Consider the following 240,283-nt stretch of genomic DNA (forward strand, 5'->3'; position numbering starts at 1 on the left):
TCATGTACAGGTTTTATGGTGTTTTCAAAAATTACAGCGTCAAATATAAGGCTTGTGTTTCATTTTTTTCACATTAAAATTCGCCAGATTGCTTACGTTGCCTTTATGACCCTATGGTAGCCCAAGAATGAAAATTACCCCTATGATGGCATACTATTTGCAATAGTAGACAACCCAAGGTATTGCAAATGGGGTATGTCCAGTCTTTTTTAGTAGCCACTTAGTCACAAACACTGGCCAAAATTGGCGTTTTTTGCATTTTTCACACACAAACAAATACTAACGCTAACTTTGGCCAGTGTTTGTGACCAAATGGCTACTAAAAAAGACTGGACATACCCCATTTGCAATACCTTGGGTCGTCTACTATTGCAAATGGTATGCCATTATGGGTGTAAATTTATTTCCTGGGCTACTATACAGTCTCAAAGGCAACGTAACCAATCTGACGAATTTCAATTTCAAATGTAACACGCTATATTTGACCCTGTAACTTCCCAAAACACCATAAAACCTGTACATAGGGGGTACTGTTTTACACGTGAGACTTTGCTGAATACAAATATGTGTATTTTATTGCAGTAAAAGCAAACAGTATTTATGATATTGACAGTTAAAATGTCATGTAGAACAAAAAAAATAAAAAAAAAATCTTATTTTCTCCCATGTTTTTCATATTAAATTATGTTTCATAGCTAAATATTTGATATTAAATGAAAGCCCTGTTTCCCCTGAATAAAATGATATATAATAAGGGGGGTGCATTTAATATGAAAGAGGTGAATTACGGTTTGACAGACATATAGCGCAAATGCCAGGTTTTGTTTACATTTTGTTTCGTTCACAACTTGTACATTTGGCTGCGGTGTTAAGGGGTTAAGATGGATTAAAATTGAACACTCACTATTTACAGAACCATTTTAAAGATTGGCTCTGACCTATAGATGCAATTCATCCACAATAAGGATAGATGGTAATAGATGAGGTCTTACTGGAACTGAAGGATATCCAGAAGAATCAGGAACCAAAATAACATAGAATAATCTTTATTCTCATAAAAGTTGGATAAAACAATCAAATATGAACAACACAATGCGTTTCAACCAAAATAGGTCTTCCTCAGATGCAATCTAAACAGAAACTGCTAGTGCAAACATATATACCCCACATAATAAGCTCTATTAAGTACAGGTGGGCTAATTGTCCAAAACACCCCCCCTACCCATATATGGTCAATATTTGGTCCTAACCGGATGCATATCGCATTACAGACGTAGCTGCTATATATTCCCACCAGCATCTTATATAACTACACGGTAGTCAAAATTAGTCCTCCTCTAAATCTTCATATGGATGATCTGCTGCTCATTAGATCTAAACAATAGACATAATCATTTCTGCAGCCAATAACCAGGTAATTTCCCCAAACAACGGGTGAAGAAAATACTTCTCCATCAAGTTTATACACAGTGTCCAAGAGCCCGCTGTCAGCATTGAAAACCCACACATTCCCATCTGTAGAAGCAGCTGCCACAAATTCCATGTTCTGCGTGTGTGGGTGTGGAAACACAAATGGAGTGGAATATACCCGTGAGCTGGTTTTGTATTTCCAAAGTAAAACGCCCTCCATGTCACAGCAATAGATGGAGCCGTCATGTGAGCCAAAAATGACTTTCTGGGAAATACTTGAAATACACGGAGAGGAAAAGATTGGCCCGCTGGTGGTAATATGCCAAACCTGTGCAAGAATAGCCAAAAAAGAGAACAAAATATTTGTCAGAATGGAATCACAAATGTTTATTCACAGATATGATTTTATACTAATTAGTATAAATACAAACTATTTAGCAAAAAGCTAATTTCTGAGAAAATGACATTTTCATTACTGTGTATAGTGATCTGCAAGAACAATACACTGGGCCAGCACACGTAAAGAGAAACTGTTACTTTTCTGATGACAGTTCTAAATTCCATAACCTCAGTTAACAATACCAGTGTGACTCCCAAGAAATCACAAATGGTCAGGCTATGCCAGCACTGACAGACAGTTTAATTACCAGACTTGTATTATAACTGTCAAACAGTGGTTACTGCATTTTTCAAATTCAGTGTATCTCTATGACCCAATGCAAATTATTAGTAAGACAGATTAAATTGGGTTTAGTACATATCTAAATGTATGCACAGGTCAGCTAGAAATGACTTAAAATGGACTTGTAGTATAAATGATGGTTGGCTGGGCACCATGAGAAATGGAAGTTACATATACATGTACTACAATATTTGGTCTTCTCTGAGTTAGTGTATGCTCTCAGAAATGTTTAGGAAATACTGTGGCAGAAGTTAAAACTGTTCAATCTGATCTAATCAGAGAGGGCTATTGATTGTTGAATCTGCTGAAGAGCCTGTCTATTTGAGGCTGTCAATCGGTAATGTTTGTCCTAACTGACCTGCAGACAATTGTTTTGCCAGAACTCTAGCCCCACAGAGTTATCAGTTTGCAAATATAAACTAGTGATTTAAATAATGCATATGTGTTTCAAGTCTGTTAAAGTAAAAGCAAAATAAACAGATTAAAAAGAAATAAAAAAAAAACAACAATTTTTTTTTTAAAATTCAATGGTCAGGGCATCAAAGGCCGTAATAAGGGCATATTAGAAGTAGGTATGTAAGGTCCCTATGTGAGACATATAATAATATGAAAAAGTTGGTTGTGGTGGCCTAGAGGGCCCACACTGGATAATGATATGAGAAAAAGGAGTGGTGGAAGGGGCAAATCGCCAGACTAAAACGATAATGGGGAGAGGTCTGGCGTCCTTAAGGGAAAGAAAGGAGGGGGGGAAAAAAAAGAGAAAAATAACTAAAAAGATTTATAGAGAAACAAAATGGCTCCAAAAGGAGATAAGATAGAACATAAAAAAAACACAAATAAACCAGATCCCTCTAATAAGGGGCAACAAACAAGTGCCTTTTACTCACCAAAAGGTAAAGCTGATCAATCATTATTAATGGCTGAGTCTTCCCTGAATCAAACAATGGAAACAACTACCTCTGAATCAATAGACGATATCTCCCAGCAAACCTTAAACACAACTTTAGAAGCTCTGTATCAGAGAATCAAAGGAGACTTGGATAAAAACATGGCTGAATATAAAGAATATCTCTCTCAATTAGAATCCACAATTGCCTCACAATCTCATTATATAGAGCAAATTCAAATGACCTACAAACACAACTAGATCCTGCTACCCATACGATATTCTAAACTACAAGAAAAAGTGATAGACTAAGAAGACAGAGCACGCAGACAAAAACTAAAGATAAGAGGAATTCCGGAAGAAATTGTTTACCCATATTTAATGGAGATGCTCGCACTATATATTGACCCAAAGCTTTATGGACCAGCTCCCATTGAAAGATCCCACAGACTCCCCAAACCAGCTGGATGTGATAATCCGATTTAACAACTCAAGGATAAAATATCTATTTCTAAAAGAATTGAGGAAAAATCCTAGTACCAACCCAAAATTTGCAAAGTTAAGGACATTTGCTGATATCTCTGTCGAGACACAACAAAGCAGAAAAAAGTTTAATGATTGTTCCAGAAATCTTAGAGACAATCACGTAACTTATTACTGAGACTTTCCTACTAAGCTGAGAATTTTATAGAAGGATAGAATTCATGTATGTCCAGATGCCGCACAAGCAAAAGAGAAATTGATGCTATGGACTCTAGGTTCTCCATCTTTTTCCCAAAGTCACGAACTAAGATTAATGAAAGAAGAGCTTTTTTCCTTTTTTTTTTTTCCATTTAAAGAAACTGTTTTCAATTTTTTTTAGAGAAAGATAAATTCCTAAAATGTCTATCATGTCTCTAGGGTGAGATGGAAGGGAAGGGGTTAGGGGAGAGGATAAGGGAGGCGAGGGATAAAGAGAGTGAAGGAGAGTTAGGAGAGGGAAAGGAATGAGGAAGAGAAAAGAGGGTGTATATAATAGATAACATAGATAAAAAGAAATACACTAGTTAATAATGAACAAAGAAATAATGGGAAGTAATCACATGGTATACATTTAGGCATACATTTGAATATACAGTTGCAAGAAAAAGTATGTGAACCCTTTGGAATGATATGGATTTCTGCACAAATTGGTCATAAAATGTGATCTGATCATCATCTAAGTCACAACAATAGACAATCACAGTCTGCTTAACCCCTTAACCCCTTCAGGACCGGCCTGTTTTTGCGATGTTTGTACGTTAAGGACCAGAGCAGTTTTAACACTTTTGTGGTGTTTGTGTTTAGCTGTAATTTTCCGCTCTCTCATTTACGGTTCCCATACAAGTTATATACTGTTTTTTTCACGACAAGAAGGGCTTTCTTTACATACCAGTATATATATTATGTCATATATTGTATTTAAAAAAAATAATAAAATATGGTGAAAAATAAAAAAAAAAACATGTTTTTGGACTTTTACTTGAAAAATCTTTTACTTATCTACAAAAGCTAATGAAAAAAACTGCTAAATAGATTCAAAATTTTGTCCCGAGTTTAAAAACACCCAGTGTTTACATGCTCTATTGCTTTTTTTTGCAAGTTATAGGCCTATAAATACAAGTAGGAAATTGCTGTTTCAATATATATATATTTTAAATGTATCAATAGTGACATTGTTACACCGTTATCTGTCATAAATCCCCGAAACACACCTAACATGTACATATTTTTTAAAGTAGACAACCCAGGGTATTCAAAATGGGGTATGTCCAGTTTTTTTTAGTAGCCACCTAGTCACAAACACTGGCCAAAGTTAGCATTTCTATTTGTTTGTGTGTTAAAAATGCAAAAAACGCTAACTTTGGCCGGTGTTTGTGACTAAGTGGCTACTAAAAAAAGCTGAACATACCCCATTTGCAATACCTTGGGTTGTCTTCTTTCGCAAATGGTATGCCATCATGGGGCTAATTCTCATTCCTTGGCTACCATACGCTCTCAAAGGCAACCTAACCAATCTGACAAATTTCAATAAAAAAAAAAAAAGTAAAATCAAGCCTTATATTTGACCCTGTAACTTTCACAAACACTATAAAACCTCTACATGTGGGGTACTGTTATACTCAGGAGACTTCGCTGAACACAAATATTAGTGTATCAGAACAGTAAAATATATCACAGCAATAATATCCTCAGTGAAAGAGCTGTTTGTGTGTGAAAAATGCAAAAAACTTCACTTTCACTGACAATATCATCGCTGTGATATGTTTTACTGTTTTGAAACACTAATATTTGTGTTCAGCGAAGTCTCCCGAGTAAAACAGTACCCCCATGTACAGGATTTAGGGTGTCATAGAAAGTTACAGGGTTAAACACAGTGCTAGCAAATTAAATTATCTGGACTTTTGGCCTGGGTTGGCAGGCAGGTCCCTCAAATTGCAATCATTAAAATTACTTAATTAGGTAAAAATATTACATAAATATGCACGTAGAATTTTAATATATATACATATTTATATATTTGACGTCTACGTGTATATTTATGAAATTATTTATGTAATTATGTATGTGGACATATGTATATTTCGTATTATTTTTATTTATTTATTTATACATAGATATATATATCATTACATTCTAAGTATATTTTGATATAAATATATATATATCAATATCAAAATACTGTTAGAATAAAACTGAATATATATATATAATTTTTTTTTAATTATTAAAAATTATTTTTATTTTTTGTTATTTATTTTTATTAACATATTATTTGTATTTTATAATAATATATATATACCATATATATAGTTATTATATATATTGTATATATTCGTGTGTAATTTAAATATAAGTGTATTTTTATAATTATATACGTATATATAAATATAAAAATACACTTAGTGTGACATTATATATATGATATATATACATATATTATATATAGGTATATATAGATATAATACATGTATATATAGCATATATATACACATATTATTTTTTTTTTTTACACAGATTTTTTTTTTACACTTTATTTTGGATTTTTCACTTGCAGGGAGACTGCCTGTCAGCACAGACAGTCCCCCTGCAGGCAGACACATGGACACCTATTGCGGTCATGTGATCGAGTGATCACATGGCCGTGGGGTCCTGATCTGCCAAAGGGGGACTGCCTGGGCAGACAGGCAACCCCCCTGGACCGGGTGGAGCACTGATCGCCGCCGTGGGACCGACGGCGATCAGGTAAGTAGCCCAAAACCGTTATGACGGTTCAGGACCGTCAGCGGTCCAAACGCACGTTTTACCGCTGACGGTCCTGAACCGTCAGCGGTCGTTAAGGGGTTAAGACCGCAGCCAAATGTACAAGTTGTGATCCAAAAAAAATGTAAACAAACCACAGAATTTTACTATATGTCTGTTCAACAATAATTTACCTCTTTCATATTAAGTGCACCCACACTTATTATATATCATTTTGTTCAGGGGAAACAGTGCTTTCATTTAATATCAAACATTCATGTATGGAACTCCATTTTATATGAATAAAATCTAAAAAACTTGAAAAAATTATGAAATCTTGTTATTTTTCAATTTCAGCATGGCAATTTAACTGTTAATGTCAGAATACTATTCGGTTTTCCTGCAATAAAACATACATATTTGTATTCAGAAATGTCTCACGAGTAAAACAGTACCCCCCATGTATAGGTTTTATGGGGTTTTGGAAAGTTACAGGGTCAAATATACGACTTGTCCATTATTTTATTTTCTGCATAGAAATTTGACAGATTGGTTTGAGTGACCTAGGTTGCCTTTTAGACCGTATGGCAGCCCAGAAATGAAAATTACCCCCATCATGGCATACCATTTGAAAAAGTAGACATCCCAGGGTATTCAAAATGGGGTATGGCCAGTCTTTTGTAGTAGCCACTTGGGCACAAACCCTAGCCAAAGTTAGCGTTTTTTTTTGTGTTTTCTTTTTTTTACATAAAATCTGTACTTTCACTGATAATATTATTGTTAGTATATAGTTTACTGCCCTGAAACACTCCTAGTTCTACTCAGTGATGTCTCACGAGCGCCATGGTACCCCCCATGTATAGGTTTTATGGGGTTTTGGAAAGTTTCAGGGTCATATATACGGCTTATCCATTTATGCTTTTTCACCTTGAAATTTGTCAGATTAGTTTGCAGTGTCCAGGCTGCCTTTGAGACCGTATGGCAGCCAAGAAATGAAAATTACCCCCATCATGGCATACCATTTGAAAAAGTAGACATCCCAGGGTATTCAAAATGGGGTATGCCCAGTCTTTTCTAGTAGCCACTTGGGCACAAACCCTAGCCAAATGTAGTGTTTGTTTGTTTTTTTTGCATTTTTCACATAAAATCTGTACTTTCACTGATAATATTATTGTTAGTATATAGTTTACTGCCCTGAAACACTCCTAGTTCTTCTCAGTGAGGTCTCACGAGCGCCATGGTACCCCCCATGTATAGGTTTTATGGGGTTTTGGAAAGTTTCAGGGTCATATATACGGCTTATCCATTTATGCTTTTTCAGCTTGAAATTTGTCAGATTAGTTTGCAGTGTCCAGGCTGCCTTTGAGACCGTATGGCAGCCAAGAAATGAAAATTACCCCCATCATGGCATACCATTTGAAAAAGTAGACATCCCAGGGTATTCAAAATGGGGTATGCCCAGTCTTTTCTAGTACCACTTGGGCACAAACCCTAGCCAAATTTAGTGTTTGTTTGTTTTTTTTGCATTTTTCACATAAAATCTGTACTTTCACTGATAATATTATTGTTAGTATATAGTTTACTGCCCTGAAACACTCCTAGTTCTGCTCAGTGAGGTCTCACGAGCGCCATGGTACCCCCCATGTATAGGTTTTATGGGGTTTTGGAAAGTTTCAGGGTCATATATACGGCTTATCCATTTATGCTTTTTCAGCTTGAAATTTGTCAGATTAGTTTGCAGTGTCCAGGCTGCCTTTGAGACCGTATGGCAGCCAAGAAATGAAAATTACCCCCATCATGGCATACCATTTGAAAAAGTAGACATCCCAGGGTATTCAAAATGGGGTATGCCCAGTCTTTTCTAGTACCACTTGGGCACAAACCCTAGCCAAATTTAGTGTTTGTTTGTTTTTTTTGCATTTTTCACATAAAATCTGTACTTTCACTGATAATATTATTGTTAGTATATAGTTTACTGCCCTGAAACACTCCTAGTTCTGCTCAGTGAGGTCTCACGAGCGCCATGGTACCCCCCATGTATAGGTTTTATGGGGTTTTGGAAAGTTTCAGGGTCATATATACGGCTTATCCATTTATGCTTTTTCACCTTGAAATTTGTCAGATTAGTTTGCAGTGTCCAGGCTGCCTTTGAGACCGTATGGCAGCCAAGAAATGAAAATTACCCCCATCATGGCATACCATTTGAAAAAGTAGACATCCCAGGGTATTCAAAATGGGGTATGCCCAGTCTTTTGTAGTAGCCACTTGGGCACAAACCCTAGCCAAATTTAGTGTTTGTTTTTTTTTTTTTTGCATTTTTCACATAAAATCTGTACTTTCACTGATAATATTATTGTTAGTATATAGTTTACTGCCCTGAAACACTCCTAGTTCTGCTCAGTGAGGTCTCACGAGCGCCATGGTACCCCCCATGTATAGGTTTTATGGTGTTTTGGAAAGTTACACGGTCATATATACGGCTTATCCATTTAGGCTTTATTACATTGAAATTTGGCAAAGTGATTTTCTGGGCCTATATCGCATTTGAGAGAGCATGGCAGCCTGGGTAATAACATTTCCACTATTATGGCATACCATTTTCAAAAGTAGGCAACCCAGAGTATAAGAAATGGTGCATTGCAAGATGTTTGGTCTAACCACTTTATCAGAAATTAAGGGCCCACATAGGGGTTATAGCTTTATTTGTGCATTTTCACGCATATGAACTCCATTTTCACAGGACATTTCATATTACTGATATGAGTTATTGCAACAAAGCCTCACTATTTGTATTTAACATTGTCTCCTGAATGTAACAGTACCCCCATGTACTAGATTCTCTGTTTTGGGGGGGGAAGTCATGGGGACAAAAATATTAGATGTCCTTTTCAAAGTTGGCAATTTAACAAAGTGATTTTCTGGGTCTATCTCGCCTTTGAGAGAGCATGGCAGCCTGGGTAATAAAATTTCCACTATTATGGCATACCATTTTCAAAAGAAGGCAACCCAGAGTATAACAAATGGCATAATTTGAGATGTTTGGTCTAGCCATTTTAACAGAAATGCTGGGCCCATGTAGCGATTTCTACTTTGATTTTTGTCTTTTTAATCAGATAAATAGCATTTTCACTGGAAATGTCATAATACAGATATTAGTTAGTGCACTAGAGACTTGGTATTTTGATTTAACACTGTCTTCTGAATATAACGGTACCCCCACGTACTATTATTTCAGATTTTACTGATAAGTCACAGGGCGAAATATATTAGATGCCCTTTCAGCTTGTAAGTTTGCCAAAATTATTTTCTGGGCCTATGTAGCTTTTCAGAGAGTATGGCAGCCTGGGTAATAACATTCCCACCGTTATGGCAAACCATTTTCAAAAGTAGGCACCCCAGAGTATAACAAATGGCATAATTTGAGATGTTAGGTCTAGCCATTTTAACAGAAATGCTGGGCCCATGTAGCGATTTCTACTTTGATTTTTGTCTTTTTAATCAGATAAATAGCATTTTCACTGGAAATGTCATAATCCTGATATTAGTTAGTGCACTAGAGACTTAGTATTTTGATTTAACACTGTCTTTTGAATATAACAGTACCTACATGTACCATGTTTCCAGGTTTTTATTATATCACATGAATAGAACAGTACCCCACATACACTTTGATCTGAAGGCAGAGAGAGGCAGAGAGAGGCAGATAGATATTTGATATCACATAGAGAGTCACTGTGCGAAAAGTTTGAGAAGTAAAAAAAACGGAAAAAAAAACTTTTTTGTAACCCTTTCAGTGCTAATCACAGCATTAACCCTGTGATCAGTTTTTTATTGGGAAGTCACATTTCAAGTACTACAAATGTAGTATTTTGAGTTGTTTGGTGTAGCCACTTTAGAATGGCTAGCGTAAACAGGGACAGGCCAAGGTCAGAGGAATCCAGAATTCAGAGTAGTCGGTAAAACAAGCCAATGGGTCGGTACAGGCAGCTAACAAAGCGTAGTCAGGACAAGCCGAGGTCAGAAATCCAGGTAAATCAAGCAAACAAACTGCCAAAGTCCCATACAGAGTGATTCAGAAATTCAGCTCTGTATGGTAGACTTTGAAACAGTCTGTTATGCAGAGGGCGGGTAGAGATGGGCAGGTTGGACAATAAAAACTGGAGTCCTTTCGGACTCCTTTCTTGTAGCAAACACGGCACTTTCTTTGGGGAGCTTTTTTACTAGGGGTGGATGGGATTCGGGAAGGGAAGTGTTTGCCACAAAGTCTCCTGATTCCAAAGTGGGATTGGGGGGCTGGGTAAATAACATACGGGACAAAATGCTTAATGTGAATTCGAGGAAAGGGCAGGGCCTACCTATGACCTCTTTTGTATAGAGGACATAGGCATTGAAAATTGCAATCTGGCTCACGTAGATTGCAATTTTCTTGTACCAGGTCCTAGTTTTTCGGTTCACCAGATAGGGCTGTATGCATTGGTCAGCCAAGTCTACTCCCCCCATAAACTTGCTGTAGTCTACAATGCACTTCGGCTTTTCCAGATGCTCAGTGCTACCTCTCACAGACACTGGCACTGTACTTTCGTCATGCATCGTAGACAGCATGTATACATCTTTCCTATCTCTGAAGCGAAGAGCAAGCAACTCATCCTGGCGGAGAGCTGAAGAGGAACCTCTACTGCTTCTGCCACTTGCCAGGGCTTGGGGGAAACCCCTGCGATTCTTCCTCACTGTGCCACAGGCTAGGGTTTCAAAACAATATAAATTTTTAAATAATTCTATACTGGTATAATAATTGTCAACCCATAGCCTATATCCCATATTCAACAAGGGAAGGATTAGATCCCAAACTATCTTGCCACTTGTACCCACAGAATCAGGGCATCCTGGTGGGTCAAGATGGCTATCCTTCCCCTGGTAAATGCGAAACGCCCATGTGTAACCAGTACAGGATTCACATAATTTATAAAATTTAACGCCATATCGGGACCGCTTCGATGGAATATATTGCTTAAATAGCAGTCGACCTTTAAATTTCATAAGGGACTCGTCAATTGAAATATCTTTATCAGGGACATAATTTTCAGAAAATTTGTCTGACAGGAGTTGAATAAAGGGCCGAATTATATAGAGCCTGTCAAACAGTGGGTCGTTTCTAGGGGGACACAGCGAGTTATCATTAAAATGAAGGAATCGCAGCAGTTGCAGGTAGCGATCCCTCAACATAACCTCAGGGAAAAGAGGTGTAGCCAGGATACGTTGCTTGCTCCAGTAGGACCTGATACTGGGCTTTTTTACAATACCCATCATTAGGGTTAAAGCCCAAAACCGCTTCATCTCTGCGACATCCGTGGGTCTCCACATATTCCTGCGACCATGATGGGACCCCGGATGTGCAGAGAGATACTGCATAGCAAACAAATTCGTTTGCTGAGCCATGAGCTCAAATATATCGTCTGACATAAAGAGCTCAAAAAAACGAATTGGCTCGCAGTCGTCCACTGTTACAGTGATGCCAGGTGTAACAGTGAACGGCGGAATTTCTGGGGCCATCATATTTGGAGGCACCCAGTCTCTGCCTGGCATTGGGCTTGCTGAGCGTCCTCTTGTGAGTGGTGGTGGGGCACCATCACTTGAGGTCTCACTCAGAGGCTCAATGTCAGAGGCAGTGATAGTGTCACTGTCTTGCAGAGTGTCACTATCACTGCCTGCCAGAATGGCATACGCCTCCTCGGCTGAGTAGCGACGTGCCATTCTAGGGGGACAAATTAATTAATTTATATACTAAAGTGGGTAATTAATTATCTACCTGCCTAACACCTACTACCCGCCCTCAAAAAATAATATAAATTTACTGATCACAGTATAGGCAGCTGCAATCAGTACACTGAAAGGGTTATTTTCAGATCTATAAAAATAACCCTAAAAAAAAGTCAGTCTGATCAGAGAGCCCTCTGATCACAGTGATCACTGATACAGTACTGTACAGCAGATAAACTGTACAGTTTAGTGATCACGGCAGCGGGGAAAGGGTTAAGGGAGATTTGGGTTGCTGCGACTGACACAAAGGGTCAAAAAAAATTAGAAATAATTTTTTTGACCCAAAAAAGTTTTTAAAACTGAAAGGGTTATTTTTTGATCTGTAAAAATAACCCTAAAAAAGGTCAGTCTGATCAGAGAGCCCTCTGATCACAGTGATCACTGATACAGTACTGTACAGCAGATATACTGTACAGTATAGTGATCACGGCAGCGGGGAAAGGGTAATGGAGATTTGGGTTGCTGCGACTGACACAAAGGATCAAAAAAAATTAGAAATAATTTTTTTTTGATCCAAAAAAAAAATAATAAATAAATACCCTAATCAGGTTGATCACAGTAATATGCTGTGATCAGCACTGAAAGGGTTAAATAAAATATAAATTTTAAAACTTAAAAAAAAAAATTAAACTTTCTTTTTCCACAGGAGCTGCAAAAACCACGATCTCTCTGCCTCTCTCTCTCAGATCGAAGTGAGGTGAGGAGAGGGGCAGAGACAATGTGTCAGCCAGTGATCTGAGATCATTGGCTGACACATACTAACAGTGATCACAGTGACTGGCTGTCACTGTGATCACCTCCTACAGATCGCGGTAATTGGCCACAGGGGGATGCCTGGGAGGTACAGGCATGCCCCCACCGCGATCTGTAGGGGGCTAATGGCTGCAGTTACATGTGTCAGCCAATGGGCTGACACATAGTAACACTGATCGCACTGACAGGCTATGGCAGCCTGTCAGTGTGATCAGACTGCAGCCTGACAGTTCAGATCGCGGTCACTGACCCCAGGGGGGCTGCCTGGGGGGCCAGGCATGTCCCCCGACCGCGATCTGCTGCAGAAGAATGCAGCCGGCTCCATGTGTCAGCCGATTTCAAATCGGCTGACACATGGTAAATACCGATCGCAGTGACAGCCTGTCACTGCGATCGGAAGCTGCAGACCGCGGTCCCCAGGCACAGGGGGGCTGCCTGGGGGGCCAGGCATGCCCCCCGACCGCGATCTGCAGCGGCCATGTTCCGCCGGCCACGTGGGGCTGAAGACCGCCCAGGACGTACTATGCCGTCCTGCGGCGTTTAGAGCCGCCCAAATAAGGACGGCATAGTACGTCCTGCGGTCTTAAGGGGTTAAACTAATAAAACAAAGAATAAAATGTTGCCATGTTTTTATTGAACACACCATGTAAACATTCACAGTGCAGGTGGAAAAAGTATGTGAACCCCTAGACTAATGACATCTCCAAGAGCTAATTGGAGTGAGATGTCAGCCAACTGGAGTCCAATCAATGAAATGAGATTGGAGGTGTTTGTTACGGCTGCCCTGCCCTATAAAAACACACACCAGTTCTGGGTTTGCTTTTCACAAGAAGCATTGTCTGATGTGAATGATGCCTCGCACAAAAGAGCTCTCAGAAGACCTACGATTAAGAATTGTTGACTTGCATAAAGCTGGAAAGGGTTATAAAAGTATCTCCAAAAGCCTTGCTGTTCATCAGTCCACGGTAAGACAAATTGTCTATAAATGGAGAAAGTTCAGCACTGCTGCTACTCTCCCTAGCAGTGGCCGTCCTGTAAAGATGACTGCAAGAGCACAGCGCAGACTGCTCAATGAGGTGAAGAAGAATCCTAGAGTGTCAGCTAAAGACTTACAAAAGTCACTGGCAAATGCTAACATCCCTGTTAGCGAATCTACAATACGTAAAACACTCAACAAGAATGGATTTCATGGGAGGATACCACAGAGGAAGCCACTGCTGTCCAAACAAAACATTGCTGCACGTTTACAGTTTGCACAAGAGCACCTGGATGTTTCACAGCAGTACTGGCAAAATGTTCTGTGGACAAATGAAACCAAAGTTGAGTTGTTTGGAAGAAACACACAACACTATGTGTGGCGAAAAAGAGGCACAGCACACCAACATCAAAACCCCATCCCTACTATGAAGTATGGTGGTGGGGGCATCATGGTTTGGGGCTGCTTTGCTGCGTCATGGCCTGGACGGATTGCTATCATCGAAGGAAAAATGATTTCCCAAGTTTATCAAGACATTTTGCAGGAGAACTTAAGGCCATCTGTCTACCAGCTGAAGCTCAACAGAAGATAAGTGTTGCAACAGGACAATGACCCAAAGCATAGAAGTAAATCAACAATAGAATGGCTTAAACAGAAGAAAATACACCTTCTGAAGTGGCCCAGTCAGAGTCCTGACCTCAACCCGATTGAGATGCTGTGGCATGACCTCAAGAAAGCGATTCACACCAGACATCCCAAGAATATTGCTGAACTGAAACAGTTCTGTAAAGAGGAATGGTCAAGAATTACTCCTGACCGTTGTGCACGTCTGATCTGCAACTACAGGAAACGTTTGGTTGAAGTTATTGCTGCCAAAGGAGGTTCAACCAGTTATTAAATCCAAGGGTTCACATACTTTTTCCACCTGCACTGTGAATGTTTACATGGTGTGTTTAATAAAAACATGGCAACATTTAATTCTTTGTGTGTTATTAGTTTAGGCAGACTGTGATTGTCTATTGTTGTGACTTTGATGATGATCAGATCACATTTTATGACCCATTTGTGCAGAAATCCATATCATTCCAAAGGGTTCACATACTTTTTCTTGCAACTGTATACATCATGAAAATGATCAGAAAGGTAGATATATTTCATTGGCATATCTACCATAAACAATATTCTATACACTATGAACGTATACGCTCCCTCAGAATACCCAGTAAGGTTTATAAATTCTTCTATTGAAAAAGCTGAAGACAGAAGAAAGGGACTCCTGATAGTGGGGGGCGACATGAACTGCACAGGCAATTATAACATGGATCATAAATTAACGAGAGGATCCAGAACAGACTGTAGGCTAAAAAGAAGGGCTGAATCATTTTCTGCATGTTTGGCCAAACATAATCTATATGATGTATGGAGGGGGTTCAACATCCAACTGACAAGGATTATACTTTCTACTCCAATTCACAGGGGTCTTATTCACGTATAGATTTTTATTATATTTAATGTATGGGATAACACTGGAAAACTGTATAGCTTCTGCTATCGGCAATATTACATGGTCTGACCATGCCCCGGTTACAATCAAGATAAAAAAACAACCAACAATATAAGACCCGTGCGAATTGGAAGATGAATGAGGCGACTTTAGACAAAGAAGACAGCAGTCAAGCCAAGTCTTTCTTGGAACAAAATAACAAAGAGGTTACAGATACAACTCTCTGGTGTACTCTTAAATGTTCTTTGAGGGGCGACCAGTAAGGCCAAATCCTTTCCTTTTTTCTTTTTTTTAAGCCATGAACCCTTTTTTATATCAGTTTGGTCCAGCTGGAAAACTTAAACAAAATCCAACCACTGAAAGGACTCTGGAGATCAAGGTCATTCAGGACCAGGTTAGGGAAAAGCTGAAGGAGAGGGCTGATAACACTCTAAGGTGACTAAAACAACACTGGTTCTACAGTAATAACAAAGCTTTAAAATATTTGATAAATAAATTAAAAATACAAAACCAATCGAACAGAATCAAACAGATTAATTATAATGGCCAAATTTATCTCTCGCCAGCATAGATTGGTAATGCTTTTAAAAATTACTATGAGCCCCCGGATAATTTGCCAGAACCTTCATTTCCTTTCCCGAGCTCTCGGAGGAAAAATTAAAAGAGTTAAATCAACCCTTTACGATTAATGAAATCTCAAAAACAATACGAGAACAAAAAAAAAGCAAAGCTCCAGGTCCAGATGGGTTTCCAGCTAGGTTTTATATAATTTTAGAGCCGGTTATTGCTCAGTTATTCATCTGCCTGTATGAACAAATGGGATCAATATCTTATTTCCCTTCAGAAATGCTGGAAGCAAGTATCTCTCTCATTCCAAAGCAAGATAAAGATCCAAGTTGTGTCAATAACTACACACCAATTTCGTTGATCAACTTGGATATTAAAATCTATAAAAAAAAATGCTAGCCAATTGGCACAATCTAGTTATGTCAGAACTGATTCATGTGGATCAAAGGGAGGCTTTATGAAGGGCAGATCCGAGGTCAACAACACCTGCAGAGTCTTCGGCATTGTAGAGGAAATACATATGCAAAAAAAATCCCCTCTGTAATTATGGCCTTAGATGCAGAGAAGGCATTTGACAGAGTAAACTGGAGATTTCTTTGCGAGACTCTCCGGGTGTTTGGTCTAACAGCTAGCTTTTTGGAACACATATTCTACTCCCCGTATATTCTACTCCCAAAGCTAAGATTAAGGAACCTCTAATAGGATCAGATCTTTTTGAAATAAAAATGAAACCTGACAGGGTTGTCCCTTGGCTCCCCTACTTTATGCTCTTACCTTCAAATCTCTAGCAGCTTACTTCAGAGGGTCAGCAAAAATATGTGGCATTACAATCGGTCACAAAGAACATGCTATAACACTATATGCCGATGATTTTATTAACCTTATCATCGCCTAATAAATTGATCCCGAAACTACTAGAAGGTGTAGAGAAATTTAGTAAATACTCTAATTATAAACAAAATCTTATACTTAACACAGACTTATTGTGTGGACCTATTTGGAAAGGTTAACATTGATTGTCTAGTAATATTGACTACCAATGGATAAAAATTTGTTCTAACATACAAAAGACAATATCTTTTAATTTTGAACTTTTTATCAATGATTTAAAAACAAAACTGACTTGTTGCAAAAATCTGGATATCCTGGATGGGCTGTATTAATATTTTCAAAGTCTATATAATTCCAAAGGTGTTATACCTTTTTAGATCAATTCCCATGAGAACCCCTGCACACTTAATGGAAATATTAGAAGTAATTTTTTCTGGGTATGTCTGGGCCTCAAAAAAACCTTGAGTTACATATCGGAAAGAGACTTGCGTACATCAAGTTCAGCCTTCCTCACATATGTTTTTGCTGTTGATCCAGGAGAAGGCAAAAAAACCCAGTCTGAAGCGCTTCCAATTTTCCAACAAACTAGAAAAAAATCCTACTCGACCCCAAAATGGCAGTCAGATGTCTCATTGGATCAAGCAGCTATTACACCACTAATTATAAATGATATTCCTGTATGTTATGTTTTTGGAAGTATTTATCCAATTGCTGTTTAAACAGCAGTATGGACTCTGACAAAACCACCTCTTTAGGCAGAGCATTCCATATCCTTATAGTTCGTACTGTAAAAACCTTATCTTTGCCGTAGATTAAATCTCCTTTCTTCCAGCCTAAATGTGTGACCTCGTGTCCTATGTAAAGCCCTGTTTATGAATAGATTTCCAGATAATGGTTTGTACTGATCCCGAATATATTTGTATATTTGAGGCGCCATTTTTCCAAACTAAAAAGATTTAAATATTTAACCTTTCTTCGTAACTAAAATGCTCCATTCCTTTTATCACTTTTGTGGCTTGTCTTTGCACTTTTTCTAGTGCCATGATATCCTTCTTTAGAACAGGTGCCCAAAATTGCACAGCATATTCAAGGTGTGGTCTTCCAGCGATTTATAAAGAGGCAAAATTATATTTTCATCCTGAGAATTTATGCCCCTATTTATACATGACAAAACCTTACTAGCCTTAGCAACTGCATATTGCTGCCTGATCTGTTGTCTATAACAATTCCCAAATCCTTCTCGTGTGCAGTTAACCCTAATTAACTACCATTTAGGATGTAAGTTGCTTGTGTATTATTATTATTATTATTTATATAGCGCCATCAGATTCCGTAGCTCTGTACAATGGGTGGACTAACAGACATGTAATTGTAACCAGACAACTGGACGTACAGGAACAGAGAGGTGGAGGGCCCTGCTCAATGAGCTTACATTATAGAAGGAGTGGGTATAGTGACACAAAGGGTAAAAGTAGGGGTATGAAGTAGGTTGTTAGAAAAATATTCACAGGGCTTAGTAGGTAATTTTTGACAGTTGCAGGAGAGGAGTCATGGAGGGTGGGGGATAAAAACCTGCTAACAGTTTAATTGATGTGCTTTCTTGAAGAAGTGAGTTTTCAATGATTTTTTTTGAACGAGTGGAGACTGGGTGAAATTCTTACAGGGAAGGGAAGGGAGTTCCACAGAAGAGGTGCAGCCCTGGAAAAGTCTTGGAGGCGAGCATTAGATGTGGGAGTACGGACAGAGGATATACGTAGGTCTTTGGCAGAGCGTAGGGGCCATGACGGGACATACTTGTATATTAGGGAAGATAGGTAGGTTGGAGCAGCATTATGTAAGGACTTTTAAGCAAGCACCAGAATTTTAAATTGAGCCCTATATCCAACTGGCCAATGCAGGGACTGACAGAGTGGGGAGGTGCGAGCGGACAGGAAAATGAGCCTGGCCGCTACATTCATTATAGATTGCAACGGTGCAATCTGGGAACACGTAAGACCACTGAGAAGAGTATTGCAGTAGTCCAGGTGAGAGAGAACAAGAGCATGAACCAGCACCTTAGCCGCATCTGGGGTTAAATAGGGGCGGATGCATGCTATGTTTTTGAGATGGAAGCGACAGGATTTGGCGATTGATTGGACATGAGGGGTGAAGGAGAGGTTGGAGTAAAAAATAACACCCAGGCAGCGAGCCTGCGAGGTAGAGGTGATGGTAGCGCCGTTGACTTGGAGGGAGACAGATTCGGGAGTAGTAACACTTGAGGGAGGAAAGACCAGAAGTTCTGTTTTGGACAGATTGAGTTTAAGGAAGTGAGCAGCCATCCATTTGGAAATCGAGGTGCATTTCTCTACATTAAATTTCAATTGACCCCGAAGTGCATAACTTTGCATTTCTCTACATTAAATGTAATCTGCCATTTAAGTGCCCAGTTCCCCAATCTATCTAAATCCCTCTGCAGCAAAGCAATATCCTTCTTGCATTTTATTACTTTACAAAGTTTTGTGTCATCTGCAAACGCTAAAACATGGCTTTCTTGGCCTATTTCAAGATAATTTATAAATATGTTAAATAGAAGCAATCCCAAAACAGAACCCAGAGGGACACCACTTACCACTTACCACTTTTGTCCAGCTTGAAAATTTACCATTAATGACAACTTGTTGTACTCGATCCTTAAGCCAATGTTCTACCCAAGAACAAGAATATTCATCTAGACCAATTTCTTTTAGTTTTAAAACTAACCTATTGTGAGGAACCGTATCAAATGCCTTGACAAAATCCAAGTAGATCACATCCACTGCTTCACCCTGATCTATACTTCTACTTACTTCTTCATAGAATGCAATTAGGTTAGTTTGACATGACCTATGTTTCATAAAACCATGCTGATTATTGCTAATAACAAAGTTCTTCCCAATGAATTTCTAAATATTATCCCTTAATAGCCCTTCAAATATTTTCCCAGTCACAGAAGTTAAGCTCACAGGTCTATAATTTCCAGGCCAGGATTTTGAACCCTTTTAAAATATAGGAATGACATCTGCCTTCCTCCAATCCTCCGGTACAATACCTGAAACAAAAGAATCTTGAAAGATTAAATACAGAGGTTCGCTCATTTCCCCATTTAGCTCCTTAAGTACTTGTGGGTGAATACAGTCAGGCCCCGGAGCTTTATTTATGTAAGAAAACATACTGAAAAGAGGATTGAAAACGGATGGGTTGGGCTACCCTGATACTAAACTCCAAGATACTTGTTGAATGTACCATTATGATTACCTGTAATAATGAACTAAACCAGGGCTCAACAAATCCCCGGTGTCAGGTCGCCATGGCGACTAGAAATTTTGCCATGGCGCCTGCGATTTGTCCGCCTTTTATCAAAAATATCCTCCCCCGGGAGCATGGAACCAGCCGGCTCAAGGAGCGTTGTAGCCGGCCCGCCCTGGCTGTAATCGTGGAGGCGAGAATGGAAGAATGGAAGCGGCAGGCAGGGGCAGCGCGTGAGGGAGCAGAGATCTTCCTGCAACTTCTCTCTGCTCCCTTGCACTGTGTAATGATGCCAGGAGCCAGAATATGACGTCATTCTGGCCCCAACATCACTGCAGACAGTGCGAGGGAGCAGAGAGTAGCTGCAGGAAGATCACTGCTCTGTCGCACACTGAAATAGCAGCCCCACTGGACCCCAGGGAAAGTCCACTCACCTCTCCCAAAGGTAGGGAGGCTGGGTGGATTAGAATTAAAAATATACATTTGTGAGTGTTAGAGAAAGTGTGTGTGTGTGTGTATGTCTGTCAGAGAGTGTGTGTCTGTTTAGGTACCTGGGGGTTTAGGTACCCCCTCCGATCACATGATTGGTGTTTTTACTCACCTTTTTTCACACGCCGTACTGGTTTCACTGTTGCTTGTCCTGCCTACATAGCTGAGATCTTAATGATCTCAGCTAAGCCAATGCTTTCCTACAGGAAAGCATTGGGAGGATATTACGCATGTTCTCTATGGGTAACATTCAGCGCCTCCATGCAGAGCACTGACACAGGACTATCTAGTTGCCATCTGAGTGATTGTCACTAGAGGTCTTAGTTGGGAGTAATGTAAACACTGCCTTTTCTCTGAAAAGGCCGTGTTAACATTGAAAAGGCTACAGGGAAAAGAACAACTACAATAAACTGTAGTGGTTCTGGTGACTATAGTGCCCATTAAAAAAAAAACTGTCTCCTAACTTTTTTAGCTGACTCCTAGATTCCAAACAAATGTGTCAAGCCCTGAACTAAACAAAGATCTCCCATGGTACGATATCGACAAATTTAGATGCAAAGGACACCATCCCTTTTTACTTTTCTGGCTTCCATTAAAATATAAAAAAAAAAAAATTATTGGAAGTAAAATAATTGTTGATATCATACTAACAATGCATAGATTAAGGACACATACATATTTTGTATCTATAATTAATTTCTCAACTCCAATTGACATCCTTCCCATATGCATTGAAGACTTACCAATAAATGTATGGAAAACACATGATATTGACTTAATTTCAAACTTAATTTCAAACTAAACATTAACCAGATCTTATCCTTTAATGATCTATGTAATAACTATAAGCTACATGCGAGTGAGATATTTAGCTATCTCAGAATCAAACATTTTCTGAGTTCTATATCCCACGCCCAGAATGACGAATGGGACAATTTTATTGAAGCATGTAACCCCCAAATTTAAATTTCGAAGATTTCAGAAGTCATAACCACCGAAGAAGAGATAATTAAATCTAAATATTTGTACAATTGGGAACGAGACCTTAAGAACTAATTTCTGCCTCCAGTATGGTTTAAAGCATGGTACAATACTAAGAAAGCAACAATCTGTGTAAATCTCCAAGAAAGGTTTTACAAACTCACACATAGATGGTATATAACTCCTGATCGAATAGCAAGATTTAATCAGAGTACATCGAAACTCTGCTGGAGATGCCACCATCTATATTAAATCAAAACTTTGAGTTGAGGCCGCAAACATTCCTACTACATATAGATTTTCCAACAATGAATAGGTATGCAAAATATTTATGCATTAATTTATTTCTCGCAATCAAGTTGAGTATTGCCAGGTAAAAACAGAGATACCATTATGGCCAGAAATAAACGCACAAATACATTTTCAAGCTGCCTCAGGAAGATATTTCTGTAAAGACGACATATTTAGGAAAAGATCTATGATGATATATGGGCAAGTTGGTTTAGATTTTGTAATGTGGCCATGTGAATTTATATAATGGAATCAAATAATGTTTTAGAATTGGAACAAGTACTAAACTGCCTTCCTATGGTGAGATATCGAAAGATTTAAATTGGACAGACTAACCCCCGGATAACCCCTAAAGTATATATTTTTTTTGTATTGAATGTTTATGTTTTGTGAGTTTTTTGTAAAAAAGAAAAGAAAGGTAATTCGAATAAAGATTTATATAAAAAATACAAATAAATAAAGGCAGTCGACATACACTTTGAACTAGGGTTCCATTCGCATGTTCGCTCTTACCTTCTCTCCTGAATGACTAAAACAATAGAAGTTTTCATCCACACATCCAACAAGCACATGTTTCGTGTTGCACTGAGGTGAAGCAAACACAGGTTTGCCACACGCATGCCTCCATAATGTATCTCCAGTAGACTGTTGGGGTAAAAACAAAGGGGACATTTTAAAGAAAAAGATCTGCATAAATGATTATGTGATTCTGTTGTTATTTCCACACAAAATAGAACAGACAGGAGAAAGCTATTTTGTATATAATTCTGCCTGTGTGAGTATATTATCTGCATGCAAATCATCAAGGGATACATTTATTTTAAACTAAACATGGCTGATGTATATAGCACCATACAAAGAGATTGGCATTCCAAATAGTTAGACTATCCAACTTGCATCTCACCTAGAAATATTTTTAAAACATAATTTTTAAAAGAACTGCCTCTTTGTGTTTAAGGTCAACAATCACATATCTAGCATAATTCCTGTAGAATCAAACTAAAGAGGAATGATCAATGGGTGACAAACATTTGTAAAGAGCCACGATCCACACTAATTTTCGATCTGGGTCAGTACAATTCGTTACATTCGGCCAGGCTTTCTGTTCCTAATTTTAAGTGTTGTTTAGTCATGCTACTTGTCAGTAGGCATTTACATAGCATTTTTGTTATGCCATCAGTTACTTCCAGGACTAAAGGTAAGCTTCTACTGTATATTTTTAGCACCTTCATACTTTCATGCATACAACACATTTTATTAGTTTCTTCATTATGGTATTTCTCTGCACAATAGGGTGTTGTGTGGCTGTTGTCCTTGGTGTCTCATTGAAGCTTCCAGCAAGGTACTGGATGGTTTTGTTTAAAAAAAAAAAAATAATAATAATATATTTTTTTTTTTTTGATGTGTATGGATCTTAGCTACCTGATACTTGAACCCCAAACTATAAGCAGTTGGGATTGTTATTTGTGTTATGAGTATGTAGCTGTATGTTAAATGGTTCTACGTCACCTGATCAGTACTAAGTACTTTGTAATACTACAAGGGTTTAGTTTGTCATACGATTACCGGTTGTCAGAAGCAAGGGGTAATGAGGTCCATGTTCTTAAACTAAACATCCCCAATCATCTACAGGAACAGTTTCACTTACAGGTTCTCATGGTTCAATTTATTAGGTAAAATTGATAATTTACGTAAGTAACAGTCTTCTTTGCTTAGGGGTATGAAGTAGGCACACCTCACTACTTCATTAAGTATACCAGGTTTTTTTTTTTTGGATGCATGTCATATTCTCTTTTACAAGTTATACGTTTTCATATAAATTTTTATTTTCAGTTACTTTACATTTCCTCACTGTTATGTTTTATACTATGCCTTACTGTCGCAATACATATGTTGGAGCACTTGCTCCAAACTGGTCGATGGTTATCCACAAGTCAATATTGTATACCATTGCTTCCCAGCGGTCGTGTTATTACTTTATTCTGGCCACCTCCCTCATGGTCTATCTTACATATCAATACAACATGTAGGCTTCAAACGTACCATTAATTATCTCGGGCTATATATATGACTAACATTTATTATACGGTTCAATTTCCTTCGGTTTGCTTTTGGTAACAGGTATCACTAGAGTATTTCAGTGTTCTGGGCTCAGAACTTACTTTATCTACCTACCTAACTGGCAATCACTCTGCCGTATTTTCACAGTGTTAGTAACATCAATCTTCTGGCTTTCATCAATCTTCCATGAGTATTTCTATTTAGTCATGTCACATTTTCAATGTTTCATATTCACGTTTTTTCAAGTTACCGTGCAAGTGACTCGCTTTACAAATCTACTCCCTCCTTACGACAACCACTTGCTCTACAGAATGTTACCTTTAGGTTGGTCATAGGGTGCCCCAGGTGGCCATAGTTAGTCGTTTTTTGTCTTCTTTTGCCTTTACATAGCTGTCCCGGAACAAATCATACTTAGTGCCTCACATCTCTACCCTCTTAGGGCCTCATCTGTCACAGCCAACCTATCTTGAATCTTTTTAATCGTCACCGAGAGGCTAACACAATGCCACAATGCTCGGTGGCAAAATTATCCAATGGCTTAACTCATAGGTAGAGCCTCTCATCATCTCTTGGCAACTAGTTAGGTTCCCAAGTTACCAATTTAGCTTAGTTGTTTTGCTACTTGGCATAACATAGGTCAGCGAGTACCTAGGTGTTATATAGTTGCTCCCACTAACGCTTTTTCTTTTTCAGGTATTGTTAAAAATATCACTACAACACAGGGAATGAAAGAGGGAAGGAGACAAAGAACAGGGGATTAGGGGTCTATAACCATTCTGATAATTAGTTTCAGGTCCAGTTTGGTAGATGTACCAAAACACGAGACTTGGGAAGAGTCAGTATTTCCTTACAGCAGCTAGTATGGAGCATCACTCACATCTACCAATACATTGTCTTAAATAGTTACATAGCTGAAAAGAGCCAGCCGTCCATCAAGTTCAGCCTTTCTCGAAATTTTTTGCTGTTGATGCAAAAGAAGGCAAAAAAACGCTGTCTGAAGCGTTTCCAATTTGGCAACAAACCAAGACAAAATTCTTGATCCCAGAATGCCAGTCGGATATCTCATTGGATCAAGAAGCTATTAACCGACTAATTAAAAATTATATCCCTGTATATTGTGTTTTTGTGATAAAACTACCTCTTCAGGCAGATAATTCCACATCCTTATTGTTCTTACTGTAAAAAAACCAAAAAAAAACAACCTTTCCTTTGCCTTAGACGGTCTCCTTACTTCGTGACCTCATGTCCTGTTTATTTGTGGGGTTTTTTCTCTCTCTCCCCCCTCACTCTGTGATCCTTAACCCCTTAAGGACCAAACTTCTGGAATAAAAGGGAATAATGACATGTCAGACATGTCATGTGTCCTTAAGGGGTTAAACAAAATATTTACGACCCTCAGTGAGAATGATCACTATTTTTGTCTGTTTTAAGGGCACTCATGTCGCTTTACCCCAGTATCACAAGCAGTGGCTGAATTAATGTAGAGAGGGCCAAAATGCAAAAAATCCTCCCCCACCATGCAAGGGTGGCCAAAGGTCAAATAATTCCAATAATGCTATGCCAGCTGGGTACTATTTGCCTATGCTTGCAGAGTTGTATTTGTAAGCAGTGTTAGTGTGTTTGAATTGAGTAAGTGTGGGCATTTATGGGTGTATTTGTGTGTTTGCGTTTGAATGCAGGGGTGTGTTTGTATGTAGTGTTAGCTGGTGTTTGAATGAAGGGATGTTTTTATACAATTTTGGCATTTTAATACAGCAGTGTGTTTGTTATGTTTGTGTTTGATTGCAAGGGTGTGTTGTAGTGATGGAATTTGTTTTCAGGGATATATCCACATATAGACATACACTCCCACATACATACATACTTACACAGATACACATACACATTGACACACACTGACACATACACTCACACATAGAGGCAAACAGACCCGGCAATAGTTCCATCACTTATCACAACTCAAATGATATGTGTCGTTGTTGCTCAGATATGCATTAAACTTGAGAAAGGGAGGTTCTCCAGAAAGCTTGGCATTCCAAAATTCTGTTAGTCCCATAAAACATTATTACAAGATACTAATTTCATCTGTTATTTTACCTCTGCATCACTTTACTAATACAGCTTCAATAACTATTATATATATATATATTAATTATATCCAGTGAAACTGTGTTACAAATAATACAGTTGCATCATACAAACAAGCTGTAAATATTCAAGAATCACCGATACAGTATGCAAAGAGAGAGACCTTTGATCATCAATCAGGACTTACCGGGTTAGAAGCTGAAATGAAGCCTCCGAGAGTAGCTGTATACAAGATGTATGGTTCTGAACTTATGCAGGGAGATGAGAACACAGCTCCTCCGCCACAGAAGGATTTCCAGATACACTGCTTTACCTGCATGGACAACAAGGAGAGGATCAGGTTCAAAAACACATTCTGAAGTCAATGAAAAGTAAACATTTATTTGAATTGAGGATGGATCATTTGGCATATTTACCATGATCACTGTATAGAAAGAATGGCTCCACTCACTTCACTAATATGTTCAGTGTACATATTGGAAGGGTTTACTGCCTTCTAACTAATGGAAAGGCCTGCCCGCCATTGCAGTGATTTTTTTAGAGGGAACTGGTTCACCTGGGTCTCTAATGTGTTCAACCTATGAACAAAAAAAATAAAAAAATTGCTTGCTCTCTGGGTAGTTCACTGGTATTAAATACAGCTTGTTTGCCATCACAAAAGGAAGCAAAGCAAAGCAAAAGCAAAAAGGAAGCAAAAAGCAAAGCAAAGACCAGTAGACTGGTCCTACCCACACAGGCCGTTCGTAACCAAAATGCAAAGCAGGTCTCTCTCCATGTGCCTTACAGCTAACCAAGGCAAGTGTTTTTACCCGGATATACCTCTCCAATTCATGGTTTGTGTCTCATGCTCTGGTTTTGAAATTCAATGGAAGGAAGGGCTCATTTGCATTATCTAGATCAGGCTTCCCCAAACTCCGGCCCTCCAGATGTTGCTGAACTACAACTCCCATGGTTCTCAGCCTATTTCATTCATAGAATCATGGGAGTTGTAGTTCAGCAACAACTGGAGGGCCGAAGTTTGGGGAAGCCTGATCTAAATTATCATTTCATGGACAGGAATGGTAAAGGACCTTCTATATATATAGTATATTTTATTGAGTTTATGGGGATATTTCTGTAATTGTTTATTTTTACAGTCTTGAAGAGAGCCATTCCCTTCTTCTTTCAATTAATTTTACAGTGAGGAACAGCCAGTTCAATTTGTGTCAATTGGTCCACTTTCTCCTGTCTAATGTCAACGTTGTGGTCTTCCTGCAGTTAATTCCACTTTTGTAAGTAAACAATTCCAATATATACAGGACTGCTGAACAGTTATACAACTGTATCTGTTGTGCAACTATTAGACAAGTCAGTGGAATCAGCACCTAAATAATTCTCTGGCACTCTGTGTTGCTGATCTGCAGTGCTCAGCAAAAGTGTTAATCCACTCAGAACAGATTACCGTAAGTAATTTATCTGAAGAAAAAGTGTTGCTTCTAGATAAAAGGGTACTGTGTACATTGCAGAAAATACAATGCATCTTATACAACATGGAAAACGTAGATTGTGCTCTATACACGCGATCCCACTCTGCTTTTTTTATCTTGAGGTTGGGTTCTGACTCAGTGAGTCTCATGTGAATATTTTATCTTCAGTCTGTAAAGGTGCAATGTTTTCTACTAAGTTTGACCAGTTCATCAGCCCACTATATATTTGCTTTGGTCTATTATTATTATTCTCGCTATTTATATAGTGCCAACAGATTCCATAGCGCTTTACAATATTATTAGAGGGGGGATTTAACTATAAATAGGACAATTACAAGAAAACTTACAGGATAGATAGGTTGAAGAGAGCCCTGCTCAAACGAGCTTACAATCTATAGGAGGTGGGGTATAAAACACATTAGGACAGGAAATAGCAATCAAATAAGGTGGGAGTGAAGCAGAGCTAGATGAGAGAGTAGATTGCTGCCCTTTAGGAGAGAGCAAGAGACAGGTATGTGAGGTAGAGGTTAGTCTGGGAGGCCATAAGCGTTCCTAAAGAGATGGGTTTTAAGGCACTTCTTAACCCCTTAAGGACACAACTTCTGGAATATTAGGGAATCATGACAGAATATTTCCGTCATGTGTCCTTAAAGGGTTAAATGATTGAAGACTAGGGAAGAGACTGATGGTGGTAGGCAGGCTATTCCATAGGAAGGGAGCTGACCGCAAGAAGTCCTGCAAGCGTGAGTTGGCCGTATGCGTGCGAGCAGCGGACAGGAGGTGGTCATGGGCAGAGCGTAGAGACCGAGAAGGGGCATACCTGTGAAGAGACATAAGAGGGGTTAGAACTGTTAAGTGCTTTATAGGTATGGGTTAGCACTTTGAATTGACTCCTATAGAATACAGGAAGTCAATTTAAGGACTGACAGAGGGGTGAGGTGTGAGAGGACCGACTAGAGAAGAAATTCAATCTGGCGGCAGCATTCATTACAGACTGTAGAGGGGCAATACAGCTTTTGGGAAGACCAATCAGAAGAGGGTTACAAAAATATATGCGGGAAATTAGTAGAGCATGGACAAGCTCCTTGGTAGCATCTTGTGTAAGAAAGGGCCGGATGCGGGGTATGTTCTTAACCCCTTAAGGACACATGACGTGTGTGACACGTCATGATTCCCTTTTATTCCAGAAGTTTGGTCCTTAAGGGGTTAAGATGGAATCTACAGGATTTGGCAACATACTGGATGTGCAGTTCAAGGGTAAGGCCAGAGTCAAGTATGATGCCAAGACAGCGAGCTTGCAAGGATGGACTTAAGTGGATACCACAAGCTTGAAGGGAGAGAGAAAGAGGAGGATCAGTATTAGGAGGAGGAAGGATAAGGAGCTCAGTTTTAGAGAGATTTAGTTTCAGAAAGCAGGAGGATATCCAGTCAGAGATGGAAGATAGGCAAGCACTGACACGTTGCAGGACAGCAGGGGAGAGGTCCAGGGAGGAGAGATATATCTGGGTGTCATCAACGTAAAGGTGGTAGTGGAATCCAAAAGAGGTAATAAGTTTGCCAAGAGAGGCAGTATAAAGAGAAAATAGAAGGGGATCAAGGACAGAGCCTTGGGAGACTCCAACCGAGCCAGAACGAGGGGAGGAGGTATCATTAGAAAAGGAGACGCTGAATGAGCTTTCAGAGAGATAAGAGGAAATCCACGAGAGGACAGCGTCACAGAGAAAAGTTTGAAGAAAGAGAGCATGATCAACGGTGTCAAAGGCGGCAGAGAGGTCAAGAAGAATTAGTATGGAGTAGTGGCCTTTAGATTTAGCTGCTATTAGGTCGTTAGAGCATTGTAAATGTATGGAAAAACTGTAATATGCTAAAAAGGGGCTGTCTAATCTCCCTGACCAGAAAGTGACTTCACCAATATGGTGCCTCCTTTCATTCTGGTCTAGTTGGAGGTCTATTGATATTATCCAATAAACCTCTGACTAGAGTACAGCTTCTAGTAGTCACCAGAGAAAGAAAACGGTCCAGGCACTCCAAAGTTTAGATAGGCATTTTTATGTGAACCACAGTGTCCAGCAGCAACGTTTCGATCCAAAGGTCTTTTTCAAAAAGGTATTTTTGGGTCGAAACGTTGCTGCTGGACACTGTAGTTCAAATAAAAATGCATGTCTATGCCTTGGAGTGCCTGGACCCTTTTTTTTCTCTGGTGACTACTCACTACTTCTTGGGCCTTGCTGCTGGCCCCATGTTTTGTTGCACCAATGATTTTTGGATTGAGTGCAGTTCCATTTTTTTGTTTTTCAGTACAAGGAGTACAGTTGCTAACCGTTTATACACAGTCTGGTTCACGTTTTTGAGAACAGTGCTGTGTGCAGTGACATTCTGAGCCAGTGAATGTAGATGGTCACCCCCTTGGCTTGGGATTCTCCAGGGAGGAGAGGATACTTTCAATTTGTGAAATAAAATTGTACAGAAAGTGGCAGTGGTGTTTCTGGGTGGAGGCTTTGGAAACCAATGAGTGTTTCTAAATAAACAAACATGTTATTTATAACTTTAAATGTTACTTGCATGAATTCATATTTGCATTTATTCTAATGTTCTACAGTGATTTATTGCCTTCAAATACATTTCTAATGCCAAGATAATTACATAAAAAAAAGAAAAAGCAATTATTTTCTCATGAGTCAGAGCTTAGTACAGAACAAGTGGGTTGCATCCTATTTTGATGCAGAAACTATTTTGGTGCTTCGCTATGGATAGAACTCCAGAAGTGAGTGGAAAGATTAAAATTGTAAAGGAACAATTATAAGAAAAGAAATGCAGCCAAAATAAATAATAAAATTAAAAAGGCTTATGCCAGTGTCTTTAAATAACGGTATACACACAGTGGAGCTTAATGGAGTAATAACAGAATGTGAAATTAAACATCATCTACTGAATTGTGATCAGTAGAGAGTGAAAAAAGGCAAAAACAATGGAAGAACTCTCAGAATAAATCATTTGTAAAATGAGGATCAGGGAATCCCAATGTCAGACCTCCTATTCCAATTCTTGTGCCCCGTAGAATTGAATAATACAAAAAAAAAATATAAACAACAGAAAGGAATGAACCAGTAGGAAGACTACTTAAAATAATCTATTTACCGTATATACTAGAGTATAAGCCGACCCGAATATAAGCCGAGGCCCCTAATTTTACCCCAAAAAACTGGGAAAACTTATTGACTTGAGTATAAGACTATGGTGGGAAATGCAGCAGCTACTGGTAAATTTCTAAATAAAATTAGATCCTAAAAAAATGATATTAATTGAATATTTATTTACAGTGTGTGTATATAATGAATGCAGTGTGTGTGTATGAGTGCAGTGTGTGTATGAATACAGTGTGTGTGTATGAGTGCAGTGTGTGTGTGTGTGTGTGTGTGTGTATGAGTGCAGTGTGTGTGTATGAGTGCAGTGTGTGTGTATGAGTGCAGTGTGTGTGTGTATGAGTGCAGTGTGTGTGTGTATGAGTACAGTGTGTGTGTGTGTATGAGTGCAGTGTGTGTGTGTATGAGTGCAGTGTGTGTGTGTATGAGTGCAGTGTGTGTGTGTATGAGTGCAGTGTGTGTGTATGAGTGCAGTGTGTGTGTATGAGTGCAGTGTGTGTGTGTGTGTATGAGTGCAGCGTGTGTGTATGAGTGCAGTGTGTGTGTGTATGAATGCAGTGTGAGTGTGTGTGATGCAGTGTGTGTGTGTGTATGTGTTGCAGAGCCTTGGTGGGGGGGTGGGCATTTTTATTATTATTATTTTTTTAATTATTATTTTCATAAAAAAAATGTGTTATATATTATATTATTTTTTTTAAATATATTATTTATATATTTATTTATTTTCGTCCCCCCTCCCTGCTTGATACATGGCAGGGAAGGGGGCTCTCACTCCCTAGTGGTCCAGTGGCATTGGCAGTTCAGTGGAGGGGGACTGGCAGAGAGCGCTTACCTCTCCTGCAGCTCCTGTCAGCTCCCTTCTCCTCCGCGCCGGTGTCCGGTCAGCTCCCTCTGCAAGTCCCAGTGTAAGTCTCGCGAGAGCCGCACTATGACCGCGCGGCTCTCGCGGGACTTACACTGGGAGCTGACAGGAGAGCTGACCGGACCGGCGCGGAGGAGAAGGGAGCTGACAGGAGCTGCAGGAGAGGTAAGTAAACGCTCTCTGACAGCCCCCCTCCTACACAGCCCCCAGTCTGTATTACGGCAATGTAAATTGCCATAATACAGACATTGACTTGAGTATAAGTCGAGTTGGGGTTTTGCAGCACAAAAAATGTGCCGAAAAACTAGACTTATACTCGAGTATATACGGTAATTGTTTATGGGCATTTACTGTAAATTAGGTTTATAAAAAAAAAAGTGTCAGGGTTACTTTCATAAAGAGCAATCTAAAGATTCTCGCTATAACAGAGATCACTGAGATTTCATTTTAACTTGATTTACTGTTTTACAATAAATTTTCAGTGTAAACTAAGACATTACCACCTAATGGACAAACAAGGATACAACAGGAAGTAGTTGTTGGCATAAACTTAAAATTAAACTGTCACTCCAGTTTACCCATTTACTTATGTATTTTATTACATGACCTGCCCATTATATCAATGTTCATGCAGATAATTTTTTCAAATCCCATATGTCACAGTTACCCCCATGCACTATAAACAGCCCTGTGTGGTGTGACGGACACTATCACTGCCCAATTCTCTGCCATTTAGGAGTTAAATTCCTAACCACTCCTCCCCTTTCCACCGACTGACTGACACAGCCTGCATGAATAAAATGGTTTTATTTACAATAAGATGTTAACTTACTTTAGGAGTTTTTTTTGTTTGTTTTTTTATCTCCTGCTCGGTATATTGAACTTTAATCACACACAATGCTCCTGCAGGGTCTCGTAGGTTAAAACAGAGCAGGAGATATTAAATTCTAAATTAAACAGAATGTGCAATAAAATATGGTTAAACATTAGATCTAACTTTACATGAAGTGTAGGAAGGCTGTGTAAGTACATGTAGGGATGTTTGACTTTGCATAAACAAAGTGATTTAACTCCTAAATGGCAGAGGAGCAGTGAGAGTGCAGAAGCATGACCAATACACCAAAACTGCTTCATTAAGCTAAAGTTGCTTTGGTGCTAATAGTGTCCCTTTAATAAGCCACGTGATATGTCACATAAATGGTGCATAATGTTGAAGTATGTATTCGATAAAAAGCAGTGTTTACATTGCTGGATAATTACACCTTTAGTGGCTGTCACTCAGGTGGCCACTAGAGGTGCTTCCTGTGTCAGTTCTGCACAATGTGCAGCACTGCGTTAAGTATTTCCATACCTTACATGGAGGCGTTGAACGTTCCACATGGAATTGCATGGATTCAGTGCATTTCTATGAGGAGATGCTGATTGGCGTAGTATGGCATTTGGCAATAACCTCACAATGCTTTTCTGTGGAAAGGATTGGACTGGCTGAGAAAAGGTGAGTTAAATCATAATTAATCTCCAGAGAGAGGGGAGGCAGTGAGCAAATGCTGCATTCCAGCACTATAGTGTCAGGAATACATCTTTATATTCCTGACACTATAGTGTTCCGTTAATGTTAATAGTGTTTGAAGAAAAAATCCTATAAAGAAATGCAGAAATTCTTGCTCAAGAGAACATGACATATAGTTTAATATCAAGTAAGTTTGCTGCTTTCATCAAAAATAGGCAAATATAGGTTATTTACATGGACAATGATTTCTTGGGTTTCCATAACAATAATACAAAATAAAAAGTGGGGGGGCGGGGCCTGACCGGGGAGCTGAACAGACGTACTATCTGTGAGCTCCTGAGCCTGGACTCGATACTCAACGAAAATTGTGGGAAAGCCTCACAATCCTGACCCACAACTTACCTCATCGAGTAATGCCAAAGCTGGAGATCCTGAGGATACCCCACAAACGCGGTTTGCCCGCTGGATTGCCGGGTCGGAGGCTTGGGGCCTACACCATGCAAAGCAGGGGAGAGGCGGCCGCTCTCCCAGCGCACCAAAGCATGTGGCACCTGAAGCATCTGGCGTTCCCCCCCCCCCGGACCGGAGGGGGTTATCCCGGTCCCAATCGTCAAAACCCAACTCGCTATGGTGTCTGCAAAGGACGGGAAAAGCCTAAAACAAGCAATGAACCAGCAAACCACCCGCTGTCCTAAGATGGCGGACATGCAAGCCAACAAAGGCCTCGCAGCACCAGAGCCCAAACACAGCATCTGCGAATCCCTGGACGCCCGCCTGGGAAAGCGGTTTGCAAACTTTTGGGCTAAAGTGGAGGCTCGACACGCTGCCGCACAAGCACAGGTGCAGGCGAGTGAGAGCACAACACGGAACATGGAAAGGGACAGCCACAGAGGACCTGGGAAGCCCTCGGGCATAAAACAAACGACACAGATCGCATCTCCCCACACAAGCCCATCCGGGCTGAGGGCCCCGAGGGGCAAAGCCCTGATGCATCTCCCACATAGGTGGAGGCCTGCACGCCACAGGCGGCTTAACACCACCACAGCCTCCAGACCTACATCTTCAGGGAAGGACCCGGCCTATAAAGGTCCCCGAGTCTGTGGTGAAATGATGCTGGCCCCACAACAAGTCCGGAGCAGGAGGGCAATACCGGCATGCTTCTGGCTGCTCACTGACACTGGCGACCTCCGTCCTAAGCAGGCAAACAACGCCTCCAGATCGGGGATCGGCTGACACAACACGGACTGACTCATGGAGAAGCTCATAGCCCACGGCCCTGCTAATACCGTAGAGACCCCTTTTGTTTCCTTTTTTTTTCTATGTCTCCATGCAAGTTACCTGGTAGACACTCATGACACGCTTTATCTATGTTTCACTTGTTTTGTGTTAAACCTATGCTTTAGGCCTTTATGTTAATCAGATCACTACCCAGCACATTATAATGATGTCTAGATAGAGAACCAGCGGTCCTTAACCATCACGAACCACCTCAGGACTAGGAATAACATGCTTAGTCTTTTTTTTTTTTCATTACCCGTCACCTACAACATAGACGTATATATAAACTGGAAAATGCTTAAACATAATAATGCACTACTCTCGTTTAATGCTAGATAAATACCATGACTGCATCTGTTACATATAATTGCTAACCTAGTATACTTAGCATGTTTTATAACTGAATAATCGTATAGACACCAATTGTTTAAACAACCACGAATAACAGCTATGTTAAACCTATGGCGACACTAATCTTTAACACTTTAATCTCTTATGTGCTGCAATGTTTTAGCTGGTAAAGGACATCACTTGTTTCTTTTGTTGTTGGCAGGCCAGACCCATAGGCATATATAGACCTAACGTGTTTTTATGACGTACACTCACATGACCCTGCTGTGCCTTTCACTCTTGTTTTCTAATATTTTAAATATAAAAATGTGCTGAAGCAACGTAATGAAGCAAGTGATAACTCAGGAGGATAAATATCTTATGTATTCTGTTTCATTGTGATTTATGCATGCTCTTGCATTCGTTGTTGTGACGGTGCAGGACGATCTGTTCACTTAAGCACAACAAAAATAAAGAATTGATAAAAAAACAAAAAATACTAAACGGTTATCTTAAAAAAAGAAAACAAAAACACAACATACTTACATTAATATCTAAGGCATACAAGTGATGATCATGGGACCCAAAAAATACCAGGCCAGTCAAGGGATCGATAGTAGGTGAACTTTTGATAGCATCTTTAGTAGAGAAAATCCAATGTTCTTTTCCATCATGTCTATTCAACACATAGAGTGACCCATTATAGCACCCTGTAGACAACAGAATGCAAACTGGGTGAAATACAAATTAATATTAAAATACACATATATAAATTTAACACATTACAGGCAATAAATATAACACACACACACTCTCTCTCCCCAAATAAACCCTGCACTCTGTCTATATACACTTTAGAAAAATATGTTAATAGAACAAGCATGTCCTTTTTTTTGTTTTGCTTATTAAAAGAAAATACAAAAAATATTTGAAGATATGTACATTTTTTATTAAGAAGTTACATTTTAGCATTGTTATTGTAGGGAGATACCTACAATATTGAAAGTAAAATTCACTTCACTGTTAGCTGAAAAGGTAAGCCTGTGTGTGTACAGAGTATTAAATAAATAGCAATAACAACACGATTCTGTTCTATACGTACCTATCAGAACAAAGCTTCCACACCTTGACACAGCAGCAGAAGACTCAACTCGATCTCCAAGGACTCTTTCCCAAATCACTTCCCCAGACTTTAGATGAAGGGCTTGCACCCTGTGAGAATGTGACCCAATGTACACAGTCACCGAAGGTCTTGTGCTGGCTGATTGTATTAGAAGGGGAGTTGCATCGACACACTTGCCTGTATCAGATTTCCATTTTACTCGTATAAAAAATTGACTTTTCAATACACTACTCAGCACAGAATCCTGTGACAAAAATGAGCTTGAAGATGACTGGTTAGTTTTTTGTCTTTTACATTCAGATCTAAAATCATCGGTCTTCAAAAATTCTGCTACTTCTATAGAAGATCCATTTGTCCATTGACATTTCTGGGCATGAGAGTCAGAAGCAAGATGCACATTTATAAATATCCGATTTCCTCTACTCAGTGATATAAATGAATCGATGTGTTTTTCAGGATCTGTTAAGGTTGTCTCGTTTCTTTTATGTGCATGGTTTCCCTTTTCAAGTGTCCTAATGGTGTTTATCTCGATATGTGGTACAATGCTTGCCTTCTCAACCATCGGGTAAATACATTTATAAATCTGCCTGTGAATATCCATGAAGGTGCCATTCAAGAGGACTTCCACAAGTCCTGGAACAGATTTCCCAACCAAGGTTTCAACCTCTCCCTGGAATCTGAGGGCCATTAAAGAGTTCCCACCACTGAGCAGAAACATGGAATCATTTGCAACTGCAGAAGAACCGTCTGGAAGGTTTAGCAGAGACTAGAACAGACAGCAAAGAGTTCACAACAAACCTATGAAAATACATTGATTTACATATTGTATTCAGCTATAGAAATCAATGCTACAAATGTGCAATACATGCATTACAGGTTCAGATTGGAAGGCTATACAAAATCTAAACCATGCATTACATATGAATATAGGGAAAATGTGCCTACAAGAGTCAAACCAACATTTTTTAAAAAAATGTATGGATTTACAGAGAGTGAACATGCTTCAACATATTTTTTGGCATGCATCACAAACAAATTTAACTTTCTTAGCATTTTGCAGAAAATAAAACACTTAGCAAAATGTGTTTACATATATCAACTGCTAACAGAAATACTAACAATACACAGAAGCAAAATAAAAATAAATGAGACCAACATTTTACATATATCTGAATAAAAATACAATATTTTCTAAATTCTTGTGTACAGGCTGAAAGCTAAAGTAACGTAATCCCAACTTTTACTAAAAAAACTTACAGTTACTGCACAGGCAAAAGGCAACCATATTTCAATGATTAATGTAGTTGTTCTGGTGCCTGTAGCATGTCCATGTAGCCGTAGCACTGTAAACACTGTCTTTTCATATCAAGTGTCTACATTGTTGGCTAGTTACACCTCTATTGTCAATCCCTCAGACAGCCACTAGAGGTGCTTCCTGTGTCTGGCCTTTAGTGTCTCCGTGCTCTGCATGGAGGTGAAGAACATTCCCCATAGAGATGCACTGATTAAATGCATCTCTACAAGGATATGCTGACTGGCTCGATGCAGCATTTTGCGGTGCATGCCCAATAACCTCCCAATGCTTTCTATGGGAAAGCATTGGATTGGCCAAGATCATCAAGACTGATGATCTCAGCTACCGGGACGAGGCTTACCAATGGGGAGACCGGCACTGTGTGAGAGAAAAGGTGAGTAAAATCACCTTTATCTTCAGAGAGAGGGGGCCAGGGAGTCAGGACCTAGTGCTGCATTCCAACGCTATAGTATCAGGAATACACTATTGTAAGACATGTTCTATGTAGGCTCCCATGGTCTTGCAGGAACCTCTATAGTGTTGTATTATCGCTGCTCTTGGAAGATGAAGCACTAAGGTGTTGAAGAAGCTACCCCAGAAGAAGGTGTCAACAGACATGAGTGACAGCTTTGGCTTTGGATAAGTATATCTACATTCTGGCCACCAGACCCTAAGTAAAGATGCAAAATATGCAAAGACCTACAAAAGTGACAGATCCACTTTAATATTCTACTCCTTAATCAAGGTGTCTGGCAAAGTGGCATTTGATTGTGCCATATAAATAAATATTATTACTCCATTTTGCAAGGGTTTCTTATGGTTTTGCAGAGAGAAACAATTAACGTCAGGTGTTGATTGTGTGTGCCTCAAAGAATTAATGGCAAACACTCAGTGATGTTAGAAATAGTATTTATTTAAACCAGTATTATTTAATGGCGTTGCTATTTTCAGCAGTACTGTACATGTAGAGTTGTTGTGTTTTTTAAACTTTGTGTGTATAATGGAGTCATATGTGTACCTAGTAGATAGTCTATATACATTTTCCTTTTATTTCTCCTCTGTATTAAGTCTCTTTGTTTATTCATAGCTTATTGCAGCCAGTTACATTTTAATATTACCTTCCATATGCTCTCCAAAGCATCCCATAAATCCTCACGTTGCAGCAAGGTAGCCGTCCTCCTCTCCTTTACATAATCAGTGTATAGCCGATTTAGCTGGGACATATCTACTTTACCTATAAGATAAAACAGAAGGCAGCAACTTCAACCAAAATGCATGTTTCATTTGGAATGTAATTTTTTCATTATTATACAGTTTAGATCAACTCATTCTCATAAAGTCCTCCACACATCAGATAACAAATAACATTCTTTCCTCTTCTGCACATCTGGTGGGAATGCAGTCACATTGCCCTGTACTGGAATCGGATCAAATCAGACGTTCAACTGATCCTCGTAGATGATATTGAATGGTCCGAAGAACAAGCCTTACTACACATTCCCTCACAACCGTTGTCCACATCCAAAAAATCTATTCTGCGCCACTTATTAAACACAGCTAAATCACTCATACCGGTTTACTGGAAGAAAGCAGACATCCCCACGCGGGAGGAATGGATCCACAGAGTCGAGGATATTAGGGCAGCTGAAGCACTTCAGGCGGAATTGACGGGCAGGGGAGCAAAATACACGGAATCCTGGGCGCCATGGTTTACCTTCCGTGCGGGAACATAGGGGGTGCCAGTGGGGGGTTGTGGCCGGGGAACGGTGCAGCCCTTGCAATATACCCATACCCTACGTTGCGACCCGTAACCACCTCCTGGCGCTAGCGGACACAAGCACCACACCTCACACACCGACCGCAACACCTTAGTCAGATAGGGGAACAAAGCAGATAGAACAGACAAAAAGACACCCACGAAAGGAATACGCACAAATAACTAGCTGGAACAAATTCAAACACTACTCCTACACAGACCACACGACATGGGTGACGGGACATGAGGCCCTCACACAACACAGAAATGGGACTCGGATCCCAATAAAACCACAGGTATGGGGGGACATAACAAGACAGGTCTAACACTCCCATAGTGGTTACGGCTGGATAAATGTTCGGTGAACGCTGACATGACCAAGTCCCCATAACGACTCCGACCATACAACACAAGACAATAACAGCTAACTAAGACTTCAAAGGAAACACAAAGCACAAGACCGTAGGGGTGATACTGGGTCAACCAACAATCGTGTACGACAACCCCATATCTCCACATCCCTGATCCACACACAGCAAAACATTATTCCCCTTACGAGGAAACCAGGAACACACACACTCCATACTTCCACCGATACATGCAACCTACTAAGTAGCCCCCCTCGCCCATCATTCCTGAAACACAACATCCTGGCATCATACAGACCAGCCAGGGAAATAGATCGGAAGCTAGTTGGACCATTCGAGTCACAGGGGACATTACGCTACAGAGAAAGGGAGACGTCTCGCCACGATAACCCTAGAGATAAGCCTCACTGGAGTTGTCACGCTAAGTAAAAACGGCCGCATTACGGACAGGGATAACACATACGGAAGATCATACAATAGGGGGGGATATTTAATACAATATAATTTAAATTACTATTTTATTTTCATACTATTTTATTATCTTCCCTCTTATATTAGCTGTTTTGTACCATGCTAACACACTACCACCACCTATAAACAGACCCTTTTGGGCCATAACACAACACAGCACAACACACCACACTCTCACACTTATCGACAAAAATTGAAGACGCCAATCGTTTGTAAACATGCAACCTCAAGGTACTTATGGACATTAGTATGTCCACATTGATCTCGTTCTTGATGGGCTCAATTGGTTACACACGGTATTAACAGGAAACAGCATTGCAATTTCTGTTGAGGAACACTGTTACAACTGAAAAATGATATCTGATGTAAACTGAAACTGACTCTGTTTCTGAATGTAATCTCTTTATGGATATATACTGTTCTGACATTTTATTCTTGCATTCTGTTATTAATACAGGCCTGCAAGCCTAAGCTTTATCTTGTTCACACCTTAATAAAAAATGATTATTCAAAAAAAAAAAAAACAAATAACATTCTTTCATATACATTGTTCTTTGCTAGTCAGAGACACAAGTCAAGAAGGGTGGAGAGAGATCAGGAGAAGACAGGTAGATTTGCATGTCATCTGCATATAAATGATAATGGAAGCCAAAGGAGCTGATGAGTTTACCAAGGGAGGCAGTATAGATGGGGCACATTAGGGGACCAAGGACAGAACCTTGGGGAACGCCAACAGAGAGAAGTTGGGGAGAAGAGGCAGAGCCAGAGAAAGAAACACTAAAAAAGCGCAGGGAGAGTCAAGTCAACGGCGCCACCATCACCTCTACCTCGCAGCCTAGGTGTTCTCTTTGACTCAGACTTCTCCTTCACTTCTCATGTCCAGTCGATCGCTAAATCCTGCCACTTTCATCTCAAAAACATAGCTCGCATCCGCCTTTATTTAACACCAGACGCAGCTAAGGTGCTAGTTAATGCCGTTGTTCTTTCTCGCCTTGACTACTGCAATCCCCTTCTCAGTGGTCTTACGTGTTCCCAGATTGCACCGTTGCAATCTATAATGAATGCGGCGGCAAGGCTCATTTTCCTGTCCACCCGCACCTCCCCCCTCTGTCAGTCCCTACATTGGCTTCCAGTTAGATATAGGGCTCAATTTAAGATTCTGGTGCTTGCTTACAAGTCCCTACAGAATGCTGCTCCAACCTACTTATCCTCCCTAATAAACAAGTAGGTCTCGTTGAGGCCCCTGCGCTCTGCTGAAGACCTACGTCTATCCTCTGTCCGTACTCCCACATCTGATGCTCGCCTCCAAGAGTACTTATACCCTTTGTGTTACTATACCCCACTCCCTCTGACATGCAAGCTCATTGAGCAGGGCCCTCAACCCCTCTGTTCCTGTGCGTCCATTTGTCTGGTTACAATTACGTGTCTGTTAGTCTACCCATTGTACAGCGCTACGGAATTTGCTGGCGCTATATAAATAATAATATGCTGGTATATCACATGCATTACATACATGTGTTTTAAGTGGATTTTTCAAAATTTTAATGAAAAAGATATGGACCTGTCCAATTGTCCAGTTTGTTCACATTTTAAGGTCCCTATCCGTATTTTCCTCTCCCAGTTCTGAGTGAAATGCAATTTTTTGCATCTGGCACCCTATACGTATTGCTGAATTTTACACAGCTAACCCTTGAACTTGAAAGGTATACATGTCTTCACCAATTATATGCCTCTTTTAATGGGTTACTATTATTATTTTCATACATTAAACAGGGGCAGAGAGCAAAATTGAGTTGTAACAAACTTTGGTCAGAAAGGATTGTTCAGGCACTGTGTGACACACGGAGCCCCGTGTGGTATGGTGTGCTCCTCCAGTAAGCTCTTCAAGACACATTGCACAGTTGCAGCATGTCACAGATATAATAATAGTTATCGTGGTAATATTTGTTAACGTAGATTTGAGGATGTGCATCAAACATTTGTACAGGTTGTAGGCTAGAAGTGTCGTTTGGGTGAGTAGGGGGATAGGTAGAGGGTAAAGGAGAAAAAGAGGTATAGTTTCAAAGGAAGAGGTACTGCAGGAGGGAGGCAGCTAGGGTAGGGAAAGAGCCCAAAACCCTGAGATTCACAAACTGACTACATTCTCACGTTTTCTAAAATGCTGGGAGAGAATTTCAAACATGTGCTGTCAAGATTGTCCATTAAGAAATTGTCCCTGATTTTTTTTGTTTCTCTCTCTCTCTCTCTAGTGAAGGTGTTTCATCTTTTAACCAAAACTGAGAGAGGGCTCTGTGAGTCATTAGCATAATTCTACTTGGGATTTTTTTCCAGCAGCCTTGAAGGTAAAGGGACAAGTCCATATCATAGCCAACTTTTGTTCATTATATAAATTATATTTATAAAAATGTGATCACATGGAATTGCCAAGCAAATGCCTGAGAATAGTATGTGGAATGTATTCAAAAAACAAATGAGGTTTAGGGTTTGCAGTAACTTAATCTAGGTTCTTTATTCATGGATGGTGACGTGGACGCCAATGGCAAAACCTCCTAAAATTAATTTCACACGTTATACAACCTGGTAAAGTGCCCTGTAAAAATAAATTCAAAGCAGGTGATTTTTATTTTTGAAATGGTCTGAGAGGATCTCGCTCCTTACCATGCTTTGTAAAAGGCAAGGACTCTATCAGAACCAAGTCATCTGGCACAGCATAGCTCAGCAAACATGTCCGCAGCTCCTTCCATAAGGATTTCTTTTCTACGGGCTCTCTGGGTACGACAAAGAGGATTAACTGTCTGGCTTCAAACCACAATACTGCACAGGTTTCCACCTGGGCAAGGTTTTCTACTACCTGAAATTACATATCAACATAATTAAGAGAAATACTTTCACTGGAAACAATATCTGTTAAGCACAAATAGAATTATAGACTAAGATTAACAGTCAAATACAATGAAATCCTCTTGGTGTCACATGCAGAAATCTAAGTATTCCCTTGCTATGGATATTGGCCCACCAGATTTATTAAAAGGATGAAGTCCCATAGGTCATTCTGCTATCACGATCTCAACATAACCCAAGGAACCTAAACCCTCTCCAACATAAATCTATAGGAGTTCTACCCAGTTGATATTACTGTACTTGGGTATAATATGATCTCAAGATTTTATAAATGTGTTCCTCGGAAGTCACACAAACAATAACCTTTGCAGCAGGCTTCCATATGTCTTCCCTGGAAGAACCCACCAGCCCCTCCACAAGATGCCTTTCCCAATTGATGAATATAGCAGAGCACACCCCACTCAGCAGAGTGAGATGGGAGAAGACTGTAAGTAAGGGGAATAAAGCCTTTCTGGTGCAAGTCTCGCACACACAAATTAAGGTAAGGTAACATCCCTGTTTTATCCTTTTATCCAGTTGCCTGTTTTATCCTTGAAGAGCGGGCAAAGTACCTAAATTGAAGTTATCAAAATCTTTATTAGATAAGTAGGAATTAGACTGCAAATCTCAAAAGGAGGAGACTATTCCTACAATCCATAGATGGAGTTATCGCTTTATCGCCATATCTCCCAAGATCTCATACCTGGGGGAAAGAAGCAATTACACAATACCGGAGAGAGAGGAAATGGGCTCAAAGCTCAGGCAAAGCAGAGTCTAATTCTGTCCCATACTCGTAAGAAATTATGGTAGCTGGGCAGAATGATGAGGTATGGATCTAGCAAGCCAGTGAAGTACAGCTTTTAATCAAAGCATTTGCAGACAGTTTTACAATCACACTGTAATAATGTCCACGCTATCATAGTCACTCTTGAGAAAATGATGATTATTTCTATATTATTTAATATATATTCAATTTTCCAAATCGTTAAATATCACTTAAAGTGGCACTGTCACCATCTGGGAACTTAGCAGAATTCTTAAAGACCCCGATGGTGACATCACCACTGGGGTTCCAGTGGCCGGTGGCCAGGGGGAGGCAGGTAAAGTTCAGTCAGTTCTGTAGATTAAAATTGCTATTTTACTTATGTGTAATTCCTTTATTACTAACCACACTGGCTGTCACCCAATCAATACCTGGGTTGTTGTTAAAGTCATCCCCTTTATGCTCTGATTAGGATTATTCACTAAACAGTGAATGGAGAAATAACAGACATAGAATAATTAAAGGAAAGTGACAATATATAGACAAAAGACTAACATTTCTCCAGCTTCCTGGTTTATTAAACAATGCCAATTGTCTCTTGAATAATTTAATGATTAGCACCCATAGCATCGCATTATAGGCAGCATCCTTTTAACAGATTATTCTTCAACTGGCTTTAAATGGGGTTACATTCGAGGGAAGGAACATGTTTTTACGTTTAAAATGGATTTCATGCATTTACCTGCTGTACATATTCCATATTTAGCCGTTTCCCATGACGTTTGATTTGATTATCTTTCCGTCCCAACAGAAACATTTCCCCATCCTTTATGGTCACCCAGTCTCCAGTGTTTCTCAAGGTTCCATATGGCAAAACCACTTCTTCATCTAGAAAGCAGACCCGTTCTTGCCCACCTTTTGAAAGAATAAATCAACAGCAGCTTAATGGTGTTACCAAGAACGAATTTACAACTTATAAACATGGAGCTAAAGTTGCTCTGTTCTCCCATTGTTGCCTCTTTTCTTAATCTTTTATTATCTGTTCTTCTTTTCTTTATTTCTCATTTAGTTATCTTGAAAACATAAGACAAAATAGGATCTACTTTATCTTGTGAATTTTTTCTACATTTTGCAACCTTGACACAGTGTGGAGCTCAATGACAGCAAACGACAGTGTGGAGCTCAATGCCAGCTTGCCTTAAGCTCCAGTCTTTTGTCACAACTATCAAGTGTAGGAAAAATACACAAGACAAGTAGTCCCTACTTTGTCTTATGTTTTAAAGAGAACTAAATCAGAAATTAAGAAAAGCAGAACAGATTTTGAAAGAAGAGGAAACAATAAGAGAAAGGTACGTTTGAGGTGACAGAGTCGGTTTAAGATGCATTTGTCACATCGTTGTAACCGTATTGGAATATCCAAATAGGGATGCCTTGATTTATTGTCAGCACTCCATGTGTGCTGAGAGTTGTGAAGGGTAACTGGAACAAAAGACTGCATCAACGTTACCCTCGCACCATAAGCCCTTCAATAATCTGAAGTGGTTTTGATTCTGAGACTTCCCTTTTAACTAATAAAGAACCTACTGAGTAATTCAAGCATTGGCCAGTCAAAATAGAATAAGAAAGCAACCACTTCATACTATGTGCATCTGATTATCTGCACCACACCCAAACAGAGAAAGAAAAATAGAACATATATGTAAACCAATCATTTGGCAGTTTTCTAGATCAGTGGGTTTCCAACCTTTTAAGGACTGGATTTTTTTGGTCTTTTTTACCTTCATCAGGTTTTTAAAGTGAAATTTACTTGTAACCTTATGAGAAAAATATGCAACTTGTATCACTCATGCATCTAGCTATATCGACTATATTGACTTTCTATTTTTTTGGCCAGATAATCAAGTAAACACAATTTTATTTTAAATTCACAGCCCTAATGTCCGTTTGTTCAAGGCAAACATTGTGGTGGCTTTCAGCACACTAGTATGTCACAGAAAATGGTTGAAACTAGATTAACTTGGACACATGCTTGAGTTATTATAAATGTGTATACATATTCATCTGGTGGCACAGAAATCAACATTGTCCAGTTACCTAGGAATACTTGCCCTTCTCCTTTTTCAATTGCACAGTCTTCGTCATTCCGAACTTCAATTATTGTGCCATGCAATGAGGATCCTAGGGGCACCAACGGTTCATTCCTAAAAAAAAAGAACATTAATCCATACAGTTGTAACGATAGTACAGGAGTAGAACTACTAGATAAAGACACCATGAATACAGCGGTCTATTAGTATACTTTGGTGCTTGACCTAGTTTTCCATTTGGTGGTGTAATCTCCAATTCTCTGCAAAAGTGGAAGAACAACAAATAAAGAAAAAAAATGTTTTGTAGAGAACGCATGTTTTTTTTTTTTTTCTTTTCAAATATGTATACATACATACATATACATGTGTGTACATATTTTATGCATTGTGTAAATTATTAAAATATAAAAAGTACTACCTAGTATAAATATAGAAGTGCAACATGGATGTCTTTTTGTTCAAAATAACTTACAAAATGAAATATTTTAGAAAGATACTAGAAGTTAAAAAGGTAGTTTTTCTCCGTCTCTCACCCAATCTGCGTGTTTAGAAGAATTGTCTCTGGAATCTCAAAGTAAGTTGCCCAGCTGGACACTTCAGTTATGCCATACAGATTAAATATTCTAGTCTTGTTTCCGTGTTCTCTCCAGCTTCTTAGGACAGGTACTGCTGGAAATGGTTCTCCACCTAAAGCCAGAATTCTAAGAGATGTATCTCTGGACAGCACAGACGACCGAATGGAATGAGATCCGAACCTCCTCAACAAAGTTGGTGTTAGCTAAAGAAAAATAATGACGGACTCATGTACATGCAAACTGAACTGTATCCATCAAGCAATATGGTCAATAATAATACTGGAAGGGACTATTTAACCACTCCAGCTCATTGTGGTTGTTATTATACAAAGAGTTTCTGGTTGCTGTAACTATCCCCTCACTTAAAACCGTGAATAGAATAATGCAGAAGTTACATTCACTTCCATGTTATCAGGCAGGCAGGTGAGAGAGCCCTAGTTTTTCTGGTTCAGATTCAACTTTATTATTATCACTGTACAATGTATATACAGGAACAATTCAACACAGTTGTCCTATGATCAGAAATGCAATTAATAAAAAATACTATATAACAATGTACTCTTAGTGTAGGCTTTAGCAGTCTATGACCAATACCGTATTTAAGAAATAGAATCCCGTCTTCATTGATAAAGAGTTTTAATGGCCTAATAAAACTTGGACATTACACAAAGTGCCACCGATACTATACAAATTCAATAATACAACCCATAGCCCCCAATCCAAGTGAAATATCTATCCCATATAAACCACCATACCCTGAGAAATAAGTGTACCAAACTACCATACAGTTAATACATTTAGTGCAAATAAATCAATCCTTAGCAATATACCTTTATCATGTGAAGAAAAAAAAAAAAAAAAACACTTTCTAAAGGAACAGCACACAAAGCAAAAGCTCTCGTAACCAGGTTTGAATGATAAGGGTGCTTAGTGTGTCCCCTTTAATTACAAAGAGACTGATTACATCTGGCAGGTTGAAGATGGCAGCAGACTAGACATCGCCTGTCCATTGAAGAAATCTACAGCGGCTGTCTGCAGGCTCCAGAGCCAGAGCCAGCAGAAATGAGAATAGCTGCATGGAGTGTGCTCCGTGTAGCACCAATCAGTGCAGATCCAGGTGTTTCGCACTCTAATTATCAGTGATGTCATCCTAAAGCGTGTGTTGCCCCCATCTGCACTGGTCAGTGCTCCAAGAAAATCACTCTTTGTGGTTGCAGTCAAACCAAAAAGTAGGAGGGGAGGGGAAGGTATAGACACTTCCCAAAACCTCTCTCCTCACTCCTGCCATGTTTCTCTTCATCTCCTGGTGGTTTAATTTGCCAGGGACCCGTGCCACTAGTAGAGGCATACATTTCTCATCTCACAAGAAGGATACCTGTTCCCATGAAAGTGAGAGGTACACTTCAACTTAGTGTAAAACAACTCCAAAGAACATTATTAACCCCATCGCAAACCAAATGCACAGTGCTGTACTTTACCTGAAGCACTGTTACCCTATGCTGATTGAAGAGAACATCACATAGCTTAGTGGAAATCATTCTAATGGCATCAGGCACTACAAGAATGCATGCCCCGCTGGATAGGGCAAGGAACAGCTCAACAACTGATGGGTCAAATGTCAGGGATGAGGCCAGAAATAGGAGATCAGATGGCAAGATGTTAAAGATTGATCTAGAAGAAAAAAAATAAGTGTTATGAGGTAAATCTATAGCACATTAAATGTCATATGATTGCACATAGTCTTTACCAATAATGAATTAATTTAGCATACAATGCACCTTACTGCCAAATACAGACACGATATTTGGTTGCTATGAAACAGAAACGTGGGGGATTTGATAAATCTGACAGATCTGTCATTAAGCTTATCTCAGCAAGTCAATGACAAAATATGTTCCGTCTTTTCTTATTTTCTGAAATTTTTAAAGGTCACAAGTATTATATATGTTAGCATTGATGTGCCATGTACCTAGGTGCAATTCTAAGGGAGATCTTTTCAAATATTCACCAAAATCAACTATGAAATGACAATACAAAAGCACAGTTCTACAACAGAATAGAGTACAGCAATAGAGGATCAGTATGTAGATTTTATAGTAATGGTTTTTAAAAAGTAACTTACCGGAGATGTTCAATATTCGGGACTATGCATTTATGAGGAACGCTTACAATTTTGGGTGCCCCTGTTGTCCCAGAAGTATGCAGTATATAAGCTAAACATTCTTCTCGAATGTCAATGCTGTCTTTGCAGATGTCACCTTGTTTATTTTCCACAGCACTGGTTGCTTGCTTCCCACAAATTCCATTTCTCTTTCCTAAGCATGATTCCTCATAGTTTAGAACCTTAAAAAGTGTTACACCCAAGTGCTGCACTGGATTAGAATCCTGTTCAGTCCAGTCTGTGAAGTGCATCTTGAAAGCCTGTTAAACAGGTGACATGGATTATATGCATGGACTGCTAGAGTACATTGTACCACTCAATTCATTCGGGCAGCATCTTACAAATCTTTCTACATGCCACATACCTGTTCCAATGTCTTTCCGTATTTAACTTTAAAGGGGTACATGAGCCATGTACCCTGTTTTAGGTCAGAGCAACCATTGCTGTGCTGGCCATTCTCCATCCCCAATAAAAAAAAAAAATATAGCTAGAATGTTCCTCTGTTCCAGCGCTAAGGACAGGTTCTCCCACCAGCTCTATCCTCCTCCACTGATGTTACACCCCTTGCTGGAGGGTGATGGATGTAAGGCTGGTTGGAGGACATGGGCGGCACAAAGGTGGGATAACATTGTACACGTGTGCGATGTGCTGTGCATGCTGCCAATAGATGTTCAATATGCACAGAGCTGGCATATTAGCCAGCCCAGAACGCTAATTCCAGTTGGCTAATGACTCCCAGAGATGGAGTTAAACTTCCGACAGAAAAGGAGTTACACTCTGTATGTGCATCGTTTTACAGTGAAAAGCTGCACATACAGACTCCAAGCATCATAACCAGTTCAGATCAAGTGGAGTAATCCTCTAATACAGACAAATATTGTGCACATGGAAAATACATGTTTCAAATATTTCTAGACTACATACAAATCTGCTTATATGCAAAACATGTGGTATGTTTATATGGTGCTAAACTTTTTATCAAATTCCCCTCATATTGGTAGATGTTAACATAGTTATGCATACATAAAAATGCATAAATACATTTATTTAGCGCACACTGATTTCTACGTTTTAAAGGGACATTTTAAAAGGGGATTAAAAGGCACACTCTGAATCTATAAAGCACTTTAGCTTGTTGAAAAGCTTTATGTGCAAAAAGTGTGTCCTGTTTTCTTCATTTTACAAAAGGTGCTGATTTCAGTTTGCCACTTTTATTACTTAACCTTGTTACAACCCCTTGGCTTTCAAGCAGACAACCGGTCCTATTACTGTATGATTTGTTCAGCTCAGTGGTGCCAACTTCAAGAGGCAGCAATTGCAAAGAGCACCTGTCTTGCAAATAATATTAAAGTGTTTAAACAGGAAAGGTACGTTCTCAAGTACGGTTTTCAAGTAAGTTCAGGGAACTTCTCATTGAGCTGTATTGGGAAGTTTGAGATTGGACAGCGACAAAGTCTGGGCTGTGGATGAAGGGGAGGGCTTGCAAAGGCATCAGACAAGAGAACTGCAGCTATTGCAAGCTATTTTTAGATATATCCCAAAGTTAGAAAATGCATAATTTGGGGTATATCTACTACATATCTACAGGGGTATATCTACAGTGATTTTTTTTAAACGGAACTGTACTTTTTTTTGTATTTGGGCACTAAGTGTCCCTTTAAACAATTCACTCTCTACGCAGTGCTTCCCATTTAAAACTGATCTACCACTAGGGGTGAGGGTCCTTATTACATTTCAAAAGTTATTGGAAGTGCACAGAATTTCCATAGCAATATAGTTTTAGGTACTTTTTCCATAAATAAATAATAATAAATAATAAGCTGAGACTGTCAGTTTCAGTAAAAATATATGTAACCAATATCCCACCAACCTTCACTTTGTTGTTTTCTACCAGGATGAAGTTCAGTTTACACCGTTCCATAAGTGAAGAAGTGAAATGAGATGGAGAGCCTGGATCTATCGGGCAGTATGCAGCAGGAACACAAAGAATACTATAAATAAAAGAGTACAAATCCATAACCATATATAAAATGTCACACATAGAGTAAAGCTCTGGCATGTTTGAGGATTTTTTGTTGTGAAGATCACCTCTCAAATGAAGCTAATGATATTATTTTATGGATTCCATGAACATGGCATAAAAAAAACTGTTATTGCGTACTAAACTATACAACACAAACTACGGAAAATGTACACTTAAAAAAATATATATTCACAAAACGTCTTTCAGTAATACTTTCAAGTAAATGACAAATAATTATTCCACTTAGAAATGCATGCATATAAAATAGTTTAAAAAAACTACACAAAACAAAACAAAACCAAAATGTAAAAAATTTAAATCTTAACAATTTTCGATCGCTTTCAGAACCTGCAAGAGTAGTTAGTACATGCATGTGATAGATAAACTGCATTTTGTGTTTATTCAAGGAGATTTTTAAATTCTTTTATAGCAGTGACTTAAAAAATGTTGTGCCCTCTGGTTTTTATCGCCTATCCTGCTTCCAAGAAGACCACAATAAGAGCATGTACAAAGATTATATATGCAGAAATGTACACTCCTTGCCGGACTGAATTTATTCAGGGTGTAAGGGAACACAGCAGCGATTCTCGTGAAAACGTGCTAAGATATAAGCAAATACTAAATTTTCACCAGAGTTTAACAAACCCATATACAAAACAACTAGCATCAAGTGATCGCATCATACACCGTTCACCCTTCACTTGGTCCCTAGAAAAATTACAATCTCTTGAATTTCATGATAAAGCAGACTATATAGAACAAGCATGTCAAACTTGCGACCCGCAATGAGTATATTTGTGGCCCACCTGTCCTGTGGCCACTTTGTGCTGTAGCTGCGACCAGTCGCAAGACAGGTAAGATATTTCCTGTCTGATTCCAGTTCTTTTCTAAATAAACCTACGTGTCTATGAAAACTGAAGTTTTAGGTTTTTTTTGAGGCCCACAAGAAGTTAAACCATGTTTTCGTGGCCCGTGTTGGCCTTTGAGTTTGACATGCTTGATGTAGAATATTAATATATTCTGATCTTACTGGCAACCAAACATTGTGTGTACAAGGAGCATACACAAAGCATGAAAAGCTTCATTTATATTAATTTAACTAAGGTTTACTTTACTGGGTCACCGGGTCCCATTAACTGATTACATGTCATTCTACACCCTTGATAACGGACTTTAGTAAGCAGCGCAATGTGAACACATTCTGCTTTGTCCTCGTTTGTGTTTCTAATAGCACCTAGAAGGTATATCATTCTGCAATACTTTGCATTACTTTCCCTACTGTAGGAATGATCCTCTTACCCTCTATCCGTGGATCCCTTTTTATGTCAACATTTTGTGTTGGTGTAATTAATTTTTCCAGCAATGTATGATGTACGTATGGACAAATGGCAGATGATCCTTAAACAAACTGATTTGGCAAGAAATTGTGTTTAAGGCAATGAAATAATAAGGTTAGATGACAACAATTATAATTTAAAATCTAACCTTTTTAACTAAAAAGAAGAATGAAGTTTGCAAATGAAAATAGGTAAAGATATAAATCTGGTCAAATAAACAGCTGCTCTTACCCCATAATCCAGCATGGTAAGTGTATTCCTGGATGGCAGTAAAGACCGATTCTGCATGTTTCAGTATCTAAGCAGTGCAACTTCAGGAATGCTGTTAGCTCTCCAGACACTGTCGTCAGCTCTCTATAGGTGAGGAATAAAGGCTGTTGTTTGATGGGGTGAAAGCACACTGCATGTCTGTCTTCATGTTGTGCAGCAGCCTTTAACACCATCTCATGGAGTGTGCAATGGGAAGAAGCAGCTGCCATCTAAAATAATTTAAAAAAAAAAACAGGTTATGGATGAAATTGACATCTGTAGATACAAAGTTTACTACTCAAAGAATTACATAAGCCTTAACCTTCACAACTACATGATAAACCTGAAAAGTAAACATCTGTAAGGCACGTACTAGTTATGATCACTATTGAGTTGTTTCCACACACAGCCACACTAAGCTAGTAAAAGAATAACCATTAACACTAGAAACACAACAAAAAACAAATCATGTTTGGGGAAAATTATGTTATAAAAACAGAAGACAAGTTTGTCTGTGAATTGCTTGTGCTGCATAGACTGGGAACTTCCCTACCCTACAGCTCGTAATAAAGCTTATACAGTAAAAAGAATCTCTTTATTTGACATCTGACATTCACCAGTGATTATTACATATGTATTACTTGTCATGCAATTTCCTAAAACCATGTGCTATACATTATTTTGCATAACATACTAGAATTTTGTTTTAATGACATAAGGGATTTCTACACAGGGGGAGTATTAGCAATGAGGGTGTTTTCCCCCCCAATTGCTCATCTACTGTACTTGTATAATATACTCTCACACATGCATATAGAAGAGTACCGCACAGATTTGGGCTCCTGGTGGATTATGTGCCAGGAGTTGAAGATGGCGATGCCCATGGGGGAAATATGCAAAGGCCCCAGAAGGTGACAGAGCTTCGTTAATTTTAAATATTTACCTTAAAAGAAGACATGTAAATAAACTTAGAGCAACTCAATTCTGCAAAGCTAGATGATTGGCATTATCAAAACTTAGTTGGAATCACATGTTGTTAACTCTTATGCTAGCCTAATGGCAAGTAAATATACAAACTATGAATTACGTAACTCCTTATGAACCAATGACAGAACATCAAAATGTAATATCCCACTTTAATAGGTAAAGTAACAGGTGTGTACACAGCTGCTAATGCTAAGCAGCACATTACACACTTGCACATGATCTTTTGGGACTAGACAGTCATGAGAGCATTCAGGGGCAGAATGCAAAGCAAGCCAGGCCAGGTGCACATAGTATCCTGTGCATGAAATATTATAAAACATTACAATGCATTGCCTTCATATGAACATATATTAACCCCTTCATGACAAGCATATGCATTTTACTTTATTGCCACTTATGTCGTTGGTAAAGGCCTATTTTGTTTTAACACTTCCAAATATTTATTTGAAGAGAAGAAGAATAAGCCCACCCCCTCTGACCCAGATCACTATACCTCAATTAAGTGGTCTGGGTGCAGTGGTCCTGTAGAAACTGCAATGTAGAGTTAACCCCTTAAGGACACTATATGTCTGTTTAACCATAAGTTACCTCTTGTCTACCTCTTTTGTAGCACCCACACATATATATAATTTTCTGGAAAAAATAGGGTTTTTATTATCAAATATTTATATATGAAACATAATTTAAGAATTACTAAAATTATTTTAAAACGGTGTTAGAAATAAAGAAATGTTATTTTCTAAGTTTTGACTTCCATTTTAACTGTAAAACTGGTAAATGTGTATCTTAGCGTATTTTATTATTTGCCGTTTACTTCAGGTGTGATTTAAGCAAAATAACTAACTCATATAGTATTTGTCTTACCTAGAATATGGGGGTAAAAGTGTATTTTAGCTTTTACTATTTCGAGTTAGTTATTTTGCTTATTGTGCCACTTAATCACACCTGAACGAAACGGCAAATAATAAAATACGCTAAAATACACTTTTACCATAAAAGTCATAATATTGTTAGATTGTACTGCAATAAAACATACATATATGTATGTTGTGATGTCCCACGAGTACAACAATGTACCCCATGTACAGGTTTCATTGTTTTTTGGAAAGTGGTCAAACACAGGGCTTGCCCATTTCAGAGTGATTTCATATTTTTTTTAACAGTACTATGTACAATGTGGGCAGTTCACAACAATTCATTGGTACATGAATTGCTACACACTACAGAATAAATTGCACAGTAGACAAAATTGCTTGGGGTTAAATTTAATGAACAGTACAATTATTCGACCATATAAGCGCAGAGCAGTATATATTGCATATTAATGCATTAGCTAACAGTTACATGATGCTTCTGCACGTTTGCAGCTGTCATACACAAAGTGCCCTTCACAAAACATGTTCCTCTCTGAGCCCACTAGCAACCTGTACTCCTTCAATAGGGCATCCCAACATACAACACCCCCACGCCCCTGTTTCCATTATCTCCCTGAGTTCTTTAAACAGAACATCACAAAACATGCACTCACTGTCAATGGAATGTAAAGCCTGGGTTAAGTCCGTTAATCAAATCCACCCCCAGGAAGGGAAACTAGAACCAGGGAGAAAGGTTCCGTCTGTGTCAGTCAGTGTTAATGTATTGCCAATCGCTGCCTAAACTAGGAACAATACAAAATGAATGTTATATCACAATGGTAAACTCAGTGCAAGCTAGTAAGTGTTCAGAAAATGTAGGAGACATGAAAGTGACAGAAGATGAAATTATCTTATTCATTAAAGTTGAAACAAACCTATGTAAATGATATATCTGTATCTGATATATCTGAGGAGAGTTGCAACATTCCAATCTTTAAACATGCCTACATGCTATAACAATAAATGTCATGATTAATTACACAAATGTAAACACATTTGGCATTAAATGAACACGCAAAAGCACCATAACAACTACAGCTCGCTGTATAGCACAAGGGCTGGTCTTCTTACATAGAGTGTGCCAGGTGCTACGCTCCGCCTCAGCTTCTTCCTATGAATAGCAGCTTTTGTTAGCTCTCCTGAGCTAAGCCAGGGCTAGCTCATTAGGTGAGAGCATTAGCTGACTGCACAGAACATCACAAAACATGCACTGTCAATGGAATGTAAAGTCTGTGTGTACAGCCAATGAGCTGAGCTCTGCAGGGCTCAGGTAGAAGATTTATGGTTGGCCATAGGAATTATCTAAAGTGGGCAACAGTGCCTGGGGGACCGTAGTGGTTATGGTGCTTGGAGTGTTCATTTATTTTTGTTTTGATTTTGAATACTTAAAGGGACACTCCAGGCATTGGAGTGGTCTGGGTGCCAACTCCCACTACCCTTAAAGGACCACTATAGTGCCAGGAAAACATACTTTTTTCCTGGCTCTATAGGGTTTCTAGGTCCCCCCCTAGGTCACAGTGAGAAGCGCGGAAGCGCCTCTAGCGGCTGTCAATGAGACAGCCACTAGAGGCTGGATTAACCCTATTATAAACATAGCAGTTTCTCTGAAACTGCTATGTTTATAGAAGAAAGGGTTAATCCTAGCTGGACCTGGCACCCAGACCACTTCATTAAGCTGAAGTGGTCTGGGTGCCTATAGTGGTCCTTTAACCCTGCAAGTGTAATTAGTGCAGTTTTTCATAAACTGCACTAATTGCCTAACAGGTTTAAGTCCTCCTCTAGTGGCTGTCTATGAGACAGCCACAAGAGGAGCTTCTGGATTCTTTAAACACTTTTAGTGTTTTAAGAGATGCTGGACGTCCTCACGCAATGCATGAGGACCTCCAGCGTCGCCGGAATCCCCATAGGAAAGCAGTGAATAATGCTTTCCTATGGGGCGGTGTAATGCACGCGCAGCAATTGCTGCGCAGGCGCATTGGCAGAGCCTGACCCAGCGCCGAGGGACATCGGCGCTGGATACAGGTAAGTCACTGAAGGGAGGTGGGAGAGAGAGGGGACCTGCAGTGCCAGGAAAACGGTTTGTTTTCCTGGCACTGGAGAGTCCCTTTAACCAGTGATTTGAAGGGGTTAAAAGAATACTATGCATCAAAACCACTTAATCCTAATGAAGTGGTTTTGTTGACTAAACCCTTTCCCTTTTCAGTGGAAATGTAAAACATTGCTGTTTCAGAGAAATGCAATGTTAGCATTTTGACAAGAACACAGGTCTAGTGAATGTCAGATTGCCTATGGCGTTATTTACTCAAGTGAGAACTGTAGTGAATTAAAAAGTGAATTTCAAATTTACATTTAAAATAGTCAAAGTGGAAAAAATCTCTTAGTCTGCTATGCTTCTAGTTCGACTATTTTGGCCTCAGATTTAAAATTGTATTTGAATCACTTTTTCCTCTCGACAAATCTCACTTTAGTTTAACCCTGATATAATCTTGAAGCGAGCATTGGTGTTACATTAGAGCTGCTAACATACATTTAACCTAGTGGGGAGGATAGTGAACCATTGTAGTAGCAATTCTTTACAGCACATTTAGATATTTTATACAAAACCTATGCAACGTTCACTTTACATGTTTTTAATTAAATTAGAAAAAAATACAGATGTCTTTTCTTGCGATCTATGCTTTATGGTTCTTATTTAAACGTCTTATGTCTTTCTTGTTAACTCACACGCATAATATTAAAAACACGGTCAACACCCCTACCACACTACATACAGAGTCAGGGAATTAGAATGATGACCATTAAAGTGGTCAAGAACGGTATAATATAATGTAATATAACGAGTTGTGCTCAAACGTTTGCATACCCTTGGAGAATTAGTAATATATGTACCATTTTTAAAGAAAACTTGAGTGAGCAGGCAAAATACATTTCTTGTATTTCTTATGGGATTCATATTCAGCTGTAGGTTATAACAGAATGGTACAATCATAAAACAAAACATGGCAACAAAGAAAAAAATTAAATGACCCATGTTCAAAAGTCGGCATATCCTTAGTTCTTAATATTTGTGTTTTGCCCCCTTTAGCATCAATGACATCATTCACAGTGGGGATGGTATTATTTTCACTATAGGCATTGTTGACCCTTTTCCAAACATAGTGCTTATGGTTGTGACCATAAAGCTCTATTTTGGTCTTGTCACTCCAAATTACAGTGTGCCAGAAGCTGTGAGTCGTGTCAAGGTGTTGTCGGGCATATTATAACACGGCTTTTTTGTGGCATTGATGCAGTAAAGGCTTCTTTCTGGCAACTCAACCATGCAACTCAGTTTTCGTCAAGTATCGATCGTATTGTGCTCTTTGATACAAGCATACCGTCTTTTTCCAGAGCAGCCTGTATTTCTCCTAAGGTTACCTGTGGATTTTTCTTTGTATCACGAACAATTCTTCTGGCAGTCGTGGCTGAAATCTTTCTTGGTCTACCTGACCTTGGCTTGGTATCAAGAGATCCCAGAATCTTCCACTTCTTAATATGTGATTGAACAGTACTGACTGGCATTTGCAAGGCTTTGGATATCTTTTTATATCCTTTTCCATCTTTATAAAGTTCCATTACCATGTTGCGCAGGACTTTTGACAGTTCTTTTCTGCTCCCCATGGCTCAGTATCTAGCCTGCTCAGTGCATCCACGTGAGAGCTAACAAACTCACTGACTATTTATGCACAGACACAAATTGCAATTTAAAAAGCCACAGGTGTGGGAAACCTTTAATTGCCATTTTAACCTGTGTATGTCATCTTGTGTGTCTGTAAAAGGCCAAACATTCAAGGGTATGTAAACTTTTGATTAGGGCCGTTGATTTCTGTTATCATTATGAAAAGGAGCCAAACAACTATGTGATGATAAATGACTTTATATGGTCACTATCCTTCAATAAAATTAAACATTTTTGCATGATCGATGCCAAAATGTTACAATTTCTGCCAGTGTATGAAAACTTTTGAACACAACTGTATCTGTCCCTCACACCATGCTCTTCCTGCTGGTCCACTTCAGCTACTGAGGCTTTAGCTGCATGGAAGTACAACATTAAACTCTATGGTGGATCCCACAAGATTCTCCATAGACAGAGCCTTTGTCCCTACAGCCATCACTAGTAATGGCGTCTGGATTGACAAGGCTTGACAAAAGGTAGCTCTGCCTTTTTGTCAAGCGTAGGAGAAATACTAAGACAAAGTAGTCCCTACTTTTCTCAGTATATAGTTTTACTGTGTTGAGATTTCAGTGAAATTCCAACTCAGTCAATGTGAATATTTCATAATTATTTTATCTTCATGAAGTAAAAAGGGGTTTACAGAGCTGCTTCATAATTATGGACTGCATCTTCCTTGTGCAGAATTACAGTCTCTTGTAAGAGGCTGCAATACAGCCAAACACAGGAGATGGCTCATATCTGACTGGGTGACAGGATCTCAGCTGGCAAAATCTGTCCTATTGGTTCACAAAAATTAAGAAGGGTAAGAAAATAAACTGATAGTCAGTGATACTAAGTTTCTTCTCTTTGATTGGTTGAAAAGAAGTGATGAGTAAATGAGGTGTCTGTCTCCTTTGATTGGGTAAGAGAATAGAAACTTAGAAGATATTCTCCACTCTGATTGGTTGGCAGAATGTGTACTGGTTGACAGAATGTGTACTGCATGTGGTTGACTGAAGTCTGTTTTGTCTGTGGAGCACAGTATGTATACAATGGGTATAGGAGGTGGGTATAGCCTCAACTCTGAAAGCATTTTAATTTCTGTTATTATCATACCATAACTCATCTAGCTCTGCCCATATTCTCCTAGACCCCAGTTACTTCCACCTGTGACCTAGAAGGTGTGTATATATTGTAAATAATATACCTACTCTGTAACATGTACGTGATATATGTAGTACGTTGGATTCATGTGGAATGAGTAAGCAGTTTAAGCCTGCATATAATGGATGTGATTAAAGGACCACTATAGTGCCAGGAAAACATACTAGTTTTCCTGGCACTATAGGGTCTCTAGGTCCCCCCCACCCTCAGGGCTCCCCTCCCCGGCTCTAGGGGATGGAAGGGTTAAATCTTACCTGTTTTCCCCAGCCGGGCTCCCTCGGCGTGGGGAACTCTCCTGAATGTGCATGCGCGGCAATTTAATGCTTTCCTATGGACGCTGGCGTCTTTTCATTGTGAAAATCACAGTGAGAAGCGCGGAAGCGCCTCTAGCGGCTGTCAATGAGACAGCCACTAGAGGCTGGATTAACCCTCAGTGAAACATAGCAGGGTGGTAGTTACAAATCTATGATGTTTTACATAATGCAATCAATTAAAGGGCTAACTAACATTGAACCAGGTAAACCCACACCTATAGAGAGCCGAGCTCCCCGTCAGATGGAGTTGACTGCAGAAACACCTCCGGTGTGGACTATAGAAGGCTAAAAGGTTTTACCATTCCCGGGTTACACTTGTAAAGTTCCTGGCCTGCTGCACTGGTCCTCATAGGTTCCACGGAGTCCTAGTGGACACTCAAAGCCAACAACAGTACCTTTGCTTCGTTCATGTATGCTTTTCTTTGCCATTAAAGGACCACTCTAGGCACCCAGACCACTTCAGCTTAATGAAGTGGTCTGGGTGCCAGGTCCCTCTAGGATTAACCCTTTTTTTTTTATAAACATAGCAGTTTCAGAGAAACTGCTATGTTTATAATAGGGTTAATCCAGCCTCCAAATCCTCTAGTGGCTGTCTCATTGACAGCCGCTAGAGGCGCTTGCGTGATTCTCACTGTGAAAATCACAGTGAGAGCACGCAAGCGTCCATATGAAAGCATTGACTAAACCGGCTGAATGCGCGCGCAGCTCTTGCCGCGCATGCACATTCAGCCGAAAGGGAGGATTGGAGGCGGAGAGCTCCCCGCCCGGCGCTGAAATAAAGGTAAATTTTAACCCTTTCCTCATCCCAGAGCCTGGCGGGAGGGGGTCCCTGAGGGTGGGGGCACCCTTAGGGCACTGTAGTGCCAGGAAAACGAGTATGTTTTCCTGGCACTATAGTGGTCCTTTAAGGACGATGAGGGTGTGCGCCATGTGCCAGCGATATTGGATATGGTGCATTCTAAGTAAGGACGTGATCTTCCATAAACAAGGGTACCTCCCGAGAGATCTGCGTAAAAGGTGAGTTGCATGGATTCAAAGGTAAGGAAGGGTCCTTAATGGCTCCTAAGGCCTTGTCTCTATCACTCTGGAAGCGGTCTGGAGATCCGTCACTTATTAGAGGGTTAAACCATAGCATGTCCACCTCCCTTGTACAATTACTTAGAGCTCCCACCCTCCACTGATGGTGGAGAGCAAGCTAGGTTAGGGTTAAAGTCTTGGATTTTTAACAAGAGTTAAAGCACTGCTCTCCAGTGGTAAGCATTCCAACCCTATCACAGAGCCTTATCCATTGTTTCCACATTAGAAATGTTATATAGTCCATTTCTTATTGGTTTAAATCTGCACCAGCACTGTAGCCTACTGCATCGGTTCACAGCTGTATCCAATTGCCACAGAAATGCACTTACATCTTACACATGCCATCACGTTGACATAAGTAGATGACAATAAACCTTATTCTCCTGACTGATTAATAAAAAGAAAACACGATTTTGATTTTGTAAGATAATTCCAATTCAAATTGATTTAAGTAGTTATGAAAGTACTTCATAATACGTGTGTATATTTTATAATATAACACAAAAACAAATTCACTCAATTTGCAGCATTTTATGTTAAAACATTTTTTCAAAATAATTGATTATCAATACTGAAATTAAACAAAATGCCGGTCCTACAAATGTGCTAACTGCTTCTTTTTCATTATACTTATTTCTAAACCAGAATGTGTGTGTCTCCAAAAATTCAACATTTGTTATTTGCGGCAATAGGAATTTGATTACGACAACTACAACCATATCGTCCCAGAAGATTTGCAATTTGTAAGGTTACGAAAGCAGCCATTGCTCCTGCAGAGAAACAGCAGTTGATCATCATGTGACTATCTGAGCTGCTTTATTTGCAAGCGTCTGCCAAACCTGCTTGGTTAGCTGAGAATAAGTCACTCCCTGCAGGCGGCTTGAGCCAGTAAACCAGATGCTATTGTCTATGGCTCACTGACAGCCAGTCGTCTGGTTTCCCTGGAAACTGTATCATAGCTTAAATATAGTGAATCATTTCCAGGTCACTTTGAACATGGAGAGAGGTGCAGGGAGATACTGGACTGAGGATGAGATTCGAGCTCTGTTAAGCGTTTGGTCTGAAAAGAGCATTAAAAAACAGCTGCATGGAACACTGAGAAACAAGGGGTTATTCATGTATATAGCTAAAAGAATGCAGCAGTTAGGAGTATTCCGGGACTGGAAGCAATGCCGCGCAAAGTATAAAAATCTGAAATATGAATATAGAGCAATAAAATGTGGTACCAGCTTTGGAGATGGAAGCAAGATGCGATTTTATGATGAGCTAGATGCCATACTGGGATCAGAGACAGTTGCTGAATTAGCAGAGAATGAGGAGAGAAGCCCGAATCTGGAAAGTGAGATGCATCTGGATCCCATCAATCCTAGAGATCAGGTGGAAGGTAAAAAAAATCTTAAGTTTTGTTGTGTCTTGGGTTGTATAAATTAATCAGCTCGGAAGTCTGTGTGCAGCACAAACAGCACAGTTCAAACCAACAACCGATTTAATTGACATGATGTGAGCTCCCCCTCTGTTGAATTCCAAAAGTGCAGCCAATCATTTTATTGTTAAACTGATCGGTTTATTATTAGCAGTTCCATAGTAAGACTTTATTAATATCAACATTTAACTATGAATTAGACTTGTGCACATGTTTTGGGATTTGTCCATGTTGTCTTTCGGCTCGAACGGATTTTGTCCATACAGTTGTTTTTAGAAAAGCGAAATTACTCCTTTTTTTCACTCTAACCAAAAGGACGTGAAAATAGGCCAATTGGTGTACTGCAGACTATATACATAATATAAATGCTATGCTGTACACTGACAGGTGCATTTTCCTGTGATTTGGTTCACAGGTCAAGAAGGAAAAGTAACCAACAGAGTGAAAATAAAGGAGGAGCTATATTTAAATAGTATATATTTCTTAATAAATCTTATATATCTTATATAAGATATAAACATAGTTTATTCTTGCTGCTCCAACTTTTTTCCCTCTTGGTCACTTCTCTTGATCTGTGAATTAAATCAACATTTAACTGTCCCCTACCCATCAATAATATTTTCCCATCAATTCTCTCTTTTTTTGGCTCCACGAATAGATTCAGATTCAGAAATCAAAAGTAGCTGTTCGTCCATTGAACGTTTCATTTGTTTTGTGATTTGGTCAGATTGCAGTTCTGAGTAACGGAATTTTAGACAACCCACCGATCCGCCAAAATTTAGGCCACTCACAATTTGTTTCAAACAGAATGCAGAAGTCTACTTTAAATAAATGAAACACTGCCATTTGTTAAACTAAATCTGAACTGTAGTGTTTTCATTCCAAATATCAATGTTTATAAATGCATGATGTTACTGGTATAAGCCTGTCCCTTTCAGAACAAAATATTACATTAATAATCAAATATTATTCCCCATGTGAATGCATAAATATGCAGGTAAACATTTCTGTGTGATCAGGAATCCACTTGACTAAACTCATGTAATATAACAGAATATGATCATAGCTTATATGCTTAGAACTCTACTTAACACCTTACTTTCTACTAACTCAAAAGTTAATTGTAGATTATGCTAACGTAGTGTACAGATAATCTTAATTTTAATAATGACAGGAGGCGAGTATTTTGCATAAACTTTCTTTACTTTATGCCTCCCGCAGCACAAGTCAATCAATCAAAAGAAAAGGTTTAACCAATCAGAGTCCAGCACATCTAGTATATCAGTCCCTGACAGGCTCTCCATTTCCTCTTTCTTTGATGTATCCATGCCCGGAGAAAACTTCCAATGAGATATTGAAGAAACTTGAACCATAGAAACTTGATAACTTGCGGGATAACTGTGCAACCATGTGATGTCAAGCTGAAAAACATAGAAACAAGTGAAAGGTTGTGGAAAACAACTGTTGTCCATACACCACATCTTCTTTAAGCTGTCCACATGAAATACTGTAAACATTTTATTGTTTGAATAATGTAAACCTGAGTCTATCGTGTGATACAATTATAATCTGAGAGTGTTGTGTCGGTAAGCTATCGTCATGTGAAGTGTCCTTTGGTTCAGTTTTTACCGTCATTCTACAGTATGTGTCCCTCGAGTAATACTTACCAGTGGACACCCTAACAACCCCCAAGAGTATAGGGCGGGAGAAAAGAGTGGAGGGAAAATACTCGCCTCCTGTCATTATTAAAATTAAGATTATCTGTACACTACGTTAGCATAATCTACAATTTTATTACATGACAGGAGGCTTCCTATTTTGCATATTTAACGCTGTGGTAAAAACGCAAAGGACGCGCGCGATGATTGGCGAAAATAAAATACCCTGAAGGTATTTTCCCGTGTCCAATCCGCAGTACGTAAAATATCGGTCAAAGAGGCTCCCGTCAAAAAGGCCCTAGATGCCGCTGCCCCCCTGACTGAATGGGCTCCAAAACTAGTGTCAATTCCTGCTAACGATAGTAACCATCTTATCCACCTGGCTAATGTAGTTGTAGTTGTGGTTTGTGAGGTTTGGTGTATGAAATTAATAATTGTCCGGATCCCAAAGCCCGCAGGGGCGCCGTGACCTCAACATACCTGAGCAGTGTATCGACGACACAAAGACGAGGAACCGTCGGAAAAAAGGGGTAGGACACGGATTTGGAGTCCGTCTTTGTCCTGCGTGAAATCAAAAACGTAACACCGACGGGGGTTATAGAGAACTCATCTACGTCGAATGGCCGAACATCTGAAACCTGACAAAATGATACTAAACATAACAACAAAGTGAGCTTGGCTGTCAATTGTCTGAGTGACAGGGCCGTGTTATCAGGCCAGTCCCTAATGAAGCGAATAACCACGTCTACATCCCATAGAAGTTGATATTTCGGAGCTGGTGGTCTGGCTAATTTTATGCCCCTTAACAGCCTGCACACTAATGCGTCTTGTCCCACTGGGGTACCATTGATAGGGATGTGCGCTGCTGAGATAGCGGAGCGAGTAACATTAATAGATCGGTATGATTTTCCGTTGGAGAAAAGGTATGAAAGGAAATTTAATATGGCTGAGACAGGTGCTGTAAAGGGATCAAGACACCATCCCAAACACCAGCAGTCCCATACATTCCATGCTGCCATGTAGCTTCGTCTTGTACCCGGTGCCCATGAGTCCCATAGGAGGGCTGTAGTCGTTTGCGATAGATCTGGGACTGCCCAGGATCCCCTGAAAGAGTCCAGACTACTAATTCTAGACGGTCCTGCATTATTAATGGGTGAGGTTCCGCACCCGAGTTCGTGAGAATCGTTGGAAAGGTTGGTAGTACCAGTGGATGGTCCTGTGATAATGCCAGTAAGTCCGGGAACCACGCTTGGCTTCTCCACAGTGGTGTTACTAGTATCAACGATGTTCTGGACATCCGTATTTTGTGTAGTACCCTTGCCAGCATCGAAAAAGGTGGGATGGCGTAAGCTCCTACCGATGGCCAGCGTTGTAGGAACGCATCTACCGCCTCGCTCTGCGGATCCGGTAGCCAGCTGTAATACCTTGGCAGTTGTGCATACGTGCGTGATGCGAAAAGGTCTATGTGGAGCGGTCCCCTGAGTGTTCTCACCATGTCGAAGATCGTTGTATTCAGCCGCCAATCGCTGTTGTCCCGCCAGTGACGTGAAAACCAGTCCGCTGTGAGATTGTTGAGACCCGGTAAGTACTCCGCTCTGAGCGTTATATTGCGTCCTTGGTAGCCAAGGACAGAAACGATATATGTCCTTGGTAGCCTCTGTCAAGGCCCGTTAGTGAAGGGGTCCCGGGAAGATCGCTTGTATGGAGGATGACAGCAGACCTACTATTCTGGCCAGGAGCCTCAGAGGGACCGTGTCTCTTTGTAGAAAACGTTGTATCTCCTTCCGAATGTTCGCGATCTTCGGCAGAATATCAGAATGTCGTCTAGGTAATTTAGACCCAATGTCCGTAAATGCGCCATTGCTGGCTTGAGTAGTTTTGTGAAGCACCAAGGAGCGGATCTGAGTCCGAACGGGAGACATGTGAATTGACATGTGCGACCTCTCCAGTGGAAACGAAGGAATGGCCGGCTGGACTGGGCCATCGGGACTGACAGATAGGCGTCTTTTAAATCCAAGCGGGTGAACCAGTCGTGATCCAGTAGTAGATCCCTGAGGAGATGAATGCCTTCCATTTTGAAGTGTCTGTAGGCTACGAATGCATTGAGGTCTCGTAGATTGATGACGGGTCGGTAGTCTCCCGTCTTTTTCTGGACAACAAACATATTGCTGATGAATCCCGCATCGTCCGGAGCGAATTCGACCGCTCCTTTGAGAAATAAGGCTCGAATCTCTTCGTCTATGAGCTTGGCGTGTTCCGCTGATGTTCTTATTGGTTGTGGATGGCGTGCTTGGAAAGGAGTGTCCGTAAAATCTATCTCGTAGCCCCTGATCGTTCTTAGGATCCAGGCATCTGAAGAAATCTTTTCCCAATTCTGTGAAAAGAGAGACAGTCTGCCAGTGTATTGGTGTTTGAGTGCTCACCTGAGTTAATGCGTCCATGGCTGCGGGCGCGTGCCCCTCTGGGACGGAAGATGCCTCTAGTGAACGGTGGTCTTGATGGGAAGAAAGCTTGCGACGTGTGGGTTCTGGGGCCTGTCGGACAGAAGCGGCTGGTGGCTCGGCCCCGTTGGCGACAGCCCTGCCCTGTATATTGTGGGTTTACGGAAAACTTGTTTGATCGAAGTTTGAGCTTTGCTTAAAGTGGTGAAGAGGTTCACGTGCTTCTTCAATTTGCCAATGAAAGGTTCCCCAAACAATTGGCCGTTGGCTTGCGTGCCCAACTCCTTTTTCCCCAGCTCCAGCAGTTTGGAGTCCATTTTGAGCAGGGCGGCCTTGCGTCTCTCTGTACATAGGGCTGCGTTGGTATTGCCCAACATGCCGATCGCCCGTTGAGCCCATTCCCGGATTGCATGGGCGTCTAGAGTACTGCCCCCAGTGAGGGCGTCATCGGCCAGATATAACTGTCAGGATCGGGACAGGGATCCAACACGCAGAGTACAAACAGTAGCCAGATACGTATACCGGACCTTAGAATGGCCGGACTAACGTAAGTAGTACAGTAGAGAATGGTAAAAGACAAGCCGAGGTCGAGGGTAACAGAAGACAGGTAAGCGGTAGACAAGCCGAATCAAGGGTAACAGAGATAAGCAGAGAAGAGCAAACACGCCGGGTCAAAACCAAAAGGGATAACTAGAAAACACGAGCACTGAGTGACTAGAACAAGCTAGAACCACGACAGGGCAATGAGCTAATGAAAGAAGCACCGTTAAATGCCCTGTTCAGATAAGTAGACACACCTCCGACGAGTCCTGATTGGTCCTGAACCAATTGAGTGACAGGTCGTTCCGGGTTGACGTCCTGACGTCGACTTCCGGGCGTCATGCTATAAAAGGGAGTCACTCCCTCGCGGCCGGCTTTGCATGACCGGATGGACCGCGAGAAAGAGGGAAATCAGGCCGTCCGGATGGATGAACGACTAAGTCTCTACCTCTCTCGGAGGTAGAGACCTCAGGTACCCTGACAATAACATCTTTGCTAGTGGGCCTAGCATGTCTTAAAGCTTATCTTGTGACGCTTTGAGGCCCTTCTCGATGCCTTTGTGTGGATCAAGGCCCGCTCGTGACATGAACAAGACTACCGTAGCGTCAAATTCTGGGGTATGAGCAATCTTGTCCGGAAGTATGGGTCTCGGACATTCGGCCTTTAGTCTTGCGCGTACTTCTCTTTCCATTGGCTGTCATAGCCAAAAATTAATGAATTGGGCCAGGTGGTCCGGGAGACCCCACTCCGATGACCTTGGGTGGCGTATTGTGCGTGGATCAAACACCGGCGTGCCCTGGGGATCCAGGAACGCACCCTCTTCCTATCCGTCTGCCCAGATGCGGGATTTCCTCAGTCCATGACGGGTGTCTCTGTCTTCATCTGGGTCCGACCCAGGGTCATCTTGGCGTGTGTCCAACCAGTCTTCCTCCTCGGACGGTGAATCCTCCACCTTCCATTCATCCATAACCTCTAGTGCAGGAGGTGGGTTATGTTCTTCCTCATCAGAAGATGATAGTGGGAGGGTAGAAGGGTCTTGGCATTCCGCCTGGCGACTCCTATTCAGTGGAGCCTTGCCCTTCGATTTTCGTGGGCTGGGCCATTACCTTTCCAATGTCTCTTGGATGAGACCAGGTCCCCTGCAGACCGTTCCAGGTCTTTAGCATCAAGATCCTCGCCTGAATTATGGGCCCATAATTTGGCTATAGCCTTCTCCATGGAGGCCGCTACCGCGGAGTTAATCATAGACTGAATGTCTGGTTGTGTGGGTTGAGAGGATTCACTCATAATGCCACGGTCTGTCTGTGGGAGATAGGACCGGGTCAGTTACGAAATACTGGAAAGTAAACGGTAATGAATATTGTGGCCTTCCACTTACGACTGGGGTTCCCCAGTGTATAAGAATGGACCCAAACGGTTCGTAGACCGGTCCTGTATGTGTTGCACTGCTGGCTGTAATCATGGGCTGGTGAGGGGGTCACCCTCTGTGAGACCGGGATGAGCGGTCATAAATTAACAGGTGAAATTCGTTCAGCCTGTGTCGTCCGATGATAAAGTTCTAGGACGTGTCCCAATAATGATAGCCCAATGGAAATCTATTATCGTAGATTTCGCCTCCGTTGTCTGGAGGATTTTTACGGGTCACCCGAGTTTCTGTAATGTGGAGGGTGCCGGTGTTAATATTTGCAGCTTATGAATAGGGGGGTCACCCCAATAATTGTTACAGCTTGGTGCAGTGTCAGCACACGCCTTGGGGTCACCCAGTGCAGGGGGGGGTCACCCCTTTAATCACAATAATCAGTGTGCTTGCGGGGGGTCACCCCGCTAAGAGGGGTCACCTCTGGAGAGTACACTTCTCCTGATCAAATCAGAGTGTGTCTCTTTAAATATATTTATTATTGTATTGTTTCAATTGTATTTCCACAGATTAACTTGAGTAAGTTTGCAGTCAGAATTATCCAGTTGCCTGTCTCTTTAAATGTAGAGCAACATGAGGTAAGCAGATGTATGTAGTTAAATGATGTGATTGAAATGGCCGACCGTTTGAATTGACGGTTTGCCAGTAACAAAGATGGGCGACTTGGATCTCGCGGTCTTCCGCGGGATCCAAGATGGCCGCCGTTCGCGCCAAAATGCTGAGCGGTCCGCGGTGTTAGCCGCGATCGTGGCCGTCAGGCACAAACTACAGAAAAATACCGGATCTGCCCGCTCCCACCTCCCCACACGAATCCCCCCCCCCCCCAGAGGTAATCCCTGCACCTAATGTTAAGCGCGATCGCGGCAGCTACCCGCGATCATGCAGCCAGCAGGGAAATGAAGGAATACAGAGAGGGGAGAGGCAGAGAGGGAAAGCAGGGGAATAAAACTGTAAGAGAAAACAACTCAATCTAAGAAACTGAAAATTACGTTTGAACACTTAATTAAGATAAAATAATGAGAGCTATTTTTTAAATAAAAATATGAATAATAGCAATGTGATATGAATAAAAATAGTAGAATCTAGCAGAAGAAATCAATACTCTGACCTGTGCCTTGGCTGGAGCAGCAAAGAAAGAGGAAATGGAGAGCCTGTCAGGGACTGATATACTAGATGTGCTGGACTCTGATTGGTTAAAACTTTTCTTTTGATTGATTGACTTGTGCTGCTGGAGGCATAAAGTAAAGAAAGTTTATGCAAAATAGGAAGCCTCCTGTCATGTAATAAAATTGAATACTCCAAGAAGAGCTATAGCAAGCTCCAGGAGCAAACTGTTTGCAAGTGTGTTCTGAAGAATTGGTGATGTTTTAAGGGTGGTTTAATATTTGCACCACCACTTTGCATTTTGTTAACTGATGAACTATACAATTAACCCCTTAACGCCGTTACGGCGTTCTATGCCGTCGCGGCTTTAAAGGGCTTTAAAGCCGTTGCGGCGGCATAGAACGCCGTAACGGCTTGCAGCCCCAGGAGCAGAGGTGTACTCACCTCCGCCGCGATCCTCTTCTGGGGGGGCTGTCTGAGAGCCCAGGCAGCCCCCCTCCGGCAAATGAGGCCCCCGGGGGCCATGTGATCGCTCTCAAAGAGCGATCACATGGCCCCCTATAGCTGGCTATGGATCTGCCAGCAGGGGGACTGTTTAAAATATTAGACAGTCCCTCTGCTGGTAGGTAGTGTAAAAAAATAAATATTAAAATGTTATAAAATAAATTAAATGCCTTTTTATATATATATAATATGTATATATATTATATATATAATATATATACATATTATATATATGTAACGTCATACGTAATGTATTTTAATATTAATATTAGTATATATATTAATATTAAAATACACTTAGAATGACGTTACATATATATAATATGTATATATATTATATATATAATAGATCTACATATATATATTATATATATATACGCATAATTACAATAATAAATAAATAAAATAATTAAATAAATAAATAAAATATTGAAACAAAATATAAAATAAATTATATATTCATATGTAATTTCATTCTAACTGTATTTTGTTATTAATATATATATATTGGAAACAGAATACACTTAGAATGACATTCTATATATATCTATCTATATATAAAATACAAATAACCGCAAATATATATAGAGAGATAAATACATATAATTACATAAAAGATTACATTAGTATACACGTAGAATTTATATACCTATAAATGCATATATATTAAAATTCTACGTGTATATTTAAGTAATTTTTTAACATAATTATGTCATTTGATTAATTAAAATTTGATTGACATGCCTGACAACACAGGGAGAAAGTGCAGAGAATTTAATTTGCATGCACTATATTAGACCCTGTAACTCTCCAAGACACCATAAAACCTGTACATAGGGGGTACTGTTTTACTCGGGAGACTTCGCTGAACTCAAATATTAGTGTTTAAAACTGGTAAATTGTATTACAACGATGATATTTTAAGTAAAAGTGACGTTTTTTGCATTTTTTACAAACAAACGGCACTTTTATGGACTATATTATTGTTGTAATATGTTTTACTGTTTTAAAACACTAATATTTGTGTTTAGTGAAATCTCCCGAGAATAACAGTACCCCACATGTACAGGTTTTATGGTGTTTTGGAAAGTTAGAGAGTCACATATAAGGCTTGCATTTCATTTTTTTTACATTGAAATTTGCCAGATTAGTTATGTTGCCTTTGAGACCGTATGGTAGCCCAGGAATAAGAATTACCCCCATGATGGCATACCATTTGCAAAAGTAGACAACCCAAGGTATTGCAAATGGGGTATGTCCAGTCATTTTTAGTAGCCACTTAGTCACAAACACTGGCCAAATATTAGTTTTTTGCTTTTTTCACACAAAAACAAATATGAACGCTAACTTTGGCCAGTGTTTGTGACTAAGTGGCTACTAAAAAAAACTAAACATACCCCACGTTCAATACCTTGGGTTGTCTACTTTTTCAAATGGTATGCCATTATGGGGGTAATTCTCATTCCTGGGCTACCACACCGTCTCAAAGGTAACATTACTAATCTGGCAAATTTCAATTTGAAAATGGAACGTTCTATATTTGACCCTGTAACTTTCCAAAACACCATAAAACCTGTTAATGGGGGTACTGTTGTACTCGTGAGACATCGCTGATTACAAATATGTGCATTTTGTTGCCGTAAAACCTAACAGTATTATGACATTTACAGCTAAAATGTGAGGCGGAACTACAAATTTAAAAAAAAAATTCAAATTTCTCACAGTTTTTTTTAATTTTATTCATAATAAATTGTTTCAAATACAAATATTTTATATGAAATGAAAGCCCTGTTTCTCCTGAACAAAATGATATATAATAAGTGTGGGTGCATTTAATATGAAAGAGGGGAACTACGGGTGAACAGACATATAGCGCAAATTCCAGTTTTTGTTTACGTTTTGTTTTGATTGACTCCGTCCTGAAGGGGTTAACATTTCTTTTTTATATTGTGAATATTGTTTATATTGTTCAGTAGTTTATGTATGTAATGATACTCAACTTTTTTTCTGAAACACATGTATTTGAACAATAAAAGTTTGTATTTGGAAAAATGTTAGTATACTTTATTAAACGAGATTTCAGTTTAATGTGTTTGATGTTGAAAGGGTTACTCCAACCCTTTTTCGCAGATTATTTGTTTTAAGTCAAAATTCCCTTTGCATTTTACTCCCTCCGTTTATATTTTGAAACCTGCAAAAAAAAAAAGATTAAACTTAATTTTAACCATGTGCCAGGTCCAATATCCCCACCTTCTCTGATTTCATACAGTGAAAGGTCTTCTGGTACCATGATCATCTGATTCATATACTACACCTTCACATCCACAGCAGCATTGTAGGCAATAGTAGTTGCTTAACGGAAAACTATAGTCCCAGGAAAACAAAGTTGTTTTTGTAACCATAATAAGTGGAAAAGTAATAAACTATTTTTTGTTCCTCACCCACAGTCATACCTGGAGACCTAACCCAAGGAGACATTGAAAATAGTCATGTAATGATTCCATCTATATCTAATGAAGGAGGGAAACACTGGACTGACAGAGAAATCCAAGCACTGATAAATATCTGGTCTGACAAGAATATACGTTGGCAATTAAAAGGCACTGTAAGGAACCAGGGAATCTTCGAGCACATAGCCAGCCTGCTCCACAAAGAAGGGATAGACAGGGATTGGAGGCAGTGCAGAACAAAGTATAAAAACTTGAAGCACGAGTATGTGGTTTTAAAAAAAGCGAAAGAATCTGGAAATAAAACAAAGACTATGAAATACTTTGACGAACTGGATGTGATACTGTGCAGCAAATCTTCGGGACATAGAAAGAGATTAAACATCACAGATATGCAAGCGTCTCGTACATGGAACGATTACTCTGCAACAAATTCTTTATCAGGTAAGTAATGTAAAACAATCAAACTAGCTATGGTTATTGGTAGAAAAAAATATGGTTTTGCCAAAAAGGTGATCATGTGACATTAAAATAATCATTTATACATTTCCTAGGCAGAAAGTATTGCCATTCATTTTGTGAAACACTTATGGAACACCAGTTTATTTCAAGAAGACAAAAAAATCCACCTGTCATGATTTTGACCTTTTCTTCTCTCAAAGTTTTGATGTTCTTTTAGTCGTACTATACAACACATATTTTTAAATGAAAATTAAACTGACACTCCAGGCTGGAGGTAGCCACCAATGTTATTACATTTTATACAAGTTTAAAATACCTATATTTGCTGCTAATCCATAGGCAAGTAGCAGATACCTCTTACCAGACAAGGAAGAGGCTCCACAAATCAGAAGTTTATCATTTTGGTACGTGGCATCTGATCTTATTCCATGACCTCTCTGCATAATAGATAATGGGAGATATAGTTCAAAATCAGCAGCAGTTTGTAGGTCTCAAACCATTACCCCAGAACCACCAATTGTCCAGTGTTTATATATTTCCAATTTATGTTCAAATCAGGTTACAATTAAAACATTGACCACATGGCTAGTCTTCAAAGCTGTTCTGTCACTGCACCCAACCCCTTCAAAATGAGTATTTCATAAATATAAAACTTGATGAAACACTCATCTTAACTCAGTTGGAAATTGGTTTAACTTCCAAAGCAGTCAAAAGATATACCTATTTCGGGGCGTGGTTTGCAGCCGAGCGAGCTGGACGTGTCCGGGTAGAGCTCCGCTGCGACCACGGTGCCAACTGCCTACAAAAGCTGAAATTCAACGCAAAATTTGAATACCCTTGGAACCGAGATGGACAAACGGGCCCCGAGGAAGCAGGCAAAGAAACCGTTGGAAACGGTTACAACGGTCTCCGAAATGTTTGCGGCCACCCGCGCTGTGAGACTGAACACTCAAGATGGCGGACGGGACGGCCTGGGGATGCCGCGCTCTCCCTCGAGCCCGGGAAGCAGTGTTGCCGAAGGAGCATCGGACACAGATACTGGTCAAATATTGGCCAAGCTGACGGAGGTGCGCACTTACCTGGCCACCGAAATTGTTCGTAACACAGCTGAAGTGAAGGCCGAAATTCAGGCCCTGGGTGCGAGGACGGCGGCACTCGAGCAACGGATGGAGTCCACGGTCTTGGCCCACAACGAGTCTGCTGCTCAGATCAACACTCTGACGTCCCAATTGCTGATGGCTGGAGCGGCGATCGATGACCTAGGTAACAGGTCGCGTCGGAACAATATCCGTCTCCGTGGCCTCCCGGAGCAGGAGGGGGAGGGGTCCCTCATAGATGTGGTCTTGGGCATATTTAGGCCGCTTCTTCCCGACGTGCCGGAGCATCTGTGGCACATCGAGTGGGCACATCGAGCACTTCGTGTCAGGAGGGCGGATGATAGCAGGCCGAAGGACATCATTATAAAATTCTTGACTTTCCAGACGAAAGAGGCCTTAATGAAACGGGGCAGAGACGGCCCAATTACTTATAAAGGGGTAGACCTGGCCCTGTACCAAGACTTAACCCCGGCTACTCTGCGAAAACGGCGAGAATGGCGCCCTATTACCGAACTCTTGCAGCAGGAATCTGTTAAGTATGCCTGGGGTCACTATTTTTGGTTACTGGCCTTTAAAGATGGCCGCACCAAAATTTTGTTCACAGATGGTGATCCGGCGGGCTTCCTGAGAGAGCTGGGAATCCGACTTCCGGAGGGCTTTGCGGTTCCGAAAGTGACAGCGGAGGTCCTTCCTACCCTTCCTCGTGAGTGGTATGCGGCTGGCGATTGAGGTCGGTTCTTCCAACGCGGCTGTAGGTTAGCTGTTGGCGGATCCAGGCGGTGAGCCTTTCCGGGTGGGCCCCTGTGGTTTGGGAGGGCGGGTTGCGGGGGTTATCTCTAAACTTTTGCTTTTATTTAGCCCGGGTTTCAGGGGTTCCTGGTGGGGTTGCCCCGGATCGGTTTCTCTCCCTACCTCGGGCGGATTCGCCATGTTTGGGGTGGGCTAGGGGTTTTATTAGCATGCTTGACTTCGCTGCCGTTTCCTTACTGACCCCTTGGTTTAGCCCTCGGCTCCTGTCCGCTTCTATGCCTCGGGGCTGAGGGGGGATCTGCAGCATGGCGATGGAAGGTTATCCCTCATTGCCCCTGTGGGAACGTGGCGGCAGCGGGCGATTTTTGATTTTTGATTCTTGCTGTTTATCTAACTTTCGACTCCCTATATGGGGGGCCTCGGGACTGCTCTAGGCGGCGGGCGGGGATCTCTTTTAAGGTCGGGACGATTGCTTTATAATGTGTACTAATTGTTAAATACTGCATTGTTTTCTCGATTGATTTGCGGTGGGGTTTGGCTTTCATAGGGGTTTGAATCCGGGTCTGGAAGAGTATAGCGGTATTTATCCCGGCCATGCCTTCCGCGGCCGACTGATGCTGGGACACGGGCCCTATGTTTTGTGCTATCCTAGCAACCTACTTTTCAACCGTACCCTTACCTTTTGTGTCACATTACCCCACTCCCTCTAGCATGTAAGCTTATTTGGGCATCACCCTCAACCCCCTCTGTTCCTGTGCATCCAACTCATCAAAGTTAATAAGAAAGTTCAAGCCATGAACGAAAGCAAGCCTTTTCTGATCTTCTGAGTATCTATTTGACTTTCTTTTTTTGGCATATATTTGTTTAGTATTAAAAAGTATAGGTCAGTTCCAACATAGACTTTTATAAGTGAAGTGAAAAAAGTCAGCTGGTGAGATAGCTCTCTAGATCTTTCCTTTGTTTTGTTTTCCTGCGTAGTTAATATAAGTATTCATTTTTTAAAAAAACATATTCTAGTTATTATATCATATTACCCATAGGAGTTGCTGAATGTCATGCTAAAGAACTCTACGTGGTTCCAGATAGTGGTGAAATGTCTGAAAATAGCAAACAACCCTTAGATTCAGGTAAGATAAAAAGAGAAGACACTGTAATAGGAGGTCATTAACACTGTCTGAGATAGCTGATATTTCCATATGATTTAAATATATATAAACATTTGCAATTTGTCACCAAGAACTAAATATGAAGATTATGTGTATGAAATAAATGAGTGGGAAAAAAAATCTAAAAGCTATGCTAATAAAAGAGTAGGGCTAAGTTCTAAATGTAAAACAGTTACCATGGAAACAAATGGTACAGCCCTGCTCATCATACCTGCTCTTCTTTTTGGTTTCTGTGGGTAGTGCTCTACTTTACTAATATTGACACTTTTATAAATCTCCTCTATCGTGTCAAATGTTAAAATCTCAAAAGAATTATAGAAACATAGAATGTGACGGCAGATAAGAACCATTCGGCCCATCTAGTCTGCCCAATTTTCTAAATACTTTTACTTAGTCCCTGGCCTTATCTTAAGTCTAGGATATTCTTATGTCTATTCCACACATGCTTAAACTCCCTCACTGTGTTAACCTCTACCACTTCAGCTGGAAGGCTATTCCATGCATCCACTACCCTCTCAGTAAAGTAATACTTCCTGGTATTATTTTTAAACCTTTGCCCCTCTAATTTAAGACTATGTCCTCTTGTTGTGGTAGTTTTTCTTCTTTTAAATATAGTCTCCTCCTTTACTGTGTTGATATCATATCTTATATGGTGGCAATACTTACCCCTAGCTAAATTCTGGAAAGGAGTTTGGCAGCTGTGGGTCTTCGAAAAACAAGTAACATTTGTCCATGGACATTTTATTTGTGTCTCCCAGTAAACCTATTGTGTAAAGTACAAAATCCAGAGTAAGTTGCTCCTAAAAATGTTCTTATCCTCTAGACATTTTCTCTCGCCTTATTGGCTAAAGAACATCTCTCCTCCCAAATCTTTGATTATAAATAATATCCAAGGTAACATGATGATGGACAGAGTTCCAGCAATGGCCAACCACATTTTCCTTCTATTCATTAAGCTTGGGAACCCTGGATCTCCCTTTTAGTTTATTTAACTTTTCTATTTCCCCCCTTGCCATCTCCTTCCCTTTTTAGTAACAAGACACAAACCAAACATAGGAAAGAACACTTCAACTTATGTTATTAAACGTTTATGGGACCAAACAATGCTTAGCTCTCCTGAATGATCTGTAACACTACAGATTGTCTCAGTATTTAGATTAAAGTAATCATAATGTGATGCATTTCTTCGCTCATAAAAAAAAAAAAAAAAGGGTGAAGACATAGGTGATTCATCTCATTTCTACGTACCTCCATAAAACTTGGGTTGGAGAAGGTGCCATGACTACATTTAGAGTGAAACAAACAAAGCGTTATTAAGAGGTAGAGCTCCGTCACATGTTGTTTGCTCAGACAGTATAGTGTTGGACATAAGCTAAACAAAATGTATGCCATTTATATATGAAGTCTATGTTTATAAGTGCCATACAATCTGTGTTATCTATATTTTAGGACCTACAAGGCTATATACGGAAGGAGGAAAGCACTGGACAACAGAGGAAGTCAAGGCTTTGATAACAATTTGGTATGACCACGATATACGAAAACAGCTGGAAGGAACTGTGAGAAACAGAAGGATATTTGAACATATTGCCAGATTGCTCCAGAATTTAGGCATAGAGAGGGACTGGAGACAGTGCCGGACCAAATACAAAAACCTAAAGCATGAGTACATTGTGACCAAGAGAGCTCTGGAGTCAGGGTACGCAAACAAGACTATGAAATTCTTCTACATATTGGATGACATCCTGCAGAACAAGGTTTCAGAGCTACCAAGCCTGTCAGTCGCAGATACAACAAAGAATGTGTTCAACAGTGCGGTCTCGAACACAGATATGTTACATATTACAGGTAATAAATGTTATTCCACCAGAATATTGCTTAGCTATAGTTAAAATCCTTGTTATGATAATATTATGAATGTAAGGTGAACATGTATATTGTCAGTACTGACTGCAAGCTCGGTTTAGGCCCGGGGTAGGCAGCTTCAGCACTCTAGATGCTGTGAACTACAGTGAGGGAAAAAAGTATTTGATCCCTTGCTGATTTTGAACGTTTGCCCACTGACAAAGAAACTATCAGTCTATAATTTTAATGGTAGGTATATTTTAACAGTGAGAGACAGAATAACACATGTAACACATGTAAAAAAAGTTATAAATTGATTTGCATGTCAATGAGTGAAATAAGTATTTGATCAAACAGCAAGATTTCTGGCTCTCTCTTTAAGTGCTCCTAATCTCGTCTCGTTACCTGTATAAAAGACACCTGTCCACAGAAGCAATCAGTCAATCAGATTCCAAAAATTCTTAACCATGGCTAAGACCAAAGAGCTGTCCACGGCTTGTCAGGGACAACATTGTAGACCTACACAAGGCTGGAATGAGCTACAAAACCATCGCCAAGCAGCTTGGTGAGAAGGTGACAACAGTTGGTACGATTATTCACAAATGGAAAAAACACAAAATAACTGTCAGGCTCCCTCGGTCTGTTGCTCCATGCAAGGTTTCACCTCTTGGAGTTTCAGTGATCATGAGAACAGTGAGGAATCAGCCCAGAACTACATGGAAGGATCTTGTTAATGATCTCAAGGCAACTGGGACCATAGTCACCAAGAAAACAATTGGTAACACACTACACGGTGAATGACTGAAATCCTGCAGCGCCCGCAAGGTCCTCCTGCTCAAGAAAGCACATGTACAGGCCCGTCTGCCAATGAACATCTGAATGATTCAGAGGAGAACTGTGTGAAATTGTTGTGGTCATATGAGACCAAAATCGGGCTCTTTGGCATCAACTCAACTCGCCGTGTTTGGAGGAGGAGGAATGCTGCCTATGACACCAAGAACACCATCCCCATCGTCAAACGTAGAGGTGGAAACATTATGCTTTGGGTTTTTTTTCCTGCTAAGGGGACAGGACAACTGCACCTCATCAAAGGGATTATGGCAGGGCCATGTACCGTCAAATCTTGCGTGAGAACCTCCTTCCCTCAGCCAGGGCATTGAAAATGGGTCGAGGATGGGTATTCCAGCATGACAATGACCCGAAACACAAAGCCAAGGCAACACAGGATTGGCTCAAGAAGAAGCACATGAAGTCCTGGAGTGGCCTAGCCAGTCTCCAGACCTTAATGCCATAGAAAATCTGTGGAGGGAGCTGAAGGTTCGAGTTGCCAAACGTTAGCCTCAAAACCTTAATGACTTAGAGAGGATCTGCAAAGAGGAGTGGGACAAAATCCCTCCTGAAATGTGTGCAAACCTGGTGGCCAACTACAAGAAACGTCTGACCTCTGTGATTGCCAACAAGGGTTTTGCCACCAAGTACCAAGTTGAAGGGGTCAAACTTATTTCACATGCAAATCAATTTATAACTTTTTTACATTTATTTTGTTATTCTGTCTCTCACTGTTAAAATATACCTACCATTAAAATGATAGACTGATCATTTCTATGTCAGTTGGCAAACGACCAAACTCAGCAAGGGATCAAATACTTTTCCCCCCTCACTGTACATCTCCCATAATGCTCTAACAGATATAATGATGGCACAGCATCATGAGAGGTGTAGTCCATAACATTTAAAGTTTTGAATGTTGCCTACCCATGGATTTGGCAATCTCTCACGCTTAACCGCAGAAAACATCTATGCCATGGTCATACATCCCAGAACTTAATCCAGTTATATAGTGCTATCCATTTTTAAATCAGAAATTAAAGAACCCCCTTTATTCAACCACTTAAGTTCTCATAAAATCTTGTTCTCAGTTTGACTATCTTAAAGATCCCCATACAGAATCAGCTGAAGAATCGTCCTTGGTTAAAGAAGAGCACAGAAGAAAAGATTTAAATGTGGAGAATAATTGTCCTGGTGAGTAAAATGTATATTGACTCTTTGGCATGGAGATCCAATAGTAAAGTCCAAATCATACTCGTATTTCTGTATTCATTCACTGATGCACAATGGGCTGTAGGGAATAACTTGTTTTCTCATCTGTTTGACATTTTTTGTCCTCCTGAGTTCCATTGTGTTTGCCTCAGCAATTACAGACACCTGGACGTCAAATGATTCAGTACTGTTAGAAAATGCCCATAGACTTTAATGCTGAGTTCTGCAAATAAATCATTTGGAAAGCTTTCCCAACAGTATTAAATCATTTGAAAGCTTATTAAATCGAGGATAATGTCTACAATATTTTTATTAAAAAACATATCATAAAAAAAAAAATATCAGAGCATATCAAAATGTTATTGTATAGTATGATTTCACGCTAATTGGAGATGGCACGTTCTTTCTTTCTAACCACTACAAGGTACTGTAGTGGGTTTAATGATTAGAATGCCGCTTTATCTAACTATAGCATTGATTTAATATTGTTGGAGACATTTTCCAAATGATTAAATATTTTTGGATAAACTTTTTTTTTTTTATAATTCTTTATTTTTGTTGTGCACAAGATAACAAAAGAGCTTGCAGTACCATATCAGCATAAGCAAGCAATAATATCCTAGCAGTATACATATATGGTATTAAGGTAGTGGCACATTTTTTTGAAGTGTAGATATCAACAAGCTAAACATATACATCTAGTTACAGGTCGCAGAAGTTAACAGAGAACATAACATGCAATTCTGTAGGTATAGTAGTAATATTATCACATGAGGGGTTTTAAAGCAAGGGATTGACTATTATCCTATACAAGATTACACGTCTATCTGAGCATGGGTACACGAGTAAGAGAAGTGAGTGAAGGCATGCTTATATTCACGTTAAACACTATATTATGCTTAAAAGATCAAGGCATAGACACATTCAAGTAATTATATTCTACAAGTATTATAGTAGTCGCTTGTCACCCTGGTTGGTCTAGAGTTCTTAAGTCGATGTATGCTCCAGGGGTCTGTGACTTGGTAGGTCCGAGGCCTTGTTAGTAGTCGCGGGCCTATGCACAGCCGATGCCCAATCCACCATGTCGGTACGACCGGGTGCGGGTGTCCGTCGCTGTTCTGGCGGTGCTGCTCCAGGGGTGTTACTGTGTGCCTTGTGAGTGTCCCAGGGGCTTTCTCCCCAAGTAGCCAGGAGTGCTTTCTCTGAGGTGAGTGTCTCTTAGGGAGTGTGCTTGGAGGACGTTTGGTAACGTGTGGATGGCAGTCGCTGGTATAGATAAGTGGTGTGCGTCGGGAACCCGTGCGGCCGCCATTATGGGTCTGGCTAGGCCTCCTTCGTTATGTGCCTGTGGTCTGGCCCGAGGTGTTGGCGGGTGAGTAGTCATGCGCAGGGCTGCGGTGCTTGGTATGGTGGGCCTGGACTCTTTCTGCCTCCTGGGCTCTTTCTTGGAGGCTTTATTAGTCGCTCCGTTCACCTTAATGGAGCAGTCACCTCCGCCGATCTCGGCACACATGGCATCCGCCATTTTGGGTGGTGTGTTCTGGCGCTCGAGCAGGGTGGCCTTGTTGTCGGGCCTTGAATGCACAGGTGGGGGACCGGGATAACCCCCGCCGGTCCATAGGGGGGGGGAACGGGGCCAGGTCCACCCGGGTCTCAGCTTCCAAGTCGGCACCTTTAGGCAGGATAGAGGGGCAGCGGCCGTCCACCCCTCTCACCGCCGGCTTAGACCCCCACTCTGTCGTCGAGGGCTGCGCCTCCAGGGGACTGCAGCTCCGTGGGCCAGCCTCTCCCTGGATCCGGTGTCTCCGTGTCACCAAACACCCATGCTTTCGGTTTGTTCTTGGGTCGTTTACTATGTTTTTGGTGTTTATTAGGTGTGCTCAGCAGGAGCTGGACGTGAATGCGACCGTCCAGCTCGGCGGTGCGCCCCGCCCCCCCTTTGGATAAACTTTTAAAACTTTTAATATTATGAGAAATATTAACATGTTATAATATGTTGATATTTTTTGATATATTGATATAGTTTTATGTATGATATATATTTTAATTTATTGAAAAAAATCATTTTACAAGCTTTGTTTTTGTCACACATATTTTTTTTAAAATGATTTTATGTTTGCTGGTTAACTGTTCATCACTTTTAATATCACTGTTTGCTGCATGTTGTGCCTCAGAAAATGATGTTTATTCACTAATTGGTGAATATGTTATAGCAGATTCAGTCAGCCTCACTTGGCTCATTTATTTGTTTTCACGGTATTCCTCTGAATTTCCCTGTATTCTCTGCTGGATGAAATCAAACTGGATTGTGCTGCGTGAGTCGCAGACTTCTTCAAATGAATCTCATGGCGATAGCAAGATTTGTGTTAAAATGGTTTCATCTAAATGGCAGTTCAAATTCTTGCTATAAGAAAAAAAAAAGACAATTGTAAGATATCAGAGTTTGCAGGAATCTATGATCTGCAAACTTTCTTTGTCTTACGGATGAGCATAACCACCTAGCAAAGCTAGTGGGTATGCGGCAGCCTCCCGGAGTCAAATGCCAGAGCTGAAAAGGCTCGCACTGTGCATCTGCACAGCAACAGCCTTTCAGCCAATCAGGTAATCAGGAGAGCCGTGCTGAGCGCGGGAATCCTGATTGCCTCAGATTTTTAAAATCGGGAAACTGCGGATGGTTAGCACATCCCACGAAGTACTAAGGATAAATATTGCCCAAAGTGTATAGGAATATAATTAAACATCTAAACACAAAATAAAACAATTCAAGTAGCCGATAGTACAGGGGAACAAAACAAATGTTTAATAAGTCATGAAGACATATAAGATAGACTTGAAACTTTGTATGAAACAAAAAGCTGAGCTGAAAACAAGGCAACAATGTATAGCAAAGGAAAGTATCAAATGAACACTGGAACCATTCATCATAAATTGCAACAAAATAAGTTCAATAAGAGAAAATACATTTTGTAACAAGTCCCAGCAAACATATTCTTTATGCAGGGAGTCCATGAGAATATCATACTGAGGAGACTACTAGCATCCAATCCTCCTACTTAGGTGGATCCTTGGTTTGTTGGTCTTGTCTTGGAATACGGCTATAGTCTGTAAAAAACAAAACAGAGAACAGTTATCAATAGGCTGATTAAGCACCAGATAACCTTATGTTTTAGAAAAACAAACTACCACCAGCAGGCAAAACCCTTAACTTAGAGGAGGGTGGGACGGACGCTATTGCTAGGTGGTTATGCTCATCCCTAAGACAAAGAAAGTTTTCAGATCATAGATTCCTGCAAACTCTGATTTGTCCTCCGGAAGGCATAACCACCTAGCAAAGCTAGTGGGTAGAATAGCACACACCTGGTGGTGGTCCTAAGAAACTGAAGGCGTTCAACTTCTGATGGCCTCCAGTAAAATCTAACAAAGGTTTTACTGGACAACCATCTAGCAGCTTTCAAGATAGTAGGGAGAGGAAGGCCCTTTCCTGCTGCTTTAGTAGCCGAGGCTCCCCTAATTGAATGGCTTTTGAACACGGAAACATCAATACCAGCCGAAGACATGGCGGAAAGTATCCAGCCTCTAATTGTATTAACCTTGGCTGGACGAAAGGGATTCTTTGATGAAATGAATAATTGACTGATATCATTTCTAAATACAGCAGAAAGTTGAAGGTAGGATTGTAACAAACTGATTAAACATAAACCTGGTTTGGAAGGATCTTGAACTAAATCCAATTCTACCGGACCAGGAGAAAATTGTATGTTTTTTGTCTGCCTTTTAGTATAATATGGAAACCTCCCGGGTTCCTGGACAACCAAGGATCTGAAATATGGATTTTAAATAACTCGGCTCCTCTAGCTGCCAGGGCCAAGGACAGCAGAGAAGCCAACTTAATAGCAGTCCATCTTAAATTAATTTTAGCATGATCCAAAGAATTAAGGAAATTTTATAAGATGTCTACATCCCAAGTAGATGTGTAGCGTGGTGTATATGGGCAGCAGACGGATAACCCTTTTAGTAATCTCAAATACAGGGCATCCTGAGTAAGGTTGGGGATCAGGAAGTTTAAAGCAGATCCAAAGGTCTTGATTGAACTGACAGATAAACCAGAATGGACCTTAAGGGTAAGAAATTCTAAAGCCAATGGAATGGTATCAGATCCCTGTGTTAGACAGAAAATAAATCTCCCATTCTTTGAATTCCTCGATCATCTTTCTATATCTTACCCTAGTTCTACATCTTAAAGATGAGTTAATAATATCCAAGACCTGATCCGATAAAAAGGGATGTGTTAACAGCCTACCAGGGCTGCGATCCACATCAGATGCGGGAGCTTGAGCAGTAGATCGCTGGTTCCCTGAAAGCAGTCCACTGTCATGCCCAATGGAATCTTGGTTCCCTTGACTAACTGATGGATCAAGGGATACCAGGGTCTGGAGGTCCATACTGGATAAACGAGAACTAAGCTCTGTACCCTGTCCCTGCGGATCTTCTCCAGCACTTTAATCAGTAAAGATAGATGGGGGAAAGTATAAGGGGCTGGAAAATCTGTCCACTGGAAAGACATTGCATCCATTTTCCAAGCTCCTTTTGTCCAGGTCCGGGAGACGAACCTGGGAGTTTGTGCAGATGTTTGGGATGCAAACAGATCTACCTGTCTCTGGCCAAAATTGCTTTCTATCCGTTGGAATAGAGCAATCTTTAATTGAATCGTTTCTAGGGACAAACTTTGGCGAGAGAGAGAGTCTGTAAGCTCGTTCGCCTCTCCGTATTCTGCGAAAACCTGAACATTGCTTGCTAAAGCCCAAGACCAAAGATCTAGAGCCGCTAAACAAAGACCCCTTGATCTTGTTCCTCTGTGGTTTATAAAAGCCACTGCTGTGTGTCCGATTGGACTTTTACCGACGCCGGTGACTGGTTTAGAGGAACTAGGCCCTGGAGAGCTAATTGTATAGCTCTTAACTCCAAGATGTTAATATGGAGGTGACTCTCTTGGTCTGACCAAATTCCTCTTATGGTGTTCTGGGCTGTAAACGCACCCCAACCGTGATTTGAGGCATCTGACGTCAGAGGGACTGCCACAGGCTGCTCTAACAGGGGACGAGAAAGTGGAATTTCTAACTCCAGAATGGACTTCAACTCTTCTCTGACCTTCTTGGGGAGAACGGATTCTGATTCCCAATGACTGTCTTAGTCGATTTCCTAAAAACAGCTGACTTCTTCTGCAAAGAAAGGGGGAATTGTCTTATGCTGGTGTTAAAGCTATTAATTTCCCGATAATCTTTGCTAGGTCTCTCAAGGACCAACTCAGGTGCCTGAGGGATGAGGTCAGATGTACCAGTAATTTGTCCCATTTGTCTTGAGGGATTCCTAGAGACATAGTCCTGGTGTTCAGTATGAAACCCAGAAAGAGGATGCTTTGAGTGGGAATTAGGACTGATTTCTGTAAATTTACTACAAATCCTAGGTCTTGTAAAAGGGAAGCAAGGACTTCCCCATCTGGGTGCATGAGCAGGATGTCGTCTAGATAGTACAGACACATGAAACCTTTTAGTCTGACATGAGCTATCACTGATTTCATAATTCTGGAGAATGTGTATGGTGCATTGGATAGGCCAAACACCATAACGGTCCACTGCCACACTTTTCCTTTCCACTGAAACCTGAGAAAACGCCTGTGTTTCTTGGCTATGGGGACTGAATGGAAGGCATCGTTTAGCTCTAACTTTATGCAGAAAAAAAGCTTCCTGTACTAAGCCTGGAAGATTGTAATCTACATGTCTGCCAACTCTATCTTCCCTTGACTTAAAGCTAAGGAAAGGGAGGCATCTAGAACTGGGTTCACCTCTCTGTGGGGTGCAAATTTCTGGACTGGGAACCTTAAAATGGGGAGTTGTAAACCCCTTTGAAAAATCTTTAGAACCCATTTGTCTGAGGAAATATCCTTCCAATTTAGTGGCAAATGAGGAGGCATGGGATTTCTTTTGGAAGCTGAACCGCCTCTGAAATGCGCTCCTCTGCCACCGCCCGGGAGCTTGTGTCTTCCACTGTTGTGGCGGTACTGGGCCTGGTGAGAGGCTTCTCGGGACGCTCCTGCAGCCCTATAGGGGCGACCCTCTGTCCGAAAGAGCTTTTTGTAGCCAGGGACGGACTTCTTGAGTTCTGAAAAGGATCTCCTTGCCTTGTAATGGCCTTTAACCTCCTGAATGAACGAGGGACCGAATAGTAAAGAATCCTCCAAATTTGGGAACTCATGCGATTTGGGGGCTAGGTCGGTCAGACCTGCTGCATGGAGCCAGCGGGATCTGCGGATGTTTGATATGTAATTAAAGGATTGTCCAATAATTAGCACTGCCCTGCCAGACACTTTTAAAAGAGCCATCTTAGACGCCAACAGAGATGAAGCAGAAGGTTACTGAGCATTGCCTTCTTTTTCTGCCTTATCTAGCATGAGTAATAGGGGGCCCACGGCATCAGCAATTTTGAACTGTATATTGTGAAAAGTCTGGTCTGTGGGATCAGAGGATACGCTGCTCCCAGGGCCGGCGCCACCTGTAAGGCGACCTAGGCAGCCGCCTAGGGCGCCACTTACCAGGGGGCGCCGGATCCCTGTACCCGCTGCGCCTCCTCATGCTGCGCCGCCTGAGCGCTTTAGCAAGCCCCAGGCGGCGCAGCACTGCTGCATGGAGGGCGGCTGGGTTTGTGACCGGCAGGAGGGAAGCGCAGAGCGCTCCCTCCTGCCGGTCTCTCCATGTAGCGTGGCCGGGCGGCGCGGAACGCGGGACAGGAACCTTTGTTTCCTGTACCCGGCCGCCGGCGGAATGACAGGAAATGCCCACTCAGTGAGCATTTCCTGTCATTCCGCCGGCGGCCGGGTACAGGAAACAAAGGTTCCTGTCCCGCGTTCCGCGCCGCCCGGCCACGCTACATGGGCAGGTGGGGAGGGTAAGGACCACGGAGGGGGGGAGGGGGGAGGGGGTGGGTTAAGGACCACTAAGGGGGGGGTGTATAAGGACCACTAAGGGGGGGGGGTTTAAGGACCACTAAGGGAGGGGGGGGTATAAGGACCACTAAGGGAGGGGGGGTATAAGGACCACTAAGGGAGGGGGGGGTATAAGGACCACTAAGGGAGGGAGGGGGGGGGGTATAAGGACCACTAAGGGTGGGGGGGTATAAGGACCACTAAGGGAGGGAGGGGGGGGGTATAAGGACCACTAAGGGAGGGGGGGTATAAGGACCACTAAGGTAGGGGGGGGTATAAGGACCACTAAGGGAGGGGGGGGAATAAGGACCACTAAGGGAGGGGGGGGTATAAGGACCACTAAGGGTGGGGTGGGGGGTATAAGGACCACTAAGGGTGGGGGGGGTATAAGGACCACTAAGGGGGGGGGATAAGGACCACTATGGGAGGGGGGATAAGGAGCACTATGGGAGGGGGGGATAAGGAGCACTATGGGAGGGAGGGGGGATAAGGACCACTATGGGAGGGAGGGGGGATAAGGACCACTATGGGAGGGGGGGGATAAGGACCACTATGGGAGGGAGGGGGGTAAGGACCACTATGGGAGGGAGGGGGGGGTAAGGACCACTATGGGAGGGAGGGGGGGTAAGGACCACTATGGGAGGGAGGGGGGATAAGGACCACTAGGGGAGGGGGGGATAAGGACCACTAGGGGAGGGGGGGATAAGGACCACTAGGGGAGGGGGGGGATAAGGACCACTAGGGGAGGGGGATAAGGACCACTAGGGGAGGGGGGGATAAGGACCACTATGGGAGGTTGGGGGGGATAAGGACCACTAGGGGAGGGAAGGATAAGGACCACTAGGGGAGGGGGGATAAGGACCACTAAGGGGGGGGAAGGACCACCAAAGGGGGGTAAGGAGGGAGGACTACTAAGGAAAGGGGAGGAGGGTGATTACCACTAAGGGGGTGGGGGGAGTAGGGGAAGGTCTACTAAGGGGTTTGGGAGAGGGAGGACCACAAAGGGGTTTGGGAGAGGGAGGACCACTAAGGGGGAGGGGGGAGTGAGAAGACCACCAAGGGGGACTGCAGAGGGACAGGGGGCCAAGGGAGAGCACTAAGTGACAGAAGGGGAGAACACGGAGGGACAGAAGGGAAGGGGAAATCAATAATTGAGGGGAGAGCACTATGAATTTTTTTTAAAAAAAGAAAGCTGTTCCCATCTCAGTCCCTATCCTACCCCACAAACCCTCTCTTTTACACTACACACATACACAATGCATCCCCCCCCACACAGAAACATACAATGCATTCCTACTCACACACAGACACACCCGAAACACACAATTCATCCCTTACGTTCTCTTACATAATTAATGCACCCCTTACAGACACACACTGCATTCAATTACATACACAGAAACAAACCTTGCACCCCGTACACACACACACACACACACACACACAGAAACATACAATGCATTACTTACACGCAAACACACACTACATCCCCTATAAACACACTACATCCCTTACACAAATTGCACACATAAAACATCCCCAACTCATGGATGGGCCATGTAGGTGGATTTATGGGTGGGCATTGTAGGCGTATGCCCCCTGGGGGCCCAGACCTTGAGCTGTGTAAGGGGCCCTAAAAAAATGGAGCTGCTTCCTGTTCGTTAATTGTTGTGAGCACTGTTAAAAACAGTCTCCAGAGAGCCTCTTCTACACCAGACCTGTGGAGCCAGACTGAGCCCATCATCAGCCTCTTGTCCTCATCTGGTGGTAAGTAGGCAATCCAATATATTATTAGTGCCACTAATCTCTAATTTATCTCACATTAAATGGATACTATAGTCACCAGAAGCACTACAGCATAATGTAGTGGTTCTGGTGTCTATAGCCTGTGCCTGTAGGCTTTTTAATGTAAACACACTGTCTTTTCAGATAAAAGACACTTTGTGAAGACTGGCGTTGGCCCATATGGCAGAGCATATGGGCGGGGTATTGTGATGTCACATGGTGGGCAGGACATATGGGGGGGGCGGCAAAATTGTTTTTGCCTAGGGCGGCAAAAATCCTTGCACCGGCCCTGGCTGCTCCCTGTGATAGATAACAGAGTGGGATCTACCTCTGGAGCCATTAAAGCCTAAATGTCCGGGATACCAATGTGGTTCCTGAGGAGAAGGTCATCCTCCTTAACCAAGGGGGATCTGAAGGCTAGTTTAGCGAAATCTCTAACCTCAGAATCGTGCTCCATAGCCCATCTGGAGTGAAATAATTTTGATGATCATTCCTATGAGACTTACTCTGGCCATCTGAACATTGCTTAGCTTCCCTCGCTCAGTGGAAGCTGCTGAACGTACCACTTCCTCGGATTCCCAGTCTATATCTGGAACTGGAACGGCTTTGGGAGGAAGAGTGAGCGAACGCTCTAGAAGAGGTAGGAGAGGGACTATCTAACCTCCAACGAGATTTGTCCTTTTTCTCTGGAAGGTGTTTCTGGTTCTCAAACAAGGGAAACACGCTATTCCTTTTTTGGGGTCCTGTCCCCTTAATTTTACGCTTACTCAAAAGAGTATGAGGGGAAGGAGGAGCAGAGAAGTTTTCCTCAGACGAGGAACTGGCGGAAGAGACCAGCCGCCTTCCTTTATTCTTTTTGCATAAAACTGGGACCAAATCCTCCTCAGAAGATGAAGAGGATAGATCCCTGGCAAGGAAAGCTTTCTTATGGAGCTTTCTAACATTGATGGGGCTCCCTTTAAGAGAGGCATCCACTAAATCTGTGTCAGACACAGAAATAGAGTCCTCCATCAATGGTGCCATTTTAAAAATCTGAGGCAATCAGGATTCCCGCGCTCAGGACAGCTCTCCTGATTACCTGATTGGCTGAAATGCTATTGCTGTGCAGATGCACAGCGCAAGCGTTTTCTGCTCTGGCATTTGACTCCGGGCGGTTGCCGCATACCCACTAGCTTTGCTAGGTGGTTATGCCTCCCGGTGGACAAAGAAGGTTGGGGTAAAGTTAGGATTGTGATATTGTTGTAGAATAAAGGGGTTTTGATTAGTGTTATGATGATTTAAGGTAAGGGGGCTTAGAGTTATGGATATTCTTCCTCTGTTCTGTATATGTTTTATTCAGAGGAGAAAAATCTCTAGTATAATTTGAGTTAGAATTTGACCTGCTATGATTGTTCTAATGTAATTTAAATAATTTATGTACTTTTGCTATATTAGACACAAATGTGGGGTACTTTATCTTGTATATACCAGTTTCTTGTATACTCAGTTTTATAATAGTGCTTTTTGAATCCTTTAAAGTTGACTTGTATATGTCTAGATAACCTTCTGGATTTCTTGGGGAAATCTGTACTGCCCATCAGATTACAAACATAAAGTCAGAGATTTCCACCGGTAATAAATGTTGCTGTTGGATTTATTGCTGTTATTGCCCCATAGCCCCTTTGTAAAAAACAGTTATTCGGGGGGCGGAGCTTGACTGCCAAGGAAGCCAGACATGCTCTGCAAGAGCTCCTGCATCTGGCCCCAATAAATCAAGATTTACACCCGGGCCACCCATCAATCAGACCGCAATACACACTCATATTGCCAAGGGGTCTTCGGTGCACTGGAGGATACTCGTTGTGAGCCTTTCTGGACCCGGGACGTCCTGATAGTGGCCAGCGGCCTACACAAGCCTGAGCTCTGGAGAGACGGACGCTCTCCGAGCTCCTTCATTTGCTAAGTGGTCCCGGTGAACAAAGCTATCTTCTCTCCCCCCTCTGGACCGGCGGGGGTTATCCCGGTATCCACTGGCTGGCACCTCTGTCGACCCTACACAGCTATCATACCACGACGCCTGATCACGGCTAACTCACCTAAGATGGCGGCCAAGCCTCTGCTCCACCAGCCGGGTCTGAATCAGCCCATGGAGACACGAGGAGGTGCGGCTGAGTATGTGCTGGAGCGACTGGATGCAACCTTTGCTGATTTCTGGGCCAAATTGGAGGCTCTTATTGAAGCGACTCCAAATGAATCTCGTGAAGGAGAGCAACCCAGTGAGTCACTCTATACGCCTGCTAAAAGCCAAGCGGATCCCGGGCGTCATCCTACTACACAAAGCGGCAAACATATGCACAGCCACCCCCCCCCCCCTCCCCCGCACGGCTAACAAAGCGAGAAAGCGCAAGAAGCCACAGCGGCAGGCAACGCTCCTCCGACAAACCCAGCAGCATGGACGCTACTACCCACCTCGACCACGGAGATCCAGACTCCCTCGGCAGAAGCAGCATGACCCAGAGGCAGTCCCCTTAAGCTGCCTGGCACACAAGAACGTCGGCCCATGGAGGTCACCATCTTTCCAAGTTCAACGCCGCACACAGAAAGAGCAGGAAGGTGGGGCAGAATCCAGTACCAAGCTACCTCATCAGACTTGGACTCTAAGTGGCATTGGCTAAATGTGCTGTGTGGAATCATACCAAACCAAGTGTAGCCAGGGTATCAGCCAGCTTTACCTTGCTTACATGTTAGAACTTAGATTGCATTCACTTTTATTTTTATTTCCTTTGCTTAGAACACCTCAAATCTATAACCATCAGTAGTATTTTCACACATGCTTGTTATATGCTTCATGTAGGCTTATTTCTGGTTTAAGTCTAGCGCAATAGGCAACCACTTATTCTCAGCCTAGCCAGACAAGTGATAGGATAGAATCAACCTAACATATACTACATTGTAAAGCCGTGTTCATTCAATGATTGCACATGTCATACTTCGTCTCTATGTCACTCCTCTGTTTACCCTTTCCTGACATGTGCACCTCGCTAACCCACTTAAACGAGAACCTAAACTATTGCAATACTGATGTCTCTAACATAAAAATGTGCCAGTTTAGCGAATGTCACAACTTGTATTGCAAATGTTCACCAATTCACCCTGATGTTGCTGTTGTGGCGCACCAAGGTTATTTGTTAATATTGTGCACAACAAAAATAAAGAATTAAAAAAAAAAAAACAGTTATTCAACTCCCTTCGCATCATGACAATCCTGGCAAGTTATCAGTCATAAAGAAGTTAGAATACCATGACATCCTTAGGAATTATACTAAAGATATCCACACATAGCTATTGTAATTCATTGTATTAATACTCTTCCATATGAGTTTCACAATTTTTAGTTTTTTGGCTATTCTCTAATTTTTGTTTAGGTTCTTAAACTCCCGTACATCTCCAATAGCTGCCTTCTCTCATGTCTTGTGTTAACAACAGATTATCTGCCATCGCTTCTGGGATATCGTACTGCCTCTGGAAACCTCTTTATAACACCAGCATTTGAGAACAGTTACAGTTTTTTTTATTTCTGAGACTTATCCTTTTTCTATGAAAACCTTTAATCTTGTTTTTCTATTCTTTATAATGCAGAGGATGAAGATTGTAGGAGTAATAGCTCTGATGTTAGTGGCATTCATCATATGAAGAATGAGGTAGATGGAATTGGTGAGTGAAGGGAGCCAATCATATTATATTGTGTTCGGCGTTTGTGTATAATTATGAACAAATCAACAAGTTATATTGCTGTTCCAAAATGATTGCAGTGTATCCACCAGTTATCCAGTCAATATGCCCTTGGGTATAAAAAAGTGATGATTATCTGGACAGTACAAACAAATATATTGTGTATGCATGAAGAGGGAAGCTTAGACATAATTCTAAAAACGAGGCAATCATGGTGGAAAATAATAGAATGTTCCTGATGAATCTTTTCTTTCACTTTTACCACTCCAACTAGTTGTGTACATAACCCTCGTCGTGTTTACAATTAGAATGATTAATGTAACAAGATGTCCGCAGTTAGTTTTTATGTACAGCTAGGCAATTCCAATACCATGTCGTCTAATAGGCATACCCTTAAACTTAATATCCTATTTCTAGCTTCTATTGTTTTCAAATAAGCACTTCTCAAACCTGTCATAAATACCACTAATGATCAAAATTGGTTAATGCATTATTTGTAACCAATTTAGCCTTTGAGGACTTATTTGGAAAGCATTGCTTTAATGGTATAGCCTTTATCCTTATGTTCTAATACTAACCCAAATCTTGATATGCTTGCTTTCATTGAATATGTACTAATGTTCCTACATTATAATTGGATGTGCTCTTTTGTCTTGTGCTGTTGATCTTATCTTCCTGGCTAAGCATCATGTATGATAGCATTTTCCATAAAAGTTAAATGAACACTCTAGCATTAAAAATAGATGAATATATTTATTTTTAATGTTAGTGTTTCCTGGTCTTTTTATTTTCAGACTTCGCTTTATAAATTGCAAAAAGCAAAAAAAAATTCACATAAATACTTAGCTTTATTCCAGCACTAGATCAGTCCCCTTAAATCATTGATATTTGATGCGTTCCCCCTGTTGAATACCTTTCTCAGCATGCAGGTCTAATGCTGAGGAGTGTGTGACACAGAGAGCAAGGGAATCCTCCAGGTGTTTCTGTAGCCCCCTTTCACATTGGAACTCCCCCAGCAGGCCGTCCTCATGAATGCTGGGGAGTACAGGATGTGTTGATGCGGATGTGCTGGCAGTGAATCTAGTGTCTTAGCGTCAGCATGAAGGATTGTCCTGCTTTTTCAAGTATCCCCAAGCAGGGCCAATCTAAGCAGAAGGGGCAACAAGGGGGGAGGGGGGGATGGTTACATGATTTTAACAACCCGAGTCCCCAAGATGGAGCAGGTGGTAAAATATATAACATCCCCAAAATCAAACATGTGATTTATCAGTATTATAAATTTTACATTTGGTAACTTGGGAGCTGTTATCTACTAAAATGAACTTGTCATGACAGAGAAGGGTGTTAAAGAAAAGGCATCAGAAAATTTGAGTTTTCATATATTGGTAGAGTACGTACACTTGGCGATTGTAGTATGTTACTGACAAAATATGAGCGATTGCAGATGTCTATGTCACTGCTAACTAAATATAAACCCCTTAGCTTGCTTTTTGAGTTATAGTACAGTATTATCGCAAATGCGTTTTGCCATCATTTAAAGTTTGAATCAGTTTGAAAAGAAAAATCATCCCATTTACAGCATAAGATATTATTTCCTTGTTATAATTCCATGGGATACCTGAGGGAAGCACCATATCTTGTTCTTGGCTTTTACAAATTCTGATATAATCACATGATTCAACGCCATATGCACAGAATGAAGTGATTGGCTTCAAAGCTAACACTAACCAACACAGAAAGTATATTTGCAACAGGTTTGTGGGTGTGATTGTTGGCTGAGAGTTGGCTGTGAAACCTTTTTTACAGTAGGAAATATGCAAAGAACCAGCTTGACATAAGTGATGAACCAATGCTGGGTTCTATGCTGAAGGACTAATATCCAGACTCACGGTGAAATTGGAAATAAATAAATATGCTTTTATTTAATCAATCCAATAAAAAGATCAGTACAAAAAAAAAACTGTCTGCAGCGGGTGGCACGGCAGCAAGAAAGACACTTCTAAGTTTGGTGCCAACAAGGCACTTCCTCAGAACTAGCTTGAGTCTATACAGGCTAAAGAACATATCATTTCCAAACCTAAACACAATGTGACAAAACCAAACTCAAAACTAGGCTGACAGCCTGAAAGCCAAGATGTAAAACTATAGCGTGTGAGCCATTACAATCATACAGAAGATAAAAAGAAAACATGTTTTATAAATCCAGTCCAAAACTGGGAGTGGAAAAAAAAGAATCATATCGAAATAGCTGTAAAAGCGTTCGTAGGTTAAAACCATACACAGAATGTTAAAATGATACAGAATTGATTTGATAGTGACTTGACAGCAGTTTGTTTTCATTTGTCTGTTGGCCCAGGTGCTAATTCCGAGTTACAGGAAGAAGCCGAAAATGATTTCAGGATTATCACTATAAGCGATACGGGTGTGGGACGGAACTGGAGTGACCATGAAGTCCGAGCCTTATTAAATGTGTGGTCAGATGAAAGGATCTCTCGGCATCTGGGAGGGACTTTTAGGAACAGAGAGCTTTTTGAAGAGATCTCACAGAGAATGATGGAGTTTGGCGTCAACAGAGACTGGAAGCAGTGCAGGACAAAGTACAAGAACCTCAAGTATGAATACTACGGAATGCTAAGGGATGGAAGTCATCTCAGTGAAAAGACCATGAAGTTTTATGATGAAATTGATAGTATAATCCGAAGAATGCCAAAGAAGTCCGTAGTTCAGGGGAGTGAACTACACAGTGCGGTTTCAAATGGAAGAGTAGAGTCTTTTGAAAACCATAACCAGCCACAAGAAACTGCAGGTAAAATTGCCAGGTAAAGCCATTGGCTTTAAGTAAAAAAAAAAAAAAAAAAGAAATGTCTAAGAGCCCTAAATGTGGCAGAACATTGCAAGTGAGATCTGTCCCAGAATGATTAAATTTTTAAATAAAAATTTATAAAATTTAATATTATTATGAAGAAAAAATATATCATATTGATGTTATGCACTAAATATATATCCTTGGGAATGTGATAAGAAAGGGAGAGAAAGTGAAAAAGATTGAATTATATCCTTGTACTTCACCCACCATCTCCACTCCTTGCAAAGCCGGCCAGTGGCACAACAAATGTAGAGATTGCCTTGTGCAAATCTTTTGGGGGGACAGTGGTGGGACAGTGGGGGGGGGGGGGGAGGAAGCTTTCCTTTGAATGCAGTAGCATATTTCAGTACAGTAAAAAACAAAGAAAAGATGAAGTTTTGACTCATCGAAGAGGTTTTGTCTTGATGTGGCAGGTGAGCTTACACTTAAATGGCCATTGGAGTGATACTAAATAAAAAAAAAACTTCAGTTATTTAAATGTGCATAGGGATTTGGGATAGTGCACATGTAACTATTTTCTTTGGTTTTGTATTGTACATATTGGGGCACATGTGTACTAAAGTCATTGCTGCCTAGTAGTGGGAGTTTGAGTGCAGGACTTACTTTGTATGTTTTGTATTTGTGCATAGTGTTGATGTTTAAATATAGGGGTGTGTTTGCGTGCAGAATTGGTGTTTAGACGCAAGGGCGTATTTGTGTTTGAATGCAGGGATATGTTTCTGTGCAGTGTTGGTGTTTTAAATGCATGAATCATGCATTCTGCTGAGCTGTAACTGACGATTTCTCATTGGCAGCTAAAGAAACCATAAAGATAAATGAAGACCAAGGGTATGGCTTATCACTCAAGAGAAAGGCTCCTTTAACAGGTATGTTATAATATTAAAACCTTTTAAAGATAGATTTCTGAGAGTTATTTGGATGGGAGATAACTACATCAGTGGTTTCTCATGTTGTGCCTCAATCCACCTTAAAGGGACACTATAGGCACACAAACCACTTCATCTCTTTGAAGTGGTCTGGGTGCACTTTCCTTGTCCCCTTTAGTCCTGCAATGTAAAATATTGCAGCACTAAGACAGCCTCTAGTTGACCGGACTTTAGGTCACTAACGCTCTGCATGAGGACATCCAGCATCAGTAAAAAACATGTAGAAAATAATTGATTCAATGCTTTCTTATGGTGAGGGCCTAATGTACTTGTGGTGATCGGCACGCATAAATGGTTATGTCTGCCCTTTTGCAAACCAGAGTAACGGTATGCAGCTACTAGTAATAGGGAATTTTAGTTAAAGAAACACTATAGGCACCCAGACCACTTCATCTCAATGAAGTTGTCTGGATTCCTTGCCCCTGTCATTTTAGTCATGTGAAGAAAAATACTGCAGTTTCTGAGAGGTTTCCATGGATAACTCCACGTCTAGTGGCTGTCTCTCAAACAGCCACTAGATGGGGCTGTACTGTTAGTAACCCTCAGCTATTTGACGTTATATTCAAACCAATTGCTGCAGAAGCCCATAGGAAATCATTGATTCCTCTGAGCATTAGAGGAGTATTGGATTGGACCATTTGCGGAGAAGGCCTCCATGACGTCGCTAAAGGAGGAAAGGTGAGCAGGAAAAAGGTAAGTAAATAATTAATTTTTAAATTGTTTTAGCGACTGGGACCAGGGACCTGAAAAAGACTATGGACTGAAACATTTTCAGGCTTGTATTCCTAACACTATAGAATTCCTTTAATAAATATCCCTTTGCTTTGTTTTCAGAATATGCAATATCAGATAAAAGGAGGAATTCAGGACATGATGCAATTGAAGCACATTCGGGATTTCCTGTCACACAGGTCATAGGTGACAAGCAGGTAACAGAGAACCATGTTACCCTGCAAGATCTCTATCAGCCTGTCAGAGGGAATTCATTACAGACTGCTCCCCAATGCCATCAAGACCTCAGCTGCCTGGTGAGTTATATCGCTTGTTTCTAGAAGTCTCTGTGTTCGAAGTCAACATATATTGCCATTTTCTATGTATACAGCACCGCCATTTTGCTCAGACATGTGCAATGCAGGGAGCCGTGGCTAACAAACTGCAGGGTGTACTTAGTTTTAATTCAATGGAAGGTTACAGTGGGTTCTTTGCTACGGAGATTGACCAAAACAAGCTAAGCATTATCTGGAATTGGGTGTAACTAGACAAGATACAAATTGTGGCACGGGGAAAGGAGGAGTTGAGGCGCAAGTAGTGATGCCTATAAAGGTGGTTAAGTCTGAAATGTGTAAGCCGTTTGTTCATCTCTCACCATTGTATTTGTTTTGTAATAATGCATTAATTTCAAGTTATATTGTAGTGGACCATTCATAAGATGCCACAATTTACTGGCATAAACAGAGTGATTTAACTCCTAAATGGCAGAGAATTGAGCAGTGACAATTCACAGGCATGATCTATACACAAAAACTGCTTCATCTAGCTGAAGTTACTTTGGTGACTGTAGTGTGCCTTTAACTCTTTGATGTTTTGTAACTATTGAAAATCTGAATACAGCAATTCCCCTTAGCTTTCAGGAGGCAGCTAGCACCCTCTACAACAAATGTTTCTGCCACTCTCAGAGTGGCGTGGTTTCTGTGACCGGCTAGCAGCTTTCACACTCTTTGTTTTCTTCATTTAAATAGTGAATGGGTCTTTTTTCTTTAGTAATGTTAATCATGTGTTTTATTTTGCAAATTAAATCAAATGGTAAAATTATCATGGTGCATTACAAGAGGTGGAAAAAAGTCCAATCTATAAAGCTTGGGGTAACAAAAATGTTCACCTCTGGTTTATGTAGGGAATCCTGCAGAAATGCTAGCATATTTGTAAGTGGATTGATGATGGAAGCCAGGATTATCAATGTTCCATTGGTTATCAGTCCAAATCTTGAGAACTTGGTGGCAGTTTCACACTGCACATTATGGTGAATTTGATTCCTGTGGAACTCTGTTATATATTAATGCATTACTGTGCAGTTTCTGTAACTCTCACACTGCTGAGCCACATTAATAAATCTCACAGTAATGTGCATTATACATATCTGTAACAAGTATTTTCCACCCAGCATGCTACCACAAAATAACCTGGCAGTGCCCTTCCCGAGATCTCTGGCTCAGCCCCTGACAGGATCTGACTTGTGCACCATCATGTGCATATTCATAATGCATTCTCATGCCAACAATTTGCAAGCCAGCCAAGGGGTGGATTAGGGGAAACTGTTTATCACAAAGCACAAATGACAGTGCTGACTTAAGAGCCTAGCAGGCCTGCTGAGGATGAGTATGATGAGCCTAATTACCGAATCCTTTAGACAACAAAAAAAAACTGTCATACCTCCCACGTGTCTTGCATTTGATGGAGGTGGTGCCAGTGGGAAACACACAGGATGCATTTATAAGAATACACATTCGCTATGCTAATCTCTCACTTTGATCTCTCTGCCTAGTCTGTCTGTCTTTTTAACAAGCCCCTCAACGTTCAACTCCTCTCTCTCACTAATTACAAACTTTGAATCCTCTTTCATCATGGCTAACTTGTCCACTTCTCTCCCTCCTCCCTCCCTTCTCTGCTAGAAACAGGAACTCATAGTATTTAGTCTGGGAGAGAGAAAGAGGTAGATGTAGCGAGTGTAGCAGAATGAGGACATGACACACTTAGAGAGACAGGGGCAACAAGACCATTTGCACAGTGTGCAATGTCAGCTTCTCATTAAAGGGTTACTCAAACCACCATGACCACTTCTGCTTTTTGAAGTGGCCACAGTGGTAGGAGTCTGTATGTGCAGCATTTCTGCTTGATACTCTGCGCATACTGAGCTATATTAATGTTTGTGCACCCCAGCCCAGAAATCGTGTAGAATATATCTGCTCTCTACACAGAAGGTACAGATTTTAGAAGTAACATTCCCAAGGTATGGATTGCGTATGAAGGCATAAACAATATTGTTACTGCTGTCTTTTGTGAGACACTGGGCATTTGATAAGCAGCACCTGTCTGCTACGTAGACAAAATATAACAAAAAATATGTGGGTGTGGGATGAAACCCACCCACAGACGATACCGCAACTCCAAGTAAAATGTCTTAAATGTCAGGTGAAATAATGCTGAGATCAAGGCCTTGATAGGATTCATTCCAGTGCTGGGCTATCCCTCATGTAGTAAAAACGAAAGAAAAAAGTTACCTGCGCTCTCGCCTTAATCCTTATGTATATTGCAGCAAGTAACACAAAACAAAATGCAGTCCGCACTCAAGAGTAAACCCTTATGGTCCACAGAAATAATGAAAAGGTGCACATTTATTGATATAAAAATTGCAGCAATGTATGACAGAAAATAATCATGACAGCACTCCAAAAATACTGAATATAAGAGCAGGAATATTGAGTAATGCAAACCTGCTGCTGCCAGACGTGAGGAACACCACCTACACTGCCACCCACAAAAAGGTAAGAGTACCATGGACGCATTTCGCACCCTCTGGTGCTTTCTCAAAAAAAAAAAAAAAGAGAGAGAGAGAGAAAGCACCAGGGGTGTGTGAAACGTGTCCAGGGTATTCACTCTTACCTTTTTGTGGGTGGCAGTGTAAGTGGTCTTCCTCACGTCAGGTATCACAACTACTTAATATTTCATTCCGTAAGTGCTCCTATTTTGTCCTTGTCTGGATATCTGTATATTCATCTTGTGATTATCATATGCTGTTTGCACTACGCATTACTCAATATTCCTGCTCTCATATTCAGCATTTGGAGTGCTACCATAACTATTTTCTGCCATACATCACTGCAATTTTTATATCAGTAAATGTGCACTTTTTCATTATTTCTGTGTATTTTTCTGAGGGCGGACTGCATTTTGTTTTGTGTAACGGTCTGCTACTTCTTAGCCTCTTAATTTCTATGGAAGCAGGAAGGGTGTACTTACTTTTTCACACATGGCTTCTCCATATTGGTTTATTCTTGTTAAAGAAATCATGACACAATGTAGTATGTTGTGTGTTGTTGTTTATCTGAGGTTGTATTTACCTAATTTTAAGACCTGCTAAGGAACAGATGATCGTTATTATGTCCAGATATGTAATACCAAAGAATTATGAGAGGGTGTACTTTTTCCAGTGACTGCATACACAGACACACATAATTTCATATTAAATCTTGACGTTTAAAAGACAAACATGCAAACATATTGACACACAAGCACACTCCATGGCACAAGCACACTCACTGACACACTAACATAAACACATTCATTGTCACACACACTCACTCTGACACATACTTACTGGCGCACACTGCCCTTAAAGGCAGCTGCCAGGGTGCTTTGCTGGGTTGGCATTGCGTGATGCAGTTTGATCCCTGTTTCTTCATTTCTAGTGACTCACAGAGCTAAGGTTGCTGGGGTCAGATTCCATGTATCCCAACGGGCTTAGCTCTGTGCATTGTGAGGAGCAACTGGCACTCACACTGCCAACTGACTCCTGGCTGCAAAGAAGATGAAGGCTGCGGCCAGCACCAGCAAGCCTCAGGTAATAGAAATTTCCACAGGCACATTTCTTGGCATCCTGGTAGGCCAGTCCAGCTCTGCACAGGAAGGCTAGTGGGAGCTCTATGTCCCCCAGACTTTGTAACCCTGTGGTGGTATGCCCTTGTGGTAGCACCGACTCTGCTATTTGGTCTATTGGGGATCTACAAGGATCATCCATACACCTCTGTGTTGTACTCTTTTGCATGCATAACATTATTACAGCGATGGGCTACTGGTGATGAATTGCCAGAAGAAAATGCTGTCATTTAACTTTCAGAACTGTTATTTGATTTTTGCATAACAAAAAGACATGTTCACCTCAACTGGTCTATGTAGGGCAGCCTGCAGAAATGCTAGCAAATTTGTAAGTGGATTGATGCCGGAAGCCAGGATGATCATATTATGCTCACTTGGTTAGCAGTCCAAATCTTAGAGGAGAGAACTTGGTGGAAGCCAAAAAAGGATGGTGCACCAGTGAGGTAGCGCTTTAGGTAATTATATCTGCCTGATTGACTTAGAGCGTCAGCTGACAGTTCTACCCAAAAAGTGGTGCCTCTGCCGGCGGTGCTCCGCGCTCCCTGAATGTATATTCTATAGACTGTAAGCTTGTTTGAGCCAGGTCCTGTTCAACCTATTGTTCCTGTAAGTTTTCTTGTAATTGTCCTATTTATAGTTAAATCCCCCCCCCATCACAATATTGTAAAGCGCTACGAAACCTGTGCTATATAAATGGTGATGATAATAATAATAATATAGACCACTGTAACTGAACTGGAAATTTGGCTTATTCTGAAAGTTCCAATCCAGCTATTCTGACCTCCCATGTGAAATTAATTTGAATTCGCTACAAATCCCAGTTTAGTGAATACCCCTGCCTGTGCTTGCTGGTTGGATTTCCTATTTCACCACGTGCTGTCTCCTGTACCTCTGCACGCTGAGCCTCACATGTGACCTGAGGGGAACTCTCTCTTGGCATTCACGGTCTAAGCGCGCTAGTCGATCAGCAGTCACGGGGTTAAGGATGTGGATGTGAACTTGTTATGCTAATCGCGGGGCCTAGCGCGCGCTCTGATTGGCCTGCTGTCAGGGGCGTGACGTTCTGTGTTCCTTATTGGAACGTTGCCCCGTTCTTTGGGATTCTTGTAGCAGTCTCAGTTGGGGAGTGTGGATTCAGAGCAGGTATCCCCGGGGGTCACCATGTGCTTTCTCAGCGTACCGCTAGTCTCTCCCTGAAACACCCCGGAGTTGCTGGGGCCTGCTGGGCTGCACTGATTACAGGGCACCATGGGTGGGGTGAGCTCGGGTATCATGCATTCACCCTTTAATCTAAACCCTTGTCTCTGTTTCTTGTAGGGAGCTCGCTGCAGCCGTGACATGATGGAGTCCTCCTCCGCAGGTTGGTGATCACTCCATTGGGGAGAGGGCTGGGTGGCTGTCCTGTCAGTGTCTTGTTTGTCTCGGCCAAGCTGATTGTTTCTACACGTGTCTGGCTGCAACAGGCTTCCTCTCTTCTTCCGAGTTTGGGGTGAACTGAGAGTAATGGGGGTCTCCTGGGGTTCCAAGGACTTTATTTGTAGGCCTCAGAATGCTCCCACTGTAGCGAGGGATGCTGGGTATTCACGTTTTTAATGAAGTGTAATAAAAATAGTTTTGGACATGCGTCACATGTCTTAAGGCTATCTAATGAGTGTGTGTAAAGTGGTTATGGTATGCTGCTCATTCTTGCCGTCTATTGGGCAACAAAGGGTAGTAACACCATCCATTTCAGTCATAAGTCACATTTATCTACTATTAATGTAAGGTTATTGACTAAATTATGTCTTGTCAATGGCAAGAAGTAGCCAAGCTGTGTCTGTAGAATCACTATATGTAAGTTTATGTTTTACCATATGAACTGTATTTAATCTGCAGTTTACAGAATATGTTGTACAAAGGAAGTGCCTCTAGTTCTAAAATTAAAGCTCTTACCCAGCTTGTGTATTGGCCACAAGAAGATTCTGCAGGGTATTCACTCACCCTTGCTGATCTAATTGATCAATGTCAGTGCAGTTACTTGTATCCAAACATTAAAATCCAATGTCAGACATGCTTCCTTTGGTTCTTTAACCCATTAAGGGCTGAGACTTTTCTGAGCTGCAAAGCGTTAGTAACCAAGGCCTTTTTTGGCACTTTCCATGTGTTTAATCTACTAGAGTGCCCCATTTCTGTTTCTGCACCCATGCAAAAGTAAAAGAAAAATAAATTTTATTTTTTTATATAGAATACACCCCCACCCACCCTAGAAGTCTAGGTCAGTGTTCAACAAGTCCCAGCTTGCCATGAAGTCTTGTCCTGGGTGTATACCAGCCCCTTCAGTGGAGGTGACCAGGGATCGTGGTGGTGGTGGTGAGGGATCTGTTTCCTTCCTGCCGTTCTTGTTCTGCTCCCTTGTATGCATTGCTGTGAGCTGGAATATGTCTCTCCGACTTCACTGAACAGCGTGCAAAGGAGGAGGACAAGAAGAGCTTCAAGATTTCGCTAGCCAACCTGGACCCCAGGGTAAGGATCTCTGAAACATGGGGAGGTTGAAATAAAAATTAATTAAACAATTTGTAGGTGTATGAGAAAATGTCTGTTTTGCTCTCCGATTGCATGGGAAAGGTGTCTTATTTCCCTCCCGCCCCCCACTTTGATCTCATCTATGGGAAAATACTGGAATAGGAAGCACCTCCAATGGAGTCTAGTTGACTGTCACTAGAGGTGTTACTAGGCAGCAATGTAAAAAAACTGCCCTTTTCTTAACTGTGACACAAACTAAGCAAGAGACCCCTAGATATTGAGATACATGTTGTTACTTGGTACCATCAGGTATTTTTGCTCTGATTTCTAGTTATTTGCAACTTATCAGGCAAGAACAGCACATGCCTGGGACCTTTTGGTCCCGTGCAGTGATTTGTGGAGTAGTTGCTGTGTATGTAACATGGCTAAGGAACAACATGAAGCACCATACTATTGTGGTATTTCTTTTCAGGAATGACCCTGCAGCAATTCTCCTGCACACCCACTCAATGGGCATCATTTCACAATGTAGAGGAGTCATATTGTTGCCACATTTTAAAACTTATCCGGACATCAAAGTCCTGCTTTAGTTATATATGAGGAGCCAGCAGTTTTGAGACCTCCCTCCCCTTGCTATAAAATGTGAAAGAAACACTTCAAGCACCATATCCATTTAGGTTCAGTAGCTATACTGCTAGCAAATGATACACTGAAAATGTTGGTTAACTTGACTGACTTATTTTTTGTTTTTTAAACTGTAAGATCCAATGCAATGTTTCTTGTAAAAGGACCTACTAAAGTCACCCTGCCGACTTAATTTCAATGAAGTTTTCTGGGTGCACTGGTCATGTCTTTACATTGCAAGTGGCTACTGTTGTGTTTCTCCTCCGCCTATCAGACTCGGGGTGGAGTCTGTGTCAATCCTGACAGCTGTCACTGGTCTCTATGGATACTCTGTACACCTCATTGCTGTGCGCATCAACAGGAGTGATGGAGCAGACTGAAAAGATGATCACCCTTGCCTCTGCCCTAAAACACCTAGCGGCGGTGTCACTTTCGAGTCTTGGCAAAATAACAAAACTATGACAGTACCACATTACTTATTCTCCCCCTCCCCAGTGGATAAAGAATTGTATCAGTGGTAAAATTCAAGACCATGTTTCTCTTTATATTTTGTGGGGTTTTTGTTTGGGTTTTATATTTTTTATTTTTTTTTTTTGAATTCTTTAGAACTGAGGCTTGGTAAGAAGATCAATGAAGGTAAAACTAAAGAGGTTCATGAGTTGCTGGATCACCCTGGCTGTGTTTTGATGCTGTCAAAGGACCAAATAACAGCAGGGAATGCAGCCCGGAAGGATCATATGGAAGGAAAGGCCTCCATCGCAAACAAGACAACCAGCTGTGTCTTCAAATTGCTGCAGGAAGCTGGTAAGCGTTGCATGCATACATTTCATGAGTCGTGGTGTATGTAGATCTTGACATTGGCTCATCCTTGTTAAAGGGCCACTCCAGGCTGGAAGTGACTGTGTGTGTGTTATGTTTGCTGAGCTTACATTGGGCTTCTTCCAGGTGAAGTTGCTTGGCTAATCTAGAATCTTCCTTGGCGTCTGAGTTTATTGCATAAACCCTTGCACACCAGACATTCATGAAATATGTATCTTGCATACATTCCACTATTTGTGTAGAATGGATGGAATTATATTAATTTACTTCATATTCTTCCTCAGGTATTAAAACTGCTTTTCTCAGGAAGTGCAGTGAGGCTGGATTCATTGCTACCCATTGTGAAATGATTCCCATTGAGTGGGTGTGCAGGAGAATTGCTACAGGGTCATTCCTGAAAAGAAATCTTGGTGTCAAGGAGGGGTACAAGTTTTCGCCTCCCAAAGTTGAAATGTTTTTTAAGGTAAATGAAAGCTCACCTTGTATTGAACAACATGGATTATGATACAACCACCAAGCATTGCAAACTTTAAGTGATTTATTAATTAAGCACCAACACATTCCACAGTGCTGTACAATGGATGGTCTAGGACATATCTGTAACCAGATGAGTTGGACACACAGGGATTGAGGGCCCTGCTCAGTGAACTTACATGCTAAACTTGTATAATAGACTGCAGACCATTGTTCTAATGGTTTTCAATTCCCTGTCTTAATAGAACTGCTAAATATTTGTAGCTTGACTAATATTGAAGCAGTGTGGTTTTTTTTTGTTTTTTTGCTTTGCACTTTATCATGGGTAACTCTTACAGGATGATGCAAATAACGATCCACAATGGTCAGAGGAGCAATTGATAACCGCAAAGCTGAACTGTGCTGGACTTGTGATTGGTCAAGCCGAGGTGGACATCATGAGCCATTCCACAGTTGCCATCTTTGAGATTCTTGAGAGAGCTTGGTCAACACAGGAGTGTACTTTGGTTGATATGAAGGTACCTAGACTTTGCAATTATTGGCAATTTAATTCCAAATTATTGTAAACCTTTTTAATTGGAACTTAATGTGGGGTATCTTATTGTGGGGAAGGAGGAGAAGATCTTTAAATCCTAATAACTGGTCTCTGAGCTAACCACCATTGCTTTATGCGCTGATGATGCAAAAGGAAAAAGTGAGATTTCCTTAAAAGAAAAAAAAATGAAATTTATTTGATCTATTGGTATGAATAGGTACTGTTAAATAAAAAGCGCAATTTAAAATCCTGACCAGAGATTGGAAATGAAGTTGATCACAACTATTTGAAGCACCTGCAACTGTGGTGGAATCTCGGTAAAAATAAATTTAGTAGGCCGAGATTACCACGTGACATGCGTACGTGCATATACTGGTGTATCGGTCGGTTGGTTGCACGTGGCAAAGATACGATCAGTAGTGTACGGAGCATGTGCGAGAATACCGGATGTAGTATTCCCCTCCTCCACAATGCTGGACAAGCCATACGGTCAAGCAGGAAGTTAGTTCTTGTTTGTTTTGATTGGTTAAGAGACTGTGCGGGTGGAGCTTAATATGGGAGGAGTTATGCGCCTATATAAGGAGCCTGCACTATTGTCCTGGGCTCAGAACTTGTTGTATTTTGGTGACGTTAGTCCCTCTGAGTCCCGATCGGTGAACCGAACAAAGAATCTCTTCCTTCCTGAAGAAACCTGTGTCCATCTCTCTGTGCTTGGCTTCCGTCAGTTTCTCCGGTATCACAACTATTGGCATTTTGCTGGTTCTGAATGGAGTTGTTGACAAACCAGAAAGTGACATAGCCAGACATGTCAATTTTTCTTTCAGTAGTGTATGCAGCTACAAATGAGCTTATTCACAAACTTGTTTTATGGGATTAGTTTCTACTGTAGAAACTTTATTTATTTTTTTTTTTTTTTGTAACATAAACCCTTTGGATTTAGGAGGGAGTGTGTGTATATGGCAACTTAACAATATTATTGTAGTGTCTGAAGTGGTAGCATTATAGTCTCTTCAATAATATCTTCACCCTCCTTATAACTTTAGATTGAGTTTGGTGTTGATGTGTCAAAAAAAGAAATTGTTCTTGCTGATGTCATTGACAATGATTCCTGGCGACTGTGGCCATCTGGAGACAAGACCCAACAAAAGGATAAGCAAGTATGTGGTTGGCTTGTATATTGCTGATTTATCTTTAAAGATTTGCTTTTAAATTCAAAGCTTAACATGGCTCTTTTATTTTAGACTTATCGTGACCTAAAGGAAATCACTCCAGAGGCAATGCAGATGGTGAAAAGAAATTTTGAGTGGGTGGCAGACAGAGTGGAGGTGAGTGTGAGGTGGCTTTTCCCTCTGTCCTACTGTTTAACCTTGACACAATGTTTGCTATAATTTCAATTATTTTGAATGCATATGAAATGGTTTAATCTCTTAACTGTTGCTACATAGATATCCCCTTGCCTAAGAAGAAACAGAGGAAATGCAGTGTTTTTGAACCGGTGCATGGTCTAGATAGCCTGCCAAAAGTACAGAAGACACTTTGTTCTTTGATGAAAGTCAATAGTTTGCACCACAAACCAATTACTAAATTGTGCTTTCTTGCCAACAAAACCTTGCTTGTTCCAGCATTTATAAAATACAAAATGTGAAGTCTAATAAAATCTGACCACCTGCTGCTGCAAAAATATTATATAATTCTATAATATAAAACATGCTAGAGGTTGTGTAACACGTGTGGGGTGTTTTTTATTTTTTTATTTTTTTTTTGTAGAAAGATTTCTATGCTGTAATACTCGCTGGATTTTCTACTTGGACCACGGCATTAGATTCAGGACTTCCAGATCAAAGCAGCACAAAGGCAGAGAACAAGCAATGGTTTAATGTTGGCCCATCCCAATATTCTTTAATTCCTGCTTCACTTAAAGTGCACCTGTTCTGCCATAAACCCGACTAAGAAAATATTTTTTTTTAACTAAAATTGCGCTGCTACCTTTCACCTGCCATCTTGTGGCTTAGTGCCATGTTGGTTATGGTGCACTCTCTGCTTCAGAATTCTAATTACTTGACACGGTTTTTAAATCTACTTCCCACTCAACGCACTGGACAATAGCTGTGGTTCCTGAAAATAAACTGCAGTTGCGGTTAGATGTAATCTCCAATGGAGAATTCCAGGACCTACCTGTAAAATGTGATGAGTGTTTTGAACTATTTAATGAACATAGTGGCACCTAAACCTTTTTAATATCAACTTGAGGTTGGTCATTACTTGAACTAGCATTTACCTGAGATTAATCTGTGATCCGTGACTGTAACTGTCTTCATGATACATTTACAGACTGCTTTAAATGTCTGTTTGTTTTTTTTTTTCTTTCTAGCTCTTGCTTGCGTCCAAAAGCCAAAGCAGGGTTGTGGTGTTAATGGGGTCTATTTCCGACCTTGCACATTGTGAGAAAATCAAGAAGTCCTGTGCAAACTATGGTATCCCATGTGAGCTTAGGGTGACCTCTGCACACAAGGGCCCAGATGAGACCCTCCGTATTAAATCGGAGTACGAAGGTGAGCTATGATTTAACAAGACCTTATTCTTCTGGTAGAATAAAGTTGGAGTGTTACTCTAAACAATGGGTCCTCAAACTCTGCCCCCCCAGATATTGCTGAACTACAACTCCCATGATTCTCTGGCTATCTATGCAATTCAAAGTTTGTGAGTGCAAGGACTTTCTAAAAAGAAATAAATATAAAAATATATATATATATATATATAATTTTTTTTTTTAATCTAGGGGGGGGCGGAGAGGGGAGAGAAAGTTGTCTTTCACTTGCAGGCATGCTTCTGCTTGCAAGGTGAAGGCTTTTCTGTTGCAACAGATTTATAATGTCTCGCCAATGTCCAATCTGTACAGAGTTTTGGGCTGCCTCAGTTATGTGTGCTAGGGTTAGCCCCTAACACACCATTAAATCTCGATGTGCAGTGTTTCGAACTTAAACGCTGCACATCTAGACTCCTACCACCATGACCATTGCAAAAGTGGTCCTGGTAGTTTGAGTAACAATTTCAGAATGTATTCTGGTAACGTGACTATGGTGTTCCTTTAAACAACTTTAGCTTAATGAAGCCATTTTAGTGTATAGATCATGCCTCTTGGGTTTTACTGCTCAACTCACTGCCATTTAGGAGTTAAATCACTTTGTTTCTGTTTATGCAGCCCTTGCCACACCTCCCTTGGCTATGATTGACACAACCTGCATGGGGAAAATAACTGGTTTCACTTTCAATCAAATGTAACTTACATTAAACCATTTTATCTCTTGCTCTGCAAATGGAACTTTAATTCCATACAGGAGGCTCTTGCATGGTCTAGCAAGCTATTAACATAGCAGTGGATAAGAAAATCTTAATTAAACAGAACTTGCAATAAAGAAAGCCTAAATAGGGCTCTCTTTACAGGAAGTGTTTATGGAAGGCTGTGCAAGTCACGTGCAGGGAGGTGTGACTAGGGTTCATAAACAAAGGGATTTAACTCCTAAATGGCAGAGGATTGAGCAGTGAGGCTGCAGGGGCATGTTCTATACACCAAAACTGCTTCATTAAGCTAAAGTTGTTTTGGTGACTATAGTGTCCCTTTAAACTGCAGTTCCAAATTAATATAGGTCCTATAATCAGGACTAGGTAAACCAGCAACTGCCTATTATTTTTTATTTTTAATTCTTTATTTTTGTTGTGCGGGGGGTTACAGACATATCAACATACGCCACAACAGCGTGTCACAGTTTGTACACAGAGTAAACAATGGCTTGATGTTTCGCACATTTTTGTAGAGTTGGTACGTTAGACTAAACAGTTATTTCAACATAGTGAAAAGTAGATATAGGAGGTGGCGTAGGAAGGGCAACCTATTAAAGTATAATTACGAAAATAACATAAGTAAACGTGGTTCATATGAGAACATATCTAAATTTGCTCTAGGTGTTGTCCTGATACAATGCACCTTGTTTGTCTTCTGAACCTAAAGTTAAGTGCGGCTGGTCTTTAAGTGGCTTTAAACTATATACAGTAAGTTGGTCGGTAGGAGATAGGCTTGTATGGTATAGTGGAGCAGCCCCTCTCAGGGCATCTGTATTTGCCGCCGCTGTGTGTTAGTAAAGTGGTTACATCGCGTGTGTATGCCTGTCTTAGTGTGTGGAACTATAGTTGCCTCACAAGCTGTTAGTCGCATAGGGTGTAATAAACAAGCATTGGGTAGCCTATGGGTAAATACTAAGTTTAAACAGAAGAAAGATCGTGAAGCTTGCAAAAAGCTAGTACATTCAAGCTATATATGCTCCCCAGAGGGTGACCTGTGGAAAATTGGGTTAGCAACTTGGTCTAAACATGTCAGCTATTTGGTATTGGGCTGTGTTCCTGGAGCATTTAGGTGAAAGCTGGCTATTAAGCATTTAGTGGCTATTAAAACAATAATAAATTCGAAATCAAAACAAAACGGTAACAGTGTCCGCATGGTACCAGTGGGCCGGGCCACGACTGCAAGTCCGTGCCCAAGGGTGTGCGGTGTTGGCAGTCTATGCCTCGGTGTGGTAAGTCAGTCAATGGCAATGTGAGATGTGGGTAGCGTCCGGTTGTATTCTTGTCATTGGCTGCGCTTGAGGGTGGTTTCGTTGTACCCTGGGTCACAGGTGTCGTCAGAGGGCTTGGGTTCTTCCGTAGATGGGGTCATATTAAAGTATCCAGGCAAAATTGTAGAGCCAGTCTCTTGGGTGGTATAAGAAAGTGTTTTGGGTGTAACGTAAGTTAAGATAGGCTAATGGCCTTGTGGGGTACGGTCAGCTGCAACTGCCTATTTTTATAAAAAAAATTAAAATAAAACATTCACATCCAAATTGATCCGTTCATCGCAGGTTAGTACCTGTGGGTGCCCTGGTTTTGAAACTTATGCAAGCTAAAATTCCTCTTTCAGCGGTCTCGGGGTGTTCTGTTTGTGTTTTTTTTTTCATTTTTAAATAAATCATGTTCTCCTAGGTGATGGAATTCCAACTGTGTTTGTTGCTGTGGCTGGTAGAAGCAATGGGCTTGGGCCTGTTCTTTCTGGAAACTCTGCCTATCCAGTTATAAACTGTCCCCCACTTACTGCAGATTGGGGTGCTCAGGATGTTTGGTCTTCCCTCAGGATGCCCAGTGGTAAGAAATCTGTTCTGATTTTATGCATGCTTGTTGTGTATCTGTAAAACAATGACCTGAAAATAATTGTAATTGGGGGAAGAGCTATGGAGATTGATTTCACCTTACAGATCTGGTGTAAGATTTGGCTACATGTTAAGTCTTTTTATTCAGTTTACAGGAAACAGTCTATAAACTATTACACGATTGGTATTTGGTCCCGGCCTGTCTAAGTTTTAATAAATCCACTGCTGACCTGTGCTGAAGATGCACCCAGCCTTTGGGTACTCTATATCATAGCTGGTGTTAATGCCCAAATTGCAGAAGATTAAGGATGAAACCGAAAAAGTATTCTCAAAAACTTTGCATGTTAGAATGTCAATGAAACAATACTTGTAGCTTTTCCTCCTGGAACTCCCCAAAACTGATGCTCTAAAAGTTTATTATATATTTTTATGGCTATAAAAAAGTGTAGCCAGAGAACCCTCCAGACAGTGAATAAAGTGTTACCCAAATTGCATATCATGGGGGAAAAATAGATATATCTATGCAATGAATGGCAATTTGACCTCATACTATAAAACCTGGACACCCTGGTTCAAAGTTGCTGCCAGTGACTAGACCCCTATGGAAATGATGCTTGCTGCAACGGGCACCGCTGGTCCGTCTTTTCAGTACATATACTGAAAGGAAAAGGTGGAATTAAATTCTCTTTATTATATATTTATATAATCAATGCTCCAACAAACTTGTTAAATGAGATTGCATGAAGACTGGCTCTTTAGAATATCTATAGAAATACAGATACAACCTTGCCAAATATATAATACAAGTGTGCGATTTAGAAAGGCAAATCTCAATCACTGTTTAATTATAAAGCGTGTAATTTACAAAATTTCTTTATGTATTGAATGATTTATTATAAAAAAATATTTTCTCTAGTGAAAATGTAGGCCATTGCTAAACACTTAGCAAAAGTTCAGTGGCCTCTTTACACTTTATTGTTTGTGTGTTTTTTTTTTTTTTTTTTTTTTGTTTTTTTTTTAAATTATCCCTTTTTTATAACTAGTAAAGTAACACTTTCTGACTCTAGACATAATTTGAATTTGTCTTGTAGGTCTTGGATGCTCCACTGTGCTGTCTCCTGAAGCTGCCGCTCAGTTTGCTGCTCAAATATTTGGCTTAAACAACCATCTGATCTGGTCAAAGTTGCGTTCATGCACTCTGAACACTTGGATCTCTCTCAAACAGGCAGACTCAAAGCTGAGGGCATGCAGCATATAAAATCACTGCCTGTAACACCATACTGTCAATTCTCATGATTAAAACAATTTTTCCTTACATATATTGTTGCATGGCTTTCTTTAAAACCACCATGTCTGTGTTTAGTACCACAACTAGGATAGATTGAATCAAACTCTGCTAAACTGACTACAGCGTGATGCAGGGCTCATTAAGGGAGTTATAGTTTACAATCAAGCTTACCATGCCATGGTAACATTAACAAGCACTTCAGGAAAACATATATATATATATATATATATATATATATATATATATATATATATTTGACCAGCCTGCTACTCTTGTCTGTTAGGCTACAAACAAGACTAAGTAGACATGTGGAGTGTAGGTAAACACTTAGAAAGCCGGTTATAGGCCAAATATAAACACCAGACCACTGGTAACAAGACTAAACCTTCTGTTGCTGCATTACATTAAAGAAAATAAACTAGGACAGAAATAATAGCTTGTGTAAGAAAGACATAAGATGGAAACCAAAGTGGCATCCGCCTGTGTGGGTGACCACAGATTGCAGGGATAAGTCCTGAAGCCAAGATCAACAAATTCCCCTGAGTGGTGAAGGCAAGATGTTGCCTGGAACATCACCATGTATATCTGCAGCCTTATACCATTGTTGTGCACCGCTCCAGACCCACATAAGGACTGACCTTGTCACTCCTGGGACTTTGAGGCTTGCTATGGCAAACTCCTTCTGTCTACTGGGGCAGCACGAGGGTCCAGGAGTAGGATGTCACTCTTGGCGGCTCTTTCTACTTGCCCAGTAGCTCTGCAGCAACTGTGTTGCTCCAGGCACTCGCATCCAGATGCCGTATTGTTAATGCTGTGTGGGGGATGCGCAGGATAAATCCAGTCCCATGGTGTCAACCTGCATGCCTGCACTAGGTACCCCGACTCTGACAACAGGAGTATGGGCGAGTACTCGATTGCTTAGTTTCACCCAAAATTATGCACACAGGTGATTGAACGCCTGAAGAAGTGGATCCATGTAGGTGGCTGTAGGTAGGAGTGTGTCACAGTAGGCCCTGGTGGGACAGCCATAAGTAGTAGGCCACAACACTCCAAACTTTGAAAATGTCGGTCTTAGAGTAGGCCACACAATTACACCATTGGGGACCAGGATATCCCCCGCTGGTCCAAAGTTGGGTGGGAACAGGGTTCAACAATTGATAATGCAGACACCAACAGGTCCGGGCCAGGAGATCAGCAGTTTCGTCCCTCCATGGATCACACCAGGCGTGTAGGCCGCAAAATAGTCACAGGCCAGTTGGGGTTCTAAACTTGTTCAGGAGAGTACCCTAGCATGCAGGGTCTGGTAAGTATACTTTTGAGCAACTGTTGACTATAAACCCACCAGAAAACAGTGGTATTGAAGCTTTAGATGATGAGCACATACCATGTGCACCCATCCACCGTGATAGCCATGCCCCACCCCCAAGGGAGTTGTAGTTTAAAGTCACTTGTGCAGATAATGCAATCCACTGCTTTTAGTTAATTATGAACTTGTGCAGCTTTAGAATATATTCTAGTGCCTACTGATTCTCCTTGCACTGCATAATGCAACTGAAACTTTCTGTGAATCTTCAGCATCCCCCTATCCCCAAGCAACTTAGATGACTTTGCAAACCATAAAGCTATTTAATCAATTTCTTCATAAAAATCTGGCTAGCCGAAAGATTTTGGGTTGGTGGGGGTCTCAAGTTTTGCAAAGGGCCCCGTTCTGATTTTATCCAATTGGCTATTCCTTAAACTGCTCTCTCAACATATTGCACCCTCCCCATTCTGTAAACTGACTTTTGTGAAATTGCATGCCATTCAGGCAGCCAGAGGTGCTGCAGTATTTGCAGGGTCAATGTTTTGGCATTTAGTCTGACTTTCCCAGTGTGGCTACTGGGTTGTATGCACAGGCCACCCACTGATTGTAAATCCCACACTTTCTGCTCCGTTCTCTTCAGGTTTAGGTTACAATCCCTGATGTTACTTAAGTCACGTTTGTATTTGGAAATGTATTGAGTTGACTTCCTCTGCCATCTTATATATTTTTTTTTTTTTTAAAGCAGTAAAAAAAAAAATCAATTAACTGAAACTTTGCTTTTTAGGTGGCCACTGTTGGGGCTTTAGCTAATGGGTGCTTTTCCCCAGATATATTTATGAAACTGGATCAAACTAAGGAAGTGAAGTTGCTCCTGTTTGCGGTTTTGTTTCTCACTAACCGAATGGAAGCAAATTATAGCTAAACCACTGAGTTAAAGAAAGTCAAACATCTGATTTGGACAGCTGAATTTTTTTTTTACTTCTCAGACGTTTTTCTAGCAGACTCAGTGAGGGGAAAATGTAGCCAACTTAAATGTTTATCATAAAATAATCTTTCTGGCCCTTTGGAAAGGGAGGCATTGTTCTTTTAAAAGATTATATGCACTAAGTTTTTTTTTTTTTTTTTTTTTCACTTGCATGATTCCAGCACCTGTCCCTTGACACTGGGTCAGGCTCCAACTCTGCCGACAGCAGCTGACTGGGGAGAAACCTGATGCGCGTGTAGCTTTGCACATGCATTAGGCCTTTTCATATTGAGCACCAACTGAATGCGCCTACAAAGCCTGAGGATGTACTGCGTGGTTTCAGAGTGAAGCTGCAGTGAATACATTGGTTTATCTAAAACCACAATGTTTAATGTTGCAGGGTCACTGCACCCAGACCACTTCAATGATATTAAGAGATCTGTGTGCCCCTTTGAGAATGTAGATATCAATTTCTTTACAAAATATTCAAAGCCTCACACAAGTAAATGGTATTAGCTAGGCCTTGGGTTGATTGATAGAAATCTTTGTTCAGTATTTAAAGCAGAAATGCTGCATAGACAAATAGGCACGTTTATGCCAGGGGTATTGCCAGTTGGGCAGTCTGGGACTCTGATTATAAACTTCCCATTGGACAGCCACAAACAGTAGCATTCCTGTAAGCGATCATTTGAAGGTCCCCTTCCTGCACTGCCTCCCTCCATTTAGAACTATATTTTAAATGCAAGCCCTCCCTGGCTCTGAGCATGCATAAACACTGAGCCAGGAAAAGATGTTCCAAATGCTTCTCACAAGCATTTGACTGGAGCTTGGAAGGGTGATGTCAGACTGGGCATGGAAACTAGCAAGGAGGATCTCACCTGGCTCTGGATTAAAAGGTAAGTTTAAATGTTTTTCGTTTTAAATAAGGGTGGGAAAGGTTACCTGGTTGATAATGCCCAATAGGACATGATACTTTAACAGTTCAAATGACACTATAGGAATCAAAACCAGTGAAGCTAAATTAAGCAGTTCTAGTTTATAGCTCATGCCCCTGCAATCTCACTGCTCAATTCTCTACTATTTAGGAGTTAAAGCCATTTGTTTATGCAGCCCTAGTCACACCTCCATACATAAAACATGGTTTCATTTTCAGACTTAAAGCGACACTGTAGGCACCCAGACCACTGCAGCTTATTGAAGTAGTCTGGGTGCTGTGTCCCTTTTGCACCTAGTGCTGCAATGTGAAACCTTGCAGCACTAAGTTTGCCTCCAGTGGCTGTCTACCAGATAACCACTAGAGGGTTTCCTGAATCGAAACAGACCTATGGTCCTTTATCTGACTGAGGACCTCCAGCATTGGATTTTCCCCATAGGTAAGCATTGACTAATGGTTTCCTATGGAAAAATGGTAATGCGATCACAGCCATTGCCACGCATACGCATTAGGTTTTCCCAGCCGGTTGATGTTAGTGGGGAGGAGCATGGGTTGGCCCAGAACCAGCACCGAGGGACATCGGAGCTGGATTCAGGTAAGTGGCTGAAGGGGTTTTTAAAAACCTATAGTGCCTGGAAAATGGGATTGTTTTCCTGGTACTATAGGATCCCTTTAAAAACTTTAGAAGTTTATTTCCTGCTCTGTAAATTGAATTTGAATCACACAGTAGGCATCTGCAGGCTCTTAGAGAATTAAATAAGACAATCTAGATTAAACAGACTGTGCAATGCAGGAACCTAAAATATCTAGGCTCCTTTTCAAGAAGTGTGACAGCTGTACAATTCACAGGGAGGTGTCCCTAACCATGCTTAAACACCTAAATGGCAGAGCAGTGAGACTGCAGGGGCATGAGCTATACACGAAAGCTGCTTTATTAAGCAGATCATACCCAGTGCGTGTAGTGCAACCTTTAAAGCAGGTCAAAAATATCAAATTTCTTTACCATCTTGCCTTTAAATTTATTTAATTATCAAATTTAAATGGTTTGGGGGCCCAGCGCAATACTACAATTTATGATAAGGTTTGTTATAACAAAATTCTACTTTTTGTAGTTATGTTGCCATGTATATTAGTTTAAAGCAGTGGTTCCCACGCCAGCCCTCACACCCCAGCAACAATTTTAGTTTTGTCAGTATCTTCATTGAAATACAGAATTCCTGGATTGTTGATGGGCTACAAGGAGCAGTTTGGGAACCACTGGTTTAAAGGTAAGGCACTTTGCTAAATCTGATGAATGTGTAGTATTCAGTATCACTTATCTTTTTTACAAACAATTTGAGCAACCGTACAATTATGCATTTAATAAAATAATTGTATAGAATTAAGATGGCAACATCAGTAGAGAAGCCATCCAACAAAACATGTGATATCTCTACAATAAAACTTACAATTATCATACACTGCATGTGATGACCATAAGATTTTGATTAGTCATACAGTAAAAATATAACAGGATTTATTGACCATCCTTCTGATGTTTTTTGTACTTCATCTGAGAGTCAAAAAGAAATGCGTGTTTTTTTGAATGCAAAACACATTACGTTAATACACATTTGTATGCCACTGTACATGTGAAAATCTCCAGAGCATTAACAGTCAAGATCCACAGCTCACAGGAATTGGTTTCTTGTTTCTGCAATTATTGGTGCTTCAGCACAGAGTAATTGCTTGTAGAGGCATCAAGGTACTGGGAGTCTGTTGTACATCCGTTAAAAAAAGAAAATAAAAATGGTCCATCACATATCACCAGATACAGCACAGTTACATGGACATGGAGGTCCACCCCAAGGATGGAAATCGGACATTTCACCATTCCAGTTCTACAGGATACTCTCCTGTAAGACATGCCGTACAGTGGCCAATGGATGATGCAGGTGTGGTTTTGCCATTTAAACCTTTCTGTTCCTTGAAGTCTTTGATACCGGCACGGACTGCTGATGTTAGGCCTTCAACCGAAAGATATACAACGCTGTTTGCACCTTGAAAGAAAATATGTAAAAGGTTTAATAGACACATAGTTTGTTTCTTAAATCTGCTGACATTTCAAAAGGACACAGGAAGTCTGGATATCGGTTAAACGGTACACTGATAATGCGGAACCAATTGGTTTAACTTATAAAACTGACCACCATTACAATTTGTTTCCTTTACCATAAAAGGCACAATTCATGGTATTTTATCATGCTTTTGACTAAGGAGTCTTTGATTGTAGTGTCTACCAAGAAGACAGAATGAATGGTTATAGAATCCCAAAGACAAATCTGACCATTTACTGCTCCAAGAGATGTTAAATAAAAATCCAGGAAAAAACTTGAAACAATTATGCTAATATATCTCCTGATTGAAGCTGCAAGTCCCAATATAGCGGTAGCATGAACATGTAATTCAATTAATATGGTAGTCAAAGACCTACATTATGGAAGGGTAGTAAAATCAGCCTCCCACGCAGACACTTTACTACTCTAGTTAAGCCCCCACACTGAGAAATATACCGTACATTGTCAGCTGCTCTATGTCAAAAAGCAGGAGCATTAACACGGACATCCGAAAGATGATTATTTGATGTTAAGACCAAATGGACATTCATTAACTAAACAAAAGAAGAGTTATCTACTGCAAAATATATGACTCGAGTAGCCAAACTAAAAGCAGAGGTAACCAATATATTTATTAGTTTGTTTATTTTGAACTGAATCCAAAGACAAACATGTATTACCCTGATATTCCTTTACGAACGACTTACCAATATAACCTGCCAAGTCTTCAAACTCGGGTCTGTTTGCAATGAGTTCTTCTTTGGTGGGAATATTAATTCCCATGTAACAGGGGTACTTGATAGGAGGAGAAGCCACTCTTATGTGTACCTGAAAAGAAGGAAATTTAATTAAATACAGAAATGCTGGTTTTTGGTTTAAAAAAAAAAGTTTATGTTTATTAAACTCCACAAGCAACTCAAAAGAAGTAGTAGTGGTCAGTTTTGGATATGAAGAAAAAAAAAAAAAACACCTTTTATAGATTAAAATATTGAGAGAAGTCTAAAAGTCACACAGATTTAGATCTCTTTACCTCTTTGGCGCCGGAATCCTTTAACAACTTTATGATGGGAGAGATGGTGTTTCCTCGCACAATGGAGTCATCAATCAGTATAATTCTTTTGCCAACAAAATTGTCTGAAAGAACGCCAAACTTTTTGGCCACTCCAAGCTGCCGTAACCGCATGTTTGGTTGGATAAAGGTCCGTCCTACGTAACGATTTTTGCATAGTACTTCCACATACTGAATGCCACACTGCAATAGTTAAAAGGAAAAGGTTATGGTTACAAAATCAAGAATAGGGAGATATGGCTTAGTTGATTAAACAAATTTACTTTAAGAAGATGAAGTTAGATACCTTCTCAGCATAGCCCAAAGCTGCTGGTGTGGCAGATTCTGGCACTGTGCTAACCATATCAGCTTCTACGGGAGCTTCTAATGCCAGCTGCTGGCCACATCTTCGTCTCACCGAATAAACCATTTGTCCTGTTAAGATTGAATCTCATATTAATAGGGTAAAGAAGAGAGGGCAGGTAAGAATTTATGTTTAGTTATTGAAGTGTGTGGTGTTTGAAGGTGGCTTCTAAAATATTTTGAAGGGCCCAAATAAAAATATAAATCTGGGGTTAACATTTTAAATCCTAATCCATTAGCCAGGCCAGGCCCAGAGACTACATGATACAATCACCAGGGATGCATTTCTTCTCGTTGTGGCTAAAGGTTTACTTGCCAATGGCTTGTGGCGAGTTAAAATTCTGAGCCCTGGTATAAATCACTGATTTCAATATAAGTAGGTACATAATTGCCACAGTTTGCTAGTGCAAAGAAATGTGACTAAGAGAAAACTAAACTTGCATAATTTTGGCTAAAAGTTTGGAATGCTAGATTTCTAATGTGGTGGTTTAGATATAGATTTGTAATAATTTGCTTTGGATTCCCTACTTGTGGGATAAGCCAAGAACAATTGATAAGCAAGCTTACAAGGTGACCAAGCCTTTTTTTTAAAAAAAATGTAAACATACCTTCAAACATGGAATCAGGCCGTGCAAAATAGACATATTCAAAAATACAAAAAGCAGATGGTTGTCTTGCTTCTGGTCTTGGCACGATATCCAGAGTCTTTACTCCATGTCTAGAAATTTGAACTATTTCTCCTGGGAGAATTTCCCGATGGTACCTGGAAAAATAAAAAATTGCCAAGTTAGACTCTGCCAAACAACACCCCAGAGTAAAAATTAGAAGAAGTCTTTGCACTTACTCTGCACCAATAGATAAAAAGCTACAGGATTCAGAAGAGACGACCCAGCCCTCGGTCTCAGTACGGTTCTTTACTGTAAGAAAAACAAGCCTTTAACCTCTACATTATATATAATGAAATGCACAATGCAATTTCCAAGAAATGACTGATGGAGGTGTGACAACAAAACAATAAGAAAAGGAATATGTCCTCACATTTACAAAATGTCTGCTACAATGTTCATGTGAAGGATTGATCAAACAACACAGCCTGCCTCATAATATACTGAGAGTGTGTAGGACTTTAGAGACGAAATAGGACATTTTAAATGCACTATAAATTCACTAACAAAACATATTAAACTGTATAGTCATAACGGCTCGTAAATAAATACAACGTTAGTGCCACAGAACAATAACTGCCTTTATATCGCATAAACTAAAGTTAGTTTTGTTGGTATTAAAAGCAAAGATTGGAGAAATTACAAGTTATTGTATGGGAATAAAGTTCAGCTACTTGTCAATTGCTGCTACAGACAGACTCCACCATAAATGCCTCAGGGTCACAAGTAATTGTGTGTTTCACAAACAATAAACTACTTCACAAGGTTACACAGACTTTGTTACACTGGGAAGATTAGATTATGTGAAGGGAAGTAAGGAGACACATCGGAAAGAGGTCATGCCAAACAAAATGAAATGCTACCAGGCACAGTAAATCAATACAAGATAGTTTATGTAACACGTTTTGGGGAAACCAACTGTAACTGGTTTACGTACTTCGAAAAGCATATTGAAAGGACAAGTTTGTGTTTTTTGGTTTTGTTCTTTTAAGATCATTTAATTCCAGGCATAAAAAAAAAATAAATGTAAGCACGTAGAATATTTGAATATTCCAAGCTTAAAAATTCAGTATCTGGTCCAAAAACAGCACTAAGATGTATAAAAATAAAGGGACTACATGAAGAGCTGCAATCCCTTCATAATTTATAGAAATATGTAAATGAACTCAAAACACAAAGAATATAAAATATAGGAAGTATGCATTTCATCTCTAGTCCAGTGCACTGGAACACACAGCCAAAAGGTTGCTTTTCACTTCATCCAAATACGTATGGACTGCACTGTATTTCTGCCAAGTGTCATTTTGATTCGGTTTAGAACTGGAGAGGCAAATGTTTGGTGAAGTGTAACAGAGAAGACAGAATTTTAACACGAATGCACTGGTCGCAACAATGAGGTCACTAAATATCTCAATTCTATTAATGTAAACACTAAAAGGAATATAAATTTGTACAGATTGGTTGTGTATTTAAAAATGCATAAATTAAAATAGTCCAACTTGAAAAATAAAAAAAAACACACGGTGGACTCCTAAATGAAAAGATGCACCCATTAAAAGGGACACACATCACATGACATGACCATTTTTAAACCAACAAGCAAACAAACACTTTTTTCAAAAATACAAATCAAAATAAAGCAAAACCTTAAAACTTCGAAAAGTATATACTAAACTGGTCAGATTTCATTATTGGGTACGCCTCTCAGCTTTGGATGTTTCTTCAGCCACCCTCTCAAAGACCCATTTCAGTTTTAACCCCTTAAGGTCAGATGACGGAAATATTCCGTCATGTTTCCCTTTTATTCCAGAAGTTGTGTCCTTAATTAAATTAGTCCACTGATGACAGAAACAGAGCATCAATGTACAGCAGCAAGAGAGATGCCTAGCACCATAGTCTGCTCTGCATGAATCACATTCATGATCAGACTTCCTCTCTTGAAAGATTCTAAATATCAGTGCTCCCGGCCTTTTAAAGAGAGTGTTTAAAGTTCTGTTGCACACTATCTATATAACTACCTGGGAGTCCCTTGTCTTCAGCGGTCACAGGGAGAAGACGTCCAATACAGAGTGGTCTGTTCCCATAAGGGTCGCGTACTGCATATATGACATCACTGTGCATGACCAGGAATGAGTAGGATGTAGGTGTTTCATTCATTAAGTTTTTTATGCTGGTGAAAAAAAAAAATTAAAAATCCCAGTATTAAACCATGCAAACAAAATATAATTTACCAGTTGAATAACATTCTACCAGAGTCTAAATAAGTAAAGACATAATGAATATAATGGAACAGCACTAACTCACATGACCAGTCAATTTCACAATGAATAAAGGTCAGACCCTTATCTTGTGAAATGTTAGGCTTGCTCCATAAACTAATCAGAGCTGCCCCCATCAAAAAAAAAAAAAACACCCCACGTAGTTCTCACATGATATCTTGTTAACTACATGAGAGCTGCTAATCCCCTCATTCTGTGTGTGCATATGCAGATTCTGTGGACTCACACTGGTGGCGTTTTGAAACAATGTCTCGGCATTAAAACTGGGGCTTTTTATTTTTTTTGGCTCTTACCGTGCTACCCAATCAGGGGTGTGATCCTCTTCCAAAGGAGGTGTAAAAGCCAGAAGCTGTGTAATTAGCTCACTATCCGAACTTGTCGACAGACCCACTCCATGTCGCATCAACTGTTAATAAAGACATTAAAATTCGTCATTGGAAGAAACTTCACTTCAAATGCACCAGATTCCTGCCAGGCACAACACTACAGTTAATATAATAAAATTATGTTACCACAATGACATGTATGTTTTGTGGAAGGACTATGGTCAGTGAACTTTCAAGGAAAATATACATATGATTATTAGGAGACACAGCTAAGCAATAGCAGTAATCAACCCAAAAATGTCCTAACATACATGGCGCTACAGAAATGTGACAAAACAGGTGATAAACCGCGCCAGACAGAACTGAAAAAAAAAAAACACACTGGTATACTCACTCTTAACAATAACCCAATAATGCGTAATAAATAAGGTATAGATGTACGCTCTCTGGAGTAAAGCGATTTTGTATTTCGGTACCAGGAAAACCTCGAAATAAAACAGAAATACAACAAAAGATAGTGTAATATGTCTTAATGGTTTTTCCAGACAGTTACGTATAGATGTGTCTCACTCATACTTTTATGAGCTACTTAGAGCTCTGCTGTATAGAGTAGGGATCGACCGATATTGATTTTTTTAGAGCCGATACCGATATTCTGTGAACTTTCAGGCAGATAGCTGATATTCTGTACATTTACCATTTTGGAAAATAAAAACTATTTCTAAAGATAAATGCACAAAATATACATGCCAAGTGTAGTGGATGCAGTGTGTTTAGACAGGGGAGCTGTGTGTGTTTGTGTAGTGTGTATAGTAGATGCAGTGTGTATATAATGAAAGCAGAGTGTTTGTGTAGTGTGCGTGTAAAAGTGAATGCTGTATATACTAAATGCAGAGTGTGTGTATAGTGAATGTAGTGTGTTTATATAATGCAGTGTGTTTGTATAGTGTGTATATAGTGCAGTGTGTTTGTGTAGTGTGCATTATATAAACACACTATACAAACACACTGCATTATATACACACTACATTACATAAACACACTACATTACATAAACACACTACATTACATAAACACTACACAAACACACTTCATTATATACACAGTGTGTGTGTAGTGTGTATATAATGCAGTGTGTTTGTATACACAGTGTGTTTGTGTAGTGTGTATATAATGCAGTGTGTTTGTATAGTGTGCACACTACACAAACACTGCATTATATACACACACACTATGCAAACACACACAATGCATTATATACACAGTGTTTTTGTGTAGTATGTGTAAATAATGGAGTGTGTGTGGGCATTTTTTATATTTAGTTATTATTTTTGTTGTCCCCCTCCCTGCTTGTTGCCTGGCCAGGGAGGGGTGTTATGACAGTCCCTGGTGGTCCAGTGGCATTGGCTGAGCTGTGGGGGGGGGGGCGGGCAGTGAGCATTTACTCACCTCCCAGCAGCTCCTCCAGCTCCCTGTGTAACTCTCGCGGCTAGCGCAGAGCGTTGCCATGGTAACCCGTGGCAACGCTCTGACGGCCGCGGGTCTCGCAAGAGTTACACTGGGGAGCTGCTCGGAGGTGAGTAAATGCTTGCTGCCCGCCCCCCCCAGGACCGCCGGGCTTGTAATAAGCCCAGCGGTCCTAGGAGGTATTATCGGCAATATCGGTATCTATATTGGCCGATACCGATATTGCCGAAAATACTGAATATCGGCCGATTATATCAGTAAAACCGATAATTGGTCGATCCCTAGTTTAGAGCTTTGACGGTACAATCCCCGTCTTGGGATATATGTAGATCCACAATTTTGTGTGTCGAGTACAATTCCAGCATATAAAATAAAGCAAAGAGGGACTAATAGTGCAATATGTTACAATACATAAAATTCAGAAAAGCAGTGTATCCTACTTCCACTTTGGTGAGCAATAAACTTGCTCTGGTGGTATAAAGCCTTGGTGGTTACACGATTACACTATTTTTTGTTGTACTTCTGTTTTATTTTGAGGTTTTCCTGGTACCGAAATACAAAATCACTTTACTCCAGAGAGTCCAAATAGAAAATAGGCCCATTTGATGGTTTTCTATTCAGGATATGATTGGTAAAATTAAACTTTTTAAAAAGACTCTGATCCACAAAATATGTAGATATGTATTTTTTTGATCCATTAAATGGACACATGGATGTATTAAATAGGGGTTATACTGAGAAATCATAAAAAGATGATGGTCTGGGTAAGATTGTCCTGATAAGTACTTATTACTAATGAACAACATGGTGATTAGAGACATATAGTAAGCCTGACAGACACAGGATCCATATTATAAAGCATAACTACTAGCACGCTCAATGAATTAGGTCTCATGCGAGTCACATTGCGCCTGAGGGTACCATTCATAATAAGAGTCACTACCAGGTGCCAGTTAAAGCACATGCTTTGGTTGGAGAGATTACATAACAGTGATAACGAGTTAACACAGCATTTCCTTTCTCTGGGTAATTCTAAAGCAGAATGTAACAACGTGTTCTTAAAAGCACAAAAAACACTGAACATAATGAGTGTTTAACCCCGAGAGTATTAAAAAGGGCAATACAGGTTTGAGACAACTAACATGTTAACATATTTAAATTAAAAAAAAAAAAATTGGCTACAAACTCAACAATTCCGTATAACTTTCAGCTCGTGCAGTGATCACTAATCACACATTGGAACATCTGAATACAGGGTGTCTGAATCAGTCCTGGTCCCCCTATTATGTTCTATAGGACCAGTATCATTCAGCTACAGAGTACACTTCCTGTATTCATTATTGAATCAACCACACTCAGCAGAGCAGGTTAGCTTTCTACTAGAGGGTAACTATGCTTAACAATGAAAGCCAGTGTAAATCACATAGAGAATAATTTTACCAGTTGTAAGCACACACAAGCACACAAATTAAAAACAGAAAAAAGAAGTGTTCAAATCAAATCCAATTATTCTTTACTTTGACATAGGTGAGAAAATGTCCCATATAGTTGGAAATGGACCTAAATTTAATGCAGCCACTTCATAAATAAAAAAAATAAAAAGACATACACACACTTTAAGGACAATGTGTTTGTGGTACACTGGTTGAAAAACCGCAAGTCTAGATGACAAATAATACAAGAACGGCTGAGCCCAATGATGTTTCACATAAAGTATATTGTGTATCTTTACCTCCCACATCCCAATGTATTTCAGTCTCACGGAGAGTAATTGCAACTTGACTGACTCTTATCACTGAGCTGGATAAGTTCTAATGGGTATAATGTTCTCAAAACTGAAAAATAGTTTAACAAGGTTTCAAGGTCCACAAAAGAAGTCAATATTTTATATGTGGCGAGCTGCAGATGGTGTTGGCAGAAGTAACATTCAATTTCAAGATTAATATAATCTGTAAATGTATTACACTCGTTTTCTTTTAAAGATGTAATACTCTTCAGACAGTTATTTATAGGTGCGCGTCTGCCTACATAGAAATCGCAACACAGTGTTCTTGTGCCTGGGTAGGCATCCTTTGTCACTCCCAATGGTGTGGACTCCATCTCCATTGATGCTTTACCAGCATTATGACAAAGTGCATTATGGGAGAGTTAGTCTACAACATCTGGAGTGCCCGAAGGATGCCTACTCCTGCTCTAATAGGTACAAAAAATAAAAATATATACACACACACACACACACACACACCATTTAAAATTTCAGAGATTTATAGAATACTGGTCTTTTTAGAGTACGGTTTCTTTATTTCATAATAGTTTAATGCAGGGCTATCCAACCTGCGGCCCCCCCAGATGTTGCTGATCTACAGCTCCCATGATTCTTTCAATTAAAAAGATAGCCAGGGAATCATGGGAGTTGTAGTTCAACATCTGGGGGGGCCCGCAGGTTGGACAGCCCTGGTTTAAGGTGTCACTGGAGTGATGCTGACACATCAGGGGATTTATAAAAGTAACCTGTTCACAATAAATGATCTTAAGGTCTAAAGGGGAACTAATCACTATCAACAGACATATTACATTGCTGATTACATCTCCCCACTTTCCATTGATATCTTCAGCCTGACATCTGATTGGGGTATAGCTTGTGCTGCCAACAGCAGGGCACAACACAGTCCATTAGAAGAGGCTGTTTGCCAACCAGTTTCTCTTACAGCTACTGCTTTGTCATGGATGTAGATCAGGGGTCTCCAAACTGGCCCTCCACATGTTGCTGAACTACACCCCCATGAATTTTTGAAAGAAATTTCCAGAGAATCATGGGAGCTGTAATTCAGTAACATCTGGGGGGGAGGGGGGGGCAAATAAACTTGTACTCTCTATACATAGTCAGCATTTTCTTCTTCTCCTTTTCAGGACATGTGTTCTAGAACGTCAAATAAAGCGTTGGAGAGTAAATAATGAAATTGCTAGAGAAAAAGAAAAAAAAAAAAAGGGCTGTGTTCAGGACCAATCAATGTTATATTAAAAAGTAGTTTACCTTGCGTCTGAGTTTTGCAGCATTTACCAATTCTCCATTATGTGCCACAGCAATCTTTCCATGCAGAGTTTCTACCACAAAGGGCTGACAGTTTTCCAGGGCAGAATTCCCTGTTGTTGAATACCTTGTGTGCCCAATGCCCAAGTTACTTAAATTCAACTTCTTCAAAGTCTCTTCTGAGAACACGTGATTGACAAGACCCATTCCCTTGGAGAGAGGAGAAAAAAAATCATACAGAATTAAAATGGTTTAGAATGGACAGTGGTTGGATCCTAAGCATTATAGTTAGGCAGAAGCAGTTGTCCTGGTGCAGCAATATAGATATAGAACATACAAGAACCAGTTAACTCCTCGTTCATGTAACATCAAAGCTCACAGAATTTAAAACGTTTCTCGCTCTTTTTTTTTTCCCTTATAAATTAAGCATACCACAATGCCAATGTACCAAGTTTTTGACAGGTGCTATCCTAGCAACCTGTGGCAGGCTTATGCAATATATGGTCATATACTCTGTCAAAACCTACATTATTTTTTGCCTTAGGCTTGAAAAAAAACAAACAAACAAATAAAAAAAATAACTTACATTCTGTGAACTTTAAAGTTGCTGTTCAATGAATGAGTGAGAATAAATGTACCCCCTGTCAAGTTGCAAAGTAGTTCCAGTTCCACGACTTTCACATAACCCACATGTGTGGGCCAATTTGTATTTTAGTGGCACTTTAAATATTTAAACCATTTAGGACATGGTTATTCTGGTCTGAATGCATTTGCAGATGCTGTCAATCATTTTTACAAGTTTCTGTCCTATCAGTTACCCAGAGAACTGAATGCATAAAAATTGTGTCAATGCTGGTTTGGTTCAAAATATGTCAACTAATTATTGTGCAATACAATTTTTTTTTTTTTTACAAAAATCTCTTTGGATGGACATTTTTATTTTTTTATTTTTGCAGTGCATGTTAGTTTGACATCCGTGCACAAGGTACCCCAACAGCAATCCTCACGGAATGTTTAGACATCTGTTACAAAGGGGTAGTTGAAAATACATGTACAATTTTTGTTTAACCCCTTAAGGAATAAAATGGAATAATGACGTGTCACACACGTCATGTGTCCTTAAGGGGTTAAGCAGATAGTCTTGTGTAACTCTAGTGAACTACTGTAAGAAAGTGTGCATAGTAAAATAGGCTAGATATAACAGTTCCTTTAGATTAGCAATTAGGCTCATGTTTGGCTGACTCATAAAGTAGCTATACATCTCTCTTGCCAACCTAAGCTATGAGTGAGTGATTACATGTTGTGCTAGTCTTAAGCTAGAGTGTGAGTGACGTGAAAATAATAAAGCATCAACAAAATGATAAAAGAACATAAATGAGATATACAAGTGCAACAGCAACGTTTAGGATTAGGCTTACCACTGGCCAGGTTTGCGGGAAGCAGTGTGTGTAAAGCATTTTCAAGCGCTTTTGTCAGCGTTAGATTATGTTACAGTCCAGGGTCATGCGTTCAGCCTATTCCGGTCGGCAGGTTGGTCTGAGTGTGGATCCTAAGGGGGTCCCAGGTTTCTGCAGTTGGTGCGGTGTGGGGGAAATGCCTCCCGCCCCAGGCCAACTTGCAGGCCAGCATCTTGGATCCACGGTCTTGGGGCCTCAAAGGGTCCAAGTCCTGCCCTTCCTTGGGTAGACAGGTGGACCGGATGTTGTGCCTCCGCTGGCTGCGGGCGGTCCCCTGCCCGTGTGGACGATGCACCGGGTCTTGCCCTCCGTAGCCTGCAGCCTAGGTGGGCCAGAATGTGGGTGCCTGCGTGCGCGTTCCGATGGGATGCCCAGAGGCTTCCCGCCACTTCCACTTCCCACTCTGCTCCGGGGATCCCGTGTGTGTTGAACGGGTATAGCATGCCCCTGTCTTGCCTTTAGGGTAGCGCAGAGTTGCTGACAGATTTCGTCCAGGTGCTGTAGGTATCTGTCAGTGTGGTCTTGTTGCAGCTTCCTGGTCTGTGCTTCACCAGCTCCTGAGGCCGCCGCCATCTTTGTTAAGTAGGTCGCGGGATTTGCTGCCTCAAGGTCTGGGATTCGTTGTTGCAGGCCAGCCAGTGTGGATCGGGATAACCCCCACCGGTCCAAAGGGGGGGAAACGGAGCTGTGTCTTGTCCTGCGGACGCCCAGTGCCGCACAGTACAGGCGAGCGTCCGTCTCGCCTGTCCGACGGGCTCACAAGGCCTCACTCTCCTCTCCATCGTTTGCAGAGAGAGCTGCTTCCAGAGGTGTTCCGTTTGCTCCAGTAAGTCGCAGACGAGTCTTACATTAAGGGCCACAGGGCACTCCGGAGCTCGTGTAGGGCGTTCACAACGAGGTTGGTTGCCGGAGCTCCCTGACAGTGCTGCCAGTCGCCCAGGCCCCGCCCCTGGATGGACATACTTTAATCACATTTCCCCACAATATCCAAACGTTGGCGTAGTTTCAGATTTTGCAACAAACTTTTGTTTGCATTTTACTGGTGTGCAATTACGAATCCACAACAAATGACCTACAGCTGTAACAATGTGTAGACTATACACCAAGATGGTGCAGAATGGTCTGTAAAATACCCCCAGTTTTTTTTTTTTTTTTTAGCTGAAGCCACCTCCATGTATGTGGAGGGAAAGTATGAGGATTGAACAAGGGGAATACTTTAAAGGTGTATTTTCCAACCCGCTGTATAAAGAATGCATTATTAATAAAAAAATATCTAATTAATTTTAGCCAAAATTGTACACAATAATGTGTCTTTTTTTATTGTTTTCTAGAAGTCAAACCAAAACATATTGTGGACAAGAATCACAGACGATTTTTCTTACCTTGTGGGTTTTATATGTTGGTTCAGGTTCCCCATCACTGGTCACAATACCAGCACTCTCCTGTCCTCTGTAAATATTGAAAACACATCATAGGTTAAAAATAGATTGTAACCTGGGTGTATAATTCTACGAGTTGGCACAGATGCTGCTGGATATACATTAGGTTTTTAACCAAGTTGCTTAAAATGTTCTCTCCTTAGAATAATTAAAGATATGCTTACATAATTAAACTCCAGTCCTAATTTACAGAATTACAAAAAGGCTAAAAGAAAAAAGAACAAAACACACACAAACACAATTTAAAAGGGTCCAAAACCTTGGCTCAATAAACTTTTAAAGGCCTTAGAGTACTTTTCTGCCTTGCTACTTGACCCCTGTTTAGGAGAGACACAGGCCGAGAGGTCATCTTTCAGCAGCCATTTCATTCCAACCCCATTGCATCCCAAATTGCCAGTGCTGGTGCCAGCTCACTGATACAACATGGAGACACGCAAAACACGGTTTGGATAAACAAGGAGAGCTATACGATACCATAGGATACTCCACAGGAGATTAGGAACATTCCCCCCCCACTGATTGACCCATAAGTTGCAATGTTCTATGTGATTGTCACCCTGTACAGTGTATTCCAAATCCTTTACTGATTAATTACTTACACAAGAAAGTCACACTACCATATAATGTACGCTCTTACACCGCATGGCTACCAGGTCAAGTCTAGACAGCTCCCCAATAAAGCCAAGTCATTCCAAATACAATGACTACAGTGTGCATTCATTTTAAAAAGGGACATTTGAGGCTCCATAGTTACTGTATGCAAATAAAAATGTTGGTATAATCCTGGTTTCAAGTATTCCAAAATTTTTGCATGCTAAACCTTTTTCAAATACAGATATTTATTTTCTCCCACGTTAAACAGCGTTTTTCACTAAACAAGTGTAAACTGTTGTGACTTTCCCAAACTTACTTTGGAGTTCACTTTAAACTCCCATTCACTAAATTCAAACTGCTCCAAAATAAAATCCAGGATTCAATAACCAAGCTATGGCTTATAGCAGTCCAGAACTTTCCAATATCAACCATTTCAGCCTAAGGTTTGCAATTCAAATTTGAATTCACTCTAGTTCAGTGTGGAGTACACAAACCTCTCGTAATTAACCAAGTTTGACCTACTTTTGTTTTATTCATTTGTTTACCACTTACAAAGCCTATTTGCTCCTCCACTCAAATTAGCATTAGTCACTTAGACATATGCATGGTTGCCACAATCGGCTCAGTCATGTTAATTTGATGCTCATGCAGACTGTTTTTGGTTTTCACTACTTGTAGCTATGCATGTGCATATTAAATAAGAAGAATAGAAGAAAAAAAAAGCACCCTGATGAGTCCCTTTAACCCCTTAAGGACACATGACATGTGTGACATGTCATGATTCCCTTTTATTCCAGAAGTTTGGTCCTTAAGGGGTTAAGGAAAATCTAATTGATGGAGTGTTAATACACTGTATACGTTTTAAGGTATGGCAGGGATGTACAATATTCTCTACATAAGCCCAACCTTCAAATACCTCCTTTTGGTTCTCAAAAGGGGATACCAGTTTCTGAATTTAGATTAAAAAGTCCAGTGTTCATCACAATGACTTTCCATCCTCTACTTTTATAAAATGCATAGAACTTAAACTATATACACCAGAAGAAGGACAAGGATTCCACTTCCACAACGTGTGGTTTCCATGTAGTGGTCCCCAAACCCTTCTTCGTGTACGAGCGATAGGCCAGGGTTTTTGCATTTCCTTTTTCTATTTCAATGGAGATAGTGACCAAATGTGGGTAGTTACTGGGTCACGAGGACTGGTTTGGGACCCATTGTGGAGTCATGTTTCAGCTTAACAAGTTGTGAAGTTTAGGAAGAGGACATCAGGTGGGGGCTGGTAAACAAATACACAAAGTCCTACTCAACCAGTCTGAGCCTAGAAACCTGCAGCAATCACACATGTTAATAAAAGACAAAAACACACAAAAAAAAAAAAAAAAAAGGATGGTCCACATTTCCAAATAGGCTTCACTTAGGTTTGATATCATGAGAATTGAGAGGTCTTAAACAGACACTTATATAACAAGAAGACATGGTCGCTATCTTCAGGGATATTATGCAAGTTTCCATGGTGACTGTTCCACATGGATTCAAAAAATTATGCAACATTAACCATTTACATCCTACATTCAAGACAGCTGGCAAGAGTCTGTTTTAAGCCAATTGCAATTATTGAGTTGCTCTATTGAATAATTCCCAATTTTTCTGCTACTAAGTAAAAATGCTAAAAAAAAAAATATTATATTATTATTATTTTTATTATTAATATGTAACCAACGAATTGCATTCTCTACAAACAGAAAGCTTACCAGCACATTCGTGGCACATCTTATACAAGTGCAATATTGAGTGAGTAATTAGTCAAGTTATGCCCCCTCGTCATTACAAAGACCCCTGTATTAGAGCATCTTGCTGCTGCAGAAGCTCTCGGTACAGACCAGTTATTCTGTTATAAACATTCTGCTTGAAATACAGACAGCCCTTATCCCTTTACCACTTTATCAAAGAGGTGCTGCAGCAGCTGAGGTACTCTACATTCTATGACTTGATTATCTGAGTTTTGTTTTAGCTACATCAGACACCATATACACATACCCATACAACATGCCTGCCTGTTGCAGGACTAAGTATCCCATGCCCCAGTAAATTTAATGTATAATAACCCACTGCACGCAGATTGAGAAATTAATCATTCTATCTCCAGATACCATGATCGTTTAAATTTACCTGTGCTGCAGTCCCACTAACCCCAGGGTGATGACATGGGGTACATCCAGCTGGGTAGGCCATTTCCCCGAAGCGATGCATCCGAAAACCCCACATTCCTCCCCAATCCCGAGCTCCTCAAATTCCATGGCAAAAGATGTATCAAGAAAACACGTGGGACTCACACAGAGGATTAGAGAGCATTCACTTCCTGAGCTAGGGAGGGTGGAAGTGCCATGCTCCTCCCCGGGGCCGGGGGTACAGGACAAGGGGGAGGGCAAGTCAGGGGGAGGACGAGACCTTTTTTTTTTTTTTTTTTTTAAAGGAGGAACTCTACAAATGGGGGGGGGGGTAGGTTACTGCAGATCAGTGGAATTCTATCTGTTTTGGGAAGAGGATTTAGGAGTAACGTGATCCTGTGGGGGATCCTGAGGAAGCTGCACCTGCACCGTGCAGTTATATCTGCAAGAAGACTACGCACTTAACATGGACACCGCTTTATGGGCGTTATTTGGAGGGTGATCCACCCTGGCCACGCACAAACACAGAGGGACAGCCTGCTGTGTCCTCATGCAACCTGTGGCTCGAGTTTATCCTGAAAAGAGAGATTTTTAGACTTGTTCAATATCCCCTTAAGGACACAGCTTCAGAAGCTTGTCTTACGCTTAATGACACAAGCAATTTTTGCATTTTCTTGCTGTATGCGTTCAACTTCAATTTGCATCTCTCTCATATTATATACTGTTTTTTAGAGGACAGAAAGGGCTTTAATTTGATGTAATATATATATAGATAGATAGATATATATATATATATATATATATATATATATATATAAATGCTTATTTACTATAAAAAAAATAGAGAAAAATGCAAAAAAAAATTAGTTTTTTGTACAGTTTTTGCAATAATAATGTGTGCCTAATTAGTGCAGGTTAAAGAAAGTAATTAAAAAGCTTTTACTCGCTGTATTGCATCTTATTCTAGCTTGCTTAAAACTCGTCTCCACTAAGCGACTCACAAAATATAAAAACAAGGCATTACCTTCCTGGAAATGTAACTAACTATGTTTTCAATGTATTAACACCAAAGATATGTACTACCTATGCATTTCCCTTTCTTTATTTTGTATCCCTCAGATATGCCTTAATAAAAGAAAGATTAAAAAAAGAAAGTAATTAAAAATAAATTCATTTAGTTGTTCTGATTTACAGAATATATAATGTGTCTGGGATTGTAAGTTTTTTTTTTTTGGTAGTTACAGTGATACCGGAGAAACTGACGGAAGCCAAGTACAGAGAGATGGACACAGGTTTCTTCAGGAAGGAAGAGATTCTTTATTGGATCACCGATCGGGACTCAGAGGGACTAATGTCACCAAAATACAGCAAATTCTGAGCCCCGGACAATAGTGCAGGCTCCTTATATAGGCATATAACTCCTCCCATATTAAGCTCCACCCGCACATTCTCTTGACCAATCAATACAATATAAGAATTAACTTCCTGTTTGACCGCATGGCTTGTCCAGCACAATGGAGGAGGGGGAATACTATATCCTGTATTCTTGCACATGCTCCGTACACTACTGATCGTATCTTGCCTCGTGCAACCAACTGATCGATACGTCAGCATATGCACGTACACATGCCACGTGGTAATCTCGGCCTACTAAATTTATTTTTACCGAGATTCCACCACATTCCCCCCTTTGATGCCTCTTGATATTTTACAATTACTTGAGGCATCACATAACCTTAGTTTTGCTTACACCGCAAGTTACCTTGAACCAGACCAGACTTATCTTATGATGTGAATCTTCAACATTCATCTTCTTGCATTGGTTCTCCCTGATCTAGAGCCTTATATTTATATATCGCCATTATCTGTGCAGCAGCCTTCCTCTCTGCTATACTTCCTATCAGGCTTTGCACAGACCTAACTACTAAGGGTATAAGACACGGCAGGAGTAGACACAACAGTAAAATCAGTAGGACTCCACCTACCACTGCCTTAAGCCCTCCAAACCACTCATACCAGCTACCAAACCAACTACTTGGATTGTACCCTTTCCATACCTGAGTAGGCACATGCGCTAGTTTAACCATATGGCTAGTAAGCTCAGCTATTGCTTGCCCTTCGTCGTCTATTTGAAGACAGCAATTGCTTAGGTTAAACTTCCCACATACACCTCCCTCTACTGCCAAAAGGTAATCCAAGGCTAATCTATTCTGGTATACTGCTGTCCTCATCCTGGTATTATGTTTCACTAGGAGATTGAGCGCTTGTGATGTTTCATTAGTGATAATCTCAACCACCGCCTGTAACCTTATAATACGGTTGAGCATATAAATAGGGGTTCTATAACCAAAGGTACCATCCTCAGCCCACGTGGCTGGCCCATAATAATCTATGATACGCTGGGGAGGCCATTCATTATCTTCCCAGGTACCTATCTCTAAGGGTCCCCTTTTCTTCCTATGATTCACATCATACACTTTAACACCTAAAGTCTCACCTGTTTCAATCGGTAACAAGAAGAAGGATGGTTTGAGCATACCCAACACACATGCCCCTTCCCAGTCCTGTGGCAACTCCGAATAGGCTTTCTTACCACAGATCCAGTACAAATTTGCTGGGGCTCTCCAGGTAGATGTGATAGATAGATCAAACCACACATCCTTTAAATTGGCATATCTAGCAAACGGGTTAGATGGTTCTGAGACATTTGAAGCCGACCATCAAGTTGTATTCTTTGTATCATCATCATAAGCTTTTTGCCCTAGACAAGTTAATTCTCCTACAGAAGTATTATACATTATTCCTTTCCTTGCTATGCAAACATAACCTATGATGGAGGTCTTTAATCTCCACTCAGATTTACCTCTAACACTCAAATGATAATCGGCTTGTGTAGATATTAGTTGGTCAACTGCCTCAGAACCGGACATTACCTCCTTTGCTTCCCAAGGCCATTGGTCTCCCATGTTAGTACCTCCACACACATAGCAGTTGGTAACATTAAGACTACCGGCAATACTTTCAGCTAGGTCAATGAACAGGTTCTTAGCGCTATGGGGGATCTTATTATCTATACTCATCTCTTCATAAAAGGAATGGTATACTTGATGAGTCTGGGAGGATACCGTATCAGTCTCTATCCCTATAAACAATAATGTCCCAGGATCTAAACCCGTCCCGTATATCTGAAACCCAAATAAATTTCCATACTTATCTAAGAACTTGTCGGGGTTATTTATAAGTATATGGACTGGGTTGCATTCCATAGACTTACAATAAGGGCTAGTCGGCAACTTAGTCACTATCATGTCTTTATCTACTGTCTGTCCCCAAGTCGCCCACCCCACACAAGACCAATATGGGCAAAAGTTATAGTCTTTATTTGGGCATCTAGGACTCACATATTTATTTTTACTACTGGGACAAATATATTTATCGTTAGATCCATACGTCCTCTCCCATCTAAGATCCCCACATACATTCCACGGCTTTCTACCACTCGATATCGCCTTACATGCATCAAATAGCAGAACACCCGAAGAATATACGGATTCTAACACTGTCTTATTAATTAGGGTCCCCTGAGGATCTCCATTCCTGAGAGTCAACCAAATTGTACGAGGTTGATACTCTGGACTGAAGCACTTAGGTTCTCCTACTCCTAAATGGCACACACTATAGTCTATATTTAAGTATCTACATCTTGATACATCTCCTTTACACTCGTATTGTGAATGCCAAATTAGGGTTTGGGAAATATGGTTACCTGTTCTCGTAGTCTTAATGCATACCTCACAGCTAGGAGTGTCGGTACCTCTACCTTCCTGAATATAAAAACACATGTAAATAAACACAATCAAAAGCACATCTTTCGCCGTCATCCTCAGTCTTCGTCCGTGCGATGGAACCTCAGCTTCCAGGATGTGAGGGCTGCAGGGAATGGAGTTCTGCTCGTCTTCACAGGTGTCCCTTCGGGACTTTCCTGGCTTATACACTATGTGTTGGTAAGAGGACAGGCTTTATTATGGCCTTCTCACTTACACCTGTAACAATAAAATTTGTAATCCACAATAATTCCTCGTTACTCCGACTGAGTAGTGCGTTTCAACCGGATCTTGCAGGGATTCTCTGGATCTGCTGTAACTTGCCAAGAATCGACTGCTGCTGGTTTAACCCTGGAGTGATGTATCCACGGAGTCACTTCTGCTACTTTTATCGCTGTAGGGGTAGACAAAAGAACAACATAAGGACCTCTCCACTTGGGCCCTAACGGTACATTATTCCACTCTTTAATCCACACTTGGTCTCCTGGATGATAATTATGAACAGGGGGATAAATATTCACAGGTAATCTATCTTGTACCCATTTCTGTACCTCCTCCATAGTCTTACCCAACTCTACAACCTGCTGCCGAGTAATTCCTTCTCCCAACTGACTCAAATCCCCCCTTAAGTTACCAAGTACGGGAGGTGGTCGCCCATACATAATTTCAAAAGGAGAGAGGCCCATCCTTCTGGTAGGGGTACTGCGGATTCGCAATAGCGCTATAGGTAAGAGAACGTTCCACTTAAGTTGGGTTTCCTGACACATTTTAGCCAACTGGTTCTTTATAGTTCTATTCATTCTCTCTACCTTACCAGAACTCTGGGGTCTATATGCAGTATGAAGCCTCCACTTTATACCAAGCATATGAGTCAGTTGTTGTAGGCACTGGTGAACAAAAGCTGGACCATTGTCCGATCCTATAGAACAGGGTAGTCCATATCGGGGTATTATTTCTCGTAGCAGGAATCTTACAACTTCTCCTGCTTTCTCTGTACGAGTAGGACATGCTTCTACCCAGCCTGAATAGGTGCACACAATTACCAGCAGGTAACGATGTCCACCCGATTTAGGCATCACTGTAAAGTCTATTTGTAGATCGGACATGGGGAGTCCCCCCATAAACTGGACTCCTGGTGGCTTTACTGGTCCTTGTCTTGCATTATTCTTAGCACACGTTACACATCTGCGTACAATGGCCTGAGTCAAGTTGGACAATCTTGGTATGTAGAAATGTTTCCTGAGAGATTCTTCAGTACTGTCTCTCCCAGAATGTGTCCCGTTATGATAGTTCTGGACAATTTCTACTGCTAGTGATGCTGGTATAACTATTCTCCCATCTTCTAGCTGATACCACTTGTTCTCCAAATACTTTCCCGGTTCAGTCTTTAACCACTCCTCTTCTTGAGCTGTATAAACTGGAGTCCATTGAGACAGTGGAGTTGGTATAAGAGCAGCTATATGCCCCACATACTCCTGTCTTCCTGATTCAGCAGCACGCTTAGCTGCACTATCTGCCATCCGATTTCCCTTGGTTACATCACCATCTCCTCTCAGATGCGCCCGACAGTGAATAATACCGACTTCTTTCGGCTCCCACACTGCTTCCAATAGTTGTAGGATTTCAGCTGCGTACTTGATTTCTTTGCCTTCTGAATTCAGTAGTCCTCTTTCTTTATACAAAGCTCCGTGGGCATGAGTGGTTAAGAACGCATACTTAGAGTCCGTATAGATATTCACTCTTAAACCTTCAGCCAATTGTAACGCTCGTGTTAGTGCTATTAATTCTGCCTTTTGTGCTGATGTTCCTTTTGCCAGTGGCCGAGCTTCTATCACCTTGTCTATTGTTGTTACTGCATATCCTGCATAGCGGATCCCTTCTTTCACATAACTACTGCCGTCGGTATAATATTGAACATCGGGGTTCTGGATGGGAAAATCACGAAGATCTGGTCTACTTGAGAATACTTCATCCATTACTTCCAAACAATCATGTTGACTTTCAGTAGGTTGTGGCAAAAGGGTAGCTGGATTTAAGGTGTTTACAGTCTCTAAATGCACTCTTGGGTTTTCACACAACATTGCTTGATACTTGGTCATACGGCTGTTACTAAACCAATGATTTCCTTTGTAATCCAACAACGTCTGTACTGCATGTGGGACTCGTACATAAAGTTCTTGACCCAGAGTGAGTTTATCGGCTTCAGCTACTAGCAGGGCGGCTGCAGCTACGGCTCTTAGACAAGGTGGAAGTCCGCTGGCCACTGCATCCAGTTGCTTAGACATGTAGGCAACAGGTCTTTGCCATGATCCCAAGTACTGTGTCAATACTCCCACAGCCATTCTTCTTTGCTCGTGTACATATAAGTAGAATGGTCGTGTGTGATCAGGTAGACCTAATGCTGGGGCACTCATCAAAGCCTTCTTCACATCTTCAAATGCCGTTTGCTGTTCTTGGGTCCATAAGAAGGGGTCGTGCTCTGTACCTTTGATGGCTGCGTACAGAGGTTTTGCTAGTATCGCATAGCTGGGAATCCATATCCTACAGAAGCCTGCTGCCCCCAAGAATTCTCGCACTTGTCTTCTATTCTTGGGTATGGGTATTTGGCAGACAGCTTCTTTTCTCTCTGGCCCCATAATCCTTTGACCTTCAGAGATATGGAATCCCAGATACTTGACAGTTGGCAAACACAACTGAGCCTTCTTTCTAGACACCTTGTATCCTGCCTTCCAGAGAATATGTAGTAGATCGTGCGTTGCTTGCTGACATTTTTCTTTTGTAACTGCTGCTATCAACAAGTCATCTACATATTGTAACAATACACATTCTCCTGGGATAGACTCGAAATCCAATAAATCTTGACTTAGGGCTGAACCAAATAGGGTAGGTGAATTTTTAAACCCTTGGGGCAGTCTTGTCCAAGTCATTTGGCGTTTTGAGCCCGTTACAGCATTCTCCCATTGGAAAGCGAAAATACATTGACTTTCTGCGGCAATTCGGAGGCAAAAGAAGGCATCTTTGAGATCTAAGACTGTGAAGTAAGTAGCCCCGCCCGGAATTAAAGCAAGCAGGTTATATGGATTGGGTACAACTGGATGTATACTAACAACCGCATCATTGACTGCTCTTAAGTCCTGTACAGGTCGATACTCATCTGTACCGGGCTTTTGAACAGGCAGCAATGGGGTGTTCCAGGGGGAAGTACAGAATTTTAGGATACCATACCGTATGAATTTATCCAGATAGGATTGGATGTTCTTCTTAGCCCTCTGTGGGATGTGGTATTGTCTTAGGCTCACTGGATAAACCCCAAGTTTCAGTTCAATTTTTATAGGTGGAATATTGCGGGCCAGTCCTGGTGGGTTGTTCTCTGCCCAAACTCCTGGTATGTTAAATAATGTCTCATCACTCCTAGGGTTTTGGCTAGTCAACACTGTATAGAGTCGCCACTCTTCTTCCTTTGGTACGGATAAAGTCATAATACCTGAAGGTCCATTAAACTTTAAAGATGTTGTTCCATTTGGTAGGAACGTAATCTGCGCTTGTAATTTTGATAGCATATCACGTCCCAGCAATTGGACTGGACATTCAGGCATATAAAGGAATTGGTGTTTTACTACGTGGCCTCCCAATGTACAGAGTCGACTTTTAAGAACCGGTCTTTCAGCACTTCTTCCAGTTGCTCCTATCACAGTAATAGTCCTTCCAGATGGAGGAGCAACCAGATTAGTCACCACTGAATGTTCAGCACCAGTGTCGATCATGAACGCACTCCTTTTTCCCCCTATTGATACATCGACCATAGGCTCCGCTCGACCAAGGGGGATGGAGCCCGGTCGGTATCAATAGTCCTCCATGACCGTGTCTGCCAATCCTACGAAGTCCCTACCTTCTCTATCGCGGGACCTTTGCGCTGCTGGAATATATCTATCTTCCCTAACACTTCCTCTGTTCCCATTACTCCCTCTATAACCATTACTCCCTCCGGGGCCTCCTCTACCTCTCGCTCTGCCTCTAAAGTTTCCGTAACCTGACCTAGGTCTGTCTCTCTCAGTCTGTTCTCTTCGCGGACACTCATTTCTCCAATGCCCTTCTTCCCTACAGTAAGCGCACTGATTCCTACTTAGAGGTTCCTCATTCCACTTACTATCGCCTCTATCTGGGCCCCGTCTATCTACGCCTGCGATCGCTACCGCTAGCATATCAGCCTTTTTACGCATCTTGCGCTCTTCCTCTTTCTTACTTTCTGTATCCCTATTCATATAGACCTTATTTGCTACCTCCATTAGTTGGGTGATGGACATACCTGCAAACCCTTCTAACTTTTGTAGCTTGCGCTTAATATCTCCGTATGCTTGGCTGACAAAGGCGGAATTAACCATTCGGGAATTGTCTGCGTCTTCCGGATTAAAGGGGGTATACAAGCGGTATGCCTCCAATAATCGGTCATAAAAGACACTGGGCGCTTCATCGCTTTTCTGAATCACCTCAACTGTCTTTGACATGTTAATGGCTTTCTTTCCTCCTGCTTTCATGCCAGCAATTATAGCGTCTCTATAGGCTCTGAGTTGAACCATATCAGCACCATTTACGTTCCAATCGGGATCAGTGTTGGGATAATGTGTTGCGGCCCATGCTGCTGTATTAGCTTGGTTCAAAGCACGGGCTCTATCCTCTAGTGCTTTAATGGCTGCCTGATTTATTCTTGTCCTTTCCTCATTGTTAAATAAAGTCATTAATAACTGCTGGCAATCAGCCCATGTCGGATTATGCGTCTGTACTATTGAGGTGAACAGATCAGTCATGGCTTGTGGTTTCTCAGTATACGAGGAATTATGGGTCTTCCAGTTTAAAAGGTCGGTAGTGGTAAATGGGACATATACGAAGACTGGGTCAGCGTGTGCCATTTGACCTGCGGCATCGATATAAGCTGACCCGGGATTTAGGCGAAGAGGCATCTGATAGTGCTTTAATTGTTGGGCACCAGTCAACTGTCGGGTTTGGATGGGGCTACGTAGGGAGGCGTCAGTCATGGGTTCCGGTCGGGGAGAGATAGGGTATGGGGATGTGGGAGGTTGGTTTTGGGAAAAGGTCGTAAATAGAACACTTCGAGCCGAGCTAGATGAAGCTTGACCGGAAGTCTGAAGTGGCGCCAAATCAGGATATTCGTTTCTAATGGGGGTGGGTTCTGGTTCCGGAAGGGGAGATTTAGTACGAGGGGGGGTGGATCCTGTACTGGAGGAGGAAGCGGAAGTGGATGGGGGTAATGAGGGGAGGGCTGCAGGACTTCCTGCGTTTGCGTCACTTCCTCTTAACGGAAAGTAAGGGGGCGGCAAAGGGATCTCGGACTCAGGGGGCGTGTCCAAAATGGGCCTAACACCAGTCCTAGTGGACGAACAAGTCCTAGCTACCATGAGGCGACACTGCTCCTCGTGGCATGTCTGGAGCCATTTTGGCGAGTCATTTACGGCCTGTCTCCAACAGTCAATATAAGGAAACTGGCCGTAAAGTTCAGGCCTACCTGATACAGCCACGTGTAAGCGCTGTACCAGAGTTAGATCCAAACTGCCACGTGGCGGCCATGCCGCAACCAAAGTAGGCCACTCCCTAGTGCACAAAGTAACTAAACGCACAGAAGACATCTTAACCCCAAAATCACATGTTTTGAATCCCTTTTTAAAATTTTTCACCATACATCCTAAGGGATCCGGAATCGTTGACTGCGACGCACCCATACTTAACAATGGAACGTCGTCGACAACGAATACTATACACGCGTACTATTCAACAGTCACACCCGTTTCCTCTGGCAACAGCACCACGTGGTACGGTTACCAAGTGAAACGTACACAATAACAATAAACACTCAAGGAATTCCCGTACACACACAGCTGTTACACCAGTCACTAGATAATCAATATTATGCCCTTTGGCGTAACTATACAGTCACCCACGCTATAATTCTCTATATACGAATTACCCGTCTATAACACACCCCAGTAACATCGTCTTTTACAAATAGCGGTTACAGTACGGTTAGCATAGGTCAAAGCACAAGTTAAGGTCACAATACAATTATTAGTGGTTATGGTGTTAAACATGCAATGGACGACAATGATTAGTACTTATTATACAATGTCAGTAAATATACAGGGTTATGGTACCGTGCACTATAATACAGCAACACACTATTAACACTCTCGCTAGACGGCTGAGCTCGCGCTATCTAACAAGATATACACTTTACTAAAACAATCGTTAACACATTTACAATTCCCAACTAAACTATTGGCCAGTACCTTGAATGGACTACCTAAAAACAATCTACATACGTTTTGGTTAGCCACACTGCCCAATCACCACATATATAGCGAGCTAGAGGACCGAATTTACACAGACGCCTCTTAGTCGCACTATACAACGAGCTAGAGGACCGAATTTACACAGACGCCTCTTAGTCGTACTATCAAAAGTCTAGTGGGTTCCAAATTTACACGCCTTCCCACTTAGCCCAGATAGGATGAGAACTAGCGAACCGGATTTACACAGACGCCGCTTAGTCTCCCGGTCCCTCCGACCTAGCGAACAAAATATACACCCTAGAACGCTAGTCTAGACAAGACACCGGTGTCCGGCTAGGGCTATTTACACCAGAGCCCCGCCTGACTAACAGAATCAAACGGTCTGACTAAAGAGCGTTTGATCGAGCGGTGCGCCTTCGCTCCTTCCCTCCGACAGAGGGGGCAGATACACAGATTCAAAACCCCTTTGGGCCTACCGCACAATCGGTATACCCCTAGTGGGTCCTGCCGTCTAAAACAGCAGTTGTCTTACCTCCTCGTTCCTGAACCTGAGTTCACACTCATCGACGGGGACACCCCAGCACTTCTCACGTAGAGGCCGATGATCTCCTGGACAACAGACCAGTGGCGCCGAGACGAAGGGAGGTCCACGCAGAAGTTCAGGGGTGCAGCCGTAGAGAACGTGGGCAAAGATAGACCGTCTCACGCCTCTGCCTCTCAGCTACCGTTGAACGATGAGCTTCCCGGCCAATGCACCAAATGATACCGGAGAAACTGACGGAAGCCAAGTACAGAGAGATGGACACAGGTTTCTTCAGGAAGGAAGAGATTCTTTATTGGATCACCGATCGGGACTCAGAGGGACTAATGTCACCAAAATACAGCAAATTCTGAGCCCCGGACAATAGTGCAGGCTCCTTATATAGGCATATAACTCCTCCCATATTAAGCTCCACCCGCACATTCTCTTGACCAATCAATACAATATAAGAATTAACTTCCTGTTTGACCGCATGGCTTGTCCAGCACAATGGAGGAGGGGGAATACTATATCCTGTATTCTTGCACATGCTCCGTACACTACTGATCGTATCTTGCCTCGTGCAACCAACTGATCGATACGTCAGCATATGCACGTACACATGCCACGTGGTAATCTCGGCCTACTAAATTTATTTTTACCGAGATTCCACCACAACAGGTCACAAAGCACAAGAAGTAAAATAAACTTTTAATGTGGAGCGATTTTAGAATTTGGTATGTTTGTCTTGTAAGCTTAATAGCCATAAAAGAAAACAAAATTGCCACACAAAAGTATATATTTATATAAAGTAGACACCACAGTCTATTGTCCTAAGGTTGTTTTGACACTTTCTAAGTAGCCATTTCACCGCCAATCTCTGCTAAATATTGGAGTAAAATTTAGTATTTTGGGGGTTTTGGCCCACAAACTTATAACAAAGAACTTCTCATGTGTATTTTGTAAAGTTTGTGTGTGCTATTCATGTACAAGGTTTTATTATGTGTTCAGTTACTTCTGCTGAGTACAACGGTACCCCCATTGTATGTCTTTGGCACTATTTTGTGAAGCTACAGTGCCATATAGGAGACCTGTCCGTTTCAACATTTACAGTAGAATTTTGAGAGGCGGATTTAATGAGCCTATACTTCAATTTGGGGTATTATAGCAGTTTGACTGTTCAAAAAAAACTCACAAAGGCCTACCATTTGTAAAAGTAGACACCTCAGGGGATCTCATAAGGTGCATATTGTGCTTTAACATGCCCCCATTTTTTCACCAATATATGCCAAAGTATGTGGTAAAATATAATTTTGGGCATTTTTTACATATGGATTACATTTTTGCTGGGCATTTTGTACATTTCATATATGCCACTAAGTTCAAACCCCCCAAATTATGCTCAGCTAAGCCTTCTGAGTAAAACAATATGCCCAATGTATGACCTAGACACTATTTTGTGAAGTTACACTGCTGTAAAAGAGACATAACAAGTTACGTTTTTTAAGTGTGAATTTTCATGGAGGGATTTGATGCGTCCATGTCCCACTTTGGAGCACTTGAGCAGGCTACATATTACAACTACACTATAAAGGCATACCATTTCTTAAAGAAGACATCCGAGGGCAATTCAAAAGGCATTTTTTTTAACCTTAGCGTGGGATCATTTTTCCGCTAGCTTGTACCAAGTGTAGTGGTGATACCGGAGAAACTGACGGAAGCAAAGCACAGAGAGATGGACACAGGTTTCTTCAGGAAGGAAGAGATTCTTTATTGGATCACCGATCGGGACTCAGAGGGACTAATGTCACCAAAATACAGCAAGTTCTGAGCCCCGGACAATAGTGCAGGCTCCTTATATAGGCACATAACTCCTCCCATATTAAGCTCCACCCGCACATTCTCTTAACCAATCAACACAAATAAGAATTAACTTCCTGTTTGACCGCATGGCTTGTCCAGCACAATGGAGGAGGGGGAATACTACATCCTGTATTCTTGCACATGCTCCGTACACTACTGATCGTATCTTGCCTCGTGCAACCAACTGATCGATACGTCAGCATATGCACGTACACATGCCACGTGGTAATCTCGGCCTACTAAATTTATTTTTACCGAGATTCCACCACATTCCCCCCTTTGATGCCTCTTGATATTTTACAATTACTTGAGGCATCACTTAACCTTAGTTTGCTTACACCGCAAGTTACCTTGAACCAGACCAGACTTATCTTATGATGTGAATCTTCAACATTCATCTTCCTGCATTGGTTCTCCCTGATCTAGAGCCTTATACTTATAAACCGCCATTATCTGTGCAGCAGCCTTCCTCTCTGCTATATTTTCTATCAGGCTTTGCACAGACCTAACTACTAAGGGTATAAGACACGGCAGGAGTAGACACAACATTAAAATCAGTAGGACTCCACCTACCACTGCCTTAAGCCCTCCAAACCACTCATACCAGCTACCAAACCAACTACTTGGATTGTATCCTTTTGTCACGACTAGTAATGTGGTCCAGCACGCAGAATCTATGTAAACATATACATAAGTCAGAAAAGGAAAAATAACAGGACAGAGCGTAAACCGGACCTTAGAATGGCCGGACTAATACGCTAGAGACAGAGAATGGTCAAAGGGAAAGCCGAGGTCAAGGAAGCCAGAAAATACTCAATACCGATAAGACAAGCCAAGTCAGGGAAACCAGAGATCAGAATAACCAGGGAAACGCCAAGGATCAGGATACCAGGAAATCAGAAACACGAAACTAGCACTTTCAGGAAACCAGGAAACTGAAACCACGACATGGCAAAGTACTAGGGTGAATTAGGGGTTTAAATACCCCTCTCTAAGCTATGATTGGTCAGAGGGCGACCTCTGACCCCAGAACGTACGTGTGCGTTGACGTCGTGACGTCACGCACACGTTAGTATAATTCTCGGGGGCGGGGCTATCCACAGACGCGACCACGTGGTCGGCGCCATATTGGATTCGGGCGTGATGCCCGGAAGAACTACACGCGCGGTTCCCGGCTCGCCGACGAGCAGGTAAGCTCGTGTAGTCGGAGCGGTCGTGCCGGTCGGGCACGACCGTGAGGCTCGGCGGGCCGGTGACCGCAACAGTACCCCCCACTCGAAGACCGCGCACCGAGCGGGAAGGACCCGGCTTAAGAGGAAAGCGGTTGTGAAATGACCGGATAAGACGGGGCGCATGGACCCGGTCAGCAGGAACCCAACAACGTTCCTCGGGACCATAACCCTTCCAGTCAACGAGATAGGACAAGACACCTCTGGATAATTTGGAGTCCATGATAGAACGGACTTCGTATTCCTCTTGATCACCCACTACCAAGGGTGGAGGAGGAGTGGATACCCTTGTGTAGCGATTGCAAGTAAGGGGCTTGAGCAGAGACACATGGAAAGTATTCGCTATTCTCATATGAGCCGGTAGTGCCAAAGTATAGGTCACTGGATTAATACGTTGGGTAACTCGAAAGGGACCAATGTACCGAGGGGCAAATTTCATGGACGGGACCTTAAGCTTGATATGTCTTGTGGAGAGCCACACCCTGTCACCTGGAATATAGACAGGATTAGCGCCCCGTTTCTTGTCAGCTTGGACCTTCGCTCGTAATGAGGCTTTTTGCAGAGCTGAATGGACGGAATCCCAAGTATCATGAATCGAATCTAAACGGGTGTTCAAAGCGGGGATTTCTGATTAACAAAGAATGGACTGTGATTAGAAGATTCATGAGTGGCGTTGTTTCTGGCGAACTCAGCCATGGGTAAGAGCTCGTACCAGTTAGATTGATTGGCATTTATAAAGCAACGTAAATAGGCTTCTAAAGACTGATTCGCCCTCTCTGCTGCTCCATTTGTTTGAGGGTGATATGCTGATGAAAAGGAGAGTTCGATGCCCAATTGTTTGCAAAAGGAACGCCAAAACCTAGAAACAAACTGGGTACCTCTGTCAGATACTATGCTTTTGGGTACACCGTGCAACCGAAAGATCTCTCTCAAGAATATTTGAACTAGATCTTGAGCAGATGGTAATTTTTTAAGTGGGACGAAATGTGCCATCTTCGTGAATCTATCAATGACCATAAGGACTGTATTAAACCCGTTTGAACTGGGTAGATCCACAATGAAATCCATGGCCAAGTGGGTCCATGGAGCACTAGGTATGGGCAGTGGTTGTAATAGTCCAGGAGGTGACCTGGGAGGAACTTTAGAAACAGCACATATTTGACATGCCCCAACATAATCTTTGACATCGTTTCTAAGAGCAGGCCACCAAAATCTCCTGGAGATGGCAGAGAGAGTTTTATGGACTCCAGGATGGCCCGCTGTGAGGCTGTCATGGAACAAATCTAGTACCTTCTTTTGAAACTGAGGTGACACATACAGTTTGTCCGGAGGTTTTCCCACAGGTGCCTGAGTTTGATCTGCTATTATGGCACAGAAGAGTGGAGAAGACACTTCGGAAACTGTAGTGGCAATGAGGCATTCAGGAGGTACAATAGGATATATCACCTGTTCCGGAACTTCATCTGTCTCAAACTGCCGAGAAAGTGCATCTGCCTTGGTGTTTTTAGTACCAGGTCTGTATGTAATTACGAAATTGAATCGGGAGAGGAACAATGACCACCTAGCCTGACGAGAGGACAGTCTCTTAGCGTCCCCAATATAAGCCAAATTCTTATGATCAGTAAAGATCAAAAGTGGCTCTTTGGAACCTTCCAAGAGATGCCTCCATTCCTTAAGGGCAAGTACAATGGCCAAAAGTTCCCTATTCCCTATGTCGTAATTCCTCTCTGCAGGTGTGAGTTTGCGAGAGTAAAATCCACAGGGATGTAAAGGCGTATCAGGACTCTCTCTTTGAGACAGAATGGCTCCAACTCCTGTCTCTGATGCATCCACCTCTAGGATAAATGGTTTGGATGGATCAGGATGGGTCAGGACAGGTGCTGAGGAAAATAAAGATTTTAATCGTTCAAATGCCTCTCTTGCTTCTTTGGGCCAAGATATACAATTTGCTCCTTTTTTTGTTAAATTGGTTATAGGGGAAATCACGGAGGAAAATCCCCTTATGAATTTGCGGTAGTAATTCGCAAAACCTATAAAGCGTTGAGTAGCTTTAAGGCCCTTGGGTAATGTCCACTGTAAGACTGCCTCCAGTTTACGAGGATCCATCTGGAAACCAGACGGAGATATAACGTATCCAAGGAATTGTATCTCCGTTTGGTCAAACTGGCATTTCTCCAGTTTACAGTAAAGGCCGTTCTGTAACAGGGTTTTCAGTACAATTCTCACATGTTCGTGATGTGTCTCTAGGTCTGGGGAATAGATGAGAATGTCGTCCAAATACACTAGAACGAACATGTGAAGGTACTCTCTTAGGACATCGTTGATAAAATCCTGGAATACCGCTGGAGCGTTACATAATCCAAACGGCATAACCAGGTATTCGTAATGTCCCATTCTGGTGTTAAATGCGGTCTTCCATTCGTGACCGTCCTTAATTCTGACTAGATTGTAGGCACTTCGGAGATCGAGCTTGGTAAAGACTCGAGCTCCCTTTAATCTGTCGAATAGCTCTGATATAAGGGGAATAGGGTAGGCATTTTTTATGGTAATCCTATTCAAACCCCTATAATCAATACAAGGGCGTAGGTCTCCTTCTTTTTTAGAGACAAAGAAGAATCCAGCTCCGGCTGGTGAGGAGGACCTACGGATATGACCCTTTCTGAGAGCATCCTTAATATATTCCTCCAAACAAAGATTTTCTTGGGGGGACAAGGCATAGACTCCTCCCTTGGGAGGCATAGTCCCTGGTAATAAGTTTATAGTACAGTCATAAGGTCTATGAGGAGGTAACCCTTCTGACTGGACCTTGTTAAATACCTCTTTCAAATCCATATACTGCTGAGGAATTTGTGTGGTCAAGGGAGGTGTAACAGGAACATTAATGGTGCCAATAGGTTGTGGGATTTGCTTAAAGCAAACACCTTTGCATCTCTCACCCCAACTCACAATCTCTCCTTCAATCCAATCTAAACGTGGATTGTGTTTCAGGAGCCAAGGGAAACCGAGTATTATCGGAACTGTAGGTGAAGATATGATTTGAAAGGTAATTTCTTCAGAGTGGAGAATACCCACTGAAACAGTGATTGGCAGAGTTTCGTGTGTGATGAAAGGCTGGGTAAGAGGCCTTCCATCAATGGCCTCGACTGCTATAGGTTTCTCTTTATGTCTTAAGGGCAGGAGATGTTTAGCAGAGAACTCTTTGTCTAGGAAATTCTCCGCTGCCCCAGAGTCAATCATAGCCTCACACTGAACAGTAGTGTTCTCGAAAGATAAGGTTACTTTGACCAGGAAACGGTTCTTAGTCAATTTAGGGGACATATACATCACACCTAAGGTCGGTCCCCGTACGTGCCTTAGGTGTGCAAGTTTTCCGGCCGAACCGGGCATGACGATCTTAGATGTCCCTTCTTGCCACAATACATACATAACCCCTCGTTACGTCTGTGTTGTCTCTCTGCCTCAGTGAGTTTAGCACTACCCAATTGCATGGGTTCAGGTTCTGGAAGAGGCGTTTGGCTACTCACCACTGGGTTAGAGAAACGAGGAGCTATGGACAAATTAGAACGTCTGTTACGTTGTTTGTTTTTCTCTCTCTCTCTGAGCCGGTTATCAATGTTTATCATGTAGGCAATAAACTCATTAAGACTAACCGGAAGGTCTCTAGCTGCAGTTTCATCTTGTATATTCTCAGCTAAACCTTCAGAGAAAGCAGCCACCAGACCGCTATTGGTCCAATCAACCTCAGACGCTAATGTCCTGAACTCTATTGCATAATCGGCTACAGAACGATTGCCTTGCCTGATTCTCATAAGGGCTTTGGCAGCGTTCTTCTCCCTGCCTTTAGGTTCAAATGTAGCCTTAAAGGCCGTAAGAAAGGTACTGTAATCACGGGCTATTGCGTCACCACTTTCCCATAAGGGGTTAGCCCAAGTCAAGGCTTTTCCAGTTAATTGGTTCATCAGATAGCCTATTTTAGATCTATCTGTTGGGAATGAACCTGGGGAGGCCTCAAAGTGGTATTCTATTTGGTTTAAAAAACCTCTAAATTCCTTAGAATCACCTCCATAACGAGGGGGCGGTGACAAAGTTATGGACGGTGGTTTATGTGGTACGGGAACCACTACAGGTGGCGGAACCACAGGTGGTACAGGAGGGACCTCTAAATAGGCAGTCCTCTGGAGCAAGGTCTGAAATGCCTGAGCAAATTGGTCTAACCTGTGGTCCATATCCTCCACCCTATTTTCACAGGCGATCATATGTTTGCATAGTTCTGCAGGATCCATGGCCATGTCGTAATGTCACGACTAGTAATGTGGTCCAGCACGCAGAATCTATGTAAACATATACATAAGTCAGAAAAGGAAAAATAACAGGACAGAGCGTAAACCGGACCTTAGAATGGCCGGACTAATACGCTAGAGACAGAGAATGGTCAAAGGGAAAGCCGAGGTCAAGGAAGCCAGAAAATACTCAATACCGATAAGACAAGCCAAGTCAGGGAAACCAGAGATCAGAATAACCAGGGAAACGCCAAGGATCAGGATACCAGGAAATCAGAAACACGAAACTAGCACTTTCAGAAAACCAGGAAACTGAAACCACGACATGGCAAAGTACTAGGGTGAATTAGGGGTTTAAATACCCCTCTCTAAGCTATGATTGGTCAGAGGGCGACCTCTGACCCCAGAACGTACGTGTGCGTTGACGTCGTGACGTCACGCACACGTTAGTATAATTCTCGGGGGCGGGGCTATCCACAGACGCGACCACGTGGTCGGCGCCATATTGGATTCGGGCGTGATGCCCGGAAGAACTACACGCGCGGTTCCCGGCTCGCCGACGAGCAGGTAAGCTCGTGTAGTCGGAGCGGTCGTGCCGGTCGGGCACGACCGTGAGGCTCGGCGGGCCGGTGACCGCAACACCTTTCCATACCTGAGTAGGCACATGCGCTAGTTTAACCATATGGCTAGTAAGCTCAGCTATTGCTTGCCCTTCGTCATCTATTTGAAGACAGCAATTGCTCAGGTTAAACTTCCCACATACACCTCCCTCTACTGCCAAAAGATAATCCAAGGCTAATCTATTCTGGTAGACTGCTGTCCTCATCCTGGTGTTATGCTTTGCTAGAAGATTGAGCGCTTGTGATGTTTCGTTAGTAATAATCTCAACCACCGCCTGTAATCTTATAATACGGTTGAGCATATAAATAGGGGTTCTGTAACCAAAGGTACCGTCCTCAGCCCACGTGGCTGGCCCATAATAATCTATAATACGCTGGGGAGGCCATTCATTATCTTCCCAGGCGCCTATCTCTATGGGTCCCCTTTTCTTCCTATGATTCACATCATACACTTTAACACCTAAAGTCTCACCTGTTTCAATTGGTAGCAAGAAGAAGGATGGTTTGAGCATACCCAACACACATGCCCCTTCCCAGTCCTGTGGCAACTCTGAATAGGCTTTCTTACCACAGATCCAGTACAAATTTGCTGGGGCTCTCCAGGTAGATGTGATGGATAAATCAAACCACACATCCTTTAAATTGGCGTATCTAGCAAACGGGTTAGATGGTTCTGAGACATTTGAAGCCGACCACCAAGTTGTATTTTTAGTATCATCATCATAAGCTTTTTGCCCTAGACAAGTTAATTCTCCTACAGAAGTATTATACATTATTCCTTTCCTTGCTATGCAAACATAACCTATGATGGAGGTCTTTAATCTCCACTCAGATTTACCTCTAACACTCATATGATAATCGGCTTGTGTAGATATTAGTTGGTCAACTGCCTCAGAACCGGACATTACCTCCTTTGCTTCCCAAGGCCATTGGTCTCCCATGTTAGTACCTCCACACACATAGCAGTTGGTAACATTAAGACTACCGGCAATACTTTCGGCTAAATCAATAAACAGGTTTTTAGCATTATGGGGGATCTTATTATCTATACTCATCTCTTCATAAAAGGAATGGTATACTTGATGAGTTTGGGAGGATACCGTATCAGTCTCTATCCCTATAAACAATAATGTCCCAGGATCTAAACCCGTCCCGTATATCTGAAACCCAAATAAATTGCCATATTTGTCTGAGAACTTGTCGGGGTTATTTATAAGTATATGGATGGGATTACATTCCATAGACTTACAATATGGGCTAGTCGGCAACTTAGTCACTATCATGTCTTTGTCTACTGTCTGTCCCCAAGTCGCCCACCCCACACAAGACCAATATGGGCAAAAGTTATAATCTTTATTTGGGCATCTAGGACTTACATATTTATTTTTACTACTGGGACAAATATATTTATCATTAGACCCATACGTCCTCTCCCATCTAAGATCCCCACATACATTCCACGGCTTTCTACCACTCGATATTGCTTTACACGCATCAAATAGCAGAACACCCGAAGAATGTACGGATTCTAACACCGTCTTGTTAATTAGGGTCCCCTGAGGATCTCCATTCCTGAGAGTCAACCAAATTGTACGGGGTTGATACTCTGGACTGAAGCACTTAGGTTCTCCTACTCCTAAATGGCACACACTATAGTCTATATTTAGGTATCTACATCTCGATACATCTCCTTTACACTCGTATTGTGAATGCCAAATTAGGGTTTGGGAAATATGGTTACCTGTTCTCGTAGTCTTAATGCATACCTCACAGCTAGGAGTGTCGGTACCTCTACCTTCCTGAATATAAAAACACATATAAATAAACACTATCAAAAGCACATCTTTCGCCGTCATCCTCAGTCTTCGTCCGTGCGAAGGCGCCTCAGCTTCCAGGATGTGAGGGCTGCAGGGAATGGAGTCCTGCTCGTCTTCACAGGTGTCCCTTCGAGACTTTCCTGGCTTATATACTATGTGTTGGTAAGCGGACAGGCTTTATTATGGCCTTCTCACTCACGCACCAAATCCCTGTAACAATAAAATTTGTAATCCACACGATTCCTCGTTACTCCGACTGAGTAGTGCGTTTTAACCGGATCTTGCAGGGATTCTCTGGATCTGCTGTAACTTGCCAAGAATCGACTGCTGCTGGTTTAACCCTGGAGTGATGTATCCACGGAGTCACTTCGGCTACTTTTATCGCTGTAGGGGTAGACAAAAGAACAACATAAGGACCTCTCCACTTGGGCCCTAACGGTACATTATTCCACTCTTTAATCCACACTTGATCTCCTGGATGATAACTATGAACAGGGGGATAAATATTCACAGGTAATCTATCTTGTACCCATTTCTGTACCTCCTCCATAGTCTTACCCAACTCTACAACCTGCTGCCGGGTAATTCCTTCTCCCAACTGACTCAAATCCCCCCTTAAGTTACCAAGTACGGGAGGTGGTCGCCCATACATGATTTCAAAAGGAGAGAGGCCCATCCTTCTGGTAGGGGTACTACGGATTCGCAATAGAGCTATGGGTAAGAGAACGTTCCACTTAAGTTGGGTTTCCTGACACATTTTAGCCAACTGGTTCTTTATAGTTCTATTCATTCTCTCTACCTTACCAGAACTCTGGGGTCTATATGCAGTATGAAGCCTCCACTTTATACCAAGCATATGAGTCAGTTGTTGTAGGCACTGATGAACAAAAGCTGGACCATTGTCCGATCCTATAGAACAGGGTAGTCCATATCGGGGTATTATTTCTCGTAGCAGGAATCTCACAACTTCTCCTGCTTTCTCTGTACGAGTAGGACATGCTTCTACCCAGCCTGAATAGGTGCACACAATTACCAGCAGGTAACGATGTCCACCCGATTTAGGCATCACTGTAAAGTCAATTTGTAAATCGGACATGGGGAGTCCCCCCATAAACTGGACTCCTGGTGGCTTTACTGGTCCTTGTCTTGCATTATTTTTAGCACACGTTACACATCTTCGTACAATGGCCTGAGTCAAGTTGGACAATCTTGGTATGTAGAAATGTTTTCTAAGAGATTCTTCAGTACTATCTCTCCCAGAATGTGTCCCGTTATGATAATTTTGGACAATTTCTACCGCTAGTGATGCTGGTATGACTATTCTTCCATCTTCTAGCTGATACCACTTGTTCTCCAAATACTTTCCTGGTTCAGTCTTTAACCACTCCTCTTCTTGAGCTGTATAAACTGGAGTCCATTGGGACAGTGGAGTTGGTATAAGAGCAGCTATATGCCCCACATACTCCTGTCTTCCTGATTCAGCAGCACGCTTAGCTGCACTATCTGCCATCCGATTTCCCTTGGTTACATCACCATCTCCTCTCAGATGCGCTCGACAATGTATGATACCGACTTCTTTCGGCTCCCACACTGCTTCCAATAGTTGTAGGATTTCAGCTGCGTATTTGATTTCTTTGCCTTCTGAATTCAGTAGTCCTCTTTCTTTATACAAAGCTCCGTGGGCATGAGTGGTTAAAAACGCATATTTGGAGTCCGTGTAGATGTTTACTCTTAAACCTTCAGCCAATTGTAACGCTCGTGTCAGTGCTATCAATTCTGCCTTTTGTGCTGATGTTCCTTTCGCCAGTGGCCGAGCTTCTATCACCTTGTCTATTGTTGTTACTGCATATCCTGCATAGCGGATCCCTTCTTTCACATAACTACTGCCGTCGGTATAATATTGAACATCGGGGTTCTGGATGGGAAAATCACGAAGATCTGGTCTACTTGAGAATACTTCATCCATTACTTCCAAACAATCATGTTGACTTTCAGTAGGTTGTGGCAAAAGGGTAGCTGGATTTAAGGTGTTTACAGTCTCTAAATGCACTCTTGGGTTTTCACACAACATTGCTTGATACTTGGTCATACGGCTGTTACTAAACCAATGATTTCCTTTGTAATCCAACAACGTCTGTACTGCATGTGGGACTCGTACATAAAGTTCTTGACCCAGAGTGAGTTTATCGGCTTCAGCTACTAGCAGGGCGGCTGCAGCTACGGCTCTTAGACAAGGTGGAAGTCCGCTGGCCACTGCATCCAATTGCTTAGACATATAGGCAACAGGTCTTTGCCATGATCCCAAGTACTGTGTCAATACTCCCACAGCCATTCTTCTTTGCTCATGTACATATAAGTAGAATGGTCGTGTGTGATCAGGTAGACCTAATGCTGGGGCACTCATCAAAGCCTTCTTCACATCTTCAAATGCCGTTTGCTGTTCTTGGGTCCATAAGAAGGGGTCGTGCTCTGTACCTTTGATAGCTGCGTACAGAGGTTTTGCCAGTATCGCATAGCTGGGAATCCATATCCTACAGAAGCCTGCTGCCCCCAAGAATTCTCGCACTTGTCTTCTATTCTTGGGTATTGGTATTTGGCAGACAGCTTCTTTTCTCTCTGGCCCCATAATTCTTTGACCTTCAGAGATATGGAATCCCAGATATTTGACAGTTGGCAAACACAACTGAGCCTTCTTTCTAGACACCTTGTATCCTGCCTTCCAGAGAATGTGTAGCAGATCGTGCGTTGCTTGCTGACAGATTTCTTTTGTAACTGCTGCTATCAACAAGTCATCTACATATTGTAACAATACACACTCTCCTGGGATGGACTCGAAATCCAGTAGATCTTGACTTAGGGCTGAACCAAATAGGGTAGGTGAATTTTTAAACCCTTGGGGCAGTCTTGTCCAAGTCATTTGGCGTTTTGAGCCCGTTACAGCGTTCTCCCATTGAAAAGCGAAAATACATTGACTTTCTGCGGCAATTCGGAGGCAAAAGAAGGCATCTTTGAGGTCTAAGACTGTAAAGTAAGTAGCCCCGCCCGGAATTAAAGCAAGCAGGTTATATGGATTGGGTACAACTGGATGTATACTAACAACCGCATCATTGACTGCTCTCAAGTCCTGCACAGGTCGATACTCATCTGTACCGGGCTTTTGAACAGGCAGCAATGGGGTGTTCCAGGGGGAAGTACAGAATTTTAGGATACCATACCGTATGAACTTATCCAGATAGGATTGGATGTTCTTCTTAGCCTTCTGCGGGATGTGGTATTGTCTTAGGCTCACTGGATAAACCCCAAGTTTTAGTTCAATTTTTATAGGTGGAATATTGCGGGCCAGTCCTGGTGGGTTGTTCTCTGCCCAAACTCCTGGTATGTTAAATAATGTCTCATCACTCCTAGGGTTTTGGCTAGTCAACACTGTATAAAGTCGCCACTCTTCTTCCTTTGGTACAGATAATGTCATGATACCTGAAGGTCCATTAAACTTTAAGGATGTTGTTCCATTTGGTAGGAACGTAATCTGCGCTTGTAATTTTGATAGCATATCACGTCCCAGCAATTGGACTGGACATTCAGGCATATAAAGGAATTGATGTTTTACTACGTGGCCTCCCAATGTACAGAGTAGACTTTTAAGAACCGGTTTTTCAGCACTTCTTCCAGTTGCTCCTATCACAGTAATAGTCCTTCCAGATGGAGGAGCAACTAGATTAGTCACCACTGAATGTTCAGCACCAGTGTCGATCATGAACGCACTCCTTTCCCCCCCTATTGATACATCGACCATAGGCTCCGCTCGACCAAGGGGGATGGAGCCCGGTCGGTATCAATAGTCCTCCATGACCGTGTCAGCCAATCCTACAAAGTCCCTACCTTCTCTATCGCGGGACCTTTGCGCTGCTGGAATATACCTGTCTTTCCTAACACTTCCTCTGTTCCCATTACTCCCTCTATTACCATTACTCCCTCCGGGGCCTCCTCTACCTCTCGCTCTGCCTCTAAAGTTTCCATAACCTATCCTAGGTCTGTCTTTCTCACACTGTTCTCTTCGAGGACACTCATTTCTCCAATGCCCTTCTTCCCTACAGTATGCGCACTGATTTCTACTTAGAGGTTCCTCATTCCATCTACTATCGCCTCTATCTGGGCCCCGTCTATCTACGCCTGCGATCGCTACCGCTAGCATATCAGCCTTTTTACGCATCTTGCGCTCTTCCTCTTTCTTACTTTCTGTTTCCCTATTCATATAAACCTTATTCGCTACCTCCATTAGTTGGGTGATTGACATACCTGCAAACCCTTCTAACTTTTGTAGCTTGCGCTTAATATCTCCGTAAGCTTGGCTGACAAAGGCGGAGTTCACCATTCGGGAATTATCTGCGTCTTCCGGATTAAAGGGGGTATACAAGCGGTATGCCTCCAATAATCGGTCATAAAAGACACTGGGCGCTTCATCGCTTTTCTGAATCACCTCAACTGTCTTCGACATGTTAATAGCTTTCTTTCCTCCTGCTTTCATGCCAGCAATTATAGCGTCTCTATAGGCTCTGAGTTGGACCATATCAGCACCATTTACGTTCCAATCGGGATCGGTGTTGGGATAATGTGTTGCGGCCCATGCTGCTGGATTAGCTTGGTTCAAAGCACGGGCTCTATCCTCTAGTGCTTTAATGGCTGCTTGGTTAATTCTTGTCCTTTCCTCATTGTTGAATAAAGTCATTAATAACTGCTGGCAATCAGCCCATGTCGGGTTATGTGTCTGTACTATTGAGGTGAACAGATCAGTCATAGCTTGTGGTTTCTCAGTATACGAGGAATTGTGGGTCTTCCAATTTAAAAGATCGGTTGTCGTGAATGGGACATATACAAAGACTGGGTCAGCATGTGCCATTTGGCCTGCGGCATCGATATAGGCTGACCCAGGATTCAGACGAAGAGGCATCTGATAGTGTCTTAATTGTTGGGCACCGGTCAACTGTCGGGTCTGTATGGGGCTACGTGGAGGGGCGTCAGTCATAGGTTCCAGTCGGGGAGAAATAGGGTATGGGGATATGGGAGCTTGGTTTTGGGAAAAGGTTGTAAATAAAACACTTCGAGCCGAGCTAGATGAAGCTTGACCGGAAGTCTGAAGTGGCGCCAAATCAGGATATTCGTTTTTAATGGGGGTTGGTTCTGATTCCGGAAGGGGAGATTTAGTACGAGGGGGGGTGGATCCTGTACTGGAGGAGGAAGCGGAAGTGGATGAGGGTAATGAGGGGAGGGTTGCAGGACTTCCTGCGTTTGCGTCACTTCCTCTTAACGGAAAGTAAGGGGGCCGCAAAGGGATCTCGGACTCAGGGGGCGTGTCCAAAATGGGCCTAACACCAGTCCTAGTGGACGAACAAGTCCTAGCTACCATGAGGCGACATTGCTCCTCGTGGCATGTCCGGAGCCATTTTGGCGAGTCATTTACGGCCTGTCTCCAACAATCAATATAAGGAAACTGGCCGTAAAGTTCAGGCCTACCTGATACAGCCACGTGTAAGCGCTGTACCAGAGTTGGATCCAAACTGCCACGTGGCGGCCATGCCGCAACCAAAGTAGGCCACTCCCTAGTACACAAAGTGACCAAACGTACAGGAGACATTTTAACCCCAAAATCACAAGTTTTGAATCCCTTTTTAAAATTCTTCACCATACAACCTAAGGGATCCGGAATCGTTGACTGCGATGCACCCATACTTAACAATGGAACGTCGTCGACAACGAATACTATGCACGCGTACTATTCAACAGTCACACCCGTTTCCTCTGGCAACAGCACCACGTGGTACAGTTACCAAGTGAAACGTACACAATAATACAATAAACACTCAGGGAATTCCCGTACACACACAGCTGTTACACCAGTCACTATATAATCAATATTATGCCCTTTGGCGTAACTATACAGTCACCCACGCTATAATTCTCTATATACGAATTACCCGTCTATAACACACCCCAGTAACATCGTCTTTTACAATTAGCGGTTACAGTACGGTTAGCATAGGTCAAAGCACAAGTTAAGGTCACAATACAATTATTAGTGGTTATGGTGTTAGACATGCAATGGACGACAATGATTAGTACTTATATACAATGTCAGTAAATATACAAGGTTATGGTACCGTGCACTATAATACAGCAACACACTATTAACACTCTCGCTAGACGGCTGAGCTCGCGCTATCTAACAAGATATACACTTTACTAAACAATCTTTATCACATTTACAATTCCCAACTAAACTATTGGCCAGTACCTTGAATGGACTACCTAAAAACAATCTAAATACGTTTTGGTTAGCCACACTGCCCAATCACCACATATATAGCGAGCTAGAGGACCGAATTTACACAGACGCCTCTTAGTCGCACTATCAAAAGTCTAGTGGGTTCCAAATTTACACGCCTTCCCACTTAGCCCAGATAGGTTGAGAGCTAGCGAACCGAATTTACACAGACGCCGCTTAGTCTCCCGGTCCCTCCGACCTAGCGAACAAAATATACACCCTAGAAAGCTAGTCTCGACAAGACACCGGTGTCCGGCTAGGGCTATTTACACCAGAGCCCCGCCTGACTAACAGAATCAAACGGTCTGACTAAAGAGCGTTCGATCGAGCGGTGCGCCTTCGCTCCTTCCCTCCGACAGAGGGGGCAGATACACAGATTCAAAACCCCTTTGGGCCTACCGCACAATCGGTATACCCCTAGTGGGTCCTGCCGTCTAAAACAGCAGTTGTCTTACCTCCTCGTTCCTGAACCTGAGTTCACACTCATCGACGGGGACACCCCAGCACTTCTTACGTAGAGGCCGATGATCTCCTGGACAACAGACCAGTGGCGCCGAGACGAAGGGAGGTCCACGCAGAAGTTCAGGGGTGCAGCCGTAGAGAACGTGGGCAAAGATAGACCGTCTCACGCCTCTGCCTCCCAGCTACCGTTGAACGATGAGCTTCCCGGCCAATGCACCAAATGATACCGGAGAAACTGACGGAAGCAAAGCACAGAGAGATGGACACAGGTTTCTTCAGGAAGGAAGAGATTCTTTATTGGATCACCGATCGGGACTCAGAGGGACTAATGTCACCAAAATACAGCAAGTTCTGAGCCCCGGACAATAGTGCAGGCTCCTTATATAGGCACATAACTCCTCCCATATTAAGCTCCACCCGCACATTCTCTTAACCAATCAACACAAATAAGAATTAACTTCCTGTTTGACCGCATGGCTTGTCCAGCACAATGGAGGAGGTGGAATACTACATCCTGTATTCTTGCACATGCTCCGTACACTACTGATCGTATCTTGCCTCGTGCAACCAACTGATCGATACATCAGCATATGCACGTACACATGCCACGTGGTAATCTCGGCCTACTAAATTTATTTTTACCGAGATTCCACCACATTGGTAATACGCATTTTTTCTGCCTTTTTGACACACAAAGTGAGTCTGAGCAGTATATTTTTCAAACCTTATGTGTACTACGACTGTATAATACTTCATATGTTGCTCAACTATGTCGGCTGAGTACAGCAATACCCCCGTATGTACCTTTGCCAGGTATATGTGGACATTGAAGGGGCACATTTGACAGCCATTCCAGTTTTTTTCAAACTTTGAATTTTTACGCTGTGTCCATGTCCCATTTTAGAGTATTTTACAAGGCTATATAATCCAATTACCCCATAAAGGCATACCATTTTTTAAAGAAGACATCCCAGGGCAATTCAAAAGGCATATTTTGAACCTTAGCGTGAGATAATTTTTACGCTAGCTTGTACCAAGTGTAGTGGTAAAAAGCATTTTTTCTGCCTTTTTGACACACAAAGTGAGTTTGCGCAGTATATTTTGCAAACCTTATGTGTACTACGACTGTATAATACTTAATATGTTGCTCAGCTATGTCGGCTGAGTACAGCAATACCCCCGTATGTACCTTTGCCAGGTATATGTGGACATTGAAGGGGCACATTTGAGACACAGCCATTCCATTTTTTTTCAAACTTTGAATTTTTACGCTGTGTCCATGTCCCATTTTAGAGTATTTTACAAGGCTATATAATCCAATTACCCCATAAAGGCATACCATTTTTTAAAGAAGACATCCCAGGGCAATTCAAAAGGCATATTTTGAACCTTAGCGTGAGATAATTTTTACGCTAGCTTGTACCAAGTGTAGTGGTAATACGCATTTTTTCTGCCTTTTTGACACACAAAGTGAGTCTGCGCAGTATATTTTTCAAACCTTATGTGTACTACGACTGTATAATACTTCATATGTTGCTCAACTATGTCGGCTGAGTACAGCAATACCCCCGTATGTACCTTTGCCAGGTATATGTGGACATTGAAGGGGCACATTTGACAGCCATTCCAGTTTTTTTCAAACTTTGAATTTTTACGCTGTGTCCATGTCCCATTTTAGAGTATTTTACGAGGCTATATAATCCAATTACCCCATAAAGGCATACCATTTTTTAAAGAAGACATCCCAGGGCAATTCAAAAGGCATATTTTGAACCTTAGCGTGAGATAATTTTTACGCTAGCTTGTACCAAGTGTAGTGGTAAAAAGCATTTTTTCTGCCTTTTTGACACACAAAGTGAGTTTGCGCAGTATATTTTGCAAACCTTATGTGTACTACGACTGTATAATACTTAATATGTTGCTCAGCTATGTCGGCTGAGTACAGCAATACCCCCGTATGTACCTTTGCCAGGTATATGTGGACATTGAAGGGGCACATTTGAGACACAGCCATTCCATTTTTTTTCAAACTTTGAATTTTTACGCTGTGTCCATGTCCCATTTTAGAGTATTTTACAAGGCTATATAATCCAATTACCCCATAAAGGCATACCATTTTTTAAAGAAGACATCCCAGGGCAATTCAAAAGGCATATTTTGAACCTTAGCGTGAGATAATTTTTACGCTAGCTTGTACCAAGTGTAGTGGTAAAAAGCATTTTTTCTGCCTTTTTGACACACAAAGTGAGTTTGCGCAGTATATTTTGCAAACCTTATGTGTACTACGACTGTATAATACTTAATATGTTGCTCAGCTATGTCGGCTGAGTACAGCAATACCCCCGTATGTACCTTTGCCAGGTATATGTGGACATTGAAGGGGCACATTTGAGACACAGCCATTCCATTTTTTTTCAAACTTTGAATTTTTACGCTGTGTCCATGTCCCATTTTAGAGTATTTTACAAGGCTATATAATCCAATTACTCTATAAAGGCATACCATTTCTTAAAGAAGACATCCCAGGGTAATTCAAAAGGCATATTTTGAACCTTAGCGTGGGATGATTTTTCCGCTAGCTTGTACCAAGGGTAGTGGTAATGAGCATTTTTTAATGTATTTTTTTTACTTTGTAAATCTTTTTTTACTTTGTAAAACCCGTTTTTAAACTTTTTTTTTACTTATTAAATGTTTTACATTTTCTTAACTTTTTTTACACTTTTACATTTTTTTCTAAACTTTTCTTTTACCGTTAACCCCTAACTAGCAGTAAGCAGCACTAACAGTAAATTCCCCATTTTCCCATAACTCCCACCCACCCCAGCAAGCAAAATATATCATTATAAAATATTTAATTTAATTAATTAAATAAATTGAACCCCTGAGTGTTAAAAAAAAAGAAGTTAATCCTCAGGGGTTAAAAAAAATTAGATCACAGTATAATACTGCGATCTGTATGTTGATCACTGTAGGCAGTGATCAACTGACTGGGAAGGGGTTAATTTTTATTTAGACTGGGTAAAGGGGGTTGGTATTTTTTTTTTTACTTAAACGTTACTAAAACAGTTAAACATTTTTTTTTTACCTTTTTAAAGCTTATTTTTAAAAAAATGTAACGTTAACCCCTAGTTAGCCTAACACCAAATTCCCCAATTCCCCACTAACTTCCACCCATCCCAGCTAGCTAAATATATAATTTTTAAATATTTAAATTAATTAATACAATAAATGTAACCCCTGAGGGTTAAAAAATATAATAGTTGACAGGGGGCGGGGCCTGACTGTCATGGAGGGAAGACGTGCCTGCTTGAGGCTCCCTCCTGATCTAAGCTACAACTACTAAATGGTCACTCCTGACCCACGAAAAAGACACAAAATGACCCCAAGCAACGCACTGACCCTTAGTCCATACGGTAAACCGGTAATGCGGCCCAGGAATGGACGACAGACGGCAGGCTATACTTGTGGAGGCATGTGGCCGGGTGTGCATGGGACGGGAGCGGCGGCCGAGCTCTCAGCCTGGAGCGACCCGCGAGCCGAGTGCTACAAACGGGTACCCCGTAACCCCCCCCCCCCCCGGACCGGTGGGGGTGATCCCGGTCCACCACTGGGAGTACTACCAGCTATGGCAGAAACATGCATGGCACAAATCGGAGCTCAGGGAGACCCACCAAAGATGGCGGCGACCACGCGGTTTACGAACAGACAGGGGGTACAACAAGCCCCTGTGTCCAGCCTGGAACTAATATTCACAAACTTCTGGCTTAAGCTCGAGCACAGATTGAGACAGGGGGCTCTGCTAACGCCCACCTCCAGACACCCGCCAAGCCGCTCACCGCCCGACCCGCAGCGTCACACGGCACCCCAGGGGAGGCCCAAACCAGCGAGAAACCAACGGCGAGACAAACAAACCGCTTACCCACACAGTGCGGCGAAACGGCGAACACGAACAAGACACAGCATGGGCACACCCCAGGCTCCCTCTACCGTAAGGGCAACTCTACCCCAGCCTCCTGACTCACCCAAGCCACACTCATCACGTCCACTGACCCACCGCATTGAACTGCGACAGTATGGGCAACCGTGGCAGGGACCAGCACAGCCCCAACGAGGCATCGGCTGAAGAACTTAAAGAGCACTGCATACCTGGACCCACGACCGAAAGGCTGGCCGCAGCATGCTACAGATGCCGCATACGGTTCCTATATGCAAATGCTATAGTTTTTATTGTTTTTCCTGTGGTTTTTCATTTGATATTTCCCTTATACTGTTATGTACCTGCTATAACCAATTATATGAATCTAGTCACCTAACATAGCAAACACTGCAGTGTCAAGCATTACCTGTATTCACTTGTTTAAACTGTCACAAACGTACAATGTTTGACTATTTTGCTATCTCCCCTTATGTTCTTACTTTTTCCTCCTATGTATTACAAGAGACCTGTAATCTTCACTATGGGCAACAGTGTGCTCAATCTATGATTATCGAAGTTAAATGCATAATTATTTTAGCATGTCATATTGCTAGAATGAGCAAGCTATTCCTAAGCCATGTTTATATCCAGCCTGATGTCAAACCATATGTATATAAAAAAAAAAAGAGTGCAATGTTTATCTATTCCCCACTGTAACTAATGTTTTGAAACCTGCATATGGATTGCCGTTGGGGTACCATATGTATGCCTGTGATTAATATATGCACTGCAAAAATAAAGAATAAAAAAAAAATAAAAAATATAATAGTTAACCCTCAGGGGTTAAAAAAAAAAAAAAATTAGATGATATTAAAATGTATACCCTGCCAATTGATCACTGTAGTCAGTGATCAATTGGCAGGGAAGGGGTTAATTTTATTAAAACAGGGGAAAGGGGGGGTGAGATTTAACTTTAATTTTTTATTTTATTTTTTACACAGGGAAGCAGATCAGCACTGATCTGTCTCCCTGCACTTCACACAGAACCCGGGAAGTGCAGGGAGGCGGAAGGTGAGTATTTGGAGCACATGTGCTCGCTCTGACATGCTGTCAGAGCGAGCACCGGTGCTGGGGCAGCCCGAACGGGTGCTCCCGGTCTGCCTCTAATACAGAGGCAGACCGGAGCACCGTTAACCCCGCGATCGCTGCGATCTGGGGTTAACTTTAGTAAATGACGGAAATTTTCCGTCAACGGTCCTTAACTGAAGGACAAGGTTGACGGAAAATTTCCGTCACCGGTCGGGAAGGGGTTAACATGCTAAATTAACTGAATAATTGATTGCACGATGGCATTAGAGCTTTTTTTTGGCAAAGCCTCCTTTGTCTAAGAAACCACAGCTTCTCTTATCCCTTAATACAGAAGTTTCTTAAACTGCACTGGTTATGGTGCGTGGAGTATATCTTTAAAGAAACCTATAATCTGAAATTGTGTATGTATAGGGTGTAGTGTGTGTGTGTGTGTGTGTGTGTAGGGGGGCAGTGTGTGTATGGGGGAGCTATTGTGTGGTGTTGGGTCTTTGGGGGTAGGAGGGCAAATCTAAAAAATATATATACTTTATTTTTATTTAATTTTTTATTAAAAATAGAAATTATGTCCCCCCTTCCTGCTTACCTTTTCCTGAGAGGGGGGACATTTCATGTGGTTCTGCTGGGGAAGCCCTGGTGGTGACAGTGAACTCTAACAGCCTCAGGAGCTGCTAGAGTTCACTCTCGCGAGACATTGAGCATTTCCGTGGTAACCGCAGCAGGGCTCCGAGCTTGCGAGAGCTCCCCCGGGTCCTCTCTCCCTGCCGGCTGTCAGCAAAGTGCTAGTGGGCCGGAGAGGGAGATTTCTGATCTCCCCTCCGGTCCTGCAGAGCCAGCAAGGGAAAGGACAGTTCCTGGTGCCATGATCACCGGGAAAATAACTCTCGTCATCCCTGTGTGCCCGTGGGGTGCCACGGCACACAGTTTGGAAACTGCTGGGTAAGAGGGATTCCCTGCTCTGATGTGTATGTCTATGTTCAGGGACATTTCTCCAAACATAGGGGGAAAAAAAAACCCATGGACCAGAGCAGGGAATCCAGCTACTCTATGGTCTGGGAACGTTCCCCGAACATAGATTTGAAGGATTCCCTGCTCTGTTTCGCTTGTCTATGTTTGGGGAAATTTCCCCGAACATAGACCTGCACTGGTGCGCGTGCACCTCACTTACTGACCAATTCATTTTCCACCAGGTTGTAAGAACGGAACCCAGTCGGTAAGTGAGGAGAATCTGTACAAAAAAAATAACTGGTGACAAATTCATGAACATTCAAACCATAGATCCAAGTGTCTTTCACATAGTCTTCAGATTGCCACAAGGCATTTTAGTAACTAAATAAACTTTTCAAAAGTTGTAAAAACTTCTTAAAACAACCAAAATTTTATGTAAATTTAAAATTTAATGTAAATTGCAACAGTGGGTCTTACCTACCATCTTCAGGCTCAGCTAAAGTAAATGTTTTGTGTAGTACAGCTATTATGTCAAGTGAAAGAGGTCTTTAAATGAGGAAATACACTTTCTGCAATTCTGCAAATAGAGGATAACGGCAATCTAAAGGTGTTTGCCACCCTTCCAGGGCTGGCCTGTCCATTGACCGCGGTGGAGCCATGGCTCCAGGCGGCACTCTGACAGGGGCGGCATTTTGACACCCCTGTCATTATCTAAAAGAACAATAACCACTTGCTTTCTACGATCAGCCGCTCCCCAGGGCTGGAAGTGAGGCCGCCCCAAATTCTAATATGTCAGGGGAGTCGTGAGGAGGGTGGAGGGGTTGCCCGGGCACTCAGGGTTATGGGAAGGTTTAGCACTGAAGTTGCGGCGCATTACCTGCAGTCCAAGCCAGAAATCAGTGCTCACTTTGCTGTAGGACAGACAGAGTGGCAGAATCCCACTCCGTGTCTGACATGGAGCTCCCTAATGCAGGAGCCGGACACTGGCAGGCAGGAGTCAGGCAGCAGCGGTGGGGACGTGAGGAGGAGGGTAAGTTTCATGTGCACAGTGTGTTGCACATATAGTAAGCCAATCCCAGCACACTCATAGACACGCACTCAAACACACACTAAACCACCCCCAGCACTCACACAGACACACTACATCCCCAGCACACTCACACAGACACACACACACGGATACACACTTCACCACCATTACCCATAGACACATTTCACCTGGGCACACACAAACATGCATATCACTCCCAGCACACACTCAAATATACATATCACCCCACAGACACACACTGCACTCAAGTACAAATACAGACACTGCACCTCCAATTCAAACACACATACAAACTACATTCCTGGCATACACGCTGCATCCAAAAGCACTCACATCAACACTGCATCACCAGCACACAATACATTCTCGTCACACACATTACATCCCCTATCTCGTTATACATCCCAAACACACACTATATTCATTACATACACACTGCATCCCCAGCAAAAACACACTAGCTCCCCTACAAATACAACATCCTCTATACACATAGTGATGGAATCTACTCTGCACAAACACTCACACTCCTGTAACACAAACCTATCATCAATAAACCTCCAAATTCCAAATGGCAAAACATAAATGCTTGTCATCCAAAAACAGCATCCAGCGTTATTAAATCCCCATAGGAAAGCATTGAGACAATGCTTTGCTATTGGGAGGGCCTTGCAGTGCTTGCTGTGCATGCGCATTATGTCTCCGTCAGATGACGTTGGAGAGGCGGAGCACCAACGGGGGGGGGGGGGGGGGGTGGAAGGGGCAGCATTTTTATCCTTGTTTCAGGCAGCACAATGTATTTGGCTGGCCCTGCGCCTTTCAGCTCAGCTACGAGTCCTCACTACTTTTTGAGTGCCAAAAACCATCTATGTAACTCAATGGTGAGGGCAGTGCTTAACATGAGGACGTGCTGGTACCTTCTGACACTAAGCTCAGCCCTCGAATGACAGACGGGAAGCTCCAGTCCTGCAGTGACAAAAGCCCACAGTCCAGGGGCAGAAGCCTGGCCTTCAAGCCTCCTTAAAAGGCCATGGCAGTGGAGCTTCCGTCACAGCAAGTAATTTACCTGAAGCATGTCACACACACACAGAAATACAAGCGCAATCTAGTAATGTTGCTTCAGGGCGTTTCAAAGAACGCGGCTATTGTGGAAACAAGTCTCATACTGATCTCTCTCGCTATCCTGCAAAAGGAAAAGTGTGCAAAATATGTGGGAAGTTAAACCGCTTTGCAAAAGTCTGTTGTTCCAGCTGCAAGAAAAGGGTCCATGCAATAAGCAAGGAAAGTACTAATCAGGAAGAGTTCGATGAGTTGTTTATAGACTTAGTGACACAGGACTGGCAGAGCTCAGACAAAGAGAAGGCTTTTACCAATATTCAAGTATGCCCAAAACAAATTGTAATTGGGTTCAAACTGGACACTCGATCCTCATAATGTCATTCCACTACAAAACTGAATACTCCATGTACTCTGTAGACAACGTCTCGCCCTCTGTTTGGCTATGGTGGTGAACTCATAGCGGTAAAATGCAAATGTGACCTGCAAGATATCGAGATGGTCTTGACATAAATAACTAGTTAAAACAAATGTAAGCACATTATTATTGTAATTTAAGGGAAAAGAATTAGTAGTTTTTTTTTTTTATTGAATATAAACAATCACACCCTCACAGACACACTATCTAAAAAATAATAATTAAAAATAATAATAAAAAAAACAAAAAACTGTGCTTGCCCCCTCCCCTTGCATATATAGGGACTGATCTCTGTGGGTCTACTTGTCTTCAGGAAGTGTTGGAGTAGCAAGCTCAATTTTCTGACAGCTTTATTCAGAATTACAAAATTCAGGCTAAAACAGTTGATCTTGAAAAAGTAAAACTACCGGTATATTCACAACTTGGCTGTTTATTTTATTTTATTTTGCAATTTGGATTTTAATTCAGAATAATACTGAATTTAGGGAATTGTTTGAAATTCAAAATGAAATTAAAATATTAGACAAAGTACAATGCTGCAGAATATGTTGGTGCTTCCTATATATTAATAGTTTAATGAGATAGCAGTGATCCCCCCAGTTTGGGGGTGAGGGGGGGCTAACTATACACCAAATTGTAATTAAAACCTAATTGGCCATTACATTCAAAATAGTCAAATCTCCAGGTCTGCAATGTATTCAGTTTGACCACTGTGGATAATGAATAAACTCAATTGTTATTTTTGAAATTTTATTTGTTGAAACTTTTTTTTTTTTTAAAGAGAGGGAAAGGGTGGGATGTGAAAAAGTATCATACAGCAAATACCCTTCCCCCTCCATGACTTACTTCTTTTACTTGACCTCCAGACCAAGGGTGCAGATTTTTGCTTTCAGACTGCTACTCTTTCAATGTGTTTCCTGATGGAAGCAGTTTAATGGCCTAGGGCTAGGCCTAGACTGACCTCAATGCTCGATTTACATCTCAGATGCTTTTAAATGCAAGTGGTCCCCTACTGTGATTCAAGAAACTTTCCAAGCCAGGTGTGTCCTGGCACCCCGCCCCAAGTAGTCCATCCATTATTTTTACGGTTTGACTTCTCAACTGGGGTCCACCAGGCTCCGCTCCCTTTTTCCAATGCTGAAGCCTGTTTCTGCTTAGGAACCTCTAGCTCTCCATAATTAGTAGTGGAGGCAGGGAGTGGCATCCAGCAGATCTCAGGTAGCTTATGAAGGTGGGAGGGGGGTTGTGCAGCCAGGGATCTATGGCCAGTAAAGCAAGTTGTAGTGATTATGCTGCTTGTAGTGTTGAAGACTGCTGGACCACTAGATATTCATTTTTATTTCATATATTGCCTTTTGGTAATATATGAAATTTTAATTTTGCAGGTGTGGGCATTGAGTTGCCGGCCCCTCCCCCCATGGTGATTTCACTTTATAACACCAACCTATCACCCACAGTGTCCCTCCTGCACTATTTGAGCTCCTAGATGATGCTTAGGACACTGGCAAACTAGTTGATTATCCAGACTATTATTAATCTTGTGCAAACATACAGGAAGAATGATGTAATTCAGCAGTAGACAGGAACTGTAAAGAATGTCTGAATTTGACAATCATTTTGATTGACAGGCGTTAGTGACCAATGATAACGAAGCACGCATATTTGTCAGGTGTTTTGTTTACAACAAATATGACAAAACAACATGCCTGTCCATTTTTAGAAAAACAATATGATAATGCTCGATGCGACCATGGCCCCAGACGGCACTTTGAGGTACAGGTTTTTGTGCAACTCTAGAGTGCACGTGATCAGTGGAGAAACTAAATGTAAAGAAGGCCCTCCTATTGCACAATTATTTTGGAGGCTCCCTCTAGCGCAAGCATGGCCAAAAGCTAGAACCTTATTTGTCGTAAAACTCCCACACTGCTTTGCCTGCTAGTTATATCCCATGTGCCCATCCTTGTAGAGTTGTATTTGTGAGCATGTTTTGTGTTTGAGTGGGTGTTTGTGTTTAAAAGCCAGGAAGTAACTTGTACTCCCTGCATCGCAGCTTCAAATTGTGCATAATGTGACCAGGCTCCCGCTCACTGATGGGGGCCCTGAGGGCATAGGGGGATTGGAGACAGAGGAACACTTTAATGTTACAAATATTTCTAACACTACATTTTTATATATATATATATTATAGGCAACATGGATGAGAACAGGAAGGGGCAAGAGTGTCACAGGAATGAGAAAAGGAAGGGTGCTGTAAGATAAAAAAAAATAAAAAATTGGATTTTCTTAATTTTGAAATTACAGCTGTGTAGTAGGGGGTTCCCTTAATCATCATATATGGCAATCACACATAAGGAAACCAAATCAGGGTGTTATCTACTACACTGCTGTTAGATCATAATCAAGAAATACTCTTCTTTACAGAGTTTGTTATTACCACTATTATCATTACTATATTACATTTTTAGCTTTATGGATGAATGCAGCCACCATGGAAAAAAAGGTTGCTTACTCTGGTGTATAGTGTGAAAATACTTGGAAAGGTTCTTAATCATAAAACCACGCTGTCCATTCTAATGTTTTTGTTGAATTGCAGCAGATAGTTTGACTACGTATGTATACTTTATATTTTGAAGTGGAAGGTCTGGTAATATGCATTCCAAGCAGAGGGAAAGTAGAAGGACTTAATTATAATTTCTAAAATAATGAATCATATCATAACAGACAAATTAGCTTCAAGTTCTTTAAAAATTAAATATTTGTATAATTTACATGTTTTTACAAACTGATGTGTACAAAATACAATGAGAGGTGATAAAATTAACTAAAAAGTCCACATTCGGTAGTATGGTGCTATCAAACATCTGAGTAGGTGATTGCTTTAGCATTTGTAACTTAATTTTCTTCCCAAAAAAAAAAAAAAAAAAGAAAAAACATCACGTGTGCATTTAGCAACATAATATGCAAAATGAAATGTGATACAGAAGTTCAAATGTTGTTTTCTTTTCACAAACAGCTTTGTGGACATAAACTAGATTTCAAATCATCCAGGGGAGCAGACGACAACTTTAGTTTACAGCAAAATTCCATTCATAGCATAACAGTTCAAAGACATTTAAGATTAGAATTGTACTACTAGAAAATACTTCTATTTAAAATGTAAGGTTTACTTTGACATTGTAAGAGAGAAACCTGCAAGACCACCACTAAATAATGCCCGTGACACAAGTGCATATGAACTCCTGACACGCATGATAGTACCAATAAATTGTATAAGGATATGGAATCACTGATCATGTGCTGAGGCTCATGTCCTAGCTAAACAATTCTTTTGTAGAAAACCACAAGAAATCAAAATTGGCTTGACATCACACCCCGTTCCAAGTCAAGGTTGTAACGATGTAATAAGATGCTAGTACATGCATACATCACAAAAGGTGTTTTTTAAATTTGGATTAGAATAATGACTTTCAGGAACACTGCTCTCCCTCTCTGTGGCCTATTACAGAAATATTCCCCCCCCCCCCCATATATTATTTAAAAAAAAAAAAAAAAAAAAAAAAAGAAAGTACCAAACTATTGTTTCTTTCTAAATCATGTTAGTGCATCCATGTCTATATATACACAATTCAAAAAATTAAAAATTGCCAATTTAACCTGCCAATAAACATCAATGTTCACAACATGCCTGCATTAAATTAGAAATTATTCTCACCATTCTAATCTGGTACTTCATTATTTACGCACTTTTAGCTCCAAGGTAAATCCTATATTAGATGTGTTCTCCAAATACAGGCCTTCATTTCATATTTGGGATAAACTTTTAAAGTTATTGAATATTTTGGGACAAAGTCATTTAATATTTTGAAAAATATTGAAATTTTATTTTTGTAATATATGGATTTTGTTTTATTTTTTTTACATACCACATTTTATATTTCAGGGAAAATTTGTTTTTTAAATCTTATCCAAAAATATCAAATCATTTGAAAAGGTAAACTGTGCAATTCAGATCTACCCTTTAACATTAAAAAGGTATACCTAGAATGAATGTCTACCCATGTTACCCTTGGTAATAGATGTGGGGTAAATAGGTTTTACTGGAAGGGTTATTCACTGCATACCAAATTGTTCAGTAGGAGTGTTTTCCAAATTCATTTGTCTGCAATTTGCTTTACATTTCTCAGTTTAGTGAGTAGACCCCTAAATTAGCAAACCTATACTAATGATTTTGTAACCAATTGATACAAGCGTTCCAGGGACACTATAGGCACCAGAACCACTACATGTAGTTCTGGGTCAAATAGCCTTTCCCTGCAGCTACAATAGTGTGAGCACTGCCTCAGACGATATCTAATGGCTGTTACTACTACAGTCACTAGAATGACTTCCTGGGATCAGTCCACCAAAAAAATGGCAGGACTGACATTCAGGGTCTCCTACTCTGCATGGAGATGCTAAACTCTCACCATAGACGCTGAATGAGCAGCAAGGGTTATAAGCCAAGTATTATATCGCTTTATTCTTTCATTTGGGAGAGTTCCTTTAAAATGTGAAACCCCCCCCCCCCCCCAAAAAAAACCCAGACTTTACATGTACATTTTTGATAACATTGAACCACATGATATCACAATACATGTACAAAAAATAAAATAAATACATTTTTCTATGGTAGACTCCCTTTTATAATATGAACAAAAAGTTGCCAAACAATATCTGGTGTGCACTTAGAACACATTTTAAAACCAATGATAAATTGGATTATTTTTTCCCCCCAAGGATTTGCAGCATTAACTACTGAAGTCAAGTAGTGACTGCCATGGACCTCTAAAGGAGTATTTCCATTAATCTTTCCAGTGACAGGCACAAGTATGGGGAAGATTAAGCATTACTCAGGGCACAAGTCCAATAAAAAGAACATTTTAAAAAAGGTAATATTGAAAGGGTTTTTTGTATGATAAAAATAAATATATATTAGCAGATATGTGCAAAAGGTAAATTGGTAGGATGTAAAGTTTTGGGGAAAGAAAACAGACACATACATAGAACACTGCATACTTAAGGCAATGAATGACCAAATAGAGTTAAAAATTTCCATTTGTTAGATCTGTATCTTCAAGGTGAAAATTCACAAAAAAATATATAGCTGGCTGGAAGCAGCAAAACTGTGCACTCCTGGAAGTCTTGAAGTCAAAATAAGCAATGCATTTATATCATATAAACACAAAAATGTAAAAAAATTATAACAAACAACTTTATACATAGTGCAAGTTCATTGTAATACAACAGCAGCTGAATGATTCCAAATACATTTTCTTCTCACAGAGATCCACAAACGTGAGAATATTTGTTCACACTAATGTCTCAAGTTAATGTTAGATGTGCAAAGAAGGCAAAAAATCCTGCGGCTATTACAGTTAGGAGTGGGTAACTTTTCAGGAAGCTCCAGGCGGTTAGTCATTTGGACTGATCTCTAGAAAAATACGTCAATATGTGCTGGATTTTCAGGAGCCGATCCTTGAGAGAGATCATAGAAAGTACGGACAGCTGGTACCTGGGGTCCACAGGTAAAACAGCAAGCAGCCACCAGCACCACGCAGGTCCATTTGGAATTGCCTAAAAATGTAAAGACATAAAACCTTAACAACAAGGTTTGGAAAGAATACTAGAGACTGAACAAAACATGCTGTATTTTTCAATTAATTCCGATTGGAATCTGTTCTTTAAAAACAAACCTAACACAAGGAATTCATTATAAAGGATGCTGTGTCAACACAATTTACATGATGAGCCAAACATTTTTTTCTCCATTTAAATGAGCAAATACATTTTTTGGAGAGGGGATAAATATATCATCAGACACAAGCATTTATAAAGATGAGACAGCCAAATGTGACCAATGTAAGATAAACAAAAAAAAAAAAGCATAACAGAAAAAGTCAGTGATCTAAATCAATGATTAACCTGAAGAAAACTGCAAAATTGGCAACAAATACAAAATGTCCAATGAGGCGTAAGAACGCACACATTAGTCTACCATACTAGTGATAAACAGATATATAAATATTTTTTTTTTATTATTTTTTGGTAATTAAACACCATTAAGTGCTAGTGCATAGAGAGCAACAATTTGAAACAGGGGAATCCAGTTTTTTAGCTACATGTTCTGTAATTGTACAGAGCTTAAGTTACTACTATCCAGGTTTCAATTTAGGTCATTTCACACTACAAGGAGTTGAACCATGGACACAAAAATGTTTGCAGACACAGACTGTTCCAGTACTTTAGGATGTGAAAATCAAAATACAAAAACACACGTTCTTGAGATAGATAAGTGGGGTGGGGGGTGGAGGAGATACCTGTATATTTTCTTCCCTTTCTGGCATGGAACCAAAGTGATGCAGAATTTGGCTGCGAAATCTGTATCTTAAATTTTGGAACCAGCGACAGGCCTGATTGTATACAGCATCATGGAGTTCTCTGAACTGCTGCAACTCCTCTTCTTCCGCAACCTGATGTAAAGAAACAATGTGTTGCTATATAGTTACATCAACGTCTAACCAAAGAAATCAACTTGGATAGAAGTGTCATACAGATTTGATATAGGTTTTCCCTTCTCTCTGTGTATATTTGGAATCCCAACCAGATTCCATTTGGGCATAGCACCCTGCCCCCTTTGAAGGTGACTACAGGAAAACATTAATTTGAGCAGAATCTCAGCAGTAAGCATCACATTTAATAGGCTTGTCTCCCATGTTACAATAGGTGCCGTGTAACGGAATCCCCATATTTGTTTGCCAAGATAGGCAGGGTTGAGTAGCCTTGCAAATGTAAAGGTTTTTTAGTGTAGTGCTGTTCCTTAATCTGTATTTTGTATAAATTTTCATCTTTAGGGCAGCACCACTTCTGAGAAATGCATGTTACGGGTATGCCACAATTCCTTTTTTTCTTGGAAAAGCCCCTCACATTATAAGATGCAGGCCTAAAGCACACATACTAATATAAGTTATAAAGATAGGCTACCTGAATGTCTGACAAGTATTCAATGTCAGCCGTGCAATAACCATCTTTCATTCCCCTTTTCAAAACGCGAAATCGTTTTCCACCAACTGTATCCACCACGGAACGGCCATCAGGTAAGAAATGAACTTTTCGTATTTGCAGCATACACCCATAATCTGCAAAACTGAAGGAGATCGGTTTGTTAAATTCTAAAATTCATGTTAAGACCTATAAATAAACGGAAGGAACTCTTGCTCCAGTTGGACACTGCCAGAAAAAAACGTTACAACCACAGCAAATGGTTAAACGCTGCAAACACAGACCCCAAAGCACCATGGCGACTATAAATCAGTGAAGTGTCAATGGAGCGTGGCTTAAACCTCTACAAAAAAAAGATAGCCAAACTGGAACCATTCTCCAAGTCTGTTATTTTGGCTTTACATTTGAAATGTACTTTGAATTCCTGACAATTTTCATTTTAGTGAATAACCATGAGGGATTAGGCAGCCAACAGGGTTTCTATAATCATCTCCTCCCAGAAAGCACATCTCTAGTCATGTGCAATTTTATTCAGAGAACTCAGGATTTGAATTCAGACACCATCTAGTGGTCAAGTATATGTGCACACTTTTGCGATTGATTAATAGGGACACCAAGCACCAAAACAACTTTACCTTAATGGAAATTATTTTAGTGTATTGACCATGCCCTCACAGACTCCCTGTTGAAGTCTCTGCCATTTAGTAGTTAAAATATTAAATGAAACGGTTTCATGGCGGCTATATGGGTCAGTCAATGGCTGCATAACCCAAATTATTAACTTATAAATGGCAGATAACAGTAGTGACACTGCAGGGGCATTACCTATACATCAGAACCACTCCATTAACTAGTTTTAGTGCTCAGAGATTTCCCTCCTCAAAAAAAAAAATATATAAATAAAAAAAAAAGTGTTGTACTAATGCGGTCAGGAGTATTCCATTATTATGCATAGCAATTACTTTAATTCTTTAATTTATTACACACATTAATTTCAGACTAAGCATGACTTTTTTTTTTTTTTTAAAGTGGGCCTGCAACCAACCATTTTTTTGTCACCAGTTTTCAACTACAAAGCATTGCTTAAGATTTTCAAGTAACCCATATGTGCAGTAGTTTTTAGAATGATCAATGTAAGCACTAACTGTAGTACCGTGGAGGTCTCCATAATTGCAATGGGCACTGGAGAGTGCTTAAATTAACACCCATTGTAACATAAAATGGTTGGGATTCCACATACTGGCATCATGTGATTAGGGACAAATTTGAGGTCTGTATGTATTTTTGGAGTATTGTACCCATGATCTTTACCTCTTTTCTGGGTCACTTATGCACATTCCAAATTGCTTGGTACCGGTTTCCATACACCTTCTGATCATCAGTCTGTATCGAGGCTCAAATACATGGAGAGGACAAGGCACTGTAGGATATGCCATTGTACAGACAAACATAGGCACATTTTTTGTTAAGCTGGAGAAAAAAAAAAGGGCAAGAGGAAAGATTTAAAAATAAGTAAATACCAACAATTTTTAATAAGTCTGAACTAAGATTTTTTTGGAGCGACCGTATCACAGTTATTACACTGAAATAACAAGCACCCAAGTACTACCCTACCGATCAGGTTTATACTCCAGGCAGGGCACACCTCCCCTTCTAATACAAACATGCTTGATTCATTGCAGTTGTGGCAGGATTTTATAAATGGATAACTAAACTTGCTCCTATATTTATCTAGAAAACATGAGCCACCCTCACTAAACGAAAACTTAAAAGAAACTACAACACATACATTGTAGTTGCATTGATGAAGAGTTCTGCCTGTAGAAGGGTTGTCCTGGTCTCTGTCATTCATTTCTCAGTGTTGACCTCCATGTCAAACAAAATGGACAGGTGAGGAGGGAAATTGTTTTTTTTTATTATATTTAATTAATTAACTACTAGCATAAGGCAAGGAACAGATCAAAGTAAATGTTCTTTAATTTTAACCCAGCATGTGAACAATTACTTTATGCATGTGAAACACATAACAGATATATCTGGTTATTTAGATCAAACAACTTACTTTGATAGCTCATTTGTTTCTTCTTCATGAATCCTTCTCCTCTCTGCCAACTCTTCGGGGAGATAACACTTAATAAGAGCTTCCACCAAGTAAGTAACATTGTAATTTCTGCCTGATAGATACTACAAAAAAACATATAAAAAGGAGTCTCAATTGTACAGCAAATTGACAATCACCTTAATGGGCACCAAAAGTGACTACATATGACTTTGTGCTGCTAAAAATTAAGCAAAGTACAATGAGACTTTGTAGCAGCTGCCATATTACACATACCTTCAGAGTTTGCTTATTTTTGAGGTACAAAACAAATACTGAAATAAATTAAACTGATTCTTATTTTATCCAACTGCTCTAGTGGGATTCAAACAAACAAGTACCCATTAAGGTTTGTATTTACTATACTGATAAGGGAAGCACCTGCTAAGGAACTCTCTCTCTCTCTCTGCTGTTACGAATAGAGGTGGTAAAGTGTGTCCAGCTGACCCCAATCAAAAAGTTAAAATGCTAAAAAAGATTTTTTTTAAATAAAAAAATTGAAGACTTACAAGGGTGGGCAGAGGGCATTTGTTGCACCATGACCACTACAGAGAGCAACGTATAAAAATTAAATATGTATGAAACGATCAATAGTCAGCCAAGAAATGTTGGTTTGCTCTGGGCACATTTACCATTAACAGAAAGCTGTAATAAGCTGTCCATATGCCCTGCAGTGAAATGGTGGAAGTTAAAAAAAAAATAAAAAAAAAAAAAATATATATATATATATATATATATATATATATATATATATATATATATATATTTATATTTTTATAACATGCCAACTGGCTTTTAGCATCAACAACTTCCTACAACCTTTTTGTTTAATCAGTTACCGAGTAGTTTGATAGTTGCATTGAATGTTTATGCTCACCTTAACATTAAAACTACCAGGTCTGCAAGTGCTAATCGTACCTTAAAAAGAAGGTCATTTTAGCATAAGCAAACAGATAAATAACAGAACTCTTAACTTTTAGTTCTTTATTTAAGCTCTATATTTAAGAATTTAGCTTACAAATTGTGCTGGCCAGGGCCATGCAAAGTACGTAAAAAAGTATTTTAGTACTTTGCACTATTGGACAGAGTTACGTATGTGCATGCATTGCACTTACATGGAATTTCTCTGTTAGATGACAGAAGGCATATGCAAATGACCACAGTATCATAAGGCAGCAAAGCTGCTGAAATGTGGTAGTACAGCAAAGAACTACTATTATATAAAAAAATAAATATTTGACAATAAACTTGTCTGCTTTACTCTGTTCACACCAGTAAGTGTTGCGTTTACCGGGGTGAAAGAACAAAGAACGGTCTCTTCCCTGGACCACTCCACATATATGCTAGTTTATATAGAATTGTTGTTTAGTGAATGATTGAGTGAGCTGGATCTTGTATGAGATAGATTAGATATATTCCCAATAAATACATGCATTTAATTACACAGTCACAGAGGAGATTACGGAAAAAAAAGGGGCTTTCAAAAGCTGTAGCCTTTGCAAGCACTCCCCTTCTTCCCCAGTCTCTTTAAAGGGAAATAACCTTCTGAATCTGTTACTTTGTGCACAGCAACACCATTCAGGAAGAATGCATGCAAGATGAAAATATAAATCAGTTGGAAACTATGTATTAAACATAACGTAAATATAATTTTTTTTTAAAAGTTAGTTTTAAAAAGAAAGTAAAATAACTCACCTCTGTCAAAGTTTCCTTGCATAAAGGACAATGGGGTGTGTGATCTAAACAGCGTTCCAAACATTTCTTGCAAAAGGTATGTCCACATGGTGTGGTCACTGGTTCATAGAATAATCTAAAAAAAAAAATAACACAAATACTTTAAAAATGTGTGGACAGTACTTCCAGGAATGTTGCACCCAACTCAATTTTTATTTAGGGTGTAGAGGTAGCGTTCGATATAGACCTATTGCAGATGAAAATTAATTAGTCAAGTAATCAAAAGAACGTTTCAGCTACTATCAAGCTGTGGTTTATTCTGATAGGAATACTATTACCAACCTCATACATAGGGAGCACTCAAAATCAGAAACATCCACAGGGGTATGTGGGTCGGTTCGATCAGTAAGCAAAAAGGACATATCTTCATCCGATGCTTCTGCACCAAAAGGAAAAGTTTACAGTCAGCAATGTAGGGCAGTGCAATGGTGGTTAATTGAATCACATCATCTTAAAACATACAACAAATATGCACATGTTACCTAGAAGAATATTACATTTAAATGGGAACTAGCACTTCTCTCAGCATTCCACCATTAAACATCAAATAGCTATAAACTTGTGTTAATATTTATTTTAAAATAAATATGTTCGAGTGCTCCTGTTTTCGGTCTATTGAGTGTTGACACCAGTAAATTATTAACTCACAGCGCTGTCCAGGTCTCGACGCTGCAGATCTCTGGAGGTCATTACTGGCTAATCCAGTGCTTCTCCTAGAGAAACACAATCTAAAGCTTCACAAGGAAGTACCGCTAGGCATTCTGCCTGATAAATGTTAGCACTACTCTTACTGAGGACATATTCATTGTTTTTGGTTCTTAGTGTCCTATTAAGTATTTAGCAAACTGCATCACATCACTGTCATGGGGGATGCATTGCAAATAGGGACTAATAAAAAGGTCTTTACATTTTTTTCCCCTTTGTATACTTTCACTATGTTAACCAAGTGTGATTTTCTCCCTTTAAATGTTATTTTTGACACCTCACAAATACATGTGTAACAAAATAAAAAAAAAAATGGCAAGTGACAGTAACCTTATACTGCCAGGATGCATCCATAAATTCCTGTTTTGATTATTCCTAACCACCACCTTTGTAATGGAACTAAAGAAGAATAGAGGACATTGCCTTTTGCCTTCATGAGATTTTTTAGACATTAGCATTTACAATTGTAAACGCTGCATTCTCCGAGAAAAGGCAATGCTCATATTTGTTTTTAAGGACACCTCTAGAGGCGGTCACCCAGGCAGTTTTGCCCTTACTAAACTTGCACATGTGGACCAGAGGACAATGGATTTGTAAAAGGTTGATGCACATTAAACCACAGATTTTATATTCCACCAATGTAATTACTAGAACTGGGAATTTTGCTCTGTACAATGAAAGAGTACATCGAAATATTTATAAAGGTAACCCCCACCCAAAATTCTAACACTGTTAGTTCTGTAATATATTTAAACATGGTACTCTATTAATGTGTACCTATGAAATCTGCAAGTAATCTGCTGGGTGTTACGTATTCATCAAGTGGGAAAAATCCTGGTGACACTATGGGATTAATTATGACCCAACATGTTCATCTGTCATTTGGCTTTAAATCATAAAGCCTACTTTAAAAATTAAACCCGATGGGTAGTCAGGAAATACCATTACTCAGGAGATACCACTTACCCCCATTTTTGATATGTTTCTTCAATCCATCTTGACATATATTCAAATCTTGTTCAGACAGAGAGAATTTTCTCTTTAGCAAAATTCCCTTATTGTGACTGGATAAGAGGGGTTCTGACGACACCCTTTTCAAGCTTTCATCCTTGGCAGATATTTCTACAGCATGATTCGACTGTGGCCACTGCAGGTCACTTCTGCTGAAAGTGCTCATTGATTTTGATATTCCTGCATCCTGTAAGGCATTAAAACAAAATGTGCAATTAAAACATGCAGGGAACTGGAGTGTAAAATAAAAAAAAAATAAAAAAAAATGCAGATTATTTTGCTTCTGATCTACCAGAGTTTCTACTAGGTTTGTACTGATACGATGTTTGCACAGTAGTACTTTTATATTGAAGGTTTCTTTTTAGAATCTCCATACTCTATTATACAAATGTTATTGTGAGACTCTCCTTCGTTTTCACCCCCTTTAGGAATGTTTTATACGATAATATTTAGCTGTCTGACTGTTGGACTGCAAGTTACCTGTTCCGAAAAAGGATGTAAACTATATGCAGGCGCTTCTTTATCAGACTCCAGGACAAAAGGCTTCAGTGGTGTGTTTGGCAAGAAAGTTCTTTCAAGGTCCTTCAGGATACCTTCTACATTCTCTGGTACAGGAGATAAGAAGTCCCGTAATATCTGTTGAATGAATGCCACAAGGATTTTATTAAGGAACATTTCTATTTTAGATGGCCAATGTCCTCTGTTTTTCAAACATGGTCATACTGTTTTTTTTAAAGACATTTTTTACATTTATTAACAAGTATAAATTATGCAATGCCTGGTGTTAAAACTTCTAGCTCTGGAATATCAATTTTATTTAAAATTCCAACAGAATAAAAAGATATAACACAAAGTAAGAACTATTATATAGACCCTTTTTTTGTACATATGCGGAAGTATAGCAATGATGAGGCTCCATCTGCCAGGAGCTTGATATAGACCAGAAATAGGAGATGATGACCCAAAGGAGAGAGAGCTTATGGTATGCATGTACCAGTCCCCTTCTCTCCCAGAGTGTCACATGATGCAAGCCCCGCCAAAAAAGTGACAGTGACACATAATTAGGTTTGTTCTACGAATGATACAACATTAAAAAAAAAAAATACTTTAATCTTTGTTTCTGCTTGATTTAAAGTCCTGCTGTAGTGGTCATGATGCCAGGAGTACACTGGCCCTATACCCTAGTAATGGGCCAAACAGAGAAATGGTTTGCCCTCTTACTTGGGTCTCACTAGGCTCCTAGTCTGCTCTGAAATAGGATATACAATATCAGGCTTCTGCAGAGCTGCAGAAACCAAATATGATCCTATGTGGCATTTAATGGCTGAAGGCATCAGCTGACTGCTCTCAACCATGTATTGCAATTTTGTGCATGGAAAGTTCCAAAGAATTGACATTGGTCAGCCTGGAATCCAGAGACACTGCCAGAGATGGAGTTACAGTTCCCAAATGCACAGGGGTTAATCTCAGTAGGTGCACCGTTTCATAGCGAAACTCTGCACATACGGACTCCAAGCACTGTGACCACTTTAAAACAATAAACTGGCTATGGTGCTTGGAGGAACCCTTAAATGAAATAGCTAGGAAGCTATTAAAGTTCACACATACTTCAGAAGGTAAACACGCATCACAAATTGAGACAATGGTAGGTAGTGAAAAAAATAAAAATAATGTTTAAAAAGCGGCACTGGAGGAAAAAATAAATAAAAAAACTAACCTTTTCAATCTCAGATTTGGCCCAAACAAATTCTTCATCCACTGCCAAGCACTGCAGGTAAAAGGTCAAGGATTCATACATATAACCTGTGACTTGCAGAATGTTTGCTTTCTTAAAGTAAACCTGTGCAAAGAACACATTTTACATTTAAAACTTAAATGGATTATATGCAATGCAATACACATAAATTGGGTTTAATCCCAAAATTCTGGCTTCAGGAACCCACTTAACATAGTGTTATGAATAAAGACTTTAAACATTTATTTTATTATGCTAGATTTAATCAAAGTTGGCCTACTTTATTAATGGGTACAGCAAAGCGTAAAGTGCAATTCCGATTTTAGAACCACAATCACCTCTGGCCAGTTTCGCTGCTTTGAAAGGACAAAGTCTAGCTCTTCATGAGCTTTCCCAAATTCACATAGTGCAGTGTAAGCTTCAGCTCTGTAAATATGCAAGTTCAAGTTGTTTGGATCTGTACGACAAAGAAAGAAAAATGCTATTAAGTGTACATTTAATCATAATATAAAAAAAATAAACCTCAAATTAGAAAAAAATATATAATATATATCAAAATCAAACTACAGACAAGTAAATTTGAGGTTACATAACATTAAGAGTAAAAAACATTCAAAAGAAAAAAAAGAAAAGAAAAAAAAAGGTCTCTGTAGTGCTGCAGACAGTAACAATATGAAAATAAAATCTATGCTTTACATCTATTTTTTCCCTTGAGGACTATTTGCATGTTACAGATAAATTAAATCTGTTTCAGGTTACTCAAATATTTTGAAATACTCTGCTACTTTTGCTGATCTCTCAGTTCTAGGTTTCGTATAATGAGGTGTTAGTTGTATAACATGACATCAGAAAAATAAGAGTTTCATAACCAGAGGTCACGTGACCAGTGTGGGCGTACATAAGGGAAAGGGAGAAATGAGGAAAACAAAAAACAAACACAAACAACTGTTGCCAGTAATAGACACACACAGTTTTAAAGATACAAAGTATGCATTATCCTCCTCACAGTACATTAACATAACTTAAAACACTTCCCCACAGTTGAAGTGTGTCTGAAACTGCTTCTAGATTTCATACTGCCCCAGTACACACAAATCACCAGCACTCACGGTGTTGTATAATAGGCAACTCCTGCAGCCCTATCAAAATAAAGCATACCTTATCTAATGTAAATTAGTAGAAGATATACTATGGATTAGTGCTGTGGATTAATTAACAGCGGCACATACATTAACAGAGCTATGCTACTTTAGTCACAATTATTCTCTCAAAGTTGTCCCCCCCCCCCCTTTTTCATGCTGTACCTTATTTGCTCTTTATTATCACTACTAAGTGCTTAACAATAAACCCAGCAGTTTTAAAGTAAATAAAAAAACCAAAAAAAAAAAACATGGGTTTAATACTGTACATAGAGGTCTTCTTAAAATATATGAATGTGCTAGTAGGGATTCCAAAGACAGACTTCAGCAACAGAAAACACTTGCTCTTTATTAAATTAAGAAAAACAGTTAATTTAAAGCTCTATTCCATTTATGTTAAATATAACAGTGGAACAATAGGACCGTTTCCTAAATGGATCTTTAAAAGAGCAGTCTAGGCACCATAAACACTACATTATGTTCTTGGTTAAAGGGTTTAGTTGGTTTTAAAACAAAACTGTGGCTGGTCTCCCTGCTATTAACAGTGACAATTTTAACCATATTTAAAAGCCAATCACTGGCTGAGTGGATCAGATACCAAGCTATTACACGTTATAGGTTATTCCAACGTCAATGACCCCTTCTGCTTCTTTAAGTGGCCATGGAGGAATGAATCCTGGGACCACAATCAGTTATGTTATTTATAGAGCGCCATCAAATTCCACACCGCTTTACAATGGGTGGACGAACCGACATGTAGTTGTAACCAGACAAGTTGGACACACAGGCACAGAGGGGTTGAGGGTCCTGCTCAATGAGCTTACATGCTAGAGGGAGTAGGGTAAAGTGACACAAAAGAAGGTAAGGATAGTATTAGACTAATGACAGTTGCAAGAGAGGAATCAGTCGGGAGCTATTAACAGTTTGATATGCTTTTATGAAGAAGAAGTGGGGTTTTTAATGATTTTCTGAAGGAGTGGAGACTGGGTGAGCATCTAACTGAGGAGGGAAGAGAGTTCCACAGAAACGGTGCAGCCCTTGAGAAGTCTTGAAGGTGAGCATCAGAGATGGGAGAACGGACAGAAGATAGATGTTATGTGCCAGGGATACTTACATTTCCGGCAGAAGTGACTTGGGCAGCCTGAAACTTAATGTGTCCCTCCTGTGTGACTGCAGGCATGAAGTTAGGTGGGCTTGTAGAAAGCAGAACCAGTAGCATCGCTAGGTCGATGGATTTTAGGTAAGTAAACCTTACATTGCTTTTTATTTTTTTAATAATTTTACACTTAAGGGACACTGTAAGTACTATAACCATTCTGTCTTGTACAATCTGTTCTAGTTCTTAGAGTCCCCTGGTGCTTCATTCAGTGTTGCACCACTTTCAATCAGTTTAACCTCACACGAGGATCCCTGGCTAAACACAGCCCGCTGGTACTAGAGATTACGCACTTCCTTCTAGACATACCAGTTTATACCAGCACTGGTTGCTGTAATAGGCTGAAGGTGGTCAGTTGACACTCTTGGCCAATCACAGCTGCCCATGTTAATGGTTCTTCATTAGTCTGTCTGAAGAGGGCAGAGAGGATGTGCTTCTGGAAGTTCTCATGTTCACATTTGCAAAATCCATTTGGTCAATATATAGTGATTATTCATTGACTAGGAATGTCAGCTGCCATTTTTTTGTCCTTCTTTAGAAACTTATATTTTGTTCTCTGCTCCAGGTCTCAATTGTGGATGCCACCATTTTGTTTTCCTCTGTCTGTAGTGGTAGTTACCGTAGTTTGTCCTTATGTGGGATTCTTGTGTCTGATGGATTGTGGGTAAAGCAACTTAAATGGAACTTTAAGCTCCACCCATCGCAAAAGGTCAATTTTCCTATACACTGGGCCATAGTGGTTTTAATGTTTTAACGGCCCATTAAAAAAAAAAAAGTTTACTGCTAGCAAATGTGTGAGCTGTCCATTATCAAGCATCAATTTCCAGGGGTGTTATTCTACCATATTTGGGGCAATACACTTTTAGTGGCGACCACACATACAAAAAGAAGGATTGGTGCAAGAGTTCCCTCTGATTATTGTCAAAACGTTGTACACTAGCTCTCTGACTTTTGGAGAACAATGATGCTGAGAGCACTGGGCTAATCCACCCCCAAAGCCTTGCCACCCACCCAAAAATTGTTTTGGCCTAGTTGAAAGTTCACTTTTTCATTTGTCACATGAGATGGGACCGACTTTAGGTGCCAGGAGCTTTGATATCTGTCAAACCAAAAACAAATGATTTCTGCCCCACCAGAATGAGCAGTAGTGATTATAGTCCAACATTGTATTAGCAAATCAAATTACCAAATACAATCAGGAATTATATAATTCCATGCAGTGTACATCATCCACAAACATTACTATACGTGTACTCTACACCAAATAATGAAGGTGTATTTTATAATTATGCAGTAAAAACATAGGGAGCAGTTCTCTATAAAATGAACATAGTACAGCATAACTGATGGCATTATAGACGAGTACTAAAAAATTTAAAAAAAAAAAAAAAGGGAAGCAGAACAAAAAAATAAAATGACTAAGCAAGGATTCTGCTATAAAAACATTTTTTTTTTTTATATACAAGAAAACCTTTCCAAACTAAACATGTGACTGCAACAGCTTCGGTAAACTAGGAACTAGTAGCAGGCTTGTAAAACGAACATATTTTCATACATTACCAGCCACAATCCTGGATCCATGCATTATGCGAGTTATGCAACACCAGAAAAATCTTACTCTTTTTTTTTTTAGTTCTTCTAAGAAGAGCTGCAGGAGCTGAAGTCACCAGCCTTCACAACCTCCAGACCCAAGTGATGGTATTTATTAAAGTGTCAATTACTGAGCCCAGACAGTGGTCATCACTGACACATTGTAAATTTGATCTAACTCTAGAACTGCATGCAAAGTCATCCCCCCCCCTTCTGGAGCAGTCAACATAGCAATGAATGGAATATTTCGGCTGATTCCTCCACTTTTTAGAATCTTCCCCAGGATTGCGCTTCACTGGGTATCATCACTGGTTCCTGGGTCAAATCACCCACATCCATGGACTACAACTTCAATCACCCTCAGCCAGAGATGTGAACTGTTACTGACCTGCCTGCAGAGCCTGTTGGGTGGCTCCCACTCCTATCACCAGTTAGGGACTGACACTCCTTACACCCAAAGCCAGAGATGTGGGTTTGGCCCATGGACTGACACTCCTATCACACTCAGCCAGAGATGTGACCCGTTACTGACCTGCCTGCAGAATCTGTTGGATGGCTCCCACTCCTATCACCATCAGTCAGGGACTGACACCCCTTACACCCAAAGCCAGAGATGTGGGTCTGGCCCATGGACTGACACTCCTATCACACTCAGCCAGAGATGTGACCCGTTACTGACCTGCCTGCACAGCCTGTTGGATGGTTCCCACTCCTATCACCATCAGTCAGGGACTGGCACTCCTTACACCCTCAGCCAGAGATGTGAGCTATTACTGACCTGTCCGCACAGCCTGTTGGATGGCTCCCAGCGCCTTGTGGGGCTCTCCTGCCGCAAGCAGCTCGGTAACAGCCCGCTCCTGTCCACTCCGGCCCCCGGGCTGCGGGTACCACTTGTCAGCCAGCTGTTTAAGCAGCACGCAGGTCCTGCGGGGCGGCCGGCCCATGTCCCCCCGGCACAGCCGGCACTGTGTCCTGGGCTCCCCCCTCAGGCAGGGCCAGCAGTACGCGTGTCCGCACTGGGCGCTCACGGGGTCCCGCAGGAAGCCGTCACAGCCCGGGCAGCTCAGGGTGGTCTGGGGGCCGGCCGCCGCCCCCGGCTCGCTCCCGCTCCAGGCCCGGTACTGCCGCAGCAGGTAGTCCACCAGCGCCCCGAGCTGCCGCGGGCCGTTGGGGGACGAGTAGCTGTCTAGAGCTTCCTTCAGGGCCAGCTTGGCCTCACTGCCTCCAAGGGCCACCGCCATGGTCCTCACCGGCCACCGTCACCGCGCTCCCCAACAAAGACGCCTCCACACTGACAGCCAGCTCCGCCGCCTGGATTACATAAACCGTCCAAACACACAGTCACATGACACACTACAACACTCCCTATTGGCTGAGCCGCCTGGATTACAAAACACGCTGCTGCCCGCTTTCGTAACATTCCAAAGGGGAGGGACCGCGAGAAGGGAGCGGGGCCAGAAACTAACATGACAGGATGGCAACTGGGCAGGAGCAGGGGGCGTGTCCAGAACCCTCCTCTATTACTATTAATTGGGTAATGTTTTATTATTGTATTTCCTATGGCAGGAGCACGGGTTATATTACAGCCACTGGTGATAATTGGAAATGTTTGTAAATGCAATGTTGCAACTTCATAACATGCTGCACAGACAGCTTCAAATATACACACTGACAGACACACACATACACTCACTGGCAGACACACAATCCCACTGACAGACACACACACACATACACTCACTGACAGACACATTCTCACTGACAGACACAATCCCACTGACAGACACACATACACTCACTGACAGACACACAATCTCACTGACAGACACACATACACTCACTGACAGACACACATACACTCACTGACAGACACACAATCTCACTGACACACACATATACTGACTGACAGACACACAATTTCACTGACACACACATACACTGTAACGGACCGTTTTGCTCACCAGAGGTAAAAAACCGTTTAGGCGATATTCCCCTTTTGGATGCCCAGACAGCTACTACAATCACCACTCTCCCGAATTCCAAACTACACAAATCCTCCAACTCCTGACCAGGAAACACACGAACACTGGAAACAGCCGAACAGGAAAAAACATTCGAACAGCTTACACTCCTGGCAGTCAGCATACAATCCAATTCCCCCAATAACGAGACTACACTTCGTTTTGAGGGTTAAGCAGAATCTCTCGTTTATTAACACAACTGGCTTATAAAGGATTCTCCCATGCAAGGGAGGGATTTACAGTCATTACCCGATGCACCAATCACACATGAATTACCTCCCACACATCTCCTCCCCTCAGCATGACACATAATCCCCTTAATCATGTCCATTACTTCCCCACTTTCTGGATGTACCCCAAATACCTAGAGTACACTCCTAAATAGGGGATCCCCTGATAGCCCTGATCTGGGTGAGTAACATACTCAAAGATCACCCAGATCGGACCAGGGGTTCGGGAGTTATAGAGGTTGAAAGATATGACCGACCGTACAGGCAACAGTAGCCGAAAATAGCTCCATAAGCATTGGCCTTGCGGTCGGTCTCTGTTCCTGGGTATAACCAGCTGAAAGTACCGAATGCAATAGCTGTTGATTGCCTTCATTGTAATCCCCTCGTTCGTATGAGTGTTTCTACCGAACGGCGGCCCGTTCGGTAGTTTTGGCACAAACCCATGGAAGCCTGGAGGTCTCAGCGGTGTTTGCCTAGTCGAGTGTCCGATTTTAGTTCCAGACACTCGACGGCAGGACACCGCTGTTCGGGAGTTCAAGATGGCCGCCGTGTGTTCGTTTGACGAACAAAGGCCACCCAGCGTTCGTCAATTAAGCTGCGGTTAACCGCAGCTTCAGGGAGGTCAATTGGTGGCACACTCCAGCTCCTAGGTGGTCGGGCATTCGGTAGTTTGTTCGGTAGATAAAATCTACCGAACACCCTGGCAGAAAGGCACGAATAAGCCTTTCTGCAGGGAAAATAAAAGGTTTAGCCTGCAGGGCCATAGTCACAGGGTAGGAGGCTAGCAACCAGGCTTCTCCAGTTTACAGTGGCGAGGTTGGTTTCGCCACATACACAATCTCACTGACACACACATACACTCACTGACGGACACACAATCTGTCAACATTGAAGTTGCTGTTTAGTGGATAAGTGAGTGCGTTGGATTCTTGTGTATTACACACTCACCGACAGACAGACAAACAATCTCACTGATTTGAAACACACTCACTGACAGACACACACACACACTCACTGACAGACACACACACTTACTGACAGACACACACATTCTCTTTAAAGAAATAGACCATTATGTTCATGTTTGCTTGTTTCCTGAAACATGATGTCACTTTTTTTTCTTTTCTTTTTTTTTTAAATTTGCACAATTTAACTTTATTTCAGATATTGAAACACAATTTACATAGAAAAGTGCCTTGCACACCAAATTAATCCCATGGGGATTTTTTTTCTAGAATTGGCCAATGGTATCATGCAAGTATTCTGTAAACTGAGTTTTTTTTTTTAAAAGGAAATCCATTTAATAAATTATATTAAGTTTAAAAAAGCTGTAAACCAATTATATTCGGATTAGAATTGAAGTCTTAATAAAACATATTGGGATCAGAAGTCCTTATTCTTTTTTTTTGTATATATTTTATTTATTGGTTTTCATACACCTACAAATCACATTGACATATTTTTAACAAATTCATAATTCTTTAGGTTTAATTACAGACATTTACATACAAACATTAAGCAACGAGTATCTTCTAGTCCGACTTTAAATATATATATATATATATATATTATTTTATCTCTTTTTAAAGATGTATGAGAATAGCAATATAGTCTAAAAATAATAAAAAATATTAGCATTTATTTTGCAGGGCCTTATAACCCAGACCGGAATCCACTACCTTATAAAACAGTAATTGTATCTATCCAATTTTCAATATACTCCTTTGCTTTATTGTGTTGATTACGTAGTCCCTTTTCCATCTTTAGCTGAAACAATAGTTCTTTTATTAAAAATCTATTTGGTAGTACATCTTGTTTACAATATCTGGCGACGAGAAATTTTGCTGCGACCAATACATGTATAAAGAACATTTTTTTTTTTTCATTCTTTATATTTCGTGCATGAGATATCATAACAAGCTTTCATGCCATGCCCCAACAGCAAGAGCATGTTTTGAGATAGACAAAGCATAACAGTTGTGGCATAGAAAATAAGTGCACATTTTATTTTATATAATAGACATCAGGAAAAAAAAAAACAGGGTAGTAGTCAGTGGTGTGGTAACACATCTAATGATAAAACTCAGGTCGTATCGGCTGACTATGTAAGTGAAGATTACAGGAGTAACCTAGTGTTTTGCATGTGAGGCATATTTGTGAAGAGATGGTCGTAACAATTGACTGACCAAGCATAGCGTGTGTACACTAATAAAACAAGAGGTCATAACATCTTTAAGCAACCCTGTCTAGTGAGTCAGGTGTGTAAAAACAGGAAGAGTTATAGGCATCTTCATTCCACGGACCCAGTTTTCTCGAGGGGCCAGGTCCCTCTCCCTGTGGGAGTGACAGGGGGTCTTGCTGGTCAGCCGCTGGCTGTGGTGGTGGGCCCTCCGTCTGTGTGGGCGATGTCTCAGGGTTGCGCCAAAAGTGGCCTTCGGCTCAGGTAGGCCAGTAATAGGAGGTTTGGGCGTTGTTAGTTGGCCCGAGGGGATCTTCTGCGCCTTCCGGCTCTCGCCTCTTCGCTCTTCTACCCAAGCTCGTACTGGTGAGATTGTGCAGCCTTTCATCAGGGCTTCCCAGAAGTGCTGGAAGTGCCTGTCTATCCGCTGCATAATGTGGTCCATTGTCATGGAGTAACACTTCCGGGTTCGGCACTCAGCTGTGAGGAGCCAGACCCCGCCCCCCTCTGACACAGCTCTGACGGTATTTAGGGAGACTGGGCCAGAGGGAGGGTGCTTGGTGACTGATTGTGTAAGCTAACGTGTGAGCTGCCTCCGCGGGACCGCAGGCTCCACAGGCTCAGATACTGGGATCTACTTCCACCGGACTTGCCTCTCCACATACTCAGACAAGCCGTTCCAGCCTTTGAGCAAATGCAAGGATTGTTGCATGCCATTAAGGATTACTGTAGAACGGATACTTTGCTACTTTACAAGTGGACCATATCTCTGAACTATTGGAGGACTACCCATATTAACCTTAAGTATATCATTCAGCTACTTGTCTACTAAATCATTTATTAATGAACTAATGCTTGCTTACTCAAACCTTCATTGCTACAAGTTACTGATCTCATGAAGGACAACTCCCATCATGCTTATTCACTATGAACTGTTTCTTGCTTTGCAAATACATTCAGTGCTTCAATCTACTAATTACATGAAGGACAACCCCCATCATGCTTATTCACTATGAACTGTTCTTGCTTTGCTATTATTCTTAGCTACTTGATTATTGTTCCTATTGAAGATTATTCTCATGAACTTAAAGAATGTTACTTAATGGATCTCTGAAGAAATACTTAATAATGAACTTTGTGTTGTTGATTACTTGCACTTCTTCTTACTGGATTATTGCCTAAATGCAATTCATTTAAGTTTAACACTTATTAAAACTTCGGTTGAATCAAGTTACCAGAGATTCTGTCTTTTCTTAAAGCTACAGTATTGATACTTAAGGATTCTCCATTTCTTCACTATTGTAATTAGGGAGTTTACAAGCTGCAGTTGAGTTCCAATCCAAATCACCCCTAGTAGCGTAACATCCACTGAGTTGTGGATCGTTGCAGTTTGCTCGCTAAATAAAGTCTATTGAAAATTTTAAATTGTAATTCTGTTAAGTTCAAACAGTTTATGGTTTTCAAAACCAAATTCCATGCACAAGTCCATTCTGTTCCTACATTTTTTTATTTAGGTCCTTTTCCCATTTTTTAAGTGCTGGAAATATTAGAGTTGGTTCACACATTCTCATGCCTACTCTGCCTTCCTAAGTGCCGCACAGAGAGCACCATAGATGGCCAGTCGGCTACCTCCTGGGCCCCCTGTAACAGGGCTACTCTAGATGGCCTCCCACCTTTGGTCTCCTGGGCTCAGTGCACCCTATGCACCTGCCCAGAATTGGATCTGACAGCATAGACCATCACGTGGTACTTAAGGGGTTAAAGGGTTAAAGAAACACACTATGCACCATAACCACCAGAGCACATGCCTCCGAACCATCATGATTTCGGCAGAACTGTCCATATTTTCAGATCCTGTTCACAGTCCTGACTTCGTTTCATGTAACTGTGCCCAAAAAGGGCAGCGCAAGCACATCATTAGACATGCTTGTGCACTCAGGGGTCTGCAGGTAGTACTGAAACAGGGTCCTGCCAGGGTGACCTGAATTTAGACAGACCTGCCCCCTTCCCCCCTGCATCACCAGGACTAACTCAGTGAAAAGAGCTTCTGGCTCTTACTGAGCCGTAAGGGAGATGGGGAGCAGATCCCAGATAAGAAGCCAACTCCTTACATTGGTGGGGTAGGGAGTGTGGGTACTAGGGCACCTTAGGCTCCATAACTATTACAGTGGTCCTAGGCACACTGGAGTACGTTATGACCTAAAATAAAAAATGCAAGGTAATATAATTTTTATTCCGAATGCCTCCACCCAGTCCAACTATACTCCAGTATGCCTACATCCATCCATAGTGTCTGAGACCCTTCCAGGTGTACATACATATATCCCTCTCTTGTCCCACTGAACTACAATAACTAAAAATGCTTAAATACCTGATAGGAATGCAATGTAAAGTCAGCAGTACCTTCACCCTGTCAAATCTCTCTCCAGCGTGCCTATGTCTCTATATTAGGTGCTTGAGACCCTCCCATGTTTACCTATATTCCCTCTCTTGTTCCCACTGACCTACAATAATTAAGTGTGCTAAAACACTTAAAATTAAGATAATTTCATTTGTTGTCAGAGTGCCTCTACTCAGACAGAACGCACTCCAATGTGCCTTCCATACAGTGTCTGAGACTCTCCCAGGTGTAACTATATCCCATTGACTTTTTACAATAATACACAAAAATACTTGACAGTAATGCAATGTAAACTCTTTTGTAGCACGAGTGCCCTCAACCTGTCAGATCTCTCCAATGTGCCCATTTCCCTCCATACAGTGTCACAGACCAGGTGTGTGTATATGCCCTCTCTATCCCCGCTGACCAACAATAATTAAATACACTAAAAAACTTAATATGAATGCAATATCAGATGTTTTTTTAAATGCAACCCCCCATCCATATCCCCAGGCTTCTGAGGGGGAGGCATATGATGGTACTCAGGGAGACTTAAAATATGTTTGGGAGTCCTTTCTGGGTGAGCCCCACCATTCTGCTACTCAAGCCCCTGATGTTTCCTTGAGATCATTCTAGATCCTCAAGGGCACAGTATGTTTGATCCTAGGAAGATTCGCCATCCCAGCTCTGGGTTCCCTCTCCTCATATCACAATATTTATACATTTGTGGCTTTGAAAACGTTTGGAAAAAGACGTGAAAAATCATTTGAGCATAGAATGCCAGATACTCATCTTGCTTAATAAGGTCAGCAAGAGCCCACAATTCAATTTGACCATGGTGACCTAAACGACCAAGTTTATAAACAAAGAGGGAAAAAGAATGGATTATGCCCGCAATCACAATTTGACAAAAATAACAATAAATCTAACATTAGTATTACAAATACATATTATCTATGGGCGGATGAATAAAACAGTTCTTACCAATTATATAATATATGATGTAAAAGTAAACTTTATCAAAATGTTTATAGAAAAAGAGTGATTTAGTAATCAAATAGCAAGCATGTGGTAATACATATTACACCGAAAACATGATAGTATTTAAAATCTATAGAAATAAAATAATAATCTATGCATTTGAAAAAGTATATAGAGAAGATAAAAAAATAAAATAAATATTTAAAAGCTATCTGACGCATTCTAAAAAGTGAACAATAATTACATAAATATAAAGTGTTCAATACAGTATGAATTCCAGCTATGATTTATTTATTTTCTTTCAATGACAGTTAGTATTTTATTGGATTCCTAGATTAGGCAATGATACAGCAATACAAGGGTTTGAGGTTCCATCGCAGTGGACCTTGTAGTCAAACGATGTCCCATGGTTACATACTACCACATACATACTTGCCATATAATGTAATAGCATACAATCAACTGAGTATTTTAAGCTTTAAAAGTGAGACTGAAAAACAGTCTAAAAATTTAAAACAGTCCAAAAACTAACTAAAAATTAAGCATTGTGCATATGGCCATTTTGAAAACATTAACTGTTAGGATTGTAATCGTACACCTATATCTACACATCTCAATCCCCTTCACAGCAATACATTTGCCTATTTTTTTTCAAAAATAAAATCATAAAACTATTTCTGACTTCTAGTGAATCCACGGTTGCCAAATTCCATCGACCTTACTCTTCTGTATCACAGTGGAGGCACCTATGAGTTCTAGTTCATTGTTTAAGTTTAACTTTTCAGATGGGTTCATGAGAGATAGAGTTGTTAGATTATTATCTTTGGTTTATGTTTGGATAGTTAAAGCTATTTGTCTTTGAATACGTAGAGCAGTGTTCCTCTCCCAAACCATTTCAAACAATTAGAGTAATTTTGATTAAATTGTCACTGAAAAATAAAAATAAAATCATAAAATAAAAAAAACAATATTGTACAGACTTATTTTTATATACAATTTTTGTAGTTATAGACAACTATTAAGGATAATAAACCCTAGACATTTGATGTGCCTATTTACTTTATAAGGACACTAAGCAGTGATGTCATCATGCATCATAATAATCTGAGAGTATCTAACAGGAGTTTGAACAATCTGAAGCCAGTCAGTGTGGAGCTGGGACTACAGGGTAAACAGAAACTCATCAGAACAAACCAAAACCTTCTGGATAATCTGCTGCATGGACCTAAACAGGATCTGAAGAGGATGGTAATGTATGGGGTGAATGATTCATACGAAATACATTGAATACAGATCCAGGGACAGACTTGTAACCGATCGCCTTAATATGGGGTCAGGAAGGAATTTTTTACTTGGATATTTTACCCATTTCAAAGTTTTTTCGCCTTCCTCTGGATCACTAATTCACTAAATATTGAATTGTAGCAAATTTATCTGACCAGTTTATTCACTAAACACCAAATTTTATCCACATGTGTTTTTGTATTTTTGTAACTCTTAAAATAATATATAAAAGCTTGGTACAAATTTATTGAAGACAAACACTGGATTCATTATATAGTTACTTTTTAATTACGTAGGTTACAAAAATACAAAGATAAACAAAATAAATTGTAAACACCTTAAAAAGGGGAAATAATATTTCATTGATGAATTACCATATATAACTGACACTAAATATATATTATCCTCATGCTTCTGTAAATATGCAGTCACAAATATAGTGCCATGTCCCAATAGTAAGGGAAAAAGCATATTATGATTTCTAATATTATTATTATTATTATTAATAAGTCCATTCTGACCACATCTCATCAAATTTTAAACCACAGTTTTGCACTATATATTTTTTATGATCACACATGGCAGCATTTACTCATGAGTTAGCTCCTCCCCTCATAGCAGAAAGGACAGGAAATAGAAATTGGTATAAATAGATTGATCCCCTCCCCAAAAGGCAATCTTTTTTTCCTGTCCTTCACAGCAGTTTGGAAGGAGTTTTCTTAAGCAGGCCTAGATTTTTATTCTATGCTCACCAGGCCAGTATTTTTGTGTCCCTGCCAGGGTTCAGCCTCTAAGCCCTGAAGACCCAGCAACAGCACATCTCTATGAGTCACCAGCCTTGGTACCTCTTTTACTGACCAGGGGTCAGACCCACTCTCTCCCTCAGGGAATGAAAGCGGTCCACTCTATACATGCCAGGGTTCAGCCTCTTATCCCTGAAGACCCAGAAACTTAACATCTCTATGAGTTGCTAACCTGGGTACCTCCTTTCGTGACCGGGGGTCAGACCCAATCGCTCCCTCAGGGGATGAAAACAGTCCATTGCATACATGCCAGGGTTCAGCCTCTAATCCCTGAAGACCGAGCAACAGCATATGTCTATGAGTTGCTAGCCTGGGTATACCCTGTAGTGACTTGGGGTCTGACCCAATTCCCTCCTTCAGAGGAGGACGCTGTCCATACATGAAGCCATGCCAGGGTTCAGCCTCTTATCCCTGAAGACCCAGCAACAGCATATCTCTATGAGTCGCTAGCCTGGGTAACCCTTTTAGTGACTGGGGGTCTGACCTAACTCCCTCAGGGGATGAATGCGGTCCACGGTATACCTGAGGCCCAGCCAGGGTTCAGCCTCTTATCCCTGAAGACTAATCTCTATGAGTCGCCAGCCTGGGTACCCCCTTTCATGACCGGGGCTCAGATCCAATCGCTCCCTCAGGGGATTAAAGCAGTCCATTGCATACATGCCAGGGTTCAGCCTCTTATCCCTGAAGACCCATCTCTCTGAGCCGCCAGCCTGGGTACCCCCTTTAGTGAACAGGGGTCTGACCCAACTATCTCTCTCATGGGATGACAGTGGTCCACTGCATACATGAGGTCAAACCAGGGTTCAGCCTCTTATCCCTGACGACCCAATAAACAGCATTTCCATAAGGTGACTACCTGGGTATGCCATAGGTTTGTTTAAAACCTTCCCCCACTGGTGGTGATGAATGGCATGTTCTTGCTAACAAATAGATGATATTTAGGAGGTTTCTGTGGTGAGCATTTAGGAAAGTTTATACATGCAACGATGCAATTTACAAAAGAGCACTGATAATGCAACAATGCATTTACAAAAAAGTGCTGATAATGCAATAACGCATTTTACTAAAGAGTGCTGATAATGCAATGATGCATTTTACAAAAGAGTGCTAATAATGCAATTTACAAAAGAGTGCTGATAATGCAATGATGCATTTACAAAAGAGTGCTGATAATGGATAACCTGGTTGTATAAAGTCTGCCTGAATACCACAGTCCTGCAGACAGAGAAGAGGCCAATACCATCGGTAATAGAAAGCTTCCCTGGGTGACTGAGCCAATTGTACCTGTACAACCAGTGCATATCAAGGTTGAATGATTGCGTAGTGATAATATATACTCACCAGCAAGCACTCCACTCATTTACTGATGTTGCAGTCGTTATCAGGTTACACAGTATAAGATCTTTTTTTAACAGTTCTGGTGTGGTGTAAAGACGAACCAATCCAAGTGTTGTAGCAGCTTATTCTACGTATCTTTCTATTATTCATTATTTCATTATATGTTTGTAAGAGCCTCTTTTATCAGAGATAGGTTCTATAACATGGTCTCCATACTGTAATAAATAACCCCGTGAATATTCAAATTCACTCAAAACAGCCAAGTTGTGACTAGTTACTCTGCCCACATTTTGCCCATCAGACTTTAATTTGCTACAAATCAAAATTTAATGATTAAAACTGTTCATGAAGTTTTTTTTCCTTTTCTATAAAAGGTTTTTTCTTCTTCATTATAAATAAATAAATTAAAAGAAAATATTTTTTGTTGTTGATCATGTTCTTTCAATGTAAAACAACTCCATGGCCCATTTACTACATAATTCAAACACCAGAGCCATTACAGCATGGTTATTGTACCCAGGGCTGGATTAACGTAGGGGCTGATGGAGCTGCAGCTCCAGGCCCATGCCTATGGAATTTTTTTTGGCTGCTCTTCACACGCTCTTGCTTAAGTATGGAAACTCAAGAGGGATGTAGGTGAACAAAACTGGTGTGGAGTGGCTGACAATGAAGTTATTTGAGTTAAAGCTGAGTTTGCGCATTTCTTGCTCCTAGACTGCACAACAAGAGCTTCTGCCTGCTAGTAAGAAGGTTAGTAGAGGAATGGACCAGCAAGTGCTAGGGTACAGTCCTTAGAAAGCGTAGAGCTAGCGCATCATTAGACGCATTTATGCCAAGCTAAGTATGCTGTCTGCACAGTATGCCCTTGGTTGGTCATCTTGCATGATTGGCAGAGAGCCTGACGTGCATTCATGCCGGGCTGTCCATCTAATTCCTCGTGCAGACACGCTTCTTTTGGGGCATGTTTGTCCCTTTGTGCGGTTCTCGTTACGTGATTCACATCAGTGGCACACCCTTTTACCCCGCCCACCAAAATCCTACTTCACTGGACACTGCTGGTAGGGGGTATAGATTTACTTTAAAGATGAAAGTCAGAGATTAGCATAGTGTATGTGTTTTCTGATATATCCTGTAAGTTTCCCTCCAGCACCACCTCGACTAGATACATGACGTTTGGGAGGTATAACTGTTTTAGTGTTTTCATTCGATAATATTCTGTAATTAGGCCCATCATAAGATATCAACAGTTCCACTACCAGCCAGAGAGGTTTAAACCCTTTACATGTCAACCAGATGTGTAGCATGTCACCTCTTACCTCGCCACATCTCTAGCAAGTAGGTGGAGATGTGGGCAAGATTCTTAGCAATCGAGCAGGTGTTAGATACCAGTGGTAGACCAGTTTGCGGTGTGCTTCGATATGGTGGTAACACAAGGTTACCTTTTTTAGTGCGTTAAGGGACTGAATCCACGTTTCTTTAGACAAGTGGGTGTAACAGTTTTATTCCCATTTTGATTGAAATGAAATGAGGGGCTGTGTGGTCTCCAAGGTTTTATAGGTTACGGTATAAATTAGTATTTTAACACTTTTGAGTTCCTTTAGGGTACTCACCCAATGAATTTGTTTTGCTTTATTAAATAGTCAGCACAAAACATATATATATATATATATATATATATATATGAAACATGGGGATGGTTTATTGTGTATTGTTTATATATATATACATACATACACATATACATACATACATACATACATACAAAACCAAGAGGGCTGCACTCACCTGAACATGCTGGGGCAGGCTTATGCAATGTATGATCATATAATGTAACTAAACCCCCATTATTGTTTATCTAGGTGAGGTGTTTTAAAATAAAACTATTACAATCTCTAAGATTTTAAATCATTGTTTAGTGAATAAGCGAGTGCACTGTATTCTGTATATATATATATATATATATATATATATTTTTTTTTTTTTTTTTTAAATCAATGAAACAAACTAAAATCTGAACCAACACAATTTTTCTTTTACTTATCAATTAAAACAAGCAGTTAGAAGCAAAAATACAGTCAATCTTCATGATCTGTATCTGCAAGCTAACAATACGCTTAAATTGGCAGGATTGGCCAGGTAGGCACCCAAGTGGGACTCAGAAAGAATACATCTGTTCATGAGCATGGGATGGATTCTCTTAGCTGAGTCAGCTTACTGCTACTCCATGGGCCGAGTAAACCCTTACTCTTCTAAGTAAATCCATTCCTGTGAATATATATAGTACATGAAATGCTCTCAATTTCTCACTTTGTTTTCACGAGAATCATACAGTGGACTCACTCATGGTCTTTATATGACTATTTCTGTAGCTAAAAAGATTAACGGTGAGAGCCAATTAGAGGATTGCTTTAAGCAGGAAATCTTTTGTGTAAAGCTGAATGAGCTGAGTACCAACAATGTATTAAGCACACCTGATAAGTAATCACTCAATAACACAGAACACACAGTGTCTCCATTTTACCTATGCTTCTGTGGTTATTTCATAAGTGTTTTTAAACAGGAACAGGGATATTTTCTTAAAGGGACAGTTTAGGCACCATAACAACTTAAAGGGAAACTCCAGTGCCAGAAAAACGATCCGTTTTTCTGGCACTGGAGGGTCCCTCTCCCTCCCACCCACCAATCCCCAGGTACTGAAGGGGTGAAAACCCCTTCAGTCACTTACCTGGGACAGCGGTGATGTCCCTCGCCGCTGTCTCCGCCTCCGCGACGCTCCTCCTTGTGATTGCGTCGGCCGGTGGGCGAGACTGATCTCGCCCACCGGCCGAAGAGACCTAATGCGCATGCGCGGAAATGCCGCGCATGCGCATTACGTCTCCCCATAGGAAAGCATTGAAAAATCATTTCAATGCTTTCCTATGGGGTTTTGAGCGACGCTGGAGGTCCTCACACAGCGTGAGGACGTCCAGCGACGCTCTAGCACAGGTTTCCTGTGCTAGAAACCAGGAAGTGACCTCTAGTGGCTGTCTAATAGACAGCCACTAGAGGTGGAGTTAACCCTGCAATGTAATTATTGCAGTTTATGAAAAACTGCAATAATTACACTTGCAGGGTTAAGGGTAGTGGGAGTTGGCACCCAGACCACTCCAATGAGCAGAAGTGGTCTGGGTGCCTGGATTGTCCCTTTAATCAAAATGTAGTTTAACCCCTTTAGTTAAGAGTGTGCCGGGGGGCTTTCTGGCTCCATAACAACTTTATTTAGATGCCGTTGTTATTGTGCCTGGAGTGTTACTTTAAGTGTGACTTGTCAGGAATTGACTGTGAATTTCACATTTTAGACCAAATTTCACACATTCCCACTTTTTATTACGGTCGAGCTCTGCTGATCACAGAATGTACGTTGGTTTAAATGTTGTAGTGTCATTTGCACTGTGCATACGCACATACGGCACTGCTGATGTAAAACTATGAGTGTGCACAATGAGGAAGTAGAACAAAGGCAATTTTTGTACTTAGCTTCTCTACTATGCTCACCCTCGTAAATGCGACAGTTGAGTCAGTTACAGTTCCACTTTAATCTTGCAGTATTCCTTGTATCAACATAGTAATCAACCAACAGAACCTCTTAGCTATGTCTCATTGTAGTAGTTATAGTGCCTAGATTCTGTTGGTTTCTTTGAGTGCCTCTGAAAAAGACTGAGCTCTCCCAGATCCTAAATACAGGGGTAGGCAACCTTCGGCACTACAGATGTTGTGGAACATATCTTCCTTGATGATTCCCAGCATTACGGCTGTAAGAGTGCCGAAGGTTCCTAACCCTGCTCCCTCACCTTCTGCTTGATTTCACATTCTCTAAATGCTGACTGACAGGACCAAAACTTAGGGTTTACAGCAGTGATTGACAGGAAACACTCAGAACACAGCTAAATACAGCCGTGGGGATTGCTACATTTTATTTTAAAGGGACGCTATAGTCACCAAAACAAATGGCAGAGAATTGAGCAGTGAGATTGCAGGGGCATGATGTATACACTAAAACGGCTTAATTAACCTAAAGTTGTTTTGGTGATTCTTTAGTGTTCCTTTGATATTTAGTCATGTAAACATGTATTTGTTAAACATAGGAAATACATGAACAATATATTAACAACCATGGGTAGAAGTAAAAACCAACAGTTGACCACACTTAGGACTTATCTGTGTGTCTGTTATTCTATATCTACCTATATTTCTGCCCATATATCTAATTATCAATCCCTCCATAGACCTTTATAGCGATCAGTATCTATAGCAGCGGTTCCCAAACTGCACACAGGGGTGCCGCGGAATGTTTCCCTGGTGCACAGGAGGGAGAGGAGGTAGACACAGCGTGAAGGGAGAGGAGCACGAAGAGCTCCAGTTTTCTTCACTCCCCCCAATAGCAGGACTCCAAGCCACCCTCCTGGACACACAAGGTAAGCTGACAGGAGGGTGGCTGGAGATATAAAAAAACTTCACTTGTGTGTGTATATGTGTGAGTGTGTGTAAGAGTTTGAGTGTGTATGAGTTTGAGTGTATGTGTATGTATGAGTATGTGTATGTGTATATGTATGAGTGTTTGTATGTGTATGAGTGTGAGTGTATGTATGAGTGTGTGTATGTTTATGAGTGTGTGTATGTGTATGAGTGTGTATGTGTATGAGTGTGTATGTGTATGAGTGTGTATGTATGAGTGTGAGTATGAGTGCGTGTGTGTGAATGTGTATGAGTGTTTGTATGTGTATGAGTGTGAGTATATGTATGCGTGTTTGTGATTGTGTGTGTCTGGGTGGGCATCTGTGTGTATATATATGTCAGTGTGCTTCTGTGTCTGTGTGTGCGCACACATCTGTGTGTCAGGGTGTGTGTTTTATGTCAATGTGTGTATCTGTGTCACGGTGTGGACATGTATCAATGTTTGTGTGTCTCAGGGTGCATGTGTGTATATGTCGATGTGTATCTATGTGTGTTTATGATTCGGTGTGTATCTATAGGTATGTATGTATCGGTATCTATATGAATTTGGGTGTATGTGTCGGTGTATTTATATGCATCTGTGTGTTAATGTGCATGAATATCTGTGTAAGTATGTATGTATGTATGTATGTGCATACATCCAAGCAGTCAAACACCAGCACAACATACAAGCACACTCCTGCAATCTAACACAAATATGACATACAAACACACCCCTGCCAGCAGTCGGGAGGTGGGACCACCTATGGAAAATTGTCATCACTACAAATCTCAAACGGAGCCTTTGCAAGAAGAGCACAGTGATCGCAAAAGCCTCAGTGAGGATCCACCCCAATCCTCTCAGGCAGAAGTAGGCGTGTGTGTGTGCATGTGTCTTTGATTGTGTGTGTATGTGTTTGTATCTATGCATAATAATGTGGGTTGTTTAAAGGACCACTATAGGCACCCAGACCACTTCAGCTTAATGAAGTGGTCTGGGTGCCAGGTGCCTCTAGGGTTAACCCTGCAGCTGTAAACATAGCAGTTTCAGAGAAACTGCTATGTTTACATTAGGGTTAATTCAGCCTCTAGTGGCTGTCTCATTGACAGCCGCTAGAGGTGCTATCCGCGCTTCTCACTGTGAAAATCACAGTGAGAAGACGCTGCCGTCCATAGGAAAGCATTGAGAATGCTTTCCTATGGACTGACTGAATGCGCGCGCGGCTCTTGCCGCGCATGCGCATTCAGCTGATGACGACCGAAGGAGGAGGAGAGTCCCCAACGCCGAGGGTGCCCGGCGCTGGAAAAAGGTAAGATTTTAACCCCTTCCTCCCCCTTCAGCCCGGCGGGAGTGGGACCCTGAAGGTGGGGGCACCCTCAGGGCACTATAGTGCCAGGAAAACGAGTTTGTTTTCCTGGCACTATAGTGGTCCTTTAATGATAGCTCCCTAATATGGCAATTTCACAGAAGGATACAAATTAGGGAGTTATCTATTAAACAGCTGAGAGATCAAAATTAAGAAAAGGGCTTTTCTTAATGTTGACCTGTCAGCTGTTTAGTAGATAGTTTCCTAATACTATATTCTTATACATGGCAATCCCACACAAGTATACAACATAAGGGAGAAATATACTATTATCATCTTCATTTTCTTGTTAGCAATGGCATGGCATATGGCACTCCCATACAGTGTAAATACAGAAAGATGCTTGTACCAAAATTACCTTATGCCCCATTTCCTCTGCAAAGGTTTCACACACCAAAAAAAGTTCATATTTATATGAAAAGGACATAACATTAAAGGGACACTGGTGGCAGGAAATTACTTCTTTTTTAAAAAAAAATAAAAAAATTAATTGTATATATAATTAAATAATAAAACTGCTAACACATAAAATGTAAAAAAATGTTTTTCAAAAAAATGTTCACCTTCACAAATCCACAGGATGTCAATTCACAGCAAATACTTCCACAATTGGTTATTAACTAAAGTGAGAGTTCGAAGTGAATTTAATATTTTAGGCATCATAGCCAAATTGAAAAAATATCAAAGTTCAGTGAGGGAAAAAAAAGTATTTGATCCCCTGCTGATTTTGAACGTTTGCCCACTGACAAAGAAATTATCACTATAATTTTTATTTATTAATTTTTTTTATAATTCTTTATTTTGAGGTGCTGAGATTTACAAACAAGTTTACATCGCCACGACAGCTGTGTTAATAGGTAGGCTAGTCGATTCGCTATGTGTAGCATGTTATTAATTACCCCTGGGCCTGGAGTGAGGCAAAGATTGTCAGGTGAGTCCGATAGTTCTGCGTTTTGGTAACTGTAGGTCAAGGAAAGAGGCTTAAGCTGTGCTTGCCCAGGCTATGCCAGTCGCCCGATGCCCCTTAGGGGCCTGGGGCAGGAGGATCACTATAATTTTAATGGTAGGTGTATTTTAACAGTGAGAGCCAGAATAATCCAGAAAACGCATGTCAAAAAGTTATAAATTAATTTGCATGTCAATGAGTGAAATAAATAATTGATCCCCTATTAATCAGCAAGATTTCTGTCTCCCAGGTGTCTTTTATACAGGTAACAAGCTGAGATTAGGAGCACTCTCTTAAAGGGAGTGCTCCTAATCTCAGTTCATTGCCTGTATAAAAGACACCTGTCCACAGAAGCAATCAATCAATCAGATTCCAAACTCTCCACCATGGCCAAGACCAAAATGCTGTCCAAGGATGTCAGGGACAAGATTGTAGATTTACACAAGGCTGGAATGGGCTACAAGACCATCGCCAAGCAGCTTAGTGAGAAGGGGACAACAGTTGGTGCGATTATTCGCAAATCGAAGAAACACAATATAACTGTCAGTCTCCCTCGGTCTAGTGCTCCATGCAAGATCTCACCTCATGGAGTTTTATGATCATGAGAACAGTGAGAAATCAGCCCAATTAAATAGTAGGATCTTGTAAATGATCTCAAGGCAATTGGGACCATAGTCACCAAGAAAACAATTGGTAACACACTACGCCATGAAGGACTGAAATCCTGCAGCCCCTGCAAGGACCCCCTGCTCAAAAAAGCACATGTACAGGCCAGTCTGAAGTTTGCCAATGAACATCTGAATGATTTAGAGGAGAACTGGGCAAAAGTGTTGTGGTCAGATGAGACCAAAATCGAGGTCTTTGGCTTCAACTCAACTCGCCGTGTTTGGAGGAGTAGGAATGCTGCATATGACCCCAAGAACACCATCCCCACCGTCAAACACGGAGGTGGAAACATCATGCTTTGGGGTGTTTTTATGCCACGGGGACAGGACAACTGCACCACATCAAAGGGACGAAGGACGAGGCCACGTACTGTCAAATCTTGGGTGAGAACCTCCTTCCCTCAGCCAGGGAATTGAAATGGGTCATGGATGGGTATTCCAGCATGACAATGACCCACAACACACAGCCAATGCAACAAAGTAGTGGCTCAAAAAGAAGCACATTAAGGTCCTGGAGTGGCCTAGCCAGTCTCCAGATCTTAATCCCATAGAAAATCTGCAGAGGGAGCTGAAGGTTCGAGCTGCCAAACGTCAGCCTCAAAACCTTAATGACTTGGAGAGGATCTGCAAAGAGGAGTGGGACAAAATCCCTGCTGAGATGTGTGCAAACCTGCTGGCCAACTACAAGAAATGTCTGACCTATGTGATTGCCAACAAGGGTTTTGCCACCAAGTACTAAGTCGAAGATACTTATTTCACTCATGGACATGCAAATCAATTTTTTACGTTTTTGACATGCTTTTTTCCCTGATTATAAATAGTCAGTATTCAAGTAATAGCCACTGTGGCTATTAAAATGGACAAATATCCATCTGAATTTGCATGTTCTCTCAAAATATGCCATGCTAAATATTTTTCTGTTTCTTTAGTAATCAGATAATTTCACAGCTGCATTTGATGGTTACATGCAGAGCAAATGAGTTAAATAAGAATTTACATAAAAATCATATTCAGTTGAAAGAGTGTATGGACGCCAATTATATATGAATGCATTTATGTAACTCTTGGTAACAGGATTGTGTAAGCTCAGCGTCTTTCAAATAACAAAGAAACGCAACAGATACAAGTTCAAACCTGATTACAGCCAAGCACACTGTGGTTATGTAAAAACAATGTTTTGTTCGAAAATACATGTAACTCAAACCCCCCAAAGCTAATATTTTTTAGAGCTATGGTTTGGCAGTCAGTTACGTTTACATAAGCATTCTTTTGAAACTCGTATATGGGATGATGTTGGGACGGATTCACTAAAAAGTGAGTTGTGGGAAGATGGCAACTATTTGACCAACATAGCTGATTTGACTGATTTGAAAAAAATCTCTTTAGGCTGATATGGAGATTTATTTTAATATGGCGGTTTTGTCCTATATATTACAGCTCATTTGGGATTAATAAACCTCAACAAGGAACCACATGCATAGAAGCTGGACTTGCTCTGTTTCAATGCAATACAAATGCACAGGGATATTAAATAAATAGGTAGATTAGACAGATCAGGGATAGGTAGCCTTTTTGTAGCAATGGCAAAGTAAAACAATGAATTCCTTAGAGTTCCTTATTAAAGTCACTTTCATGTATGTTGCTTGTGGTGACGGAACCGGCTGGGGGCACAGCCCTCCGGCTTCATTATGGTCTCATAGGGGCACTCAGGGCTGGCTGGACAAATTCTCTGATCCTCCCAACTGGTCCATGTTGGGTTGGCAGCCATGAAAAGACAGCCCATGTGCCATGCATAGCACATAGAAAGATAGATAGATAGAGAGAGAGAGAGATAGATAGATATAGATAGATAAATAGAGAGATAGATAGATAGATAGATAGATACTAGAGAAAAGGTTAAAGGATCTTAACATGTATAGCTTGGAGGAAAGACGAGACGGGGGGATATGATAGAAACATTTAAATACATAAAGGGAATCAACACAGTAAAGGAGGAGACTATATTTAAAAGAAAAATTACCACAACAAGAGGACATAGTCTTAAATTAGAGAGGCAAAGGTTTAAAATTATCCGGAAGTATTACTTTACTGAGAGGGTAGTGGATGCATGGAATAGCCTTCCAGCTTAAATGGTAGAGGTTAACACAGCAAAGAGGTTTAAGCATGCGTGGGATAGGCATAAGGCTATCCTAACTATAAGATAAGGCCGGGGACTAATGAAAGTATTTAGAAAATTGGGCAGACTAGATGGGCCGAATGGTTCTTTTCTGCCGTCACATTCTATGTTTCTATGTTTCTAAATGAACTGAGAATCCAAAGACTACACTGAAAAAATATGCTGAGCTTGCAAAGTTTGACTTTTTTGGCATTCTCCTTGATAGTTTTCTAAAATTAGAACTTAGTGAATATACCCAAGTTGCCAAATCTCAACTATTCACAGTTTAGTCAATGTAGTCTTTTGAAGATAAACACAAACAAAGATGTAATGTCTTTGAAACAGCATGGCTAAAAGAAGGACTTTATGACTACCTGTATTCTGGTACTCTTATTTTTTTTCTTAAAAACTATTTTAGCTTGGGTCCAAACCTGGTCCAACGGGCACATACTTAAATGACTATCCATGACAGTTACACAACAACACTAAACAGAATAAACTACATCTGGAGCACAGAAAGCATGCATCCAGAGTATAACTGCTGACTAGAGACCAGATTCTATAAACTTTCAGACACATCTATACAGTATATGTATAGAGTTTGGTGGTGTTTTATATAATAAATCTATACATATAAAAAAAAAATGTAGTTTTTTTATTGTATTTCGTTTGGAAATACTAAAGTCTTTGCCTTGAAGCGCTGACTGCTTTTGGCAGACAAAGTTTATTACAGAATTATTTATATACATAGATGTGGATGCTAGTTTGATTACATAACAACTTCCTAACTTTATGGATGCCAAGAACGCTGAGATAAAAGGTGTGTATATTTATTCAACATATGCTGAAACACAATTATTGGCATGATGAAGATAGGAAGGAGTAAATTGAAACAGAAATCAAAATTCTCATTGAACTGAAATATTCTATTTGAGGATATCCAATAAACACTGGACTTTGTCCAGATGGACACCGGGGGGAGGGGGGATACTTTGTAAAGCTGTATATGTGTGTGTGCTTTACTTATATGAGAGTTTACATTAATTAGTGTAGAGTAGTGGCCTTTGGATTTAGCCATGAGTAGATCATTTGCTACTTTAAGCAGAGTGGTCTCAGCCAATACTTGTAAGTTGGGTAGGGTAATTGTGACAATCAGCCACCAAGCGCTAAGACCTAGACAGCCGTTCTGGTGGCTCAGAGTGGAGGTTTTTCTTGTGTACCGTCCCCCCCATCTAGACCGATAGGGTTTATCCTGATCTCCTCTGCTGAGGCCATCCAATTAGCCTTAGAGCTCCAGCAAACTGCAAGGCCTGTGTAGTCAGTCAGCAAAGTCCTTCCATGATGGCTGTCACCTCACACACAATTGAGTCAAAGAGGGGTAGGAGACCTCAGAGGACTCTTGCACATAGCCTCAAGTCATTTGACCTAATCTGTGCCCAAATTTGGGTGAAGCTGTAGCAGACAGAATGCCCTGATGCTTCAAGCATTGGTCTCCAATACTCCCGTCTGGATTCCACACTCCAACAGCCACCAGCACAATGACAAACACAAATAAAGCAATTTCCAGAACCAGATTCACCCGAACAGAAAACTGGCTCAGAGACCCATGAAAAATTAAATCTTCCTCCCTGCGTACTCACCAACTGGGAAGACACTACTGGCAAATTGATGCAGCTAGGCGCACTATAAAGGACTCACCTGGACCTGCTGAGAGGTCCACTCTGAGTCAGACCTGGATCTGTGATGGCAGTCATCGGCTCCATATTCCTTATGCTGGTGCTTCCCGAATGGTTGTGGGTTGACCAAATGGTTAGACTCTACAACTGCTGTTTCAGATGGGTGCTCAAAAGTGTTTCATAATTGTTCTTCTATTATGTGCCTTGTTAGAGGTTCCTTTATTTTACACTTCTGTGATATAATCGCTTATCTTTATCTCATTTAAAAAAAACTGTGCAGCTCACTCTATGCTAAGATGATGGTTATTTGTTTGACATTATACGTACAGTGTGAGTAACACTGCACAACAAAAATATAATTACAAAAGAAAAAAAAAAGAATCCAATTCAAATCAATTTACAAGTGAACAACAAGATTGAAAAAAAAAATCCTTCTTAGCTACAAAATGGTAATCAAATATCTTAATGGATTAACAGGCTGTCACCCCACATATTAGCTGGTATATCCTTTTTTTAAAATTATTTTTTAAAAGCATCCATACCTTGTTTAAGCAGTGAGTTGTGCAAAATGATATTATCACAAATTCATAACTTTGGAATCTTATAAAACTAATAATAGCTACTTTCATTTGCTAGTGTTAGATAAATACATTGAAATACATGTTACAAATGTATCATAGTGGCTTAAATCCTGTGTTTATATGTAACAAATACTTTGAACAAGATCTCTATACATTTATATATTTTCACAAGGTGGCGATATTCCACACTCCAGCGAAGCTTAATCATGTTTTCATTTAGCTATTTAGTGCCATCTAGTGAATTAAGTAGATAACTACTTATCAAAGGAGAAAAATAAGGTGTACTAAGAAGCAAGTATTTTGCTACTAATTACTGTATGACATCAATAGTAATTCAATCAGTGCCAGTTAGCTCCATCTAGGGATTTTAATCATGCAGTTACACAGTTAGGCATTTAGAAATTGTATTTTAGATACTGGTACTGTGGTCATTCGTGGTAATAGATTCTCTGCAATCATTAAAGTAAAGCTGACACGTTCGAGCTTTTCATTAAGATACATTCTTCATGGAAAGCTATTTTCAATGTGCTTTCATTTCTTTGACTCAAAAGATGTGTCCTGCTTGGTCTTGCGGATATGTCAGTCTTACAATTTTAGATTATAGGTGAAACCATCATCTGACAATCATAATGGAAACACACATCCTCTTGCACAATGCTCAACTGATTTCAAATTAGTACACAGAGAGTAATTTCTTCATTCACTCCTCTTTTTGACCCCACTTTACTCCACTACAACCTATTTCCCCTTACTATATTTTATCTTATTTCAGCTTTCCTTCTTCCTCTTGCTGTTCCTGGCCTCTTTCTATAATTATTTTGACATGTATGCATATCTCCGAGCAGATTTAGCTTAAGTGGACATTTAAGGGGAAGGGGGTATTGCGAAAAAATTTGTAAACCGCAATGTCGTTTCCCATAGGAATGCATTGAAAACCAATTAATCCATTGCGGATGTCAGAAAAAAGTCAAAATGAGCTGGCGTGGAAACCAACCCACAATGCAGAACACACAGTAAAATGCATGCAAATGACGAAGCTCAGCTCCCTACCTTTCCACAGCTTGAGAAATGCACCAAAAAAGACCCAAAAAGTCCCAAAACCGCTGCAAATATTTTCCAGAATGGCTCCAAAACTCGATGCAAAAACTGTTCCAACACCTCCGCACTCGACACCACGTGCTACCCCCAAACTGCAGCATTCACGGGGGTGCTGCTATAAACCTTCCAGGCACAATGCATCCAGGGAAACTTGCTTTGTATTGTGAAAAAAAAAATCGTAAACTTAGGCATTATTTTTAATGGATTTCATTTGTAAACCGAAAATTATGTTAACGAGGCATTTGTAAACCGAGGTACCACTGTATATCCAGTTTTAAATGACAGCGAGCAGCCAGTGGCTGCTTGCTGACATAAAACTAAATATAAATCAGTATGGGAGCTATTGCTGCCCTGTCACTAGTGTAATAAGAAGGGACCTGGCACAGGTCCCCAACATTCCCCCATGGTGGGAAACACAAATACCTAAAATGGGGGGGACATGGTGCCCCCCCCCGCACTCCCACCCAGAGGCTATTAATACTAACGGGGGGACCTAATGTCATGGGGGGGAGGGGGGACAAGCTCATGGGTGGGGACCTTAATTAAATAATTAAACTTAATGTCCCCCCCAGGTCCCCACCCATGAGCGGCGGGTGGGGACCCAAAATAAATAAATAATGGGAGAGACCTAATGTTCACCCCCATATTCCCACCCATGAGCGGCGGGTGGGGACCCTAAATAAATAAATAATGGGGTGGACCTAATGTCCCTCCCAGGTCCCTACCCATTACCTAGTCACTCCCCCTCCAATAAAAATACCCTACCTACCCCCTCACCCTAATAACAGTGAGGGGGGCAATAAACAAACCCTTTAAAATAAAAAGTCATACTTACCATTTGATGTCTTCTTTTCTTTTCTTTCTTCAGACCCAAAAAAGGGCAAACAAAAATTAATAATACACATTGCAACTGTAAAAAAAAAAAAAAAAAACCCGAGCGCAAAAAAAAATACGCCTTTCCACGCCCTGCAATTAGGCTCAGAGCACTCTGATTGGTTGGTTTAAGCTTTAGCTCAATTAAGTTGTGTGGGTGCCAGGTCCCCCAGGTTTTAACCCTTCAGATGTAAACATGCAGTTTCAGAGAAAGTTTACATTGCAGGGTTAATCCAGCCTCCAGTGGCTGACAGCCGCTAGAGGCACTTCTGCGACGCTGGATGCGAAAATCACATTCAGCGTGCAGAACGTCCATAGGAAAGCAATGAGAAATGCTTTCCTATGGACTGATTGAATGCGCGAGCGGCTCTTACCGCGCATGCGCATTCCGCTCCACTCAGGAGCTGATGTGAGCGGGGTGGAGAGCCCGGTGCTGGATTAACGTAAGTAACTGAAGGGGATTTATACCCTTCAGCGCCAAGGGAGGGGGGCCCTGAGGGAGGGGGGGAGGTGTGGGAGGGGGGGGGGGTGACCTAAGGGTAATATAGTGATCCTTTAAATATTTTATTTGCAGGTTCTATGTTGATAGTGTACCAGTGTTTTTTCAGATAAGAGTGCTGCCCACATTTCTTCTCGCTCAGTCCCTTCCCTCTGTATCTGTAAAATGTTGTAGGGTTAAATTCCTAGAGAACCCACTGTCAGTTTTTCCAAAGAGCTGCATGATTTGTGCATGTTGTAGGAGCCAATGCCAGCACACAAGCATTGTCTGTAGGGATCTGTTTGTAGTGAGCTTTTGTGTGCCAATCAATTTTTTGTGTAGTGAGTAGTGATGCACCAAACTGTTGGCGAATAGTTCCTGGCGAACATAGCGTGTTCGCGCTCGCCACGGAGGGCGAACACATGCGCGGTTCGATCCGACCCCTATTCGTCATCATTGAGTAAACTTTGACCCTGTGCCTCACAGTCAGCAGACACATTCCAGTCAATCAGCAGCAGACCCTCCCTTCCAGACCCTCCCACCTCCTGTACAGCATCCATTTTAAATTCATTCTGAAGCTGCATTCTTAGATAGAGGAGGGAAAGTGTAGCTGCTGCTCATTTGATAGGGAAATTGATAGCTAGGCTAGGGTATTCAGTGTCCACTACAGTCCTGAAGGACTCATCTGATCTCTGCTGTAAGGACTGTAAAGGGCCTTTTTAGGGCTAGAACATCAGTCTGCTTTTTTTTTTTTTGTGTAATCTAATTGCAGGTGCCTGCCTGCCAGCTTCTGTGTCAGGCTCACAGTGAATACTGTGCCCACTTGCCCAGTGCCACCACTCATATCTGGTGTCACAATAGCGTGCATTTAAAAACCCACAAACTTTTTTTTGTACTCTGCCAGTGTGCACAGTGCCACTCATATCTGGTGGCACAATAGCGTGCATTTAAAAACCCACAAACTTTTTTTTTTACTGTAATAGATTGAATAGCAGTTAGTTGTCTGCAAGCGTCTGTGTGTCAGGCTCACAGTGGATACTGTGCCCACTTGCCCAGTGCCACCACTCATATCTGGTGTAACAATAGCTTGCATTTAAAAACAAAAAAATTGTTTTCACTGTAATAGATTAATTAGCACTTAGTTGTCTGCAAGCATCTGTGTGCCAGGCCAACAGCATGTACTCTGCCAGTGTGCACAGTGCCACTCATATCTGGTGGCACAATAGCGTGCATTTAAAAACCCACAAACTTTTTTTTCACTGTAATAGATTGAATAGCAGTTAGTTGTCTGCAAGCGTCTGTGTGTCAGGCTCACAATGGATACTGTGCCCACTTGCCCAGTGCCACCACTCATATCTGGTGTCACAATCGCTTGCATTTAAAAACGAAAACATTTTTTTCACTGTAATAGATTAATTAGCAGTTAGTTGTCTGCAAGCGTCTGTGTGTCAGGCCAACAGCGTGTACTCTGCCAGTGTGCACAGTGCCACTCATATCTGGTGGCACAATAGCGTGCATTTAAAAACCCACAAACTTTTTTTTCACTGTAATAGATTGAATCGCAGTTAGTTGTCTGCAAGCGTCTGTGTGTCAGGCTCACAGTGGATACTGTGCCCACTTGCCCAGTGCCACCACTCATATCTGGTGTCACAATAGCTTGCATTTAAAAACAAAACATTTTTTTTCACTGTAATAGATTAATTAGCAGTTAGTTGTCTGCAAGCGTCTGTGTGTCATGCCTCGCTAGAGGCATTTAAACCCTGCATTGTTAACATTGCTGTTCTGCAGACAGAGCTAGAGGGATATTGCACCAAGACCACTTCACTGAAATGAGGTGGTGTAGGTACCTATACCGTCCCATTAATACACTGCAAGACTAGTAGTTGTTACATACATACATGTGCTAAATGTAGGGTTATCATGATATCCATGTGATTGTCTCAATAATCCATATTATACTATTGTGTATGCTTATATTATAATAGATGCATATACTATGCAAATCATTTATTTTGATACTTGATCTCTCTTATACTTTTATTTTCTGTTTTCTGGTTTGTTTTTCCTTCAATACATAAAAAAATAATATGAAAATAAGTCTATTTTATTAAGATGAACACAGGGCTCCTATAATTTGTGAAAATGCTTGAAATTATAGGCAAGAAATAACAGCTTTATTCCAATTATCATTAATTTACTCACAGATGCCTTTTTTTTCTTTTCCGCTGCATTCTGATTGAGTTATCGAAAGAGTCACTTATGTATGGTAATTTCATTTTGTTATAACAAATGCACATAATGAAATTGGACTTAAGAAGCTGGTTATTTTTCTGTCATTTAGCCAAACTGTCCCCCAATAAGTCCCGTTTTCAAAAGAAGGCATTCCGATAGATTATTGTATAATATTAGATTCGTGTTTCAGAGAAGGGATTTTACATTTCTGCTCATAATGAACATTCATTTTTACGTTTGTGTATCATCTATACGTTTCTGTAGCCATTTGCTTATATAGTTATGTCAATAATACATACATAAAACCATAAGGACTCACTGCCATGATGGTAACCTGCATTCCACAACTAACTGAAAGACTTTCCATAGTGGATATTCCGTCACTTAAAATAATGTTAAAAATGATCCGTGGAGAAAAAGTTATACACATTCTCCAACCAGATGGCTGGATCACAATGAATCCATGAAGAAGGGGAGTAGGTAGGTTCACATATTGATTTTTATTTGCTTTACTGCATATTATGAAAGGCTACACAGAGCATGTTGTTATCAACCTTCACATACTATATGATATTGTACTGGCGCATATGAGGGATGTTCTAGGCAATTTTTTGCTTGAAGGTAGAAAAAAAGCTGTTTACAGTTGGAGGAAAGAGAAGATATAAGAGCAGAGAGGGGGCTGGGCTTGGCCACCATGCTGGACGCTTGCATGGGACATGAGCCAAAACCTACATAATGATTTTGGGGGCACAATTAATCTGTCACATATCTCCTTGGCACTTATGCCAATGTCTGGAATAATATGGGCAAATTGGGAGCTGTCCCCAAAACTCACCTCTCCTGTTATCATGCAGCTGTGTCCTCCAGTTTGTAATGGGCTGGTGTGTACCCGCGGTGGGAGAAGCTGCCGGTGTCTCCGTCTGGGTCCAATCATGTACAGGGGGAGTTTTTTTATTTTCATAAAGGTTTTGACTATACATTCTTCTTGCTAGTGAGCAGTGCAGTTATGAACCCAGCCATGGCATAGGCAGAAGAAACAAAGATTGAGGAGCTATCTCAAAGTATATAGCCATACTTTTTTAATTATAAAAAAGTCAATTAAGCAAATATTTTCCCACAGAAAGTAATCATATTACCAGAGGTTCCTGAAGTAGCCACAATTCAGTTGACATAGCTGGCCTAGGGGTCCTAGGTTGTGAATCTTCATGCACAGTCAACAAAATGGTTATTTTAAAAAAGGTTCCATGTGATGGTCTGGGTCCTCCATCTGACGATAGTACTTGTACCTAACCCTGTAGGGCCCTTAGATCCTGTGTAATATCAGAAACAAACTGCTAAGATATAAGCCAGAGCATAATTGGGCTTGTTACTTGTTACATACTTGTTTATAAAATTATTTGGCTTAACAAAATATTTCAGAGGAAGCAAAAAGTAAACTAACAGCGTCACCAGAAACATTTTATCTTGTAATACACACAAGAATAGGGAACAGGACAACAGCATATTTTTAGGAAGAGCTGGGTCAGTATAATCAATATACAGTGTACATATCTGGACATTCTGAGATTTCAATGAAAAACCTTGTCCTGGATCATGTAGAGACAGAGTAGCTCATGCTTATTGTTTCTGGTTGTTATATTAATATCAAGTACATTGTAGCCTTTAATTTAAATTTTCTTTTTGCAGCACTGGGAAATTACATATCCTTGGCAACTGCAAGGGCAATATACCACTGTACAGTACCGCAGAATATGATGATGCTTTAAACTAAAATAAAAGAGAAGGACTAACCCACAAGAGCAACATTTCCATCAGTAGGGATTGTACCACAGTATGCTGTTTTACTCAGAGCTGGTCTATAGCTCTATTTAATGTGAGTTTTAGTCCACTTATCTTTGTTGTGTGTCCTACACTCAGCATTTGTCTATCTGCATGATTATTAGTTGTTTTTGTTTTATTAGCATAGTCCTACTATTATCTGAAGCCTGGACTGTTACCAGCCAGGAATCCCACAAGAACTGTATGAACCTCTCTTAGCATTTTTTGACCTTTTGCACTTTATATTTGGCGCGACCTGGTTCTGTATTTTACATTATTTTGGGTTCTTTGCAGTAAGGGGGTTGAAGGTATCCCTTGCATTCAGTGCTTGCAGCCTCTTCTTGTGTATATGTTGTTGACGCTCTAGTGCTTATGCTACATTGCCTACATTATATTAGGCAGGTGATTTTAATGTTGTGGCTGATATGTTAAATGTTGTGGCAGCATATCTGTGTCATACAATGATAGATTATTTCATAATAGATTCCTCCAGGCAAAATATTGAAATACCTGCCATGCTCGGCAGTAGGATTGTGATTGATTCGTATATCTACGTGTATTCACAATCTTTGCCAATCTACTAGAGTTTATGTTAGCCTTTAAAGCTAATTCTACTATTGGTTGCTTTTATACACATTTCTGCCTTTACATCTTTATCAAATGTGACAGGTTGTGAAACAAAGCCCAATGTGATTAGGTGCCATGCTTCACTGCCCCTGTCACAGTTCTTATACAAAAATAACTGCAAGGCTATGGCTATAAGCCAGCGGTAGACGAAAAAACATGTACGCTCCAATTGCACTTTGCAAGAAAACCACAATATATTTATAACAGGTTAGCTACTAATCTAATCCACAGCATTTCTTATTGGTGTAAATATTTTCTGGTTAATAGACAAGAATATCTGACAAAATATCCATGAAACTAACATATGTTCATGATTTTAGACGTGTCTATTCCTGTGCCCCTAATTTTTCTGAAAAGAAAATGTAACTCTAGATGTTTCTACGGAGCTTCAGGAAAGCAAGTGTCAATATTATAAGCAACATAGTGGCAAATCTTTAGCTGTGCTTCTTGCTATTTATGGGACTAAATCTTGGATGGACTCTTCACATATCTGGAGTCTCTGTGAGACTGCTAAACAGCTGGTAGCTGTGACAAACTGCCATTTGCCACTGGGCATTGTAGAAAACTTATGGCTAGCCTCCTGCCCTACGACTATGGCCCCGGGACATATTGCACTTTAAAAACTATATCTGGGCTTAATGGATTTTTATATTGCTGTCTCTGGCCCTTTAAATAGGCTGTACAGAGACTAGGGACACCTGGAATATGTTTAAATACTTTGCTGGGATTCGGTAGTAAAACCGTTCGAGTCTTTTCAATCATTCCCTTTGTCTCAGTGTCTGGGTGGCCGCCATTTCGGGACTTACACGTGTTCGCGGCTATCTTGCGCACGAACAGTGGTGTTTGCCTGTGAACGCATGGAACTAAAAACGGATACGCAAATAGGCGAACACCGCTGAGACCTCCATACACCCATAACTTCGTGCTGGAACTACCGATCAACCGGCCGTTCGGTAGTTATACTTAATTTGCTATGGGGATTCTAGCGACCACCGAGATTCGACTGGATGGCACGAATTTCATCCCTTTTCATCGTACGAACGAGGACCGACCGCAAGGCCAAAACTTATGGAACTGTTTTCGGCTAGTTGGTCTGTGCGGTCGGTCAAATCTTTGGAACCCTATAACTCCCGAACCGTTTATCTGAATGAACTGATTTTTGGATATGTTGTCCCCCTGAATAAGGGCTATCAAACGGTGTTGGATTTAAAGGTGTACCCCCTGTTTTTGGGGTACATCCAGAACTTGGGTAAAAAGGTGTACCGTATAATTATGTTAACTGTTTATCTGAGGGGAGGGGATGTGTGGGTTGAACCTTGTATGTAATTGGTTATTTTCAACCTCACCCTGGGTGTGTTCTATTTGTACCTGACTGTAATAAAAAGCAGGCTGGGTAGCCCAGTCCCCAGTTCTTCTTGACCCTTCAAAACGTAGCCTCGTCTCGTTCTTGGAAGGGGATTATTTGGGAATATTACTCTGCTCCTTTTACAGCTGAACCTGACTCTCTCTCTGGATATCGTGGATGGGATTATACCAGCCTGACTTCTACACAGCAGCTTGCAGGGAAAAGGACGTTTCCAACGGCAGATACCCTCTCACTACCTGGGTAGCCGTTACAGTAGCTAAATTCACTTTTGGGTTCACTGTGAGCTTGAGAATTGGGCTTCACACCTGTGTCCCCTTGATAGTCATTGAATGAGCTTATGTTGGTAGCTAGGTGAATATTGAATTCACTACTCAGTCTTTCCTTGGATATACTAAAATCTTGTCATTTTACCTCTGAACTCTCTATCTAAAGTATTGGCTAAACTTTGTAGTTACAGTTTTGATTGTGGTGAAATTATTCTCAGAAATACTGTCTGTTGGCATGCCAAAGGTCTTCAGTTATGTATTAATATAAATGTCAGGATTACTAGTTGATCCAGCACGCAGAACTGTATCACACCTAGGACCAAAAGGTAACGTCTTACCGGGCATTAGAATGGCCGGACTTAACGTACCAGGGAATTGTCAGAATACTTGCTGAAGTCGGGGACACAGAATGAGACACAACGATGAGGGAAAGCCAAAAGTCAAGGATACCAGAATACAGGAAAGTCAAAACAGTGCGAGCAATTATGCTTTTGGAAACAAAATAATTTTTCTATTATACACTAATCACTATTCTACTATATACTATTAATATGCCAATCAAATCGTGGTTCTTGAACTGCTTACAGTGTTTTTTTTTCTGTTGCTATAGCGGCAAAATGGGCTGATGGCAGAACAAGGATAATAAGCATCCTGTTCTGTTTAAAAGCTTGAGCAGTTCATTAAAAATGCTGCGAAAGTCTATTTTTTCCGTCTTGTGTCTTACTAATAAGTGGCTTTAAAGCCCTAAAGAGAGAAGCATTATATTTTGGAAATAAAAGCTTTGCACCAGAAAATGAATCAATGTGTGTCTGTTAAAGCGTATTTAGCCTTGATGGCATTGGATGGATAAACAGTTCTTTATATTTCTATCAAAATCCTGCTTTGCAGAAACTATTATATATGGCACATACAGTTGACTTCCAGCTGGTATTTTTCACTGAGAACAAAATACATTCTATGAAAGCAAGTTTGTGATGGATTTTTCTTTACAGACGTTCTCGTTATTTTTATTTAGTGTGTTTGACACAGACCATCAGATTTAAATCCAGTCTGTCCATTAGTTGCAGTTCATCAGCTGCCTAGCCTGTAAGCTCAGAAATAAACATGTATCTATTCCTTATAATAATTATTGACTTATCAAACAGCAGCAAACAGAACTTAGTATAACCCTATTAAAGGACCACTATAGGCACCCAGACCACTTCAGCTCAATGTATTCAGCTCAATGAAGTGGTCTGGGTGCCAGGTGCCTCTAGGGTTAACCCTGCAGCTGTAAACATAATAGTTTCAGAAAAACTGCTATGTTTACATATGGGTTAATCCAGCCTCTAGTGGCTGTCTCACTGACAGCCGCTAGAGGTGCTTCCGCACTACTCATTGTGAAAATCACAGTGAGAAGACGCTGGACGTCCATAGGAAAGCATTAAGAAATGCTTTCCTATGGACTGACTGAATGCGTGCGTGGCTCTTGCCGCGCATGCGCATTCAAAGCTGACGTCGGGAGAGGGAGGAGAGTTCCCCAGCGCCGAGGGAGCACAGAGCTGGAGAAAGGTAAGTGTTTAAACCCTTCAGCCCGGCAAGCAGGGGGCCATGAGGGTAGGGGGGACCTAAAGACCCTATAGTGCCAGGAAAATTTGTTTGTTTTCCTGGCACTATAGTGGTCCTTTGATTAAGGGCTAATGACTAAAAACTAGTTATCTAGAATGGCCAACACATATAACAAATGCAGATTCCTTTGGAGATACCAAAGCTAAAGAAACTGGACACTTAGTATCTTGTTGATTGGTAGAACATCACTAAATGTGACAGACAGTCTTATCTTCAAAAAACTGTGACTGTGTCTTAGAGTCAAATAGAAGCATCTAATACTGCGGTTACAGCGCAATTATAAACATTCTAATTGTGAAGACAATTGGTGCTTGGACTCAAGGGTGCTGCTGGGTGGAAACACACATGTACAGGAGGTTCTATCTTTTTAAATTTTATATATCTCACATATGTCAATAATGCAGCAGAAGAGTTGTTTCTGTAACTAATTAGAGAGGGGACCTTTTTCTAAACCCCTACATACTTATTAACCCTTTATAGGGAACACATGGGGTGGACGGCAGCATTGTAACACGGCTGTGTGTTACAAAAGCAAATACAAATACACAAAAATAAGTCCTGCGCTCAGACTCCAACTTCTTCTGGGCGGCAGCAATGACCATAATAAACATCAGCCCTAATACATACAATAAAAAACAAAGAAAATAGTTACTCGCGCACTATCCCAAATCCCTGTGCATATTGAATTAACTGGAGTATTTTTTATCACTTCAATGGCCATTGGTTCTGTAAACCTGCAGAACAGCATTATGACATCATGTTAACAATGTGTTCTACTATGACCAATGGTAGCACCATTACCGCTGAGTAAGCAGAAGGCTGGCAAAGGGGGTTTTGACACCCAGGCTACTTGTATAAAGAGTTTTTGTAGGCTGCCGTCTCACAGCACAGTGCTAAATGTGTTGGCAGTTTCCCCACCAGGCCATATATAGCCAGCCCTTGTCTGCCCTGAGTGGACTTCAAGGTAGGTTGTTGGTCTCCATACCTAAAGCCTGGCATGAACCTTAATCTTGCAGCCCTCTCTCTTGTATTATAGCTAAATAATCAAGCTAAAGATATCAGAGACTTTCTGTACTGACTGCTTTCCATCTTCACAAATGTTTCTGGCAATGAAGAAAAAACCAACAAGTGATACATGTAACAAGGTGTGATTGTCTGCTATAGTCCTTTGATGTATATTTTAAAGGTAACATTTTAAGGTAAACCTACTGCTTTTTTTTTTGATGCCCCATTCATATGGCGGATCGATCAACAACAAACAATCAATCAGTAAACATTAAAATCAAGTTACATATTTTACATCTTACTTTCTATTCATTAATTTCTTTATCCACAGCCATGCTAATCCACTATGCAACCTAGTACAGCTCCATTCAGTTTTATTCAGAAAGCAGATTGTGAGGGAACAAATCCCAATGAGTGGGCAGTGAGAGACTTATTCCAAAATAACCATCAGCCAAAAGAATTCTGGAACTCATGCAATGCAGATACATAGTAACAATACAGAGAAAATTAGCCAGCTTCATACAACGCTCTCTTCCTTTCACCTCTTACTAGGAGGCTATAGAGCTCTGGGGCAAGCAGGGGGTCAAGAAACTGGGAAAGGGAAGAAAATGTGCTAATATACTAACACATACTTATACCTATACTTTACCCATAGTGTAGCTTAACTTTCTGCATGGAAATCTCAGCAGTAAGCGGTCAGAATGTAGCCTCTAGGGCAGACATTTTAAAGGGACACTATAGTCACCAAAATCAACATTTACTTAATAAAGAAGCTTTGGTGTATAGATCATGCCCCAGCAGTCTCATTGCTCAATTCTCTGCCATTTAGGATTTACATCACTTTGTTTATACAGCCTTGGTCACACCTCCCTGCATGTGACTTGTACAGCCTTACTAAACACTTCCTGTAAAGAGAGTTATAATGTCTGAATTTTCTTTATTTTCAAATGTGTTGAATTTAGATTGTTTTTAATCTTATCTGTTTATAGTCTGCTAGAACCAGCAGGAGCACCCTGTGTGTGATTAAAGTTCCACTTGCAAAACTGGAAATAAAAACTTTTAAGTTAAGATTGAAAATTATGCAGGCTGTGCGAGTCACAGCTATGGTAAAGCTATGGCTAAATGCACAGAAACAAAAGTAGCAGCATTTAACTCCTAAATGGCAGAGAACTGATCACTGAGATTGCAGGGGCATGACCTATAAACCAAACATGCTTCATTAAAATGTAAGTTGTTTAATGCTTATAGTTCTCTCCCATAATTCTCTGGCTATTTATTACATTCATAGAATTTGGGGAGTTGTAGGTCATCAATATCTGGGGAGACATAATTTGTGGTCCTTGCTCTAGGGCAATATAAGAAGATTCTTCTGTTGAGCTCTCGTTTTTTTTTTTTTATTATTATTTTTTGTTGTTTAAAAGACAGGCAAGCTTGCAATGCCACAACACCATAAGCAGGTAAGGCAGAAAATAGGATGTAACAGTTGCATGGCAATTCGACATTTCAGCACATTTTTATATTATAGACTAAACAGGCTAGGCAAACATTTCTAAGCTTTGAATACGGGCTATTGGTGAAATGAACTAGATATGCTAGGCTAACGTAAGTGAGTAAAAAGAGTGACCACTGGAACCTGGTCTACTGAGAAGCCACCACTTTACACTACATAAACTTTCAAGGTGGGGTAACAGATCAAGTGGTAGTAGCTGCAGGCAGAGTGGCCTCCCTTTATCATTTAGGCGGTTCGAATCCTAGGCGGCAGACATTAGGCTGACTCCAAAAGGGAGTAAACTAGAAGCACCACTGGGTTCAGGTATATTGGGTATAGGATATTTATTGAGCACTTTTCTTCCTGGCATCCCCATTTCCTCTCATCTATCACTCCTTCCCTTATACTTGGGGATTTCAATATCCCAATCAACAACCCCAACTGCACTGATGCCTCTCGTCTGCTCTCTGTAACCTCCTCATTTGGCCTTACGCAATGGTCCTATTTAGCAACCCATACAGCAGGAAACACTCTTGATCTTTCCCAATCTCTGTACCGCCTCTAGTCTCTCTAATATTCCTTTTCCTCTATCTGACCACCATCTGCTGACTTTTGACATCGGCATACCGAAGACCCAATTGACACCACCGTCTGAACATCAATCTCACAGAAACCTTTTTTTTCTTCTTCCCCTAACCTCACTCCTTCTGCTGTTCTATGTTCATTCGCACCCGCTACAGCGGAAGAGGTTTCTGCTCTGCTCCAGTCCTTCCGCCCCACCACCTGCTCCCTAGATCCAATTCCCTCGCATCTCATCCATACTCTGTCTTCTTCTCTTTCTCTACCTCTCACTAAAATTCTCAATCTCTCTCTCTCTCCTCTGGCATATTTCCATCGCCCTTCAAACATGCAACTGTAACCCGAATGCTAAAGAAGCCCAACCTTGACCCTAACTCCCCGTCCAATTACCGTCCTATCTCGCTATTGCCTTTTGCATCCAAGATCCTTGAAAGAGTTGTGTATACGAGATTGACAGACTTCCTTGAGTCCAATTCTCTGCTAGACCCGCTTCAGTCTGGTTTCCGTGCTAAGCACTCTGTAGAAACGGCATTGACCAAAGTATACAATGATCTACTCGCTGCAAAATCTCGTGGTCACTACTCTATCCTAATTCTCCTTGACCTTTCTGTGGCTTTTAACACTGTTGCTTTTTCTCATCCTCCGCAATATCGGTCTACAAGATATTGCTCTCTCCTGGTGCTCCTCCTACCTCTCACAGCGCTCGTTCAGTGTTTCTTTCTCTGGCTCTGCTTCTTCTCCCCAACTCCTCTCTGTTGGTGTGCCCCAAGGTTAAGTCCTTGGTCCCCTACTGTTCTCCATCTATACTGCCTCCCTTGGTAAACTCATTAGCTCCCTTGGCTTCTGATCAGTGATGTATTTAGTATCTGTGCTGCCCTAGGCATGACAGAACTCGGGCACCTCCTAATTTACATTTGCCACACCCCTTCCTGTCAATGCCACACCTCTTCCTGTTAAACGACTAACACACACTTTGACTGACAGACACACTCTCAGATACACTGACATACACACACTGATTTGACACAAACAATCACTGACATACACACAATCACGGACATTTACACACACAATGATGCAGACACACACACTGACAGGCATACACAATCACTCAGAAACAGACACACACAATCACTCAGACACACACTCTCACTCACTGACAGACAGCCACACAGTGACAGACACACAGACATACACACACAATCACTCACATACACACTGACAGACATACACACTGACAGCCAGACATACACACTGACAGACATACACTGACAGCCAGACACACACAATCACCCATACATACACACACTGACAGCCCCCCCTCCCCTCCCCTCTCCTCCCCAAACATTAACCAATTACTTTTTCCTTTTTTAGTTTAAATCCACCCAGCCCTACCTTTGGGTCCAGTGGGGACCGATATGATACCTACCGGTCCTGGGGACGGACAGACAACCATGAGCAGACTCCCCACAGCTAGCTTCAGAGCTTGGAATTCAGATCTTGATTTTGCGTAGGTCAGGCAAATTGGTTGCGAAGAAGCTCATTAAAGGTATCTCCAAAGTCACCATCTCCTCCTTAACAAGGATAACTCATGACTGCGGTCATATAAGCAAACAGGCTGGGGATATTCCTAGATTTTCTGTGCCAGATGTGGGAGCACTCACAGTACACGTCTGGTCCGCTTGACAGTCCATGATCTTTTAGGCAGTTTTTGGTATCTTTGGGATCACGCATTTGAATTCCAACTGTCAATAGGGGGGCCTGCCCTGTCAAGGTATGCCTTGTAAAAACGCTATTCTTGCAATATATTAAATAATTGTTCATTTTCATAAGGGAGGGCTGAGGATGAGGCCTGCAGGACCCAGGGACCACCAAACATCCCACCCCTACTAAACCACAAGGAATTACAGCCTCCTCCCTGAAGAATGGTAAGCAGGATAGAGCAGTAAAAAAAAATAAAAAATTGTTGTTGTTAATATTGCACACACATGCAACCCCTACACATTCACATTCAGCTAACTGCACACACAATCACACTCAACTAACTCACACACACACAGTCACACTGAACTAACTCACACACAATCACACTCAACTAACTCACACACACACAATCACACTCAACTAACTCACACACACACAATTACACTCAACTAACTCTCACACACAATTACACTCAGCCAACTTCAACCTCATTCTCTCAAAGTGTGTGTATGCCTGTGTGTATCAAAGTGTTTATATGTGTGCATGTATCAATGTGTTTATGTGATGCGTGTATTTGTGTGTGTGTCCAAAGAAGCAACCTGGCAGCAACGTGAGGGTGATACGACATGGGCAATGCCACGGTAATGTGGCAACCTATACAATATACATTGGGCAATATATATATATATACAGTACTTAGCGGATATGGTATAATATATGTATGAGAGGATTATAGATTATGTGGGGAAAAACTCCATTATATATTGAGGAATGGTATTTATTGACAATTAGGTTTTCTTATCTGTAACTTCATTTGGTGTCTGATTTTTGCTACCTGATTTTTTACTGCCCAACAAATTAAATAAAGTTTCAATTATATAATGTGCTATCTATGCTTATTGAAATGAAAAATACATTTACTTTCCAATGTGGAAAGGATAAGCCTGCTGTCTGCACATCTGGTACTTTAGAAAGATCCATTTTATTCTGGTTCATCCAAGAATATTATTTCCTATCTAACTGGCAGATCCTGATTGATGGTGTCATCAACAAACGTTAAAGGTTTATTAAAACGGGTTTACACTATAATGACATTTTTAAAGGATTGAAAGTAGAATTCTGATATTTTATAATTGAAACTTTATTGCACACGAAACACTTGGTCCCAGACTTCCAGGCATTTACCAAGTTGCTCATTTCCAAACCTGATTCCATCAACTGGACCAGAGCATGCAAGTATCAGCATGGGCCTAACTAGACTAGTCAAAAGACGAGTACCTGTGTAAATTATTATTCAACATTGCAACAGAGCATAGACTGAATAAGCAATGGTGATAGTTAAATCGTGTGGAAAAGAAATAGTCTACAGCAATGGCACCGTTCTTTAACCCCTTAAGGACACATGACATGTGTGACATGTCATGATTCCCTTTTATTCCAGAGGTTTGGTCCTTAAGGGGCTAAAAGACACTGACAACAGAACATTCCTCACTTCTTGCAATGGATGATATTTTTAGCCTGGTATAGCTTCATCTAGGTCAGTCCACAAAAGGCAGTCTCCTGCCCACTTATGGTGTTGATGTTCTACTTTTCTGTTTCATGGGTGGGATTGCACTTCCCCCCCCCCCCCCCCCCTGTTTCTGCACTGTTTCAACCCTGGCTGGTGGCAGGTATTAATCCAGTGGACTTTATCAAGGGTTTGCCTTCATATAGTTGTATACTCTAGAGATGCTATTCTCATTGTCCAAACAGGGGATCAGAGAGAGCCACACTAGGTTAACCAAAAGCAATACTTAAGCAGGTGCTCATTACTAGTGTGTATAAATTGGGAATAGTCATTCATGGGGTTCAGATTTGCACGTGTATATATCATCATTACATATCTCTTATGTAAGAGGCTTTTAAAACTCAACATTGTCACAAAGTGCTTCTACTAACTGTGGAATAAATGGATGTACCCATAATGAAGGCAATTATAATACGTCAAGTGCAGTATACACTATCGTTGTCAATGTCTTTCAGCTGTACAGTACAATGCTTAGCTGAAGCCTTGCCGGGAAATTTTTTTTATTTTTTTGTGTTGTATTCTATAGACGGTTTATAAATTATTGTCCAGTAAGTAAAATGTTGCATCGTATATTGAATTAACAGTCTTGTTACTTGAGTGTAGTTATAAAACACACAGTTTAAGGTTAAATGCATAATAAAATACAGTTACCTTGGGATTTCATTGTTGACACAATAAAAATTAATTAGCGTGGGCAATTCAAAACTAGGTGGGCATTTTCTAGACGATGAAAGCGCTTTTAACTAACAATGCAACATGTTCATCTGCCTTCTAAAACTCAAAACATTTATAGGATGTCTGTTCATTAAATCAGAACATTATTGGTGTTTAACAAAGTAACTCATTTCTCACGGAGCTCCTGTACTCCGACCGGATACCTCCACCCAGTTCGCTTCCTAGCCGCTTGCAGGGACCCTGGCATGCTTCCGCTTGACTGGGGTCTCTCCTGAGCTCTTCCACCTGACCAGGCTGCATCTCTTCTTCCAGGCAGGTATCGTCCCCTCTGCTTACTCCGCTGCATCCCTTCTTCCAGGCATATATCGTCCCCTCTGCCTATTCCTCTGCAGCACTGCTTACAGTGATTGCTACTGCCTTTACAAAGGCACGTGTGGCTCTCAAGCCTAACTCTCTTGATTTATCCCTGGGTTAGAGGGATCATGCAGCAAGCCAACAGGTTCAAAGACTCTGTCACTGGGATCCCTAAAAATCCACACAGAACACCAAATTCTAAATGGAACTAACATACATAGCCCATATGTTCATTACATACAGATTGCTGTGACAACTCAATACAACTATAAACAGTCAAATCACATTAGACAACATACAGGAACTTATAATAACATAATTACATATTTATGAAGGGGTGGGGGAGTAAATAACCAACACAAAATATCTCTCCTGCCTGCAGAATTAGCAATACGCAACTCTACCTGAATATGCAAATTAACATATTCAGGTAGTGCACCAACAGAGGGCGCTATACAGGCTCCATAGCCAAATCCACTTAGTTGGTAACAAGCATCAGCAGAACAGGAGAGCACACAAAATAATGTACAAACATATTATAAACACCCTGCACCTATAACGGGTACAGGGTGGCTTAGACATAAGAACAACTTAGGAACCTTTGTAAAGTGTCCTTCTGCTCCCAGCGATGGTGACTACAGTCACATCCTTCATTAAAATTCATTATGTCAAGGGTGACATGAATATGTCTAAGGCTGAGCCTGATAGATGTTCTCTGCCAAACATATCTTGTATTCGTTTAAGGGAAAAGTGATGCTCATTATGTTTAAATACATCCTTGCCAATCAAATCTAACTTGTCTTAAAAGACATGGTATTAATGACAATAAATGAATCTACGGTGCTGATAATGAAGAGGTAGGATCCAGATTACAGAACAGAAACTAGAACACAGCATGGACCACTTGCTCTTGTTCATTTACATTCAAGGGCTGCCCCTTTCCTTTGGAATTTGTTACCCCGTGCCATAGCCCAGTACTGTCTCTCTCCTGCCCCTGTGCTGTGCTGGCAACCCCCCCCTTTTACTGACTTATTTTGACACAGGTGTCTTATTCATTGATCCCTCCTCTCAGCTGACATCCTGTTATTTATCTTGTATGTCCTTACCTCTTCCTCATAGTTAATAACACTGCTGGTTCTAAACAAAGGGACCTCAGTTAGGAAAAAGGACAAATTAGTCCTTTGTTACATGTGATTTTACAGAGGAAGAGGTTCTAATTCAACTGTCAAAAGTAAAGACAAATAAGTGCATGGGGCATGATGGAATACACCCAAAGATATTAAAAGAGCTTAGTGGTGTACTAGCCAAAACCATGAACAGATTTATTTAACCAATCATTGTTAACAGGAGTAGTTCTAGAAGACTGGAAATTAGCGAATGTTGTGCCCAGTCACAAGAAAGGTAGTAGGGAGGAGTCGGGCAACTATAGCCCAGTAAGCCTTACTTCAGTAGTGGGGAAAGTAATGGAAACCATGTTAAAGGATAGGATTGCTACATATATGCATACACTGCCACACACACACAAAAATACGCATACATACTAAAACACATATAGACACACACACTGATGCACAATCACAGACACACACACATACTGACAAAGCTTTGATCCTGATGAAAGTCCTCAAGTAGGACTGAAACGTTGAGCCTTTTAATAAATCTTCAATAAAGACTTTACAATTTTAAATAGAAGACCAAGAGTGCATTTCTTCACTAATATATATATATATATATATATACACACACGCACCATATACACCGATACACATGCACACAAACACAGATACACACACACATATGCACACATTGACACACATGAACATTCTCACACACATATAGATGTCATATTTTGCCTATATTTAGCCATCCTCTTTTTTTAATCCCATTTGGGTGGAGGAGAGTGGCTTCCCTTATGTCCTCTGGATGCAGCAGACACCAACTGAGGTTAATGGGAGTCTGTGCCCAGGCTCTTGCCGTTCGACGCTCAGCGTCCTTATCCTCTCTTTGCCTTCTTTGCAACTTCTGCAACACTGGGAGAAAGTGACTTTAATCAAGCTGCAGAGTAATGAGAGGCCAAGTCTGGTGTGCTATTAAAGGACCGAGGCACAAGACTAGGCCCCTGATCAGAGAACTTCAGCAGGTGGCCCTCACACTTGGGTCCATCCATTGAGGTTCTCTTGTGGACCACCAGGGCCGCCATCAGGGCATGACAACCGTGACAACCGGGCCCCACGTGTATTAGCTTAACTGCCGCCTGTGCATCTGCACCGGGGCCCACACGCTGATGGGGCCCATCAGGTGGCCCAAGCATTTAGGGCCACCCAATGGGCCCTATTATCTTCAGGGGCCTGTCAGCGCTGTAATAGCGCGACCGGGCCCCTTTAAAAAGAAAATGCAGCCGGAAAGCAAGTGCTGCTGGGAGGGAGTGACGTCCGGTCACTTCCTCCCTGTTTACTCCGCGCGGGGAAAGGAGAAAAGAAAGGCCGCGAGGAGAGGCAGCCGACACACATCATCCCCAGCCACCCTCCTGCAACGAAATGGTAAGGAAGAGAGGAGGGTGGCTGAAAATGAGGTGTGTGTATGTATGCCAGTGTGCCAGTGTATGTATGTGTGTATGCCAGTGTATGTATGCCAATGTGCCAGTGTATGTATGCCAGTGTGCCAGTGTATGTATGTGTGTATGCCAGTGTATGTATGTGTGTATGCCAGTGTATGTATGCCAGTGTGCCAGTGTATGTATGTGTGTATGCCAGTGTATGTATGTGTGTATGCCAGTGTGCCAGTGTATGTATGTGTGTATGTCAGTGTATGCCAGTGTATGTATGCCAGTGTGCCAGTGTATGTATGTGTGGATGCCAGTGTATGTATGCTAGTGTGGCAGTGTATGTATGCCAGTGTGCCAGTGTATGTATGTGTGTATGCCAGTGTATGTATGCCAGTGTGCCAGTGTATGTATGTGTGTATGCCAGTGTATGTATGCCAGTGTGCCAGTGTATGTATGTGTGTATGCCAGTGTATGTATGTGTGTATGCCAGTGTATGCCAGTGTATGTATGTATGTATGCCAGTGTATGTATGCCAGTGTATGTATGTATGTATGTATGCCAGTGTATGTATGTGTGTATGCCAGTGTGCCAGTGTATGTATGTGTGTATGCCAGTGTATGTATGCCAGTATATGTATGTTTGTCAGTATGTATGTCTGCATGTATATGTGTGTGTGTGTGTGTGTGTCAGTATCTCCCTATGCATGTGTGTATGTCTGTTTCAGTATTTGTATATGTTAGTGTGTGTGTATTCCTGTGGGCGGGATTTGGAGGCGGGCCCTGTGGGCGGGCTTGAAGGGGGGCCCAGACCTTGAGCTGTGTTAGGGGCCCCAACATTTCTGATGGCGGCCCTGTGGACCACGTTAGCTTCCAGTCCTAGCGCTCAATCAATGACCCAGAAAGCTGGTTGCAGTGCTTTGAGTTATTTAGATGTGAATGTGATGGAGCTCCTAGTGTGATCTGTACCCAATAGATGTGCCAACCGCAATGCTTCCTTGAGGTAGTGATGGGCCCAGGGTCAAGCAGTGACAAATTCTTATGTCCATGCCGGCTCAGTTAATACTCCTTCACCAACAGAGCTGGAGCTCTAAGTTCAGACATGTTCCCACCAGCATTAACTGGATGAGGAAAGCTAGGTTCTAAAATTAGTCTGCTGCTCTCTCATACATTGATATTAACTAAAATTTGTTTTAGGACATATATTATAAATAAATAAAACACATTTTAATACTAGCATCAAGTGTAGTCTTTATTAGATTTCCATAACTATTCAATATTTTGTTAGTTGTTTATATGTATCATATGCATCATTAGTTTTCTTATACGTTTTGAAATATTTTACATTCTATGCTTGGATTATAAATCATCAGTTAATGAATTGTACAAATCATTAGTCTGTCACTAGGCAGATGGTTGTTAAATTTGCCTTCAAGGACTCTCTGTAGATTTAGGACTCTATATTTAGATACATGAAATGCTATGTTCTGTGTTTTTCTTTTTCTAAATTTGAGTGAAAAATTATGATAAATGAAGCATGTAATCATGCTTGTACCAGCATGATGCTGTGAGACAATAATGCCAGCATCCTTAACATGTTGTTGAAAATTGGTAAAGGGACACCCCAAGCACCATAATAACAAATGTTCTTCTTCACATAGGTTGTGGTGCGAAGAGGTCCCATATTCCACGCACATAGTTGCTGATAACAGCAGCAACTTGTGTGGAACTGCTGTTGGGGTTCTAAACTATATTTTCTATCCCATCCTCTTAAAATAAATGATCAACAAATTCTTTAATCTGTTGATCATTTCTAAAAAGCAATTTCAAGAAATTAAAGAACGTGCTAACCTTAGTATCACCCACAACATCCTCAAACTAACAGAGGAACAATGTAATATTATCACATGAGAGGTGAGACATCTGTAAGAGGTGATCACCATCACTTGTATTGTTTATCAGACTCCTTCATAGATACAGGTGCATTCATTGTTATGATGATGCCATGCAGGTCCTCATTGAAACATCAAAGAATCCCATAAATATGCAGTCACTACCACATGGTTTATACTCAATAGTACTGCTGCACCACATAACTTTCATGACATTGTTTCTACTACTGTGATTACACCATAACATAACCCTGTACTCCATGTATGTTACAAAGCCCTTCACTACATTTCCAAGCTATATAGAACAGAGCACAGCACACATCGTTACAGTGATCGTTCTACGTCTTGGATGACCTCAATGTACTAGATTATAGAACCATGCATTACACATCTTCACTACAGTCCATATAGCACACTGACAACAATTACAGTAAATCAACACATTTAACATTAGTGCAGAAGTGCAGTTCTGAAACCCATTCCATTGGTCCCTGTATCCACCATTTGTCTTAACATGTCTTTTCTGTTTTCTTTTTATTTACAGGTTACATGCACATAGGGGCAAATTTGTCTCATCCCAGCTATATAAATCCATAGCGAGATCAATACTTAGATTAATGATCTGTCACTCTTAGTGTTCCAATGCTCACTTAGATGTATCTCAGATGATCTCTTACTTGACCCTTTTAAATTCTGCTTATCTAACTCCTATTTTTAGTGGAGAGAAATATAACCATACCGTGTCCCTATTGTATGTTGTAGTTTATGCTATAGGTTTTCCTCTGTGTTAATCCTGCATTGAATACACCCCAATTTTATCATCACTGAATTTATTTTTACATTAACATATATATATATAAAAATAAAAAGATTTGATATACTGTTTTGCTATTCGTTGCTATTATTATTGCTATAAAGGATTAGTCTTCCCATTTATATTTGAATATTAATGTATGAGGAGACACCTAGATTTGATTCACTGAATGTAGTGTTTCAGAATACAGGCAAGCTACGGCTGAAGCAACCTCGTTTTAACTTCCAAATGAAAAGACCTCTACTCCTGCCTAAATGGACGACAATCCCAATAAACAATGGTGAACAGATATTTCATTGACTGGAATTTCCATCCCTTGTTCGGATTTATAATAGATACTCTGAAATGCACCTACAAATACATGTTTGCCAATGTCCAGTAATCAATAATTACTTGGATTTCAAATCTATAGTACGATTGTATGTACTATTGTATATGTATAGTATGGCAATTCAATAATACAGAGCTCTGGATATAAATCAATGTGATCTGTTAAAGGGAAGAGAGTATCTTTTATTAGATAATCCAATGTCTATACAGAGCCATTACTTGTAAATATTTACTTGTTAGTGCTCTGTAAGGTATAAAATGAGACCACCACCATCATTAATGAGGGTACCCGGTCACAGGGAAACAAAACACAATGTTTTGATTAATTAGAAGACTTTGGAGGATATTCATTCCCTGTTATTATTGCCATCTTAATTGTCATGTATTCAAACAAAACAAAATCTCTCATCACCATAGAAACACACAGCTTCTTTGTTTAAGTGCCACCACAATCACAAGTATTTTAAGATGTCCATGATTAAGGACCATAGGACAAGTTTGGCACTACACACTTTCACTTTAATTACTTGTAACCCCTTTTCTGCTGTATGCCCACAGTTAGGGACAGGATCAGTGTAAGCTTCTGCTTATTGTACAAACAAAAAGAAGATACAGCGCTAACCTCAAAGAAAGCAGGATTGTAATCTGGATACCCCAACAATCTCCCCCGCCTCTCCCCCCCAAAAAGAAAGGGTAGAAGCAAAAAACAAACTGTGCCAAATACTTAAATATGAGTATCACATATATAAGTAGATGCATAAGATTTAAATCTAACAACTTGAACACAAGGTGCAATATATGTCGCAAAGAGAAAAGTGTTCTTAATAGCAAAGTAAAACCTGCTAGAGATAGTGTCTTTTATAAGTCAGTCGGTTATCATTCTTGATGGACAAACGATCCGCTCTTTATGTAAGATAAGATGAGAGGGCAATCGGTTCCGGTTCTGTTATTGATGTCTCATATGAAATGTAAACATTGAAAAGAACAACAATAGTGTAACCCAGTATATTCAATGATCTGCTTTCTATAGTGACAAAAAAATACACAAAGGGAGAGGCTCCAATCGACTCTTAGATAGCGCTTAGAGTGGTATGATCTCCGCTCACAGATATGTTTCTAGTGCTAGTGAGTGCTCACAGTGCAACCGGCATATGAAATGAATAAAACAAATATTGTGCTCTCTGCTTGAAATGGTTACAACTGTAAATTCAGAATGATATCTACTTACATTTTTAAGAACTCCTTAAGTTACAAATGCAATCAGTAAATTTAAAATTATGATTTTAAGTTCATGAATGAAAACAGGGATACAAGGCAATTGATATAATGTACATGAGAATACATTAACAATTGTGCGAAAAAACCCAGAAAGATTATGATAACGTCAATGCGAATTTAACAGAAAGGTCAAGGGTATCATTAGTCATTCTCTGTTGTCATCAGGATTGGAGAGGAAGAATGACAGGGGATGGGGCAGGGTTTATATGAAGGCTGATTAAATCTCATTTCGATATATACAAGATCTTTTGCACGTATTGTCTCCACGAGAACCAAATACAAAGCTTGTTGGAACTTTAAAACTCATAAGTTGCAAAATAGTTTATTAATTTAATGTTCTTGGTTTTTGTTATCCATCGTTGCAAAGTAGGTGGACATATTTTACTCTGGATCTTAGAATTAATGCTGTAATAGACTCCAAAATGTTTCCTATTATATATATTTTTTAAAACAACTTGGGAACATTCTCTAATTGCAATTGAAGACATGCACTCAAGTATTTTGGAAACAATCTTTAAAACAACCACCGTGTTACTATTGCAATAATAGTAAGCTATATTTCTCTAAACATGACAATGCAGTACCACAATTATTTTGGGAAAAGAAAAGTTACTTGTGCACTATCCCAAATCCAATGGCCAGTAAAGTGCAAGCTCATCTGCTCTGTCAAGGGAACCATCTTAGGTTAGTCCACTTACAATTCACCTTGCTGCAATGAGCTAAAAGACAAAAATCTCTAATGATAGAAATGGGTATTTTTCTATACACTTATTACTTCTTAATAGGGTACCAGACATCCCAACATGCAAAAATGCATTTCAGGGAGGTGGCTTCACAAGCTACTGTGTCGCGCCCTCCCCCGCATGCGTTCCCCCCCCCACAACACACACAGACACACACACAAACACCTTGACACACAGATACATGTACTGGCATATACACACACTGATGCGCACACTGGCGCATACACACACTCTGGAACATACATACTGACACACAGATGCACACACACACACACACACACACACATACACACACTAGCACATACACTCAGATTCACACACTGGCATACAGATACGCACACACTGACATACAGATACACACATTACCACACACATTCAGATCAACACACTGACATACAGATACACACACACACACACTCAGATACACACACACACACACTCAGACACACACACTGGCATATACACTCAGATACACACACTGAAATACAGATACACACACTAGCACACACATTCAGATACACACACTGAAATACAGATACACACACTAGCACACACACTCAGATACACACACTGACATACAGATGCACACACTAGCACATAAACTCAAATACACACACTGGCACACATATACACACACTGGCACACTCAGAACACACTCAAATAAACACACTACACTTAGATAAACACACTGACATACAGATACACAGACTCAGATACACATTGACACATACACATCCTGGCACATACACTCAGATACACACACTGGCACACAGACTCAGATACACATTGACACATACACATCCTGGCACATACACTCAGATACACACACTGTCACACAGACTCAGATACACACTGACACATACACATACACACAATCTGAACTGAGGCTGATGGGAGTGAGTGCCTCCATGCTGCTGCCTCCTCCCTCCAGTCCTCCCGAGCGGGCAGCTCTCTGTGAAGCAGTGAGGAAGTAGCTGTCACTTCCTCCCTGCCGGCTGATATCACAGGGGCTCGGTCAGCTCTTAAGGGAGCTCTTAAGGGCTGGCACCCGATCGGGCCACTGTTTAATGAGTAGTATGGGGTTTTTAGGGGGTGCAAATCATACACAATATAATGGAAAGCACACACACACACATCAGATTGTATGTCTTGCGGGTGTCAGGGAGCAACATTCAGCATGCGGGAGTGGGATGTCTGGGATACACATGGGGAGGGCGGCAGCACTGTAACGTGGCTGTGTAATGCAAAAATAAACTCTAATTTAAGCCCTGCGCTTAAACTCCCACTAATCCTGGGCAGCAGTAATGGTTACAGTGTTTATCAGCCCAAACACATAGAACAAAAGCAAAACATTTAAATAAAAATCAGGATCATTTTGGCACTGGAGACATATAGATGAGAAATAGGAAGCCTTTTCAGTTATTTCAAAAGAGAGATTGTTTGTGAAAAGGATTATCAAAGGCTTGCCAGAGATTCCACTTAATTAAAGAAGTAGTTTTGTCATTCTATGAGGAGATAGCTTACTTTTGGAGTCTTTTTTTATCAAAATTCAAAGAGTCAAAGGATTAATGAAGTATTATAATTATTTAGCATCCCCTCCATTCTGGATTGCTGGCTCAGTAGCACAGAGTAATGTCCCAAACTGCTTTTTTGGAGATTACTAGCCCAAACTCTATAAGGTGTGACACACATTTATGGAAGATACATAAATGGTGTGGAACTTCATGAAGTTAATTATTTATGTCAAATTAAAAGCTTTTAGATGTCATGGGGTCAACTGAGGCCTCTGAGGAAAAGGAGTATGCTCTCTGGTGCACGAAACGATAGCATTCCAAATGGTTTTAATTGAGTATTGGTAAATGACAATGGGACATACTTGACACAGTTCCTTGGGGGCTGTGACATGGGCATTGCTAGCATAAAAAAAATACAAGGGGTTTGAGCCAATAAATCATTTTGTGAGCCCCCTACCCAAAGCCCCACCCCATTTCTGTCCCTTGGCAATTGCACTGGTTAACATGCCTCTTGGCACATACACAGACACACAAAGATACACATACACACACATAGACACACGCAGACATGCAGAGACACACACAGACAGGTACTGACACACACACAGACATGCAGACACAGGCACTGACAGGTACACACAGGCATAGACACAGACAATTACACAAAGACACAAGAACATATAGGCTCAGACACACACATAAAGAAACAGGCACCAACAGATACACACAGGAACTGACAGGACACACATGCAGACAGAGACAGGCACAGACAGTACACACAGACATAGGTACACACAGACAAGCACACACAGGCATACATATACACAACAAAAATAATGTATCTGTACCTTGTCAGTGGTACCTTGACAGCATATAGGCTCACACACACACACACACACACACATAAAGAGACAGGCACCAACTGGTACACACAGAAACCGACAGGTACACACAGACAGAAACAGACAAGTTCAGACAGGACACACAGACATAGCAGGTACACACAGACACAGACAAGCACACACTGGCATACATATACACAACAAAAAATAATGTGTCTGTACCTTGTCAGTTGTACCTTGCCTGGTCAATCAGTGTTTCAGCAGGGCAAACGGCTGCAAACGACTAAAAGTAACATTCACCACAGACCAATAACTGGCATATACCTGGATTTTATATATTATACCAATATCTGGTATATACCTGCATTTTGCACCTATGTATATGCAGTATAGCTCATTGATAGGTTTGGGCATATCATTTCATAGTTTGTTTAGAGTGCGTGTATAATATGCACTTTCTAATACACAATCTACTTTGATATATATATGCGCCGTTCACTTTTTTTTTTGTTAGACTTTACTAGCTGTTGGTGTTGAGCTGCAATACAAACTTTGATAAACTGTAGCAGACATATAAATGTTTGTGGAATAAATGCAATCAAATATTTTTTCAAGGAACAATCAAAGCACCATAACTACTGCAGCGAGTGTAGGACTGTTGAGCCATCATCAACAGACCCTTTTATCAGAACTCTACAGTGATGCCTTTACATCCAAGATGAGTATATGAGACATATGTTTCCACATAAAGTTCAAATACCAACTCAACATAGATAACGAAAAAAAAAAAAAAAATCCCCAACAACTTTGCCCAATTTTGATGACAATCCATTTCACTGGGGAAGATAGCTGAATTACAAAAATTGATAATGGGCAGTTTCATGGGGTCTGACAACTATAACAGCTGAAATAATAAGAAGACTCAGTGACCGCAGGTTAAGAACTGCTGTCTATTTACCATTGTTCTATACAATCTGTTAACTGACACAGCGGTAATCGCTCCCGAGGAAAAACACTAAGAGCAATATTTCTTGAAAGAATTTAAAAGCCAACTGTGGGAGAATACGTGATGCTCTGCCTAATGGAAATATCAATACTGATGAAAGAATTCAATTTGCAGAGTCTCTTTAGGCATCAAGCTTAAAACATAACAACAGTTACAGGATTATAATAAAATGACTTCCACCTTGCAAAATACTTCATTACCCGAAAAATAAGCAATACAGAGAACAAATTAGCCTTTTGAAGAAATCTGTGAGAGACAAAAAGGCTAATGAACATCTATAAAGGCCACAAGTGTCTGAAAAAAAGAAAAAAAGAAACAAACATACTGGGTATTTGCAAATATAAGGCAGAGATAAAGGATGGCGCTAGCAGTTAATAATAATATATCATATATAAAAAACCAGTGCAGCACACATAAAAACCACCCAAGTGTATAGTCACTTTATAACACTTACATACAAAGATAAAAAAGGAGAGAGGGCGGTGGTTGCGCACACAGTAAATGATATCCTGAGTCTTAAGTGTAGACCCTTAGGTTAATATTTAGAGCCTTTCTGAGTTGGCTCTAAACTTTTAAAGCAGTATGATGAATCTGGTGCTGGTAATGCAGTATGGGTCCCTTGGGAAAAACGCCAACCGCCTCCTTTGTATAGAAATCAGGAACCAGGATCACCAAGTAAGTAAAAGGTAAATACTTTTAAAAGGTAAAAGGTAAATTAATTAATTACATTAATTCTTTTATTTCATGTGAGTCTACCAACGTCATTTATTTGCTGCAATGTACATGCGGCCTACAGTATGTAGGAAAAACCTCAAGACCGCTAAAAACTAGGATTTATGAACACATCCGGAATATAAAAATTGGGTTTTTAAATCATAGTGTATCTAGTCACTTTTTAGAAAAACATAACTCTAACCCCAATGATCTGCAATTTACAGCAATCCATAAAATAGAAAATCATTGGAGAGGTGGCAATAGTGCTATGAATCTAAATAGAAAAGAATCTAACTGGATATTTGAGCTACAAACATTATGCCCAAAGGGCTTAAATATTGATTTTGGAATGAGCTCAATTTTATAAATTTCCCCTTGTGTGTGTGATATTATTAATCTATTATAATCTAATTTGATATGTAGGTTTTTATATTAATTTTACTTATTTAAATGCTCTTATCATATTTATTTCAATCATGATGATGTATTACATTCATTCTTTTTAATAACACTGTTATATGATACCTCTACCTGATATTACTCTTTCTCTCTCTTAATTTCTATGTGATATGGACTCAAAACACGGACTTGGAGTGATAGGGTTTTTCTATCCTCCTTATTTATGATTTGCCCGTATGTGTAATCGCTTATCCACGCCCCTCTCCGGCATCACGTGGCTGGAAGCTGCATCACGTGACCGGAGGAAAGCGAAACCAGAAAGGAACACACATATCCCCTTGGTAATGACGCGCGGCCATCTTGGGAAGGTCGCACGCACTCCTATAGACATCAACAGACGGCGGCCATCTTGGAGGAGGCATAAGTACTAGAATTCTCGCCGGAAACACTCCTTATATGGATTTTAAGGATGGACTTCACAGCTGCCAATGTTTATCAGTAATTGTATGTGTTAGGCAGGGTATATAAGAAAGCTGTTAGTCCATTTGTGTTATGCACCTGAGGAAGACCTATTGGACTAGGTCGAAACGCGTTGTGCTTTATATATATATTTTATGTATTAAATTAAAGTATTTACCTTTTACTTACTTGGTGATCCTGGTTCCTGATTTCTATACAAAGGAGGCGGTTGGCGTTTTTCCCAAGGGACCCATACTGCATTACCAGCACCAGATTCATCATACTGCTTTAAAAGTTTAGAGCTAACTCAGAAAGGCTCTAAATATTAACCTAAGGGTCTACACCAGGGGTAGGCAACCTTTTAGCAGCACTGTGCCGATATAGGATTGTGATGTACCGTAGCGTGCCAATCCTATTTTTTTTTAAATTGAGGTGTGTATGCTGCCGTATTCTGCTTGTGTTATTTTTACTGTAATTGCTTTGTATTGTTGTATTTGTGCGTATATGAGCTTTTATATTGTATATGATCATTAGTAGTTTATGGTATTGTGTATGATACATATTAATGTGGGCTGTGTATGAGGGCTGCTTGTGGAATTGTGTGTGGTAGTGTGTGTATGTGTGGGGCTGTTTGGGGTATTGCACGTGCAAGGCTGCGTGTGTGGTTGTGTGCATGTATGTGGATTGTTAGTGGTGTTGCGTTTGTGGGGATTGTGTGTATATTTGTTTGTGGGCTGTTATTATTTGTATGAGGGGAGGGTTATTATGCATTTCTGTGTATATCTAGCAGTGTGGGTGGCTTCCCTGGGTTCCAGTGGGGACCAGGCTGGCCAGGTACAGGTCAAGGACAGGAGCTTCAACAGCAGCTGCAGGTTGCTCTACTACAGTGTGGATTCCTATTCACAAGTGCCGGGAGGAAGTGATCTGAGATCACGCCCTCTATGTGCTGCAATGCATAAATTGAGGATTGTCCTTCACCACCTCTTCGTATTAGCAGATATCTGAAGTTTTATTGGGACTCCTGATAGCCAGTGCCTGTTTGGCTCCAACAGCCTTGGGTGCCGTGCAAAGACACCTTGAGTGCCGCACATGGCACTAGTGCCGTAGGTTGCCTACCCCTGGTCTACACTTAAGACTAAGGATATCATTTACTGTGTGCGCAACCACCGCCCTCTCTCCTTTTTTATCTTTGTATGTAAATGTTATAAAGTGACTATACACTTGGGTGGTTTTTATGTGTGCTGCACTGGTTTTTTATATATGATATATTATTATTAACTGCTAGCGCCATCCTTTATCTCTGCTTTTTATTTGTATCTTATTAGTCACTGGTATAAAGAGGCTGCTTATTTTATCACTATGACATTATTTGAAAGAAGAAATCACTGGTTTAAAACCGCCATAGAGAAATTCATGTGTGAAGAACCCCATAAGAATGAGGGTTTTACAATAAGTGATAATCTAGATGACATGATCCACCAATTGGAGAAACTATTAAGTAGGGAAGTAAAAATTAAATGGGAAATTTTCACTTTGGAAAAGTATCTTAAAGATAAAATCACCCCTAGAGGGCTAAGATTCACAAAATTCCCCACCTTTGATTTAGACAATACCAAATTCATGGGAATTTGGACAAATGCCCTTGAATCCTTCTCCATTACAATGATTAATATAATTGTAACACAAAGAAAGGAGGATTTACAAGAACTAGACACCACCATTAAAAAACTACAAACACAATTGGAACCATTTGTAGGGACACAAGATTTTGATATGCTTTCTGCAAGAGTCACAAATAATTTGGATAAATTAGAGAATTCCATTATTGGAAATAAAAAAAAGAAATACAAAAGGGACCTGGATGATTATGCCAATAACAGAGTAAGAAAAATGCCAGGGAGTGGTAAAGTAGACCATAATAGAATAAAACCACCCCATAGAATGACTAATAATCGGCATGAT

At 40.9% G+C, this 240,283-nt stretch overlaps 4 protein-coding genes across 7 annotated transcripts; 1 reads left to right on the forward strand and 3 right to left on the reverse strand.

Moving 5' to 3' along the window:
• Positions 1–1,012: 1,012 nt before the first annotated feature.
• AASDH (aminoadipate-semialdehyde dehydrogenase) lies at positions 1,013–60,471 on the reverse strand. Of its 2 annotated transcripts, none has more exons than XM_063458036.1 (15): positions 60,441–60,471; positions 51,520–51,767; positions 49,799–49,919; positions 47,890–48,188; positions 47,246–47,438; positions 45,726–45,970; positions 45,200–45,306; positions 43,848–44,020; positions 42,121–42,313; positions 37,986–38,101; positions 35,553–36,339; positions 34,997–35,160; positions 26,049–26,174; positions 22,226–22,357; positions 1,013–1,738 (listed from the first exon to the last, which is right to left on the reverse strand). In XM_063458036.1, the coding sequence occupies exons 1-15, from the start codon at positions 60,450–60,452 to the stop codon at positions 1,346–1,348; spliced, it is 3,309 nt and encodes a 1,102-aa protein (XP_063314106.1). In that variant the 5' UTR covers positions 60,453–60,471; the 3' UTR covers positions 1,013–1,345. The 2 variants fall into 2 exon arrangements, with proteins under 2 accessions (XP_063314106.1, XP_063314107.1); XM_063458037.1 differs by lacking the exon at positions 60,441–60,471 and adding an exon at positions 54,053–54,154.
• A 171-nt stretch (positions 60,472–60,642) lies between these two features.
• PAICS (phosphoribosylaminoimidazole carboxylase and phosphoribosylaminoimidazolesuccinocarboxamide synthase) lies at positions 60,643–110,947 on the forward strand. 3 transcript variants are annotated; one of them, XM_063458038.1, is made up of 18 exons: positions 60,643–61,071; positions 71,222–71,665; positions 74,571–74,657; positions 76,146–76,544; positions 78,477–78,563; positions 90,964–91,038; positions 93,413–93,862; positions 94,717–94,788; positions 95,683–95,876; positions 100,819–100,861; positions 103,234–103,431; positions 103,731–103,909; positions 104,259–104,438; positions 105,499–105,612; positions 105,697–105,780; positions 106,827–107,007; positions 109,469–109,627; positions 110,724–110,947. In XM_063458038.1, exons 1-18 carry the CDS (start codon positions 60,684–60,686, stop codon positions 110,888–110,890), a joined length of 3,501 nt encoding a protein of 1,166 aa, XP_063314108.1. In that variant the 5' UTR covers positions 60,643–60,683; the 3' UTR covers positions 110,891–110,947. The 3 variants fall into 3 exon arrangements, with proteins under 3 accessions (XP_063314108.1, XP_063314109.1, XP_063314111.1); XM_063458039.1 differs by lacking the exon at positions 74,571–74,657 and having other exon boundaries at positions 60,644–61,071; XM_063458041.1 differs by lacking the exons at positions 60,643–61,071; positions 71,222–71,665; positions 74,571–74,657; ... (4 more) ...; positions 94,717–94,788; positions 95,683–95,876 and adding an exon at positions 100,537–100,644.
• A 4,751-nt stretch (positions 110,948–115,698) lies between these two features.
• On the reverse strand, positions 115,699–131,364 carry PPAT (phosphoribosyl pyrophosphate amidotransferase). Its single transcript, XM_063459983.1, has 11 exons — positions 131,056–131,364; positions 128,236–128,302; positions 125,400–125,606; positions 120,866–120,978; positions 120,312–120,463; positions 118,473–118,545; positions 118,237–118,391; positions 117,573–117,700; positions 117,248–117,469; positions 116,925–117,045; positions 115,699–116,160 (listed from the first exon to the last, which is right to left on the reverse strand). Exons 1-11 carry the CDS (start codon positions 131,181–131,183, stop codon positions 115,988–115,990), a joined length of 1,539 nt encoding a protein of 512 aa, XP_063316053.1. The 5' UTR covers positions 131,184–131,364; the 3' UTR covers positions 115,699–115,987.
• A 39,952-nt stretch (positions 131,365–171,316) lies between these two features.
• Positions 171,317–186,328, reverse strand: LONRF1 (LON peptidase N-terminal domain and ring finger 1). Its single transcript, XM_063458042.1, has 12 exons — positions 185,750–186,328; positions 181,425–181,543; positions 181,069–181,191; positions 179,832–179,987; positions 179,307–179,538; positions 177,918–178,014; positions 177,597–177,711; positions 175,866–175,987; positions 175,115–175,273; positions 173,786–173,948; positions 173,122–173,274; positions 171,317–172,378 (listed from the first exon to the last, which is right to left on the reverse strand). The coding sequence occupies exons 1-12, from the start codon at positions 186,210–186,212 to the stop codon at positions 172,220–172,222; spliced, it is 2,061 nt and encodes a 686-aa protein (XP_063314112.1). The 5' UTR covers positions 186,213–186,328; the 3' UTR covers positions 171,317–172,219.
• Between the last annotated feature and the right edge of the window lie 53,955 nt (positions 186,329–240,283).

The sequence above is a fragment of the Pelobates fuscus genome, chromosome 6 (assembly GCF_036172605.1).
Source record: "Pelobates fuscus isolate aPelFus1 chromosome 6, aPelFus1.pri, whole genome shotgun sequence".
Lineage (NCBI taxonomy): Eukaryota > Metazoa > Chordata > Amphibia > Anura > Pelobatidae > Pelobates > Pelobates fuscus.

Coding starts and splice junctions, on each gene's coding strand:
- AASDH (XM_063458036.1), bottom strand. Junction 49,920..51,519: donor TTACCATGCTGGATTATGGG/GTAAGAGCAGCT, acceptor TTTTATTTATAG/TATTCTTTGTGTTCCTGCTG. Junction 45,307..45,725: donor CTTCTAAACACGCAGATTGG/GTGAGAGACGGA, acceptor CTTTTTTTTTAG/GAATGAACCGTTGGTGCCCC.
- LONRF1 (XM_063458042.1), bottom strand. CDS start 186,212: ATGGCGGTGGCCCTTGGAGGCAGTGAGGCCAAGCTGGCCCTGAAGGAA. Junction 179,539..179,831: donor TACATCCTTTTTCGGAACAG/GTAACTTGCAGT, acceptor AATGCCTTACAG/GATGCAGGAATATCAAAATC. Junction 173,949..175,114: donor ATAAGTGACCCAGAAAAGAG/GTAAAGATCATG, acceptor GATCTCCTTCAG/TTTTGCAGATTATGGGTGTA.
- PPAT (XM_063459983.1), bottom strand. CDS start 131,183: ATGGAATTTGAGGAGCTCGGGATTGGGGAGGAATGTGGGGTTTTCGGA. Junction 128,303..131,055: donor TTAGTGGGACTGCAGCACAG/GTAAATTTAAAC, acceptor CAATATTTACAG/AGGACAGGAGAGTGCTGGTA. Junction 117,701..118,236: donor GCCTGATTCCATGTTTGAAG/GTATGTTTACAT, acceptor CAATCTTAACAG/GACAAATGGTTTATTCGGTG.
- PAICS (XM_063458038.1), top strand. CDS start 60,684: ATGGAGAGAGGTGCAGGGAGATACTGGACTGAGGATGAGATTCGAGCT. Junction 74,658..76,145: donor CAAACAACCCTTAGATTCAG/GTAAGATAAAAA, acceptor TCTATATTTTAG/GACCTACAAGGCTATATACG. Junction 76,545..78,476: donor AGATATGTTACATATTACAG/GTAATAAATGTT, acceptor ACTATCTTAAAG/ATCCCCATACAGAATCAGCT.